General features: G+C 37.8%; 4 protein-coding genes and 3 long non-coding RNA genes across 13 annotated transcripts; 6 read left to right on the top strand and 1 right to left on the bottom strand.

Annotated features, from left to right (window-relative positions):
* The first annotated feature begins 39,111 nt into the window (after window positions 1-39,111).
* On the top strand, window positions 39,112-43,026 carry LOC124165732. Of its 2 annotated transcripts, XR_006866302.1 has the most exons (4): window positions 39,112-39,476; window positions 40,382-40,489; window positions 41,257-41,401; window positions 42,675-43,026. It is a non-coding gene; the product is annotated as an uncharacterized LOC124165732 (long non-coding RNA). The 2 variants fall into 2 exon arrangements; XR_006866301.1 differs by lacking the exon at window positions 39,112-39,476 and having other exon boundaries at window positions 39,483-40,489.
* Window positions 43,027-45,060: 2,034 nt separating this feature from the next.
* LOC124165741 lies at window positions 45,061-48,966 on the top strand. Of its 2 annotated transcripts, XR_006866306.1 has the most exons (3): window positions 45,061-46,429; window positions 47,197-47,341; window positions 48,615-48,966. It is a non-coding gene; the product is annotated as an uncharacterized LOC124165741 (long non-coding RNA). The 2 variants fall into 2 exon arrangements; XR_006866305.1 differs by lacking the exon at window positions 45,061-46,429 and having other exon boundaries at window positions 46,982-47,341.
* A 5,809-nt stretch (window positions 48,967-54,775) lies between these two features.
* LOC124165879 (uncharacterized protein PB18E9.04c-like) lies at window positions 54,776-57,661 on the top strand. 4 transcript variants are annotated; one of them, XM_046543417.1, is made up of 6 exons: window positions 54,776-54,871; window positions 55,653-55,721; window positions 55,792-55,925; window positions 56,129-56,323; window positions 56,410-56,878; window positions 57,122-57,661. In XM_046543417.1, the coding sequence occupies exons 2-6, from the start codon at window positions 55,673-55,675 to the stop codon at window positions 57,364-57,366; spliced, it is 1,092 nt and encodes a 363-aa protein (XP_046399373.1). In that variant the 5' UTR covers window positions 54,776-54,871; window positions 55,653-55,672; the 3' UTR covers window positions 57,367-57,661. The 4 variants fall into 4 exon arrangements, with proteins under 4 accessions (XP_046399373.1, XP_046399372.1, XP_046399375.1 ...); XM_046543416.1 differs by having other exon boundaries at window positions 54,776-54,899; XM_046543419.1 differs by lacking the exon at window positions 55,653-55,721 and having other exon boundaries at window positions 54,776-54,899.
* Window positions 57,662-58,276: 615 nt separating this feature from the next.
* Window positions 58,277-74,448, top strand: LOC124165626 (uncharacterized protein C7orf26 homolog). Its single transcript, XM_046543101.1, has 11 exons — window positions 58,277-58,469; window positions 58,556-58,677; window positions 58,957-59,274; window positions 60,607-60,751; window positions 61,194-61,425; window positions 66,522-66,635; window positions 67,263-67,372; window positions 70,953-71,038; window positions 72,372-72,615; window positions 72,875-73,009; window positions 73,741-74,448. The coding sequence occupies exons 1-10, from the start codon at window positions 58,376-58,378 to the stop codon at window positions 72,958-72,960; spliced, it is 1,551 nt and encodes a 516-aa protein (XP_046399057.1). The 5' UTR covers window positions 58,277-58,375; the 3' UTR covers window positions 72,961-73,009; window positions 73,741-74,448.
* A 5,883-nt stretch (window positions 74,449-80,331) lies between these two features.
* LOC124165489 (G2/mitotic-specific cyclin-B2) lies at window positions 80,332-98,035 on the top strand. The gene is made up of 8 exons (XM_046542928.1): window positions 80,332-80,517; window positions 80,623-80,936; window positions 81,015-81,180; window positions 81,454-81,612; window positions 92,090-92,329; window positions 92,432-92,550; window positions 92,652-92,796; window positions 96,931-98,035. Exons 1-8 carry the CDS (start codon window positions 80,488-80,490, stop codon window positions 97,024-97,026), a joined length of 1,269 nt encoding a protein of 422 aa, XP_046398884.1. The 5' UTR covers window positions 80,332-80,487; the 3' UTR covers window positions 97,027-98,035.
* Window positions 98,036-101,960: 3,925 nt separating this feature from the next.
* Window positions 101,961-104,682, top strand: LOC124165359. The gene is made up of 4 exons (XR_006866212.1): window positions 101,961-102,210; window positions 102,330-102,528; window positions 102,643-102,724; window positions 102,993-104,682. It is a non-coding gene; the product is annotated as an uncharacterized LOC124165359 (long non-coding RNA).
* Window positions 104,683-114,864: 10,182 nt separating this feature from the next.
* On the bottom strand, window positions 114,865-234,644 carry LOC124165261 (netrin-1-like). Of its 2 annotated transcripts, none has more exons than XM_046542585.1 (6): window positions 234,459-234,644; window positions 201,473-201,622; window positions 199,663-199,707; window positions 124,853-124,921; window positions 123,567-123,786; window positions 114,865-118,603 (listed from the first exon to the last, which is right to left on the bottom strand). In XM_046542585.1, the coding sequence occupies exons 1-6, from the start codon at window positions 234,604-234,606 to the stop codon at window positions 118,429-118,431; spliced, it is 807 nt and encodes a 268-aa protein (XP_046398541.1). In that variant the 5' UTR covers window positions 234,607-234,644; the 3' UTR covers window positions 114,865-118,428. The 2 variants fall into 2 exon arrangements, with proteins under 2 accessions (XP_046398541.1, XP_046398542.1); XM_046542586.1 differs by having other exon boundaries at window positions 123,567-123,783.
* Window positions 234,645-288,358: the final 53,714 nt, after the last annotated feature.

Genomic DNA, 288,358 nt, shown 5'->3' with positions numbered 1-288,358 from the left:
AGAGTGGTGCGGGAGCAGATGACGTTTGCAAACCTAGACTGGTGTGGTTTCGACTCCATGTTTATGGGCAAAAAAAGCTTAAAATTGTCTCCCCTTAAAATTCTTGAAATATTCCAGATTCCTCATGAAACACCATTTATGCAAGGGATTCTCTTGGATTTAAATTCGTCTTGATTTGGCGTATAATACCTTTGACTTTGGGACGCTCTGATATACATGACGTGTAAGATCGAATGGCTTAAACGTACCAAATCATATGAGTTAAAGTATGCATAACCCCCGACAAACCAAAGCGAAGCTTTCTTTACTTTTCTCTCTCCCTGTGTGTGTGAAAAAATTTGGCTTTTCGTTAGCCTAATGTGCTATTGATACAGTTAAGTTTTTAATTATTTAAAGTCCTAATACAGTTTAAATGGAGAGTGGAATATCTTGAGTGACTAGAGGATAGGATGTGCGACTTTGCAAAGTTAAGAAAATCTTTCGTCTACTTTATTTTACGAGGTAAGTTCAAGAAATAAAACACATTTTTTTCAAGGCCAATTTTGGTTGAAAAAAAACTTGGTATTTCCTGTGGAACATTTTCAAGTATTCCCGATTGGTCTCGTATAGTTGAATTGACTTCCGATATGTGACCGCGCTATACGGAGCTGTTAAAATCAAGGCGGTTGTAAAATATCTGGAGGCTCTGTTTCCGAGTTTTTGGCGTGGTCGAAGTTCCACCATCTTTGTCTTAAAGTTTTTGGACTTAGTCTCCGACTGATATTTTGGGGTGGCTCAGTTTTGTTCTAAGACAGCATTAAGTGAAAAATGCTACCATAATTAATCATTAGTATTTCGCCGGTGATTGTCATTGGATTTTGCCCATCATTCGCGATAGTTCTATTAATGTATAAACTCGGTGTCTGTTAGCCACTTAACTTGTGGGGACATCCTTGAAAATATACTGTAATTGTTAGATTTCCTTTGGGTGTAATAAAAGTAAATACCAGTATAAGTGCAGGTAAAAGACTAGTTTACTGTCGAAAAATTTTATTTTCAGCTGAGCTGGTTGTAGAACGTAACCGTGGTCTCTGATACCTATTTTTCCCTGGGAAAAGATGTTTGAGTCATAGCTTCGCGAAGCCTACCAATGAAGTAAGAAATAAAGGTTTAAATTGTGCGTTCCATAGTAGAACGTAACCGTGGTGATTGATACCAATTTTTCCCTGTGAAAAGATGTTTGAGTCATAGCTTCGCGAAGCCTACCAATGAAGTAAGAATAAAAAGGTTTGAATTGTGCGTTCCATAGTTTATTTTAATTTATTACCGAGTTATGACAAAAAATCACCAAATAGTAAGCATTTACACTTAGGGTTTTGTCAATGTTTTGGTTAAAGTGGGCATGGCTTGTCCTACCCAAGCACCCCCTTTTCGACCACACTTCGCTCCGCTTTACAACCTTGTTGAAAATAGGGTCCGTAACCATGGTGATTTCCAAGCAACGGGCTGTGATTGAGTTTCTTTCGGCGCGAAACCAGGGTATGTGACATATTCATAGGCGTTTGCAGTAGGTCTGCAGTGATGTGGCAGTGGACAAAAACACCCGTTGAAAGAGTCGTTTGGCAATGCGTGTTTCGTCGCTACGGGGATGATAAATAATTTATTGATGCAGTATGACATTGGCTCCGACATTGGCCAGTGGAATGGTACCGTGTAGGCATGCAGACCCTCCATTCAAGGTGGCGCGCACATTAAAATAAATTATGGTAAGAGCAAATTAAACCTTTTTTCTTACTTCATTGGTAGGCCTCGTGAAGTTATGACTCAAACATCTTTTTCCAGGGAAAATTAGTATCAATAACCTAGGTTAGGTTATACAACCAGCTCAGCTGAAAATAAAATTTTACGAGAGTAACCTAGTCTTTTACCTGCACTTACAGTGGTATTTACTTTTGTTACACCCAAAGGAAATCTAACAATTACAGTAATAACGTATATTTTCAAGGATATTTCCACCAGTAAAGTGGCTTCCACCCGCAACCCCACCAGTATCCCCACCAGTAACATGGCGTCCAGCCGTAGCATTGTATAGAGATTACCTACATTTTATTGTGTAGCTAAAAGATTGGGAAATACCATGGTGTATTTGAATGCTGAATAAATCAACCCCGTTTCAGAAAAAAAATATGTTGCATTACTTATTGAACTCCCTTCGTGTACTGGCCTTGAAAATGCTAGAAAGAAATGGTTGACGCCATGTGAAAATTTAGATACCAGATATATGTGCTCAGTGTAAAAAAATGATGTATATTCAAGCAGCGATGAAAGCTTCAGTAAATTTTATTCAGAGTAAACCTTGAGGTGAATTAGTCAAAATCACTACGTGTTCATTTTCTTGTTTTTTTATTTGATAAAATAAACATATTATACACGTATGCATGAATTTCCATGATTTATGAGTCCATTATAATATAGTGATGAGATGAAATTACATAAAGAAAACAGTTGTGCTAGTAATATTGTGATAGTAAAAATCTCAATAGCCATTTTCCTTCAGTTGAAAAAACACCCATGCTGGTCCCATATTGATATACCGTCATCTGTTGACACTTCAATAGAAAATATCCATGGGCGTTGCCTCATCATGCTGTACTCTCATTTTTTTAATCTATAAAATTGTAGTTTCCTCCGACAGGAATGGGCTATGCCCGGCCCTGAGTATGGTTTCCATAGACATTGTTTCAAATGTAAGTAATGAAGTAGAGAGACATCTGTTGTTAACCGTTCAGGTCAGTGATTATGATTAATGTTTAGCTGCTGAAAAAATATTTTCACGCTGTCATTTAATCTTAGTACATCTCATATACACACTCTATGAATGCTATTTTTCATTGATTATATCATACAGGTAAATGTAGTTTCTTTTTCACACTCATGGCTTGACGAATTTATTTCGTGGCATGAGTGTTAAAAAAATTAAGTGCCTACGTTATTTAACTCAAGTAAGTTACAGTAATCCCGATTAAGACGAGTGTTCATCGCTCAAATTAGCATTAGTGTAAAATCTTTCACGAGAAAGATATCTGTGGGTGGAATCCCTTCTCATCAGCCACGTATTTAACGGTGATGGGGATGCCTTCTGGACTGATGTAAGAATAGGACCCCGTCTTGGTAATGACGTACTCCCAGCCGTCATCAGTGGAAATCAGAGAACCAGTCTCGTCAGCCATAGTTCCATCACCATTGGAAAATCTGTAATGAAAAAAAGAATCTTTTGTTAATAAAGTAGCGTGGAATAGTTGTTTTTTAATGGAAGTGTGGGAATGCCAATATTTCAAGGGAAATAATTATGGTGGACAATCACGCTCAAGCACTGCCATCATTCTTTGAAAGCTGGAGAGACAATGCTCTTTCAAATTCTGAGTTTTTTTATTGATTCTGGCTTATTTTGGAGCTGTAAGAGATATAATTTACCGTAACTATCAGAGAAGAGGTCGTATCGAATAAGGCAGCCAAATATTTCTGAAAAATATCCATGCGACAGCTCACATGTTTTAAGCTAATTTTTCCCCTATTCAAGTATCAACTTCTGTGATAAAAGTTATTGTTATTATATTATAAATTAAAGTTATTGTTGTAAGGAAAAGTTGTTGTATTTATATTATAAGTTTAAGTTATTTTTGTCTTGTACCAGATGATGGGTCTGTGAGCCGAAACGCGTCTAACGCATTAAAATAATGTGGGGAAAGTGCTACCGTCTTTTATTTAAATAGTTATTGTTATCGTAATGTATTGAAAAAACGATTTCAAGAGCTCTTTTATCGCAAGGCTGGTTGAGAGTTAGCTATGAAAAAAAATCAACACTTTCCACTCCAATGTCCTTGGATTTGGAATGCCACTCAAAACAAGCAAGGTGTTTGTTTTACGTGGCTTTTTCCAAGTCTCCTCTCCCTACTACCTCTGTGGATCACATCCTGGAGATTAGGCGTCACGCGAGACATGTGTGTAGTTCCGTGAGTGCAAGTTTGTCGCCGTAGGGGCTCAAGCGACACCACATAGCGTCTAAGAATAGTCAGCCTCGGGCTTTCAGTGGTAGTTCCGCTTTCTCGGCCTGCTGCTGATAAATTTGTTTCGCAAAATATTATTCAAACCGGCCCTCTGTTTTCAAGTCAGTTTGAAATACTTCGCGGGCGCCACCCTTTTCGCCAATTTCATAACAGAATGAATTGGAGTATACATCCAAAAGAAAATCCACCTGAACTAAAATTGGCCAATCAGATCGCAGCAAAAGGTGCTATGTAATTTACTACTTATTAAATCTTGAATTGAGGAACTTCGTTTGTGTAGTTGTCGATATCAGGCCCGGAAAATCGTCGATTAGTGTTCCCAAGTTACAATTTCGAACATTGAAATTACATTTAACATATTCAGGATAATTAGAAAGATAACGTTTGTATAATAATTTAATGTGGAATTTAGAAAATATTCTTACTTCTGCAGATATAAATGTTATCTTGTATCCCACCGGTTAGGGGTGCTGTCAGTGATGCGTTGCTTTGGCATTTGTCGAATGCATCATTAAATGCTAAATTTGTGATTATTGTATTATTGATCGAAAGGGATAAATTTAGACCCATTATTTTTGTATCTCTTATCTTTATTTTTCACGATTTCCTTGACTACCTTTGACACTCCTTAGTTATTGTCCGATAATCCGAATTTATTCTGTAATGAAAGGCATTTTGAAAATTTTCGAAATTACTTCCTGCTACTGGACAAGAAGTTCAAGCGTAGGATATTTCCAGTTAATGAAACACGCCCTCTCCATATCCCAAGGGTTTAGTCCCTAAATCCTCAGGCCATCGCAATATTCCTTATCGTAGCTTAAATTTAGCTTTGGGGGACTTAATTTTTTCAGCATATCCTTAAAAAAAAACATTTTCAGCGAGAATTGGGTTATTAACGCTGATCCTTAAGAGAAATAGGCTTTCTAATAACTTTTCGTTTCATTTTCCATTATGCAGTTTCTGACCCCAAAATATGAATTATCGCGAAATGGGGTTCACTTCATGATTTGTCCATACTTTATGGATGTCGCAGATGGTGGAAAAAACATTTTCAAATGAAATATGTTTACGATCTTTGTTTTTAATCTTACACTCGCATATATTATCCGTGACCCTCACGTGTCTGCTTGGTTGCTATGATAACCGGAAGGCGAAAAGACGTGACTTCTTTTAGCTAATGGAGGAATGCTCCAAGACGTCCCTCACCTCGTTTTTATCTTCGTCTTTTCTTTGCTTCTCATTTTTTTAAACCGTTAGGAATGTCGCCAATGGTGAAAAATCATTTTTAAATTAAATACCTCTCCAATTTTTGGTTTTAATTTCAATGGGGGCGTCCATGAATTACTTGAGGTGATTTTGGCGATTTTTGGACCCCCCACTATCTCTCTCTCCCTCCCGTATTTTGAACATCTCACGTGAGATTGTTCAAAATGCGTATTTTCAGTGTTAATACGTTAATCTATGCTTCATTAGGTTGGATTTACAAAAAAAATTAGTTAAATTTTTTTAATTTTAATTTTAGTTCATCCTAGTATTTTTATATTAATAATATCGCATTTTTACGCTGTTTCTTGTGGAAACAAATTATGTAAGAATCGGCTATTTATGCAGGAGATAGTCTAGAGAGTTAACAGGCTCGTACCCCGAAATTTGCTTTGTACGGGAGCCTTGGTTTTGCGCGAGTTGCCTACACGGATATTTTTTGTCAATTCTACGCGCATCTGTACGTTTGTATGAATTTAATCAATGTGTATGGATAGTATATAGGGTAAGATTTCCCTTTAAAACAGTTCATTTGCAAATTGTGTATGACGCGTTAGACAAAAAGAGGGAATCTTGTAGCTTAAAGATAAAGTGATATTAGGTGAGAATGACGAGTTGCCTTCTCGGATATTTTTTTATCAATTCCACGCGCATCTGTACGTTTGTATGAATTTAATCAATGTGTATGGATAGTATATAGGGTAAGATTTCCCTTTAAAATACTTCATTTGTAAATTTTGTACGACGCGTTAGACGAAAAGTGGGAATCTTGCAGCTTAAAGATAAAGTGAGATTAGGTGAGAAAGAGATTAACCCCAACCCCCCTGAAACGGCTCACGTAGTTAATCGATACCCCCAAAGACGAGATTTCTCTTACCTAATGGAAAACTGTCCCAAGTCGTCCCTCACTTCATCCCGGAAGACTGGTGGCGTGGAGACGGGCGAGTTGAAGGTTTCACGCGGGCCAGCGGGCCCCGATGGCACGGGCGAGACGTCGCTCTGCAGGGGGCTGGATGAGAGAGGTGAGTTGAACTCTCCGCTGCGCACGGGTCCTGCGGCTGCGTACGGGAGGGGTGGGAGCGTGGGTGCTGGTGGGGGCGGCAGCCTCTTGGGGGGCCTCAGCGCCTCCTCGGGCTTGAGTGGGACAAGGCCTTGCGCCGCTGAGATGAGCAGGCAGATGCAAATTGCGAACTGAATGAAACGGAGAAATTTTCGATTGTTATTTCATTAAAAATATTGGTGTATTTCATGAAAATAGTTACTTTTATATTATAGCATTTATAAAAAGTTTCATTTGTATTATAGAATTGCCCGTTATTATATACTAAAGTAGGTTATTAAAATGGCTGACTAACTGTCTGCCATTTAAGTGTATTGTCTATTGCCGAATTATGAGAGTGACCAAATGGACATGTCCACTCTTGTCTCTGAAAGCATTCAAATTATTAATTTAATTAAATCAGATGGCAGTTAATTTTAAATCACCATCAATGTGTGGTATGGGCTATGGTCTGTGAAACGGTAGTTTGCTTCTTAGGTAGTTTATCATAAAAATATACTAATTGAATACGAAAGTAGATGTTTAAGTTAACTGACAGTCATTTCTTATCTTTCTCCGATTCATGAGAGTGATTAAATACACATATTCACTGTTGTGTCTGAGAAGGACGAATTATGATCATGAGTCAGTCCTGAGTTTATTTAATAAAGATTTCCAGCTTCGTAAAATTATTGCAGCAGTACTTCGAAGACACCCGAGAATTATGAATACCTAAAGAGGCGATTCACTTATAGATGCTAGGTTACGTAGCTTATAAAGTATACTTCAAATCTAGGTAGGTAATGTAAAATATGAAATGATTGCAAAAAATAATGAAAATTGATATATCATTCAGGTAATTCCATCACATACTTTGTCGTAGAAAATTGTTTTTCGTTTTCAATGATAAATTGGAAATAAAAACCAAATTACTCGTTATACCTAAGAACCATTATCTAGAATAAAATATTCTTTTGTCTTCACCTGTTAAAATTGGCGAGTGGCTTGTGCGCTACCAAGACGTTTTGGCGAAACAGCAGATGCTTTGAAAGTGTCGAAATACGCTATTCTTATCGAGCGTCTCAACGTCACTATATCATAATTGATGGTTTGAGTCCGTTTTGTTGCATGGTTATTTCGATAGGCATCTCATACAAACATACCAAGAGATAAATGAATCGCCTACGCTTACTTAACGCTACCACATCTAAACTTTCGCGATTGTTCGTAGTTACACGCAATATTATGTTTCTCTCACGCTGTGGGCTCTAAGAATGTGATTTAAGACGCTGATTATTAATTACGTCAATGGATATCGAAGAAAAGTTAAGTAGAGATAAAAACACGCTTCCTTCGAGGAAATCAAGGATATCTTTAGATTTCCGCTGGTATTTTTGTGCAAAGAAATTCGTGGAGCAACTTCTCGTCATGTAGTAATGTAGAAAAAATTCGAACGCTCCGTAGACAATACCATTGTATAGTGTGCTACAAAATGCACTGGTAAAGAATGAACAGAATTTCGGTTTGAAACGAAGAGAAAACACGAGCTGCTATTTTCATCATTATTCCAAGATTTCCAAGAAATATTATATCACTTCCTTGCGAAATGTCGCGATTGTCCTAAGTTGGCATTCACTCGCTTCGAAGTTATTCGCAAGAAAAATGTCCACAACGGTGTTATGCATGCCTTGAGGAGGTAGAAAGTGAGTTAATTGTTTTTAGTTTTCGTATTTTTCGAAATATTCAAGTGTATAAATTCCATTGTGCGGCATTGATGATTAAATGAGAAATTTCTATTGCGACAGATATTTCAATCAACATTTTTTCGATTTTTATGACCATCAAATTTTCTGTGTACCCATATTCCACCAAATAGCTTGATTCATTTTTCTGAAGCTGTCGACCCTATACTTGATAAATTGAGTATTTTAGCCTTAGCTGATTTTCTATAAATTTGCAAACGGCTGGTATGGTTTTCATGACATTGACCCTGACAAATCTGTAAAAACTTTAACCCATCATTAGAAAAATATTATATCATTGACGAAATTGATTCAAAGAAACTAAATTGTTTATTTCCGATTGAGTTTTTTTATATGTAGCGATTTATATCTATAGATTTATGTTGTTTTAGGGTGATAACGTTTGAATAATGACGTAATGTGGAATTTAGAAAATATTCTTACCTGTGCAGTTTAAATGGAGTGAAGTTGCTGCCAAAACGGTTTTGATAAAATCTGTCAGTTATACTCATTTTTCAAAATTTTAGAGGTTATAATCGATGACAAATTCGAGTTAATAGTATCCTTCTCCGTGACTAATGATAACAATGATGTGGGAAATGGCAGTAGCTGAATATCCAATGGCGGATAAAGTAATGGAATTTGTATATCTACTTTAATTTTCGAAAAGGAGGAATGAAGAGTTTTTGGAAATCCGCGAGAGCCATGTTATCGTATTGACTTTTTATTAAATTACTTATATTTCGGTTTCTATGCATAATTATCCAAGTTGGACGCGAAATAAATTTAATCTCCCCGAAAATATCATGAACGTGTAGATATTGTAATGAGGATGGCTCATAACGTCGCAAGGAAGTACTCTTAAGTAATAGAATTTTTCACTGTACGTTTCCAGGCACTGCAAGGTGGATGCTGTGGGCTTGTACGTACCTTCAGAGCTGTCATCTTTGGTCTTCTGGTATACCACTTTCACTCTTAGAACTGAAAACCTCAAGTGACTTCACGAAAGACCTGATTGGGCTTTTATACCCGCCGCTCCTTTGTCAGCAGCCCGGGGACTTCGTCACAAGCCGAGGAAAACACCATTAAGGCTGGAAAACCTCCTATAGGTGTCACGTAGGGGAGGTAGTGGGGGGCGCACGGTCCTTGGAGAACATTCGTGGAGAAGGCGGAAGAATTGGTTTACGAGTGAGGGGAGACGGATGTGTTCGAGAAATGTGTGGAAGGGAATGGGAAAAACAGGAGAATTCCCCTCGTTTGCTTCTACGCAAAAGCAAGGCGTGAAAAAAATTCCTCGGGAGGAATTCCACCGGGCCCGGTTAGGTAACGGGCGTGGGTGAGATCTCCAGATTATTCTGAAGGTGACGAGTACGCTGGGGGTCGGTTTTGCCTTCACGTTACGATTTTTGAAAGCGACCGAACGTAATTTAACCGTTTGGATTTTGTCTTCGACTGGATTATTCTTTGTGGTTGATAAATGAGACAAAGTTGAGCTTTTTTCTCCTATCTTTTGGTGATAATTAAGGATATAGGTGATATTAAAGTTATTATTAACTTGATAAATGAGACAAAGTTGAGATTTTTTCTCCTATCTTTTGGTGATAATTAAGGATATAGGTGATATTAAAGTATTATCAAATTACTAACTGTATTCCTTCAAATTTGACATTCTCGTAGACATTATGATCGGTGTTGTTAGTTTTAGCCTAACGAACTGACATAAAATGACATAGGGCTGGCGTAAATACTCCAACATAATGTTTTCATTCTATCAAAACTAATAATATACTCTCAATTATAACCATAATATTAATCAATAGGTTCCTCTATTATTTCCCCCTCTATTAGTAATCCAAAATTCATCAATAGTTTTGTTTTGGTAAAGACCGGAAAACTTGTTATTCGTTGTAGAAAACATTTCATAGAAGTAAAATAAAGTTTGGAAAATATTTCATTATTCAATGAATTAATATACAATTTGTCCATTTTTTTATTTTCTCTAATGTTTTCCTAGAGAAATTGCTAACTGCGTCGGAGATCCCACCGATTGAAATGGAAAAGGTGCGCTTTTTTATTCAACAAAGTCTTTGTGGCTGATAAGTGATACAAAGCTGACCGTTTTTCTCCTCTATATTGGAAATAGAAATGGGTGTAGTTTTGATCGAAAAACTATCCCACGTGTAACTTTTTGTTTTTCCCTTAAAATTTCTTTATATTCTTCCAATTTTAACTTTTTATCTCACTCCTTCAAGCAATATTCCCTCTTCCTTTTCTTCCCAGCTATCCCCCCTCTTCCCACCTTCCCCCTATCCTTCCATCAACAATTCCCTAACAACTTTATATAACACTATTCATTAAGCATCCTGTACTTGAATATCAAAAATTACACGTATCCGTTGTGGAAAGCATTTGTTTGAAGTTACTCGGGAAAATATTTCATTATTTAATGAATTAATGTAAAATTTACATAGTAAATGTAATTAAAATTCCACCGATGGAGATATCAAGGGAGTTTTTCTTCTTTTCAATGGAAAAAAGTGACGGCTCGCCCGAAAGATATAAGATATAGAAAAATGACGCAGATAATTTGCATATACTTAGTATCCTATAAAACCAGAATTTTTCATTGGATCTTGATCTTTTAGTATTCAATGACAGAACTTTGTCTTCTTCTCCTCGAAGCGGCCTTCATAGAAGCAATACAATGCAGTTATTTACTTGTTTGAGCATTTATTTAGAGGGCGTTAGTTCTGAAACATTAGCTCTATTCATCCTTCTGTAAAATCTCATTAAATGCACCAGTAGCGGTTGAAAATTCTCGCAAAGTGTAATTTTATTCCGCTTCCTCAAAATAACATGCCTTACTTATTGTCATGAATTCCATTCAGTACATCTCAGCATCATTTCCTAAGGGCTCTTTTCTACTCTTCTACTGTCTGTAAGTTGATGTCAAGGCAAATAAAATATTCAAGAATTTTCCAGTGATACGATCAGGTATCCGTGATTATTGTTATCGCTTTAAAATTTATGCCAACATTTAGACCTGTCTTTCCGAAAATAATCAACAACTATCAGTATCATATCAGAGTACGAGGTGTCAAAATTGGCATTTGTTTACACCCGCGGGATTAAATATATGAGGAAAATGATAGCATATTTTCACATCGATAGCATTGTTAGCCATTCACGAGTATGCCGCCGGGGTTATTACCCAATCAAATCAATAAATGGTACTGAAACCAGGGAGGGTGGATATGCTGATGCAATCCGGACTTCACGGTTCATATAAAAGTTCCTCTCGAGCAGAAACGTTTTTGTGTGTGTGAAAAGAATCAATGGGATTCCCGTCAATAGTCTTATTGAATGGCTCTTTCCGGGCAAAAATCGTCGGATTCCTCGCCTAAAACGTAAACACTGCGTTTCAGCGGAAGTTTCCCTTCCGTGCATCTCCCGAAGGTGGCGGCCGGATTTCGGTTTTCCCGATGACGAACGATCCTGCGGCAGAAGACTGCCGTGGCTGTGTCGACCTCCTTTGAAATTTCGAGTTGACACCTTGGTTTTCCTAATCTGTCATTTCTTATGGCAGTTAGAGCACCTAGGTAAAAGTAAATAGAATTTGATGAAACTTTGTTCACACATTCTTTGAAAGTCGCACTATCATTGATCGAAAGATAAAGGGATTCCCATTTTCCGTTTTTGAGATATTTGACGGTAAAATTAGGATAATTTAACATTGGCTCTGATGGATAAATAAGTTTTTTTCGAGCTAGCGAAGCTGTTTGTAACAAGACGTTGTCGAGACGGCACTCATTAGAAGCAAAATTTTGTGACGAATCTAAATATGCATTGGAAAGCATAATTTTATGATGAAATAAGAAGGATATTTGCGAAAAACTGCCTGAAACTGGCAAGATTACCGACGGAATCTCTGGTACCAACATCGCAACACGAAAACCACTACACCGACTTTGCCTAAATTACGCAAATTTATTTGGTTTCCTTTTTTTATTTTCGGCTTCTTTTATATATTTTATTTTCTTACATGTCTTTTGTTTATAAATAAGTACATTTATTTAGGATTGACCACTTAGATTGTGAATATTTATTCGAGGTTTGTCGCCAAAGTTTCGAAGCAGTGAAAACTAGTCAAGTTGACTACTGTAAATACCTATTAAAAAGTCATTTTTGGCATTTTCATCGTGCTAAGGTAAAATTGCACTCGGATTTCATTTCTAATTATGTCTTTTTTCTAAATATTGGTCTTAATTAACTCAGGTACTCCATAGACACTCATCCTCCACCTTAATCTTAACTTCTTACAGTCTGAACTAATTTTGAGGCCATTTCGTGGACCAAACCCCGCCTAGGTTATCACCCGAGCCTATGGTAGTGGTTTAAAAAAATTATCGGTATCCTAATGATGAATGGTGGGCATGAGCTATTGTTTTGAGTAGGTATAGTATAAGTTATTTCTCGCGTATGATTTCGTAATAGTTATTTTTTTAATTATTACGTATGAGTAGTTTAAAGTTGAAAATATGGATATATTATTAAAGTTATTTGATGAAATTCTGAGATTAAACTTCCAGTTGATATTAAATCGACATTTGTTGAAGATGTCGTGAACTCACAAGCAATGGAGATACGTCATTTTGGCGATGGTCAACGTGCCCAATTCGAAGAAAACTTACGAATTCTTCCAGGGTTCGTAAACTTTTCAAGTTTAGAAATTTTCTCACCCTTCCTGATTTTTCAATGTCAATTTCATAAATTTTACTTACTTTTCACGGGTTTATTTTTGCTACCTATCACCAAGTGCCCCATGGTAGGTAATAAGTATTGATACTATGTAACGGGTCCAACGCCTGGTGCATCCAAAGGCGTTTGTGCATCTTCCCGGAGATATGGCTCAAGATACGATTTGAATCCCCTGTTGATTTATTTCCATGTTTGATTCCCGGTCCCATGTTGCCAAGGATAAATTAGGTACGGCAAAGAGTGCTGGTGGGTTGGTTTACATTGTCTGTGATTCGCGAAATGTATTTTATGTCTAATCGTCTTTGAAAAGCTTTTCCTTAAAAAGCAATTAAATGAGCTTTAAGTTAAGAAATTTTCTCACTCTTCCTGATTTTTCAATGACAATTTCATAAATTTCACGGATATACTGCACTCAATAGAGTGCATAAACGTTTATCTTTTGGGTCGTTAGATTATGAAAAATTTTAGTATACATAACGGAAAGGGGAAGTGATTTCGGATTATTTTCAGTAGATAATTTGAGGAGTTGAGAGTGCAGTATAGGAAGCTGTCCTCTAAAAATATTAATTTTAAGTGAAGCAATTAAAGGTTTTAACGTACTTCCTTGAAATTGCAAACTTTGCACGTCCGAAAGAGATTCTGATTCCGAAAGGATTGTGCACGATTGTGGGAAGGAACAAATTTACCGTTTCAAGAATGCCACTATGATGTCTCATCCGATAAGGTTGCTTAGGTCATCGACCCGATATTAAAGGCGAAAGGTTTACACTTTTGAGGAGGAATGGCCTATGATGACTGGTATTGAAAGAATCCAGTGTCATCTAAATATTTTCCCATCTTTCGACGTTAGCGTGGGAATATCTGTTTGACTGAAACCGCTTAATCATTGACCTTTTGCAAGCAATATAATTCCTTCTACTTCTTTTCATTGAAATGCCACCTAATTACTGTATTTTTTATGGTTCGTAGTAATTTTTTTCGTCTGGTACCATAACAACGGTACATAAAATGACGTCACGGTCAGAGGGGACATTTATCGGAGATGAATTTAAAAAGACAAATTTGTTATTTTTAAAGGTTTTGTTATGTATTCCCATGCTCTGTGATTCACCTCGATGTCATCAATTTTGCATACGCATTTTCCTAAATCAATAAATAAAATGTAATGTACATATGTTGTCATGAGTAACTCCCATATTTCTTTATTTTTTGAAAGGTGTATAGATGAATGGAGGGATTTCTTGAAACACCTTCATCAGGGACAACACGCATTAAGTTTCGTCTTGTCATCTGGCATCCGATTTCGCATTTCGGAAGACCTGAGCCTGGCCGTAGTGGCCCAGAAACTCTGGAAATAAAGGTTTAGACCCAAAACGTAAATTTCTTTCCGAACAAGTTGATGTGTTGAGGGTATTAGGAAAATCTCTCCTACTTCTATTGTTGATATGAACAGGTGACAAGGAATATACTAGTCTGCATAGGCTAGTCTGAAGGTGAGCCCATGTGAGACTGCCGGTGTATTCCTAGTGCTAAATATACCTACACTTCACGCTATTTCTACTACTTGAGTACGTGAACTGGACACAAAAATAATTAAGTATTTTTAAACTGTCAATTTGAAAAAAAAGTTATTTTAGTATGTTCATTAACGTTTCATTAAAATGACAACTTACAGTATCGAACGTAAAATTTGATGAATTAGGAATGGTGCCGTAAGGATTTACCTACATCTTGCGTAGAAAAAATATCTCTTTTTGGTATTCTACAAATTTTAAGCTTTAAAATACATGTTCGATACGTGCAGAAATTTTCAGATGCTAAAGTTATGCTCGAAAAATGAAGGCAATCCTGCTCCTACTTTTCTGTACCTTTTGTATAGCCAGTACAAGTAACTTAGAACTAAGAGTTTTGCGTGTGCAGCTGATATCACCTTTTCAGGAAATCATTAACATCGTGGTTGATATTCAAGCTTCGTTTGTTGTCACAGCAAGAAAATATCGAAAGAATCTTCTAAACTGGATGTATTATTCCTGGTGACAAGATTTCAGGATTCCCCATAGATAATTCCAGGTTTATACCGCTCGTGAAAGATTTTATTGTTAAAGATAAATACGTGGTCAAATTCATCATCAGCGAACCCAAAAACCTATGTACGATGTTTCAAGAGGAATCTGCAATACTTGAGGCAGTGGTAGGGGAGAAATTTTTAAGTATTTTTGTCCATAAACATGGGGTCGCAACTCCTTATTTTCTGAGCTATGGCAAGGCAAACATTTTTTCCACTTTGCAGTTACCATGAAAAGTGTTTTTCTTGGTTCTCCAGCCTTTTCGAATTTTTATTTAATACACTGGATTTTTAAGGAAATTAAATAATTAAGATTGGACAAAAATTTATGATTATAATTGAGGGGAGGAGAAGCCAAGGAGTACAAGTGATTTTTTTCTCAGCGGAGTCATGCAAAGTTAATTGTTAGAATAAATACTCGAAAACTTGGTTGCCAAGGGATACGAGTGAGTCTCTGTTCTGTGCTGACATCGAGTGGAAATTCAAATGCACTACCAAATATCTAATTGATCTAATTATTTTCTATAGCTAATTCCTGTACCTAATTCTGTATTAAAAATAAATAACTTGTACCTCTAGGCTTCTCACCCACTCAATTGTCTTAAGCTATTAAGGTCGAAATGAGTGAGGTTGCGCAACCGTATTGCTGATAATCGCTCAAAGTTCGTTGAATTGTATTTGGCTCAACTATGCGGAAGTTAATACTCGAAAATAAAAAGGAGACTTCGTTGATTTCCACTAATTTATTTTGTCCGTACGACATGTTTCGAACCATAGAGGTCATTATCAAGTGATACTTGGACTTAAACAAGGACTTGATAATGACCTCTGTGGTTCGAAACATGTCGTACGGACAAAATAAATTAGTGGAAATCAACGAAGTCTCCTTTTCATTTTCGCTCAAATTTCTCGTTAAATTAAGCTCCAAGATTATGTTATACTCCGCCTTTGTACCGATAGGTTGTCGCAGAAATTTTCAGCATTCTGGACCACTGTGCGCCGCGGCGATGCCACTCAGAAGCTATTGCACAAATTCAGTCTACATTATCGAAGTCTGCTTGCTCTGCTGTTGCTGTGTCCGGCTGCTCATGAAAGCGCACTCTAGGGCAGACATTTGCTCGTCTTCGTCCGAAATTCAAGGACAACAGTCTGGTTTGGTCTGCTATTCCCCTCCGGTCATGTTGCATGTTTGAAAACGCGTGCTATGCGCATCAATCGAGTTTACGGAAAACAAGAGTGACGTTGAGATATATTTTTTGCCATTTTTATAGACTCTCGTCAATAATTTCGTACGTTTAATGCTTTCCGTTGCCGTTTTCCTGAGCGCCAGCAGTCTGGGTTTTCCACGAATAGCACAATATCGGGGCAGCTTGAGTATAGCAAAGTAAAAATCGATTTTGATGAAAATTGAAAATTGAGTTTTAAATGCCAAAGATCGAGGAAATTGAGATCTAGCCCTGATATTCGAGTTTCGATCAAAACTCGATTTTTCGACTTCGATCGCGACCTTTTCATTTGATCTCAACAACGTCACTACCGGACTATGACAAAGTCATGCCTAAGCACGTGAAAGACTTTTCTGTAAGGCCGATAAAATTGGAAATCATGCCCTATCAGGAAAGTGTCGCAATCAGTTGATCTATCTAAAACCTTTAGTAAAGCCGAATGGTAACGACGATTCCAAAACTTTAATGTACGTGCATTTGTAAATTTTAACTATTTATAATCCACGAATGTTTTCTAATAAGAATATTTGATATTTTTTTCTACGACTCAAATGTGTGTTTTTAGAATGAATAATCAATTATGTGAAAAATAGAATCTTAGATTTTTTCGATTAATCGATCTTTCATTTCAAAATTTCGATTTTTGTCGAAATTGGAGTTTTTCGTTTCGATTAAAAATCTATTGCCTGAAAAGTCTTTTTGACCGAAAACTTCCCATTTCAGTATGTTTCAAGACGAGGACTCAATTGTTTGATGCCGAAGAAAAAAATTAACCGTTATAATTTCTTTTTGGGAAGAATCAATTTAAGTGTATAATGTTCAATAAAGATAGTTAATAATAATAATAATAATGGTGGCATGGAATAGAGCGGTATCACTGAGAGGGAAGCAGTGCGAAATGATCTATTTATGACCTGTTTAATAAATGACTTATTCGAAGTAGTCTGTAAATCAACAGTATATTATTACTAACTTCCATATCTGCCGACCTTATCACCTACTATCGCAACACAAGCCTTTCGCCTTCAGAAAAGGGAAAGTGTTCGCGTAGGACGTTTCTGGTTACTACTAATCTTGAGATGACGATCTCATTCACTGGCGTGTCGGTTGTCACGGCAAACGCATATTCCTTTCCACAATATTTAAGCGAGATCCGCCTTCAGTAGTTCTATTTAGTCTCGGCAGAAACCTATCTCCGTATTTATCTCTAAGGTATTTTTGGAAACAAATGCGCTCTTCTGGAAACGGTAGTATCATCTATGTCGCCCATTATAGCTGTCTCTGGCGATCAGTCGTTTGATAATTTTCCCGTGTGTATTTCAGCAGTTATTTTGCTCTGACTGGGAAACCTTCTTCATTCACAGCTCAAGTTTCACGTTGCTACCTACGTATTTACCAGCATCAAGGACCAGACTCGTCGCAAGTTAAGCTTTTAGATTGCTACGACCGGGAGTTAAGTTGCTCGAGTCGTATGGGATTAACTGGAAAAGCTAGGTTTATCCTGCGCACAGGTTTCCATAGGGCGAAAAAGAAACGTATGGTGTGTGAATTAGTTTCTCCTCTTAATAGAGAAAATTCCTAGGTTAGACTTAAGATTGTGGTATGACTGAGATATTTTATTCATCTCAAGCAAAAATTTTCTTATTTAGATTTATTTATTTAATGACACATTGCAAACAGTCCAATGGCCAAGTAACATGTAATAAGCAGCTACAATTTATAGCCTGTGCTATGATTACGTTATGAGTCAAAAAAAGAAACAATGTGAAAAATACACCCAGCGAGTAGCGCATAACCAAAAGGAAATCACAATAGAAAAAAAACCAAGTCTCTCAGCAGAAGAAGTCAATCAGTATAATGAGTGGCTTATCCTTACTTTATTATCACTATCAATATACATTTATGCTCATACCTGCGGTCGAAAAACGATATACCTGCAGGGATTTTGCGCAAAAAAAAGTCGGTACACCCTCTATGCTAGCCCAGGCCCTTGAAGAGAAATTACATGTCCATTTCATTTCGCATTGCATGGTGTAGCACTCTTACGAAGCGCTGCGAATGTAAAAGCGGTCGTACTTTATTTTTGTTGCAGATTCATTTACGCGTAAAAATAGTGCAGTCGATTCCTCATCATATCTAAGTACGTATTATAAAGCTTACACTATAATCAAGCTTATATAAGCACATTATTTAGCTTAACTTTCTGTGCTAGATGAATCAGTGTTCTGAATCATTGAATACTGAAGTTTATTTGATTGAATCGAAAGATTGAAGAGTACGCTCGCGTTTTTAATGAATCTACAGTGATGAACTTTGACTATGGTGAACAAAAATACTTTTTTCAGCTATATAGCCTTCCATCTGTTATATATGTCAGTGATTAACATTCCTTAATTGTTACTAAGGTGTTCTTGGATGAAGCATGCATTTTGGAATGCAAATGATGGCGGTATGATGTTCATATGCCTTCCCTCCCATTAGCACTTAGTAATAATGTGATCATATCATAAATACGTTCCATCAATGAATTAAGTAAATCATGGTAGTTGCAGACCAAGAAGGGGTACTCCTAGCCAAGGTTTACTTTTTTATTTTGAGTTGTAATAGTTTTTAAAAATACTAAAACACATTCTCACAGTAGCTTAAGGTGCCTTTTGTATTTTACTCCGAAAATATTCTGATTTGAGAAAAATTGTCATCGATACAGACAGGATAGAAAAATATTTTTTAGAGTACTAGACATCGATATTCTACTTCCCAATGCTAGAATACATTTCATACGATGGTCATCGCCAGTTGAATTCATGGAGTAAAAAAGGCTCGAGTTGCTTTTACTTTGCTTGAATGCTTTAAGTTGCATTTTAAAGTTAGCGGCCAAGCTAAGTTTTTGTTATATATCACACACGTATTTTGTGAGTAGATCCACTTGAGAGGGAACACTGCCTTTATTTTCAATTGACGGATAGGCAATTATGAATAATCACCGCCGAAGTCCGCAGGACGTGGATTTGAGAATGTGAAATTGATCGGGATTGAACTCAAACAATTAATGATCAGATGTAATATTTTATTCTAACTCTCTGAATCAAAACTTCTCTGAACATCTCCAGAAATCGAATACAAACTTACTTATTTGGGGATAAAACCCAGCCTTTTCATAGTTTCATTTTTAGTTTTTTTGTTAATTCAAAACACTATTAATAAATTGATATATGTGTAAAACATTTGTCGTTACAATGTCCCTCTTTATGGTTTCTTCCATTATGTACGGAGGAAATACGCGATTAATTGATTTTATCCTGAATGTATTTTATGCTTCAATTGGCGGTGAACTTGTGAAGGAGGTATTCAAAGGAGCGTCATAGAACTAAAAATGTGAGATCGCTCCAACCTATGGGTTAAACGTGTTCAACGTGAGCTACGTCAGTATTAAGGAAGTTCAGCAATAAAATTTTTCCAGATTGACATTTGGCTTTTACCGCATAGCTCTCATTTCTCAACGCCTATTGAATGCGCTAAATATAGTCGCTTTTCCGATGTCTATTCCATGAAATGAAAATACCATACACTCCCTCCATCCATGCATGTGTTTACCATCTTACATTCTCGCGTTAGTGGCTCATTATGAGGGCAGGGGAGGATGGAATACGAAGCAGTAGGAACTATCCAAAAGCGACGTCAACAGGCCCTTCAATATGCTTCGGTATTGTGTGAAACTGGAGTCACTTGCATACATACTGGGCCTAAAGCTATTTGTCAGAGGTTGATGGACATGGATCCCAAGCTCTTGCCATTATGTTACTCTAACTACTCTTACGGTACATTAGGAGGTATTTTTTCTCTGCGGCAAACTGCTTCGTATTTCTCGTCGTTTTCTTTCAACTAAGTATTTCTCGTACTTTTCTCTTTTTCTGCTTACGGTGTCATTTCCGTCTTTTTTTGGTCTCAAGTTGGGAAGGGATATAATCTCTTCCGGAGTTTTATTTTACATTTTTTTTTCTTTCACTTAATCTCAATCTAAAATTTTTTCCCTATTCCTAAGTAATCGTAACTTTCCTTAATTCTTCCATATTCCTAGCTTTTGTACTCCCTGGGCAATTTAATACCTGAGTCGTTTTCCAGCGCCTCCGTCTGTTTTGAAGGAATGCCAGACGACCGTATATCGATGGCTAAGTCCTAACAACACGTATCTCAAAATTTGGCCGGTATGAGTAAATACTGTTACTAAAAAATAAGATTCAAGCATAAAACAACTCTTTGTTTGCATATGTATGCTTCTTTCTTCTGTTTTATGCATTTTTGGTTTTTAATTTCAATTAAAATTATGTACAGTTAAAAAAATAAATAATTTTTTTTGCCATCCCGAAAAGTTGCTATTTTGGAGATACGTGTTGTTACAACTTAGCCATCGATATGCGTCTTTTATCTATCCATTATTTCGTATTGTTTTCTCATTTTCCAATTCCACTCATCTCTTGTAGTTACTAGTTCCGCTTCTTGTCATTAGGTTATGCACAGTGCAATTGTAGTAAAATTGATTATGCTTTGGCCTTGCACTTATATACTGTATGGTCTTTTAGGGTACAATTTTTTATTATTTTTTACTGTAAATAGTATAACTGCCTCCTGCTGAATTAAACTTCAATTTTTTCCGTATTTATTGTTTTTTGCTCCGAATTAAGGTATTCAGGAACTTCATATGTAACCAAGGATTTTTCTAACTCCTATTTTCTTCCAAAAATACACATGTTACTGACCGACAATCCAAAAGAAAAGTAAAATAACATTTGACCGTTGGCTTTCTGAGCGGATGCTTCTTAGTAATGGAGTCATATAAGGTTCAATTTTCTCTCTTAAAAATGGAAGGTGTTCACCTGGCTGAAAAGCCGTCGTGGCTTCATAACTGTAAAAATTATTATTCTTCGTTTTTGCTTGTGCCCCTGAAGAAGGACGATTATTATATCTTCTGGCCCTGCATAACTTGTGGGCAGAAAAACCTCTAGAGATTTATAAAAAGGGACTCAATTCTTTTCCATAGTCGTCAATGGCTTCTTGCGATAAGGCAATGATGCGCTGCGATTCAGATAATGGTAAATATTATCGAACTGAGTCATCCAAAATTGAGCCCGGCTGTTGTCAGTTGAATGCCCCACGTGCTTAACACGGAGAATCTTCGGGGGCATTCCACAAAGCTCTCTCTACCAGTCCAGAGTTAGGTGAAGTCTAGAAATAAGCAGGTAACACTCCCATTCTTCTTAGGCTTTCAATGTTGTGTGAGATAATTTGCTGGTCGTAATCGCTCCTACGTTACAGTGTTGGTCGTTCATTTCACCACAGATAGCGAAACTTACTATCCTAAATATGGATTCAGTACCGACAACACTAGCTTAACATTTTGTGGACTTATTTGGAACGCTTTGCTGTATTGACAGCTCTAGAAGTAAATGTTATTTATAAAGTTGTCGAAATTGGCTAAATATTCTTTCTCCTCTCAAAATATGGTTGCTTTAAATGTATACAGCTAACACGAGATTTGTATTTCCCTCCCGCGGACTCTACTTTAGTGTTTATTTGGGATCTTAAGCACAATCAAAATACTTCGGATTGTAAACACAAATTTGATGACGGGAGGGTGTTGGTTAGAGAATTACAGTTGGAATTTTGTCATATATTTGTGTGGGAGAGGATATGTACCAAATCTTATGCGAAATTGTTGGAAAAAAATCATTTGGCTTTAAAGGTGTTTTTGTGTTCGAGACCGCGTCAGAAGTCGGATTTTTCGCTACTTAACATAGGCGCCTGTTTTAGTCATAATTATAGCAGTGCTTTCTCTCTCACTAAGTCTCACATACTATGCCTATGTTTACATGATCAATTATGTATTTGTCCGGGGATTTCAAAATTGAATTCTTACCGAACATTGTTTGCTTTGGCACAAAGGAGCTTACAGGTTTCGCTGATTAATTACCTATCCCTTCAAGGAAAGCGATCGTTTTGCATATTCCCACTTTCCTGCTAGTAGCTTCCGTAATATCTCACGCTTTTTTCATAAAATGACGCGGTAATTGCCTGTGCCATGGCAAAATTGATGACATAATATGGATCTAACGATTTTTTTGCCGAGTCATTTAGTTTCGCCTCAAGACCTGTTGTCACATCTTTAATTATCTGGGAGGGGTGAATCAATTTGCACAGTTGTTCTCTGGGTATTGGAACTTTATTCCAAAAGACAAAAAAAAAAGAATGATACACCATACACGTATCTAGCGAACTTCGCACCACACGTACCGTCCAACTTGGACATACTCGACGGACTGCCCTTGCCCGAGCAGGCCACACACCTTCTCCCACACCGCAATATCGACAGTCAATTGTCAAAGATATATGAGAAATTATCTCAACTACAACACCCCTCCTCAATTTCTCATACATCTTAAATTTACCCTATGCTTGCAAAACACTTTTGCTGATAACCCTTTTGTCAGTACATCCGCCTCCTGTTCAGAGGAAGGCACGTATTCAATGTAGATAACCTTAGAGTTATACAAGTCTTTTACAAACTGATATTTTATATCAATGTGTTTCATGCGTTTTCTCTTCCAATTTTCTACAGTCTGAATACATGATTGATTATCTTGGAAAATTGTTATTGGATCCTTCATATTAACATTCATTTCAGACATCAACACTTTAAACCATAACACTTCAGTCGCAGCTGCCGCTAAAGCAACATACTCAGCCTCAGTAGAAGACAATGCTACTGTACTTTGTTTCTTTGTGTTCCATACAACTAGATCACCATACATTTTCAATAAATAACCAGATGTTGATTTTCTATCACTACAATTTGCAAAAGCTGCATCGGCATAACACAACAAAGGTGTACTTGAATTACCTTCATACTTTAAACCAAAATCAAGTGTCCCTTGAATGTACCTCAAGATTCTTTTTAAGCCTTTCCATTGTATTTCAGTGGCATTACTCTGAAATTGACTATAAAAATTCACTGTAGCACAAATATCAGGTCTTGTTCCTAGACATGCATACATCAAACTTCCCACTAGTTCTCTATATGGTTTAACACCAATGATACATTCTTGAGATGTCACATCGTTATCTGGTTGGAGTTCAATTGGAGTACTCACTGGTTTACATGATTCCATATTAAATTTAGTCAAAACTTTCTTTAAGTAATTTGTTTGATTAATAAACAGACCATCACTAGTAAAAGTTACCTTAATTCCCAAGAAATTACTGGTAACACCTAAGTCTCTCATTTTAAATTCACCCATTAACTTTTGTTTCACCTCATTTAACAAATCACTATTATTTCCTGCAATTAAGAAATCATCAACATAAAGCAGTAGGTACATTACATCCATTTCATTTCTCATTATGTATAAACATTCATCAGCTTTACTGCTTTCAAAACCCAGTGCTCTTATAAACTCATCAAACCTTTTATTCCACTCAAGGGGTGCTTGTTTTAAACCATATAATGTTTTTTTGAGTTTACACACTAAACCACTTTTGACATTCAAGCCTTCCGGTGGGTACATGTAAATTTCCTCTTTAAGATCACCGTGTAGAAAAGCATTCTTTACATCTAATTGGTTGACAAATAATTTCTCTTTGTTTATGAGACATAGCAATGCACGAAAGGTTGACAAACGTGCTACAGGAGCATAAGTTTCCTCATAGTCTATCCCTCTTTTCTGTGCACAACCTTTAATTACCAGTCTTGCCTTAAGTCTTTCTACATTTCCATCACCATCTTCCTTAATGGTAAACACCCATCTACTTTTAATTGGTAATTTACCTTGCGGAAGAGAAACTAATTCCCAGGTATTGTTAAGTTCTAATGCATCAAGTTCATCATTAACTGCTGCAAACCATAAATCTTTATCATCCCTATGTTGTAGTTCAGTATAACAATTTGGAACATCATTGCAGTAATTTGTTGCAAAGAGTGACACATCACAATTATTTTTTAAGTTAAAGTTATCAAGAGTATCATCACTCTTTTCTTTCACAGTTACTTCATTTGCAAATTCAGTCTCGTTAGGATTAGTGGCTAAGGTTACGTAATCTTCTAGATATTTAGGTTTTAATTTCACTCTACTACTTCTCCTGAGTGGTTCCTCACTTTCACCACTTCCCTGTTCAATTGGTTCAATCAGCTCAGTACTCTCATCTAAAGATTTATCTTTCCATGCAATATCCCAATTTTCAGTTACTGAGTCATTGTTAGTTTCAACAAAGATTACATTCCTTCCCACAATAACTTTGTTATCTTCTAATGACCACAACCTATACCCATTATCACAGTATCCCAACATAATACATCTTTTGCTTCTTGAGTCAAATTTACTATGTGTTTGCTCCTTCGGTTTGTGAAGATAAGCCAAACACCCAAACACTCTCAATTTGCTTAAGTCAGGACGTTCACCATACCACATCTCCGCAGGGACTTTACTTTCATTAAGGGCTGTGGTAGGACTTCTATTGATTAAGTACACTGCTGTCATCACAGCTTCAAACCAAAAGGACTTTCTCAACCGACTACCAACAAGCATACATCGAGCCTTATCTAGAATTGTTCGATTCATTCTTTCAGCAACGCCATTATTCTCCGGAGTTCCTGGAATGGTTAGCTCAAATTTAATTCCTTTTTCTCTAAAGAATTTCTTTACTTGGCTGTTCACATATTCTGTACCATTGTCACATCTAAAGGCACATATTTTAGTTGAAAAACGACTCGTAACTCTAGCTTCGTACTGTTTTAAATATTCATACACATCAGATTTGGACTTTAGACCAAAAACAACAGTGAAATGTGTATAATCATCAATCAAAGTCAAAATATATTTAATACCATTATACGCAAGAGGAGTTATTGGCCCACAAACATCACTATGTATTCGTTCCAATGGTCTTGTGGTTTGAGATCTCGTTCTATTAAATGGTTGTTTCGTCTGTTTGCCCTGAATACAAATTTTACACACATCTAAATTATCACATTTCAAATCACCAATACCATCAACAATTTTACAAAGATGTTTTAAATTTGTATTGCCAATATGACCTAACCTGGTATGCCAAACTTGATCACTTACACTTGAAAAAGCCTTTCTCTCAATGGCACACTCGTCAATGACAATAGGAAGTTTATAGATATTATCCATTCTATCACCAACAACAATATTTGCATTACCTTTCTTGACATAACATTTCTTATTTCGAAAATTAATTTCAAACCCTTTCTTTTCTAGTCTTGAAACAGAAATTAAATTGAACTTGAGATTTTCCACTATTAGCACATTATTCATTTCTATCTTGTTTACTTTTCCATTCACAACTGCAAATGCTTTTATATCTCCTACTTCTTTAGCAACAAGAAAAGTATCTGACTTTGCTACCGTTATTTTTATTGGATTGTCAAATTGTCTAATATTATAGATCGGAGTTCCCACCTTAACAAGATGATCTGATGCACCGGAGTCCAACACCCAGTCACTCTCAGGTGTTGCGGTTTCGCTTACCACCGCTGATGATACTGCCGTTGTTTGGAAGCTGTAGGCAGGTTCCACCTCCTCTTCTGCCACCAAACATGCATCATTTCTGCCTCCGTTGTTCCATGGTCTTCCTCTGCGACCAACTGCTCGTCCACCTCTTCCATTCGAGCGCCCATGAAACGCTCCTCCTCCAGGCTTCCAGCACTGCACCTTCCTATGTCCTCTCAAGCCGCAATTGTGACAATTGAATTTGAAGCTTTCTTTCTTCTCTCTTCCTTCACTTTGGGTCCTCTGGTTGCCCCTCCTGCAGCCAGCAAAGGCCATATTCGGGACATCTCGTTCCGAAGCGACTGAATCTCTTGTCTCTTTCTTGTGTGCCTCGTACTCCTCAATCCTCACTCTAACAAACTCCATTTTCAATTCTGTTGCAGCCAGCGATTGCAGACTAGTTACAACTGTCTCATACGATGATGGCATCGTCATCAGGAATCTTATTACGGCACCGTCATCGTCAATTTTCTCGCCGGTTTGTTTTAGGGAACGGATCAGTCTGTCGAATCTCAGGCAGTATTCGCTAAACGATTCCTCTGTTGGGTCATACACAAGCGTATGTAATTGTTTCGAAAGCATCATTCGACTCATCACAGACTTCTTCTCGAATCTATTCTCTAATGCTTTCCACACGTCAAAAGCGGTAACTTTGCTTTTGACTAGCTCCAGCTGACTATCTTGTATTCTCTGAATTATTAGACTTTTGCATTTCTTATCGATCCTACGTAATTGCATAATGTCTTTCTGCTTCTTTTCTCGTGCGGACTCGTTGTCACTTGCTAATATTGCGTACGGTTCTGACAGGACATCGAACGACCTTTCAACATGTGACAGGACTTCCTTCTCATCTAAAAACACTTCCATTCTATATTTCCAGTCACTATAGTTCTTCCCGTCTAATAGCGGTATTCTATATCGCTCTTCTTCCATATTAGAAGTTCTAATCCACCACGTGGTCGCAAGTCACTTTCTCACTGTTTCCGGGATTTCTGGAGTTCCTGCGCTCGTAACCCCTGGGCTCCATAACCTCTGGGAGGGGTGAATCAATTTGCACAGTTGTTATCTGGGTATTGGAACTTTATTCCAAAAGACAAAAAAAAAAGAATGATACACCATACACGTATCTAGCGAACTTCGCACCACACGTACCGTCCAACTTGGACATACTCGACGGACTGCCCTTGCCCGAGCAGGCCACACACCTTCTCCCACACCGCAATATCGACAGTCAATTGTCAAAGATATATGAGAAATTATCTCAACTACAACAAATTATGTCAATAATTTCGCGAATAATATAATGATGCGATTCGATACGGCGATTATTATTATGAAGCGATGAAAATATTTCGCGATTAATGTTAAGTTAATGTAAAAAAAACGTTATATTTATCTTTGCAGGCATCGTTTTCTATGTTGGTTTTATTCCTCTCCGACAAGCTGCTTAATTATATTTTCCTTTCTCCAGGTCGTAAGAGAGGTTTTTCATTTTCGCCTATACCAAGTGAGACTCACATTATTTGACGCGGCGCAGGCGCGTTTCGGCTGTGCCGGTTCACTACTACCAGCCAGTTCACATAACAATAATTTTAGAGCGCATTTTTTGTGTTGTGTGGGTAGTATGGTGTTTATGATAACAGAAACTCATATCGAATTGAGAACATTGATGACATAATGTTTGCTTTCTTTGCAAGATTATTTTATCCTTTTTTCCTATTTAAATAATTTTATTATTTTTTCTAATTGCTAAAAGCTATTTTATTCTAATTTTTATTTTTGCTATCTTTTCTCTCTTTTTTCAATAAATAATTACTTTTTGGAAATTTTCAATAAAACAATAACAATATTCAACAATTGAGAACTTTTCAAAAACTAGTAGGTGAAATGCCATAGGAAAGACTCATAGAAGAGAAATTTGACTTGATCATAATTCCAAGTGTGTGAGAGTGTTACTGGTTGCCCCGAGCCTGGATTTAATTAAAATTATGAACTCTGATCGGGGTGACTGATGAACGTTTTTCGGATTGAAGGAGCATGGGTTTAGCGATTAGGAATGTCTTCCTATCAACTATAGCGTCCGTGTCCGTGAACCATGTTAGCTGCTCACGGACATCACTGGGCGAGTTGGCGGCAGAAGAATAGGAAGTTACTGATCTGAGGAAATTGGGGGAAAATCAGGTTTTGTTGCGGCGACGAGCGAGCGAAGGAGTGCCTGAGGAGCTGGTTGCGAGGGCACTTTACCATAATTTTACATATCCTTATGTCCTAAGAAGCAGAATTTGTTAAAAAAGCAATATTTTAAATTTACAAAAAGGTAAAAAAAATTGTTCTATGTGCTGAATATATAGTTAAAATTACAAAAACAAAAAAATCTTGTTTATCTCTAAAACTTATTTATTTGTATGAAATTAGATAGTGAAATTGTGTAAATACTCAATCATAGTAAACGCACTCCAAAAATATTGCAATAGACAAATATAAATAGTTATTTTGCAAAACTTATTCCTCGGGTTGTAAAATTAAAGACGCGTTGACGATTAATTGCTTGTTTCTAGGTAATTTGCGTGCCTCATTATTTCCGTTATCTACAGCGTACAAGGACAGGGATAGGTAGGTGATACGTAGCCGCTTACTCGGCTAGAAGCGTTTGAAGCCGTCGTCAAATCATATTTAAACTCACCTCTTCGATCACCTGAAAATCCTGCTACATTTATGCGCCAGAGAAAATCATAACTGCTGTGTGACCTTGACGAAAGCTTTCATGCGTGTAGTGCGACATCTACGCGCAAGCTCCCGGGGCACGTGTCACCTCTAACTAAGGCGATAAACATCTCGCCGGTCCGAAATAGCATGCCGACGAGGTACTTAGAGCCTTAGTTGTTTTCATCTTAGCGGTCGGAAAACTATATGTTTGATTTACTGCATAAGAAATTACGTATTGAATCAGTGTGCATCCCTGCATAATGCGGTAAGTCAAGAGTTATATTCGTTTGATTTATCACTAAATTCATGTATCTGACGTTTAAAATACTCTTTTGTAACATAAAAACTTGGCGTTGAGTTATTTTTTCTTAAAGGCGTGCACTTCCCTTCGCTGTTGAGTTGGGAATAATGATTTACTATACCCATTCCAAAATTCAACCTCACATTATTCAGATGCGTACATTTTATTACGGCAGACCTTGCCATTCGTTCGGGACGAGATTCAAAAGCGCGTTCTTTCGACTGGCTCCAATAGTTAGTACGTATTGCCATGATATTTTCATCCTACCTGACGCTAATTCGAAAAAAAGAGGGAAAAACCTGGCAATTGATATCGATAATTCAAATTAAAAGGTAAATCCGGAATGTCACCAGTATTTTTTGTGAATAGACATGATGAGGTGAAAGACCAATGCTTAACCTACAAATGCAGAGACTTTACCTTTGCATTATGATAGGATTATTTCATCATCAATCAGGCAAGGTGAGTCATCGGAAAATAAAAAGAAAAGCGGAGTTAGCCCGTGGAGTCACCCACAAGCTCTCATGAGTGCCAAGATTTCACAGAGGAAACGTCATTTGCCTTGACCGGGATTCAAGTTCAAATCTCATGAATTCGAGTAGTGTTCTACCAATTAAATGTTAAATTACTTCATATTCAGTGTTCTACCACTTCGAACTTCCTAGTTAATTACTTCCTCGTCAGACGTTTCCTTTGAAAAATGAAATAAAAAAATAATTAAATAAAAATGTATTTTATTAATCGTATAGTGTAGGGACTAAATTGCATAAAACAAATCTTCGACATACTTAACCAGCTCCTAATTTTTAGATCGCCCTTTTTCTCAAGCGGAACTTTCCCTTGCTTCATTTAAGGCTTCCGTTGCGTCAATTGAAAAGAGCTAGCGGCTTATCTTTTCTTGGTTGCTTGAACCAGTTTTGAAATGGATATACCTAATAGCTCCACTTCTCCTAGAAGAATGTTTTTCAACAAAGGACATTGTTTTATCACTAAAAATGTGTTTCGTGCAGCTGTATTTCCCCTCCCACAAGAAAGTATCGCGTGAAATATACTGTTTTTTCATCAGCACCAGTTACCCATGTCTATTAGTTTTGCAGTCACTTACCACTTCGGCATTTTAAGTTCGCCTAATGTGGTACCTTTTCAAAACTCGTTCGTGTGTATGGCTTGAAATACGTTGTCCCACCTAAGGAGACCAAGGTGAAGATTTTGGCGGTGACACTTAATCAGTTTAAAAAATCATAACAATTAAAACAACAAAATTATGTATTTTTTGTAATGTACAGAAATTCTCCAAAGTCTAAGAACGAAGAATTTTTTGGAGCATTGGCTTTTCACTAAGTGGCTTGTGGAAGCCATTTTATGCGTGTAAACGGTTTATAATGTAAGGGCAGCATGTCACCGCTTAATTTCCTCGACCGCGCGCGTAAATGGCAACGGTTAGCCAATTGCTATGGAGAATTCAGAATTTGAATTTTCAAAAACTACATTGCAAATTTCCTACCTCGTCTTTCTCATCTTTTTCATTTTATCTCCTTCTTCTTTTCCCTTTCCTATTTCACTTCTGCTCCTTTTGTTTGCAAAATCAAATTTGTTGTTAAAATGATTTGTTGTTATCTTCCTTCTAATGATCGCAGCGCTGCCATAGGATTTTGGTGGTCATTTTTTATATATATATATATTTTTTTTTTTTTTTTAATTTTATTCTCAAACCACCGGATACAGCTCTTATTGGCCATTTTATACCGGGGTATTCAACGAATGTAACAAGTAAACGTACACGGACAACCATGCCCTGGACTGGGGAAATATACTCAGGCGGGACTCGAACCCGCGACCTCTTCTTTGATAGCCGAAGACGTTACCCTGCCGCCATCGATAAATACAATAGGTAATTTTGTCAAAATAAGTAAGAATCATTCAATAGTATGGCAAATTGTATGGTTCTTTTAATCACATTGAGCTCCGGACATACAGAGTTCTTGGGGTCTCCTCCGGTTCTTCAATTAGTTTAGTACCCTTAGGGCTTCTACTTACGACAGGGTGTTGGCAATCCAGACTGAAAATCGGTATTAAAACAGAGAAATCGTGTCGGTAATTACTAAATTCTATATAAAGAAAATTCTTCTGTCGCACCCCTCTGTTACATAAATATAGTTAGCACAACTAAGCATTTTCCCTTTTCACGCCCAGAAATGTTAAATAAAAGTTCACTAATTGTAGTTTCAAAGGCCGTTTGTTTAATAAAGGGAGCGCGCCACGAGGTGAAATTCTGCCTTTGGGCTCACTTAGTCATAGTCCGCCGCCATCCCAAGTAAAAGGTTTAAAATCAAACTCCCGGAGGACTGGAGCTCGTTGACCTCAGGATGAGCCAATCTGATTGCACGATCAGGAAATGGAGTGAAAAGAGGAAATGCAAGTCACTCAACTCTATTAGCCTCAAGGTATAGCGACTTAAGAGTCTAAAGTGATGCTTGTGAGGGTGGAAGGCTTAATCGCCGTAATGTATAGATTCCCTTGAAAGCGTGCCTAGCGGCTTTGAAAGGCGACGAGGAAAATTGCGTGCCAGTTTAATACGTAATAACTTCAAAATACTATTCTATTTTAGCGATTGTATGAGAAATTAAATGGCAATGTCTTTCATGCTGACACAGGATTCATCAATTAATCTGGATAAATTTCAAGATAAAATGTTTTAAGGTTTCTTGAATGAATGTAAATTAATTCTATTATACCACTTCTTTTTATAAAGAAAGCGATCCTGTTTTCGATTAATAATCATCATTACCAGGTGTAACTCTCTAGCTATTTATCTAATCATTGTAACCTTAGTGACGTAATGGGAGAAGAGATGAATTTTGAAACGGGCGCCAGAATGAGGGAAAATTTTGGGTAAATGTTTTCGTTTATGAGAGTGTTGTTCCGGTTATTAATTTTTTCAATTTCCAACTGCCCTCTAGAATACAACTCGCGGCGGTTGTTGCGTAATTTTAATATATTCTTTAAAACATCTTTTCCATGGCAGTTACATATTAAGAGCATATCAAAATTACTTTTATTATCTATACGGTGTCTGTAATCACTTATAAGTTTTCTCTTCCTCAAACCGATGGTTCTTCTTGTCTTCCTTTCGTAGACACCAATTAAATCATTTCATTTTAACGAATATACCCTACATCTGTCTACAGTGGCGCCGACGCCATGGGGCTTGAGGGGGCCCAAGCTCCCTCAAAAATTCGTTATGGGTGTGAGGAAAAATGTGTAAGGCTCGTTGATTTTTATTTGCGTTTTTGACTTTTGAAGAGGTGCTAAAAATACTTTTGCGAGAGCCCAATAACAATAATTTTTGCGCTTATCTATGAGCTAATCAGATTTTTCTGAATGCGTATAATGCCGATTAATGGCTTCGAAGACTTGTGGCCCTCTGTCGCTCTATCCATTATTAGCAGGCCACCCGGCGTTGATCGGGAAGGATAGTATCCAGAGAAACTCGGGAGAAGAGTGGGAAACTCGGAACTTGGATTTCATGGTCCTGTAGCAGTATTTTTACGGATTTTTCTTTGAGCATGTCAAGAGGTGTGCCTACTCGGCAGGATGTCCAACCTTAGATGTTCATGACATGACGTAACAAACAGTAATGAGAAAAAGCGACGCAAAGGACGCACTGGGCGCAGCTAAACCTCGGGGTTTGGAAGCATGAGATGCACCTACGTACTAACTTATGTCACAATCCGTGCAGCATAGTGGACAGACAAACAGACATCCTTTATTCATACATATATTAATATTAGACGCAATATTATGTTATTAGTTAACCCGTCCAAAATGTGTACTTCATCGAGACCCCTCCGCGTGAACGCTGCTGAATAAAATTCTGGCCACGGCCTTGAAATGAAACGATAGCGTGATTAAAATGGAATTCCTAAGAAAATGAGAAGTGAGAAATGTATGTAGGGAATAAGACAGGATAACTAAATCGTCCACATGATTGGGTGATGAATAGTCTTCAAAAGTAGAATGTTGATACCTATTTTATTGTACTATTCTACCGATTGAGGTTAACGTATCAAAGCGATGATAAAAGCTTCAATATCACATGACACTGTGGTTTTTTCTTTATTTCTTACATCTCAATATGGCTTCTGGCACCACAGTCCTTTGTTTTTGTCCCTGTCACCAAGGCGCCAACTCATCCAAAACACAAAAGAATCAAAAATCAACAAAAAACAAATTAACTTCAGAAAATGAAACAGAATGAACGTATATGAGTGGGTGAGAAGCCAAGGGGTGCAAGTGATTTCTTTTTTCATGCAGATTTATGTGCAGAAATTACGTAAAGAATACAAACGAGTTGAATTAGATATTTAGTAGTGCATTTGATTTTCTACTCGATGTCATCACAGAACAGATACCTAGTGATGGGTCGATCATGAACGATTCGATCAAAAAGATTGAATCACTAGGTGAATCAAATGACTCATGATTCATTTCGTTAAACAAGTCGATCATCAATCACTCCGACTTCCGGTTTCATATCAATCATCTCGGTTTCCGGTTTGATTCAAAATTTGGAACGACCGATGCTTAATCTCTTTTCGTCAGGGCAGAAATAGTTGTGATAAAATTAAATACCATGTTATGAAGAACTGAATACTTGTGTAATCTTTTTCTTAAATGTTTTCCAGCAGTTATCAGTATTAATATCACCAATACACGTAAAAGGAAAATATTAAGATGACTCCTGTAGGAGAACGTTAAGAAGTAGAAGTTAAAGCTGGTTATATTTTATTGTGCCGTTCATAAAATTATCCTGCAGATCAGATTCATGCATAGTGTGTGGTGTATTTTGTGTTATATTTTGATCAACTATAGTTAGAAATTATTTTATTAGTGTTAAGAAACTGTGGCAGTTTCGCCTTCCCAAATATTTTCATGACACTGCTTCCTTCATTTTTGCAATCTAATTTACTCATCTAGGAATTCACAATTAAAATAGTATATGAAATGATAATATGGATAGCAATCAGCGTTACCAATGCTCTTCGCAGATGAGGCAGTATTTATTCGATTATTCAAAGTGATTTATTACATCCATCGATTGAGTCTTTTCGATCTTGATTCCTTTTGAGTCTTTTCGATCATGATTCCTTTTGAGTCTTTTCAATCATGACTCCTTTGAGTCTTTTCGATCATAGTGATTGAATCAATTGATTGAATCACTTATGTGACTCGAGTCAAAATGATTGAATCACTAAAATGATCGACTTTGCCCATCACTACAGATACCCACTCGTATCCCTTGGCAACCAAGTTTTTGTGTATTTTTTTCTAATAATTGACTTTACCAAACTCTTTTAAGAAAAAAATCAATTGTACCCTTTGGCTTCTCACCCCCTCATATGAAAATATGTATAAAAGTGATGCGATTCATTCAAATAATAAGCAACAAGGTAGGTTTGCATGGAGTGTAAAGGAAATATTCTGTCAGTCTCCCCTCTCTCCTATTCATAGTTAGGCTTCCTCCCTTTCATTCTATCTAAAAATCCTATTCCCTTCCTTCTTAGTCTCTCTCGTTTTCCCAACATTCTACCATCTTAACACCGCTGTCAGCATGCGAAGCAGCAAAAATAAAAGGCATTGAATTAAATATATGGAAAACATTTTTGAGTGACCCAAGAGAGAAGAATAGGGTAGTTTTCTTCATCAAATAAAACGAAAGGCATTGATTGCGATTCGTTACCCACCATTAGTGTATTCATAATATATAAATTATTTGGATTTAGAAATACCGGTTTAGACGAATGGCAATGGTCAATTTTAACCTCATTTGAAAAATTGGCACCCATGCGATGCCACTCCACGTGACGTCACAGGGGCCTAGATGCTATACGAGTAGTCGGGAGTTTTACATGGTCTGAGATTACCAATGCATGCATGAGGCACAGAGCTCAGAGAAGCATTTCTTAATAATCACCTATTAAAATTGCCTATGGTCTGAAAGTTTCCTTCGTTTGATAGGGTGTTAATAATACTTATTTAAGCCAAGCGCCAACTGCTCGCAGGGTACTCTGCTACATGCTAGCAGCCTACATCGTATCGGCACTCATAGCCTCGCACCAAGGTGGCCTCACACGGCGGCTGCCGGAACCGGAATGATATCACACGGGCTTCTCCCAGCATTCATACTTACCCGTCGCGTTTTCGCGGGCTTGAAATTTTTCACTTTTCATTTAATCGCGAAAAATAGATATCGTCATTTAAAAATCTAAAAGCGTGAAATGCGTACTCCAGGAGTAATAATCTTTCGATTTAGGCAATAAAAATAATAGGAAACCACCCTATTGTTTACATCTATATACTTTCTCACAACCCGTGTATATATAGTCGTTTGGTAGGGACGGGACACCAGCCGTTTACGTAAAACGAAAAGAATGTGTGCGTTGGAGTAATTTGACTTGAGGTAATATTTTGAGTCTCACATAGCATTTATCAAATTCCTTCATTGCTCGAGGAAAAAATAATTCCTGTATGTACAATTCGCTCGGAATGGTATCTGTTCTTAATTTCTCTGGCAATCGAAGCCCAACATATGTTGCCTCTGAGTCTCTCGCGGCTCCCAGCTTAATAGGTGCAAAATCTGTGTGATGCTCCCTCCATTTTTTTCCCTCGTGGTATTTTTTCCTTTTTATTTAATCTTCTCACGGATTAAATTTTTCTGCGCCGGTCCCAAGTGCTCGCCTAGTATTCGAGCTGCGGCCAGATGAGTGCAATGTGGGACATCTTTTTCACCATTTCACCCGAAAACATTCCCACAACACGCTTGACGAATCCAAATCTCTGCATTAAGTATTCCTTGTAAATGTTCTCCACAATAGACTTGAATTTATCGTAAATCCCAGATGTATGACTGCTTTTGTCGCCTTCTCTAAGCTCCGTCCATGAAATATACACGGGGATTGGACGTCCCTAAGTGGGCTGAAATCGAAAAAAGCTGGTCAAAAATCATTTTTTCACTTCTCAACTTGGAATAAACAATTAAATTTTCAAATTATAGAATAATCAGTGACCACAATACTGAAATATTTTTATTTCTAAGTAATTTTTTTTTAAAGCAGGAGACGTCTGTCAATTTAATATAAAATGATCTCTAAAGATTTTTGCATTTTTTTATTTGACTGAAGTCTTTTGCTAGACACTATTGCGTTATATTTTAAAATGCCTAAAAACAAATCATTCTATAATAAAAATGAACGTTTTAGAATCCGTTATAGTGAAGGGTTTAACTATAATGATATTTTTATTACTTTTAATAACACAAAGTGTCCTATTTTTCACGTGTTTTTAACATAGAGTAGAGGAAACTTTTATATGTTTTATACTTTGCTTCACGAAGTGTCAACTGTAAATCTCAAATGAAAAATCCTGCCCCAATTTGCCACGTCGCCTCTCGTATCAAGTTATGTGCGTGAATGTCCAACCGCGCGATGCAGTGGTTAGATGCGAACATTTGTTCATAATTAGTTATCGTCGAGGATAATTCGCTAAAAGTGAGACGAATTTACCGCTAATTCACCGCTGTGCATTTTCTCAAATTTTTATTGTACAAGAGTTGAAAGGTTACCTGATGAGAGAATTGAATGGATTGTTGCATCAAACCAATTTTCGAATTGTTGTCTAACAATAAGTATGATTAGAATACTACTGGAATTAAAATATGGCTGGCCAACAATGGGTCTCAACCGTCCATTGGCTAGCTCAATCCAAAAACCCGGCGTGGACCAAATTCGGCAGTCGGCCTTAGCCATATAGGTGGCTATGCCTTAGCCCTGATGATGATGAGGAAGTTTTTCATCGAAACGTTGGCCTTAGACTGCCCGACTCGGTGCCAAACCCGATAAGATTTCATCAATGGGAATACTGCTTGTTTCATATCTAAGGGACGGGTAATAGGAGCTAACTGCCTCTGCTCACGAAAGTATTCGCAGTGCCCATCTGCGCAGAACAGTGGCGACATTCAAGGGCGTGCTGAAAACAAAGTGACTTCCAAGAGATTCGCATAGTTTTGCCAAAGGATTGAAAGGGAAATATTATGATTCGAAAATGGTCCCGGAACGTTTCGCAAAAGCTCTTGGCTCGTTGTGAAACAATATATTTTGACTGCACTTTCGCTCATGTTTTGGGATTGCGGGTCGATAAGCGACAGTGGGCTGATGGTTAACTCATTCTTCTCGGAATTCTTTTTACGTTGGGTAAAGCGAAGGTTCAAAGAATCCTATGTCCATAAGATTACGCCGAGTTAAAATATTTTTTTTCGACTCCGTCACTGTGCTCATGGATTCATTTCGCCGCTGCCCTCCAGCTCCGGTCAGTTCCAGTTTGTTGGTGAAAACGCGGAAAATTTGTCTCGACGGCTCCGTCGTCTTCTAACGGACGTCCTTAGCTATAAATATCTTAACTTCCTTCGGATGCGTTGTTGTTCCAATTTTCGCTTTCACCTCAAAGAGGAATTTATTTTCCTATAGAGTTGCTTATGTTTTCCTAGGTCAGCAATCCTCGATGTGCTGCGGAAAAATTCAGTGTGAAATTTTTTTCTTTTGATCGATTCCCTATTGAGCGATATACAAGATCACATATTTTACCACCGCCAGCTTTTGTAGTTTTTCTCTTCGTTTAGATTTTTGATAAATGTTATTTTAATTTGCCCTAGGAATTGATATCTCCAGTAATATACCTCCACAGTTTCATTCTTTGTCTGCATTTAAGAAAAATTCAGGCTCGGGACGCGTTTATCTATCACTAAGAACTTATTTATCGGAGAAATTTCAAGCATCTATTCTTATTCAGATCTTTCCTGGATAACTCGATATTTTTTTTTAAATACAGAGAATTCTACAGCGCTTCGATCTTATTTTCGTGCTCCTTAAATGGAAAAGCGCACGTATCATTATCGTGTATTTTTACACAAAACGTGCGAAAATAAGTGCTCTTGCGATATTTATTCTAAGTCAACAGAAAACTCCCGCTTTCTCTGGTACCCCTAATAATTCCTTTCATCCGTTCCTGATTTTAAACTTTTTAATTAATTATTTTCTATGGACGTACAGGGAATGAATTTTATATCCTCCAATATAACCAATATGTGGATTTTTTCCATCTCGTGTGTCAACTAAGTTGCTTTTATTTCATGTACTCCTCCAAAATATATAATTGTAAAGTCATCATCAATCAATTTTTGGATTACGCAATTTAGATTTACTTCGAATCTGTCGAACAATAAAAATATTTAATTTATGCATAAACATCTAGGAATTTTTTACTAGATAAATGTTATAGATGCATGATAATATTATTAACTATATTTTAACTAACTATATTTTGTAATAATTATTTTGAAAAGACCTTATTCGTAGAAGATTGAGAACTTTCGAAAGTATTAGGCATTACACACAGTATGGTGGCAAAACATTTCAGGGGGTAATGTAAAAGAACACACCATGGCACCGTTAGTACTTAATTAACAACGGTATTAATAATGTTAAAACCGTAGGTATTAATAATTTAACCGCAAGAAGTGAAGTCAAGATAAAAATTAAAAGATGTTGATAGAAGAATAAAAATGATGAAATGTATTATAAATCTGGCATGTATATCTGTGAAAATTTTTTCTAAAAAAAAAAGAGTGGAAATGCTACTAGTAAAATAATTGTGCAACGATTAATTGAACCGGCTGGTAAGTCGACAGGACTTAGCGGGTATTTAATGGTTTGTTTGAATACACTTGTGTTTGATGAATAACCCAGATAATTTATCCGAATACGGGGACACATGTTCGTCGTAGCGGAGGTTGGAAATGAATCTAATACACACGTTTTGGATACTCTCTAGTTCATAATTTAGTTTTTCTTATCTGGACACTCCACGTAATTTTTTATATCCTCTCGCTGGAACGATGTTCAGAATTTCGCCCCAGAATGAGGATTGAACTTCCTCGTCGATTGATGATTTTTGTTTGGGGGTTTCCTTAGGCTCCAAACTGATTGTTGACGAGTTGACTTATGATTGGTGGTAATTGAAACGGCAGTAGTATTTTTCCACGCTTTTTTTTTATTCTTTCTCGACCGGTTTCAATGCTTACTCATCATTATGCTCCTTTGGTTAGACCGCTCTTGATAATGATGCGTAAGCATTGAAACCGGTCGAGAAAGAATAAAAAAGTGTGGAAAATACTACTGCTGTTTCAATTATCACTATCCTTAGACTCCACCTGAAATTTTTACTCAGGGCCCCTCAATCAGTTGTCAAGGACTCTACCCTTAGGCCGAAAACGCTTCCCTGGGGGGTTGTGTTTGAATCGCTCGTAATTATTCCGAGCACGTAACCAAGGAGTCACGTGGTACAATTACGAGCGATTCGGAATTTTGGTGTGTTTGAATCACTCGTAAAAATTTCACTCGTAAAAACCCTTCGTAATTATCTCACTCGGTAGCTATCGGTCGGGATGATTACGAAGGATTGACTACGATGGATACCAAGTAAACAACATGGCGGATTTCATGATGTTAATGTACGCGCATGAGAATTTTGGCGACGAGGATTTAACTGCGGAGAGAACACAGCGTAATTTCAGGAGAAGAGGAGACGCCTTTGAACTGAGTGAGAAGGAATTTAGAAACCTTTTTCGCCTCAATGAACGCTGAACCCAAAATCTGATTGACGCCATACATCTCCGAACCTTCACGGACATCAGCTGTAAGTAATGTAAACAAAGTAAGTACACAAGTTTCATGCATGAATATATATTTTTTTATTCATAGAAATTTTACAGCGATTTATGGTGGTGATCCAACGTTAAATAAGATGTGAAACGCGAATAAGCCTAACTTTATTACCGCTGTTCTAACTTGCAATATGTTAATAAATTCAGAACATTATTCTGCTAAGTTGGAGTGCGAAAGTTTAAGAAATCATTAAAAAAGATCATGTTTCATGTAAAGAAAGGTAATGAGGAACTCCGGAAAGCGATGTGCTGGCATATTAACATTAATTTTAAATTGGTGTATTTGAATTTCCCCCCAAAACAAATACTGCCGTACGCAAAGCGCGTACAATATAAATACGTTCACTTGTTGTTTTCTCAACATTTCTGCAGGGAGTGATATGTGGTGGAGAGCCGACTTCTGGTTGTTGATAAGCAAATTGTGCCTTGCTGGAATGATTATTTACTCAGACTCGATAAGTGCAATTGAATTGTTTTACCGTTCATCCTAAATAATTCGTTTAAAAGTGTTTTAACAGTGCTAATGTCCTTCCGTTACCGTATTTCGCTATTTTAGGATAAGTTTATTTATTGTTCTTCAAGTTTGGCTTTGATCTTTCGTATTAGAACGGTAGTTTTGCGAAAAATATCCTCGGTCATTAGTTTATGTAGACTAGACAGTTTAGTTCATTACTATAGTTTTATTGCACAAACACATGTTACTAATTCCGAGTATTGGTATCTTGTATTTAATTGTGTAACATGGGCCTCATTACATATTAGCTTATCTCTAACTTAAAATAGCCGAGTAGATAACCATGAAAATACATTAAGGTTGTTTCTCACTCGTGCATGTAACCGTGTGTGTCGACAAATGTTCAACTTTGCCTCAAGATAAACACTCATTTCATTACAGGTATTGGCTACTCTTACCGTCAATGCTGTGGGACAATAAGTGTCATACATAGCTTATGATGCATATATGAACATGGAGAGAAGCTTTTTGTGCCGGAGTGTGGAAGAGGTGACAAAAAATATAAATGATTATCTATTTAACGATGGGTGACCGTGGACCATAGGCCAAATTCAATATCATAGCGCTGGCGTAGGTATATACTAACTTGGTTTAAAAATTAATGAACATCCGTGAATAGTGAACGCAGTAGACTGAATGCTATATTTCTTAGGCAAGTATGTATGCGTCATGTATTAAGTGGTTGGTTTTTACTGGTTATATGTGATGTATGTATTCCCTATGAAAATCAAAGTAATAGATGGAACTCACATTGCCATGGTGGCATCTCCAAAAAAATCATGTAGTGCTAAAGGAAAGGGATTATTTAAATTATAACATATATCATTTGATTAATATGCAAGTGGTGAGTTCATGTGATTTAATCATATTTTATTTTGAAGCAACTAGGGTCAATTACTTTTTAGAAATTTACATTGTAACCCATTACCTGCTGAATGATATTTTAAGTGTCAATGAGTAGCCTAATGAGCTTCTTACATTGACTTACCTAACTGGTTTTCCGAAATAGAATATAATTTTTATATATCCATGATTATACAAATGAAAACCATGCATATCTGCTATGTTCTATAGCAATATATCCCCAAAGCAATAGATCCTCAAATAGCTATGAATAGCCTTAGGAGGCATGTTAGAATAAGATTATTTTGACTCATCTTACCTTGCTTTGATTTTAATGGTTTCTGTTCAATTTTTTAATCTGAAGGTTTTGATATTTTGCTTTTCTGTTACTGTTGTATTTTTAATTTTTTAAGATTGACTCAACCAGATTCTCCCAGGTTCAAATTTGGGTGAGGCTTCTGGACAACCCCTACTAAATCATAACATTTAAAATACTAATCCAAAGGATGCTGTTCAGTGGTTGTTTGGTTGACGAATTATTTCAATGGAAATACTCTGGTGTGCATTTTTCTCAGAATACCAATCTTTGTATAAATAATAATTCTTAGATCTACTAGGAAGTCTACCATCTGTAAAGACCTGGTTACATGATACATTAACATGCACAAGTTAATGCTTAAATGATTGAATGCGTGAATGAACATGAAAATGCACTGTATAACCACCAGACTTGTGTGAACGCAGGAACAGAAAATAGAACCTGTTCTAATGTGGTTCATGCATTTGTACATGTTCTGTTCCACCAAAATCGTTCATGATTTCACTCATTAACTATGTGTTTATGTACCGTGTAACCAGGCCTTCAGATTGCAGGATAAACTGATTGACTCCTTGGTGACTTTTTATCACGACAAGCTTGGTATGTACCTTGTTTCACTGAACCCATCTTCCAAAATCTAAAACTAATCCAAACAGTTAAATCAATTTTTAGGGTTCTCCAACAAACATTGGTTTTCAATACCAACAGGGGCGCCGACTTATAAAAAGTATTGGGGGGGGGGCCATATCGGAGGTCTTTCCCCGGGAAGAGGTTAAATTCAAAGTGTGTCGCAGCACCGAAAAGCTATCATGATTCACACCACCTGATTCAGTTAACCTGCTTAACCTTATAATTATTTGTTTTAACACATTGTTGAATTTATTTTAAAAGGTAACTATCGTCAAACATGGGAAAAAAAATTACCAATATATTTTTGTGATTTCACAAAGCATAATATAACTTAATTATTTTCTTGAATTATTGAGGGGGCTCCGCCCCCCCAAAAGAATCTTTGAGGGGGCTTGGGCCCCCTCAGGCCCCATGGAGTCGGCGCCACTGAATACCAACAGTTTTGATGTCCAAGCCAATTTTTCTCTTCAAATGTGCTGAAACATTTTTTTTTTTGCCCTCTTCATACTGAGCCTCCCAAGGCACACCCACTGTACAATAAGCAGGAGTCTGAATGACAGTCTTTCATGTGTGGTCTAGGTTTATTTACTATAGTTAATAGTAGTGGGTGTAACTCGGTGGAAATGCTTTATCATAGGAGATGAATGAATAAAAACTATTAATTCCATATGGTGATTTATTGTGTCTGACCATGGTTTCGTTACAGTGTAACATGTTCAAGGTGAGACCTTTATAATGGTTAGCTGTAATGAGACCATGGTAGACAAAATTAATCACCATGTGGTAAAAGCAATGTTTTTACTCCTTCAACTGCTACTTTTTCTTACTTTTCCTCAGCTTATACCATTTCTGCTTCATTTTCTATTTGGTTTCCCTACTTAGGTGTAGGTATGTCCACAATGGTATGCAGCGGAGATTACTTTCTGCCAATGGGAATGGAATTACTCATAAATTTGATGATTGCTTGCATTATTTGTCTTTTATGAAAGTGATTAATGAGGATCATAGGTTTTCCATCCATAATGGTTGTTAATACTCAATATTCAATAATAAATCCATTATGGCATACAACATTTTATGTTTCTATGATATGCTGTACTTTCTCAACTTTACATTAATGTGATCCATGAATGTGATGTATACCAACTCCTTAAAAAACGTTATTTCTATTGCAGTGCATCAATGATACTGTGTGTTGTACTTTTCTTTGAAAATAAAGACAATTCAATGCCAAGATGCATGTTACTGATACTATTTTTTATATAACCTTGACCTTGTATAAGATAAATTTAAATGTTCACCTATAATAGTGACAAAGCTAATGGATTAGAATAGCATTAATTTTATAACAGCGTCCTTTAGAAACCAAGATGAGTCGTAGATTGAACCAATAGGATTAAGCAAGAGGCTATAGAATTTTTTTTAATAGGAGAGTACATTTTTTGTAACAATTATATTGTGTTTCTTCCCCTATTTAATTACAAGAAATTAGAATTGGGCATGAAATATATATGAATTGCTTTGAGGATATTCTTGCAGGTCTTATTGGATACTGAATCCCCTATGTAGATCAAATTCTATTTATCTCTTTCACATCTTAAACCTCCCTCCATTCCTATTCATCTTCTAATTTTCTTTTCATTACTGGAATTTATTTCATCTTGAACTTTGAAAAAATGGGCATTTCTCTCATTGCTCCTATCTTCCAGCATTAATTTTTGTGCTAGGCATAATTAAAGTTGATTAAAATGCGCAGGGGATAGAAACATGTATGAGTGTTAGGTTATGGAAAGTGGATTCAGCACATAAGTAGTAGGTAATACTTATGGTACAGAATAACTCAATGAAAAACAATAGGCTGGAAAGTTCACACAAACACTAAATTAGAGCTCAGAGCTAATTTCAGGCTAAAATCCCAAGAGGAAATGGCTACACAAGTTGGGCCATTTTACTGCACATACTATGTAGTCGCACATACAGGCTGTATAAGCTTTTCCTCATGGGATATTATGCAAGACTTGCTTTAGAGTCGTCCGCCTCGTCTTGAGAATTGAAACAATGGTGCTTGGTGTGGTAGTTTGATTTGAGGAGGAAGTGAGTGATCTTGAGTGGGGATTAGTAATTGAGAGGGTCTGAATAATTATGGAAAGTGGATTAGAAGTGGAAATAAGTGTTGAAACACTCTTAGTAGATGTGGAAGGAGATTTTGAGGTTGATGGGGTCGGGTCAAAGGAAGAAAGATCACTTGAGTCCACAGATTCACTATTTTTTCTTTATCTACCTGGCTATCTGATGAATTCTGTTGCTGAAATAACCAATGATTCTATTTTGTGACATACTCAACTTAGCTACACTTGGGGTCTGCTACGCTAATGTTAGTATTACCTCAATATCGAAAATGATTAGTATTTCCTGCAAGTCTTCATGCCCGTGTGTCGCATTCTTCCCTATCAGTGCTATCATACGTTTTTTAATATGATTAAGCTCACTAAATTTAAGGGCTCCACTCCCAGTGTGGGTGCCCTCACGATTGTAACACGCTACTTTAGCGGCAGATTTCAAATCTTGCCAACGCTGAGGGAAAATTTATTAATCACAACAAATGTTATGAGAATCTTAAATGGCAATTTATGGAAACATAGTTTCTCAGCAACATATACGATGCTACGTATTTTTTTATTATTGAGTAAGTATTTATTTTTACGCTTCATTTAACCTATTCACTCTGTAAAAAATAATTACTATATAAGAAAACGATCATTTACCGAAAAATATGGATCTGATATGGAAGAATAAGAGGCTAATGTAACGTAAATATAAATAACTAATACGCTTAATGGTTCATTAATAATGAATTAATCATTAATGTCGCAATACGTTTCATTTTATATAGTGTACCTTCAGAATGAATTGCCGAAGCATATATTTCTGCTCAGCGATAACTTCATATTTACGCCTTTGTTTACTTTAATTTACACCGCGCTACTGACGAATTCGTAAACAAATGAAGGAAATTACAACGTTGCCACAACCACCACTCGTGATCCATCTCATTACGAAGGCTCCAATACGACTTCGAGACGATAAGTTTCAAACACACCAATTACCCTTCGTGTTGGTGAGCACTCGTAATGGACCGCTCGGGATGGTGAGTGAGTGGAATTATTACGAGCGATTCAAACACAACCCCCCGGGGGTTGTGTTTGAATCGCTCGTAATTATTCCGAGCACGTAACCAAGGAGTCACGTGGTACAATTACGAGCGATTCGGAATTTTGGTGTGTTTGAATCACTCGTAAAAATTTCACTCGTAAAAACCCTTCGTAATTATCTCACTCGGTAGCTATCGGTCGGGATGATTACGAAGGATTGACTACGATGGATACCAAGTAAACAACATGGCGGATTTCATGATGTTAATGTACGCGCATGAGAATTTTGGCGACGAGGATTTAACTGCGGAGAGAACACAGCGTAATTTCAGGAGAAGAGGAGACGCCTTTGAACTGAGTGAGAAGGAATTTAGAAACCTTTTTCGCCTCAATGAACGCTGAACCCAAAATCTGATTGACGCCATACATCTCCGAACCTTCACGGACATCAGCTGTAAGTAATGTAAACAAAGTAAGTACACAAGTTTCATGCATGAATATATATTTTTTTATTCATAGAAATTTTACAGCGATTTATGGTGGTGATCCAACGTTAAATAAGATGTGAAACGCGAATAAGCCTAACTTTATTACCGCTGTTCTAACTTGCAATATGTTAATAAATTCAGAACATTATTCTGCTAAGTTGGAGTGCGAAAGTTTAAGAAATCATTAAAAAAGATCATGTTTCATGTAAAGAAAGGTAATGAGGAACTCCGGAAAGCGATGTGCTGGCATATTAACATTAATTTTAAATTGGTGTATTTGAATTTCCCCCCAAAACAAATACTGCCGTACGCAAAGCGCGTACAATATAAATACGTTCACTTGTTGTTTTCTCAACATTTCTGCAGGGAGTGATATGTGGTGGAGAGCCGACTTCTGGTTGTTGATAAGCAAATTGTGCCTTGCCGGAATGATTATTTACTCAGACTCGATAAGTGCAATTGAATTGTTTTACCGTTCATCCTAAATAATTCGTTTAAAAGTGTTTTAACAGTGCTAATGTCCTTCCGTTACCGTATTTCGCTATTTTAGGATAAGTTTATTTATTGTTCTTCAAGTTTGGCTTTGATCTTTCGTATTAGAACGGTAGTTTTGCGAAAAATATCCTCGGTCATTAGTTTATGTAGACTAGACAGTTTAGTTCATTACTATAGTTTTATTGCACAAACACATGTTACTAATTCCGAGTATTGGTATCTTGTATTTAATTGTGTAACATGGGCCTCATTACATATTAGCTTATCTCTAACTTAAAATAGCCGAGTAGATAACCATGAAAATACATTAAGGTTGTTTCTCACTCGCGCATGTAACCGTGTGTGTCGACAAATGTTCAACTTTGCCTCAAGATAAACACTCATTTCATTACAGGTATTGGCTACTCTTACCGTCAATGCTGTGGGACAATAAGTGTCATACATAGCTTATGATGCATATATGAACATGGAGAGAAGCTTTTTGTGCCGGAGTGTGGAAGAGGTGACAAAAAATATAAATGATTATCTATTTAACGATGGGTGACCGTGGACCATAGGCCAAATTCAATATCATAGCGCTGGCGTAGGTATATACTAACTTGGTTTAAAAATTAATGAACATCCGTGAATAGTGAACGCAGTAGACTGAATGCTATATTTCTTAGGCAAGTATGTATGCGTCATGTATTAAGTGGTTGGTTTTTACTGGTTATATGTGATGTATGTATTCCCTATGAAAATCAAAGTAATAGATGGAACTCACATTGCCATGGTGGCATCTCCAAAAAAATCATGTAGTGCTAAAGGAAAGGGATTATTTAAATTATAACATATATCATTTGATTAATATGCAAGTGGTGAGTTCATGTGATTTAATCATATTTTATTTTGAAGCAACTAGGGTCAATTACTTTTTAGAAATTTACATTGTAACCCATTACCTGCTGAATGATATTTTAAGTGTCAATGAGTAGCCTAATGAGCTTCTTACATTGACTTACCTAACTGGTTTTCCGAAATAGAATATAATTTTTATATATCCATGATTATACAAATGAAAACCATGCATATCTGCTATGTTCTATAGCAATATATCCCCAAAGCAATAGATCCTCAAATAGCTATGAATAGCCTTAGGAGGCATGTTAGAATAAGATTATTTTGACTCATCTTACCTTGCTTTGATTTTAATGGTTTCTGTTCAATTTTTTAATCTGAAGGTTTTGATATTTTGCTTTTCTGTTACTGTTGTATTTTTAATTTTTTAAGATTGACTCAACCAGATTCTCCCAGGTTCAAATTTGGGTGAGGCTTCTGGACAACCCCTACTAAATCATAACATTTAAAATACTAATCCAAAGGATGCTGTTCAGTGGTTGTTTGGTTGACGAATTATTTCAATGGAAATACTCTGGTGTGCATTTTTCTCAGAATACCAATCTTTGTATAAATAATAATTCTTAGATCTACTAGGAAGTCTACCATCTGTAAAGACCTGGTTACATGATACATTAACATGCACAAGTTAATGCTTAAATGATTGAATGCGTGAATGAACATGAAAATGCACTGTATAACCACCAGACTTGTGTGAACGCAGGAACAGAAAATAGAACCTGTTCTAATGTGGTTCATGCATTTGTACATGTTCTGTTCCACCAAAATCGTTCATGATTTCACTCATTAACTATGTGTTTATGTACCGTGTAACCAGGCCTTCAGATTGCAGGATAAACTGATTGACTCCTTGGTGACTTTTTATCACGACAAGCTTGGTATGTACCTTGTTTCACTGAACCCATCTTCCAAAATCTAAAACTAATCCAAACAGTTAAATCAATTTTTAGGGTTCTCCAACAAACATTGGTTTTCAATACCAACAGGGGCGCCGACTTATAAAAAGTATTGGGGGGGGGGCCATATCGGAGGTCTTTCCCCGGGAAGAGGTTAAATTCAAAGTGTGTCGCAGCACCGAAAAGCTATCATGATTCACACCACCTGATTCAGTTAACCTGCTTAACCTTATAATTATTTGTTTTAACACATTGTTGAATTTATTTTAAAAGGTAACTATCGTCAAACATGGGAAAAAAAATTACCAATATATTTTTGTGATTTCACAAAGCATAATATAACTTAATTATTTTCTTGAATTATTGAGGGGGCTCCGCCCCCCCAAAAGAATCTTTGAGGGGGCTTGGGCCCCCTCAGGCCCCATGGAGTCGGCGCCACTGAATACCAACAGTTTTGATGTCCAAGCCAATTTTTCTCTTCAAATGTGCTGAAACATTTTTTTTTTTGCCCTCTTCATACTGAGCCTCCCAAGGCACACCCACTGTACAATAAGCAGGAGTCTGAATGACAGTCTTTCATGTGTGGTCTAGGTTTATTTACTATAGTTAATAGTAGTGGGTGTAACTCGGTGGAAATGCTTTATCATAGGAGATGAATGAATAAAAACTATTAATTCCATATGGTGATTTATTGTGTCTGACCATGGTTTCGTTACAGTGTAACATGTTCAAGGTGAGACCTTTATAATGGTTAGCTGTAATGAGACCATGGTAGACAAAATTAATCACCATGTGGTAAAAGCAATGTTTTTACTCCTTCAACTGCTACTTTTTCTTACTTTTCCTCAGCTTATACCATTTCTGCTTCATTTTCTATTTGGTTTCCCTACTTAGGTGTAGGTATGTCCACAATGGTATGCAGCGGAGATTACTTTCTGCCAATGGGAATGGAATTACTCATAAATTTGATGATTGCTTGCATTATTTGTCTTTTATGAAAGTGATTAATGAGGATCATAGGTTTTCCATCCATAATGGTTGTTAATACTCAATATTCAATAATAAATCCATTATGGCATACAACATTTTATGTTTCTATGATATGCTGTACTTTCTCAACTTTACATTAATGTGATCCATGAATGTGATGTATACCAACTCCTTAAAAAACGTTATTTCTATTGCAGTGCATCAATGATACTGTGTGTTGTACTTTTCTTTGAAAATAAAGACAATTCAATGCCAAGATGCATGTTACTGATACTATTTTTTATATAACCTTGACCTTGTATAAGATAAATTTAAATGTTCACCTATAATAGTGACAAAGCTAATGGATTAGAATAGCATTAATTTTATAACAGCGTCCTTTAGAAACCAAGATGAGTCGTAGATTGAACCAATAGGATTAAGCAAGAGGCTATAGAATTTTTTTTAATAGGAGAGTACATTTTTTGTAACAATTATATTGTGTTTCTTCCCCTATTTAATTACAAGAAATTAGAATTGGGCATGAAATATATATGAATTGCTTTGAGGATATTCTTGCAGGTCTTATTGGATACTGAATCCCCTATGTAGATCAAATTCTATTTATCTCTTTCACATCTTAAACCTCCCTCCATTCCTATTCATCTTCTAATTTTCTTTTCATTACTGGAATTTATTTCATCTTGAACTTTGAAAAAATGGGCATTTCTCTCATTGCTCCTATCTTCCAGCATTAATTTTTGTGCTAGGCATAATTAAAGTTGATTAAAATGCGCAGGGGATAGAAACATGTATGAGTGTTAGGTTATGGAAAGTGGATTCAGCACATAAGTAGTAGGTAATACTTATGGTACAGAATAACTCAATGAAAAACAATAGGCTGGAAAGTTCACACAAACACTAAATTAGAGCTCAGAGCTAATTTCAGGCTAAAATCCCAAGAGGAAATGGCTACACAAGTTGGGCCATTTTACTGCACATACTATGTAGTCGCACATACAGGCTGTATAAGCTTTTCCTCATGGGATATTATGCAAGACTTGCTTTAGAGTCGTCCGCCTCGTCTTGAGAATTGAAACAATGGTGCTTGGTGTGGTAGTTTGATTTGAGGAGGAAGTGAGTGATCTTGAGTGGGGATTAGTAATTGAGAGGGTCTGAATAATTATGGAAAGTGGATTAGAAGTGGAAATAAGTGTTGAAACACTCTTAGTAGATGTGGAAGGAGATTTTGAGGTTGATGGGGTCGGGTCAAAGGAAGAAAGATCACTTGAGTCCACAGATTCACTATTTTTTCTTTATCTACCTGGCTATCTGATGAATTCTGTTGCTGAAATAACCAATGATTCTATTTTGTGACATACTCAACTTAGCTACACTTGGGGTCTGCTACGCTAATGTTAGTATTACCTCAATATCGAAAATGATTAGTATTTCCTGCAAGTCTTCATGCCCGTGTGTCGCATTCTTCCCTATCAGTGCTATCATACGTTTTTTAATATGATTAAGCTCACTAAATTTAAGGGCTCCACTCCCAGTGTGGGTGCCCTCACGATTGTAACACGCTACTTTAGCGGCAGATTTCAAATCTTGCCAACGCTGAGGGAAAATTTATTAATCACAACAAATGTTATGAGAATCTTAAATGGCAATTTATGGAAACATAGTTTCTCAGCAACATATACGATGCTACGTATTTTTTTATTATTGAGTAAGTATTTATTTTTACGCTTCATTTAACCTATTCACTCTGTAAAAAATAATTACTATATAAGAAAACGATCATTTACCGAAAAATATGGATCTGATATGGAAGAATAAGAGGCTAATGTAACGTAAATATAAATAACTAATACGCTTAATGGTTCATTAATAATGAATTAATCATTAATGTCGCAATACGTTTCATTTTATATAGTGTACCTTCAGAATGAATTGCCGAAGCATATATTTCTGCTCAGCGATAACTTCATATTTACGCCTTTGTTTACTTTAATTTACACCGCGCTACTGACGAATTCGTAAACAAATGAAGGAAATTACAACGTTGCCACAACCACCACTCGTGATCCATCTCATTACGAAGGCTCCAATACGACTTCGAGACGAAAAGTTTCAAACACACCAATTACCCTTCGTGTTGGTGAGCACTCGTAATGGACCGCTCGGGATGGTGAGTGAGTGGAATTATTACGAGCGATTCAAACACAACCCCCCTGGGGGGTTGTGTTTGAATCGCTCGTAATTATTCCGAGCACGTAACCAAGGAGTCACGTGGTACAATTACGAGCGATTCGGAATTTTGGTGTGTTTGAATCACTCGTAAAAATTTCACTCGTAAAAACCCTTCGTAATTATCTCACTCGGTAGCTATCGGTCGGGATGATTACGAAGGATTGACTACGATGGATACCAAGTAAACAACATGGCGGATTTCATGATGTTAATGTACGCGCATGAGAATTTTGGCGACGAGGATTTAACTGCGGAGAGAACACAGCGTAATTTCAGGAGAAGAGGAGACGCCTTTGAACTGAGTGAGAAGGAATTTAGAAACCTTTTTCGCCTCAATGAACGCTGAACCCAAAATCTGATTGACGCCATACATCTCCGAACCTTCACGGACATCAGCTGTAAGTAATGTAAACAAAGTAAGTACACAAGTTTCATGCATGAATATATATTTTTTTATTCATAGAAATTTTACAGCGATTTATGGTGGTGATCCAACGTTAAATAAGATGTGAAACGCGAATAAGCCTAACTTTATTACCGCTGTTCTAACTTGCAATATGTTAATAAATTCAGAACATTATTCTGCTAAGTTGGAGTGCGAAAGTTTAATAAATCATTAAAAAAGATCATGTTTCATGTAAAGAAAGGTAATGAGGAACTCCGGAAAGCGATGTGCTGGCATATTAACATTAATTTTAAATTGGTGTATTTGAATTTCCCCCAAAACAAATACTGCCGTACGCAAAGCGCGTACAATATAAATACGTTCACTTGTTGTTTTCTCAACATTTCTGCAGGGAGTGATATGTGGTGGAGAGCCGACTTCTGGTTGTTGATAAGCAAATTGTGCCTTGCTGGAATGATTATTTACTCAGACTCGATAAGTGCAATTGAATTGTTTTACCGTTCATCCTAAATAATTCGTTTAAAAGTGTTTTAACAGTGCTAATGTCCTTCCGTTACCGTATTACCGTATAGTAATTATTTTTTACAGAGTGAATAGGTTAAATGAAGCGTAAAAATAAATACTTACTCAATAATAAAAAAATACGTAGCATCGTATATGTTGCTGAGAAACTATGTTTCCATAAATTGCCATTTAAGATTCTCATAACATTTGTTGTGATTAATAAATTTTCCCTCAGCGTTGGCAAGATTTGAAATCTGCCGCTAAAGTAGCGTGTTACAATCGTGAGGGCACCCACACTGGGAGTGGAGCCCTTAAATTTAGTGAGCTTAATCATATTAAAAAACGTATGATAGCACTGATAGGGAAGAATGCGACACACGGGCATGAAGACTTGCAGGAAATACTAATCATTTTCGATATTGAGGTAATACTAACATTAGCGTAGCAGACCCCAAGTGTAGCTAAGTTGAGTATGTCACAAAATAGAATCATTGGTTATTTCAGCAACAGAATTCATCAGATAGCCAGGTAGATAAAGAAAAAATAGTGAATCTGTGGACTCAAGTGATCTTTCTTCCTTTGACCCGACCCCATCAACCTCAAAATCTCCTTCCACATCTACTAAGAGTGTTTCAACACTTATTTCCACTTCTAATCCACTTTCCATAATTATTCAGACCCTCTCAATTACTAATCCCCACTCAAGATCACTCACTTCCTCCTCAAATCAAACTACCACACCAAGCACCATTGTTTCAATTCTCAAGACGAGGCGGACGACTCTAAAGCAAGTCTTGCATAATATCCCGTGAGGAAAAGCTTATACAGCCTGTATGTGCGACTACATAGTATGTGCAGTAAAATGGCCCAACTTATGTAGCCATTTCCTCTTGGGATTTTAGCCTGAAATTAGCTCTGAGCTCTAATTTAGTGTTTGTGTGAACTTTCCAGCCTATTGTTTTTCATTGAGAGTTATTCTGTACCATAAGTATTACTACTTATGTGCTGAATCCACTTTCCATAACCTAACACTCATACATGCTTCTATCCCCCTGCGCATTTTAATCAACTTTAATTATGCCTAGCACAAAAATTAATGCTGGAAGATAGGAGCAATGAGAGAAATGCCCATTTTTTCAAAGTTCAAGATGAAAAAAATTCCAGTAATGAAAAGAAAATTAGAAGATGAATAGGAATGGAGGGAGGTTTAAGATGTGAAAAAGATAAAATAGAATTTGATCTACATAGGGGATTCAGTATCCAATAAGACCTGCAAGAATATCCTCAAAGCAATGCATATATACTTCATGCCCAATTCTAATTTCTTGTCATTAAATAGGGGAAGAAACACAATATAATTGTTACAAAAAATGTACTCTCCTATTAAAAAAAATTCTATAGCCTCTTGCTTAATCCTATTGGTTCAATCTATGACTCATCTTGGTTTCTAAAGGATGCTGTTATAAAATTAATGCTATTCTAATCCATTAGCTTTGTCACTATTATAGGTGAACATTTAAATTTATCTCATACAAGGTCAAGGTTATATAAAAAATAGTATCAGTAACATGCATCTTGGCATTGAATTGTCTTTATTTTCAAAGAAAAGTACAACACACAGTATCGTTGATGCACTGCAATAGAAATAACGTTTTTTAAGGAGTTGGTATACATCACATTCATGGATCACATTAATGTAAAGTTGAGAAAGAACAGCATATCATAGAAACATAAAATGTTGTATGCCATAATTGATTTATTATTGAATATTGAGTATTAACAACCATTATGGATGGAAAACCTATGATCCTCATTAATCACTTTCATAAAAGACAAATAATGCAAGCAATCATCAAATTTATGAGTAATTCCATTCCCATTGGCAGAAAGTAATCTCCACTGCATACCATTGTGGACATACCTACACCTAAGTAGGGAAACCAAATAGAAAATGATGCAGAAATGTATAAGCTAAGGAAAAGTAAGAGAAAGTAGCAGTTGAAGGAGTAAAAACATTGCTTTTACCACATGGTGATTAATTTTGTCTACCATGATCTCATTACAGCTAACCATTTTAAAGGTCTCACCTTGAACATGTTACACTGTAACGAAACCATGGTCAGACACAATAAATCACCATATGGAATTAATAAAGTTTTTATTCATTCATCTCCTATGATAAAGCATTTCCACCGAGTTACACCCACTACTATTAACTATAGTAAATAAACCTAGACCACACATGAAAGACTGTCATTCAGACTCCTGCTTATTGTACAGTGGGTGTGCCTTGGGAGGCTCAGAATGAAGAGGGCCAAAAAAGAATGTTTCAGCACATTTGAAGAGAAAAATTGGCTTGGACATCAAAACTGTTGGTATTGAAAACCAATGTTTGTTGGAGAACCCTAAAAATTGATTTAACTGTTTGGATTAGTTTTAGATTTTGGAAGATGGGTTCAGTGAAACAAGGTACATACCAAGCTTGTTGTGATAAAAAGTCACCAAGGAGTCAAGCAGTTTATCCTGCAATCTGAAGGCCTGGTTACATGGTACATAAACACATAGTTAATCAGTGAAATCATGAACGATTTTGGTGGAACAGAACATATACAAATGCATGAACCACATTAGAACAGGTTCTATTTTCTGTTCCTGCGTTCACACAAGTCTGGTGGTTATACAGTGCATTTTCATGTTCATTCACGCATTCTGGGGGGGTGTGCTCGAAATCTTGCGGAATAATTCCGCTCGGTCTTCATTCCGCACTGTTGATTCCGACAGGTTAGCAACGCGACCGGAATTTGGTGTGCTTGAAAATTTTTATTCCGGCGACGAAATGAGCCTTCGCGATGAAATGAGATTCCGTTGAATGGATATGGCAACACTGCACATAATGCGCATTCATCACGTCTTATATTTCTAACTGCCTTAAATAACTAGTGTAAACAAATTCAGTTGCATTTGTCACGGATATTATTATTGGCATTTGTACTTGGTGAGAGTCGCAGGTGTTGAAGAAGTAAGTTTTTACGAAGGGGAAGTGCGAGGTTGGTGTGAATTTAAGCTTCATTCGTATAAATAAACTAGTTTGCCATAGAGAAAACCTTTCTTCAAAATACTGTGGCATGTTTTTAGCCATCATTTAAGTACAATTCTGGCAAGTCGATTGCCTGTAATTGCATTGTCCAGTATGTTTTGAATATTAATCAAATAACTATGAAGTGACTACAGTTCTTTGCTCAATGATTACACTACGTTACGAGAAATTTATGACATGCGACTAGCTTTCCATAAAAGTTTGGAGAAATGTGATACTGTAACTTTCTAATTCCTCGTTTTAAGTATCAGTTGGTGAGTTTATATAGTAGTAGATATAAGGAAGATTTCAGGAATATTGTCTGGTTATAAGAGTCTCCTGGTGAAGATTAACCTTAAGATAGATTAATAGTTGCGAGTTATTTTGTTCATTAATCGCTTCCGATTGACAGTATCTTAAGATCATGATAGCGTGGACATCAATTGATTTAGCGTACCTGGTTAAAGGAATGCTCGCCACTAAATACGTCAAAGATTTATTGCGTGTGGAGGCATAAAATACTTCTAAATATTATGTATCATTAAATAAATTGTGCATAATAATGAAATAAATTTGATTAAATAAGTGCATGGTAACATTTGATTCAAACTGTTCTTCAGATTTACTGGTAAGCTTCTCTCTCCTTCGCCTCGGATGTAGATCTTTCAATAGCTTACACATTTCATTGATAAAATTTCAACTAATATCATCTTCCTATGTGTAGGTGAAATACTTACAAAAATCATGAAATTGACTACGGAGCAGAAGAGAATACTCCTAGAATTTGTGGAAGGTACACCTATCAGCGATTGTAAATAAGAAAAAAATGTTAAATTTTCCCCTAATATTTAATATGATTGTAGGAAATGATGCTATAGCAAAGAATAGACTGAACATTAAATTCACCGCGGAAGACTCCAAAGCTATGTGGATGGACATAACCGAAAAGCTAAATGCATGTAATGGACCAAAAAAAAATTGGAAAGGTTGGAGGAAAGTAAGGAAATACTATATACATAACATTTCTAATTTCGGGAATGAGAATAGATTGTTGGTACTTAAAATTCATTGGTAAATTATTGAGAAGTATTGTGTTAAGCTGTAGATTAGATATATGTAATATGACAAGGATATAAATGGAAAGAAAAACAGTGTTTTCAGCATGGAAAAATCTTTATAACCATTTCATAATGTTCACAGAGCTGGTCGGATATAAAAACATTTACTAAAGCAAAGGCAGCTGCCTATATGAAAGAGGGTAGGAAGTCTGGGATAGGGAGCCCCAAGGAACCAGAGCCGAATTCTTTCCATAAAAGAGTAATAGCCCTAATTGGACATAATGCCATTAGCGGCCACAGTGATATTCAGGAATCACCCATAATAGGAGCTTATGAGGTAAAAATGATGGTGAATCAATAATTATTGCTCATTAAAATTTTAAAAAAAATGTAACATCAATAATTTACCTTAATTTCATTAAGTCACAGGAAACTCCAATGCAGGTGTCAATAACCACAGACTCCCAAACGAATGTGCAAATGCCCAACAATCCAGGATCATCCAATACTATTGCAGAACCTTACTTACAACCATTGCCATCCACTTCCTTTACCCAACATAGAAAACACCCATTGCCACCCACATCTGCCAGCCATTCGCACTCACAGCCAACACCCCCTTCCTCTCTCATGCAATCCTCTTTTGAGTCTGAATTTCGCATTTCTGCCTCTATCCCAAACTTGCAGCCAATACCATGCACCTCTACCACCAACTTTCATGCACACACTATGCCATCCTCCTCTGTCATAGAAAACAAGGCTTGTTCCATACCCTCTCTGCAACCAATTTTACAGCCAGCTCCCACAACTGTAAACCCAACCGGCCAACAGATGACCTCTGATACCCAAAATGTCAATAGAGGTACCATATCCCACACATCCACTAGAAAAAGTAAGTACTGAGCTAATTACCTAATGCAAATACACCGCCATTAACATGATAAGTAGGTAAAAACTTTCTTACTGAATCAACTTACTTACTTTAGTCAACTGAATCGCATAGCGTTACTTATTAAAGTATGTGCATAAAAAAATTTAAGTCATGAATGGGTTCATATCATAAAGTAATTTGATTTTAAACACCAGTTGATAGAAATACCTTGCAAGATTTTGAAAAAGTTTTTCTTTTGTGCAGAAACTGGACAAACTTCACAAGAAAAGACAGTAAAAGAAAGGGATGAGTCATTTTTGGAAATGCAGCAACAGGTGCTAAAATTAAAGGAAAAAAAAATAATGATATTGGAAAGAAACCTGGAGGCAAAGGAGGCTATGAGGAAGGAGATGATGAAGATAGAGAAGGAAAAATTGAAAATTAAGAAAAGAAAACTCAATGAATTAATTTTAATCCGGAAATGCCTCCAGAAAAATAATAGAACATAAGAGAAACATATTTTATCAATTCTTTTAAATAGTCAATTAAACAGTCTTTATTTAAAATGAAATAAAGTATTTATTTTTAAGGTGGTTATTCAGTCCACTCAACAGGAAATATAAAAGTTTAGCAATGGCTGCAGACTTAAAAGTTATTTGGTGCTAATATTCTTTCAGATTAATTCATTAAGAGATATAGGGACCGCCAATAACTAATGCATTTAAATACCCTTTTATGCTGCTGAATTAATGCCATAAATTCTATAACACATCAAATACATACCAATAACTAGTAATTTTTTGTGAAATAATAAACAAACATTTTTTAAAACTGTTTATTCAAAATTCTGAAACTTCAAAAAACTTCATCCTGAAAAACTGAAAAACTTCATCCATGTTTTATACACATTTGCAATGGCATAAGATTTCCATTTTTAATTTTAGTTGATAAGGCAACTTAAGAGGTAAGTTTAGCAATACATGCCATTACTATTTCCACCAACTTAATTATTGCTCTGCACAAGCCAACTCATGAGGAATCATCAATAAATCAAGGAAACGACTTGCCCCAAAAACTTCAATATTCTATAAAACCAACATGCTTCATTTTTCTAATGGTCTTGCCTTCTGATCACCATGTCACATTTTTGATAGAATGAGCCAACTAAGACGTCATGGCCTACTGTGATTACAACTCACGAAAGGAAGACTCATAGCCACATAAGAAGCTGAACAATTCGCTTCTCAGGAAAATTTTTGGCCTTAATAACCGTAAAATTTTTCCCTATTGTTTCGATCTATTACTATAGTATTTGTAATCGTTCATTTTCCTCTTGATTAAACTTCAACTTTTTGAATCGATAATAGGTGTTTCACATTTACCGCCTTTTGTACGTAGCGATTGAGGCGATCACGCGGCCAGTTACACAAGTTGAACGATTGTCTATTGTTCCAATGTGTGTTTTGAAGAGCGCGAGTAAACACCCAACTCCACGCAATTTTTTGCAGTTTTTCAAAAATGTCGAAGCAACAAATGTCAGCTTCTGAGATAAAGTTGATGCTTAGGAAATTAGATTTTCCGTTTTGTGCACGAGAAGCCTTAACGCGAGTTGGTAAGTTTTTTGTGCCTTTTACCAGGTCTTCGTGTGTGATTATGTGGGCATAGCATTTACATCAACAACTTTATTATTATTTACAGAACAGTTCTTCATATTCATGTCTGGCGGAAGACAGCCTAGTCCTAAAATAATGGATAGCGCAATGGAAATCACTGCCGAATTCGTTTTCTGTGAAGTGGACCGCAGAGGAGCAAAGAAGAGGGTTAGTCGAACATTCTTCATAAAATATATACTTTATTAATAATTAGTTAGCGTGAATGTCAGTTAAGCTCGATCCATAGCCTATTGGATATACTTGTATCCATCGAACTGCAGTTTGCTATGAAAATGTCCTAAGTGCATGTTTTTAGAATAGGTGAATTCTTTCAGTGAAACTTTTCTTCAATCCAGTAATTCCTTTGTGGTTTGTTTTTTCCTTTAGTTGATGTAAATTAAAATATTCAAGATGTTCTTTTATAGTTCTCGGTTATCCTTATTCCAGCCATTTAGCAAGATCCAGGAACTGCAATTGATGGAAGTCCTTTGTGACCACTTTTTACTTTCTGGGCAAAGTGCTGCTGGTGGAGTCACAGAAAGTGTGCGAAATTACCTGTTTTCGGCACTTTTCCCACCTTCTCCCTCATCTCCTGCTTCACCTACGTCTTCAAGTTCAGGTGGGAGATCAAATCAGACTTGGGAGGCACGTTTGAGTCTTCTCTGTAAACTTGTGTCTTTAGCCGTAGCGACCAGAAATATTCCTCTATTGGCAACCGCAGGAGCCTGGATGGCGCAAGCTGGAGGAGGAGTCACAGCTGCTCAAGTAATGTATCGATGTCCTCCTAAAAAATACTACATTTTCATTTAAACTAACTTCTATTTTAGGAATATTGTATAATTGAGCGTACATTTGTTGTATAGATATTTTTGGCCCTTGTTGCAAGCAGAGTTGTCAAAGAAAACGATGAGTGTTAACTGGGTCTTAAAGTGGAATGCATTTTCTCGTTAGCAGTGGCGATATTTCATTTTACAATTAATTTATGAAACACTTGGGTAGCGGTTTTAGAATGGTGGAATTTTGCCTGTAGAAGCCAAACTTGATCTGAATTATTGAAAAGTATTTATCATAGAAGGAAATGACTAGAGTGTGGTCACAAAATCTTAACATTTTTTTTTCACGGCAATAATAAGTCTATTTATCATTCATTATCCCATAATTCAATTTTCTCAACATTGTTAAGCTTGCAAACTTGTGGATTTTTTTTAGCCATTCTAGAAGTATCTTCATTTGGTGAAATTGGTATAGAAATGTAATTATGTACAATATATCCCAGGCTAAAAGATGCACTGGCCTGTGAGAAATATGAGTGTCCTGGATTAATATTGTGATTTTTCATGAGCAGATGAGTTCTGTGAACTGCCATCATAGATTTACGTTGGCCTTTATATGATTTTTTTAAGGAACTGCTGTAACAGAAACAGTAAAACCCATTTTCTTACTGTACTGGCTCAAAACAGAGTTACTATCAATTAGCACATTCAATGCAGGCCTGATTTTCATTGAAGTCATCAAAATCGGCTGTAAAAATAAGAAAGAAAAATAGAGGGAAGTTTCCATGCCATAACTTGCGTTCAAATACTAAGGTAACAAAATATTGAAAAATCATGAATTCACAAAATATTTTTTTAACAAATGAAGTTTTTCGATTATGAAAAGCGTTTAAATTATTATAAGACCCTTTACTTAGAATTAATACACTGTTTTTCTAAAATTTTCCCCCCTGATTTTGGACACCCCCAAACGAAATTCCTGGCTATGCCACTGCTCCTGGCGCGACCAGCAGAGACGTCAATTGACGTGCTCTGCAATAAAGTGTTAATGTAATATAAATGACAATAATCTCAGATAAGCAGCTTGCGTTGGTAGAGAATGAAATTATACCCTGAGCCCATTCGACAGTGGCTGATTCAAGCCGACAGTTGTGAGTGAAAAAGTCCTTCTAATGGCCTGGGAAATACAGTTATTGTTTCAAGTGTCTGAGGTGGTCGAAACTTACCTGATGTTCCCATTATATGATATATTTTGCTATTTTGGATGTTTCGATGCATGGCCTTAGCATTATTTCAAGTTCATTTTCATATTTCTGGGTTTCAGAGTGTCCGTCTGGCCCAGTGCTTGGTCAGGGATTATGTAATTCTTGTTCCTCGCTCAATACCTCGCCTGAAGGACCTCCCATTTCTTGCTCCATTGTTTGCTGCCCATTTTTTAGCTGCTATTTCGGAGATGTATGCCTCACTAGGTGAGTATATGTTGGTCAAAATTGATCATAGCATTTAATTGATGACATTTAATGCTCACTTATTCACCCATTTAACTGAATTTGAGCATAAATTGTAAGAACTTAATTTTGAATGCAATTCTAATATCATAAAATCATGGTATTACAAGGTTAATTTTTTATGTATTTCCAATAATGTGGAATTTTAGTGAATAGTGATACTTTTGACTTTCACTTATACTGCAAGTATAAATGATACAGGTGTCATTATCACATGCGATGCAAGACCAACACAGTTGACTTGTTCTGCTTTATTTTTAATTGACTTTATTTCTCAATCCAATTGTTTTTCTCTTAGCAATTGCTTAACTAGTCATGGTTGTATTATGTGGAAGTGAAATACCTTTGACTGCAAACATTGGCAGATGTAAACTGAATATGGAATTTTAAAATTTATTTCTAGAGCGTGGCAATGCCTTTAGCCCGCCTCCAGATGCCCTCCTGGATATGGTGACTCAGTGGGTGGGAGATTCAGCCCATCTGTGCCTTGGCCCCTTGGTGACACCAGCTGGCTATTCACAAAGGTCGAGCACCCCTCCCTCTGGCGGCTCAAGGATGCAACCAGGGCAAGGATCTCCCAAAACACTCCCGGCTGTTTCTCCTGCATGTTCACCTCCTTTTGCTGCCCTCTTCAAGTAAGTTCATAATTCCTGTAATGATATGTACTATGGGGGAAAAAAGTATTGGTTGTGCCACCACTATCACTCTGCGGGATAGTGGGTTTCCTTTCCAGTGGGTTGTTATTCTTTGGTCATAGAGGGAAATTCAAACAAGGCAAACTATTTCCTTTCTTCGTCGTCCAAATATGCGACTGACCACTGAGTCTCCCGCAACCAAGAGCATGACTCGCAATGAACTCTGTAGAATGGAGGCACATTCGACGGCAATATGTACATGCATTGAGATCACTCCTCTGAATTTTCCTTTGCATATCTCAACAAAACAACAAAAATCACTACGGGCCATAGAAATCTTCCTCTTGAGGTAAACAAGACGTCAACGAGCAGATTCGATGGGCCACATATTTGAATGCAGTTGACTTTGAAGAAGTTTTAGCTTTTTGGGAAGGACTGACAAGCACAAGGCCTGAACTCATTTTTATTTGTATTGAAAGGATATGCTCCTATCTTGATTTGAGATGCCTATGTCATCAGGCGAGAGGGGAAAAAGTTCGTAGTCGGTTTGTTGGGGGCAGGCTTAACAGTAGTGGAAACATAGTGAGGGATGAAAATAGAAGTACTGTGTACTACTGCAAGAAACGCAACAGGGAGGGTAATGAGGCATTAAAATCGGAGAAGAGGGAGGCCAATTTGTACAACCCGAGATGTTGATGCTGATATATAATACATCAAAGTGCTGCTGAGATTTTGAATTTAACAAGAGAAGAGGTACTGTCCAAAGTGAAGTGTGAACTCATTGGAGTATGTTTTTTGTGCCTTGATTTTTTGTCCACATTAATTCAGATATTTTATTTGACCCTTAAAAATTGTGAAAAATAATTGGAAAGCAATAAATATCATGAATTGTTTTAATTTCAAAAAATTGGTTTCCAAAGCAATTGAAAAAGAGTCTATCAAACTGCAGAAAATAATTTTTTTGGATTTTGGCCACTGGCTAGGAAAAAATAAAATGTTAATTTTTTTTACAATTTATGGACTTAACAGATTATATGGATATGTTTTTGAGTCATCTTCTTGACAGAAAGTTAGACATCAAACTGAATGGTATAAACTCAGTGCATTTCAATACCACGTCTTCAAGGATCTCATTTGGGACCCTTATTGTTAAGGCCATTTTACTTGGTACATTTATAAGTAAAAACCCTTCAGTGAACAATAGCATAGGGAAAACCACAACATGTAAAGCATCATATTGTATGAATATTAGCAACATGGCGTGCATGACTGAATAGAAAATAGAACCAGTTCTAATTTAGCTCATTCATTCGCTTACTCACACATGGAATATGTATTTTATTTTTGCGATTAGTACTGAAAATTCTTTTCAGAAATATTACAGTGTATGTTATGGAGTACATCTTCCATCAAGGATTTTTTTAAATCATTCACAAAATTGTGCAACCCAAGTACAGTACACTCCCGATTATCCGGGCTAATGATGGGGAGGGACGGCACGAATAATCGGAAAACACGGATAATCCAAACTTTCAGTTAAATGTCTTTTAATGTTCATAATTTACTTAAAACAAACAATATATTATTATTTATGCAGTTATTGTGTTGCTTTAGAGTGCTTCCAGGACTCCTTGAGAGCTTTCTTCGCCAGTTCGCGATCTTTTTTTAGCGACGATAGCGTGGATGTACTCGTATTATTAATGCTTTGTGTATGGCCTGGTTTCGAAAACCACGCATCCGTGGCTGTGTGATAACGGATACAGGAAAAAGGTTTGCACGAATGCTTCAAAACCACTGCTTCACGTCGCAAACTACACTGTCAGGCACTACGCCACGTACTCGCGTCTCGCACAAGTTGTCCGGGTTGAAACTGCTGCGGGACTTGTATCCGTGATCAAGGAGCGCGGTCGTGCACTGCGAGGCTTGGAAAACAGGAACACGGTGCTCCCGTGAATGCAACTAGAGCGCGATCGCTTCCGTTTTACGAAGGGGATTCTAACGGAAATGATAAGCCCCGTATGTCCTAGCATTGATGCAGTAATTCTGGTGATTTTGCGTAGGATTTTTAAAAACAAAGATCGCGGAAAAAATTGAGCGAGAATGAAAATCATGCACGGATAATCCGCAACCCGGATAAACCGCAGCCGGATAATCGGGAGTCTACTGTATATGAATAATTCAAGGGTAAATATTTATCTAGATCCCTTTATTTTCATATGATATGACATTTAGAACATTGCCCATTTCTCTTTCAATGATGATAGATTTTGAATTTACCCTTTTACCTATATTCCATCAGCAGGTTACTTCATCAACATATGAGATGATATGATACAGATTGAAAAGACTGGATCAGTGTAGATTTTATGTGCCACAGTCAGTATTGAGACTGTTCTGTGTTCTAGTTAAATGTATTTTTTTCATGATGAATAATTCATTAATTTTCACCATAAATTTTTTATTTAACAACGAAAATTAAACAAATTTTTGACATTTTTTTAAATGTTCAACCACTAACCAGCATCGCTTTTCTGCAATTCCGAGATTTATATGCAAGCCACAAATTAAAAGACTGAATTCTTGACACTGGTGCATTACGTCATCATAAAACCTCTCAATGCAACTATAATGCACTATGCAGCCAATAATGAGTTCTTTTTTCACTCCACCAATTAAAAAGAGCTTAAAATAAAGCTCCTAGAAATAACTAAGTGCTCACTCTGAGTACTTTGGAGCGGATCACCTAGGGCATAATAACACCGTAGCTACTGCCAAGGTGTCCAGCAAATCAGAGCGGAAAAATTCATACAAAATTCCAGGTTTTCAGAGAAATTTTACAAAATTCCAGATTATTCTTGATTACAAGGATAGATATGAATTTTAAAACACCCAAAATTACTTCAATATTTTCAAATAATAATCTACTTCATTCATTCATATGACACCTTAAGCGCAAACATACAAATAAATTCAAAGGCAAGGAAAGAAAGGGATAGGAACATATGATAGAAAAAGGACGAGGACAAACAGTGCTGTGGTAGATGGAAAATGCCAGAAAATCAGACGGTAAAAATATGGCCTGACTGGGACTCGAGCCCAGAACCTCCTGGTTGCCGGCCAGGTGCTCTACCAGTTGTGCTACCAGGACGCTTAGATTTACCGTGATTTCGGCAGTGGTTTATACACAAAAATCTCCCTTTGCTTTGGCTCACAGGAATAACCAATAGATGGCACTGGGGCAGCTCACCACTCACGAACAGAAGAAATGGACAAGGACACAAGAATGAGAGGAAAGATACATACTCACACGATAGCTGAAAGAGACAGGAACATGCATTTTGCGGCATGCTGAGCCCAAGTGAAATAAGCCAATATGGCCGATACACTACTTCATTCACTCACACGATGCCTTAAGCCTTGTTAAATAATATTATATTTATGAATCATTTTACGTTTGTAATTTAAAGACTTAACCTTAGTAAAAGAAATTTTACACTTAATTTATGAATGTCTCACTTGGTACCTCAAGATTGAGAGACATTTCAATTCTGTTGTCTTGCCTGAAATGCCAAGTTTTTCAATGTGGCTGTATAAACTCTACTATACTACTGCACTTACATTTCCGATAAACATATTTTAGGCCAGAATGCACTGGATTAATGTATGCACCATTTCAGAAATAATGATAAAGCTTCTGAAGAGGATAAAAACTGAAAACATCCATAGACCTATGTAAATAAAAGAGACCACCCAGTGTGGGCAGAAGACCCAGTTGGCATTTTGACTTCAGGGGTGTATAAAAAATAAAGGTAAACGCTGAAGTCTGCATGGACGAGACCGGACAATATTTAATCCACTGAAGAATACCATTCTTACAATTCTGGCTCAGTAAATGGAATTATCAGCAGTAGGAATGCACAGCACATGCTAGGACCATGAGGGTACTTGGGATAACACGAGAGTTCTACGGTGTTCTGGCCTATTATGGTATCAGAAAACCAATTGAAATGATGTTAGAGAGGATCATTTTCATCTGGGATTAATATATATTTTATCGATGGATCATTTTTAAATGTTTAAAATTTGAAAAATGATTTTTTTCTCCTCTTTTCATGAATAAGCCTCAATAGCAATGGAGAAATAGCAGCCAAGTTATGAGCCAATATTGAGGATACACTTCTATTGTTGAAACAATATCTCCATTTCAATTCGAATGATTAACTTTTGATCAATATGTTGATGCAAGGTATTTAACCAAATAGGCAGCTCAATTGTATGCATTTTAAAATCTCCCTAACCCAAAAAGCCAAATAAGCTAATAGGCCAAAATTGTTTTTTTTTTCAAATTATAATCTAATTAATGGCATATTTTTTGCACCATACATGTACTATGGGGGAAAAAAGTATCCCAACAGAGTTTGTGCCGCCACCATTGCTTTGCAGGAGAATTTCTTTCTAACGGTATATTAATCCTTGGAACGAGACGAGGGAAATTCAAATACGGTCTTTTTTCAGCCACCAAGGTTGTGACGGTGAACTTGCCTGCCTTGCACCAAGGCTTGAACGTATTTTGTACTGCTCAATAGAGCGTTGGCGCATTTGATATCCTTAGCAGTTGTGCCTTCCTTTTTCCTGCTATCTCCCTCTAACCCTCCTTTCCTTTTTCGCACCAACTCTGGCACTCGTTCTAAAATTCATTTTAAGCACGCCTTCACTTCCACATTTTCTCCTCTCTGAAAGTTTATGGCATAAGTTAGGCATTCGCGAGACGTAATCTGCAAGAAAGTAATTGCAAGGAACGCTTGTGAGCATCAGGAATTATGTACTCTAAATACCTAAAAAAAATCATCACCTTAGAAGGTTTTATTACGACAATTGCAACTGAAAATATTTCCCCAATGCATGTGCACATGATTGCTACAAACTCAAATGACATGACACAATTTTGAGAGGTTAACCTTTAGTTTCAGCTGTAGTATTTAATGATATACTTGGCAAAAAGCTTTCTGAAAGTTGAAAAATGTGTAGTAAATTTGTGAGTGCAGTATGTAGTCCAAATTTGGCTGTTGTTGTTGTAATTTTTTATTTATTTACAGGTGGTGCATAATAGCTCCCTTGCATTTTTACAAAGCAAAACCCAAAAAGAGCCATCCGTGTTCAAATTCAGGATTTTCTAATGGCCACACTGTGCAAGGGAGGGATTCTATTGGGTAAGAAACATTGGTGGTGGTTTTGGCATTTTATATTTGTTTTAGGCCCGATATATCTCTTCACTTTGTTGCTGTAGTAGGTATTTTTATCTGCAGTTACTGGTGGTGCATCTTTCAAAATTCATAAATTTGTACCCTTTTTTATGCAATGCTTACAAAATCTCCTTGAGCCCTTTATTTTTTGCAGCTTTTGGCATGTATTTTTTAAATTAAGTAATCATGAGGATTGGTCAATAAAAATACTCCTTCAATAAAATTATCTCTCAAGAAACACATTTATTAAATAAACATATGAGATGAAATCTTAAGATGTTTGTTGAAAAGGAATATTTATCATATAAAATTAATATTTATCTTCTTTGATGTGCAGTTGCCACTTCATAAAATCAATTTTTTAATTTCTTAAATTGTGGTTGTATGTTTTTTTTACTCTGGCAACCGCATTTTGAGTGGTTTTGTTTGGGCTCATATCAAGGTGAGATTTTAATGAACAATTAATCAAGTAATGCTTTAAGGATTCTGCACGATAAGTTTAAAATGTTTGTATCAACCAAAAAATTATGAGAGAGGATGCTAGAGCTGATTAACTGTACATTTGTATTTCGCTGAAGGCTTTTCCTTTTATAGGTGTGGCGATGCTGCAGATTCAGCGAGTTCTAAAGAAGGAGAGCCAGCATTGTACTCGCAACTTCATCTGGCACTCTTGCAAGCAATGCTTAATTTATTTCTGGAACAGGGTGAGTTTTCATCTTATGGTAAGATTTTCCTGCCTTTCAAATTGAAGTAATATAGTAAAATTAAATTTCACTACCTTATTCTTAATTGTTAGTTGATTCTTACTTCTCAATTAAGTTCTTGTGGCAGAAATGATGAAAATAGGCAGCTGTTCTTTTCTAATGAAAGAAGGCAATTATCCAAAGAGCTAACTTATATGATATCTATATCAATGCAGTGACAGTAAAAATCACTCACTCCAACAGTAATGTTTATGGTCCCCATTTAACAATGTTTTTTAACAATGTAACAATAAATGTTTAACTGCATTTTTTGTTCAAAATATTGGTTGTATAACCCCATATGGAAGGTGATTCATAGACAGTTCCTGATGGACTACAACACTACAAAGTGTGATTTCATTCTGAGACCTGGTTTTCGGACACTCTCCTTGTTAGATTTGCTTGGACCAGACTTGGCTTCCTTCAAACTTAAAGGTTCTTCCTTGTTGCATTTAAAGCCTTATGCTGTTGTGAGTGCTGAACAAGTGAAGCATAACGTAAGCAAGTGATACCTATCCTTAGTGTTTTCTTCATAACCTACTATGACACACATTATAACGTTGTTGTCAAGTTTCCATTAGGGTAGTTTCCTTCACCAAAGAAAACGAAAGGCATTGATTGCGATTTTTTACCCACCATTATTGTATTCATAATATACAAATTATTTGGTTTTAGAAATACCAGTTTAGACAAATGGCAAGGGTCAATTTTATCCTCATTTCAAAAAGGCCAGATTGGCGCCCATGCGATGCCACTCCACGTGACGTCACAGGGGCCTAGATGCTATACGAGTAGCCAGGAGCTTCACATCGTCTGAGATTACCAATGCATGTATGAGGCACAGAGATCAGGGAAATATGTCTTAATAATCACTTATTAAAACTGGCTAATGTCGGAAATTTTTCTTCATTTGATAAGGTATTAATAATCCTTATTTAAGCCAAGCGCTACCAGCTAGCATGGTACTAAGCTACCTGCTAGCATCCTGCATCGTATGAGCGCTCAGAGCCTCGCCCAAAGGTCACTTCACTTGCGGCAGCGGGAAGCAGAACGACGTCACGCGGAGTTTTTCCTGGCATTCATACTTACGCGTCGCGTTTTCGCGCGCTTGAAAATTTTCATTTTTCATTTAATCGGGAAAAATAGATATCGTCATATAAAAATCTGAAAGCGTGAAATACGTACTCCAGGAGTAATAATCTTTCGATTTAGGCAATAAAAAAATAATAGGAAACCACCCTATTTTCCCAAGTTTCCCTCAAGACTTGAACTCCAAACAGTCTCATGCGCTTGCAATCTTCTAGTGTCAGAGTTAACTTGGTTATCAGCTCTAAGGGGATCTGGAATGATATAGCTCTACTTGGAGTTCTATTCCTGTTGTAAGCAGCCGTAAACATTGGCTCTGACCACTTTCTCTTCTCAGCTCTGGATTCAGCTTACATGCACCTTGTCATCTCACACAGCGTTTGGTTTCACCTTTCCTCTTTTCCATTTTGCTGTTTGTGGAACGGCACTCTCTTCTCATGGTCAATGCTATGCTGGTCCAGATATTGGTCGAACTCCTCATTAACATACTCCGCTCCAAAATCTGACCTAATTCTGGAAAGCCTTTCGCCAGATAGAGCCTCTGTCTTTGTTTTGTACTTGCACAGCTTCGCTAATACCTCACCCTTGGTTTTCATGGTCATCTCCGACACATGTCATAAGTAGTCATCTGTGAACATAATGACGTTCTGTGCCCCTTCACATGATGGTGGATCAAACTTTCCCATTAAGCTGGTGTGGACCAACTTGAGAGACCTGCTGTCTCTTGATTTTGAGCTTGCAGGGAACGGTTTCCTTGTCGACTTCCACTGGACACATATTTTGCATCTGTTGCTATCGTCTTTCCTTATTACACTCAGCACATGAATCTTGCTTATCGTGTCCTTACTTGCATGACCAAGCCTCTCGTTACAAGTTTCCATGGGCTTTGCTTGCAGTACGACAGAAGTGAGTGCATTTTCTGTTTGGTATGTTAACTTCCATTATATACATCCTTCAATGCCCGAAATATGCAATGGCAGTTCTTACTTCAAAAATGATTTTTCCACTTATCTCTGTCAATTAGTGGACAGATAGTAGATTGCAGTAAAGCTTAGGTTCATACCGTAATTATCTGAATATAGACCCCTTTTTTTCCAAAAATGCCCATGGTAAATTTAATGGGGGGACTATATTCAAACGCATTTTTAAAAATTTTTTCCGAAACTGAAGTCTCAAAATTAGGGGGGGGGGAGGGCTATATTCCGAAAAATACGGTATGTAACTTCATTCAAGATGAATGTCCTCTCTGATTTCACCTCAATAGTGCCGACGCCTTCGACGTGCAACTTGAATCCATCACCAAATTTCTCTGATCCCTTTCTTGATATGTGATTGAATGAAATTTGATTGATTGTGATTGAGTGAAACCCTATTTTGTTACTGTTCGGTGATGACGAATTTCAAAGCATTGCATGATGCAAGTGACTGTGTGGACTTGTGACGTTAATACTTTGTTCGGTAAAACCCATCCCGAAGTTCGCTCTGAGAAAATGGTTTGGTGGTGTAACCGGCAAACATACCTGACCAGCAATAGGGTAGTTTCCTTCATCAAAGAAAACGAAAGGCATTGATTGCGATTCGTTAACCACCATTAGTGTATTCATAATACACAAATTATTTGGTTTTTGAAATACCGGTTTAGACGAATGGCAAGGGTCAAATTTTATCCTCATTTGAAAAAGGCCAGATTGGCGCCCATGCGATTCCACTCCGCGTGACGTCACAGGGACCTAGTTTCTACACGAGAGGATAGGAGTTATACATCGTCTGAGGTTACCAATGCATGCATGAGGCACAGAGCTCAGGGAAACATGTCTTAATAATCACCTATTAAAACTGGCTAAGGTCGGAAAGTTTTCTTCGTTTGATAAGGTATTAATAAACCTTTTTTAAGCCAAGCGCTACCATTCAGCAAGGTACTCAGCTATCCGCTAGCATCCTGCGTCCTATCAGCGCTCAGAGCCTCGATCAAGGTCACTTCACAAGGAGAGAGGGGGAACCAGAAATGCGTCGCACGGACTTTCCTACTTACGCGAAGCGTTTTTGCGCGCTTGAAATTTTTCACTTTTCATTTAATCGCGAAAAATAGATATCGTCATTTAAAAATCTAAAAGCGCGAAATACGTACTCCAGGAGTAATAATCTTTCGATTTAGGCAATAAAAAAATAAAAGGAAACCACCCTATTGGGAGATCTGGACTCAAATACTGGCTAAGTCAAATATTTTTTCTTATTTTTTCTACTTCATCCTGTGGTGCACTTAACTTTGCAGCTGCATGCATGACTGCATACAAAGTCTCTTGTTTCATGCAGTGCTTTAAGCATTTAGGCATTTGTTGAAATATAACTTCTACGTTGCAGAGCAATATGGGCACTTTCTGAACTGTAGGCATACTTTTTGTTTGTTTATTCCTTCTTTTTCCTTATTCAATGTAACTTTCCTAATTCTTTCCAGGTGGGAGCTCAGGGAATCCACCACAGTGTCCAAGTCCAAAGCTCTCCCAACAGCCTAGAAAGCAGCAACCATCCCAACAAGGACTGGTGAGTGGCACTTTTGACCTTTCAAGTGTGCATCTGAAGGTTTTAGTGGGTAATGCAGCCCATTTTCTGTATATCCCAATATTAATGCATGCTCGAGGTCCATTCTTGTTCTGCATTTCCTATGAGTTCTGCATGCTAGCCTTCTGCCCTCATTCATTTTTAGCTTCTTGAGCATTCATTTTTAGCATTTGTGATTAATGCAAAAAACTGCCTTCCATTTCTCCCGTTCCCTGGTCCTATTGTATTATTCCACAAGGTTCCTCTTCCTTGTTGTTCTCATGTTCCTAAAGTACTTAAATATGTTGGACTTTTTCGGGACATTATTCCTTCGGTTTTTTCCTCCATTATATTTCTCATATAATTACTGAATAACCATCTGCCCTGAGCACTGTTTTAAAATTGGACTAGTATCTTTGTTTCAATGAAAAATGGCAGTTACATTAACTTTTTCAAGGAGGAGGACACATGAAATCCTCCGAACCACACTCTACCCAAATTGAATGCACATGTGCAGTTTTTTGGGTGAATAAGCAGGAAAAAAATTGCATTCAGAGGGTTAAAATTATTCATTTATGTAGGTTTTTTTATTTTGGAACTGCTTAAAGTGAGTAAATACTTGTCATGTAGGTCAGAAAATATACATGAAAATAAGTACATTTGTCTTGAGCTACACATTATTGTTACCTCACCAACCCAAACCCCCTGAAGACTTTGATCTCTTTACTCATACCAAGTCTTCTGTAGTTGAATATATGAGTGTCCTTGAAATAAATCCAACACTGTAAGCCAGGTCTGTATGGTAACCTTGGTACCTTGTCATCTTTCCTTGACATTGAAATTTCTGGACTTTTGTGCAATGGAGTTAAAACCGTTCTACTTTATGAAAAATTGAAAGATCCTAAGATTTTATTTACACAACCTCACTGTATTTCATTTATGAAATTCTCTTCTCACAGAATTTGAAGGTTCAGAAAAGAGCTGTCTGGCTTTATGACCATTTTGAAATCTGTCTTCATCTCTTCAATGAAAACTTCCATCTCTCTCTGATAATTGCTAGCATAACCGGCAATAAGCCACAGGGCTGTTATACTGGAGAAATTTCAAAATGGTGATACTATATGTTCACAAAGAAGCCAATTTTCGAACGAGGATGGCTCATTAACAGCAGCTTTCAGGAAATTCATTGTTGGTTCATTCATTCAAGTAAACACTGTGTGTTTGCTTTAAATTAAATCAGGCTTCTATTCATGAGTCAGGGAGATTTGGAAAAGGTATGTCATATAATTCAGAAAACATTGCATTTTCCTCACAACTATGTCTTATTTTTATACAGCCTCCACAATTGATGTCTCAGCAAACTGCCTCAATTCCAAATGCAGAAGTGATTTCAGCTTCTCAGATGAGGTCAATTGCTGATGAAGTGGAGATTCACAGGCGGAGGATTTGTGTCAGTATTACTGGGGGCGTTCTTGATGAAGTAGATACTGAAAGAGAAGCTGTTTTACAGTTAGCTTTGGATCGACTAGGACAGGCACTACAAGTGTCACTAGCAACTGGATGCCTCTATGGTGACAGACGTGAGTGATTATTGAATACTTTTAGAATGGTTTGTCATGCTAACCCAAAGCTGTTAATTTTCCAAGCAGCGTATTAAAAGGAACTTGGGCCAATTATTTTATTTTTTTAAAGTGTTCTTCACTTATCTTAATGCGTTGATTAGTATTAAAATTGTATGCCACATACTTATTTGCATAAAGAATTGAATTTAATTTTTTGAATTAAGCTGTGGTTTTTTTTATATTTAATGCTTCACTGAAGATGATTTGTAATTTTCAGGTGAACTTCTGGAAAGGCTGTCACTTCTTCCTTCAAATAGGCTAATAAGCTTAGTAATTGCCAAACATTCCTCTGGCCAAGGGTAGTTTGTCAACCTTTCATAATGAAGATATGGAAATTTTCATTACCGATAAGGTGAGTAACTTCTTTGTTAGGCATAGATCAGGACTCGGTACACTACTATTGGGAGACCACCGTCAACAAATTTTGTAAATTATGTACTTTTTATTCAAATTTTCCATCATTTCATTTTCTTAATTTATTATTGGTTATTGAAGAAATCTTCTAAAATTAATCAAGTTTTTTTCTGTCGCTCATTGCCTTCTTTAATACTAGAACGAATGACCAACTAAACTTGAAGCATTCCTTGCCAGCAAAGAAAATAATTCAGTTTTCAGAGGGAAACATTATGGAAATAATAAGCCTTATGTATCCCTGCATTAAAATATGATATTCCGGGTGTTTTTGCATGCAATTATATTTTTTGGTAGATGCTGGAAACTTCAAAAGAGGATGAAACTCATGCAAAGATAAGCAGGAGCTTATCGTAGTTAATTGTTGTAAATTTTCATTGGATTTGGCCGAATTATGATTTCTACATAACAATTACAGGGATGAAAATTTATAGGCTGGATTAAATTAAGTTTTTGTTACAGTGTATTAATTTACAGCTGATTTTATTTATTTTATATGTGAATATTATCCCTGGCTCATCAGTTTTTGTGATCTTGATATGTGATATAGGCTTGATAGTATTTCAGTGCATATGCATTGTAAGCTTAAAAACCTTTATAGAGTTTTTTTTACATTGTTTTTAAAATTAACCAATTGAGTTAGATAATTATTTTCTATGCTATGTATTTCAGGTTTTTTTGTTGTGCAGTCATCATGAGCTGCAATGGAGTGATCTCGATGAACAAGAAAGTATGGACGTCGGTTGTAACTATTTCACAATACATTGTATATATCTTCTTTCATTCAAAGAGTCAACCAGTCTTCTGGTTATCAGCCCACAATAGATGCCTTCATTTTATTTTGATTCAATCATATTGTTCATAGTTGAAGAATCAAACCTTTGGAAGATTTTTCTTTTGAAACTATGTGTGTATTTATTCATTTTTCAAAACTTACGTCTCAATTTAAATGTCCATCATATTGGGCAATTTGGATCCCAGAAACGTAATGACTTTCATAGCTATCACTTGATGATGGCTGGTGAAACAACATGTAATTATGTACCTGATATTTTTTATGGTATAAAAAATTTTGTAAAGATAGAAATTAATTCTGTGGCCATGTTCTCACATAAATTATGTCGAAATTATTTTACTATTTTAAATTTTACTCTGAAATATCATTTTTATTGCAAAGGTATCCTTGATAATTAATGCTGTATGTAATGTTGACAAATGCTCTGAGATAAGTGTGACTTTCCGACCCACACTTATCCACATGGGAGATAGTCGAGATGATTTATACAAATACTGTCCCTGGTTATTTTCAGTGCCTCAAAAGATATCCGGTGAGCATTTTGTAATATATTTTGTAAATAATTAAAGCCTTATAGGTAATTATATTCTTATTTATTTTCCATTATCCTTATGTATGTAGAAGATTTTTCATTCATTTAGTCATCCATATTTGGCCAGAGGTCTTTAGTTATTTACGTGGTAACTTAATGGATTCACCCTTTCTCTCAACCTGATTAAGATGTCACATCAATTATGTTTTCTTTTTCTATGGGACCCTTATGTAATATAATATGTGAACCTCGGTTGGATATTACCTGGTATATTTGGGCAAATATTCAATCTGCCACACATATTTTGTTACCTACAAATGACTTTACATTGATGATAAAATGATTGATGGTCCTACAAAACATTCAGAGAAGAAAAAAATTACCTTCTAAAGTAATGAAATTATTGATTCTTCTTTGCTAAAACTTTTGCTGGCACTCGTCATAGTAGTTAAAATATTTTTAGGCTATTTGCCTCATTAATTTTTGGGTGGCCCCAACATTTCCCGTCTGATGCTGGTCACTTTATCAAGGGAATGTGGTGAGGCAGGAGATTTTATTCACCACCGAATGTTGGGGCCACCCAAAAATTGATATGGAGAATAGATTAGTTTTTATCTACCATGATTGATTATTATTGACACATGCGAGAATTAGGGATGAGAGCTAGGTGACATGTGTGGGAGTGAAACTGAATCTCTATTTATAAAGAATGAAGATTTGCCCATTACTTAAGAATTTCTTAGTTGGAAAGATACGGTAATGGAAGAAAATGTTTACATTACAACACATTCTTTTGCCCAATCACAGGGTTTTCACAGGTCAGAGTAATCAGGGAAAATTGAGGGAATCAAAAATGGAATAGGGAAGTCTGGAATAAGTCTGAAAATCACTTCCATGGCATCAGGGAAAAATTCATCAAAAGAACTGCTGCACTGTCTGCTTGTTGTGGGCTTGCATCATTGACCCAGTTCGCATTAAAATTACCTTTAGAAATGCATTAGTTCTGTATGAAGCATGTTCACTTTTGTTTCAGGAAAATTTAGGTTCTAATATCATTGCATTGCATAGCATTGTTTATCAAATATTGCCTAGTAATTATTGTGCTCTCTAACTTCCAAAGAAGCAAATTCCTCAAATGCATGCTCAGCTTATTCATGTTTCCCTCAGAGAAAATTCACTGCTTTTGGTGCTATTCTGAGTAATGAAGTTTTTAAGTTAGCTATTCTGAGTAATTAAGTTTTTAAGTTATTATATTTCTACGTATTCATTGTAAAGTAATCACTCACGATCGATCAATTATTAATTCAACCCAAAGGTTGGTTTGGATAGGTGAGGGTAGAGCTCACCCCAACTTTAGCCACAGGCATTAGAATATCAAATTTTGGGTATGGAGGGCTGGTTCCTTACCATGGGACACCTCACACTTCAAGGATTTTATTTGGTGGTGTCCTAAGGCTTCACCTGGGATTTGAACCTGGTACTCTTCATGCAGTGGCCTAGCACTCTACCCACTAGTGTACCTTGCATCTTTTCAAAATGATTGAAATAGATTTTTGGAAAAATATTGCATTTCATTGACTGTCATTCTTTAAAATTTTATGTAGTAATGGAAAGGAATGAGGAGAAATGAAGATTTTTGTCCCTGAGGAATTTGGGAATGTGAATGTGGGAATTTTGCAACAACACTATCAAATATCAAGAAATATTAGCAAGGATCTATTGGTGAACATTTTGGTGTAGAGATAGCAGATGAAACACTTTATTGCACCATAGATGCACAAAAGTTTGGCTTTCTTTACCAACGAGCGTGCCTAGATGTACAAAAACTGAGAAAATGGCTGATAGTGATTAAGGATGTGATGGATGATTACATACAAACCTGCACGTGTGATGCAAGATGCGAGGAGGCTGATGATGAATACACTTATGAGGATAATAAGTGCAGCTCGGGATGGCAATATCAGCACTGAGCTTGGCTCATAATGGTTTATAAATAAACAAAATAATTGTGCATCTTGAACTTACTTATTGACCACTATATAGAATACCAGCCTTGGTTGTGATGATACACTTGGCAAAATTCAGTGGTTGGTAATGATGGAAACCAGACTCCTGGCCTCAACTTGCAATGATAGAGATGAATAGAACTTAAATGCCTCTGGTCCCTTTTGTCTATCTGCTCAATCTAGTTTTGCCCATGAAAATAAATCTGAATGATATGTATCATCAGTTCAGCTAAGTGCTGACCGTATAAAACTTGGGAGGCGAACTTGCAGACAGAGATGAGGGGTGGGTTTATGGAGGGGAAAAACATTAACCCTTTCCTGCTGGCGCCTACAATTGGAAAACGTTTTCTGTGCTACAAGTAGCATTAGAATATTTTTAACCCTTAACCGGTGACTTGCGGTCTGAGAGACCGCTGCGTTTATAAAATTATGAATATTTTCAAAATTAAGATTTCAAAATATCTATAATTCTCGTTAGCTTCATATTTTTGCATAACAAGGACATCCCACTCTTAAAATTAAACGTTCCTTTTATTAATTTCTGTAAATTTGCAATTGAACTCGATTAGCGGTCTGTGAGACCGCACGTCACTTACTAAGAATGCATCAAGAAAAGGAATAAGCGGGATAAATTTCATGGCTACTTACTACTTAGCCTTCCAACTTAAACATTTAAGGCCTTTTTTGAATCTGGCAAAATATTGATACATAAATATAATAATTATAACTCAAGTGTTTTTGGCATCAGTTTTTTGATCCTGCTTCAAATCACAATTTTTTATAACAAATTGGTTCGTATTGGGAGTGTAAAAATTTTAATATAAGTTTTAAAATAGTTAAGCATTCAAAGAAAAATTAAACAAAACAATAAAAATGGCGTAGCAATATTTTATGAATTTTTGATTTATTGCGGTCTCCCAGACTGCACGTCACTGGTAGTGTAACAAGAATTGCACGTCACTAGTTAAGGGTTAAACTCTCTGTAAGGAGCTCTTTTTTGGGGTGGAGTTAACCTGGTATTTTCATCCCTCAGATTTGGAATCCAAATTGCCCATCCCTTACCTTGGTCACTGGTCTAGATCCGCTAAACCTTATCTTAACCGGTATCTTAGCACGAATACACGGTCAACTTATTTAGTTACCAGTATTTTTTTCAACCAAAAACTGCATTTGATTTTCAATAATTTATTCTTCCAAAGGAATTGCGAACTTTTTTTAAGCATTGTGGATTTATAAACATTTCTAGCGTTAATAACAACAAATTTAGTGAACATGAGGTACTAAGACTGTAAGTCCAGAAGTCCCTTATATTTGATCCTATAATTTCGTTTCGAAATTGCTTTTTCGTAGAACAAAATGCAGTATTCATTTCTAAGTATAATAGAATTGTAGTATGCAACGAAATATATGATTGAAAAAAACTATTGACAATATAACCACTTCGCAACAGATTCCTGTGGTGAGGGTGATCATAAATGAGTAGGATGGTTGGGAGTAATTGCTGAGGAGTGGCTCTAGGGACTCACTAAGCTGGGTCTCAGGCTGGGCCTGAATGCATCAGACAATAGGGTAGTTTCCTTCATCGAAGAAAACGAAAGGCATTAATTGCGATTCGTTACCCACCATTAGTGTATTCATAATGTACAAATTATTTGGTTTTAGAAATACCGGTTTAGACGAATGGCAAGGGTCAATTTTATCCTCATTTGAAAAAGGCCAGATTGTCGCCCATGTGAATGCCACTCCACGTAACGTAACAGGGACCTAGTTTCTACACGAGAGGATAGGAGTTTTACATCGTCTGAGGTTACCAATGCATGCATGAGGTACAGACCTCAAGGAGACATGTCTGAATAATCACCTATTAAAACTGGCTAAGGTCGGAAAGTTTTCTTCGTTTGATAAGGTATTAATAATCCTTATTTAAGCAAAGCGCTACCAGCCAGCATGGTACTCAGCTACCTGCTAGCATCCTGCGTGGTATCAGTGCTAAGAGCCTCGACTCTAGGTCACCTCACTAATTGCGGCAGCGGGAAGCAGAACGACGTCACACGGAGTTTTTCCCGGCATTCATACTTACCCGTCGCATTTTCGCTTGCTTGAAAATTTTCACTTTTCATTTAATCGGGAAAAATAGATATCGTCATTAAAAAATCTGAAAGCGTGAAATACGTACTCCAGGAGTAATAATCTTTCGATTTAGGCAATAAAAAAATAATAGGAAACCGCCCTATTTCTACCTCAGAGTTCACTTCCCTTCCCTCGCACTTCCCTGGAGCCGACATTCGGTCATTTGCGTTGAAAAATCTGCGACAGCTGTACCCGACACCAGGTGTTCTACGCATGAAAATGCCCGTCTGCTCCACCTGACGTCCGGTGCGCAAGGGATAATGGTCCAACCTGCACTTATGTTAGACTCAGGTGCTTAATGTTAAGTTTTGGTGCACTTAAGAAACTTAAGCAAATATTTGACATATATGCATGTTTTATGATTTGTTGAATATTTTCTTTATTTTCCTAGTGTGAAAAAAAAAATTTGGTCCTTATGAACTTAAATAAAAAGTCAGGTTGGCTCTCAATATGTTTTGCATATTTGAGACTCATTTTATTTGGCTGTATTTAGCCCATATATGTTTGTTTATATTACAGGACGGTGGATTGACTTCAGTAAGACAAGGGAAAGCTAATACATACAAGAAAAAACAATTGGGTTGGTGAAAAATATCACAAAACCAAAATATAGAATCAGAAGTTGAAAGAATGCACACTCATGTTGTAATTATTAATATTGACAACTTTTAGTTTAGATATCAGTGAAATGATAAGATGTTGTGATTTCAAATTTATCTTTATTCATGTATCTCTACTGCGTTTTTGTGGCCGCCCAATAGTGCAGGAACTGGTTCATGATAACAGTTTCAGAACTCAAATTCATGGCAAGATTTTGCATAATGCCTGTAAATTCAAAGCTCCAAATTGTAGCAGAAACAGGTCCACAATGATTATAATAAACTATACATATGTAATCACGGCATTTAGTCTTGAAATCATGTATGTAGGCAAGGCGGACTAAAGTGCAAAAAAAATGGAGAGGCTGGGCGCAGGTAGATTATTTATTCTCCAGATCATGCTTTCATTTGTGGGAAAGTGTTTGGAAAGGTTTTGTCTCCCTTTTGGCCTTCAAAAAAGTGAGAGAGCGCTCTCATCAGATGCTTCGGGGGTGTTTAATTCCCCAACCACAAAGACGGCTGTAGCTGGCGCTCGATTTTTGCGTAAGACTATTCGAAACTTTAGTATGAGAAGCCTGGCTCATAAGGTTAAAAGAATGTTATTGAGAGCTATTTTGTTCTTGACTTTAGTCATTCAAAATTCGCCATTAAAGATCATGTTGAAAAGGAAATTATATAAATGAGTTTGGATAGCCTTAATCTCTTAAAGCCATAGACTGAAAATTATTTTCCTTAAAATATAATCTTTCTCGAAAGCCTCTATTTTCAAATGTAAAAACCAAATGGCTAAATGAATAGTTATTATGGTAGAGCGGTCGCAACCACATCTTTTGAATAGCATTGACACTCGAAATAAAGCCTATCGCAGATTTTCGGTAAGGTCAATACGATCTCTTGTTTAATAATTTCAAATTGTTTTGCTGACCGCGTATCAGAACTTGGGAACGATACGAATATGGCGGTTCATTGTACTCGTCATTCATTTGTTTATTGGCGATGAAATAATGTATTCAACTTTACTTATAATGAGTATAATTTTAAATAAACAAAATAAATGCTTACAAAAAATAGTAATATAGTGACCAGTAGAAAATATTTTGCTAAGTTTGAGGAAAATAATAATAACCGTTAAAGTTATTGTCTCGTTCTACCTGCCGCGCATCTGATTGGCTGTTGAAGTATACGAAAATTTGGTTCAAGTAAAGGCCGCATTGGAATGAATGAGATCTCTTTTTCTTTCTCACTCGTTAAGACTCACTGAAACTATTGTAGATCAATTGAAAGTGGTAGCAGCGAGTGGTAGGACAGCAAGAGAAGGAGGAATAAAATTCTGTAAGAATAGTAAGTGGGTGGAAGATGTCTTTGCAACTAAGGAGAACTGCCGTCGTGAGTACCGAAGTCCATAATTTGTCTTTGTCATATTTGTTTTTGAAGGGTTTGTTAATTTTAATTCGCCACGTGGAACTTATCACCTTGGGCATTAAATTGCAGTCGAGGGAAAACGTTCGAGTGAAACCGGAGACAGGAAAAGTTGGTGGCTTGGCTCGCCCTGCCTTGAGGCCACTAATTAATTGCAATGTTGCTGCTAAACCTGTCACTCGGTTGGCTGTCAAAGCGAAAACAACCATTACAACCACCGAAACAGTGAAAACCATCAAAAAGACTGCTGTGACTGAGAAGACCACTAATACTGTGCAGGCATGCTCAGTCGTGAAAAATACCAAAGTTATATCCAAGCCGTCATTTGCAGTGAAAGCTGTGGATGCGAAACGCACTCTTGTAGAGCCAAGCAGACTTTTAAAGAAGTACGTGGGTTTAAAGTATATCTTTTACCTTTGTAACGCTTGCTCTCATGTGGATTAATATTTTTTTTGTTTTATTAGGGTCGAACCTAAGGCAGTCAAAGTTGTAGTACCGAAAGCTCTTCCCTTGGAAAGCCAATCTTCGCAGTTACATGATATAGAGGACATTGATAAGGACGATGCTCTGAGCCCTTTATTGGCGCCGCCGTATGCCAACGATATTTATGCTTATCTTCGAGAATTGGAGGTATTTCGCAATTTATTGATACTGCATTTGGGTTATAATCAAATGGAGGTGCACTTAGACGATGTATGAACTTGGCACGTGTGAACGTACGTTAACGGTTTGAAAAAACGGAGCATCTGTTGATTCATGATCTACGTAGAACGCAGTCTATTTTCTATGTATGCATTTATAGAAGTTGGATAGTTACTCGTTGCTTTCGGGCATTTACATTTAGCCAACTAGGCCGTTCAGGGATTTGTAGTGCTGGGAGTTATGATTAACTTTTATTTTCAGAGAAAATATCCTGTTCGGCCTGCATATCTGAGCGGACAAAGCATTAATGGATCAATGAGAGCTTTGCTTCTTAACTGGCTCGTTGAAGTTCACGATGAGTTTAAAATGATTCAAGAAAGCCTACACCTTACAGTTGGAATCTTGGATAGGTTTCTACAGGTATGTTCCAACACTCTGGTATGGGGGCAACTTTAAATACCTAATGCCCTACCGTTCTGAAAATCCTTATTATAACTAATGCATTTAATTCAGAGACTTTTTTGTTTATATGTTTAACGGTTCTGTACTACGTGCAGATAAACGTAGTTTGTGGGAGAGTATCTTCATTCATCATAGGCTTCAGTTGTTTCTATGCTTAAGAAAGTTGAGTCCTTAGTTTTAGCTATTGATTTTGTGGGATCTTGACGTATTTATGGATAATTTTCCTGAAGATAGAAGGCATCTGGCTGATCTCTCACGATCAGGGAACCATAGCAGCTATATCAGGGTAATATCGGCATATTTATCACTACACATGTCATCGTTCTATTACTACCTTCATCATAGTGTGTGGCATTAACTTTCATTCACCATGCAGTTAACTTTTACCATCCTTGATGTGCATTGTCTCACTGCTGTGGTTTAGGGTGGATGGTTTATGCAGTTATTTGCTATTTGGGTGGTGGATAACCTGGTTGCTGAAAATGTAAGCCCCCTTGTGATTGCAATTGAGATTTATTGGTGGAAACTTCATAAACTTCTAAATTTTAAATTCTTGTCAACACAGGTTGTTTCAAGCATTAATTTAGGTTCAATCACTTAACATTTTCATGTAATTATTAATTTTCATCAAATATAATTTTAATTGAAAAAGGATTAAAGAAGAAAGGAATTTTAAATTTAACTCTTGTATTTTCCATATCTTTTAACATTAGTAATTTCAGTGGCTTAACTAGGAATATACTTTTGGGGGATGGAAGAGGTTAGGTGAGGACCCCCTGGGCAAAGGGGATTCCGGGGAAATTTTTGAAAAATGATATGCCTGGAACTACATTTTACATAATTTTGGCCCTTAGACTTTAACTTTATTAGCTGCGGTTATTATTACTCAATACTAGACAATAGTTTTAAATATTTTATTTTTCTGAGGCATTGGGGGGGATCCATCCCCTCATCTCCCTCCATAGTTACGCCTCTGAGTCTTGCGTATCGACTCAACCAATTTTTTTTGGGTCCCCACTCTCATTTCAGATTTTTATAATATTTCTATGTGACTAGACTAAGATAAGTGTGTTTGTATGGAACAAGTCTTATCATTAACAACATTAAATCACTTAATCTTTGATTCTTCTATGCACTTTATGTAATTGTCTTTGCTTAGTTTAAAATGAAATATGCAATCAGCAAAGGCTAAAGTTCTTATCAATAATATTGGCCCAGGACCTTGGATGTGAAAGTGGCCATAGAATTGGCCCCTGGAGGCAAGTCTTTTTAGAGATATCCCACGAAAGCAGTGTCTTCCATGGCAAACATAAGAATTTCATCATTGCTAGTCTGAAGGAAATTACTATATCAAATTAATGCAATTGTTGTAATTCAGAAGAAACATCTGTGGCAGAAGGTTTAAATAATGGCTGAGTTTGTCTGCTGTTTTTAATGCAACATTTTATCATTGATTTTGATTCATCCATCAAGGATGGAGACACGACAAAGTCTTTCATAAATCAACCATGCGGATGACAATTGTAATTTTCCCATTTCATTTAATCAGGAATTACTTGTATTGTTGAATTCTTTAATATACAGTTGGTTACTTCATATGAAACGAGTAGCTGCCTACCCATTGTTATCCTATTGTTGGAGAATAATCAAGGAAGATATGATAATGGATTGAATTTCAAAGAAGCTGTTAAAGCGTTTATACTATAGCCAGATAACTTTATTCAATGTAAATAATACTGTTTTTAGTATCTTTGCTGCGATTAAATTGGGATAGTGGCAATGGTGACATATATTTTCTGCAAATACCATCAAATTTTGTGATGATGATGATGATGACTAAAGGAGGATGAGTAAAAGAATAAATACATAGGTATGAAAAGATTAGCTGATAGAAGAATTGAGTGGAGAGCTATGTCAAACCAATCTTAGTATTTTTGACCAGTGATGATGATGAACATCAAATGCTGTTTTTGTGATTTTATAATGGTCCTCTGAATTAGACTAAATAGTGGGAAAATGTGAGTTATGTTTTATTTAGACATTTGCATTGCAAAATCAATCACAAAATTATTAGCTTTCTCATGAACAGATGACATTAACATCAATCTCCTAGGCAGAATTGCTTTATGTACTTACTTTGTTCTTATTAGGGAAGGGAAAAGAATTGTAACTGATGGAGCTTGAAAGAATAATGTATGATAGCGATCAAAGGAAGCTGTCAATTACATATGTATCATCCGGGCTATTTACGATAGTGCATGTTGTTTTCCTTTATCGTTAACATACTTTATCCATTGATGTTTCATTAATTATTTTGATAGCTTCATAATCAGGTAAGTCTTCACTTTAACAAACATCACTTTAAATTTCTTTTATGGACATCATTTTCCATGTATTTGTTGGCTGTTATTTTATCTCCACTGACTTCTTCAGGCAATTCCTGTTAAGTATATATTAGTCTGGCTGTGCAGCAGAAGAATCTTGTATAGACTCTCATAGAAATAAGATTATTAAAGGGCTGGTTTTTTTCAATTTGATTTTCTTTGGGACTAACATATTGGTAGGAAATACTTGTGTCCTTCCACATTTACTTCTACTGCTTCAATTAGGACCTCAGAATTTTTTCACGCCACTTGTGTTTTTTGAGTCCTCATCTTGCTCTATGGTTTCTATGAAAACTAAATTCCTTGATTTGACGAATACTGTGGCTTATTGGGTTAATCAATCTATGTCCCTCTGTTAATTTGCGATTTATGACTGATAAGATATTTTCTGTACTTTTTGGGACTCACTTCTCATATACAGTAGAACCCCGTATTTGCATTATCGGAATTTACGTTTTCCCGCAAATTGCAAGTTTTTTTCTGGGTCCCGTCATATTTCCTATCTCTCCAATGTAAATAGAACCCTGTATTTACGCAATGTTTTTTTCGTTTTCCCGCCATGTGCATCACGACGTGCCGACTAAAAAAAATTATTTGCGTACTAAAACAATTAATCGTGCATATCAGCCCATAAAAACTGTCTTTTGGCTTCCTTTCGCGCATTTTATTTAAAAATCCAAGAGAGAGAGACGTAATAAGAACTATTTCCGAGAAGAATTTGAATGTGGCGGGACAGAACGCCACTAACGTCGGAAAGTTGAACTACGTCATCTCGTTTTCTGTCAGCGGCGAAAAGATTCACGATATGAAAGTAGGTGTTTTGAGCAATCGAGCTATGTATTAATTATAATGCAAGAACTCCTGAAGGAATATTGACAATAATCATGTAGTCGATAATTTGATACGAGAGTTTGAAAGGAAACCAGACGTGATCAAACGTGATAAATGCCGGAACTATAAAACTAGACCGACAACTGGGATCATTTGAGCAGACTTCATTCAACAGTTGCGTAGCAATTATGGGTTAAATAAATACTTAAAAAACTTATTTAAACTTGAATTATCCCATTGAAATAGCAGTATATCGCAAACTATTGTAACTTTAAAAAATTATGAAGTCGCACGACAGTTTGTACTACCGCACTTGATCGCCGAGAAGTACTTCAGATACTCGTGTGTTGCCAAGTTTATACCCTCAATTAGTACGGGAAATAGAATTTATCCGGCTTGAAAATGGAAATTCGAGGTGAAAAACGGGACATTTTTAACTGATGAGAGAATGAAAATTTTAGAGCTAGTTGATTCCCACACTGGAACCCGCATCCATTCAAACGCTGGCGAAGCAACTCGAATGTTGGGACTGGCAATCCGATCGGATTCCCAGTCTTAACATTCAATACTGCGGTGAAAAATCGCGATGCCATTGTAAAATATGCAAACCAGTGCGGACGCTTATCAAAAAAGAGAATACAAGTGAAGAATTACAGGTAAGAAGAAATAGAACGCATTGTAAGACTAGTTTTTAGGTGCAAGATCATCAAATGTCCCTGCAAATGGTGTCATCTAAAGGCCTGTTTACATAGTACATTAACCCGTACAAGTTAATGTCTAAATTATGTACACGAAAATGCACCGTGTATTCACCCAACTTGTGCGTATGCATGAACAGAAAATAGAACCTGTTCAAATTTGGTTCATGCATTCATAGTCGGACTTAGGGGCAGGGGACGTGCCCCCCCCCCCCCTCCCCCAGATGCTTAAAAAATAGACAAAATTTGAATACGGTTATCGTAGGAGGATCTATGCCCCCCTAACACTTAAAAAATATGCAAGATTTTTAATACAGTCCGGTTATCATTGCCTTTGTTTTGTTTAACGTGGTATCTTTGTGCCCCCCCCTCCTGAACAAAATCCTGGATACGGCCTTGCTTGTGCCCCCCAGAAAGAAATCCTGGATCCGCCCCTGATGGTCATCATTACGTTCACTTTGTTTTGTTTATTACTCAAGGAGGCTCAATCATTTAATTGAATAAGAATAACTTTGATATAAAAATAAAGAGAATTTTGTAAAGTCATTGTTGTATCTTGTTTTTAATCTCAATTAAGACAAGATCTTTTGCCTGTCAGGCCCTCTGTGCCCCTCCCAGAAAAAAATCCTTGATCTGCCCCTGCCTACATTCGTACATGTCCCGTTCCGGTCCACAAAAATCATTCATGCAAGCAGACATTAACTCGTACGTGTTAATGTATTAAGTAAATAGGCCCAAAGGCCCTAGAGAAGAAGTATTTCCGCACAAGATTGGAAATCGAAGATTCCATGGCATCTATAATGGTTGGTTGGATAGATTCAAAAATAGATGCAGTCTTGTGTATAAGACGGTGAGTGGTGAAAGCAAAGATGTTAACATAGAGACAGCAACTCTGGAAAGAATCTGAATATATTAGAGTTCTGGAAGGTTACAGCCCAAAAGATGTTTTCAATGCAGACAAAAAAAGGATTATTTTTTAAATTTTTGCTGCCATCAAAAACACTGTGCTTCAGAGGGAAACAATGTTATGGAATAACGCTTAGTGAACAATTAAAAAATTAACATTTCCAAAGCCAGCATATGAATAAAAGTGAAAATTCTCCATTTCCCACTATTTGCATTTTCCTGCAATTTACACTTTTTTTCTTGGGTCCCTAGAAAAGTGTAAATAAGGGGTTTTACTGTAGTTCATTTGGTTCATAAGCAAAACCTCTCGATCCAAAAACTTTCCATGCCATAGATCTGCATTTCTGTTGGACCAGCCCTCTTCTGTGACACCACCTTTCGGTGCTTTTATTGGAGATCTAGTTTCAATATAAGTAACTGTCATAGCTGCCTCTCCCCAGTATTTTTCTTCCAATTTGTCCTTTTACGTTGACCTCCCTTTTTCTTTTAATGTTGAGTCTTTCCAAGACTCCTTTTTGCGGGCCTGATTTTCATGAATGTCGCCAGAATCAGTCGATAAAATGAGATAGAAAAATGGTGTGGTTTTCCCGCTATATTTTCCGTCTAATATTGCTATTTTCAAATGGCGCACACGGGTCGAAAGAGGGAAGCTTGCTGAAGGCCATGCACACGATCGGGAGACTCGGAAGTGGATATTACTCACGTATGGAGGCGGATAAAGGCTGATGTCTGACCTGCAGAGCACGGCAATTGACGGACAGGATCACATTAATTGACGTGCTCCGCGTTGAATGTTAACCCTTAAGTGCAGGACGTCGGGTTGAGCCAATGGGCATTTTCAAACTCAGAACACCTGACGTTGGGTATAGCTGTCGCAGATTTGTCAACGCAAAAGACTGGACGTCGGCTCTCGCTTACACAAGGGAAGGGAAGTGACCGCTGAGGTTGCAATAGGGTGGTTTCCGATTATTTTTTTATTGCCTAAATCTAAAGATTATTACTCCTGGAGTACGTATTTCACGCTTTTAGATTTTTAAACGACTATATCTATTTTTCGCGATTAAATGAAAAGTGAAAAATTTCAAGCGCGCGAAAATGCGACGCGTAAGCGACTCAAATTTTATCCTCATTTGAAAAAGGCCAGATTGGCGTCCATGTGATTCCACTCCACGTGACGTCACGGGGACCTAGGTTCTACACGAGAGGATAGGAGTTATACATCGTCTGAGATTACCAATGCATGCATGAGGCGCAGAGCTCAGGGAAACATGTCTTAATAATCACCTATTAAAACTGGCTAAGGTCGGAAAGTTTTCTTCGTTTGATAAGGTATTAATAAACCTTTCTTAAGCCAAGCGCTACCAGCCAGCAAGGTACTCAGCTACCCGCTAGCATCCTACGTCCTATCAGCGCTCAGAGCCTCGATCGAGGTCACCTCACAAGGCGGGAGGGGGAACCAGAAATGCGTCGCACGGACTTTTTCCCATCATTCCTACTTACGCGTCGCATTTTCGCGCGCTTGAAATTTTTCACTTTTCATTTAATCGCGAAAAATAGATATAGTCGTTTAAAAATCTAAAAGCGTGAAATTCGTACTCCAGGAGTAATAATCTTTCGATTTAGGCAATAAAAAAATAATAGGAAACCACCCTATTGTAGGTGCTGGAAGGAAAGGGTTACGGAAGTTGTTAGGTGCTCTATCTCATTCTACCTCATAAATTTTGTGAAAAAAATTATTCACCTACTGATCAATGAATATTGTGTAATATTTTCTCTCTTCCCATAAATGATTTGATAAGATCTTCTGAAAGAACTTAGATTTCAAATGCTACATGATTTCCAACAAATACCATGGATTTTTATTCAACAAGCGCCCTAATATTATTCTTAAGGCATCTGTGAATATGATATCCCAAAATGGTTCAGATGTGAGATCCAAAAATGTGTAAAATCTCTAAAAATTAAAAAGCTCTTTTATCTTCTGTTTTAAAATAATACTTACGTATGATTTTCATTAATGCATGGCTCACATGGTCATTTATTTCTTGTTCACAATGGTAAATACATATGCTTCCATTCCTCCTCCTAATATATCTATTGTATTATGGTTTAAGTACATGTCTTTTGACATTGGAGTATCCCTGGGCATCACTGATCTAGGCTACTATTACCACATTCTTGATTAAGGTGTAATATTCCTCCATTGATGCTGGCTGTGGTTTTTACTCCTTATCAAAATGTGCTATTATTGTTTGAAATATTAGACTGCCTTTTCTCTACCATGTACAAGATCATTTTGAACCATTTTGTAATCAGGGAGCAAATTGGCTTGATTGGGTACCTGCAGTAATCAATTACCCTCATTGTCTCCATTTTTAAGGTGCAATGCAACGTCACATTTTGCTTTTGAAAATTTTATCATAGTTGACATTTCCCCTAGCATAATTCTTCGCAGTTCATCCAACACTTGCATATACTTGCATTTGTCTATATTTTACTTATTTTCGACTAGGCTGGAAATAAGGAACTGGATTGTATGCAGATTTGTGGGGATTCTCATGTGCTGCTAGCTTTCCCTTTCAATTATTCATTTTCATTGTTTTTCACTTTTTGTGAATAGCATGTCCAACATATGTAAGTAAATAACAGAAAGCACAGAGCGGTGACATATTCTCTAATCCCATGAGTATGTCACTTTAGAATATTAACTGTTACATGGGGTCACCTAAGTGCCCAAGACAGTTTTATGGGATTCCAAGAGAAGTTATCAAGTTAGTACAAAGATAATGATGTACTGTATAAGTTTTCTCCTGAGTAGGTAGTATTATACAAATTTGACTATACAGTGGAACTTTGTTAGTACGTTTCTGAAGGGACCACGAAAAATGAACGTACTAACCAGGAAAACGTACTAACGAGGAAAGTAAATAATAGCAGTCGGGGTTATTGCAATCAGTGAAAAAGTCGTCATAATTACAATTACTATCGGTAGTTCTCATAGGATCGCCTCCCTGAACTCTTTTCACATTTAAAATCAAGAAAATGAGCGCTACATTGAAAAACAATACCATGTGAATAAAAATCGCAATTTTTCATGGACATCCCTAGACGATTTCATGATTACGGCGTCTATCTCCTGTGATTTATCCTATATATATTTACAGAACGAGGACGAGTGAAGCTCAGACAAGTCATTTTTCTTTCTCACAGCGTACTCGGAGAATATAACAACAACCCGGAGTAAGTCAACTGGTTTTTTTAAACATCATAAAAATTGGGCAAAATTATATTGACTTTCAAATTACGACAACAGCCGTAGACATTCGCTTCTGATACCATTTCGATTGTAAAATCGATCGATATATCGACTGATGACACGCAAGATTATTAGATTACGACGTAATAACAAGAAAATTTTATATTAAACAGTTGAAATTTACTTTCTAAATTTGTCTAATGTCGTCTGCTTTCGTTCCGAGATCAAGTATTTTTAAGCTAAGCTTCGCGTGGAGATCCAGAGGATCGTCTGCTCCCGCAACAGTAGTCAAGTAAATACGCACGACGTCGAGTTTATGGAGCAGTACTGCTTTAGATAATGTGGGAATTAGTGATGGGTCGATCATGAACGATTCGATCAAAATGATTGAATCACTAGGTGAATCAAATGACTCATGATTCATTTCGTTAAACAAGTCGATCATCAATCATCAATCACTCCGACTTCCGGTTTCATATCAATCATCTCGGTTTCCGGTTTGATTCAAAATTTGGAACGACCGATGCTTAATCCCTTTTCTTCAGGGCAGAAATAGTTGTGAGAAAATTAAATACTATGTTATGAAGAACTGAATACTTGTGTAATCTTTTTCTTAAATGTTTTCCAGCAGTTATCAGTATTAATAACACCAATACACGTAAAAGGAAAATATTAAGATGACTCCTATAGGAGAACGTTAAGAAGTAGAAGTTAAAGCTGGTTATATTTTATTGTGCCGTTCATAAAATTATCCTGCAGATCAGATTCATGCATAGTGTGTGGTGTATTTTGTGTTATATTTTGATCAACTATAGTTAGAAATTATTTAATTAGTGTTAAGAAACTGTGGCAGTTTCGCCTTCCCAAATATTTTCATGACACTGCTTCCTTCATTTTTGCAATCTAATTTACTCATCTAAGAATTCACAATTAAAATAGTATATGAAATGATAATATGAAAAGCAATCAGCGTTACCAATGCTCTTCGCAGATGAGGCAGTATTTATTCGATTATTCAAAGTGATTTATTACATCCATTGATTGAGTCTTTTCGATCTTGATTCCTTTTGAGTCTTTTCGATCATGATTCCTTTTGAGTCTTTTCAATCATGACTCCTTTGAGTCTTTTCGATCATAGTGATTGAATCTTGATTTGAGTCTTTTCGATCATAGTGATTGAATCTTGATTTGAGTCTTTTCGATCATAGTGATTGAATCTTGATTTGAGTCTTTTCGATCATAGTGATTGAATCAATTGATTGAATCACTTATGTGACTCGAGTCAAAATGATTGAATCACTAAAATGATCGACTTTGCCCATCACTAGTGGGAATTGTCTAATACCGTTAAGACTCATTTCTTCATCATGATAACCAATGATAACTCGTGCAATAGCAACAATTGCCCACTCACGAACTTTGTGCGCAGCAGTGGGCACTCCCAAGCGCTTCAAAGGCAACAGAAGGTGAGGAGCTCGGGGTGGGGAAAATTGGGGCTTTTTATTGGCTGTAGTTTTTCATAGTCAGACATTCCCGAAAAATGGCCGTATTTTATTATTCAGCGCGTCACAAGAATTCAGAAATGCATTTGGATCAATTACGGTAGAAGAAAGAGATGTGGAATGAATGGAAGAATGTTAATGGCTAATAATAATAAATTAAATCATGAATTCAGACGTTTGCGAACCTTAAGAAGACACTAGAGAACGCATTGCGGGTTGCGTCACGGCAAGCAATTGAGCGTACTAACCAGGAAAGCGCAATTTTTTCAAACGTACTTACCAAATTCTTTTACCTGTATTTTGTTCGGATGGTACCGGGACCGAGGGAAATCGCCGTACTAAGGAGGAAAACGTACTAAGGAGGAACGTATTAACCAAGTTTCACTGTACTTATAATTTACTTATGTTAATACAGATAAGGTGCATGCATCAAGCAAGAATTTCACTTCTACAACTTGGCAAACATTTGTTAACATACCTTATCACTTAAGTTTTTTTTTTTTCAATGTCAGTGGTGCCGACTCCATGCGACCTGAGGAGGCCCGAGCCCCCCCAAAAATTCGTTAGATGCGAGGAAAAAATGTGCAAGGCTTGTCGATTTTCCCTGGAGTGTCCAGATATCGAGATTCGAGTGATCAGGGTTCTAATGTTGATCATATGGCTCTTCTAAAATGCTTAAAAACTTCAAATTCACTACTTATAAAATTTACCAGGGCAAGATCCCTGGTTTGGGCCCCCCAATATTTTTTGTAAGTCGGCAACCCTGTTCAATGTATAACCTGCTTGGGATTATTATTACATATCGCCAAGCTGGATCCAGTATGAATGATGTTTGCAAATGTTTTAAAAATTTTGTAGGATTACCGAAAAATTGATCGGACGAAGCTGCAGCTAGTCGGGGCCACGTGCTTATTCATCGCAGGTAAATACGAGGAGTTATTTGGACCAGATGTCTGCGACTTGGTGTACACGACTCAGGGTGCTTGCACAAAGGAAGAAATTTTTGAAATGGAATGCAAAATCTTGTCAACTTTGGATTTCAATCTTGGGAAGCCCCTCCCATTGCATTTTTTGAGGAGATATACAAAGGCAGCCAAGGTAATATGTCCTTTCTTTTGACCCATGGTGATTTCAGAAGGTATAATAGAGGTTTATTCTCCCTTTCTCTGCTCTCATATATTGTAACGTTCATTTATTTAGGCTGAAGCTGTTCATCACAATATGGCTAAATACCTCGTTGAATTGGGGTTATTGGACTACAGTTTGTGTCATCATCCTCCCTCACTCTTAGCTGCAGCTGCATTGTACCTCTCTCTATGGTAGATTTTATTTGCTAAATATCAATTGCATGCTAGTTTTCTTAATCCTTGATTTTGTGGTATGTTAGGAATATTGAGAAATTGAATGATACCCTTTTCAGGATATTCAGTGGAGAAAAAACTCTCACGGAGAAACTATGGACTGACACCCTGTCATTTTATTCTACGTACAGTTTTTCCAGTATTTCACATCTTGTGAAAAACCTCGCCGCTCTTGTTGTGAAAGCTGAGACCTCCAAGTACAAGGTACAGTAATGTTTTATTAGTAAATTGGGAATTTACATGTTGTTAAGTCAATGTATTATGTAACTGTTTTTGGATTCCAAATATTTAATTTTTATAACTACCAGAGTTTCATGCAACTGTACTGTTGGTTTTGGAAATGGATGGTGATGTAAATGTGACTCAAGGTATTAACCAGTTTCTTTGTACAAACACTGTACTAGGGAACTATCTTCAGTGACAGTATAGTTTCATTAAAACTCCAAATTTCGTCGGATCTTCACCTAACTCAAAATACATTACTGGTTTCTCACTCAAAACAATCCTAGGGGTGGATGACTGTGCTTTGAGATCCTTTCTTTGAGTGTTAATCTATGATGAATAGATCTATAGATGAAAGAGAATGTCATTACGTACTCTCACAACATCATCCACAACAAAATGCATCTCCTTTCAAGATCCTATTCAGAGCTTACCTAAAATAAATTGTTGAATTAGGTAGTCTGAGGAAGCTAGCAGTAAAATTGTCCGAAATTGGCACACTTTTATAAAAAAAGTTATTGTGGAATATAAAAACAGGTAATAGAAAATTATATCAACATTTAGGGTACCCCAAAGTACGTAAATTTTCTTAAAAAATCAATGCCGAATTCAGAAAACTGACTTTCGTAGAAGCCATGTTGGTGAAAGGAGACCTGTATAAACTTTTTAATAGGCGATTGTCATGATTAGAGCTCCGTGAATTTCGCGAGACGCGATATCGCAAAATAACGCGAAATCGGTAAATAGAAACTAAATTTTGTGTTTTTTGCGATTTTAGGTGGATTAGCAAAAAAATCACATTTAATGAGTCATAATCTATTAAAGCCTTCATTGTTTAACGCTGCTGACGTTCTATTGCTCTATCTCATTACGATTCCAAGGTCAATTGGCTCGTTTAGTCTCGCGAATAACATATCCACGTAATATCGCGCACTAGTGATTTCTCTTCCAGAATTTGCTGTTAAGTTTATTACAGCCTCTCTTAAATTCCCATGTATCAATCCTGAAGTATTTGGAATGAGGCGCTTTCTCACCTGAAAAATTAGATATTATGAATTAAAAATGTGCGGAAAGAAATTTAATGTGGCTGCAGAAGAGTGGAAATACAAGCTCACGTGCCCAGTAGGCATCAATGCCAATCAGTAATTCCGGTGGCTCACCGCGACGCATTAGACAGCGTCATTGGATAACTTGTTGCAGGAGAACCTTGAGTGTGGGTCTAATATAACAATTTCGTTGACTTATACACGGCCGCTGGCTGGGACTGGGCCGCCGTTCACGGTACGGCCCACAGCATGGCAGAGAGTTGTCTCGTCTGAAAGCAGCCTGAATTTCACGGCGTCGTAACGTGAACGGCGGCCGGCGAAAAGTCGTCTCGTCAGAAAGCGGCCTCAATGTAGCTTTGCCTGTATTTCACGCCGTAGACGGATTGAAATGGGCGCTGTGCCCTCATCTGCACGATTCGATGTGTTTAAAGACATCTATAGACACCTATGATTATTTGAAAGCATGAAGCGCTAGCAGTGGGAGAAGGGAAGGAAGGAACAGAAAGGATAGGATGAGGGGGTTCTCCTTATTTGCAGACGGATCGTTGGTTATTTGGCTCTCCACTGAGCTAAAATGCAAAAAAAATCATTTCAAGGTTGGCCAAATCTCATATCTAATTCTTCAAGTGAGAAAGCATCTTATTCTAGATGTTTCAGGATTGATAAATGGGAAATAATTTTTTAAGTTTCTTTGTATCCGATTGTTTTGTTAAGTGTGCTTCTTTCACTGCCTTTCCTGACCGATTGGCAACAGCCGTAATCAAAACTAAGCGATTTTGTTATCTAGCTGCTGTCCTACCTTCCCTCAACACCTGGGTGAGGGGTATAGAAAGGGACCCATGACATGAAACATTACAGCCAATTTGTAAACTATACTGTATTATGGTGATACCGTAGCTACCCAGCACTGTTTGAAAACACCATTGCGACAGGTTGTTTTTTGTGGTTGGCCTGTTTTTTTTATCGTAGTTCCAGCTTTAGATACTGAGCGGATAGCAATTTTGAAATGCCAAAAGCTAGTGATAATGTTCATACCAGGGCAAGTGAATTCAGCTGAGAAGGATTTTATGTGAAAGACAAGAGTATTACTGTGCAAAGTTTGTGATAAAAGATTTTAATTTGTTAAAGCACATCAGTAGCGATACACATAAACATGCAAAAGAAAGGGGACCCAAAAAATGACTGCTATCATTTGAATACTCAAAGGAAGCAAAGGAGGAGCTTGTTGTTGCTACTACAGAAGCATTTTTAATTGCTTTATTTAGTGTAGAGAAACTTGACAATCCAAAAATTCTGGAATGGCTCTCGAAGTATATACATATGGGGTAGTGGGAATTTGCAGTTTGCCGATCGTATTCACCAAGACTACATACTTGAACCATTCATATACCTTGAACCAAGTTGAAACATTTCTTTTACAATCAAAATTGTATTAAATGTTGTATAAAATGCTTAGTAAAAGTATAAGTATTCATGAAATGTGTACCATAAAATAATAACGCCTATAAAAGTGGGAAAATTATTGCATAATTATAATACCACCAAGATTTTCTATAACACCGAAATCATATGGTTTTAAAACAAATTTTAGCGAAAAATAAAACCACTTTCACGGACCTCTGGTCATGATATTTCATGTATCGTTTTAGCTGAAACAGACTAGGATTAGACGATCTAGAGTTTCAGGAGTGATGCATAAGATCAGTTGCATAGGCATAAGTTTCTTAATAGGTCTGGTTCATTAGGTAAAGAACCTGACGTAATATGAAACTGCGGAGATCTTCACCTGAGTGATGGGGTTTTTTTCATCAGCAGGAAAATTTGCATTTTTAACGGCTAAATAATTGGCTCTTTTAGAAAACTCTGTAATATCTGTTTTGTACTGACTGCTGTTATTCACTACATATATATACAGTAGATTCCGTTTAATGGGTCCACTGGTTACTTAGGGCAGATCTTGAAGAACAGAACCCAATAGAGGAATAATCCTGAGTATTCTCTGCTTAATTGGGACAGCATGCCGCTTTGTTGGGCCATGAGTCGGCGACATAGACTCTATACTCGCAACGAAATTAAAATTTTTTGTTTTCTGAATACTTTTTTTTTTAATATTTTCCTCCTTTGATTTACTCTTATTTTTCACAATGTTACTATTCTTGCCCTATTTTGAAAGATCTTGTTATTATACTATCCGCAAGAGGATAGGACTTTTCTTTAATAGTAAGTACATAGTAAAAGACATTCATTCAGCATCGCCCGAGGCTGTGAAAAATAATTTTAACTAAATGTTATAATTCTTAAAAATGATAATAAATTAACTAAACTCGCTGATTTATTAATCAAATTAATAGATTAATAAACTTATGTCGCATTATAAGCATTCTTTAGTCTTCTTTCTATCATTTCAACGTTTGTTTATGCCCGTATACAGGATAGTTTGCCTAATTGGGGCAAAGTGCACAAGTCTCAATATGTCCCAATTAACAGGAGTCTACTGTACTATACATATTCCTGCGCCCATTGGAAACCTAGATGGTCTTTTTCCTCACCAACCATGTACCTCCAGATTCTGCTATATCCAGCTGGGCTCCCATCTTCCTTATATCCTTCTTTACTTTATCTTTCCAGTGCATTCTCGGTCTTCGTTCCAGTCTTGTTCCTTCTGCTTTCCCTTTAAGAATTTGCTTTATCATACTCTCTCCACTTCTTTCAAGGATGTGACCCAGCCGTCTAATCTCTGCTTCTGATGATTCCCATGCTATTTGTTTCTTTATACAACTCTCACCACTGTTTCTTCTTTCTCCATGTTTCTATTTTTTTTATATATTGGGACCAAATATTTTTTGCTAAATGTTGTTTTCAAATGCTATGAGCTTCTTTAAGACTGTTTTTCAAAGCCCACAATTTCCAGCCATTGATAGTATCGGCAGCACTCCTAGATATTTGAAGTGGTTGGTTTTTAAGAACATTGATCATTATTTTGAAAATAAAATTTGTAATTGTTTTTCCAGTGAATTCCTCATTGTCATATTAGTTGGCACTTGGTAGTTCTAATATTTCCATCTTCCAGGCTGTGAGGTCCAAGTTCTCGGCTAGTAAATACTTGAAAGTGAGTCTGAATGAAGCACTATCGTCATCTCATCTGAAGAAGCTGGCTATGTGGTGATGTGTGTATGATATGTATTTGTATTATTTATGGCTGTCACAAAATGATGGCTGTCTTACTACAATGGTTCTTATTAGAATCTTGCATTGGAACTAAAATTGGCAATTGTTTATATTGACATTTGTGATAGTTGATTTTCATGCATTTTTGATACTATTTGTCTATGAAGTGTGAATATTTGCATTGTAATTGATAATGTTGCTTAGATTTTATTTAAAAGATGCAAGTCTTATTACCAGTTTTAAATGAAAGACGGCAGTAGAAGGTAGCATGTCTTGAGGTATCTCAATTCATGCTCTACTAGCATCTTGAAGTGGGCAAAGTGTAGAAAGGACTCAGATTTATCGAAGTTTGCCTACTTCTGTGATGCACTGTAAATATTTTTCTCTAATCAAGAGATTTTGCCTTATTTTTAATTATTTCTATTGAATCTGTTTGACTTCTAGCAAAATTCGTATGAAAGCTGTTTAAGTTGAGATTTCTAACATTTGCATGAAGGCTATCTTGACCAGTGGATTTTACTATAAGGAGAAGCATTTGACAAGGCTTCTTTATAGCTTAGAATATTTTTATATTTAAACTTGCCTTTTATGCAGCATGCTATGAGAAGAGAGACATATGGGGTGGTTATTTGAAGTTCTTGCAAGTACCCAAAACCATGCTAATGGTTCAAGTCTGATATGATTACAAATCCATGATTTGTCACTTTTTTAGTTTAAATCGGTGTGAATGACTGCTCCAGCTTTTGGATTGATTTAATGCATGTTATATAAATGGTACATTTTTCTAAAGCATTTGAACTATGTAAGCAAAATTAAATAAATGTTAAAATTTCATAAGTTTTTTGAGATTCTTAGGTCTGTTTCCTCATTCCAGTGTCATCGAAATTTTGTTATTGTTAAATTGGTGTAAATTTTTAATGTGCTTTTTAAGTTATTTCTGCGTATCTAACTTGTAGAACAGAGTGAAACTCTGTATTTTTGCGTTATTAAAATATCAGTCAACTCTGTTTAGTGTTTATTAATTCTTGCAAAATATTCCTGGTCACAGCTTGTGTGCAACTGCATTACTAAACTCAAATATCAAGTTATTCACTGTCTATTATTTGCTTATGAGGGGACTAGAAAATTGGCGGATAGTGGCTCAACCCCTATTTCAATTCTTGGTGCCTAGATTGTCTTGGAACTTATTTTTGTTCAAACCAGATTTACATATTTCATAAGGCAGGAGGTATTGTGTATCAGCTATGAATCAAAGATTACTTTGGCTTCTTTTGAGTGGGATTTTGCAGATGGAAAATTTTTCTTCAACCTTTCCTTTAGGCTTGCTTTTGTGGTGTAGGTGTGTTAGCCCAGAGCAGAAGAGTACCACCTTGAAGGTGACTTTTAAAATCCTGTTGTTACATTGGCAGTATTGCTGAACCATGTCCCTGCAATAGAGAACAAATGCTCTGTAATGTGTCAGCCTTTTTGATACTACTTTTCAAGGGTAGGGGCATGAAAATTACAAGAGGATCCTCTTTTATAAATCCTCAAAAGAATCCTCCAGTAGGCCTCTTAAGTATGTTGTCACCTTCTGCACACTTGAATGGGTTTATTGAAGTCGCCACTTGCGATGGACAAATTGATCAGTTTCACGGAAAATAAGGTATAATTAGGGATGTTAATTAAAATTTATATCCATGATCTATCAAATTCATAATTTTTCAATTCTAGTCCTTGCAATTGCAAACATTTTACTGTCAAATATTGGAAAAAGTGGATTGCATTGCACTTCTCACTGTGCTGCAGACATTTTTGAAAACTAATTAAAATGTGACTGAAGTAGCAACAGAAATCAGCCTTGTATGGGATGGAATTGGGCGTCTTCTATGCAGTCACCTTGGGAAGGGGTACCCCTGTGTTTAATTGAATATTTTTCTGGCACATGATATGGATAGTTAGTTGTGTAGCTCAAATACACATTTCATGATTTAGTTTCCTCACCCAGACACCTAGACACTTGGTTGATGGTGAATGCTGGAAAGCATGGAAAGCAAAGTATATTTAGGCATGTTGTGTAGAGACACTTCATTATTTTGCTCGTGGTGATTTGAGATTCATTCCCCTAGCTCCTAAGTTATTGTACTCCAAGGAGTTGTCCATTGCCACTGCTTCCTTTTAAATGCCTCTTCAATCTTGTCCTGTTTTGGCAGTGAGAACCTCTGGTCTAAGGTTGTGTCCTTGTCCATTAAACTATTTAATCTCAAGATAAGCTGGCCTATTCGTCCTTGACTTTCCATTCATTCTGAATCTTCCAATACTGTGACCTCCCTGTCATTCTTCGTCTTAAATTTGGTGTAGCTTGCCCTGTTTTTCCTCGTGGTAATGTTTTCATCTAGGTATAGAGGCATTAGACCTGTTCTTCATTTTGTCTAAGTGTATGCCCATGGTGTGTCACTCAAGGTTTTATTTTTGTGTTTAGAGAATTAAGTTGCAGGCTTCCATACTAAGATATCTTCCAGGGGGATTTACGCTTACAAATATTTTTTCTGAAAAGAAAAATGACACATGAGTGACCACATCATATTTTAGTCTACAGGGTCTTGTCTGTCTTGTCTTGAATTTTGTCTGTTTTCTGTTATATATTGTAGCATTTAACTGCCAAAGGGCCCATTCTTGTTGGGCGATGTAGTCTCCAGAGCAACATGCTTTGTGTGCTCTGAGGTTGCGGCCAAGTGCTACTGCACTTCATATAATTTACTTTAAACGTCATGACTAGAGCGCGGAAAAAAAGTCTCCAATTTTTCAAAAAAAGTCACCTAAAAAGTCATCAATATTTTTGAAAAAGTCTCTTTAAAAGTCTGAGTTATTTCCATGAGAAAGTGGCTAAATTTAACTGAATTGATGAAGAAAAGAGGGTAGAGATGCATATTCGTGGGTTTACATATTATTCTATGGACTTTAAAGACAGGAGATCAACATAATTTACAAAATATTTTTTTTTTTAATTCTGAATAACACTTTCTTTGACGATCAGCAATTGTTTAAGAATATAGTTGACCCCTTTAATTTTTTTAGCTGATCAATATCAATCTTCATTTTGAAACAAGGAAACTATAGTCAAATCACAGGTTATGGATAACAGATTTTATTTATTAATTGAATCATTTTAAATAAAGGAAAAAAAAACTTATTTTCATTCACTTTGAGTTTTATTGCCAAAACATTATTTAATGAAGTAGTGACAGATAAGGTATGTTTTCCATGGCAAATGTTGTGCGTCGTTCGGTCAAAATAAGTTTATACGTCGAAAACGATCGCTCAACTTCACATGTTATAATAGGAGCATATCGCAGCGTAGCCACTTCACTTAAGGTGAGTTTTTGTAAAACAGATGTCTGCCCCTTGACCTCTCCGTTGAGAATCTGAGCGATATCAGTCATTAACTTGAAGCCTTCGTTTTTATCTAAAACATTTCACAATTTGCCATAAACACTTACGGCTTGTTCACCCTTTACACATTCAAGTTTCTTCTTCACATCCATTATTGTCGACTCCGAATCACTGAGGCTAAGATGGAAGATTTAATATATTTGATTTTTTTCTACCAAAAATCCAAAGGATGCTGAAATACATATCATTTCCAGTGGGAGTGTGCTATCTTCTAAGAGTTCTCGAGCATTTTCAATACATTCTGCATCGTCTTCAGGGCCAGTATTCTGTATAACTAGAAGTAAAAAATTAAAATACAGTTTAATTTAGAACGTGCAGTTGTAGTTATTTTTAACTGAGAAAAATTGCAGGATTTCTATTTCATATAATGAAATGGATTCATCAGTCACAATCATAACTACAAATAATTACGTAAATTCTTAATTTTCTCGAAGTGTTGTGAATTGAACACGCAAGCTTCCAGCCATCTTCCAAATCTCGTGAGGACTGGATCCGGAGGCAATGGCAGATCACAGCAAAATGTTTTGTATATTTCCACGCACGATGGTGCTTTCAAAAATACCTACGAAAATATTAAATATTAGTTCTGCAGTAATATATTTAGAATACAGTAGAACCTCACTTATGAAACTTTCAGCGGAAAACCAAAAAAAGTCTCATAAGTGAGGAAGTTTCATATGTGAGGTTTTTTGGTATTTAGCATGAAATCCTTTCCTATAGGGGCTGGTTTGTCTCCAGGATGCAATTACTCATTTGGAGGCAAGAAATTGAAGCCTAATGATCTTATTTTCTCAAAAGTAACACCCGAGATGATGTGTTACTTTAAGAGAAATATAATTTTACATTCCTGAACAACTTTACCGACGGTTGAACAACTAGCATTTCTGGTACTAAGCTGCAAGGCTATCACACTGGAGAGATTTCGGAATGATGACACTAAATGTTCACAGAGAAGCCAATTTTTTTTAAAAGTTGACTCATAAAAAGCGGTTTTCAGGAAATTCATTTTACCACCTATAGGCAAACCCCAGATTGGAGATTGAAGAAATGAAATACCTGAGGAAAGTCATCCAAATTAACCCCGTTCCATTACCATAAATTAATACCATTTTTCTGAACTGACGGCGGCTGACCTTGAGCGTGCTCGCAACCCACCCACTCTTCTAGCCAATCACAGAAGAGCGACAGGAGAAAGTGTGGAAGAGCCCGCAGTCTCTCTCCGAACTCCGAGCAGTGCACATCGCTCTCCAGCTAGCAGTGTTGCCAAGCCGAATCTTTGGAGATCGCACAGCACTTGTTCTGCCGCACCCAAAAGTACCGTTATTCCCAAGGATGGCAACGCCGGTCGGCCGGATGGAGGGGAAAAGGGAAGGGGATGGAGGGGTGGAAGGGGCAGCGCTTCTCATTGGCTAGTTTCTATTTTCCACCCAGCCGCCGTCAGTTCGGAAAAATGGTATAGGGAGCAAAATTTCACTAATGCATCACGAAGGCCACATACAGGGCGCACTCCCCTTCCCGAAGTTGCCCCCGCGACGCTAGCGCCAGGGCAGTAGGCACGTATGGAAGGGTACTACATGAGCTCTCTTGGAATTTGGAAGGAAATTTCGCGCATGCGCAGTAATACAAACAGGCAGTTCAAATTTGGGAGGCCGAGAAGGAGGGTGGTGGAACCGGCGTTAACGGTTGTTAACGGTCGCCGGCGGATTCAAGCAGGGAGAGCATCTCAGGAGGCCAGATATTTGTGAACAAGGTAAGTGATCCAGTGTATTGTTTCAATGTTAGGTTCGTTGAAATTCGGCCGTACTTTTCACTAAGCGTGAACCTAAAATATTGTCATTGAAATCTTTATTATTCATTATACCGTTTCAGACTATCACATTCGCCATCCGATTTGGAGCAGTTACATGGCTGCCGGGAGTATATGGAATTGACGAAAAGGCAGACAGTTTTCAAAAATGTCGTCAAGATCAAGTGAAGAATGCAATTTTTAATATCGGGCTTGATTTAGTGAAACTACTCCCCAGCTCTCACAAGAAGAAACCTTTATTAATATTACTCGGGCATTGGCGTGAGTATTATTCAGTGATTTGAATACATCAGTTAATTATTTAGTCTGTTTGGTTTTTAGTCTGTTTTAAAAAGTGGGGAGGCCTGCTAAATTTCCATTTGCCTTTTCTCTTAGATTCCCCATTGGATGCCGCTAGAGAGGTTATAATGAAAGAAGTCCCTTCCACCTCCAGTGGGATATATACCTTCTCTCTTGCGTGAGTATTATTCAGATATTTGAATACATATGTTTATTATTGAGTCTGTTTTGTTTTTAGTTTGTGTTAAAAAGTGGGGAAGCCTGCTAAATTACAAAATGTTCTTAAAATCCATAAAATTAAATTTTTATCACACACATGCATTCAGGATTGTAATGATGAAGTAGCAATTGAACTCTGCCTCTAAATAAGACCTTTTCTCCTCATATCTATTTGATAGACAACAATGTCCCTTATTTTTATGGCAATTTCCATGCTATTTTTCCAGCTGCAAATGGAGATCTGGGAGTCGAAGCCGGGGAGACAGCTGAGCTCCTATACTTCTTCGACAGGCTTTTTGATAGCATAAATGGTGATTCCCTGAAGCCACCTGCTGGGAAGCCATTACGGTGTGCAGTGTCTCCTTCATCTCAGCATGTGCAATTTTGGGGTGAGGCTCAGAAACTCCTGCAGTCAATAGTGTTCATTCATGGGCAGAAGGAGAGTAGGACTCCCTCTTTAATTAATTGGGGTAGGACTAGGAAGTAATATTAAGGCCCTTTGGCAAACTTTACACAGCATTGGATTTAAGAACCTTACCCCAAGGAATTTAAATCCAGATCCACTTGAAAATAAGTGTGGGAGCATTCGAAGCTATGGGTTTCGATATGATGCTCGAACGTGCTTCCAAGTCGTGCTTCTGCTTCCACTTTGATTTCAATTTCATTGAAAGGTTATTTGTTTTCAATATATTTCATTTTTCATAAAATAGTGGTTTTCTATTATCATTTGTATCATGAGTATATCTGTGTTTCATTTAATTTAAATTTCTAATGTAAAACAAGTGGGTCATAGATGTAGTTCACAAGTCCTACCCCAAGTAAATGTTTCATAGGATTACGATTAGGGATGTGTCGATTCTCAATACCATTGATTCCTATACTTGGTATCGGTATCGAGAATCAATAACTTTAGGCATCGACACATTCCTTAGGATTATAAATTTTGAACATGGGTGGCCAATCTAATATCATTAATAAATCTATTTTTAGTGGTGGTACTAAATTGAACCTAAAAACTGATCAATACAGAAGAATTAACTAATTTTAAAAAAACTTGTACAGATAATCAGTTATCTTTTAACATACACCTATTACTGGTGAAAATGATCGATAACCAATATAATTCACCATTTACTCGTGGTAATTGACGAGTACTGACGGATTTTGCCAGTATTTATAATTAAATTTTTGTAATTAAATGGCTTACAACAGTTACATTTGTCATATAGGTTGGCCATCCCTGGTTCACTTGGTGATTTATAATGTTAGGAGTTAGTATTGGTGCTGATAACACTGAAGCCTGCATGTTGTGTTTTCACAACCACTTTGTGATGCTATTGTTATAAGCCTTCCTTCGAATGCTACTTACCTTGTAAGTTTAAAGTGTTATCAAAATACCACTTTGCAAAACTGAAATCTTCTTGTATTTAAATATCCACGCTTTGATGGCTTTCATGATAAGCCTAATTCAAAAGTATTTTTTATGAATGGTAATGAGTGTTATGATGTGACTTTCCAACACTGAAACCTCCTTGTATTTAAACATCCATATGCTTTTATGGCCTTCCATAATTATAACTGACTTTAATACGTGATATTTTATGGGTGGTATTGTAATATGTAACTTTCCTAAAGAATGTTACTAACTGTTACTTGTATTTGGTGTAGAAGTCTTATTCATATTAGCGCTTAAATTCATGATGCGCTAAGATAAAACTTAGTATTGTGCTTTATGGGATGTATAATGAACTACTGTTATTCTTAAAATTTAACTCGATTTCATTGTACCGCATTTTAACTTTGCATGTGTTACGACATGATTTGGATGTTTGCTTTCATGTTTTGTGGTTTATTTCTGATATCCTGCTTGTAACTACATGATATGTGATTTTTGAGCAATAAAACAAGTACATGTTATTTTGTGTTCTCATTTTCCCTTTCGAAATACGCGGCAATTGAGGTATCCTATAAAGTAGGCATCTTGCACTACGAAAGGGGGCGGGGCTAAATCGCTCTACTGCTGATAGTTCCCTTCCGCCCACAGTGGCGCTACAAACGCTGGTCCCGTTTTTTAGTATTGAGTGTCCCATGTATGACGAAGGCTTCACACCCTATGGACCCGGGTTAATGGCAGAGGCAGAAAGTTTTCAGAGATGGCTCTATCCCTGCTTGAGAGTAGTGTGGACGGAACTTCCAGTGCAACACACTGTCCGGCAGATGGGACATTAAGCCCTGGTTAAGCCAATCGTTACAACCTGGCTAATTCAAACACAGGGTTTCTATACTCCCTCTCTTACCTCATGGCGCAAATGACCCCAGCTGTCAGTTTTCTCCCTCTAAATACCATTCCATAGATAATATGGAGCACCTGGCAGTGGCGTCATTATGGTTGGGGGATGAGGGGATGGATCCCACTCCAAAGCCTCAGAGAAATTTAAAAAAAATTTAAACACAAGTCTAGCTTTGATAAACAGCAACTGCATCTACTTAAAGTTATTTTATGTGCCAAAATGATGTAGAACATATTTACAGGCATGCCATTTTTTTAAATTTTACGGGAATCCCCGTTGCCTCCGAGGGGTGGGGGGTGAAGCCGCCCCCCAGGTACTACCGTCACCCCCAAAGCATATTCCTAGTTACGCCACTGGTACCCCGGATATTCCGTGACTAAGTTCACTTTTCCGGTGCTTAGAAAACTTTTAAGTGAGCATTTGAAATAATCGCGCAACTGCTGTCAGTGATGAATGGACAAAAATAGATTAAGAGCCCGGAAAAATATCCCCTCTCAATAATGTTTACGCAATAAAAAAGAATTTTCCCATGACATTTTAGTAATAATAGATTGAATCTACCGGGTATAGCTTCTCTGCCTGCATTCTTCCGCGAATTCAGCGCCGGGAACTTCGACTCACAAGCCGTGTGACTCATCTTCACGTAATATTTTGCTTCCCCATATCTGAAAACAACACCAGACTGTTTTTGTACTTCGATATAATGCTTATAAGTCATTCCTGAGTCGAAAGGAACTGCCTTATCTCTCGCGTTTTGAATTTGACTTTAATGATTACGTTACTACTGACGACGCGAGTTATTCTCCGAGGGCTTTCGTACTAACTCTCGTTCAGTTACAAAATAAACGCTTGCCACCAGGCAGTCAAGGTCAAACTATATTTCATTTAAACCCGCAGATACAAGTTGGGTCAGTTTTGATCTGCGCGCCGCGTAAGCAACTTTCCTCCGGCTCAATTCGTCCCGCGGATGAGGGATTAGCCCGCGGAATGAGTCCACGCATGCTGTTTTCGCCATCGTGTTGAATCACCAACGGCTTACGTCCATACTACAAATACGATAATCTTTTTTGGATGACCTTGGAAGCCAAAATTTTGATACGCGAGGATTTTAAACGGCTCATTTAGGTGTTATTTCGCTGGGCGACGGGAAGCATAACCTTGGAAAATTCTACACAATCTTCCGTTAGAGATAGATATTCCGGATTAACGATCGTCTACTGCAGTTAAAATTAATATCTAATAAACAGCATCGCTCATAATTAAAACTTATTATTCTTCATTGACATATCTATGTAATAAGCGCATACTACCCCCATTCCTGTGACTAAAATCGGCGCGCCTACCGCAATCTTCTCGTAGATCAGTTCTCTGACAAGTCGTACAAGTGAGGTATTTTATCACATTGGACTGGAAAAATACGTTTCATAACCGAGGTCGTCGTATAGGTGAAGAGTTTCATAACTGAGGTTGGAAATACATGGGTTCATATGGGGTTATTCACCGGACCAAAAAAAATCGGCGTATAAGTGAGGTCATCGTATAACTGAGGGTCGTATAACCGAGGTTCTACTGTATATAGAATTGTGTTCATACAATGTGTATACATTCACCAGTCCTTGTTGAGCCTTCATTTTTCCTCTTCGACCGAGTGCCAAGAGCGCATTGTTTGCCTCTCTACAATGTAGGCTCATTTCGTTACCATCTACACTCAACGTGAGACATTGACTTCGTCGGAAATTCTAGATAACTTTTCATATATTTGTATCATTTTTCCACTAATCTCCTGCAAAAAAGCAGAGTGCTAGCATACACTGTAGCGCTGTCCCCTTGTCAACAGACCATCCGGGTTCAAATAAGTTGGTTCATAATGTCCCTTCGTGAAGTCTTTGGACACCTCTACCAAAAAAAAGGGTGAGGTGGCCCAAGGAAAGTAGCAATATGCGAATTTAACATGCAATTGGATAAGTACATGGTGAGCGTACCCTCACATATCCAAACCACCTTCGAGTTGAAGCAATGCATGGGTTTACTTCATGAACGGTGGAGTAATCGAAAGAATACATTGGAGTTTCCGGAGCTATTAATAAAATTCCGCAGTAGCAATTGTTAGTAGCTTACATTTTACGGTAAAGATCTGCTCCGTGTAGTATGTACCGCATAAAAAACCAGATTTGTCCGACACAAATTTGAACAAGTGTGGTCACAAGAGCCAAATTTTAACTTGGGCAGGTATTATCAATAAAAAGTCCCAGAAAAGTCTCTTTTAATCGAAGAAGTCCCGCCACAGCAAAAAAGTCCCAAAAAGTCTCTAAGAAAGTCATTAAAAACTGTATTATTTGATGAGATTGGTGAAGATTTGTATTTAAAACCACAAAAGTCCCACTTTTACAAAAAGTCGAAAGACTTTTTTCCGCGCTCTAGTCATGACCATATGGATCATCTCTGAAAAAGTTATGGTATTATCTATCCACTGTCCTCACTCGTTATCATGGAAAAATGCCCGTGATGAGATGATATCCTTGAATAAAATATAGAAGTAATCCTTGAATTTCCTTTTTAGAAAAAAATATCTTCCACACCTCTCCATAGGGGATATTGTCTTTTCAACTTCTCCAGTTGTTGCCTTTGCTTCCATTGTAGCAATTCTTACTGACATTGTGTGTATATATAATGTTTTGTTTTGTAGATTGTTTCATAAAGCAATTTTGATGTTTTAATTAATGCTAACAGTAGCAGTTATTGCTGTGTAAAAATAATTTCCTTTACAGTTGCTATTTGTTCTTGCTGGGAAATTGATTGGCTCTTTACTATTTTACTGATTAGTTCATGGCCTGCTTGCAATGGATATTTGAAATACATAATTCAAATTGAAAATAAATTTTTGTAGAAAACGTTTTTATCATGAACTATAAAGAATACTAAAATTTTTCTGTGTGGAATTGTTCATACGTATACAAACCAATAAGAATTTGACTTTTCAAAAATTACAATGTAAACAAATTTGTTATGACTCTAATCATTCTTGATCCTATAAATGATCGAAGTGCGGCAATCGGATTTTGGTGGCCATGTTTTGAAATGATCTCCATATTTAATTTTAAATTCTGAAAAACAATGTAGAACATTGTCAACTGGTTCCGAATAATCCTGAAAATGTTACTTTGATAACTGGTCCGAAAGTGGGTTAAAATTGAGTAGCAAGATTAGAACCGGATAAGATGACAAGCAAAAAGAGAGTATAAAAGCATTTTTTTTAAATGGTGGCTTATGAATCTGTTCCTTTTCATGTAAATAGTGTTTGATTTAAGACTTAAATTGCCTTTAATTGTAGCAACACTGACTTATTGTGCTTATTTGAGTGGGTAAGGTAGAAATGAAGCATTTTTGAATTAATATGACTTGATGGTAAATGATATTAATTGGGATAAAAATTACTAATGAAATAAATTGGCTATAAGGTTATTGTCCCGGCATGGAAAAATCGCCCATTTTATTTTTGTAGCCATAAGTGGTGTTATTTTACCCTGAAATCAGAGTTTTTTTTAACAATAAAGTAAATGATGTTAATGAGTGTTATGCTTTTAGCAGGCCCATCCATTGCCCTGTATTTTGGATGCAATTCACTTGGGATAATTTAAGTGATAATAAACATAGTATTAACTCAATTCGCATATGTTTTATTCTTCACTACTTCATTCATTCAGTCCCAGTCATTTTTACACTCTGATTTCTGACTTTTTCCATCTACCACAGGACCGTTGTCCTCCTTTTTCTACTATATGTTCCTATCCCTTTATTTCCTTACCTGTGTATTTGTTTGTATATTTTATTCTTCACATATTCAACTTTCTTGAAGAGATGAATTCCTATTCAACATCTGTATTTTCAAATGAAAAATATTGTGACCCAGTTGTCTTCTTTTAGATTTGTTCTCCCATCTTTTTACTACATAATTGTATAGTAGGAAAGAAATCTTCACATTAGTGCAGATCGGCTCATCAGAAAGTGGCTTATATTTCAGCTGTGGATATACATACATAGTTCTATTTTCTACCACAACATTCAATGTGCAGTGAGCACTCCAATCATTCCTGTCTCTGTAATTCTACCCAAGGCAGAGCTAATTGGGGGAGAAACAATGTGTTGGAGGCAACTCACCTCTATGCGGTGAGTTGGCTTTGGTGAATGGACCAAAGTGTCATCCTTGACACTAGAAAGACTGGCTATGGCTACCTAGAAGGACCATTATCTGCTATTTTGACCGGTAGTAATTATTTTAAATATTTCTTCGTTTATGTTAAAAATGAGTAATACCTTCATTAACCTTAATCGTCCTTGTGATCCCAAAAGGGGCCATCTAATGTTTTCGTTTATGGCCTTGCAGTCCATATAGAGACCATTGAGGCACACTTAGTTTAAAATTGGCTTATGTTGAGTTTTGTTGCTCGAGAGTTAACTGGAGAGCTGCTTATATTTTTATCCTGGGCCATTTAAATGCCTGGCCATGCAGTGATACATCTGGGATTTAAAGCCATTCTTTAAAGTTTAAAGATAACCTTTTTCTTTATTATCGATACAACTGAGGAAATTTTTTTTTCAAATCATTTTACAATAAAAAATTTAAAATGAGCAGCGGTCAAGTTGCTTCTGCTTCTCCTGCCCTGGCCTACCACACAGCAGTGGCGGCTGGTTGTAATTTATCTAGGGTGTGCATTAGAGCAGATATAGGATGATTTAATTATATTATGTTAATCCTAATCCATGAGCGTCATATTTCGTCGTAATAGAATACATAGCAAGCAAAACATATCACTGGTACACTCTACCCTTAAAATTGCATGAACAGAAATAATATTAGCATGCATGAAAATAATTATTCTCAACACACCTTTACAAGTGATGGTAGTTGAAATTCATTCTCTTTTCCTTACACCCTATGAGGAAGTAGTGTAGAAAACGGCTATACAGATGGCTCTGTAGACGGACTAGGGTCCTGGGCGCAGGTAGTGTAGGTGGCGGCTACACCACTACACTACCTGCTAGTCAGTCACCAAAAACATGCGCGTGCGCATTCGCATGGTTTTGAGTCTGCTCCCATCGCCCCTTTGAACAGCACATACCCCCCCGCTTACCTCGTCCCGCCAGAGCTCCCTCAAGCGATCGCACAGACCGAAAATGCGCCCGGCATGATGCCACGGGATCGCACACTTATAGAGCGGTGAATTCGAAAAGGAGATAGCTGTAGCGTTCGGAGGCTCATGTTTCTTGCATATTCAGACAGACTTGCATTGCAGACAGTACTTTTATCCTTCGCATTGCAAAGGAATAGTTTTCTTTTATAATTTATTCATCTTTGGGTGTGCACTTGCTAACATGCGTATACGCACGCGCCGCCACTGCCACACAGCACTCAGTATGGTAGATATGCTGCTTATTTTCATTAAAATTGTAATAAGAAATGCTAAATAAATAAATGTGCTAATTAAAAACATCACAATAGTATGACATAATATGTATAGTATTGTGATTACCATTACATGCATTACTGTTACGAATAAAATAACCCATCATGTCGACAGGTGTTGGTCTTTTAACGTAGACAGGTGGTATAACTCCATTCGTATGCGAAAAAATCAAATTATGTTTTAACACGATGTGCACCATGAAAATAAATGAAAGTTTGGAAAAATTTAGGCGACAAGAAAAAATTCTTGGCAATATGTGTAAGCATAGAGTAAGTATTACGATGGCTAAGTTCTAACAACACGTATTTCAAATTAGGCCGTTTGTAGTCAGGTATCTTAAAAAAGTGTAATAACATTTAAAAAAATAAAATATGTACAAACAAAAAAAAACAACTCTTTTGTTTGCAAATGAATGCTTCTTTTTCAGTTTTATGAACTTTTGGTTTTTAATTTCAGTGTACAAAAAAATAATCTTTTTTTCCTCTCCTGGAAAGTTGCTATTTTTCAGATATGTGTTGTTAGAACTTAGCCATTGATATACTTTAAGTTTTTAAGTAAGTAGATATGTGAGTATAACTATAACCAAACTGGTATACACTCATAGGTGAATCTAAGGGGACCCTCTGCATGGGGTACATGCCCCCCCAGACCCTTAACCCTTTAACTGCGCAAATAAGCTGAAATACAACTCCACAGAGGTGCAAAATAATAATATTTTTTTATTTTTGCATAATTTTATTAATTATAACTTTTTACTTAAGGAAAAAATGTTTCAAAAATATTTAGGGTAATAAAAATAAAAAGAGGTCTAAAAGATGTCCGCATGACACCTACTTGTCAAAGGAAGAACTTCTAAGTACACATTGACTGGGAGAGTGGAAGAATAGTCCAAATCGTCACTAGACGATGGGAGCAGGTTAAGGGTTAAAAAATATGCAAGATTTTTAATACGGTCCCATTATCATTGCGTTCATTTTGTATTACGAGGTATCCTTGTGCCCCCCCAGAACAAAATCCTGGATACGGCTATGCTTGTGCCCCCCCAAAAGAAATCCTGGATCTGCCCCTGTATACACTAACTCTATGGTTAAAGTAAGTAGAGGTTTCCGGTCAAACTGGCGGGTGTGGTTCTAATGTGAAGCCAGCTCTAGACAATATGGAGAACGAGAGAACTTTTGAGATCCATCTCTCAAGCTGTGGCTCAATTCTGCTCCTAGACATCCCACCTAATGCGTTTTGGTGGCAATCAAAAAAAACTGAGTGGCAAGTTAATCTTCATTTCTGAATAAAATGAACACATTGGGAGAGCTATTGGATCTTCAAATGAATCTATCAATGACTCATTCATAGCTTGAGACAACAACAATGACATGATGGAAATTAACTATTCCCATGCTAGTAAGCTATTAAAAATGCCCTTTACAGTCCTCCGATTGAGGGAATCTCCCCATTGTTTGCTATTTGTTTTTCAGGTTAATGCTGCTTAGACTCATTTTTGATGAATGACAGTTTCGGGCACATTTGATCTCCCGTTTTCCTCTTGGTCTGTAAAACCACGGAGAATGAAAATGGGATAGTGGGTGGAGGAAGAGAGATAAGATGTATCAGTATGTAAGATTTAACACTTTCCCGGCGAACAACATGTAAAAACTCTTCTCGGGATACCGCGTGGGTAAGATTATATGAGAGCACCGACGTTTCGGGTACAGACTCGCTACCCATTCTCACGGCTACTGAGAAATCAAAATGTATCAGATTTGCCTTAGATTGCACTTGATCTCTTGTTCACTCGTCCAGTTTTCAGACGGCATGCTTCCTATTACATATATCTATACCTTCTAACTTCCTCTGCCCTTTCCCTATTGGTCATGATGTTCACATCTTCACCATCATTCACTCTCACAACTTTTTTTTCTCAACATTTATTTTCATTCCATAGTCTTTCATTTCTTCTTCTAAACTTTTTATCATTCCTTGAATTGCCTGGTTGTCATCAGCTGGGATCACCATGTCATAGGCAAATCTGATAAATTCTATTTCTCTTTATCCAACCCCTATCCCATTTTCATTCTCCATGGCTTTCCTGACTATCTCCTTTATGAATGTATTAAATAGGGTGGGTGCAAGGCAGCAGCTCTACCTTACCCCCCTGATGATTTCCCATCATTTCTATCATTTTTCATTAATAATAATAATTTTCATTACTCCATATTAAACATACAAACAATTTTATTAGCCACCACCTGGGAGTTGCACAATTCCCTTATCAGCCTCCTATCCTTCCAGTCTACTTTCTTTATTTAGCTTATCACACTTTACCCTGTCAATTGCTTTTTCCAAATCATGAAGAAGAGGCTTACCTTTTTCTCTTTCCCAATATCTTTCACCAATTGTTTATCTGGCTCCACTTCTTCCTCTGCAGTGAAAATGATCCTCATTTATGTAAATTCTCTTCCATTACTTTTTGGAGTCTCAGATCTAGAACTCTCAACAATATCTTAGCTACATGTGAAATCAGACTGATAGGTCTGTATTCTTTCTGGTGCCTGTCCATTTTGGAATTGGTATCATAATTGTCTTTACGAAGTCATGTGGCTATATTCATTAATTTATATTTTATTGCACTACTCTACTGTATTGCTTATTGGAGATTGATTAATTGCGTGGTACTTAATATTATGGCCAAAATATTTGTGACTGGCTATTGACGTACTACATATATCCATCCATTCTTTATTTAGAGTAAAATAGTTTAAATTTTGTAGTTATAACTATTTAAAATAATGGATTGCTTACCTCTTGTTGAGTTATTTTTGTACATGAAATTGCAAGTGGGATATTGTGTTGTCAGAAAAAATGACTGTTTCACGCGATTATTTTCTGCTATGGCTCTAGGGATTGAAATCTCATCCATGTTTCCATCAGTTGGCACAGATCTCTTTTTCGGTCGTTGAAACCACTGCAGGCACTTAATCGAAAAAGAACGCACAGACATTAACAGCAATTCGTAACACCTATCTAAGCATTTAATTAAATGACAGCTGTAAATACATACAGTTACAGAAAAAGTGCGGTAGGAATGACTGTGTGATTCTGAAAATCAAGGGTCAAGTGATTTTGGTCTCTGAAAACCTACTGCTTGAGCTATCATTCTGAGGGATGGCAAAAATGATAGTGTGATTCAGGCTTCAGTACCATTTGAACTGATTATTATCATTATCGTTTGTACCCACTTTAACATTAATGAATAATTTTTAAGTTGAATAGGAAGTATCATACAGATTTCACAATTGCATGAAAGTCACATAATTTTAACTATGATTACAGTCTGTATACTGTAGGGTGGCGTACAAGGCTGCCGGCTACCTGATTCGGTCCTTTCCTCCCCCCTGCGCTTGTGCCCTAAGGCAGCTGTCAGGCCCATGCCCCATCCTATGTAACCACACAGGCCTGCCAGCTACCTGAGCCGCGAGTGTAGGGAGGAGGAAAGGACCGACTCAGACAGCTGGCAGGCCCATGTGCCATCCTATGGTATACAGACTATAGCATATATCAATTCAAAAGCAACACTCAAAATTTTAGCCTTGTTTTTGTCCAAATTATGGAAATGGTAAAATGGATCGATTGAAAGAGTGGGGTCTCATTGAGCTGGGAATCAGCTCTTTGTGCTCAGGTTAAAGGCTTGCCTCCATATTACTGAGGTTTTAATGTGAATTGAAGGTTTGCCGTTAACTGAAATTTACTGTTTATCTGTTTTGTACTTCTGAATGAATTCTTTGTTGTCAAAATAACTATTTAAATGGACTTCTCATATGGTGTTATGATATTGCAGTGCGCTGTTATGATGCTGGCCTCTTGACTAGGCACATGCCCAGTGCTTCAATCCCTCGGAAAAATGCTTCCCTTGTAGCGACTGTCTACCACACTTCTCCTTATGAGACAACTAGTCCAGGGGAACTTATCCTCATACTTCCTCTTTGCTTCTAAAAGTTGTGGACTGATATTAGGGTCTGAAATTTGAATTTGAAAGTTTTAAAGCCACCGTTATAGAGGAGGTTCCTAATGGAAGACATTATTTACTGGCAATTTTGAGTATTTCTCAGGTCTTTAGACTTGAAGGATCACTTAATGTTATGATAGGATTCAATCGTTTCTCATGATGAGTGCTGATAGCAAAAACTATATTAATTGGCTGAAGGTATTTGAATTGTTTCGCAAGCATTACAATCTTCATTCAAACTGTATCGTGTCTCCATGTATCCTGAAACCTCTGGTGAACTATTTACCTTTGAGAATCTCCATGCATTGATGCAGCAGTTGGACATAAATAATGGATACAACAATTTTTATTACCAGTTATATTCTCAAATAATTTTGTACATACAGAGAAATGTCCATTGTAAAAAAAAGACAAGAGATTGATATAATAGCACTTCATCACTAAATTGGACAAATTGCTATTTTCTCCATTAATAATTTTCCAATCTGCAATATTTTTTAAGATTCAACATGATCATCTTTAATTTTATAGTTTTTCTACATCTTATCTTAAATTATAACTGAGTACATTACACTTTACAAATAAGTTAATCCTGTTTCTCTTTAATATATAATATAAATTAATTACATTCCTTATTCTTAAATTACGATGGTAAATGGAAAAATTGGAATAATTTCTTTCTACACAACACTCAATGCTTTTACTTGAAGGAAACACTACGTCAGCCTTCAATTAGTACATTAATTTTTTTGGCTTATCTTAGCCACATTTAAAAAATTCTCATTGAACTTGAATGAGCTACTGGGTCTCAGTCGCAGAAAATTCCTGTAAAATCTTGGATGATAATTTTACCAAAATTGAAAAGTATACATTCAAGCAAAGTATTTTTTTGAAAATTCACAATCCAAATACATACTTTCTTCAGTGGTATTTACTCTTCACAGAGAGATAAAGTTTTAACTTAGCATTTTGAATGGTGACTATGACAATATTTTTGAATTAGTAGTGCTCAATGTCTTCAAAAAGTCATTATTAATTTGAAAAGGAAATTTTTTGAACAAATATTTTCTTTGTGAAAAAAGAACCTTTCATTTAAACAATCCTGCTGAATATTACTGGAATGCTTAAACAACATAGGCATTCTCTCACGACTGATATAGCATTATTTTGTCCCTGGTTTCAGATGTATAAGCCCATAATTCTACACGATATGTCTCCGTTGAATGAAGCATGGATTTAAATGTTTCATGTCACCTACTTCTACAGTTTAGGAAAGCTTCTTTTGAATGGCTTAATGCTATGGTTTAGCCATCACAGCAGCCTTGCATGCCATTGTTGTACCACTTGTGGCGTTCAAGCTTTTTTTTTTAAATACCTACAATATTATCAATTAGTGTAATAAATATATACATTGAGGAAGAACAACTTACAACACCTTTGATAGCATACATGGTCAATATTGATTGTGAGCGCCATGCATAGTTGTGCTTGCGCCAAAATCATCTCTTCAAAATTTTGTTGCGTGTTTGAGTAACATTTTATTTCTTCTGCCTTTAAATGCACATGAAACTGCTAAAGAAGGGCAGATATCCCAGTTCAGTGTTTTTAGTGCGGTAATACTTGCAAAAAGGAATTTATATGAATTCCAGTTAAAGTTTCCTTAATTTTATTTTGCATAATTATTTTTGCTGGTGATGCAAATGTTTAGTAATGAATGATTTAGTGGACTACATATTAATTTTTGACTATTTGTCTCAAGAGGAAGCTTCAGCACACTAATAGAAGCTTAATGTCACAGCAACATTATAAATATTTTTCCTTCCTTCCTGCTGACAATGAAAAGTATTTCAATTCTGTCAAGTGGTATTAATTTAGTTATACCAAGCTCTAATGTTAGGAATCAAAAAGGAAATAAACATTTTACATTTTGACATTGAATGTAGGTGGATTGGCAGACTAGATAATAAGACATCTTGATTTTGTATGAATTACTTATATAACCATACTTACATAACCAAGCACCATACCAAGGTTAAGTATGCAAATACCCAATTGTTTGCACGACCTTTCAAGGCATTTGTGCAATGTATAGTTTGGTTGGGGGAGACGTTTACCTGCATGCAGTTAGCCATGGAATACTTAGAAGTAGCCAGTGCATCTCTGTGTTTAGTTTTTTGGACGTATTTTGCTTTTTTTAGATGGGAGGAGCTCATTAAATGCCTTTCAGATCTAACCGATGATTTCATTTGATTTTGTTTGATGAAGTACCTCAACTAGTGCAGAAATTAGAAGGAAAGGCTATTCTGCATTAAAATCATATTTGCAAAGTCCATCTTAAACTGTGAAAAATTTAGTTTGAAATCATGATTGGATTGTAAGGAAAATTTTGCCCCGCTCATACATCCTCAGGATAATCAAGACAATGTCTAAAATGTGTATGAGCATTGTCTCAGAATATTCTAAAAATAAATAATAATGTTGAAGATCTAGTTCATTTTGTAAAAATGCCCTTGTACTTAGAAATTTAATTGCTAATTGTTGCAGAAAAATAAGGGCTGAGTTTTTGAACGTTACATAGAAATATCTGTTTGTATTATAAAGGAATATTTTTGCAGAGAAAATTAGGTTTTGTAAATGAAATGGGAATAGAACCTAAATAAATTCAAATAGTGTGACATAGTTAAGGCCGATAACTATTCATTATAGAACTTAAGAACTGTAATGAATCTAGGGTATGATGCAAAATGTTCTGTTTGCCTCTTGTGCTTCTGTTAATCGTGTCTACCATACATAATCATCTCTATCATGTGGTTTCTAATCAGTAGCATGTAAATGTAAAATTTAGCATGCAAAAATTTGGCACTGGTCACATCCCTTATTGCTATGTACACACCAAGAGCATTTCAGAGGACAATGACAAACAGACAATATAATTGAAGTCATTGCTAACTAAATCCTTCAATTCATTCTTCTCGAACTCTGAAATATCCCTGACGTAGGTCAAATACCATGGTACACTGAAGAGCGTACTACATTTGACCTGTCCTATGCTAATATATTTACCATGAAAACTATCAGTTTTTGGGTGGTGAAATCTAAAGCTCATTTCACGTCTTGCGTGCCATAATAACCTTCACCCTCTGTCAATACATTTCAGATACCATACGCATTTCTGGTGATACCTTATTGCTTCTGTCTCTGATCCGATATTTATTGCTCTAGATGATGGTTCAGTTTTCTTTCCTCCACTTTATGATTTAAGTAAATCATAAAAAAGTTTTTTATTGGTACCCACTCAGAGTGAGTATGAAACTAAACATAAAATCTAAATCAGGAAATATGTGTCTGAGACACTGCTGTATGCTCTCTTGAAACCAAAAGACACAAATCCTTCTGCCTCATTGAACACAAGTAACCAATAAAGCCCATCAATTACTGCATTTGAGAATATTGTCTTCTTTTTTCTCACCATCAGTCCCATATGGATCCACCCTCTTTTTTCCTAGACATTTCCTTTTATTGCTTCACTCTAACCAGAAAGCACATAGTTGCACACGAATTTCATTCTATCTTCCATGCATCTCCTTGGATACCAGCACACGCTCAAGGACAGCATATATTGTGTCAGCTGGAACAGCTACTGAATTAGAAAAAAAAAAATGACATCTAGCCAAGCAATTGAACCACATGATGCCTGGGAAGAGGGGAAAAGAGTATTCATTTTTGTGTCAACTTCTTTTCTGTAATGTAACACTTGTAGTAATCGCTGGCGGCCCGTCAGTCCTCTTCCACACTTTGCACTGGCCCTCCTCCTTTCTTTTGTATTCCTTCCTTCTCATTTATTCCTCTCTCTTTCCCGCCATCTCCCCCACCATTTCCGTCTCCTCCCTCCGTCATCTCGGGCTCTCTATTTGCATTTACGGCCCCGCCTCTGGAAGCGACGCATCCGCCTGTGCCACTCATCCCTCCACTCGATGACGATGGAGCGGCGATCAACCTCCAGCCCCGGGCCACGGCCTGCTCCGACATTGATGCCACCGGTCACCCCGCCGACCTCCTCTTTGCCAAGGATGAGGTAGGACCTGTTTATAAAAAATCAGAAATTTGGATTAAAATTCAGAGGTGGTGCAAGATCTTAGATTTTCCCAGCGTATCAAGTGCAGAAAGGATACAAAAATTCTGCAGAGGAAAAATCATTTGCGTTGACTGGGATTCGAACCTGAATCTCCCGATTTCCGGTCAGGTGCTTTAGCCAGTTAACCCTGCTGCTGCAGCTCAATCTCCAGAAACCTACTAGTCACCTGCAGCAAAAGTGCTGAGTGCATGGCAGGGAGGAAAAAAAGATACGTTCACAGTAGCCTGCCGTGCGAATGTACCAGGTACATTCACAGGAGTGATAGGGTTAAATTACTTAGGAATCATTCTCCTCTGTGGAAATTTGACTTTACCAGCCAATGCGAATGATTTTTTTCTCCATGGAATTTTTGCACAATTTATGCATTACGGGTGATTCCGAGAAGTTATCTCCATGGCTAGTCCCAGTATACTTTAATTTTGCAAAAAGGATTATTGAGTTTTCCACGAGGTAATTGGCTCCATGTCTCCTGACATTTCGAAGAAAGACTAGCTCTTCATCCTCAGGGAATCTTCTGAATGCCGTCTCTGAAATTACCGTATAAGCTTGTGTAAGAGGCGCACACGTGTAAGAGGCGCACCCCTATTTTGAGGATCGAAGCTATAAAGAAAACAAATTTTGCGACTTTTTTTATCCTATCGTGCGGTGTTGCAGACGTATGCCTGGAATTTCGACAGTTATCGAAATGTCCTCTTTCAGTACTATTTGAAAAAGGAAATTTTGATAACTGCGGCGGCATAAGAGGGAGTAGAAAGAGTTCCGATCCTCTCTTTGCATACGCCATCGCTCTACGTTGCTTGTCCTACTCACGAACAATTTTGTTTAAAAGCTCTCGCAGAAGTAATGCAATAGAATTGCAGCCGTGGAAAATTTTAAGGCAAAACACGACAGGCAAATGGCATGAGCTTTCCCAAGAGATTGAACAACAATCGGGGCAATCTCAGCGCCGTAGGTTAATAACCACGTCGTAGATTTAAGGCCCCTTGCACACACACCGATTTTGGACGGCCGGTAAAATATCACCGGCACCGGCAAAATGCCGGTTATCTGCCGGCTATTGTCACTGTGGATCGCCGGCGCCGGCTCAAAAACGTAGCAACGTATCGTTTGACCGGTAAAAATCCGGCGTGTGTGCAAGCATCGCTTCGCCGGTAAAATATCGGCCAATATTTTACCGGCCGTCCAAAATCGGTGTGTGTGCAAGGGGCCTAACGGAACTACACTCGGCTCTCCATCAGCTAATGCCTCTGCCGTTTTTTTCCTTTCCGAGACTCCACAGGAAAATATCAAGTTACAGGGGAACAATGGAAACGTGTTTCATCCCTACCCCATTCCACCAACTGACCTTTTTCGGTCTACCAGGTTCAATTCCCCGAGTTTCTGGAGGTCAAATGCTACGTGAGTCACCTTCTGAGCTCGAAGATATCTCGATATCTTTCAGCAATTGTATGACACGAACGAGGTTCTAAAAAGAATTAGACCTAACGCGACGTATATCTTACAGCATTTAAGTTTTTTGAGCTCTAATTGATTGACACAAAGATTTATAGCTAAAATAAGGCTATTAATATTCAACATAGTCCAAACAGCACAATTTCGGAAGAAACAAGCGTAGCATAAGCGCATTCAAACAAGACGAGACGGACTGGAAACTAAGGCAACGCAAACTGCGTATATCACATTGCTGCGCCTTCGCCCCTTCGCTTTAAAGGCAACGACGTCACATGCAAGATCGGACGTGTTCTTCCCATTCTCCTTCGCTCGTAGCTTTGAATACGGAGGGGAGGGAGCCCTCTTCCCCTCGATCTCTCCTTCAGCGCTCTTCACTTATAAGCATTTCCGATTTCTTCTATCCACCATTAAGTCAAACACTGAGCACACTCGTTCGAATTTTTTCAACCGCAGGTTTTGACACGAATATTACTATATGCAGTATAAATGCCGCGGGATGCCCACTCGCGGCAATAAATTTAGCGCGCGCTCCGGAGCGAATCACCCCGCGCGATCTTTTCAATGTTCACCTCTGGGGTACCGACGTGACGGCGCGATGCTTGCAAAAAATTCAAACAGGAGCATTTTAAAAATACGTCACTAAGGGAGAAACTCCCCTGCCTGCCGTTTGATTTTGACCCAGGGTTTCAGATGACTGACTCACGCTGAAAACCAAGGCCACTCAGTTCCCCTTGAACTTGCAACCGGTGAAGGGGAGGGGGGGAAGATAAGAAGTTTGTGTAAGAGGCGCACCCCCATTTTCGGCTGCAGCGTCTGGGAAAAAAGGTGCGCCTCTTACACGAGCTTATACGGTAGTCTGGTATATCGATACCTACACTGCAAAAATATTCAACAATCCCCCTCCAAATCAAATCCACTCATCTAGAAGCCCAACAATATGAATCCGCTCAACTGGCAGCAGCTGGAGCATAAATGCTCACCTCCAATTCTCCAAGCTTCGGAGATGAGCTAGTATGAGATACTCCGGCTACTGCCAGCAGAGCACATTTGTATTGTAGGCTACTAGATGAGCGGATTTTATTCGGTGGGCAATTGTTGAGCGTTTTTGCACTCGAGGTTTTGATTTATGGACTCTGTCCTGAGTCAGATGTAACCTGATTGGTTCTGGCGTGTTCTGATTTTCCCGCCTATTTTGTTGTATATAAAGGAGGTTGGAGCCAATAACCCGGAGGAAAACCCGAGAATCCTTTCTGCTTATTCAGTGGTGGGTTAAGCAAATATCCAAATATGTACTCATATATCATTAGTTGTCTTGGGCATGACTTCATGGAATCAACTTAACATATTCATACGAAAAATTCTTTTTAATTGCACATAAATTTATTTCTGTACGACATAGATTTTTACGTAGCACACCATCATCTGCTACATTTGCATTCTGTCTTCGATGCAAATGTATTAGATTAAGAAAAGCCACGTCGAAACTTAGGTCAGACAGTATTGAAATCATGTGGAACTACAAAGTTTTTTACATTTCATCATTCTGAAGTATCACTTGTTGTGTAATTTCTTCAGGGTTCCTGATGAAATAGAAATTTCTAATACCCTGAGTTTTCTTAACTTCCCTTACATTTTTTGAAAATTTCCAGGCTGCCTGATACTTTAGCTTCTTTTTCTGAATTCTCATCTTTATATTATATAAAAATGCGATGATGTCCAATGAATCAACTATAATCAAGTAATAAATAGGGGTAGCTATGATAGAATATTTCTATTTCAGTTTTGGTTACAATTAACCTCAATATGTACTATGTAAACTGATGATCATTATTTTATATAAAATATTACAAACAATACTTCCAGTCCCACACAGGATATTTACTGCTCTATGACTAGGATATAACATGTTAATTATTTCACCATGTTTTGTGATGTCAGACTGAAAGCATATGTCAATGATTGAGTCAATGTACTGTATTTCTCAGAGTATAGAGCCCCAAATCCTTGAGGATTCAATTTGGGGTAAAAAAGTTTCCGCACTCTAATGCATTTCTCCCTTATATTGATCTTTCCAAGATTTGGTCTTAAAGGGGGAGACTACACAAGGTGTTTCAAGAGGAAACTACAATACTTCAGGAGGTGATAGAAGAGACAATTTTAAGCATTTCTTGTCCATAAACATGGGGTCGCAACTCCTTAAATATTGAGCTATGGCAATGCAAACAGTTTTTTGGATGCACTTTGAAATTATGTACCATGAAAACGGTTTTTCTTGAGTATCCACCCTTTTTGTCATTTTATTTAATTATCTGGATTTTTAAGGACCTTAAGTAATGAAGGTGAGACGAAACTGTGCGATTATAATTGTCTGAAACAATTATTCATTGAGCTTAATTAAACAGGAGCTTTGAACAAGTATCAACAATACAATTGAGCAGTCTCACCTATTTCTAGATTAATTGTTACAGAAAATTAAAATCACACATCTTCATTCAACCTCAATTTTTTTAAATGTCCAGTGTATTTAATAAAATTCAGAAAAGGCTGGATACCCAAAAAAAAACATGGTAACTGCTAAGCGCATCCAGAACAATGTTTGTGTTGCCATAGCTCAGTAACTAAGGAGTTGCGATCTCATGTTTATGGACAAAATTTCTTGCAATTGTCTCCCATACTACCTGAAGTATGTATGTATTGGAGATTCCTCCTGAAAAAAACCTGTATAATCTCCCCCTATTAGGCCAAATCGTGGAGAGGAAAATATAAGGCAGAAATTGCATTAGAGTGCAAGACACATTTTTTTCCCCAAACTGATTCAAAACTCAATGATTGGTGGGGGGGGGCAGAATAATAGTTCTTTGACTCAAACATTGGCATATGCTTAAGTCTGTCATCACATGACATACTCATTATATTATAAATATTGTGCGCATCCCATGGAGACTGGAAATATTGTTTGAAATATTCTATGTAAAATAATGATTATCAGCATACACAGTGATGAGGTTAATTGAAACCACCAGGGGCGCAGCTAGGAATTAAGGCTGGGGGTTTTCAGGCACAACTAATACTGGGGTGCTTGGGGGTGTAGTACACCCACCAGGGTAAGCCGTAGGTGTGGGGGTCCTCCGCCAGAAAAAAATTCAAGATAAATGGTTCAAAATGTTGAGTTTTACGACCTTCTGAGAGATATTTAGTTAATACTCACACTATTCTATAAGCAATATTAATCCAATTAAGTAAAATAGATTTTACTTAAAATTTCTCTGAGCTCTGGGGGGGGGGTTTATCCCCCAAAACCCCCCCTTCGCTGCACCACTGGAAACCACAATAGCTAGCACCATTTCTTACTCGAATATCAAATATGAGAACAGGGTGTCTTTTGTCTGGTTTAAAGTTTCAAAGTTAGAATAGTTTATGGGCTCAAGATGAGGGAATGCCTCTAGAGTAGTACTCACTTGTTTGTCTTAACCTTGGGGCACTTGCAGGCGAGGTCCCTCACTCGTACCCACAAACTGGCCGAGCCCCTCTTGATTAGCCTCGAGGACTCGCCCCCTCCTGGAGTGGCACTGTTGCTGTTGCTACGCGCCCTCTTGTACACTGCTTGCACGGACATGGTGAAGCGCACCCACTCATCGCCGATGCCCTCCCTGTGGGTCACTTTGGCCAACACAGCTGCTTTGAGGGCGGCAGGCGTCATTGGCAATGGTTTCAGGGAATGGGAAAGAGAGACGAAATGCAATTCAAACAATGCAGTCATGACTCAGTGATGGGCATTGGAAAAATTGAATTAAAGCAGCTATTAAGGCTTGGAATTGTGAATGGGACAAAAGAGACAGGATATGTAGTGACGTCAGGGCAAAATAAGCAGTACCGGAACGCACTTTCCGTAACTTTTTTACAACTGAAATATTACTCTTTCTGTATTGTTTATTGCAAGTTATTATGTACATTTTAGTACAATTTTTTTGTTTTGGTTAGGAATGTATATATTAGAAATTTTGAGTCAAATGACACTTTTATCAACAAAATTGATAAAAGTGTCATTTGACTATTATGTCTTTTGTTAACCAGTACCGGAACGGTATTCTGGTGTTCCAGCACCATGACACAAGTTAGGATATGATGAAATGTGAGGGCAAGGATATTTGATAAGTATTTGTAACTGATTGATGATTTTGTGGGAGACTTATGAAACCGAGCATTGATGTTTTTTTGCTGCATAATTCAAATTGTTCGAAAAGGTTAAAAAATTCCAGAATTATCATTCCGCTTATAGGGAGAGAGACAACATCTAAAAGTTACTCTGGTATTAGTATGAATTGATAGAAAGATAGGCATTATTTAAAATGAATCACTAAAATGGACTTCATCTGTGAGAATATTGCACTCAGCAGTGCAATGTTAAGGCTGTAGCTTTAGTTTTATTCTACCTTTGAGTTAAAATCTTTTATTAGAGTTCATATTATCTGGCGATACTCCCATAAAAGGTTTATCTCTGTATGCAGAGTGTTTCATGCATTTAATTATAAGGGTAATTTTATTAGTGATGGCATGCAAACACTGATCTTAGTGGTATGTAATAGAAGTTAACAGAATGGAGCCATCAGCTTTGAAATTGACTAATGTAACAAAGAAACTGCTTGATGAGTTCTTGTTTCATCTGTATTACTCTTTATTCCATAATATGAGAGAAAAGTCGTCAATATGTATGCATCTGATTTCAGCCCAGGGATTCTCTTACCGTAATCTCTTCGGCAATACTTCTTGAGGTTGAGACGTCTGGTGGCTGATCGACACTTTCCACAGCTATCTGAAAATGCAATGAAAAATCATCATTAACATCGTACAATGCTTATGAAGTTACACTACATGCGTTTTAGCTAAATTACTGAGTCCTATCCTGGTGAATCCAATTTGATCTAATTCAAAACATTGGTCACAATTTACAAGCTAGACTTAGCTAGCTGAGTGCAATAAGCCTTTTGTTGGTTCGGTATCATTTTTATTTGAGATTGAAGTTTGTGATGTTGCTACATTACATAGTTTTCCTCTGCAGATTCATGAGAGGCGATTATAATCTAGTTATAATATGCACTGAATTGTTGAGGCCTTTACTTTGTAGAATTCCATTTTATGGTTGGAAGGAAATTACTTAGCTTTTCTACAAAAACACACACTTTATTGCCGACTAGTTTCGGTTACACTGTACCATTTGCAAATTCATATGTGTATCACTAGTCTTGAAAATGGTACAGTGTAACCGAAACTAGTCGGCAATAAAGTGTGTGTTTTTGTAGAAAAGCTAAGTAATTTCCTTCCAACCATAGTTATAATATATTTAACGAAAAGAGCGTTTATCCTTAAAATAAAACTGCTGCAATGTTCGTCCGGAATTACCCATATCTCTACTTAAAAACCATTTAATTGTTCGGATTATGGGTATCTGCGTTCCCCATCAACTGATATTGATCTACCTGAGCCAAATTAATGTTTCCACGGCAGTTACATTAAAAAAACGTGGAGCTTGGTGCGTACATTTATTGCCGTAGGCTTGTACGCGCGGAAAAAATATGAAATTTTTTGGGCTAAAATTTTTTATTAAATGGTCATATTAGCTGGAAATGTACCCAGTTTATTCCCACCTCACGTTCGGCCGGGGAATGATGCGAGTGTGAATGGATATCCATTTTGGGATGAATAATGACAAGATGGCTCAGGTGATACGCAGCGGAGGCTTGGCCGTTATTGGCCAGTGTAGGAGAAATTATTAACTTCAAAAATAAAAACAAGCCCCCTCTCGTTAATCACCGACACGCAGCGCCGAAACTGATCGTCCGAGTCCGTTACATGGACACAAACGTGCTCCACCTGTGTTCTCTCTTCTGCCCTCCTGCGAACATTGTTTTTAAAACTTTTTTGAAGTCATTGAGACAAAAAAGTCTCCAACATTCAGGGGCAGTTGGGGTGATTGGGTGTCCTCGGCTGGGGCTCATGATGGGGCCCTCCTTACCGGGATTTTCGGGGGTCCTTCCTCGTGAAAATTGAAGAAATTGCGCGCCTGGAAATGGATTTTGACGCTATTCTCGCTCTTTAATAACTAGAGAAAATTAAATAAAAATATCAATTTCGTCAGAAAAATACTATGTAAAGTGAGAATATCATACCTTATATTAAAATTTTAATAAATTATTATGATACTATTATCTATTTAGTGAATTTGTTCCTTGAAACTGCGCTGAAATCTCGAAAACCTCTAAAAATAACCATCTCGAATACCCCTTGCAAAAAAGCATCACGTTCTCTTCATTCTTCTGGCAACCACATTTTATTTTTTTGCACTATTTGACTATGTTGTAAATAAAGAAAATTAATTAAAACGTAGAATTTTATAATTGCAAAAAAAAACTTTGGTTCAAGTAATCTGAAATGAGTCTTTTTTAATAGGGTGGTTTCCTATTATTTTTTTATTGCCTAAATCGAAAGATTATTACTCCTGGAGTAAGTATTTCGCGCTTTTAGATTTTTAAATGACGTTATCTATTTTTCGCGATTAAATGAAAAGTGAAAAATTTCAAGCGCGCAAAAACGCGACGCGTAAGTAGGAAAGTCCGTGCGACGCATTTCTGGTTCCCCCTCTCTCCTTGTGAAGTGACCTTGATCGAGGCTCTGAGCGCTGATAGGACGCAGGATGCTAGCGGATAGCTGAGTACCTTCCTGTCTGGTAGCGCATGGCTTAAAAAAGGTTTATTAATACCTTATCAAGCGAAGAAAACTTTCCGACCTTAGCCAGTTTTAATAGGTGATTATTAAGACATGTTTCCCTGAGCTCTGTGCCTCATGCATGCATTGGTAACCTCAGACGATGCATAACTCCTATCCTCTTGTGTAGAAACTAGGTCCCTGTGACGTCATGCGGAGAGGAATCGCATGGGCGCCAATCTGGCCTTTTTCAAATGAGGATAAAATTTGACCCTTGCCATTCGTCTAAACCGGTGTTTCAAAAACCAAATAATTTGTGTGTTATGAATACACTAATGGTGGGTAACGAATCGCAATCAATGCCTATCGTTTTCTTTGATGAAGGAAACTACCCTATTGCATCTTTCATATAAGCTTCATGATAGACGCGAGCGCTGTGGGGCCCCCTGAGCTCGGGGTTCTCCGCGATTGCCGACCAGCCGAACTGGCCTGACCGCCCTTACCAACACTACACTTTTTGGTTACCGGAACCACGCAGAAATTTCTTTTCATGTTTTTTTAGCTGTATTCCCAGCCTTGAGTCTGTTTTTGACTGGGTTTCTTGCGTTGATATTTCAGGAAAAACTCTATTCATTGATAAGTCGTAGTGTGGCAGATAGGTAAATTAGGGGGAGGAGATATAATGGGGAAGGAAAGCATATTCAGGGGTTTTATGCTTGTCACTATTGTTGGGTTCATAGAGCCGTAATAGTTCTGTTATTGGCTGGGCCAGAGATTTTTCAAATTTTAACAAGTTTGTTTTAAACTCAGTAAAGACTGGAGTGATTTTCATGTCCTTTCTTAAGCCTCGATTTCTGATACACCAGGAAGCCGCAGCAATTTTTCTAATCAGTTTTTTTTTCTGTTTGAATTCTCTTTGGATGCGTTTTCGCCGCCGGTTACCGGGACCGATTGATTTTCGCGAAATATACCTACACGCGAAGGGCAAAGAGTCGCTTTAGAATGTGCAAGCATTGAGGAAACGAAGGTTTCTTTCTAGGTGGATATAGTTTTCCTCGCGGTTTTTCGCTGTGTGAGTTGATTGAAGGCTAATTTTTCAGCCGCAACTTTCAAGGCATCCTAAATATTTGCTTCAAGATTTTTTACTGAAATATGCTGAAGTGTCGGCCTTAATCGAGATTAAATTTCAGTTCAGGAATTTAAATTTGAATATATATTCAAACGTCGGCTGTCTTAATTTTATTAAACCTAACCCGAGAAAAGTTCATTAATCCGCTCCATGGTTTACGGTTCAAGGTGATGGGAGCCTTTTTTTCACCATCGGGAAAGGAAAACTATCTCCCTACTGGAAATCCCTACGGCTGAAATTTCGAAGGCGAAAACTCCACCCGCGAAATGCTTGAAACGCTAAAAAAACTGGTACCATGGAAATCCAATTTCATGCTTTGACTCTACCGGTAAATTCATCTGTAATGGTTGCTCATCAGAGTATAATGAATGGGAGGCCAAAGTTTGGAGTGCAATTAACACAGTGCTACTTGAGATAAAATGGTTTACAAAATCACTGAAGCCTCTCTCGTTTTAGTACACTCACGTTCGCGATGGTTGGTGTGTGATGAACATGTGGATATAAGAGCGTTTTTTTATAGTTACTCTCGTCTAAATTGAATATGGTCAAAGTTTGTCGGTACAATACTTAAATTTTGATAAAATGAATGCATGAAAAGTGTTTTTTTTGCATCAATCGGTAGAATGCTATAATAATAATAACGGGGAGAGGTTACTTTTTTGATATAAAGTAAGCCTATTATTGATAAAGTTAGATCAGCATGTATTTTTAGATTATTACCACATTGCGATGTATTCTTATTAGATATGATGTTCAATGCAATGGACTACGATTATAAAGAATTTATTTAAGTTTTATATTGAAATAAATACTTGCATATCCAATTTTTTTACTTGGAAGATTAAAGGAAAACGCAGAAAAAAGTTTGGCGGTAGTCTCATTAGCATTAATCATGGCTTTACCCTCCACTGGGGTAATTTAGCTTTACTATCCCCTGGCGACCCTTTAGAGTGTATTGATTTCGCTCTTACGTCACTCATTCTCTTTCCATAGCGTCAAGTCAAGGGTGCTGATCTAACGGAATGGGAAGAATAACCTTTAGGTCCGTGGAACTGATGAGGCCTTCCGAAGAGGGAGGGAAGAAATATTGAAAATTTTAAATCTATTTATTGAAAGGGTTCTTTGCATTGACATCGCCGCCAAAAAAATTAATAATCAAACCTAATGAGAGAAATATACTATCTTAGGCGTTTGGAAAACTATTTTCTGAATTTCTATTAAATATACTATAGCGATAAAAGATATTGCATCCCACTTAAGTTCACCTCTTTCTATCTCTTACAAACTACATAGAGCCGATTTGAGCAAATGGAAAAGATTAGCGAGGTACCTAGTAGTGGACGGGTGACGGAGTGAAAGTGAGAGTGATGAACGAGGAAAATGAGAGCAGGGAAGAAAGCAATAAAGGCACGAATAAGGCGACATCCTACGGAAAGGAGGAGAAGCAGGGTTCATGCATGGAACGTAGAGATGTATGAAAAATACAATAATTAGGTACTAGCAGGCCAACCGGTGTTGCTCGGGAAGATTATTACCCAGGAAACTGGGAAACTTGGAATTCAGGGTCACATGGCAGGATTTTTCGCGACAAGACATTGCGTCCCTACTGAGTTTACCTCTTTCCATCTCTTGCAAACTACATAAAGCCGACTTGAGCTAATGGAAAAGCTTAGAGAGGCACCAGAGAGCGATGAAAGAGTATTTAGCATAAAGATATTTTCTGAATTTCTATTAAACATACTATAGCGATCAAAAGATATTGCGTCTCACCTGAGTTAACTTTTTGCTGTCTCTTTGCAAGCTTCATAAAGCCGACTCGAGCGAATACAAAAGCTTAGCGAGGCACCGGAGAGCGATGAAAGGGTATTTAGCGGCCGATTCTCGACTCAAAACGTTCCTTACTCCGTTCGGAAACCAGAATGATGTCTTCCGTCTTAGCTACACCCAGAGCTGAGTCTCCTTAATCCTTATTAATTGTACTAATCCTCTGCAGGACGTGTCAAGCATTCTCAGCTCCCGGCACTCCCTTCTTCGATTTCCTTTCCTTGTGAGGAAAAGACGTTCGTGACTTAAAATGGAGAAAAAAGATGCTTCATGGACCGGAGGAGAAAATTCTGTGCCCATTGGGTAGTCTTCGCGCCTTGAATGAACGCTTGTGGGATTATCCTCTTTCAGGTGAGGTGTTTACGGATTTCAAACCTTCCGCAGTCGCAGCTTTCCTTTATGTTCCTCGGAGAAAAATGCGTGTGGAAATAAAGGAAAAAAAATACAGACCTAACAGTCCGGAACGATGTGATATTGAGCACGGTATACCTCTCTCGGAGTCGCGAATTTCTTCCTCCTCTCTCATCGGAAAGAATTTTTCTCATTGTCACCGCACGCTAAAAAATGGCCAAATATTTTTTTTTGCAATATCTCAAGAGCTTGAGTCAGGTCGCGAGGAATATTAAATTATCTTCTTCACTTCCAGGCCGCGGTAGTCGTGGTGGCGTTTTACGCTTATTAATTCGAGTAATTTATCTTTACTATCCCCATGGTGACCCTTTAAGAGTATATTCATTTCGCTTTTACGTCACTGATTCTCTTTCCAAAGCGCGGTCAAGGGTGGGCGGAAAAATAAACATGAAACACGGAGAGAGATTTAGCGTGCGCTGTTCATGATTCCTTGAATGAAAATAAACACTTGATTAATGCTATGAGACTACCGTTAAACGTTTTGCTGCGTTTCCTTTAATCTTCCGAGTAAAAGATGAGATAAAAGTTAAATCGACCTTTTTTAACCGCAGTCCATTGCACCAGTGGCGTAACTAGGAACATACTTTCGGGGGATTGGATGGCCTGGGGTGGCAACCCCTCCCCCCCAGGTAAAATCTGGTAAAATTTTTGAAAAATGACATGGCAGGAAATAAATTTTATACCATTTCTTTGGCAATAAAAATTGCACGTTAAGCAGATGCTGTTATAATATGTCAGAACTAGTCGATAGTTATAAATATTTTTTTTATTTCTCTGAGGATTTGGGGGATCTTTCCTCTCATCCCCCAATTGGAGACTCGGAGGCTGAGCGCTAGGCTTAGATTGCTTGAAAAATTGAGAATGGATATCTTTAAGAGCGACACAGAGAACATAATATTAGAGCCACACTATATTTCCAGGTCCGATAGAAGCGATAAATTAAGAGAGATTTTTTGCCGAACGGATAGATATGGAAATTCGTTTTTCCCCCGAACCATAAAGGACTTTAATAAACGCTAGTCCCAACCTCGTTAGAGCACTTCATTTTTTTTAGTTGTAAATGCTGGTGTCCTAACACCCCCTGCCACACGCCTTTAGGCTGCTTGCGGGGTATTATGTAGATGTAGAATAGTTATTGCACTGAACTGCACTGCACTGAAAATCATATCCAATAATAATATATTGCGTTGTGGTAATGATCTACAAATATATGCTGATCCAATGGATTCAATATGAGGCTTACTCTACACCAGAGAAATAAATTTCATGAAAGTAGTGGATGAGAAGAAAACAATTGTTTATTTGGCAAAAGACCGGTAACCTCTGCAGTAATCACTAAAAATAGGGCTATCGTTGAGGCTAAAGGCATCTTTTTCTCACGATACCATTATAATAATCAATTCTGAATAAAAGTTTGTTTACATTTTGTTGGAAAAATTCATCTGAGATAAAATTTTGTGACCGATGACCTCTCCCGGGTTACATCGGAACAGATTTTCTATTAATTTCTGCGGTTCGATTTCAACATGCCCATCAATCGCAAATTTTAAAATCTAATGATTGATCGAGTCTAATGGCTCTTTTAATTCTCTACCTTAGGACTGTCCATTTACATTATTTAAAAATATCAAGAATCTAATATTAGCATGCATGCCTAATTCGAAATACGTTAGTTTCAGCCATAAATCGGCAATAGTTGATTTGAATTCAAGAAAGGAAAATCGATTTAAAATTCATATTTTAGTCGAGGGTTGGATCTCTTAACTAAGGATTAAAATTTTGAAAGAGACGGAAATGTTTCAGTATTCATTATTATAGATATTCGTGACATTTACCTAAGGACCGTTGATTTATGCCTAGCGTTACCAGAAAGCGAGTCTGCGAGAAGAATTCTGTCTAAACTGTTGCATTAATAAGATCGATTTTTGCAAAAAAAAAAAAATATATATTTGTTCTCTCTCACATCTGTGTTAACCTGTTCCATACATTTTATTCGAAATCTTCCTTTTCCGTTCTTGCCATCTACTTGTCCCTCAAAGATTGTCTTAAGCAGGCCATCATCTTTCGGGTTTACCTCTCTGAATATCCTACGCGTACTCGAGCTTGTAAACAAAGAAGTTAAAAAGTAAATTCAAGATGGATTTAGCAAAACACATCAAGCCGCTGGCGGGTGAGAGAGACTGGCCGCTGTGGAAGAGGGAAGTTCGTGATTTGCTGGATTATCATGCTAGGCAATAACTAAAAATGATGAACAGAAAAAATGAGATTGCCCAGATCATTGCATGGTTGAGTAAACTGATGTTAATTGTTGACACTCCACGATGTTTTATATTTGAAAACGTGTGAATAAAAATAATAAGATATATGAAAGTATTACAAGACCTTGCGCGTGATGCATAAAGCTAATTCAGGCTAAGATATTTACTTTTTTCTTTATTTTGTTATTTCTAAGGAAGAGGGAGGGCCAAAGTTTCCTACCTTCCCCCCTAGTGTACGCCCCTGCGTAAAGATATAATTTGAGAGCTCTTTTCGATTGAGTAAAACGTTTCTTTACGCTTAAGCCTAAATCACACAAGCATTTTTTCCATCCCTAAGAATGATAGCTCAAGCGATAGGTTTTCAGGGATCAAAAGAGTGATGGCTCGACCCATCATTTTCCGAATCACGCCATGATTCTCACCATCTCTTATTCCATCGCTTTTTCCGTTACTTTCCGTATTTACAGCTGTCAAAGCCAAGCGTAGCGTCACAATCGCTGATAGTGGCCGTGCATTCTGGTTGGCTAAAGGACGGTGCCAGCGATGGTTTCAGCGACGGGTTAAGGGACGCGGGATAAATGGAAAAAGGGATTGGATTTTCATCCCTGGAGCCATCGCGGAGAATGATCGAGTGAAACAGTCATTTTCCGCTATAATTGGAGCGATCGCTGTAGCTGTCCCTCGGAGGGGATGGAAAAAATGATCGTGTGATTTAGGCTTTAATCACAATGCTGGCGTATGGATCTGCTTGCTTTAATTATTCCCAGTATCCTTCCCCCTCTGTTCCGAAAACGATTCCTGTCGACTGTACACAGTGTACACCATACCCACGTACACGTGCATGACTCACTGCGTTTTTGTTTGCCACCGGATTTATCCCAGTTCATCCCGAGCATATGGTGCTTTCCGGAGAAATATTTTTGTTTGTTTGAAATCAAAGCGTACCTAATCCGAGAAAAGTGTAAATAGACGACATGGTGTAGTACGTGGAACCTGAAATCGATTAATTAGTACAAAATCCAGTTCATAATTCGAAGATTCAGAATTTATAAGACATGGAAAATTAATGAGAAGGCTAACTAACGTATAAGGAAATGACAGATATTGTGTGGTTGTCACCCATAAATTTTCAGTTGCGAATACAGAAAAAACTCCAGGGGAGGCGCAAAAGATATCTTGAGTAACCTTTACTTTTATCGTAATAAAAAATAATCAAGTCACATGCAGAGTTTTAGAAAATTTTAGTTATATTTATTTCTCTAGACAATTCCATCTTATGATATAAAAAGGTTATAATTGTGGTTCTTCAATGTTTGGCAGTACGGGCGGGCCCGCATAGGGCGGGGGGGGGGGGGGGGGGGGGGGGGGGAAGGGCGTTGAAATATAAGTTTGTGGAACAGTACTTGGTTTTTGTTTCACCATGAATAGATGTCGGTACTTTAATTCGGTTTAACTCATTTGAATTTGTCTTTGACCTAGCGCAAAATCTGCCCTTTCCATCAACTCAAGTAGCTATCAGTGTAACGCCGGAGAGTCTAAAATTTTCAATATTATTTAATATATTTTTGACACGGTGCAGCCATGAAGCGAGAAGTTAGACAAAAGTGAATAGCAACTTAGGTAATACAAAACAATATTTTAATGTCTCCCCTTACCAACTTGGTTTTTTGCTTGTTCAAAATAATCTAGGATAACTTCATTTTTCCCTTTCCCATATTACTCAGCCCCACGCTTTCGACGGCAAGAACTGTCATTTCTCATTTCTTTTTCCAGCTTGGATGTTGACTCCGATTCGATAATTTGGCCGAGTTTCGAAGAATGCCATTCGTGCTTGAGGATATGCGAGTACACGAGTTGTTTTTTTGTTAACGAACGTACGTTGTGTTTACTCGTCGGTGCGTGCTATGTATGAACGAGCAGCACCCATTAGAAAGCGTACAAGCAAGATCGCCTTTATCTGATTCACGTCGTATGACTCGGTCATAACAAACCATAGGATACCCTCGCAGTATACCGGCCTCAGTTCCCTGCTGGAACTGCTAAGGTGCATGTCGAGTGCTTTTGTGTCCCAGGAGTAGTTCTCAAATTTGGACCTGGTGAATAATAATTGAGCGCTCAAATTGGCGGTGTTAAGACGAATACCAGTTTTCAGTGAAGTTATGAAGGAATGCGTGGCTAGAACGGTTAAGATAGCCGTGAAAGGCTTAAGTATTACCGATTTGGTGCTCTTTATCCCTGTGTGAGGATGACTAACATTCCAGAGTGAAGGTATCGGCTTTTTCCTTGCCTAAGGATGACGAAACGAAGACGAAAAGGCTTGCGATCATTCAGGAGAAGGACTTTTCAAGATATACGTAATTTCGAGTGAGTACGTGGTAGACTTATATTTTTACTTATTGCTTTTCCGGGTGATATTGAAAGTTATTCAAGCGAACGAATCATCATCATAGGTCAACGATTAAAAGATTGGTTTGACGTTCTCCACTCCACTTTTTGTGTCAGCTAACCTTTTCATATGCAATTTAAGTGGCATTATATTTTTTGTCAAGCACTCACGACGCAATGCTTATATCTTCATTGAAGAGTTAAAATTTTCAGGTGACACAAACAGCGTGTCAAATATTGGTGTATTGGTTTTTACGTCTTAATTTAGGTTGGAATAAATATTATCCTTACGTAGATTTCTCCACAGTACATTTGATAAATGATGTTACCATAACATCCTTGAAAATGAACCACCTCATTAATTAAATCGTATAACTGATAACTACAGGCTTGACTCTGTGAAATCTCTTCATATTGGAAATAAAAGAATAAAACTTTGTAAGGTTTACTTGTATATTTAAATGGGGACGACTCGAGTTTCGTAACGTAGTTACAGTCACCTGAAGGTGTAACTACGTTACGAAACCCGGGTCGTGCCCTTTTAAATATAAAAGTGAACCTTACAAAGTTTTATTCTTCTATTTCCAATTAAATCGTAGTTGTATATTGGCTGCGAGATTTTTCTGAGACATTCGCAAAGGCTTGTCGGAAGATGTTGGCTTGTGCATTGTTTATGCAATATTTGTTTTTACGGTAAACATTTGATTTTCTGTTGAGATAATTTAGGAAAACAATATTGGCGCGCTATTACCCTCGAGTTTCTATTTTACACTCTGTTACGACGGATGATAGAGCGACTCTTGGGCGACGTACGTTCACCATATCTCAGCAGCAGGAACATAATTCGTGGCTGGAGTCGAAGTGGTCCGGTAGCATTGAATGCGAGCAAAAAATTCTCGCCCGAAAGTGCACGTCGTGAGACGAGTGAATTTGGGATCGCATGACACGAGCAAGCAAGCAAGCTTTCGAAAATACATCGCGTAGTTTGCATTCGACCTCTGCACGCACATTTTATACTTGGTCCCAGCGCTGTAGCTCGACATGGCGCTATTGCTTCAGTTGCGGGCAAGACACGCGCAAAAAAGGACCAAAAACAGCCTGCCAACAAAACGGGAGACAAACAGTGGCAAGCCACAATCAATACCTGTCTCCCCGCGGCAGTGGTACCTACTCCTTGGCAAAACTCTAGCAACCAGTGATAGGTACAACACTAGGGGGGGGGGATAAAGCGCCCCCCTCAGCGCTCAGAAATATTTAAAAATTTAATCCATATTACTTAATTGGATAAATATTCTTAAGAATAGTGTAAGTATCAATAAAATATCCCTCAGAAAGCCGTAAAACTCACCATTTTGAACAATTTATTTGAAAAGTTTCTGGGGGAGGGCCCCCGCACCTATCGCTTACCCTGCCGGGTATTCCATACCCCCCCTGTATTAGTTGCGCCTAAAACCCCCTCCCTGGCCTTAATTCCTAGCTGCGCGCCTGCAACGCTATGACAGGCAACAGCACCACAACGATTGGAGAGTAGGAGGCTAATTGGAAACAAAGATATACGAACCGTCATAAAATAAAAATCCTTTGTTCCATTCCACACTTTACTTTAAATAGTACGACCCGGGTTTCTGAATATCATGCTATCATCGGATAAAATTCGGCGGGTGGCTTGCACTTAAGTGCAGACATGATTTGCAGAAACCTGGGTCGTACTATTTAAAATAAAGTGTGAAATAGAACAAAGTATTTTTATTTTATTATGAAGCAGTTCCACAAAGTAACGTCGGAGACCATGTCTTATATAGACGAACCGCTCTGGGTAATAATACAGATCATATCAATAATGTAATCCTATAAATCATATAGATGGGCATTATAAAACTTCTGTAACGGCATACCAAGGGAGGCCCCTTTTATATTGAATATGCTTAAGTATTAGAAGTAAATAATCTTCTTTTATGATAGGAATAACGAGCGGTGCAAATGACCATGTTGTCGACGCACCCCTAAAACGTATTTCTACCACTACGTTAGGCGAAAGGCAACGACCAGAGCACGGCAGCTTGCTTTTAAGAGGTGATGTTGGATTGAGACGTTATACAACCACTCCTCTCCCCTCCACTTTCTTCTCTCTAACCACCCCAAAACACCCTCGCGCACCAACCCCCCCGTTCTCTTCCTCAACCATCCCCCTGCTTTTCCATTCCTCTTTGTTTTCACGCGCATCATCCCAACGCGACCAAGCTCGTTATAAATTTATGGAATGAAATTAAATCTTCGCGCCTATTACCTCCATAGATGAAGGCTTCGGGGGACGTGGGGCACCAAGGAATTGGTGAGAAATCTTTAATTTCGTTGGAACCCTTTGCAAGCTAATTTTCTTCGCTTTCTGGAGAATGAAGGTAAATTATGTCAGGCTATACTAATATTGTTTCAATCACTTAAGAGAATTCGCTTTCCTGACGTCTTAGGATTAACGAATATTTATCATTTACGTTGATTTTACCTTAGGGTAGAGGGATACTTGTTACTTTAGTTCTTCTTAGAGGTTTCAATGCGCATACTTGGGTAGCAAAACTTTTTTAATGCGCTTTGGAAAGCATTTTTTCCTGCAATGAACTTCTTATGAGAATAGGCTCTCAAGTGTAAGATTTGTAGCCCCGAACATAACACGTCACCGAACTTGTATAGAAAAAATGTGAATAAGAGAAAAAATAATTGCGAAATTAAGACTTTAGCATAAACATAGCCGGTTATCTCTCCTGTTCATATTTACACTGAGAAACTATCCCAAAAGAAGCAAAAGTAGTAAGTAGAAAGGTGGAAATTGACTGTAGAACAGAGAAATATTTGCTCCCAAAAATTCGAGATGCTAACATTAACCGCTATTGCCTTAAGTGATTGGTCATGCAGAGAAGGTGATCGACAGCTGAGGTATTTCTGTCACTGAAGACATGTTGGTAGGTCAGCGTTGAAAGTATTGCCGTTGATATTGACGTGAAACCATAATGTGTCGACATTTGGCTGCTATTTACAAAACGTGCTTTGGTTATCTACGTTCAACGTCCCATTCACCACTACCCAAATACAATTAAATGGCCATCCCGCTCAGAGAACATGAATAGGGAATTTCCCACGTAAAGTTCTCTCGCCGTTGGGGTTTGAACACAGGCTGTCTTAATCATCGTCTTCATCGTTAGTCAATAATAATCCTAAGATTGGTTTGATGCAGTTTTCCATTCCTCTCTCCCATCCGCTAGCCTTTTCACAGCGACATATTTCTCGTATATAATATCCTATATAGCCTGTCCTATGTGACTCAATCGGAGCCGTCCCTTGCCCTTCTTCCCTTCCACCTGTCCTTCTACGATTGTTTTCATCAGGCCGTCATGTCTCATAATGTGGCCAACTATATTGGCCCATCTTCACCTTATGGTTTTTAGAGTACTTATCTTTTCTCCCACTCCTCTTAGAACTTCAGCATTACTAACTCGGTCGATCCATTTTATCTTCATCATTATTCGGAGGCACCACATTACGAAATGCTTCAATTGAGAAACATGCTCCATATGTAGCATATGATGAATTGTTTCCTTACTTGTATTAATGAGAAGTCAAATACCCAGTGTACCAACTGGATCACCGAAATAACTCGGTCACAGCTCAATTGATATGGGGCAATGGAGTTGGAAAAAAAATTCGTTACGGTGTTCCTCCGAAAACATTAAAACAACAACGGAAAGAGAGCCAATCAGTCGACGTTACCCCTCAATTACATTTCAAGGATTTTGACGGTGGCGGAGTCAATGAATGAACGTGACTCTTTAATTGATCAAAGAAACTTTGGCATCAATTGTGTGCGGGACCACTCCAGCCGGCCGCCGCCGCTCTAACCTCGGATCAAAATCAGTGCGCCCGCGCGCCACCTTTGTGAGCCCAAAGGGATGCAATATAATGAGGGGTGGCTCCATGCCGCCAAGTTCTCAAGTGCGGCGGCCCTTGTGCCTCCACGCTGTGATTTTTAGGGCCTGCGTGTGGCCTGGAAAGGAATAGATTTTTTTCATGGGGTAGAAGTTTCGGGTTTTCGTGGGGTTTGGAAGAGATGAATGGCTTGAACGAGGATATTCGAGGCGTTATTCTGTGTCTAGCTGTGAAGGTTATCCAGACGTGGCGATGTCTCACCTTTCTACTTTCTTCCCTCATATATTTTGAGGTAGTTTCTTAGTGTAAATATGAACAGGGAAGATAGCCTGTTATGTCCATGCTACCTATATAAGAATCACTAAATTCCACATCTCATGATGGGTCTGATAAATAAAATCCGTCTTAAGGAATTTCATTTGCTAACTTTTTCCATTGCCCATAGTTTTCTCTCTTAAATTCACTCATGTCATTTGTGATTACAGTAATTCATGTTAAATCGGATTCACTATTCCGTTATTTATTCATAATATTTCTACTTATATATTGCATGGGCTATATAAATTTAATCATCACAGGTTTAGAACACTCCAGAGACATTTTCAGGATCATGGCAGCCAGATTTTTCGGATTATATCCAAGACCTAGCTGATCTGTCAGGTTTTTCAAACGAAGGAGGGTGGAACGAGGTCATCAGAAATTATTAATCAATCGTAGGATCAAAAAAGCCAACGAAATATACTTAAAAAAATATGGATGCAGGTGTAACTTTGTGGAATATTGTAATAGACATGAAAGAGATCACATAGTATGTTCAACACTCCAAAACTTTTCTTAAGTCCAAGGTTTCAATTACTAATACGGCCACAAATATAATGGTGGGTTCTTAAGTCGGCCTCCAAATGTTTTGTCACCAACTGCACATTTAAGTAGGTTTTCAGCAGTTACCTCTAGCGTCGCTGACGGTAACAGCGATGCGAATGTCACGGAGAATAAGCCACAGTAAGGGCTGTTACCGAAATTTATGTTCATGATGGTGAGATATATTAAATTTGTAACTTTTCAACGAAATTCATTGCGATTTTTATTGTTACATACTAACTATGGAGTATAAACAGATAACTCTCCACTCATCTCCGTGCTGCGGACATTATTGAATACATTAATATGCGCCCGAAAGTGGTGACCAAAATCTAGCTTCTCCGGGTCGGACTAGTGCATGTGGGTATGCTCTGTATGCTGTTGTTTTTTATAATAGTTTTTATTATATTATTTTTTGGTAAATCAAAAGTAACGAATTAAAACAGATGTACATAATGTGATACGTTGTTTGCCCCGAGCGATTGGGGAGGGATAGTTCGCTCGTATACTGGTATATCTCGGTGTCGTCTCTTTGTGTACAGCAATCGATTTCAAGGTAGGGTCCCCTACCCTGAATTCAGAATAGCTTCACAAGCCTGCGACTTAGTCCGAGGTGAGCTCTATCCTTACGTATTTAAACCAGCCCTGGGGTTGAATCAATAATCTATCAGCACCACGTTTCGAGTTGCGATGTAGGAGAAACAGGAGTTGAAATGAAAAGTTACCAAGGTTGTTTGTATTTCATTTCAACATGGATTTTCACAAAGTTAAAGCCGAATTGATTGATTTCACTTGAAGCAGGAGTTGTTCAAGAATCGCGTGCGACTTATTGTAGCAGCCAAAATATCGGCGGGACTTGAAACGAGGGACGAGGTCCACGTTCTATTCTCCCACCCTCCTATAAACCTTCCCCCACCTCCTGCCTCCCTCCCCTTCCATACTGCTGCGCTCTTCACCGCGAAATGAGCTTTTGATTGGGCCCCAGCCAGTCGTCGCTCGAGTGCCTTCACTCGACTGTCTTTTGTTTTCGTAATTTCCATCAAACCTCTATCACCTCTCCCCCCCACAAGTCCTCCCACCCTCCTCTCTTCATCTTCATTCAACCCCCGTTTCCCACCCCCCCCCCCCAGTTTTTTCATTTCTCCTTCATTTTCCCGCTTCCATGACTCATTCAGCCTTGAATTCAGTGTTGTTTTTTTTGGGTTTTCTAAGATTTTTCTCTGAGGGGAGCGTCGTGGCCTAGTCGGCAGAGCGTTAGGCTTCCGATTGAAGTGTCCCGGGTTCAGATCCTTCTAGACACCCCACTGAAACTCCTCCTAGTGCCAGTTGCCCCACGGTTAGGAATTGGCCATCCTTCCCTGAATGTGTGGAATTCACCCACTTGTGGCAGAGAAGATTTCTCAGGTCCTCCATATCTCCTTCCGATGTTTCGATGTGCAACTCGCCTATCTTCCGCAGAGATTCAGGAATCAAGGGACTTGAATTCCTTAATCCCCGAGGAAGAATGGCGAGTAGCACATCGAAACGTCGGAAGGAGATATGGAGGACCTCACCCGGTGTGAGGCCCGAGAAGTCATCTCTGCTATTGTTCCCCGGTAAAAACCAGATATTACATCACCCGTTTGTGGCTTATTCCGTGGCGAGAGCTATCTGAATCAACCTTAGAGTTGAAACAATGAGTGGCTAGAGACAAGTTGCAGGTCTCGGTGGCGGCGGGGTAAAGTCCTCGCCTGCCAAATGGGAGGTCACGGGTTCGAGTCCCGCCTGGGTAAGTTACCCCCATCCAGGGCGTCGTTGTTTGTGTACGTCAAACTATGAACATGTTGATAACCCCGATGTAAAAGGCCGTAAAGAGCCGTTTTCGGTGGTATGTAAATAAATAAATAAAGTGGATCGAGATATCAGGGTGGGCTCGCAGGGTTACACTCCCGGCCCGGGTCCAGTGGCGGCTTGCCCATAAGGACTCTCCGTCGCCGCCCCTCCAAATATTTGTAAAAGAAAAAAATTAATACCCATTCAATTATAATTACGCATCTAATTAACCAAAGTGTTTCTTCAATCGCATACATCGAAAATGTAGGAAAAACATGCAAAAATAGCGCGAGAAGTTTGCATTTGTAGCCGCGGGGCGCTGGCCAGAACGTCCCAATCCATCGCCATGCAGTTATATGAAGAGTGGTATTGGTGGGGGCAGATGGTGCTATGACGCGTCTCAGCTTGTGCCTTATGGAAGTCTTGGGACGCCGTCCGAGCATGCGCAGAGCGAAGTATCTAGTGAGATGACATCGCCGCTACGGCTGGTGGCATTATTGTCTGGCGTCTTCTTGGTGCTGCAGAGTCACAGAATGCCTTGTTTTGGTTTAAAATTTATTATTATAAATATTTACATTATCATCATCATCATCATCACTGGTCAACAATCCTAGGATTGGTTTGACGCAGCTCTCCACTCTATTCTCCTATCAGCTAATCTTTTCACACCTACGTATTTCTTCTCTTTCACAATTTACATTATATTATTTTAAATTAAACAAATTTAATACCTAGATAGCCATAAAAAATGTTGACCCCTTGGTGAAGTGTGCCCACCCGAGCATTTCACTCACGAGCCGCCACTGGCCGGGTCTTTAAGTTTCCGCTTTTTACTCACTCCTGCACCACCGAAGGGGGGAGGACATGGAAGGAAAAAGGATGAAGGCGCCGCCGTGATATGAGCCCTACGACGAATCCCGCACCGTCTCAAAGGTGGGCGGGTCCTACTCCTTGCGAAACCATTGCTCGCTGTTTCTACAGAAAAAAAATCCTTATGAGGAAGGAAATTTCTACGATTTTCGGTGGATGAGTGGCTAGAGACAGTGACGTAGCCACGGGGGTGTTTTTCCGGGTTACAACCAACCCCCTTGATCATTTGAATGAGGCGCCAAAAACGAATAAGCCGGCCTCAAATTAATTTTTATATGTTCTTAATGGTTGTTTGATTGGGCTCACATTTGCTGTCAATATTCTACTGTGGAAAATAATTTATAAATGAACGCATGTAACATGCACTGGGAGGTAAAAGGTGTATTTCCACGAAAAATAAAAACTTCAATCATTTGGGGAGATTGTGGAAAGTCTATCTGGTTTTCAGAAATGCTGCTTATTCACAGTAATAGGGGATGGAGAAAGAAGGAGGAGAAAACATATCGGTGCCGCAAAAATAAATGCCAAATAGATATGTGTAAATGTTTCACTTTTTCTCAATATCTTACGCTACGAAGAAACTTATAAATCACCGAATTTCACTTCCCACATCGAATGTCTGTTAGCAACTCAACATATTTTTTTTCAAGGCTTCTCGCCTTCAGCATTATTTCAATGATAATTCGTTGAGTATTAACTGCTGTAAGTTTTTTAGACCGCCACACCATCTACTTATGTGGTTATTCTACTGCACTTACAAAAACGTTTTGGTTCGGATATTTGCTAGACCCTTTTTGTCTATTTTGTGACGCAGTTGACGCATTTGTACTTGCTTATTGGCATATCGATGGCTAAGTTCTAACAACACGTATCTCAAAATTTGGCCCGTCTGGGTTAATAATGCTAATACTGTTAAAAAACAATAAAATTCAAGCAAAAAACAACTCTTTGTTTACAAATGTATGCTTCTTTTTCAGTGTTAGTTTTAATTTCAATTAAAATTATGTACAATTAAAAAATGTATAGTTTTTTTCTCTCCTGAAAAGTTGATATTTTAGAGATACGTGTTGTTAGAACTTAGCCATCGATATTTGAAATAGCTTTGATATTCTACGATATTTTAACACTTTGGAACACTAACAAAAATGTACCTACAGCTGTTATTTTCTTTTGAGACTCAAGGAACGACCTCTATCCATCATCCAACGGTCTTCTTTGTGTTTCATTCCTCTTGCCTTCCTCATTCCTGCACCATTCTTCAACCTTCTCCCCTTCAACCTTGCACATCATTCAACCCATTCAATTTTCTCTCTCTTTGATTTTTTTCTCCCCAGTCTTCGCGTCTTTGTGGTACCTAAACCAAATCTCTTCTTTCTTTGGAGGGTGCTTCACATTTTTTAATTATTTTTTTTTATTCGCGAAAGGCGGTAGAGAAAAGGGCAAAGAAAGCAAACCTTTTGTTTATCCATCTCGTTAATTTTGATAATGGTAAAAGGGAGAGGAAAAGGTGGGTGAAGCTGAAGGAATAGAGGATGGTAAGAATAAAGGACCAAGATGTAGAAGAGGTTGCGAGGAAGAAGAGTGGATAAACTCAAAAGAGATGGCGAGAAAGGCGTGTAGGTAGGCACTTGAAGATCTGGGGGGTGGTCGGATATCGGCGCGATATCTCGAACAAAGCCGGCCACATTTCAATGCGCTAAGGTCGTTGAGATCAAGGCTTTTCATGGCCATTATAACCCTAGCTTTTGCGAAATCAGTTGCGTAGTCAATTGTCTGGGCAAAAGTCGACCTTAATGAAGGTGGAACTCGATGAAAATGCCTTAGTCAGCATATCCCACACTGTTAGAGAGAGTGCGTAAGTTTATATAAGCCAAAATGATGGCGTTCAATTGTCTACGACACACTAAATTTTAGTATATGACTTTCTTCAATTATCAAATGAATTAATTCTCTAATAAATATGCCATTTATAAATTTAGGAATGGTTTTTATACCTTACAAATGATACTTTGTAACCATGGATACTCTTCAACTTAATTCTCTTCACATTCATCTCAGTTTTCCTGATAATCTCAAACGTCTTGGATATAGGATTACTATGTATATCTTGGGGAAATAAGGAAGGGAGTCTAAAGGGCCCGGCCCCCCGAAATGAGGATCTATAAACGTCACTAAATGAAGGGGTATGATCTCCAACTGCAATGTCGTCTCATGTCGCCATTAATTAATGAGTGTATTCGTGGTGACCAGCTTTACCGATTCATCTCCCATATTTTCTTTCGGCAATTGCACATCTGCGCAGCGCTCCCCGTGACAGGAGAAGCGTGTTAGAAGCACGCAAAACATTTTTATTCGGAACGTTTCAGAGTCCGATGAAAGTTTCCGACATTGATATGGAGTGGATTGGACAGAGATCCCTCGGAAACAACACTACAAGGGAAAAAAGGAAAAAAATGGACTCGAAGGGGTCGTTTTGTTCGGCCCCTCCAAGTCGAGAGACCCTGGAGTCTCTCTTTACCCTCCTCCCCCCTCTCTCCTCCGAGGAATCCCCGAAATCGTTCCGTACCCATCGAAACAATTGAAATTTAATTTTACGCATGCGCACTCTGGCCTCTCAATCCGCGTCGTTCTCCTTTCGTGAATGACAGGTGCGGTTCATGAACGAGCGGTTGATGCTTGAGAGGAGATTTAATTCATTTTTCGAATTTTACATTTTTTTCACTCTCTCACCAACGTTAAAGAATGTACTTTCAGCCCTTAGCAACAGGAATCTGAGATGACAAGTGTGGACAGAAGGATTTGTCATAAAAACTAACAAATTTTTGAGTGAAATCGAGAAGAAAATTCGTGATCGGCGTCGCAAGCGGCTAGGGAAAGACCGTTGACATGGCCGTGAGGGATGCCCTGTAGGTTGGAAATGAAACGATTGAATAAAAGATGAGGTAATTAGGGTAAGTTTTTAACTTTGTGAACATTATTCACTTACTCATGATTAAACATGTGGTATTCCACTTTAAGGTGTCTTTAAGGCCAGTACAACTTATAACAAGATAATTAATGGATTTTTTTACGAAATGTAAACATTTCAACATTGCTCATCACCGATTAAAATTTTAAAATCGATTTTGGACCCCTTAGATTTTTCTCATTTTTTTATACGTTGTAGACAAAACAGTCGTTTACGAGTTAATTAAGTCTGGAATGGGTAATATTTTATTTGATAAAGAAAATATATTCAAAGCGAAGCCGTGACTCAGGCCTCCCGCTGCAGCGGAGTCCGGCTCTTCACAACGGACGTCATATCTCCAGTTATTAGGAAGGTAGAAATAAAAATGGCTCATTTTTTAAGGCCTTGCAGTTAGAAAGATACATTTCTTACGAATTATTTAGAAAGATGCGTTATTTTACAAAATTTAAATAGATTACATTGCAGAGCATGTTTGGAGACAGGCGGGCCATGAAATACATTTCGAAAAAGCGAAGATAGTGGCAAAAGAGAGTCGCTACTACCCAAGGAAAATCAGGGAAGCAATTGAAATTCACAAAAGACAAAATATTAACAGGGACAACGGCTTCCCAATCAGCAACGTGTGGAAGAGAGTGCTGACCAATCAGCGCTCAGGGGCAGATCGGCCAGTGCTATACAAGACGGCAAAAAATGAAAACTTCTCACCTTCGACCTGAAGACGGAAGCAGGATGGCTTTCGAAACTGTTGTCAACCATAAAAGACAGACGCGGCTGGAGAACCCGAAAATTACCAGTCATCGTGAACACCGCCACGGAAACCTACGCACGAATTTTAGATTACTAAAGTTCATACATATCCAAATTTTCAAATCGATTTTTGACGATGTAGCTACCTTAGATCTTCATCATTAAATGAAATGAAAGGAAAATACTTCCATAATTAATTAAAGTAAGGCGGCGATCGTTTTTAATATTTACGGCTCGAATTCTGAGGTCAAGTAATAGCGAAGGTAAGTTTTCCATGTCGAAATTGTAATTATCAAGTGGTAATGTTTTCTACTGTTGTTTTTATTAGGAACTTGCGTGGAAAGAAAAAAAAATGTCGGCCCATCCATTGACAAGGAGTTCATGAGCCGTAGACGGTGACATAAAATGCAACAGTTTGCAATAGGCTCTCTTTCCAGGAAACAAAGCTTAAAGGATCGATGGTGTCCTTAAAAGAGAACAGCTTTTACTGACTGAAGGTTCAAAGGGATTAGAACATCAGCCAATTAACGCGTTAGGCCCTCATAGTCTCATCTTATGCGCTAATTACGTAGAATAGGGAGTAATGACGATTTCGGCCTACGTTGAACCTTGCAGGGTCTAGTCTCTGTAAGCTGATTTTCACGTTAAGCGGCTCATACCCTTCCTCAGAATATTACGTTAACAAGCTTAATCAAATGCGTTGAGCTTAGTAACCTGTGTAACTCGCTAATTAATCAGGTCTTGAGTGACGGAAGTGGACGAGTCACTTCGAGCATAGCTAAAGCACATAATGATAGGGAAAGAAAGTCTTCGTAAAGGGTGTATTTATAGCATGTTGTAGTCTCGATGGGCACGTTTTAAAGTTTTTTCTTCTGCTTGATTGAAATTAAAGGGTGAAGGTACTAATTTAATTCTATGATCACGATATCGAGAGCAATGAAAAGAGAAAACATATACGATTAAAATGCAATAGTGCGACCTACATAGCAATGGAGCATAGCTTAGGTAATTTTTGGCTATTTGACTCATAAAAACGAGTAGTGCGCAAAATTCAGAGGTGCGCCAATAGAAAAACGGTGAAAAAATAATTTTTGTAAAAACTTATTTCAGAGATGTTATTTTAATGCTAATTTATTTCATTCTCTTGGAGGAAAATCGTGAGCCACGTAAATTTTCCTTTTTTTGAGTTTCAGAACTTTCAAATATAGAAACTGCGTTTAGTACGCAACGAATGCGCATCTACCCTTTCATTAGAGTATTATTCTTAGGATATTTGCAATGCATCCTCCAAATACAGTAAATCTGTATTAAAGGTGATTTGGAGCCACGTCTTTACAATCAAGAAGCAACCGTGATGTTTTTTTCTCCTTGAGAAACTTTGATCATTTTCACAATGCATTTCATCCGAACCTGGATACTCATTTTATTTGAAGATCGATTCTTCAGTTACTGGCTCAAAATTATCCTTGGTGCGCGAAAATTCACCCCCAGTAACTTATTCCGGAGCGAGATATAGCCTCACACATCCCTACGAATCTTCGGATTGAATAAGTGAGAATATGAGCAGGCGTTAAAAACGGTCGGTATTAATTAATGAAGAGAGATTAGGTGCTTTCCCCGCGAATAGACTGCGCGAAGAGTTCTTGGGGTCGCCGCCTCGTCAGGAACTGCATTTCTGCCGACGCGACGCGTCAGTCGGACATCCAAACGTCGCGACGTTTGGATGTCCGACTCGCCCGTCGTCCCCACGGCCATAAGGTAAGCCCCACGTGCACACATATTTCAAAAGAGGATCCTCAAGTCGGCCTCTAAATGTGTTGTCACCTATCGTGCATTAAATGGGTTCACAAAAGTCGCCACTTTCTTCAATGACAAACAAAGTGATCCGGGTTCCACGGGGAATAGGGTATAGTTAGGGATGTTAACTCAGATTTATATACATGATAAATGAGATCTATCAAATTCATAAATTTTCAATGTCATTCATTGAAATTACAAAGATTATATCGCTGAATATTGAAAAAAAGTTGAGCGCATTGCACTCATCACCACGCCGCGGACATTTTTGAAAACAGATTCAAAGAGCCTAAAAGTAGAAATCAGCCTTTCATGGGTTGGAATTGTGCTTCCTCTATGCAGTCCCCTTGGCTATGAGGCTTCGACTCATATCCCTGAGGACGATGGCCTAGTCGGGCATCGAAACGTCGGTAGAAAAATGTAGTTCCTGACCCGGTGGCGATCCCGAGAACCCTCCAAGCGGTATTAATTAATCATTGCGTAAAAAGACGCCATTCGAATTTTTTAAAGCTGTTTCCGTAAATTATTGCCAGTTTAACCCCAGGGACTTACATCGATTATTCCTAGAAGCAGTCTCTCACCGCTAATGAGTCCATAACAAGAGTGGATGACTTGTTTCACTCGTAAAACTGTCACGGTTTAGGTTCGGGACTAGCGTGACCACTCGGGAGGCATTGTGGAAGTTTCAGGAGTATGTTTTGCGACTTCCTCCGCCAGTGATGGAAACGATTCGACGTTCACTTTCAACCGAATGAATCATTACTCCAAAGCCTCGTCCGATTCGGACCTTCAACGTATTCAATGCGAGCAGGAAGGGCGTGGTAGGGAAGCGACCTCGGCAAAAATGTTCAACCACTCCCTCAGAAGTGCTTGCTTTGAAACTTCGCCCAGCGATGAATACCTGCACGTAAGGTGGCTGGAAAGATGTTTTGCCTACTCACGGGTTTGCGTGAAATTTAGTATAGTTTACATGCCGTCATTGTAAAGACTTATGCAATATTTTCTCTGACCGATTGTTAAACATTACTTAAGTTCGATCTATACTTTCAATACTGTTCAATAGTAATAATTCCATAATACTTGGAATATGGATCAGTGGGGTAGCCAGGAATTTCGTTCGGGGGGGAGGGGGTTTCCAAAACAAGGGGGTTTGAATTGAAAATCCCCTTTTGAAAATCTTGAAATGAAAACAAATATTTGAAAAACAGGGTATTAAGTAGAGGATTTTAAACTAATTTTAACACTTTTCATAATCGAAAAAACTACATTTGTCTAAGAAATATTTTCTAAATTTATGATTTTTCAATATTTTGTTTTCTTTTATGAAGAAGAGTAATTGTGCTTTTATATTTCGGGTGGGGTCCGGACCCCCGAATCTCTGCTTTCGCTACGCCACTGTTATCAATAGAAACTCGATAAGAAGTGTCTGAAAGGGATTATGGAAACAGTCTTGTTATCGAGGTGCTCTTTTTGTTGAATGCCGTATTCTCAAGGTTATTTTGGTTATCAGTCGTGTTAATGAGGTTAAAGGAGTAACAAAATCCCTTCACATCGTATTATTTTTTATAGAGATATTCTTTATCATCGATGGAATCTTGTAATTGATTTATAACCTACATACTATTGTCGGATCTGCTTTAAACTTTGCACACTTTTTTCTTCAAATGACAGCACAATCATCAAATATCTGACATTTGAATTTATGTTCTATTGCGCTCTAATTAAATTAATTTCCATATGGGAAAATAGTTTTAAATTTTCTCAATAGATGGCGTGATTTATGCATTTTTTTGGCTGAAATTTCTATAATAGCCCTATTTTAATCGATTACATGATTCAACACTGAAAAGTAGAAAATAGAAATTAATCAAAAAGATTTAAAACCCAAGCTTTTACAAAGAAGTATAAAATGAACTAAAAGGTAAAACTTTACTCTTCATCAAATGGAGAATTAAGAGTGGGTGCTGATTAGGTTTACATATTAATATTGTGTGGGCCAATCCTAAATCATCTATTGGGCTCTTCTACACTAGTTTATAATAAACCTAACCAGAACCCACCCTTAATTCTCTGACTGATGAAGAGGTAGTTTTTTCATTTAAAGTTTAGCGCATTTTTTTAAAAGTATTTTGGAAAAAATCATACTTCTAAAATCTTTTTAACTTTCCGTCGGGCGCAATATTGGAATTGCTTCGTTCAGGCGCAATGTGCCTGACTGGCACATATCAGAAAAAAAAACATTATTAACTCTTAGAATGGCTCAATGATACACACCTTTAAAGTTTAAAGCACCATTATTAGTGTAAAGGAACACTTAAATTATTTCATATACTCATTTGCTATGCATATACATCTTTACGCAACGCCATACTGTCCCAGACCGATCCAGCAAGGTGCGATTTAACGTGCTCTTTAGGCTATTTTAGGATGTTAATTAGATAAAAATAATCTTTTTTATTTTCTTATCTTATTTATCTAATAATGCTTTTATATCGCTTTATTACGCCACAACTTTGCTTAATTATGCCGAATAATCTGCCACTGATCTGTCGGCATAAATGTGAAAAGTATGCATAGAGAGAGTCAAAAGAAAGAGCTCCTATAAGCGTCAAGGGTCTATACCGTCTAGTGGCACGATGCAATGAAAAAAAAACATTTGCGCTGTGCCTGTCATATTCATTGCGCTCGACGGAAGGTTAAAATATTACTTTCATTCTATCACGTGATTAAAAACAATAAAAAAATTCAGTGCATTTTATACTGTTATAGGACAAAGCGAAGTTAAAAAAAAATTATTTGGCCTCGCTACGTTTTTCTTGGACACGAGCAAAGGTCTCCCGTCGATATATGTGAAAATCTCAATAATATCGCGCCCGGTTCACTCACCCTGTCAAAACTCTCTCAAGGCGGCCGAAGGGAAATGTTTTGGCACGGTTGGCAAAATGTTATCGGACGCCTTCCACCCTCCGCAACCCCTCCTCCTGCCGATTGATGAGCGAGGGCTGTACACTTGAGGCACTTGACTCGGGGAAGCAGAGGGAGAGAGTAGAGGGAAAGCACGAAAGAGAGATGGAAGCAGCGAGCAAAATGATGGAGAAGATGCTCCGTTGCCGAGCCCCCCCCCCCCCCCCCCCGCGAGCCAAATATTTGCGCGAAATTGAAAGGCATGTGCACGCCGACGGAATTGAAAACATTGCCACCCACCCTCTCTTCAAAACCCACGAGCTAAGATTGCGGTGGTGGTAAACTTACTGACGGACGTTGCAGTCCACATATGCCCAAGCGCAACGCCTCTGGGGTGCACCAAAAAATAAAGTTTTTGGAATGGGTTGGGGTTGGCTGAGTGACGTGCCTTTCAAACGATCAGTGCCGGCGGTATTGAGTGCGGCCGGCGAGAAAAATATTACAGCAAGGAAGAGAGAAATAGCCTAGCATTTTCTAGCAAAACTATCACTTGGGATTCATTTGATAGTCTCATATATTTCGTCCGCAAGGGGAATAAAAAATATTAAAGAAGCACGTTTTTTCCAAAAGTTGTATAAAACTCAAAGAATAAAAAAATAAGCTTCACCTCACGTTTATTCTCCGAGTGATGAATGGTTAATTTTTACTTTTTAAAGCATTTTATACCATTTTTGGTAAAAAAAATTTAAAAAATCTTTTCTATTTTATTTTTACTTTTCAGTGGTGATTCATGGAATCGATTAATACAGAGCTGTTTAAAAAAATTTCTGCAGAAAAGTTTGTTTCGAAAGTTCTAGAGGCCCAAGGAAAGGAGCCCCTTTATCCTGCATGTTTGAAATACACCCACTTGTGGGTTAGTTCGGGGTGAGCTCTACTCTTTCATGTCTGAACCTACTTTCATGTTAAATCACCAGATGAATGATTGTATTATTTATTTTCTCCACCCAATGTCGTTGAAAATTAGGCTATCCGCAGTTTTGTTCTGAATATTTCCGTTATTAACATTTTTCTGCCGATTCTTGCAGCGTTCCTTGCCTAAGCGTAGAAAACTCAGGATATAGGTATTAAGTAAATATGGTGCCTACAAAAATAAATACAATTCTTGCACAATGTGAGGTAATTTTTGTTGTTACCTGCCTCAAATATTTTTGTTTAAGAGATATACTTATTCGGAATTCCAACTCAAAATTTACTTGATAAAATTGATTGTTTGAGGCGTAACTTTGTGAAAGCGATTCATTTTTAAAAATTAAAAAGGAGAAACTTTGTGCTTTCACATGAATATTTATTCACACGTGTTCACCCCCCCCCCCCTCAACGAAAGCACATGTGAAAGCACAAAATTTCTGCTTAATTTTTAATCAAAATTTACCAATTATTTGGCATATTTAAAAGGAATCATATTGTTATGGGCCACATTTACACGAATTTTCTTTAAGAAATTCATTGTTTGCATTGGTGAACTATTATGCGACGTAGGTAAAACCCCTTCTCTTTTGGAAAATCTACGCAAAGAAATGAGCGATTTCCGTTTAAGAAATTCATTGTTTCCATTGGTGAACTCTTATGCGACGTAGGTAAAACCCCTTCTATTTTGGAAAATCTACGCAAAGAAATGCGTGATTTCCTCTTGAGGAACGGTATCCCGCATATTTTAGCTTAGTCGCTGTTGCCAAATACCTTCCGTTAAGTCTTCCGAGCATGTAAATTGCCTACTTACGCCCAAAGTGCCCAGCGAAAACATATACCGACCTTTTCATGACGAGTTACAATTCAGCAGGATCAGTCAATGAATGGGTCATCGAGTTCTTGAAATATCAGAATTTGTAATCGTAGGAGAACGTGTTAGTTTTCTTTGAAATGAGAATATCCACCAAAAGATCCGCTTTCGTGGGAATCCTGACTTCACTTTGCAGTTTGCAAGTGAGCAGCAGCATAAGTTGTTTTCGTTGGAATGAATCTGCTTTCTTAGGAACCCTGTCTTCATTAAGGAGCGTTTTTCACGAGATTTTTAGAGGGTAGGCATTAGGTGGATGTCTAAATGATAAAGTTCTTAAGATTTTTCTCCCTTTTGATTTATCCGAGTATTTATGTAGTTTGAGAACTAAGGTCGAAGGCGAAGTATCCAATACTGAGCTAGATTTGCATAATTATGAATCGTAGATAGAATTACAATATTTATGAAAAGTACATAAACATATGTGATTTCTTCCTAAAAAGAATTTGGTATATTACGCCCTTCGATTTCTACCACGTTTTGACAGTGAAAGTCACATAAATGAGTATTTTTTGCAAGAATTTCTGTTGGCTAATTGCCTTATATAGTGAAGAAATAGAAAGTAATTCTGATATTTATGGCCATGTAGTGATTGAACATCGTTGCTATCCCCTCGGCAAGCACATCAATAGAAAAAGTTGTTTGAGTTTTTAAATATCAACTATGGTAAACTTATAGGTTGCTGACATTACACCAAGCTAAGAGGCTACGTAATATTTGTTTTTTCGCAGACTCCAAGACTTAGCTTTTAACTCCGCCCAAACAAAAATAGCACATTTCAAATCTTCCTTTAGGTTTCGGGAGTAAGGTAACAATATTCTGTATTCGCACCAAACCTACACAACGATGGCTAAGTTCTAAAAACACGTATCTAAAAAATAGCAACTTTTCAGGAGAGCAAAAAAAAGCGATTATTTTTTCCTAAATATACGCTAAAATAAAAAAACCAAAAATTCATAAAACTGAAAAAAAGCATACATTTGCCAACAAAGAGTTGTTTTTTGCTTGAATTTTATTTTTTTAACGTTATTACACTTTGTTCAAGATACCTTTGTCAGACCGGCCAAATTTTGAGATACGTGTTGTTAGAACTTAGCGATCGACAAGCCACATTGTTGTCACTCAGAATAAAAATTAGCAACTTATAGAAACATTGGCACAAAAAGATGCGATCTTAGGGACGAGGGTATTTTATTTATTTATTTAGTCCAAAAACAGCACGTGGCCAATTACAGAGGACTACAATAACAGGAGAAATAATTACATAACATTAAGCAACGTAACCAACAAAAACAAAAAAAATATTCAACAGTATTTACAAGTAATAACAAAGAATAGTCATCGGGTGCGAGGAATAGGGGGAAAATTACGATAGAGATGGTGCAAGTTGGGTGAGGGATGAAAAAAAGGATCAAAATTTGGAACACATTTGTTTATTTGCCATTCTCGCGAAATAATGTTCAAATTTCATAATGCGGGGTGGTAATTCTGATAACCATACTCGGAGGTAAGATGCTAAAAAAGCGGGTTAGCTAGAGGAAGAAGACTTGGTTCACGGATTTACTGAAAGGAAACTCTTATTGCAAGTCAAAGAGGGAAGGGGAACAGGCCGGGGTGATTAGTAAATAATTCCATTAAAGCCGATATAAACCGCCACGGGTGAAATTTGCCATGAAAAGTACTTGGATCAGCCAGGATTTGAACACAAATCTCCCGATCACCAGTTTAAGAACCGGGAATAGAGAGATCCGGGTCCGAACCTCCGCTAAGTCAATATTTTTTCATGGCGACTTTCACCCTTGTTGTATATTTGCATCTGTGTGCACGACTGCCTACAAAACAACATTTTTCATGCAGTGTTACTATATGAACCAATAGAATACCTCATTCTACCTTTATCTAAATTACTAAATATCTGCACTATACAGTATGTACATTGAAAAGGAAACAGTCTACCGTTCGTGGCGTAATTTTATTGCTAAATCTTCAGGTTAAGATTCTTGATGAATAAACTTGCACCTGTGCGCGTGATTGCGTACAAAATCAAATGCATCATGCAATGTTCTAATGTAAAACTTAATTACTAATTATATCTGTACCTACCATATCACGTGTGAACTAAAACGGAAAAGGACCACGGTGTTCCGCGTAATTTTATCGCGAAATTTTATCTTCAGGTGAAGATACATGCTGAATATTAGAACCCGTCTGCGAACATAACCACTTGTTTCATACAGTGTTTCTATATAGACCGGTATGTAACTTACTATATCTAAATTACTAAATATCTTTACTGTATCATGTGTGTACTGAAAAAGACTGTCAACGTTTTGCAGCGTAATTTTATCGCGAAATATTCTGGCTAAGATACTGCAGCGCGGCGGTACGGAACCTAGGTAGTGGGGAATAAAACCAACGTAGAAAACTAAGTTGTCTTTTTCAATCCTCGTGCGGGGAATGCGACGGCTTCTGCTTGTACTGATTTGTCTTCCGAGACCTCGTAAAGCCCAGAGAGAGAGGGAGGGGGGGAAGCTGAGGAGTCCTCTCGGAATTCTCAACAGCTCTTCCTCAGACCATCTCTCCACTAGTGCAGCGTACGATAAATTCAAGGAGTGCTCCATTGATTTCAATGCAATCGAGGTTCACTGTTTTTGGCCGAGAGAGAGAGAGAGAGAGAGACGTCGGAGCTCCACAAAATCGAATTTCGCTCAGCCGGAGGAATTTTGTGGGTTCGATCCAAAAAGTATCTCTTTTTTCTCCTTCCCTTTCACACTTTTTGTTCCGATGTACGTGCCATTGTCTTGCTCATCACTTTTTCCGCAGAGTTTATCGAGACGGACGTACTCGTGTCTTGTTTTGGAGGAAGAATCGACGAGTTCATTTGTTTTGCAGCATGTCACGCAGTGCTAAAAAAATCCGATTCGTTTGAAGGAATAGTTCTCGGCTTTCCCACCGGGTGTAGTTTTTGGTAATTGCTCACAACGTTTCGACGGCTGAGTCTGTCATCGACTTCAGGTGTAAAATTTTTACGGTATTTAAAAAAATTTAAATCTTTGGTTAAAGTAACCTTGAGGAGAAGAGCATAAAAAGAGAAAAGGCTTACAACTAAATAGTACGTAGGGTATCATAATTAATAATTCTATACGTAAGCAAAAATTAGGGCAACAAAGGATAAAAATAAATAAACAAAATACCGATTTTACCCCTGAAGAGGATCGTGGGGACCCAAAAACACACTTAATGGAAAACCAAGAAATTTTCCTTCAAGCTATACGCTGGGTAAAACTAAAATTCTATATGAATCCGATTCATTCGTTATGATTTCTTAAAACTTACATTTTTGTATTATTGATATTGAACATTTTGCTTTGTTTTTGGCCAATTTTTTTGTGAAGCATCGCTATGATTTCTTTAAAACATGAAAGAAATATTTTTCGTATTGCTGAGATGGAATAATTATGCTTAAATGATATTTGTTTCCACAGCAGAACATGATATATATTTTCTTTGCTCTTATACTTTATCCTAGAGCATAAAAAACATTCATTCATTCACCTTCTGGTGAGAAAAAGAAGTGTAACTCACTCTATGCATCCTAGATCGCGCAAAAGTTCTTATTCTTTTATATCACAGCATGCATGTATTATGCTTATCAAATTTACTGGATCAGTTTTTCGAGAAAAAATATATTTGCCTCTTAAAAACGCCTTTGAAATTCATCCGTCAGTATTAGGTTGCATTATACATAGTACTTGTCATCCGCAGTTGAATATTGTGAAATAAATTGAAAATCCGTAAAGGAGGGCTGAATTTCAAGTTTTAAAAAATGACTTTGAAATGTGATGAAATTTTTAAATTGGTTAAGTAGACAAACTTCTCTTGTGGTAAACTTCTCTTGTGAAAAGTGGTAAACTTCTCTTGGATAAAATTTTCAAAGTGAAAAGAATAAGCTAATTGCTCGGAATCCGCTTGGGAATTTTGTAGCCAAAAACTTTATGTTCACGATAGCCAAATCGGAAGCTCTTTTAATTAATTATTTGTTATATCAAATTTCAACATGCTCTATTTATTTTTTGTATGAGTGTTTGGTAAATAAAATGAAAATGTTTCCTGTCTTAGAAGGCAAGTGTCTAGACGCTGTCCTACGAGTCACAGTGGCTAGAAAGTAAATAAACATGGCTCACGTATTAGACAGTGATGCATTTGCTATATTAAGAGAGGAGAAAAAAATAAAAAAGGGCTATATTGGATTTATTGCACTTGTTTTATTTCAAAATTTCGCTAGTATAGTCTCTAAATATCGGTTTGGAAGTAATTTTATTTAAGGATGAAAGTAGTTATTTAATAACTCCGGTTTTCATATGCCCAAAAATGTTAACTTGGTATTATAGAAGCGGCCATTAGGGACATACTAGCGCTCAATGAAAGATCACAAGTTACAATTCGTGACGTGAGCTCATCCGTAATTCGAAGGAATCCAATCCAATCGCCCGAGTGTCGAAGTCTTTCCCCACCGTTTCCACGCCAACGAAGCGTCGTCCACATCGTCACGAAGCAGCGTTCACATTTCCCTTTGTCCAGCTTCAACTCTCTTTCCCACTCTGAAATCTTCCCATTAGCCGATCGCTCATCCAGCGGATAACTGGATTATGCATCTACCGGCTTCCGAACGAACTCGGTTGAATTCGTCCGATGTGCCAAAGGCACTGTTTGCTCGTAGGCATGGCATTGGATTCATTGAGATGCGAAAGAGTTGATTAAGAATTCTTCAGCGAAACTTCGTGGATGACCACTTCATTTAAAAGAAATATCGAAGCGGATTGGAAGGTACCAGTTCCCTAAGCTAATTGTGGGTGACATCGGTGCCCATATTGACTCTAGTTCACTTTGTGGAAATTCATTTATAGTAATGATACAAACTTCTGTTGTAATTTTCCATAATATTATATTCGCTAAATCTGTTTCAAAGTTTACGTCATTATCAAGAGACAGCTCTTGATGACGCAGTGGCGGAGACAGAAAACAACTCAAGGGGGAACGCAAAAGATATCTTGAGCTACCTTTACTTTTATCGTAATAAAAAAATCAACTCAAATGCAAAGTTTAAGAAATTTTTACTTTGATTGGCTCTGCACATATGCAACAATCGTTGAAGGACAGGTGGAAGGGAAGAAGGGCAAGGGCCTTGGTGCGGAGCAGGTTTGCCTTAACGAGTCTTAGTCTGTTATAAATAAACCATATAGGTGATGAGCCAATTTAATCTTCATTGTTCGTTTGAAATTCACGGATGCCTTGTGTCCTGGCAACCCTTGCTTCACTCCCCATAGTGCGATACAGTGTTTGGGCATAATGTGTATATAAACATGCCGGGAGGGTGGGTCACTTTGATTGGCTCAGAGGAAAGTCTGTGAGAGTGAAAGGAAGATAATGCGACTCATGCGAATCAAGGAGCTGAAACGGAACGGGACCCCTCGTGATTATTATACGGTGACAATCTCGTTCTCCCGCCTAACCCCTTCTCCGTTCCGAACAGTTCGCTTCGGGGGCGCCTGGGGTTAATTGAGTCAATTGCGTATCGATTGCTTTCCCTCTTCTCTTTTCTCCCGATCCCAACCCACTCGTCTCACAATCCTCTCTTCATACAACCCTCCAGTACGACTCTTTCTCCCCTGTCGTCACGTTTATTTTTTTCCAAGCAGATGCATTTCGCAGACGGGGAGCATATTCGTGTCCTGGCGCCGCGCCGGCGGACAACCGTGCCTTTTACTACACAAATTTGGGCAACTGAGTTTGTCAGTGGTAATAAATTAGGTCCAAGAGATTTTTTTGATAATTATAAATACCCTAAATACCTACCCTATGCAAGGAGAAAAGATTCCGAAGCTTAAAAAAATAATAGCTTCCCGTGTAAAAAATTTGCGAGTGAAATAGATTAAGATTTATATTATTTGTCTAACTTGTAAAGGTTTACAGCTTGACCATAGAAAAGTAACCGTATCCGTAATCAAGTGGTGATAGACAAATGAGGCCCCAAAAGGGTTACCCCTTAGGATAAGCAAAGAAAATATGCATTAGCTCCCCTGGAAATAAGAGTTATTTGTAGGACTAAATCAACTAAGCAAAATAGGTAGCTAATGAAAAGGGAATTCCATGTTGCATGAGATGTATTTTTGCTGTGGACAAAACGTGTATGAAAACGCGTTATTTTTCATGTTTGTTAGTAGCCTGTCTGCTTCGGCTGTCTAAGATTTACAAACCCGCGCGCAAACCAGAGAGAAGTTTATTCTTTGAAATTTTAGGTTGGCAATTTCGTAATGTTGCATTGTTGCATAGTTCGAAGTTTTATTAATTTCCATGAAGCATAATATGGTTTCCATATGTTATCAAAGCAACATTACTTTGAAAGTAATTCTTTTAGACACGAAGAGTATTATTTTACATTTCCGAAGACTTGAAGCCGATGATTTTCTTGCGATCAACCAGATAGGCCCCCTGAAGGAGGAGGAATAAGATTCCAGTGCATGGACAATGCGCGAAGATTACGGCACTTCCGAGATTCAGAATAATTGTAGGAACGTGATATTTCCACGAAGCATATGGTTTCTAGACATCATCAAAGCTGAATTACTTTGAACGTCATTCTTTTAGGCACGAAGGACGTTATTTTACATTTCCGAAGCCTCGAAGCCGATGATTTTCTTGGGAACAACCATGCGCAGATACAAATTGCGCAGGTAGGCTCACTGAAGACAAAAGAATCAGATTCCAGCGCAGGGACCATGCGTGAAGATTACGGCACTTCCGAGAGTCTGAGTAATTGTAGGAAGGTGAAAAATATCGGGGAAGAGAAGGCGACGCTATCGCGATGGAGCCGGCAGTGAAAAAAGAGAGGGAAATCGCATTTTTGGCAAATTTTCAAGCGCGGTCGGATATCTCCGTTCAGCCGGAGGTGGATGCAAATGTAAACGTTAACATTGCCCCCTTGGAACAGGGAAAGAGAGGGAAAGACGATTTGGGGAACGAATTGGGGAAATATTGATGAAGAGGTGACACAGTTAAGACTAAGGAGGCAGGAAGGTAGGAAGGACGATCATTTGCAGAAGTAGGCATAGGGAGAAGCCGGATCTTTTTAGAGAGAGGAGGAGACTTAAGGTGACTTTCCGGTTTGGGGATTTATTTCCGGAAGACTTTAAACGACACCTCTTCCCCACTTAATTTATGTTGTTCCGTACCAACTGCGCTGGGGTTGACGGGGGTTTAAAGTCCCAGAGGAAGGTGGGGACGGAGGTGGTGGAATTGAAGGTTTTTAATGGGGGGGTTGTGATTTAAGAAGTGGTGGGGATATACGCTGGAGAGAGAATTTCTCGCATGGCGGGGTTGCGGGAAAGTGGGAAAGCCGTAAATTTGTGATAATGTGATCCTGGGGAGAGTAGCAGGAAAGACTGGGGTGATAATGTTATGTTAACGACGTAAAATTTTTCCCGATTGTAATGCGAGCAGGAAAAATTTGGGGATGAACCAGTGGAAATGTTTTATTTCCCAGGGAATATTATGCTTTTGTCATGCTTACAATAATTATGTGTATGGATAGTATGCGACTCCAGTGTTTTTATTTTCCAATTAAAAGTAGTGTTCCTTGGTCTAGGACTGAGAAAAAAACATTTAGAGATCTACCTATGGGAACAAACCTTCGATTTGAAGTGCTAATTGTAAGTGAAGTAAATGCATCGCCATCGAAATATGTACGTCTTTTTTTGGATCCTAATTCATTCTTTAAAAAATGTAACATGCTATAATCGAAAGCATTAGATTCCAATTTAAGACTGCAAAATGGTGCAATTCATTATTTTAATTGGGAAAATAAATCGTTGCGAAGCCTTGCTAAACCTACCCATAACGTTCATTACTTACAGAGGTAGTTGAAAAATCATGGCGTACGACATTTAGTTAATCCGCGAAGCAACAGTTGTTTCTTTGATGCACTCCCATCATAGGCGAATACGCTTTTTTGTAATCCATAATGTACTAAATTCTTCTTTTGTCAATATGCCAATGCCGAAGTCGTTTAACTCCCAGAACACTCTTCCGTGATCCTTGATGACGTACTTTCTCAAAATGTTAATTTTGTGATTCACTGCCTTCATTCTCGTGTAGGAAAAATAATTACTCAATATTAACTTTTTTAAACTAATAATTTGAGTTCCAATCCTGTTATGATTGAGAGTAAAACGCAATTCAACTCTCATTGTCAGTTTTCCATTTTGATGTATCTTTCTCCTTGAATATCAAGATTCTTAACTCTTAAACAGGAAAGGTCACGAGGAGTTGCTAACATCATTAACAACTCACTTCTACGAACTTAGAATGTGAAATCATCTTGAAGCAGCACTGCCAAAAATATAAATATTTATTTTAAAAAGTACTGACTAGGATGTTGGATATCGCCTGAAAAGGTCACGGAGGTTTCCGCTTTCCACATATTACCCTGTGTTGTGGCATGAGTTTCGTAACCAATGCCTGCTCCCAGACCTGTTTTAATGACGGATGCAATGGAGAAAAATGTAAAAAATTGAGTTCAGGGAGGTAAATAAGCTTGCTGATGCTGTGAATGAAATTAGGCATGCTATTACTTCAAGCGCATTGCGTGATACGTTCGAGTGCGATTAAAAAATAACCACGAGAATCGCGTTGGACTGGTGTGATGAGAGGCATTTTGAATATAATTTATAGAAGTACGTTGAAACAGGCGACGTTTGCTTATTTATGCCCCACACCGGCGTAAGGATAGACGGAAGCGATGCGTCCCGCGCACTTGGCGGGAAACATTTTGGCGCGAAAAATTTTCCCGCCCTCTTCCAAGAACGGAGAGAGATCTACCGTGTGAGTGTAAAGAAGAAAGTTTTTTTATCCTATTTTCCCCTAATGTCAGTGCAGCAGAGGAGGAAGAGAGAGAGAGAGGGAGAGAGGGGGGGAAGGAATTCGCTCAAGAGGCGATGTTAGGGGGTTATCTTAAGAGAGACGGAAGATGGAGGTGAGGCTAGGGGGATTACCTGTTCCCTTTGGGGCACGCTGCAGGCAGGTGGGGATTAAGGTAGTGGATATAGGGTGCCGAAGCGAGGGTGCTAAGGCGCGCGGGGATGCTTTTTTGAAGTAGGGGAGTGGGGGAGAAGGGAGAGATGGGATAACTGGGAAGCTAATGAGTAAATTAGTTGATTAAAACGGGAGGTTCGGCTCATGCGTTGCTAGGAAGGCTTGAGCGGGAAGATTTAGGGGGAGGATAAGGGGAAAGATGTGGAATAGGAAGGGTGGAGAGGTAGAAGGAGGGATAACCCGTGAGTAAAGAGGTTTAGAGAGAGGGAGGATAAGAAGGGCGGGTGGTAAAGAGGGGAGAGATAGATTGTTGCGAGGCAAAGGACTTCTTCCCGTGGTTGAGGGAAGCGCTGATTTCGTCGAGGAGCGGGCGGTAAGATGTTAGAAGAGAGAGTTTTCGGAAGGAGATTACCTCGTCGTCTCCGAGGATCTAATTGTTTCGCGCGGCAACCAAGGAATGCAACACTCCCCGACACCATCCCCTTCCTGCGTTTCGACCGGGCCGCGGATGAGGTTAATCCAGGTCGAATTGGCGGTGCAGTTGTAATGAGCGTCGTGCGAGGTGAGAATTTTTGGGACGATAGGAGAGTTTGATCCCTTGGAGATGGGAGAGGAAGAAAATTTTGTTGATAGGTAAGGTCGGAGCGAATCCACTGAAGAGAGAATGGTTTCACTTCTTTTGAATTTTCATCTCTTGAATAATTTGTGGTGCTTTCTGGGCGGGGTTTAAGAGAGGCGAGGTCGATTATCCACCCGTTTTATTTCGATTAGAAAATTATATCAATTAAATTCAATTCTAATAATGAGGTAAAAGTGTCAGTGTTTTAGTAAAACCAATTTATAAGTAAATAATTTACTAACTGAAAAAATTATCGAGGAAAAAAAATTGGGGTTATAAATATAGGCCTCTACTTTTGGTAACTGCGCCGCGAAGTCACCTTTCGCGCTATGATTCATATTCCCTCTGAGATTAGATCTCATTAATAAATTCTGTCCCTAATATCCTCGAGAAATTTTTTATTACTAGTTAATATTTGGATTTTTTTCGAATTTATTCGCACGATTGCATGGAGTAAACGTTTTCTTACTCGACAAGAACACGACAAAAATCATAGTCATTTAATATGATAAATTTGGTATTTGAGGTTTACATAGAGGTCGCCACTTTACGTTTAAATGGTAACTTTTGCCAACGAAATAGAGATGATATCGCCTTACTTTCAATAGCGGTAGTATTACCATCGAAGTATTTAACAACTGGATTGATCGATCTTTGTCCGGAAAACGACCCGTTTCAAACAATGGGCATTTTTATTTGAGACGGTGGTTAAATATCATAAAACTGCCTGTTCATTCTACAATCATCGTGTTCTTTAAAGGAGGGATACAAATTGTGAATGTTTCTTAGTCAATAACAATGAGACTTCAAAATAAGGTAACACCAAAGTTGAACGTATAATATTGCGTATTTTGATATGATACAGAGTTTAAATATCATAAAAATGTCTGTTTATTTTGCAATCATTATTTTCCTGATAGGTGGGATATTAAATTTGAACCTTACTAAGTTGCCTTAAGAATATAGAAGCTTCAAATTAAAGTAATTCCAACGAGTCGAATTCCAACGTTGCAAGCTTCCTTCCTCACGCTTGCTCGATTCCTCCACGGGACTTTAGCACGTGAAGCTATCCGAATTCCAAGCGCATTACTCCATAGAAGACTCCATTTGAAGCTTGAGGAAATAAAAAACAACTCGGACGGCACCGTAGCGCGGTATGACCGCGCTTCAATTGCTAGAGCAGGGTCAAGCGGCTAGGTCGGCGGTCACGCGGTTGGCCAGTGATTTTCTCCTGTGCCCGAACACAGCGCGATCTTCCATGATTACCTCGATGGAATGTCGCGAATGCGGAGCAAAATGAACTCAGCGGTGGCGGAGATTAAAGCGCACCGCATAACGGACGTGCGACGATTAAAAAACAAAAGCAACACGTTTTGCGCTGCTTCCACTTGTTCTACTTCTCGTGGAATTCCAAAGATTCGGATATTTTGTGTTGCGTTTCTTGTCGTAATTTATGGAAACCACTGTATTTGGCAATATATTGTTTCACCTGAGCATAAATATCGTAGTATGTCGTTGTTTCACTACCATTCCAATTAAGCGTTGGTAACTTTATTTGGTAAAATATCCACCGTCTGTGAGGTATTAAACGACTTCACGAGTATGAACAGAATTTTAAATTGACAAATTTTCGAGTACACAGTGGAACATTAACTATTCAAATTCTATTAAAAATGTAGATAAGGCAGGCTTAGGATAAATGAATGTAAGTATTTACAATACCCAACACGTGCATTTCACTATTCCTTCATCATTTATTATGTACTGCAACATTTATGTCAGGCGATACAATGGTTCATGATTGAGATAGACAGATTTTATTTGTTAGGTAGAAGTATAATTTCTTGTTCGACCGACATAAAACCAGCCAATAACTTAGTATCGAAGATACGCAGTCATCTTCATCGTAGGATGACGGCCGACCTACGGTGAAATACCATTCGTGTGATGATACGTAAAATGATTATTTTTTGAACTCACTATTAGCCCACTATATCTTGAACGTAGCCATTATTATTCTAGACAAAATTTGCAATTTAAAAATACTCTTTAATTTTTAACATAAGCGTTTGGCGACTTGCAGCTATTAGTATTGTGCGGAATTCTCAAACCTAACTAACACTTGAGTAAATAAACCATCTTAAACTTATAGTTTTGAAGCCCCAAAACAGGCAATGTAATATAGAAATTTGAAAAAAGCACTAGCGTAGGAATTTAGAATAATTTTAGCATTTTTTTTTTCACATTACTCACTTCAACATTTAGAGTGAGCCTGTATTTCATCACAGCTTCATTAGCATGGATCGTTGAAATCTTAGACAACTGGTATCATGCGCTATTGTTAGTAATTTTGAGAGATGAAAGGGAGCTAAATCCTTTAGCGTCAGTGAATCTCTTCTCACATGACAGACTTCTTGATACCCTACCCTTAACGCTTAGAGTTTTCGGCTTTCCTCTTCCCGACGAGCGGGGTCTCCCCGGAGTCATTCAATCGGTTATCCGCGAAGTTTAGCCACTTTTGTCTTTATGCACGCTTTTCAACAGTAACGAGTGCGATAATTGGCGGCTATTATTGCGGAAAAACTGCTCATTACACGAAACCGACATAAACAGTGAAATGCCTCTTTAAGATGATGGTCGCGGACTCACGGACACTTTTTATTTGAAATATCGGAAAAACGTTAGGGAATTGCTTTTCCGAAGTCACATGCCAGAAATGTTTTTTTCTTAAAGAGGTAGTTTCGCGACCGCGAGTTTCAAAGCATATACTTATCGCAATTGTAATTAAAAACGTTTTGCCATCACAGACGACATTAAGCGATTTAAAAATCAAATTTAGGTTCTGCAGAATTATATCATCGTGTATATTTATTTTGTTTTTAGTCGATGAAATTTCCAGCAATTAGAGCCGATCAAAGGCCGATTTTCATGTAATTGTCTTCCGTGTGATTTGTCTTTAGCATCAGCATTCATTTGCACGCTTACAATTAGTAAGTATTCTGGTGGCATAATAAATCTACCAAATGAGCCCTTCGGCGTATAATATGTAAAAATACAGAAATTCTCCTCAGGCCGTAACATTTTTTTGCTTTGTGCTTCTAAATCGGTCAGAGGAAGACATTTGGTTTTATAAATTGAAGTTTAATCCGCATATTGTGCGAAAAATCAACAGAGAAAAAAATCATTCACCTTGACCGGGATTCGAACCCGGATCCCCCGATTTCCGGTCGAGTGCTTTAGATACCGAGGCGTCATTCCTCCCTGTGGATATTTGTTAGCACTTCCAGACAAGGAGGTATCTACCGCTGAGCATATGATGCCACAAGAATTCCATATCTCCTTGTCCGTAAGTGTCTACATTTGTATCCGGAAGTATACACTGGGAGGAATGACGCCTCGGTAGCTTGACTGGCTATAGCACTCAACCGGAGATTGGCTTCAAATGGGCGTGAAGGGCTCCAATATCCTGTTACAGCCATTAGGGTACCTATTCTTGTAATTCAAACAGCATGGAAAGCCCTTTTCTGTACCCGTTCCTTTATTTAGTACAGATTTAAGACAACGCTTTGAATTTTTTATGAAAATGACAAACATTGCTGACTTCGGTGGCGGCGGGGTAAATTCCTCGCCGGCCAAACCGAAAGTCGTGGGTTCGAGTCCCGCCTGGGTAAAGGGCACTTATCCAGGGCAAAGGCGTTTGTCAATGTCCTTTGTTAGTTGTTGATTCCCCGTTGTAAAGGCCGTAAATGTGCTGTTTACGGGGAGATTAAAATAAATAAATACATGGACGTGTAATGTTGGAAAAGTTCCGTGAGTGAAGGCTAAATGCAGATATCCTAGCTTTTGAAGGGGTCATGAAGTAGTGGTGGGAATGACCGAATGAGTTTCGTTAACCTTCCCGCGCCACACGATATGACCACGAGGCTATTTTATTTCTTTCGGTCCGCAAAAATTTTCCGGGTGGCAGCGAGAAAATTGAGGGCCACTTTCGGCCATCATTCTTGCGTTAAGGTCGAGGGAAAGTCGCGGAAGGTAAGGATATAGTTTCAGCCTTTTCTTGGAAATGTCATTAATTTTAAAGGAGTAAAGCAAGAAGTCTATGAGGCAAGCAACATGGTATGAACGCACAGAGGGATTAATTTCCAATCAGATTCACTCGAAATTCAAAGTTTTTACCAAAGTGATATGAAGGAGATAGTAAAAATTCTCCTTGACGAAGGGGGAAAACAATGTGAGTCATGGTAACCAACAATTCAAAACAAATGAAAATAATGGCTTTCGGTCGCACGAGTCGTCACTCCCGATTCTTGTCCCAGAAAACTTACCAATGATGTTTGCAATTTGTTTATTTGATTTGTGTATAAATGTACGCGTACAGTTTGTAGAGTACAATGTAGAGTTTTTAGCTAGATATGCTCTAGCGAGAGCACTCTACCAGAACAGTCTACAATGTAAACATAGGAGAGCACCCTAGCTAATGCGATTGTCAGCTCTAGTGCTACCGCTCTAGTGCTCTCATGCTAGTGCGGCAGTGTGAACAGAAAGGTAAAGTGTCTCGCTGGACTGCTTTCGCTCTATTAAGGTTGCCAGGTAAAGACACAATGCCTCACCAAATCACTCTTCTATGAGTCGTTTCTATATCTTTACCTTCTTCAAATCACAGGTTCATTTGCAATTTATTGTCAAATCATTTGTTTATCTATATCGTCAACTTGCCATATAAAAAAGAAGTGGCATGAGTGCTAGCAAAAAAATTAATTGTCTCTTACAGAATAATTGTTCAAAATGTAAAAAAATGAAAAAAAAAAAAAAAATAATAATAAAAATAATTATAAGAAATAAAAAAATAATATGAATAGTGTGCTATTATATCTTTGCTATGGCACTACTATTTAGTTTCTCTTTCACACAAACAATACCTCAAACGACAACAGTACATATACTTACTGGTTAAGGTGAGACTGACTCACCGGTACAGTATTTACCGAGGCTCCTTCGGAGCGGCCTGTGAGTAACCGGCATTTTCTCTCGCGAGAGGAAATCAATCTCTCTGATTCATTTCAGCCGTTCGATAGTTATGCAGAAGAATGATCTGGCGGTTTCTCGGAGTCTCAGTTGGATGAAAAGCTCTCGAATCATTCTCACCACGTGGTTACTGTAGACGTTTCGACCAGTGACTCGTTGGTCCTTCTTTTCTAAGTTTTCGAATTTCTTGTGGGACGCTCCCCAGTTTTGTTACATTAGGTGAGAAAATAAACCATAAAAATTATTTTTGCAATCGGATACCGGGAAAACGTGCCGCATCGCACTTAAATTTTTGAAATATTGGTATTTTTGGGTGTTTTTCGGGCATAACTGAAGATGAAGTCACTCTCCGATTATTCTATCGCTTTTTTGTCTTCTACAACGACATTTTAGACATTTTCAGAGTATCAACTCAAATTTCTTTCATTTCTGCTCTTTGGTTCTCGAGATATCGCACCGAGAGTGAGCGCGCGCCACTCCAGTCGGACAGTTTGGGTGGCACGCGGGTTGCATACTCTCAATATTTGTTGATCATTCTCACTCATCGTAAAAGCATAAATTTTTTTAGATAAACTTTAAACTTCGTCAATATAACCTCGAATGCTACGTTTATCTCTGTTTACGGTACAGTCTCTAGACTAACTGTAAGTCTTGCTAGAGCTGCCCTACAACCCCTCGAGAGAGTCTCGCTAGATTTAACTCACTCACTAGTGTTTAAACTATGTACACGTATCTTAATAGATACAACATTTCCAGGCAGTTTCGATTAATTTTTCATCGCCAAATGTGATTCATTTCGTTAATTGTCTTTCATTTTACAATTTGTAATATTTTAACTTTGCATACTTAAGCGCAATAAAAAACAAAATACCTGGGTCTTATTATAAAGTGTTATATTAGTTTTTTATTTTTAATTTATTACGAAAATTCAGAGTTGGCTTATTTCACAACAGTTCATCTCAACAATTTCATCTTATTTTTACTAAAATGGTGAATTCATTCTGTATTCATTCATTACGTACTTCATTGCGTAAATACTTGTTTCCCCAACGCTAAAGACATCTACCGATGAGATATGGAACTGCACCCAAACTCCCATCCAAGCTTCTTCCGAAGAGGAATGAGGTTTCCTGTAAAGATCTCCGTCAGGATTTGAACTGAGGCTATACGGATGGGAAGGCATCAAGCCACAGCATCGACCTCAAGGCTATATACTGCCCTTCATATCGGCTTTCGAACGAACAACGGCTATCAATTCCTTTCAATTAACTAATGACGCTTCTTGACAGTTGGCAGGCAAATATCAGTTGATACCTAACACCGATTTCAAAGTTCACCATCTCATTATACTGGGTATATCTAAATTGATATCGGGGTTTTCACGCATTATAATATTTATTACACTAGACTTAAAGCTATAATAATACATAAAATAAATGAGCAAATCAAGCAGTTTTGTTTGTCCGCAAAAATGTGCATGTTCACTCACTTTTTCTGCCGCCATCCGTTAGAAAGCGCTAGTAGCGAAAGTGCGACTAATGAACAGTAAGGTTTTTGTGTTTTACAGTTTGCAAAGATGGTATATGCAGTTATTGTACTATGTGTGTTCCATACTAAGTTCGGTTGTGATTCTCCAGGTGATAATAAAATCTGTGCCTCCACTGCAAGCTGACCTTTCTGAATTGATGAAGCATGATTGAAGCAGCTATTGCAGCATTATTCACTGCAAGTATGTATAAAGACTCGAGAGACGCTTGGGAGGAACTCGCATTTCGTCTTGATGTGTGCCATATGACGAACAGAGCACACATTGAACATTTGTCGGCAATCTTAGGAAAATGTTTGAGTAGCTCTTTCATTTGATGTATGATTTATAGGTGTAAGTGAAGCGTAATAAATGTTAGACAACGTTGAAACCCTGATATTCATTTAGAAACACCCGGTATATGAAAAAATAATCAGCAACGTGTTCCATAAAACCACCGAATAAACCTACGAGGACTCAGATGCGCGCCATTCTTAAGTGGGAGTTTATAACATTCACTCACTCACTCAAGTTCTTCAACTTAAAGGGTAGTCGGGATAGGTGAGGTTAGAGTTCACTGCAAACTAATCCAAATTCGTATGAATTTTATAAATTCAGTGCAGGGGACCATTTTTACTCTCAGGGTACTTCGCACTAGTAATATTCTTGCTCGAAATGGTCTAACCGTGGGGTTTGAACGCAGAACTCCAAGAATAGACAATGGCCAGCACATTCTGTAAGCCTACTTTATATAAACTGTTGTCACGAAAAGTCAACTGACGCGACGTATGTTTGGAAGATGGACGCTCATACTTTTTAGTTGATACAAAAGTAAGGGGTAGGTTTTCCCACGCATGCATTTCGCTAATATGATAAATTTAAAAAAAAAACTAAGGGGCATTCCAATTTTTATGCACCTTTGAAGAGAAACGAAAACCTCGAAAAATTTACTGAGGTCGAATGGACAACCTGTTACTGAAACTCTTTTTAAGTAGTGATAAGAAAACACATGAACACTTCGAGAATCTTGTTTTCGTGGTCACTCTAATGTTGAATTGTTTTTGATATAACTACGCTAAAATATGCTGTACGTGTGGCTGGACTAGCCATATCCATGCATGTACTGTAAATTCTGCTGCAAAGGTAGCCACTAAATTATATACGATGCGACAACCTTTAGGGTCACTGAAACTCCCTTTAAGTATTGATAAAAGTACCCATGACCATTTCTATAATCTTGTTTTCATGGCCACTCAAATAATGGATCGTTTTTGAGGTAGTTATACCAAAATATACTCTAGGTGTTGATGGACTAGCTTTCATCTAGCGTGTACTATACATACATCCTGTAACAAATGTAGGTATTAAATTCTACGTTAGAACACCCATGAATTACGCGGTACACTCGACAAGAGTGGGTTGACCTCGAGGAAGCTTTAAGAGGATAGATGGGCAGGCAAGGGTATCAGCATCTTTCAACAGGGTCCGAGTAAGGGATGCTAACTCCGTATCTTGACCGCACGGATCTTGGGAACGATGCCACCCCTTGGATGGGGGTGCTAAGCTCCGAGCTTGATGGCCATTCATTTCACTTTCCCCTAACCCTGAAATTCTTTCTCTTAGCCCTACTCAGGAACCCTTTGCTTAGCAGGATACATCTCTCCCACTCGACCGGCCTGACGCAAAACTCTTGAAATTTTCAGGGTATTTAGAGTGGACCCGTATCATAAAATTTTCCTATATCACGGTTAAAAATTTAATTTAATTTTCTCTGAGATAATACTTTCGTACTTGGGATAATGCATTTATTGATACGGGCCTGCACTTTGTTGTGCAATAACTTATAAATTATGGACGACACAAGAGAGAAATAGTCAATAGAATAGCGCAGGCGAAGATGGCTTTCGACAAAAAGATGAATCTTCGAACAGCTGAGAGTACAAGCTTAGAAGTAAGGAAAGAATTCTTCAGATGCTACATATGGAGTATGCTTCTCTATGGAAGCGAGGATTGGACGTTGACCGCAGCAGGGAAGTCATGAGTGGAAACATTCGAAATTTGGTGCTACCGAAGAATGATGAAGATCTAATGGATCGACCGAGTATATAAAAAGGAAGTCCTAAGAAGAGTAGTAGAAAAGAAGTCTTCTAAAAACCTTGACGGGAAAACTTAGTTGGCCAAATTATGAGGCATAATGGTCTGATGAAAAAGATAAGGCGGATTTTGCGTTTTAGAGATGGATAAGAGTCCCAAGGGAGTGGAATGGAGGGTAAGAAGTGAATATATGTGGTATTATCGGAGGGAAGCTGGTAAATATTTTTTTAACGTAAGGTCTTTTGGGAGACTTAAGTTTTTTTTCTTGAATCGAAGAAAAGGAAGTGAGTGCCGTGTAATAAATTTATTTATTTCATCTCTCTATCGTGACATGCGGAACAAGGTGAGAGAGATTGGTAGATCGATTTTCCTTTCAGAATCGATATTAATTTTATAAGGTATCGATCTTACGAAAAGGTTTCTGTTGAAGATAAGGTCTGAGAGAAGAAAATTTGTGTCGTAAAACAAACATATCGACTAAATTTAGAAATTTCAGTTTGGAAATAATTTTATTTGGACTAAATATTTTTAGAAAATTATAATATTAGAAAAACTGAAAAAGAAATTTTGATATGGAACCTTCTATGTATTAAGGATGGGTAGGAGACCCAAGAGTACAGATTTATCAGTAAGGAGGTTGGGTGAAAGTATGTGGTATCAAAGGGGGGAAGCTGGTAATTTTTTTTACATAAGTTCTTTTGTGACAGTCTTGTAAGATCGAAGAAAAAGCGGTGAGTGCGGTCGAATACGTTTATTTTTTCTTCCCCCTATCGTTGCATGCGAAAGAAGGTGAGAAGGATTGCTAGATCGGTACTCCATTCGGAATCGAGATTTTTTGTCGAGAAAACACTGAAAAAAAACTTTTGGACTTGTGAATCCTCCTACCACCTTCCCGTCGTCTTGTTTTTATTCCATCTTCCCAAACTTCATTTGCTTCATCCCATTATTTGCGTCGGAAGAATTGAGAGTCCGAACGACCCTCCGCGCAAGTTTCCGGAATGCAAAACGGGTTACTTAATTGGAGCGAAACTGATTTTGAGGGAATCCTTTATATTCCTCTGTATATATCTTGGGAATGCATTTATGGGTAGCCGGGTGGTGTCGAAATGGAATCAATTAGAGAACATTAAGTTCGCTGGAATTGCTTTATGATCAGATGTCATCTATTACCTTCGCATGGGAGTTAGAGATTCCACTCATCACTTTTTTTAACTGACACTCAAAGAAACTCTAGTTTTTTTAAAGACAAAATCTTAAGAATCAGTGACAATCAAGCCTATTCGTATGCTTAATGTTTCAAGCATTTCTCAACACCTAAGTGATGTCACCACCTCTTTCATCAATAATATTCCCCTTTAAATCTGTAAAAGGGCACCAATGGATTGTTAAAGTTTCTAGTTCTTACATAAGAATAAGTAAAAGCTTGGCTAGCTGGTATTTGTTTGGGATGTTTAATTTCGTAAATGACTCTCATATCAGAGCAAAATTAATTTTTTTACGGTCCATAATAGTTTAGGGAAAGACAAGGAAATGTGATTGGAATTCCCACACCAGTTGTTTACAAGAATCAAGATGAGATACGCGATAGGTGAAAATTTGTTGATTGTATTAACGAAACCACCTTTGTTTAGAAGAAAAGAAAAACATTTTTCATACTCCTCAGCTGACCTTATACGATAAATATGATTGTGAACATCCATAAATGGAACAGAGATAAGAAGAGATTGAAGCCTCAAAAACTTGATGAAAATTTCCTTTTTCGTGCAAATTTGATTATGAGCGGGAGATACCAATGATAAAAGTTATACGAAGAACAGAAGGTACCTATGAGCTGTAAGTTAAAACGGCTAGGAGACTTAAGAATTCCAATGCAGGGAAAATCTTAGTTATGAACACAAAATTGAGCGACTTCCTGAATGTTAATGACTATTAATGCTACGTAAAAGAAAGCGGAAGCGCTTTTTTATGGCACAGCAAATTTGTCGAAAAAATCATGTCTTATCGTAGCTTAAAAAAACGAATTTATAAACCGTTTACTGGAAGTTTTTGGCTCAATTACATCTATATACTATCCCGCAAGCCACCTCAAAAGGCGTGTGGCGTTAGGTGCTAGAACACCAGCCGTTTGCACATAAAAAGGAAATGCTCTAACGAAATTACGCCTTGCATTTGTAAAAGCCATTATCTTGTGGAGTGAAAACGAATTCCTATACCTACTTGGTTATTAATGCGCATAAAATACTGCATTCGATAAGGCAAAATATACTTTTATGGCGGTGTCGTGGACACCTTGGTACGATTAGCAGCGAGGCTTTTAATGAGTATTGTGGTATTAAAATTCACTAACTCATTCTTAACTGCGTGATATTTCATTGTAAGATTTCTTGGTTAGATAACTTTTAATATTTCCACTACTTTTTTACATAAAGCGACCCTGGATTTGATGAGTGATCATCGTCTTATGGCGTAAATTATTATGTATTTATCTCATAAATATAACCTAGTTACCTAACGAAGGAAGGGATGTAGTATCCTTTTTCCCCATTCTGGCTTCCGTTGCTAAATTTATCACTTCCTCTGTTAGGTAACCAGGTTACAATAATAAGATAAATATTTAATAATTTACGCCTGATGACGATGATTATACATCGAAACCCGGGTCACTTTATGTAAAAAAGTAGCAGTATTAGTAAAAGTTAACTAACCAAGACACTTTACGGTCTTATTTCCAGTATTTTTTGAATTTTCTTTCGAACTGGTAACTTAAAAGCAGAAAATTCGATCGTACGTTGTTGAGAATGGGAAGGGGTGGAAGGAGAGAAATCTATGGATAGCGGCAAAGAAGAGGATTGGGATTTCGAGGGGAGTTGGTTGGGGAGAGAAAGAGATTAGCGGGATTAATCGAGAATGGATTGCAGATTGGAACTTAGAAATCTGTTGAGGGGGACTTCATCTCTCCACCAATGGACTGTTGAGTACAAATACGAGGCGGATCCTCTGCATAAATTTCATGGGGAAAGCTTTTAAGTCATGGATCACCTAGGAGTAGGTTAAAAATAATTTGAGAGAGAGCTTTTCTGGGTGACAATTGTCTTATGTGTAATAAAAAAATGCACTAATATACCTATAGTATATAAACCCAAGTAGTAAGTATAGTATATATAGTGTAGTAAGTATAGTATACATACCCAAGTACACATAGTAACACAATACCCGTGAGGTATTCTGTCGCTATGTACTCATCAGATGTAGTAGGGTACTACATTATTGATATGTTATTAGCAATTTATTTCTGTTTCTTTCAAGTCGACTTGTGTCGACGTGTGTCGATGAATGGAAGGCACCCAATGTAAAATGTTACGGAATTATAGATTATCATCATTATCACCAGTCAACAATCTTAGGATTGGTTTGACGCAGCTCTCCATCCCTCTCTCCTCTCCGCTAGCCTTTTCAATGCGACGAATTTCTTCTCTTAAACATTCTTTATAACTTGTCCTATGTAACTCATTCGGGGCTGTACCTTTCTCTTCTTCCCGTCCACCTGTCCTTCGGCCATCATACCTCATAACGCGGCCAACTAAGTTATCCCGTTTTCTCCTTTAAATTTTTAGAAGAGTTCTCTTTTCTCCTCGATTTCTTTTCTCTACGATCATAAATACAATAATTATTTCAGTTTCAGTTCTGAATCTAGGTAGGAAAGTTAGGTAATAAAAGGAACAAAATATAGGAATATTTTTCTAGAGTGGAGAATAATTTAACGAACTAAATGAAAATTATAGAAGTCAGTGACGGAAGCGCATACTGTTGTTTCATGAATATAAAATCGTCCAGAACCAGTGGAACTCAATTTTTGAACTTTTTCACCTATAACCATGGGTAGGCAATACTTATCTTCAATTTCGGATTAGAAAAGTGACATGTAAGTAGCAAAAGAACGATTTCAGCCTCCTTTCAGAATAACCCTTTCATTTTTAGAGACAGAAGAAAATTAATATTTAGGATGAATTTGTATCTACTTTTTATTTAATGGGGATGATTCGATGGGTCCTCTTCTTTTGCATGATGATGAAAAAATGAAATCCATGACGCACCGATAACCTGATGTTAATGCAATGCATGTGACATGGTGTTCCAGCTCGTGTTAGTCAGTATTATGGAGCCTTAAAATCACTTTTTTCAAAATACCAATGATTGTTCGAAGAAATATCTATCTCTAATAGCTGTTACAAAAGGACAACAGAAAATTATACTAATAATAAATTTTTAAATTATCAAACGCTTTTCCAATCGAAATTGTTGTTCTGTCATAGACCTCTTGACAGATGCACAAAATATTTTTAAACACTTAACATATGTTAGCCGTATTTTTTTTTGCCTCACCGAATGGTCACTTTCAAGAACTCCATTGAATGCGAATCGAAAAATCTTGCAAGTAGCGGTTTGGGTCACCTAGTTCCCTCAGCCGACTGATCGAAGCAGAGAAGACCCAGTTTTCCATGGAAATATCGGGAAAGAAGTGATTATATGCAGAATAAATGAATACTTCGCACTCATAATTTTTTAAAATTTTAAACTCATTCAGGTGTTTCAAATCTGCATAAACTGAAACACAGTACATGAACGTGTTCCGTTAACCGATGAAGGTGATGGCAAACCATTACGGTACATAAGACCACAAAGTGCCGTGCGTGTTTACTTCAAGCGTCGCACGAGGCTACGAGGAAGAGGACACGGAATCGCTCCGCGATTTATTTTTGTTTATATATAGTACCTAAACCTGTTCCAGAGTAAATTGGTCCGAGGGGAAAACTTTTAAAACGTCCGAGAGTGCGAAATTTATTCGAAATGCTTCGGATTGTCGCCCGAGCCGTTGGAAGAGGAACGCTGCGCGTCGGTATTTCAATTAAATCGTCGTCACCCGATACCCAGTGCGTGCAAGTTCGCTGTAAATACCGTCGCATTTTGCCAGCACGAGGCACGGCGTCACCATTAAGCTTCCAAGTTGACTATGTAAATCAATTGAAATGATATATTTAAGCATTTTATTCCATTGTTAAAAATAGTATACCTTTCGCGGACATCATGCTTTTTATTATGATAAAACGACAGCATATGTGAAATATGAACATTTATTGACTCCAATATCTCTTAATTACGTAATATTTCGAAGTCTGCCACGTGTATGGCTAAGAAATTCCCGGGAATCGAACCACGGAAATTTAGCTTACCGGAAAGCAGAAGGTCCGTGGTTCGATTCCCGGTCCAGCGGAATATTTTCTCGAGGCAATTCGTGAATATCTCTTAATTAGAATATTTTCCTACCAGATGAACTGACTACTGCTCCAGTTCCACGGAAAAATGTATTCCTACTCACATTTATACAGTAGATCGATATGTAAACCTTATTAAATGTAAAAATTGGTTTAGTCAGATATCTTACAGATTAGTGTATCGCGATAAGTGCGATCTTTTAATTAACTCCCCACCTATGAATGTTGGTGAGTTCTGCTGCCACCAATCGTAAATGTGGTTGCCGTTTTAGGCAGTGGGATTCGTGATCTTATTTTCCATCATTATTTTTATCAACACCCTTTCAGTGGCTTAGCGATACCTTACAGATGGCGTAGTATTAGCGTGAGACTCAAACGATTACCTATGTGAAAGTATCGATGCAGACTTTCGATAAATGTAACAAGTGGAATAATCTTAAAAAGTAGCGCCAAAATGTAAAGGTATAATTGTCATTACTTCTGCTTCTAGTGAGTAATGTTGTCGTTTGTAGTCTTTGTACAAAGGCACGCTGCTATATCATCTCAATTTCATTCAGTTGGTGTATTTTGTTTTTAATTAAGCGGAGAGCAGTGGCGTAGCGATATCTAAGTACTTTAAGCGGGTTATTAATAATAACTCTCCATCTATGAATGTTGGAGTGTTCTTGTACCACCTATCGTAAATGTAGTAGCCATTTTAAGTGCATACCGATGGGATTCGTGATATATTTTTCATCATTATATTTATCCCTTCCCTTCCAGTTGCGTAGCCAGGATTTTGAAATGCCGCCTATTTTAAAAGCTCAAGGGTGGGTTTTAACCCGGAAAACACCCCCCCTTCAGGCGCGTAGCTAGGAACTAAGACTGGGGGGGAGTTTAGGCGCAACTAATACGGGGGTATGGAATACGGGAGATGCGGGTGCCTTCCCCAAGAAAATCTGTAAGATAAATGGTTCAAAATGGTGAGTTTGACGGCTTTCTGAGGGATATTTTATTAATCCTTACACTTATCTATTGGTAATATTTATCCAATTAAGTGAAATCGATTAAATTTTAAAATTTATCTAAGTTCTGGGGGGGGGTTTAGCCCCCCTATCCCCCCCTCTCTCTGCGCCACTGCCCCCCGTGGCTACGTCACAGCTCCCTTTATGCTGTTTTAGGTCCATGCCGATTGAATACATGATCTATGTTCATCATTATATGTATTACCTCCTTGTTAGCCATTTTAGGTGGATTCCAATTTGATTCTTGATTATATTTTTCATCATTGTATTTATTACCGCCCTCCTTGGTTAGAAGCAGCCGCTATCAACCACCTACTCTCCCTTCTCCAACCTCTTCTCCCGCACTTCTGACGCCAATATCTCTCCCGCCTTCCATCAGTCAGCCTCATTTCTGCTCCCTCATGCTCCTCCTCTCCCACATCCAGGCTTGCACCCACCCACACACCCCCTCCATCCGCTCTCCTTTTAAGTGAAACAACTTTTTAATTGATTCCCTCGACGAAAGTTTCCGAAGCTTATACATATACAGAGGGAGTCAGACGCTCCGAAAAGGGATGGGGCAAGTAAATGGGGGTTGAAACTTATTTTGATTGGAAGCGGTTTGGTTGAGACAGCGGGGGAAGTCGTAGGGAAGAGTGGGGACGTAATCGCAAAAGGTTCGAGGGTAGTATGGTGAGGGTTATGAAGTGGTTTGGGGTTGCGAGGAGTCTGTCCCGCAACGTGGAACTGGGTGGAACGATTCAGAATTGGTACTTTATGGAACGAGAGGCTGGCGTAAAACTGGGGTTCATAATTGAGAAATGAAGGCAAAATCAGAATACCTTCCAACATTGAATATTAATTGAAAAGATACGTTCCTTAAGCATCAAGAGGGTACATCATTCCAACTCGACCAGTCGTGTTCTTTCCTGTTTTATATGTCTTTTTTTTATACTTGCGTTGTCAGCTTGAAATTTTCAGAAATCTTCGCAATAGCAATTATGACCAAATGGAAAAATCCGTGATGGATCTTATTGACTGCAAATGACGTTATCGTACTCTTCTAATGTTTATTTCGATTTTAAATTCTATTTCCATAAAATTTTACGCTCAAGAAGGAGATGAAGAACCAGGATTTTATTTTACTCTATTTTAAAGTATACATTTGCTAACTTTATCCCTTCCCCACAAAAATGTTTTTACTGGTGTTTTAACTTTGGCCTCAGATTTTGGTTACTGCACAACTACCTTGATCGCTCTAGTATATATTTATTTTGTACAATGAACTACGTTATATTTAAGATCACTTTAAATCCTTATACTTTTTGTAAATAAGCTTTCCTTCCTTAAGTTGGCATATCCAATCCATCAAATATGTCTCGGAGACATGGAGGTGTAGGGTTTTTGATTCCATCGGTGCGATGGAATCACCCCCCTCTGAAACACACCTTGGCTTAGAGCTATGGGATTTAATTCAAAAGCGTCGAACAAAAAAGTCTCGAAATGAAATTCCCTTTCCTTTTGGCACGCGCGGAACTTATTAGATAACTGGTTCACGCCATGAGTCACGTAACATTCGGTAACACACCCTTTTAAGAGATCTTTATCAACATCGATTTTTCAAGACCATTGGCGTAAATTCAATGGTCTGAGACGTAAAATATGATACAGATACCTTAGAAAGAGATAAAAAGGGCCCTAAATTGATTTTAAATGCTTTTTCGTCGAGTGATATATAACTGATTGAACCTTACATTAGGAAGTGAGACGTTTTAAAAACGTATACGTCCAAACGATTATTATTTCGGTTTGCGTTAATACTGAAGATATATTTGGTTTAGTTTGATTAATTGAAATCAATGACATTAAGCACTGGTAATTTTCGTGGTTATTAAACGTGATTTCATCTGTCGTTATAAAAGTTGACATAAAAGTTAAGTGGAGAGATAATAGTCTTAATGCTTTCTCGTGGAGTGATATATAATTGATTGAATCTCGCACTAAGAAGTGAGCTGTTTTAAAAACTAATGTATCCAAATGATCTTCATATATTTCGGTCAGCGTTAATAATGAAGATATATATGGTTTCCTATGATACAATTATAATTTAATCAATGGCAGAAAGCGCGGGTAATGCATATAGTTATTAAGCGTAATTTCATCTGTTAAGACATGATTATTATTTCGGTTAGCGTTAAAGCCCTGGATATATTTGGTTTCGTTTGATACGATTATAATAATTTATCATCGGGATAAAGCACTGGTCGTCATCATCACTGGTCAACAATCCTAGGATTGGTTTGACGCAGCTCGCCACTCAGTTCTTCTATCAGCTAATCTTTTCACACCTACGAATTTCTTCTCTTTCACATCTTGCTTTTTCTGTTCCATATATTTCGTTCGAGGTCTTCCCTTTCCGTTCTTGCCATCCACTTGTCCCTTGACGATTGTCTTCATCAGGCCATCCTGTCTCAAGATATGGCCTATAAGGTGACTACGTAGGTTTCCGCGGTGTTCAGGTTCCAATTTCTCCACGTTTCCGGTGCAAACGCGTAGGTTTGTTGGTGATGACAACAGTTTCATCTTCGACCTGAAGACGCTGGCAGCAGTGCCAGCGAAACTGTTGTCATCACCAACAAACCTACGCGGTTGCACCGGAAACATGGAGAGTTATGGCATATAAGGTTGTTCCGTGCTCTTATCAAGGTTTTCATGAGGCTTCTCTTCTCTCCAACTCTTCTTAGGACTTCCTCATTACTAACTCGGTCCATCCATTTGATCCTCAACAATCTTCTGTAGCACCACATTTTGAAGGCCTCTATCCTTGCTTTCTCCGCTGCTGTCATTGTCCATGCCTCATTCCATGTAGGAGCATACTCCATATGTAGGTTCTTAAGTACTGGTAATGCTTATATTCTTGCTTGATTTCATCTGTTAAACCTAAAAGATAGTAGAAGTATAGCGGCCTTTAATGTATTCATAGCCCTAAGTATGATATAGGGAGTATTGATGCACCGCAGTTCGTAATATCGGCATGAAATTATATTGAAAAAACTTGTATCGAACCGGACATGATGAATATCTTTTCCACTTCGCGGTCGAGAGGTCTTTATGAACAGGAGGCGTTATCGCAAAATCCCGCTGAAGGAAGGGAGATTATTCCGGATGAATTCATGATCTTGGAGGCGTTATATTTTCATTCGTTTCCATCCCCTGCCTCGACCGATCAAGTTCATGACTCAGGACGAAGGCGTCGGATTAAAGGGAAGGTGCGTGCAAGTGAAGCGGTGAAATCGGGAGCTAATGAGGGAGTGATTAACGATCAAAGATTGGAGATATGTTCGCAGGAGGGCGTTTTATGGAAAATAAATCCAAATTCTTTGAGAGAGGTGGAGAACCACCACTACGCTTAACTGCTACGATTACTTACATTTAGCCAACAGGAATCGCTTATCTAAAATAATTACTGTGGTCAGTATAATAAGTATCAAACAGTACAAATAAAGAGCACATTTTTTAAGGGCATTAAATATTTAAGGTAGTAGGTAAAGCAATTTTAAGCAATTTTGTCCGTAAACATGCGGTCGCAAATCCTTAGTTACTGAGCTACGGCACGCAAATATTATTTTGAATTTACTTCGCAGTTGCAATGAAAACGGTTTTTCTTGGAAATCCAGCCTCTCCGACATTTTATTTAATAATCTGGATTTTTAAGAACATTAAATTATTCAGGTTCGACGAAATTGAGCGATTAAAATTGTCTGTAACAATTTATGGTTGAGATTGGGAAATTGTATTTTTTTAATCGCTAAAAGATCTCGATTAATTGAGCTCAAAGAATAATTGTTTCAAGCAATTATAATAGCACATTTTATCCAAACCTTAATAATTTAATGTCCTTAAAAATCCTGATTATTAAATAAAATGCCGGAAAGGCTGGATACACAAGAAAAACCGTTTTCATTGCAAGTGCATCCAAAATAATATTTGCGTTCAAAAATCACCAACTCTTGATCAACTTTGTGGTATCCCAATATCAGTTTTCCTGTATATCACACAATTACTTATACCACTTATTAAAAAAAAATAAGTGGTATAAGTAATTTGGGTGATATCAAGGAAAACTAATAATATTTGCGTTGCCATAGCTCAGTAACTAAGGATTTGCGACTGCAAGTTTATGGACAAAAATATTTTTGCCTACTACCTCTTGTAGTATTGCATATTCCTCCTGAAATATCCTGTGTACCAGTATCGCTGATAAAATGTGGATTACAATGCTACCAAGAACGAAACTGCGACTCGACTCCCAAGTCCTCTTCTGCCCATATTTTATGCAGCTGATGGTAGCTCGTCCTTGTACGATATAAGTAATTATAACTTACAAAATCTATAGTGAAAATACGCAGCTAAAAATTACCAAAACTTGCATTTGATATGCATTATTCACTATATTCCGAGTGATAGCTATAGTTTGTACTTCTCAGGATTGCTCTAAAAAACGCGTACTTTTGTAAAAACGCTGTAATTACGTCTATAAGCGCGATTATTTAACTTTTAGAGATGGCTTAATAATGTCTAGTTAGATCTTACTGGAACATAATACAGTCGTAACGTTAACTTGAAAATATTTTGAAGTTAAAGTTTAGAAAAGTATTTCAGAATAAAGTTTAGATAAACTTTTGACATTAAGTGGATAGAATCGTTAACTCTGATTTACATCCTTCTAAAAACCTTCACGAGACTTTATACAAACAACCTTTTGAGTAAAATATAATTGAAATACTTAATTTTGACGGATATTGTCCAAAACAGATACATTAATCTGACTCGATTTTGACAAAGGTTTAGCCATCCGATCATTCCCCACTGTTCTGTACAAGCTTAATTAATTGGATGATATTTCTGAACTCTCGCAGTATTAATACACTGCACATCCATCATTCAGACTGCTTTTAAGTCAGCCAATACATTTGTCTTGCAACCCATGGATCCGCTAAGAACTTGTCTGAAACAGTAAGTGTTGAGTGGGATATTCAGGGAAGAATCGATATCTAAGACGCTTGGAAGTGGTATCCAATACTGATGAGTGAGGATCCTAGTATGGACATCCGAGACATCTGAGGAAAGAAGTGTACTTAATAATTAGGTTGGTAGTGCTTCTATTTTTCCATTGACAAGTTCCTTGTTTTTACTGCTGAACCTGGCTCACCATATTTCTGCTAATTGGATGACTAATCAAGTGCAAAGGTTTACATTTCTTGGAATGTAGAGTGATTTATTCTCCTAGCAATTCTGACATTTCGTGTATCCACCACCCAAAATGCATGTGTAAAATTTTACGCAAGTAACACAAGACGATGCTATGTAACGATGATATTAAGGAAACCACGCGAACGTAATTTCTTGGACATCCATCAATCAGATGGAAATGCCTAACTTAGTTGATACATTTGTGTTGAAACAAAGTTTCTTCACTCAGAACTTGTCTTCATCAGAAAATATTTTCTATGAAAACGGTACTGGTATTGGTTGGCGGAGGTCTTTTACGTCATGACGAGAAAATACCCACCGCTGACATTTAGACGCTCTTTTAAATAATTCCCCTGAGAACCACAGCCTAACGTCCAATCTGACAGACGAAGTGCTGTATTTAAAGTGCTCTCCATTTAATTGAAAACAAAATACATTAACTGAAACAAATACATATGAGATGATAGGGTAGCATACCTTTGTGCAAAGAGAAAAAACGACACCATTGCTTACTAGAATCAGAGGTACTGACAATTATACATTTACATTTTGGCGCTACTTTTCTAAGGTTTATAAAAATAAGTGTGCATGGTTTTTTCACAAAATGGTTTGTCGCACGCTAATATTACGCCATCGCTATGCCACTGAAAAGGTGGTGATAAAAATAATGATGAAAAATATATCACGAATCCCATTGCCTAAAACGGCAACCACATTTACGATTGGTGGCAGCAGAACTCACCAACATTCATAGGTGGAGAATTTATTTTTAAATAACGCGCTCATCGCGGTACGCAAATCTGTAAGATATCTGAATAAATCAATTTTTACCTGTAATTAAGTTTTCATATCGACCTACTGTATAAATGTGAGTAGGAATATATATTTTCCTTGGAACTGGAGCAGTAGTCAGTTTATCTGGTAGGAAAATATTCTAATTAAGAGATATTCACGAATTGCCTCGAGAAAATATTCCGCTGGACCGGGAATCGAATCACGGACCTTCTGATTTCCGGTAAGCTAAAGTTCCTTGGTTCGATTCCCTGGAATTTCTTAGCCATACACGTGGCAGACTTCGAAATATTACGTAATTAAGAGACGTTTGCGTAAATAAATCTTCATATTTCACATATCCCGGTCGTTTTATCATAATAAAAAGCATGATGTCGGCGGAAGATATATTTTTTTAAACAACAGGATAAAATGCTTAAATTTATCATTTCAATTGATTTAATGAATAAAGATTAAATAATCTACATAATTTAAATAACCACGAGAATTTCCGACTAAATGCCTTTCTACAGCCTATCGCTGTTGTTGAACACCTTATTTATGGTGACACAAGGTTGATAGTTATGGAATTGGATCGAACGTAAACATCATGGCACCCATTATATGCTAATGTTGAAGCATTGCAGAAATCATAATATTGGACGATATTGAACCCATAGGAAACCATCTCGCCCACTTTCTTCTTGGAAGGCACAATTCCTTTCTACTTCGCTAACACGAAATTTTTACATCCTTTTTCTAAATAATGTGGATTTTGGAAGTGGATAATGATGAAGTTATTATATACTCTTGGAATTATCTGTATATCTCAGTACTTTTCAATTTATTTATGCCCAGGAATGATTAAAGGGTCCCAAAATTTCTCTGAGCTCTCACTAATTTAGACGCCTCAATACGTTGATGAAAGCATATCTAGCACAACTTCATCATCAGGTTATAATCCCATCGTTTTTGGTATGGAGCCCCTGGGAACATATTGTTTTTACACTACTGCGCAATTTCCTCATCAAAATTTCTTCAAATGGGATTAAATGATGGCTCAAAACTTCACTCAAATCACGTAGAGTTTTGAAATGTATTTTTTAAAACTTGTTGCAAAAGGGATTGAGAAAATAAAAAAAGACTTGAAAGAGAGAGGTTACAAACAAATGAGAACGAGTTTTCTCAAACTCAAAAGTCACTTCTGGCTGGATGGAAAATTTTACGGGGCAAAGTGAGTTTCTCTCGAATCCCAGGAAGGGTGGTGTTTTCCATTTGAAGTCGTACTCGGCTGCCGAGAAAAGAGATTATTTCAAGTGAACAAGGTCATATTTCACTTTTATTTTTTATGAGATATTAGTCAACGTACATTTTGCTTTCCCTTAATAATTTAAATAACCACGAGAATTTCCGAATAAACGTCTTTCAAAAGCCTATCGCTGTTATTAAAGACTTTATATATGGTGACACAAGGTTGATGATTATGGAACTGGGTGGATTATAAAGAATAAACGCCAAGCTGAATGCTGTGCGTGTCAGAAGGACGTTAGGTTCGAAAACTCCCCTGAGAGGGTACTCTTTTTCGAGAACGGGCTCTTGCCTGGGTGTCATTAAAATACCTCAATCTACTGCAACTCGCAAGGGAATGTCATTGCAAAAATTAAGAAAGCTGTACCTTATGAAGAGTCATGATAAACATTTACCGTAGCTATTTCGCACTTTCTCGCGGCTGTCTAGATAAATTAAAAAAAACAAAGAAACACCACTATACACCATTAAAACCCCATTTCAATATTAGATTTTTCAGAGACTTTCCGATTCCTTCTTGAGAGCTTAACGGAGAGAATTTCAAGTACCGCATTGCGTCCGTCGAATGGGACGTTAAACCGTGTCCCCTTGGCGCCTTTCGTTCAGAGCAGGCTAATGCCGACGCCTGGTTTCTCTCCGCTCTTCCTGCAATACCCTTCCTAATTGCGCAAATGAACTTAGCTCACGGTCACCTCCTGCAAATACATCCTTTTTATTGGACCACCTTGAACTAACGAGAATTTTTCTCAGGGTGCCCGAAGGCTCTATCTAACGATTTGATCGTTGGATCATTCTTCCTCATAGAATGATTCTCCAAAGTCGTTAGAACATTAATAGCTTTGCTTGGTTTCACTATTTAGTGGGCCCTCTTCGCTTCTATAGCGTTGAGGTGTTTTTCCCCGTCCCGTTCCCTCCGCTCCTATCCTTTCCCAGAGGCGTCGTCGGGCTCCTATCGCGGCGGCGCCTCTTTCCTTTTCCCTTCCTCTCCTCCCCCTCCCCGGGTGATAGGGCGTATAAACCATTGGCTTGGTTCCCGGCCCCGGTGCGTTGTATCCCCGAAGGGTTCGCCCTGAACCCTCATACGCTTTGTCCGAAGGCTCTACCCGGTATTTGCAATCGTACCCATCGATCAGCAACCAAACGCAATCCTCTCCGCTACCATGCTTCCAAACAATAAATATAATTATTTGCACATTAATAAAAAAATGAGGTACGTTTTCGTGATAAAAATTCGGTTTCGAGTCTCAAAACTGCGTCAATTATTATGCTTCTTGCTAGTTCTTTCAAATTTTGTGGAGATTCTCCCATAATTTCCGATTCTAATTGCGTGGTATTCCTTCTTCTTCGGACACCCGATTTTATTTCTTACTCCATACTATTCAATCATCGGCGAGTGAAGATGTGACGCGCATGACTTCTAGAAAATGGCACGAAGGTATTTAAACCGGGTGCGTTAAAGAAGCGTACACTAGAAGCCTTTGTTTTAATTCCTTCTTGACTAACAATGGAAAGGTCACACTGGTCCGCACGCACATTTTCATGCTTTTGACCACATATCATATTTTTTATATCATAATAATAATTATTAATTGATAATTATCGTTTTAATAATCGCTGAAGAGGTGGATTACTTCGCACCAAAACAGCTTAAAACAATTATGGACCGCAAGGTCCAGTCAAAGAGAATGCCATTGCAAATTAACAAAGCTTTACACTTATGCTTTATGAAGAGTCATGAAAAACATTTTCAGTAGCTATTTCACACTTTCTCGCCGCTGTCTAGGTAAATTTAAATAACAAAAAATAGATTTATACCCCATCTAAACCCCATTTCAATATTAAATTTTTCAGAGACCTCCCGATCCCTTTTTGAATGCTTTTTGGAGACTTCAAATTTGTCGTGTCGTGTCGAAGAGTGGAAAACTCACTTTCTATCTCATCCATTCCAATCCACCACTCGTACCGTCAGAGCGACCAGAGATCCGAAACTGTCTACTCGACGCCTTGCGCGAATCGGAGGTGATTCACGGCAACTTGGAAAACGAACGGGGGACGTATCGGAACCTATAGATACCCTCCCCTGGTCCGGTGTGTGGAACTTCCGGGCGAGATCTCAATTCGTTGAGGGAAGCCACATCCTCTACCGTTGCTGGGATAGTCGGCATCTACACCGCCCCCTTTCGACCCACGACGCGATTATTGTCCCCGGGGGACCCATGTCCTCCTGGCGGACACCCTCCACCTTCCGTTCCCATCTCCAGAAAACCTTCTCGCTGCAGCTTTAACGACTTCCACAGAAGACTAGACTTCCGCCCAAGACGGTGACGAACTCACCCTCAGCGATTGGGGAAGTGGACGTGGGTACTTGGTGGAATCCCTTCCAATCCTTTCCATCTTTACGACTTATCCATTTTTCCCGTATTCCCTTCCTGCGTTCCATTCCATCCTTGCACCTCACTTTTCTGCAGGTGCAGCCTTGGGGTAACATTTTTTATCGAAGCCGCAAGCATAATTCTTCAGAAAATGCATGAATTTAACCATGATAGATGCATTGATAATTGTCGTGAAAAGCTATTGACATGAAATGGCATGAGAAAAAAATTTCCCTCGACCGAGAATCGAACCAAGGACATTTTTGCGAAAATGACCCAGACTTCTCTTCCTCAGACCAACGAGTGGAGTCTAAAGGTAAATGGAAACAAAGTATTATAAGAGAGTTCACTTATCCGAAATGGACATTAATGTGACACTTTGATGATAATGACACAGAGCTTAATGATAATACATCTGGTACAATGAATCACACTTGTGTATACTTTTTCCCTCGCCTTTTTTTACCGAGCAGCTTTACAATTGCACGGATATAATATAATCTTAGATTTTAGGGATATCATGTAATCTTGCAATATTTTAAGATCTGCACTTATCTACGACCTTAAGGGGCATGTATATATGTATTTGAATATAACATATTAAATTTATTTATAGATGAAATACAACGGTTATGAGAGTATTAAGGCTTAAGAATGACCTGGATGATTGTTGTTATAGTTGATTGAAACCCATGCCAAGTGGTGCTGAAGCACTTGAATACAAGAGCTCACGCTAAAAAATGATGGAAATAAGATAAAAGTTTGCATCTTGAGACAGGAGAGAGAAGAGAATGTTAAGTGCTTAAATTTGTTGCTTCTTCCTTAAATGTGAAATATTCTACCTCTCGAAAATCGCTACTTCATGGCTCATTAAAAATTAAATTTTGACTACGAGTGAATGCAGGACCAAATGGAATATAAAAATCCAGAGCAAATCTGGGCCAAAAGTTGAACAGCAAGAAAAGTAAGATGCTCCACTGCAGTTATATTACAGTGAAATTATTTGTGAAAGCAAATAGTTTTTCTACTTATTTTCGCCCGCATTCGAGTTAAAAGATCAAAATCGTGTCACGACAAAAGAATTTCTGTATCAATAAGAGCCCAAAGGCATGAGGATTATTTATTCAAGTAGCAACGAAATAATCGAGTTGTATCGTGAAAACACGCCATACGTTAATGCACCAGAGAGATTAAGTTCGTCTTTGAAGTCGAAGATTCTCCATTCCAGTTTGTGCCTAAAGATAAACGCCATTATCTGAGCTTTCAGATCGAATGCAGTTCATAACATAAACGGAGGTGTTAGCCACCGATCTCTAGGGTTTTGGCATGCATAAAAACATCGTCTTAAACGCAAAACGTTATGTCAGCGGATCTGATATCCATAGGGGCTAGAGTTAGTAATATTTTTAGAAAGAAAATTTTCAGTTTCCATCTGGTTAATCTGTTTTGAAGTGAATTATCCCTCCAACCTTAAAATTCTTGAACGCCCAGTTAATTTCTTTATTTCTGTAGTGCGACATCATGTTCCTCACCTCCGTAATTCTTCTCGCTCTGAAGTAATGTCTGCCCTATCATTGGTCCCACTATCCACTCGTAGGAATATTCATAATCTATCCTTCATTTGCAATGCCTTAAATGGCAAGTTCCGGTCCTCAGAAATACTCACTTTCTTTTCATTCCACATTCCCACCCGCTCCTTTCGTAATAATCACCTACTACACCAACCGGAATTCCTTCTACCTCTCTCTCAGAGATCACTTTTTTTACAGACTCCCTACCTCTTTCAATACCATTTCGACTACTCACCCTTCCCTGGATCTTTCAATGCCCATCAGATCATTCGAGAGGCAGCTTCAAAAAGCCACCTTCTGAATTTTTTAAATAACGTTTTTATAGTTTTCTTATAGTTAATATTTGTTAAAGCTGCAGATTTTAAGTTGCTATTCAAAGTAAAGGCAGTTTTGGCTGTTTTTGAATGATTCAATAAATTGATGAATCATAATACCTCACAAATTACAAAAGCTCACAAGCCCACGAAAGTCGAATTTGTAATTTTTTCAACAGCAGATTTTATTCCAAATTTCCGCAGCACAATTTGTGGCGGACCTACAATACTCTTTAAGGCCGGCCAAAAGTTAAATTTTGTAATACTAAAGGCTGACCAGAATAGTTATTTTTCTTGATGTAAGACAATTTAATATGAGGAACATAAGTTGCGGAGGCGTAAAAACACCACGAGTGGTCCTCAGGACAGGTAAAAGCTTTTACAAAGAGAACTTAAGAGCTGAGAGCATGCATTCAGATGGGACAAATGCGGATCTTATCAAGATATGATTATCGTATTTTTGTGTTTTTTCCATTTTTGAATTTGGCTCGCAAAGAAAATTTAAGGTGACTACTGGTATGGTGAGGGGGATTGGTCCTTATTTAATTTCTTGGTAAGTGGTCTGCAGAGATTATTTTGGGTTAGAATCACTGGTTGAAGACAATATGGTGAAGAAGGTATTGTTCCAAATTGACAGCAACCAATCTTAAGTGTTGTATTTATTTGATTTAATACTTTAAAACTGGTGCGTTTTCGACCTGAAAATCATCCGTAATTTTGGTCCTTACTAGTATCAGCTATACAGGTTTAAAATTTCGTTTCACAATTTTTCACCACCTTATATAATCTATAACCTTTTCAACATTAGCCTGTATTTCATATTTGAAAAATTTACCTCATAAATTTCTGACAATGAAACGTTTTTTTTATTTTCGTTGCAGGAATATATGACTAAGGTGTATCCATAAAAGTTTTAAACTGGAAATTCGCCATTAACGATGTATTTACTCTATTCATTGTGCCCGGTTGACCGGTATTTTATTCGTCACACATAAGTTTTTTAACTTAAGAAATTACCTTTAAATATTCAGGTAATATAAAGTTTATGGGAAATGAAAGATTAATCTTTGTAAGGCTCACTGATGTTCAAAAACGTTATTATACATTTTCCATAATGGAAATGTTTCACAAAGTTAAACCTGAGATCATCAATTTTTGTATGAGTGTATATTTAAGTAAAACTCTTTTTATTTAAGTAAAACTACGATGATAACTTTTACGGAGTCGACCGCAATGCACAAATTGTGCAAAATCGGGGGATGCGGGTTCGAATCCCGGTCAAGGCGAATGATTTTTACCTCTGTGGATTTTTCGCACAATTTGTGCAATGCGGGTGACTCGGTAAAAGTTATCACCTTGGCTAGTCCCGGTATACTTAAAAATGGTAACTACGTTTTAAACGTATAATTAAAAAAAACATAAAAAATACGTGCGATCAGAACGTGGTAATTCGTCCTTTTGAACAGAGTGAGAGTTGGCGTAAGTGGTTAAGAGGCCATCACGTCTGCCTTCTGAATTCCGAGGAGGGAACCGCAGTGGACTCCTTCGGCGGTCATCTTTCTTATTCGTCTTTTTCTTCTACGAGTACATCGCAGCGATCGTGGTTTCCCGCAGGAATTCGGACTTCCGGGTGGGAACGTCTCATCCCCATGTCAGCTAGAAAGGTGCCAGGTCGACACCTGCCCGTCCCGCTGAATGGAGAGACACCCAGCCTTTTGCAAGAATACTTTTTCAGAGGGCTATATTGAGCATCGAGTTTCAACGGATGTAAATGTAAAAGCAATCATAAAGAAGTGATACTCGATATGTATCTTTAGCCCTATTTATGACGAGGTTTTCACAATGCGCTAATTATTTATCATAAATTAATACTCAATTTATTGTGAGAAGATTTTCGGATAAGAAAGTAAAAGAAAGGTGCTATTTCGCTCTTGTCCCACCGCACCTTGAAAATGCATTGAGCGTATGGGATCCGGTGCAGAAAGGCTTAATCCGCGAACTGAATATAATACAAAGGATGACTGCGCGTTTGGTCAAAAACTGCTACGGGCGTACAGACAGTGTTACCCAGATGTTAAGCGAATTAGGCTGGGAGCCGCTGGAGACTCGGAGACTGCGCGCTAAGCTTAGATTGCTTGAACAATTGAGAATGGATATCTTTAAGAGCGATACAGAGAACATAATATTAGAGCCACACTATATTTCCAGGTCCAATAGAAGTGATAAATTACGAGAGATGTTTTGCCGAACGGATAGATATGCGAATTCTTATTTTCCCCCAAACCATGAAGGACTCTCTCTAATAAGCGCTAGTCCCAACTTCTTTGGAGCACTTTTTTTTTGTGTGTAATTTTTTGTGTAAACGGCTGGTATCCTAACACCCCCAACCACACGTCTTTTAGGCGGCTAGCGGAGTATTATGTAGATATAGATGAATTTTAAAAAGGGTCTCTTTAAATTATAGTCCATTGACAGGGTGACTTATTGATGCGATCGACACCAATGGATATTACTATGTATTTGACTCATCTCGACAATGAAGTCGTTAAACATATTATTTTAACTATCGATTGTGATATTTTGAAATATAAAGTGACGCGTATTTTTCGTTTTTCGATTCATCGCCTACTTAACGAGGTTTTTGGCAGCGAAAAATATTGGACCTCAACCCTTTTGGAAATAAGTTGATGGCGTCACCCGCACCTGCCGACCCGCTCACCGCTTCACAGCTACTCATCTCCTCCTAACATTGGCCTGATGAGTTTTTCTGCCGTTTACAATCTTGAGAGAGATTCCTTCCCTTAATGAGCGGTTCCCTAAGCGAGTTGTTGAATCGTGACTCTAATGACGTCACCAACTCATAAATTGTGGTCGACAAATTTCGTGTTATTTTAATTTTAACTTAACGACTGAATGAGGAACATTTTTTTTGTCGTAGTGTATCTTTCCTTTCCAGTTAACGAATAAGTTTAATAGATTGCGATTTTGGGTCGGAGTGAACGACGCCATAAATCTCATGAATTGTGCATCTGATGAAAATAATGCAACTATTACGTCATAGAATGAAGTCCTAGTTGCTGGCAAAGGTGGAGGTAAGTGGGCGAAGATTAATTTGGACGGAAAGTTGCTTAGACAAGTAAGAGAGTTTGATTGCTAACGCAGAAAATTAGCGATTATGGGGAGGATTTCCTACTCAGCTACGAAATTTATCAAACTGGGGGTGCCAATATGAGCCATACAGACGAAAATAAATAATTTCTCTCCTCCCTCGATAGCTTAGGCTTACTTTCACCACTGGAAGTAATCTTGACCTTGCAATAAGTTGTGTCTAAGATCATCCCATATAAATAGTAATGTTAGAAAGTTAATATTGGCTCCGTGATCACACAAGATGCAAAATTTCAGGAGTTATGTTGAACATAGTAGAATCGTTACATTCCCAAATAATTCGATAACTCTCACCCTATTCACCCATGTTTCCGAACGCAGTACGGCACCACCCAGCATCTTTTTTTTTTTCATTTACCGTCACCTGCTGCCAACGGAATATTTCCCGTGGGAAAGGCCTGTTTCTGAAATGGCGCCGGAGGGCGCTAGCCCTATAGTTGGAGCGGGAAAGAGAGGTGTCTAAGTTTTTTCGAGAAAGATTCCGAAAACTACCTTTTTGATGGATCGATTGAGCAACGCCGATGCCCTGTTGGAAAAAAAATGTGACGGAAAGCTGTGGCTGAAAACATATACAGCTAAATGAAAATGAAACAGAAGGAATGGATATTTTTAATGCGATATTTTCTTACGTATTGGCGATAAAATGTAAGAAACTTCCTATTTCATTTTTGCTCTTGATTTATCCTGTCATCTACCAGCGAAGGTGTGTTTTCTTGAAGTATTGTCACTTCTAAAACTATAAAGAGTTTGAATCATTGCCGCTTATCTTGTACACCGTGGTGGGCATGTAGTCGCTACATTTTGTTAGCTTTTAACATTTTCCAACAACGATTTCGGCTTGAATGAGGATAGAAAATGATAAAATGTCGTCCTTACATTAGTTAAACTTTGTGCTCGCCAAGAATTCTATTTAAAATCCATTCGCTAATAATAATTATCGGGAGAGTTACGAAGATATGTAAACATCTGCTGCGTTCGCGTAAAAATTATACTTTTTACGTAGGTATGAACACATCACCACTATTTCTGCCGCTTCTTATTGCATAAATGTATTAATGATAACAATGAAAGTCATATCATATGTGCTAGACCTATAGTCAAACAAAAAATATGAAATGAAAAAATGATTATGAGTAGTCATACGTTTGTTAAAACTTCGTGGACAGCGGTTGCGCCATTGGAAATCCTTTGCTAGAAACATGTATTTCAGAAACGAAGGTTGAGAAGATCATAATGGCGTTCAAAGTGTTCACACTCGGCCTACCGCGAATAAACCTTTACTCCTTTATCCTTTCATATCGGTTCAATTAAGAAATTCATTGAAGTTCACCACAGCACGTGAAATATATCCATATAAAATAATAAGGAAATGAGCCATAAACGTCCAAAATTCTCCCCATAGCTCCGTGAGGAAGAAAAATCTCGCGCTTGCGAATGTGAGTTTTCAATACCCACAATAAGTGAATTTCTCTAATTTTAATAAAATAATTGTTTATGCTAAAAATAATATTTTTAACTCTACATATAATAACTCACGTAACTTATGCATAGGCTAGTTAAAAATTGTCCATTGCCATTTCAGTAGAGGAATCATTAAACTGTGAGAAAATATCAGAGCCTTTTTATAATTAGAGGTATAAAATTTCCACTATGTCACGGCAGAGACGATGCCATCTATACGAGTCGTACGAAAACTTCGCTTTCGCAAATGTGAGTTCTCAATACTCGCTGTAAGTCATTTCTCTCATTTCATTAAAATCACATACATTGTAATAATATCATGATATATATAATAAAAATAATATTTTTTCATTTTAGATATAATTAATAACATATTAGACACGGTCTCAGGGGTTACTTTGTGGAATTGCTACATTATAGAATAAATAAAATAACTTTGTTTTATTCCACACTTTATTTTAAATAGCACGACCCGAGTTTCAGCATCGAATGCTATCATCATGTGATGCCCGATTATAGCATTAGATGCTGAAACCCGGGTCGTGCTATTTAAAATAAAGTGTGGAATAAAACAAGGTTATTTTATTTACTCTATGATTAATAACGTTATCCAACTTATGAATATCCTGGTATATTATTGTCCATTGCCATTGCCCTCAAGGAATCATCTTAATGTATTTGAAAAACATCCAGGCCTTTTTTAAAAAAATCCAAATCATTGGTATTCGAACATATGTTGGTCTCAAGTCGAAGTACATGTTTTAAAATAATCTGATCAACAGGGTATTGTAACTTGGACCAAAGTAGCTGCTAATTTTTCATTTCGTGCTCTTTAATAAAGGAAATTAGTAAAATTTCCACCAGGTCGGACCAGAGACGATGTCGTCTATACGATTTCTCAAAACTTTTTTGCTCTTAACAACAGTACGGGGCGACGATCGTTGGGGTGGCAACGTGAACCCTGATCCCTTATTTCTTTTGCTTCCCCACTCCCAGTTCGTAAGCTTGGTCCTCCTCTTCCTATAATTTCCCCCTCCCCTCTCCCATCCACAATCATCCCCACACGATCACCAACCTCTGACCCTACTTCCTAACCCCCATCCCACCTCGGATGCCCTCGGGGGAAAGATCCTGCTGACCTCCGTCGGTCGGGAACAGAACTAACTCGATGATGGGGCAAAGGGTACCCTGGGGGCAGCAGATTTCATTAGAAGTCCCGCGCGGTCACACGCTGCCACCGAAATGCGAGCTTCTCCCCTTCACTTGTTCATCCCTAACTCTCCCCACCTCCCTGCGTCCTGCGAGCTAGGCTATACGTGCGACGGGTTGATATTTTTTTTTTCGAGTTTCTCCGTATCTCCACGTCACTGACAATGTTTCGCTGACTCTGATGGTCGAAGAAAATGTTTATAATTCAATACCAAGCATGCTCAACTGCTTAAATAATTAATTTTCTAGCTTATGAAAATGTGCAAATCAATGTCATTAATAATGTATAAAAAGATTTTCGTTTGCTATTTACTGGAATTTACATTCTGATAAAATTTGATCTTGAGTCTCAAGATACATCAGGAGTTCAAAGATAAGCAGCATTTTAAAGGATAGTTTGTAAATTGAAATTTCATGAAAAATTTCCACAATTACTTTAACTTTACTTCAAGACTGGTTACAATATATTTATATTATCGTCAAAAGAAGCTTATAGGTCACCTGAGGATGATTAAAAATGTAATGCAACTGGTAGTGTAAGGACATTTAAGCATACATGGGAAATTGCCAGTACATTATTCTTTGATAATATCTAGAATTCTACCAGGTTTATCATAAAATAACTCTCTATAATATGCAAATCATACTATTTATTAATGGTATCAGCATATCGATGATGACACTCCGAAATATGGCATCTATTAAGATGTGAAACGGGAAATATTCTGGCATCATTTTGGTCTTTAAAACGAGGCCATTGATTCTTATGACACTCTAAAATTAAAAATTGTAACTTCAATCAAAGTGTACATTTCTATTGTATTATCTAGGTAAGAATAATCTAACAACATGTTAGCCTTCAAGTCAAGGTCTATCTTTATAAAATACGCTTATCAAATAGATATTGCACCTTGAACCAAAATAGCCTTGGTGCTCCTTAATAAAGGAAATTGGCAGTCATTTTTGATGATTACTTATAATTTAATTCATTTTAAATGCTTTATGTTAATAACACGAGGAGAATTTAGGGTGGAGAATTAGCGAGCGAAATGAGCTACTGTTGAAAATTTTGGGATCACTAGAAGTAAATATTTTGAAAATGTTCACGTATATATTGTTTAGTATTGTTTACATAATTTTATAAAAGGGGTCGGTTACTTCTTTTTTTTAGCAAGGAAGGTAATTCTTTGACCTGCAACGAAATTGTATCTTGAACTTGCCCTGAGTTTTCCTTTTCCCTTTAAATACGCATTGATAATTTTTGTAGAATTTTTCTCTCTGAGTAACTTTAAATTTAGATTATTTTGGATTAAAAAATTTAGAATCAACTTCCAAATTTACTCTACTAATGAATAGGGCACTCAATTTTCGTCAATAATTTAGTTACCACGTTCCGTTTCCGTTCAGACTAACTAATCAAAGAGATTAGCGCAGGCCATTTCACTCATGCGGCTCATTTGCGGTGCGGAGTGACAAACGACGGCACAATAGCGTGCGACGCGACTCCTGCCCCCAGGATGCATAAATAAGCGCGAGGGAATGGTCGGCCCGTACACGTGGCGTTCCTTTTGGCGGCACAATGCGAGCGGTTCGTGAGATATGCGAGGAGGAAGGAAGGCTCCGGAGAAGAGAAAGAGGCGGAAGCTTTTATGGAGCTGGAAGTGAGAGCAGGATGCATTGGTGACAGTGGAAGATGTCGTCTTCCTCTCTGGAACTTTTTCTCACGGGGAGGAGTGAGAGGACCACCTCGCTGGAACGTTCGCAAGGACAAGAAAAAGAAGAGCGCTGACCTTTTCACACCTTCAAAGATCATTCGTGCCGGTACCATGGCTTCCTCTGAAGACAATTTGATTTCTCCATATGAATTCCTCACCGATAAATGAATGAAATTCGCTATAAATGAAATACACTTATAAATGAAAGTCACCTTTATGAATCTGGCTGTTTCAGGTGAGAAGTGTTGCGACCATTCCATCATCAATGAAGACATGTTGCATGTTCCACTTACACACTGGATTCATTACATTCCGCGGTGCGTTTTGACGCTTTCACATATTTTTCAACAAGATGCAACATCATCGACACTCATCGTGCAGTGACATGAATTATTTTTTAGAGTGGATCCTGCAAAATATCTTATATTTATAATATTCCCGTACGACTCGTCTACAGTGATGTACACTTCGGATTTCTTTTACTACAGTCTTTTGTTGTGTTACATGTGACATGGTTATTCGGTGAATTTTAGTTCTTTTAGATTTAATTAACGATTATTTTATAATTATTGGCGTGGAATGCTATTGAGTAGCGTGGTGACCCAGTAGGTTGAAGGGCCCTGGCTTCATATTCCGGGAACAAGAAAAAAGCTGACCTTTTGACTCCTTCAAAGATCATTCGGACCGCTCCTAAATGTTCCTCTAGCAATTTTCATTCCTCCCTTTGCCTCCCTCTTCAAAAATTATTTTTATCGTAAGGAGAAGATTACAGGTCTCCTGAAGATAATGCAAAATTTAATGAAACCGGTCATGAAACGACATTTAAGCATAGATAGAAACTTACCACTAACTTTTAATTGGATAATATTCCAGGATTCCACCGGGTTAAGCCAGGAAAAACTCTATTTTAAGGAATTCATTCAAGGTCTTCGGAGGATACTGCAAAATCTAATGAAGCGACATTTGAGCATAGATGGAAAATTACCACTTACTTAAAATGTAATAATATTCCATAATTTCATCAGGTTTAACCTGAAACAACTCTCCATTTTAAGGACTTCTTACAATTTATTTACGGTATCAGCATATACGATGATATGGCTCCGAAAAAATGGCATCTCTTATGACGCGGAACGGGAATTATTTCTACATCATTTAGTCGTGTAAGACGAGGCCTTTTGTTGAAACTGGCTGTTTCAGCTGAGATGTGTTGCAACTTTCCATCATGAACGACATAAATTTTGCATGTTCCACTTACACACTTAATTACAATTCACTACACTATGTGTTTAGCTGCTTTCACACAATTTTCATCAAGAATTAACACAATCTACACGCATCGTGTAGAGTAATGAATAAAGTTTAGAGTGGAACCTGCAGAATCTCTTACATTAATGGCATTCATGTATTATATCGTCAACATAGGCGTTTCTGGAAGAGTCGGAAGGAGTTATCACCGACATTCCTATAATGCGTTTCATCCCGTTTTGAATTCGTGAACCCCCATGTATAACGCCCCGGAATTTTGAGCAAGAACCATCGTAATGTAGAAGGTTTGAAGGGTTTTAAGAATTGAACTAACTATTGTTATTATATGGTTTGAATAAAGTTTTTTTTAATATACACGAAGAAAGGTTTTACAGATATGGCAGTTGGAGGAGGTGACCGATATCTGAAGTCATTTGCATCATGAGAGTGGAGAGGAACCCGGTGCTGCGACGCGTCGGCATTAGCGTGCTCTAAACGAAGGGCCCAAAGGGTAACATGATTTATCGTTGGACGGGGTGCTTTGTGGACGCTACTTCCACAAAGCACCTCGATTCACCAATGTGGAAGTGCCTTCCACAAAACGATCAAGGAGGGATAAGACTTTATTTTATAATTCGTCGAATGAAATCGACTAAACATAATGAAATGTAATAAAACTTTATGATTACGTCGAGTCAATTTATGTGGAATTATAAAGGTTTTAAATTTCATTCGGCATTATTTTATTACTCTACGCTACGGATTTGAATCCGGATCCACAGGGTAGGAAGTCAACACACTACCCTTCTAGCAAACCCTATCCCTAGGAGTGGGGGGAGATGTACAACCCCTAAACCTCCCCCCGGATACGTCCATGATCATCAAAGTTACTGGATAGCCACCTTCGTAATTCCTCGGTCACCATCCCAGTCTCATTTCGTACTCCCCGCTGTTTTCTGCTGGGCCCTACGCTCGCCACTTCCACTTCCGACGCCTTAGAATTGAAGAGCAAATTGTCTCACGTACTCTCCCGCCAATTTCTCACTGCTACCGCATTCTCGACCTTATTTCCGAATCCCCGAACTCCATCGCATGCTCTTCTCTCCCTTGAGCGGACTGCTCCCTCGGTTGATTTAACTCTGGCTTGGTTGGTTTACGGAAGAATGAAGAAGCTTTTGATTTTTCTGTCAAGGTGGAATAATAACGTGCGTAGGAGGTATAATATGGTGTATATATGCTACACTGTCTGAATTCTATACGATTTCTACTATACTCGTTTATTAGGATGGATATTGTTTATGATTTGCTTACATAGCGGTACGGTAGATGGTGTCTTTCTTTTTAGGCATCTCAGATATATGTCCACTAGATTAAGAAGATGTACGGCGATACGTAGAATCACGTGTATGCACGGCTATATAAGTGAAATTGGATATATTTCAGATATATTAAAAGAAAGCATCACTCCGTATCCGCGTCGTATTTTGCCTTTTTTCTTAACGTAGTATTTGTTTATAACTAACTTTTTTGTCTTAAAAATTTTAGGGTGTGTATAATATAACCTTTTCAACGTATTGAAACTAATTTAAAATATTTTTCAAAATATTTTCATTTGAGATACGGCCAAATTTGGACATGCGTAATTTCATAAATACTGGAAACTTAAGGGTGATTTTTAAACTTAAAATAGACTAAAAGTCGGGATAAATGACTGGTAATAGGAGGGGACGTTCTCTTAATTACACACTAAAATTGTACTAATCCGTTGAATGGAAATTGTAATTTCCATTTTAAGCCTTTGTTTACAAGGAGTATCTCTTGGGGATTAATTAATAGTCGTCCTCTTACGAAAATTAAAATAAACGAGTTAAAATTATACTTTTCAAAAGGTATTCATAGCATTCTTCCAACACAAATTAATTTGCGTACATTTTTGTGTAAACTTGAATATTCGACGCCAATCACTTTATCTCTCATAGAATCTTCATATTTAGTGCTTGATCACTTAGTTATCAGGTGGTAATATACAGAGGACTTGAATAATCTTGCGAACCGCGGATTACGACTATGACGATAATTAATGTCAAAGAAACGCTAAAGAGTAAAAATATAAGAAAGATGTGTCAACTCACCAGCACCGGCCATCCCAGCAATAGGCGAAACTACCCTCGGTATCTCTGTAAAGGAGAGAGTTGCGTCAATAAATTACGTCTCAAAATTTATCAAACCATTTTGACAAAGGTAATATAAGTAGTGATCATAGAATATGTAGCGATTTTACATCTTAGATGTCCAGCTTTTTTTGTTGCTTTTGCTTTTCCTAGGAGTTAGTGAAGTTAGCTTTTTCATGTATAATTTTGACAAATTGCTCAAACATATGCGAATTTTGCATTTTTTCAAAACTGAATGTGCTGTAACAGGGAGCATAAAACTTAGTTATTCTCATTATTTAATGTTTTTTTCTCCAATAAGGGGTATTTATTGTCATTACGGAGTTCTGTGTGTCGTTTACCATACATTAACTAATGAAATAAAGGATTGGAGTTAATATAGACAATATCTAGATGTGCTCCTCTTTGATTCAAGTTCCTGAGGTTTCTGGGTTTAACATTTGTAACTTAATCCTCAATTCTGTAATTGCAGTAATATTCAGTGAGATAAATCGACACAAGTTCAACCAATACGCTATTTACTTTTTAAAGTTGGTATTGATGTTGAAAATTAAACATTTGCTAGCATATTGAAAATAGCAAATGGGACAGGTTGAAAAACTATCTAAGGTAGAGGTACTTATTTTAAATAGAAATCATATCCTACAAATTAGACAAATTTGATATAGATAGGCCAGGCAGAGCGCGTGACCATGGAAAGAATTGCTATGGAGGCCCTGACCACAGGCTTCGATCATAAACATAAAGAGATATGCCACTTTACCATTGAGGCAGTTGGTCGCAACATCAGCCCGGCTCACTTGGGTGAAATTGCTTATATTTTTACCTGAGGTGCCCATTCGCGAAACGGTTATAAGATACTTGCTTCAGGGTATGCATGCACTGCGTAAGGCGCGTAAGACTAGTGGTCCAGTGCAAGCTTCTCATTTCTCATCATGAAAAACTTATTAGGTTGCGACCAATATTTTTCCCCAGCAACGCAGTTACCGTTTACATGATCGAAGTCCATAGGCATAGAAACAAGGAGGTTGTGAGTACACTGGAGGCTCTGTATTCGAGTTTTAAGCGTGATCAAAATTCCGCCATCTTGGTTTGACCATTTTCGGACTTATTGTTAGTCTCAAACAGTGTACGTATATAATCAAGTATTCTATTCCTTATATCGCCTCTGATTCATAAAATGAAAGTGCAACAATTACTTCTTGATTGTGGTCGGAGTTTTCCGATCGTTCGTCATGTATTAAACTGTCCATATATCGTCGTGAACATACTTTCATACTGGAATATAATCGGGTGTTTTCCCGGCGTAGGTGTTGGATGAAAAGTTCTCGGGCTTTCCACCGAGTAATAAAATCCTTCTCCACCCGGGCGGAGAAGGATTTTATTACCCGGTGGAAAGCCCGAGAACTTTTCATCCATACTTTCATACTATTGTTGCCGCTATCGTAAGATTTCCAATGGCTGTAATCTTATTTATTACCAGTAGAAGTGCAGGGGAATAAATATTTTACATTTGTAAAATGTTATTTTCGGCTAAGCTAGTTGCACAGCTGAACCGTGGTGATTGACAATAATTTTTACTTGGGAAAGGATATTCGAGGCATATTTTCACGAAGCCTTCCCATAAATACACCAGGACAACAAAAAACAAGCGGGCTACCACGCGCTATGGTTCTCCAGGCGTGGCGTTCCCTTCGGTCAAGATGAAATGAAATTTCTGGCGGGCGAATCCGCGAGACGGTGGAGGGCGGATATAGATTAAAATACTCACTGATGCATGGTGCGATGTGGGACCTGCTCTGCTGGTAACCCTTGGCGCATCGGTTGCACGTCGTTCCTGTGACCCCGTCCTTGCAAGGGCACTGACCCGTCGTCTGGTTGCAGGTGCGGCCCGAAGCTCCAATCGGGTGGCACTCGCAGGCTGCAGAGGGAAGGAAAAAACGGATTAGCCTTTGCTGAATACAAGCCAAAAAAATCAGGTGTGTAGAGGATGTTTTCAATTAAGAGGCATCTTTAATCTTAAATAGAGTGGATCACGTCTACCGATTGCCCTCTACCATTTTATCCATGATGCACACGTAAAACTCCAAATCATTGATGTCTTTCAAAAATATACTTTTCAATAAAATGCTATTACACGATAAAAATTAATTTTACCAATATGCTAGTATTATCTGTTAACATTATTATATCATTTATGGAATGTATCCAATTTTTCTGTGTACTCGAGCTCTCATACTAATGTATACCTTTGTATGTTCTTAGTGGACCAAGAGTCCAAGTAAAATAAACATTTCTTTATCTTTATCTTTAAATTTGATAAAAGAACGACGGTGACCGCTTCTAATTCCTTAGTTTTGTATTGTATTTTTCATGAATTTTCTCGTGAAAATCAAATTTATGTGGGTACGTCGGTAAGTGCAGTAATACTGTTGTTACTATTATAAAACTATTACAAATAACTCCACGATAAGGAGGTCAATTTCCTTGAAACGCCATTCAGCAGCCCTGAGGATGAGCCCTGAGTCGGAGCTCGAAACCTCGGCAGAAATGACTTTATAAACCCGGTGGGTATCCCAAGAGAAGTTTACCCACATAATGCGCCGTGAGAGCACCAAAATGTTTTCACCATATAAGTATTTATACTAGTCACAATACGGTTAGGTTAGTGAAATAATTCCCCAAAGCCTAACTCTTTAGTGGAAATATGGAAAAGGAATGGTATATAGAGAAGAATTGGGTAGGAAAAGGTAAATGAGTGATAGAAATACTAAGACAAAAAGTTATGGAAAAGGGCAGAAAAAGCAAAGTGTCACTAGAAGAGACAAACACGAACTCGGTAAATCAATCGCCTCCTTGATTTGATCTGGTGAACACATTTACGCGAAGTACTCAGGTACACACGTACCTACCCAGGTTTGAGAAGGTTTCTCTCATGCAATCAGGTTTGCGAAAATTTCTTTGAAATGCAATTCCGTGCAATGAAACATTATTTCACTCAGCTGCTATACCTCCCTAGAGCGTTCATTAGCTCACAAGGTAGGGGTTGGTTTTCACGGGGGAATTTGGCGAACCACTCCGCCTGTTCCAAATGCACTTCACTCTTCATCCTTTCATTCCCTCTATGAAGTCTATTCTACACTTATTCTTACCCCGCTTTCTTAAGATTCTTCCTTCGAAGCAGGCAATTAACATCCCCTCTCCGCTCAGTCAGTTAACTGATTGACGGTTTTTTGCAAATCATTTACCTCCATTTTCCCTATCAATACCGTTTATTTCCTATGCATCTCATCTAAAAGTTTTCTCTTCTCTCTCGCAATGTCGATGACTTCATTGTTCCTCATCTTAATCTTCCAATTCACTTTCTAGATTCTTCTTCGCACCCACATCTTGTACACTTTCAGTGATTTGAAGTGATGGCATTTACTATTTTAAAGGCTTCACCAGGTATTGAAACAAAATCAATTCCCAGGATTACAATAAGATTCAGTATAAGCAGATGGTAGCGAGTAGCGTGTGTAAGCATGGCCGTACCCAGCGAGGGGCAGCTGCCCCCCCTAGAAGCAAAAACTGCATATGTCTCTAAGGAAAATAATATTTTTTTCCAGCAAATAATTTTAAAAACTAATAAAGAGCTGTTACAGTTTCCTTAAAATGTTGATTTCATTCACTTTTTCCATGCTTAAATCTTACCTACAACTTTAGCAACCATGGCTTGCCCCCCCCCCTCCTAGTTTTGTTCCTGGGTACGCCCTCGTGTGTAAGGACAATATCTGAACATTTATTTGGAACTCATTCTTATACTTATACCAATACTTTCCGAAAAAAGTAATTTCTCTCACAATTTTACTGTTTTTTAACTAGCGGTGAGGGGAGCAAAGAACGTGTTCAAGTGAAACGGAACAAACTTCATCTCCAGAAATCAAGTTTTTAATCTATTAACGTTTTTTCGCTGCTAATTTGCTTCCATTTTCTCCACTACGTCAGTTGTTACGACCAATAAGAGAAATGCTTCTAAAATATCTACTGTATAAAATTGAGGATCTCAATGAAGATATACCTGGAATATGGCCGCCTTATCGAGCAGTAACGCGCGCTTAGAATTGATTAATTTCCATAATATTCCTAGCCTCATAATTACATAGATAGTTCTTCTGCTAAAAGTTGTCTGCATGTTCTAGCTGTGCTTTTGAAAGTGGAAAAGGTCATTTATTTCATGTTAATTTTTGACTATCGCCAGAATGGGATTGAGCAATAGATCGTGTTTTCCCATTTTCTCATGTGATTTTCTTATTCCATAGAAGAGAGTTTGTATGTCCCATCTTTTTTTTCGTTTTCCCTTCTTGGTACTCGCATGAAATTATTGATTGAACAGCCAAAGCATCCTGTGACTGAACCCTGCGTGATAATTTTCATATCTGTCTCACCTTGGAGGACTATGACCCCAAGAGGGGATTGCACAGTAGCGGTACTATTGCCGGAGGTCGGAAACACTCAAGTCGCGTAGAAGTCGAGATGAAAAATGCGACCGAGTTTTTGGGGCATGAATTTCACCCATGGCTGAGCCCTCTCTGCTGCACGTTAGACTTCCCTCTTGCTTGCCGCATGAAAGTGTCAGGGAAGCTGGAGTGCGACAAATTTCGTTTTTGTCCATCGAGCAAAGGTTAATTCGTAATGAAGCCCTTTTCCTCACGACATTTTTTTTCTCGATTTTCAACTCTTGACTTAAAAAATAAAAAAAAAATAAATGTTCCCGCCTACACTCGACGTGGCACTCAACCTTCAACATGATATTCTGACATTTATCAACGAGCCCTGGAATAAAAATATACGCCTTCTTCTCTCGAGAGAGGAAATACAGAGGGAAAAAATTAAGGGCGAAAGCATCATTCTGTTCAAAGCTAGTCACCGCTTCTTTCATATTTTATAAAAAAAAAGTGCAGTGCAATTCACTCCCACGCACATACTTTCTTCTTCCACGTGAATATAATTTTTTTACAAGCTTTCGCAACCACAGCGGTGGAACATTAAAATTTTAGTTAGTGAACGCACACGAAATGACGACTCCTATCTCTTCGCCTGCCTCCTATTTGTACAGCCGCTCTGGAAACACGGAGCGCTCTTTTTCGCTTCAGATAGGAAGAGTGTTTGTCCAACTCGGACCGAAAAATACCTCCGTGCTACCGCCGTACAAACATCCGAAATTTCCGCCATCCCGGTTTAACGGCAGCTGTTGCGCTTTGCTGCACATCAACTGTTTCGTACGACCAAATAAGGGATGCGACATATTTTCGCCGCCATAGAAGAGGACGCCTTCTTTTATCTCCTCACAAGGGGACGAAGAATCTTTCCGACCGCGGCGAATACTTTTTCTCCCCCCACACGAAGTATTATATTTTTTTTACAACCGTTTCAACAATGGTTTCTCATGTCACCGCTTTGTTCGGGCGACAATGACAGCATCTTCTCACACGGCGGTTCTTTATTTTGCTTTCGGTCAAGGCTTGCGAAGGGGGTTGTGGAAGGAGAAGAAGGGTAGGGCACCGGCGTAGAGAGAAAAAGTGATAAAAATGACTCGTAAAAACACAAAGTTTATGTTTCGCAGGTTTATGTAGCCCACGAAAGTCGAAGGACAAAGTCTCGGAGAGGATTTCGTGGGTGAAGAGTTACGGAGAGGAGAAGGAAAGATTGAACTCTGGCACCGTAAAAAAAAGATTAATCATCCGTAGAGACACTCGAATTTCCGTGGTGAAGGAGAAAATTCTCTCGAGACGGGACACTTTTACTGCCGAAATCTGTGCTGCGAATACATATTATAACTGCCGTCCCATCCGTGAGACAATGGCGTACCCACCTCGACGCAGGCCAGCCTCAATTAGCGGTAACATCGAGAAGAAGATCTCTTTCGGAGGAGAATGGACCACCAGAGACTTGTGTGGGCTGGTTTTTGATGCGATGCTGGGCGTCAGCTTGTCAACAGGTGATACTAACGTACGAACAAAATGTGTGACCACAGGAAAAGACTTGAATCTGTGAAATTGAAAGGTTATTTTCTCGAAGGGTGTATGTCAATCCTTCAGTGCTTGAACCCGGAAGTTGATATGATTTGGTGGGGGTAGAGCTCATACCAGACTAAGCAGAAGGTGTGTCGTTACTACACATTCAGGGTGAAAGAGTTAGTTATTTTGACATGACAAATTTTCAAATCTATTTGGTATTTCTCATAGAGAAAATGGGCATCAACTCACCCTTAAGGGAGTAATCAGATCGATCGCGGTTTTAACTCAGGTTCTAACGAAAATTTGCACGGAGAAAACGCTCAGTAAATATTTAAATGTAAAATGTAAACGCTCTCATACATCCTCCTATTAAGCACTCATCACTCATGCTATTACATTGAAATTTCCAGAGTACATGGAGTGCCTTGCCAATTTTTGAATGTATCTATTATGCATAAATTTTATTTTGAGAAATATTGGGAATTAATTTTTTATTAAAATATTATCTGTATGTATTATATTAAAATATTTTGACACAGTAGAATTTGAAATAAATTTTTTTCTCCGTACGCCCAGTAAGTATGAAGACGCAATTAATTATTGTTATTAATCCATTGATTATCCAAGAAAAAAGAATTTTCCGATCTTTTTTAAGCAACTTATGACTCATTTAAAGGTTGTGCTATCGTCTTTTGAATGCCATGATATTTTGCGCAGATCTTTGTAAAATATTCACAGTATATCAAACTTGATCATTTTTCATCAGTAATTTCTCAAATGTTAAGTTTTATATCCGATGTTTAGGCAAACTTCTGGAAAGTTCTATTGTACAAGCCGTGACAATTCAAAGATGTTATGTTAATCAGTACACAGTACGCCACGCAATGATGTGTTCTGATGATGATTGTGTTGCAATCGACGCACGTGTTGTATCCTGTTAAAATAAAATTAGTGATCAGTACCATATCTATGTTTATCATTCGATATGTTGCTCCACGACATCTCTCCGCAAAAAATTGTCATTATTACTTGTTTCAAACTAACTTTTCATGGATAAACTTTTCTCAGGATTCCCAGCGGGTGAAAAACACCTTTTTGCCGACGTTTCGAGCTCCGACTCGGAATCATTCGCAGGGGTACTGAATGTCGTTTTATTTGATTTTTTTGGATGGTAATTCGCATTGTTACAATTGATATGGTGGTTAACACTTTAATAAATGTATTAAAATGCATAATATCAGTTTCTTTAAAACAACTCTTTGTGTTTTTTTATTAAGTAAATTATATTTCCTTATATAGTTTTTTTGTTAGTTATTAAATTATGTTCTGTATCTAGAATTCGTTACGAGGAGATTTGTCAGGCTCCTCAGGATTACCTTATCATTTTGAAATGAGGAAATGAGGAAATGAGGAAAAAAATATATAATTATTTGTTTCAGGCGCGACTTTATGGTATCCACTTAACATAATGAAAAGTAAAGAAAACTTTGTAATTCCAAATTAATGTTTAATGTACGACCTAGATTTAGATGTGGTTCGCCATTATCTGCTACATATGCATTGTTCTCTGCCTTCCATGCATTTATACCAGATGATGGCGAGGCACGTCGAAACCCAGGTCGTACGTTAAGTATGTATGCGGAATTACAAAGTTTTCTTTACTTTTCATTATAGCAAGAGGACATTTTGACAATAGGGTAGTTTTCTTCATCAAATAAAACGAAAGGCATGGATTGCGAATCGTTACCCACCATTCGTGTAACCATAATATACCAATTATTTGGTTTTAGAAATCCCAGTTTAGATAAATATTAATGGTCAACTTTAACCTCATTTAAAAAGTCCAGATTGGCGCCCATGCGATGCCTTTCCACGTGACGTCACAGGGACCTAGTTTCTATACGAGTAGATAGGAGTTATACATCGTCTGAGATTACCAATGCATGAATGAGGCGCAAAGCTCAGGGAAACATGTCTTAATAATCACTTATTAAAACTGGCTGAGGTCGGAAAGTTTTCTTCGTTTGATGGGGTATTAATAATCCTTATTTAAGCCAAGCGTACCTGCTAGCATGGTACTCTGCTACCTGCTAGCAGCCTGCATCTAAGCGGCGCTCATAGCCTCGCACCAAGGTGGGCTCACACAGCGGCCGCCGGAACCAGAATGACGACACACGGGCTTTTCCAAGCACACTTAGTCGTCGTGTTTTCGCGCGCTTGAAAATTTTCACGTTTCATATAATCGCGAAAAATAGGTATCGTCATTTAAAGATCTAAAAGCTTGAAATACGTACTCCAGGAGTTATAAACTTTCGATTTAGGCAATAAAAAAAATAGGAAACCACCCTATTGCTTGAATGCCTAATATAATAGTTTGAATTTGAGAAATTACCGAGATATCTTTGTTTATAATTATTTAAACAGGTAATTTCTAATGAAATTAAGTCGAAATGCCACCGGTCGAGGTGGAATGATTCGTTCTCTTAAGTTCACTCCCATGCCTATCACGGGATGTAGGTGGTAATAGTGAGAAAGATGTGGGGAGGAGGAGGAGAATGAGGGATAGGCGATAGGGAAGGGGTGGTTTTGTGAGGGTAAAAAGGGGGTCCGTGGAAGGGGTCGTGTTGAAATGGTTGGCTGCGGGTTCCCTGATAAGCCGCGAGCTGCATTGCAGACCACGAGCGCGCGCCAGCCCGGGACGAAATCCCGTCTTAACCACGTGCACACGGCCCTCTCTCGCCACGAGGAGACATCTATCCGGGGATTTATTCGAAAATATTTTCTTGATAGCGACCCCCCCCCCTAATTAAACGCTTGCCCGGTCGGCTCGCTTGGCAGGGCATAATTTCACGGATGACGCGTCCAATGTATATCTCGCCAAGTCCAAAGGACGCTGCACTACATTCCAGAAATGGGAATAGAGGTAAAAAAAAGCGGCAATAAGGTAACCATGCCCAGTTATAGTTTCCCTAATAAATATGAACTTAATTTAAAAGTGTCTAACAAGAAATATAGTAAATCTTGTCAATAAATTTAAGGTAAGTTATTTGAACGAAAACTTTCTTTTAAAGACTTTTTTAAATTCATAAACTTCGTAGTATGCACAGAAACATGCACGTAAAAGTATCTATCATGAAACATATAGCATTTCTTAGTAGCTAGAGATCAAATTTAACGATGACTTTATTTTCAAATGGTACGTAACCAGGCCCAGTTACAGTTTCCCTAGTAAATATGAACTTAATTTAAAAGTATCTATCAAGAAATCTAGTATATCTTGTAATAAGGAAGCAAATTAATCGATGATAATCTTTTGAAATGGATTGTAACCAACAAACTTATTTAAATTTTTATTTATTTTAAAACATCGCTCCAACGTACATAGAAATATACTTGTAAAAGCATCTATCAAGAAATCAAGTAATTCTTAGTAACTCGGAAGCAAGTTAAACGACAAATTTCTTTTGAAATGGATCATAACAAGCAATCTTGTTTATTTTAAAACATCATAGCAACACATATAAAAACATACACGTTAAAGTATCTATTAAGAACTCTATTACTTTTTAATTCAATATGAAGCAAATTAAACGACGACTTTCTTTAAAATGTAGTGTAACCAACAACCTTGTTTATTTTAAAAAATTATGGCAACATACATAGAAACATACACGTAAAAGTATCTACCTATGATCTAGTAATCTAGTAACTAGAAAGCGAAAGAAGCTTTTTTGTACTTTTATTAAGGTATTTTGGGTCAAAATACTTGAGAAAATTCGCCTGTGTAATTATAGGATATTAAATTTTTTAAATACCATACTGGAATTGATATTTTAAAGAGCTACTCTAATAATATCAAAAAGTGGGGAATCATGAATTTGTTTTATTTATTGATACGTTATTAGAGATGTTCGTTAAAACTGACCTGCATTCGATTTTGATGAATGATCAGCCAGGCTGCAGCATTATATGAGTAGGCATATTGACGTATATTTAGCGAAGCTCATAATAATTACTTAATTCATAACTTTTGTATATTTTTCTAAATATCCAGAATCCTCGAAACAGTTAGGTAATTAGTTAGTTTTATTTTTATACGAATGATTGTTGCAGCAGACCGATTTTCAGAATAATGATCTTTAGGTTGCGGTTGACATGACTAAGGGGCCAAAATGACCGCATTGGAGACGCAGGAGTAGGCAGAATTCTGGTGATTGTAGTGATTCACATCTTCTCCCTATATACGTACCATTAATATTTCCTGTTTACTCGCTGCCAGGCCTCCCTAGACTCGTTTACGACAATACTACTCCCTCGGCAGTGGAACATGCTAGTAATGCCCTTATCTCTCTCGGTACGCTTCTGTACTCGAAGAGGTGACCGCCCTAATACCTTACATCATCGACCCGAATGGAGTAGATGAAGAAAAAAATCTTTACTTAACCTCAATCCTCCGAGATGTCCCTAGCCGATATTTCGCTCAAAACAGTAGCTGCGCTATCACCTTGCGCACTTAATGGGAATTTGAGAATCAACTTAGTTGATAGGATGGGCTGAGTCACGCAGATTTACTATACAATACTTTAAAATTTAGGTAGCCAGCAACGCGTGCGTCACGTGCGTCAGATGCTAAAAAATAAAAATAATTGCTTCCGTTGTCAGCTATGATTTTTCCCTGGTGTAATTTTTAACGTGTCGAAATAAACTTTCATTCGGAATTTGCCCTTTATTTATTTACAACTGCATCGGTTAAAATTGGGATGGTGACTTCATTAAGACCATTATTAAAACAACCATTAAAATAAGCGTAGGTGAATATGTTTAATTAATAAATATTTGATGAATAAAAAATTAATTGCCTGAAAAATATTTAAAACGACTATGTGTAGTGTAATATCCTAGTCATATTGAGGCGTGATTTGCTTAAAAAATTATGAATTGTGATATTGAATGGAAGAGGAAATATTCTAGGAAAAAGAATCTTAAATATTTAATGTGGTACATAGGGAATGGTACAAAGCGGTCGAACAAATCAAATTTAATCCAAATTATTTTGGTTTATAAGTAAGGTATTAATAATACTTGGGTGCTATAGTCACGGAAGAGAAATGACTTGTGTGTATATACAATAAAAACGAAACGAAGTAAAAGAATTTCGATTAGTTTTAATTAAATCCGTGATTATATTCCTTAGCCAATTTCCCTTCAAAATTTTCTTCTGGGAGTGCCACGGAACATTGAATGAAGCTATAATATTTCCCAAATAAAGAACTCGCAAAGCTTTCCTTCCAACAAAAATTACTTTTTATACGTAACTTAAGAAAAGGATTCTGATAAATCATTGAGGAATATTCATCCAGTTTTTGTATTTTGGGTAATGCAGAACATGTGGCATATTACAATCTAAGAGAAAGACTCGACCTTTTAGAATTGCTAAACTATAAACAAAATATTTATTAAATGCCTCTATAGTTTAATCAAAATAAATTGACGGAGAGGGTAAACCTTTTCGATAGACCCATGTATAAAGCCCAAATGAATTACGAATATTCACATTAGGACATCCAAAGAAAATTGACGCTGTCGGGTATACCGGACGGTTGACTCGTATCTCCTTTGGATCGACTCATATGGTACAACCACGAATATTACAAAAAAGGATCCTCACTCCGGCCTCCAAATGTGTTGTCAACCACCGCACATTTAAATGGGGTTACAAAATTCGCCACTCGCGTCGCTGACGGACGAACTGATTCGAGTTTCATGAGAAAAAAGGTATAATCAGCGATTTTAACCGCAATTATATACGGGATGATGTGATCTATAAAATTCATAAATTTTCAATGCTGTGCCTCGAAATCAGAAACATCAGTGGCGTAACTAGGAATATGTTTGGGGGGATGTGGAAGGGCGACCTCTCAACCCCCTCCCTGTTTTGGAAAATTATAGAAAAATGACATTCCTGCAAATGTATTTTACATAATTTTGGCATTTAAAATTTGGGTTTCATTAAAAAGTTACGTTAATATTTACTATGCGTCAAAACTAGATAATAGCTTTTCATTTATTATTTTTATTTCTCTGAGGCTTTACGGGGAACTATCCCCTACTCCCCCCCCCCCATAGTTACGCCACAGATAGACATTGTATTGCTAAATAATGGAAAAAGTGGATCGCATTGCACTCATCACCGCGCCGCGGACATTTCTGAAAACCGATTAAAATGCGACCGAAGTGGCAACAGAAATTACTCTTCTCCGGCATGGAATTGGGCCATTATTTTCTGAGATTTTCAACGATAAAATTCAACATGTCGCAGCATTTTGCTACTGTTTTACGTTTAGAGCTAAAATTCGTGGTACCGTGATAACGGAAAATAAAATTCACTCCGTTTGTTCCTCACTGACTACCTATTGCCGTCCACGGTTTCAACACTAGCGTCATTATCGAGTTACAAATTCTCAAAAATCAATTCCTTCAATGCAGGAAGATCTGAGCGTAGTTTCCTATATGCTGCCCCCTTGGGTGTAGAACCTATAGGAAGTAACATGGGAAGTACAAAGTGCATATACATCGAAACGGAGACGGGTGGTGCCCACGTATTGTTGGATAGACGGAAGCAGGCTCGTCTGAGTAAAAGGGAAGATCGAGGCGTGAACACCATTACGTCTTACGAGGCGGGGACTCTATAGCATGTGAACCAGAAAAGGGAAGCGCTTGTGACATTGTATGTGCGGACGAGAATGTGAATCGTTGACCGCACGAAGTGCATGTCCTGCGTTCGGTATCGAAATCTTCCACCGGCTCAAAAGAGGAAGTGAGAATGAGAGAGGTATCCATGTGAGCTTGCGTGTGACTGAGAGCAAGGGGTAAATGGTGAAGGATTCAAAGTGTGCAAAGGGGAGGGCTATTCATGGGATCTCCGAGTCAAAATCGGTTTAGCCTACCGAATAGAAAAGGTTGGTCGTTGGAAGGTTTTTTTCTCTTTTTCAACGGGGGTGAAAAAAAGTGTTAGGGGTCGAAGTGTGGTGCGGTAATCCTTGCTTCCTCTTTATGAGACCACGAGCCTTATGGTCTTTTTCCTTCGTGTGTTCCTCCCTATTCTTCTCATCCCTTCCCAACCTCTATCTACCACACTTACACAGACTCACGTCTTCGCAGCAATGGCGGTCTTCCTGTACGCGTGGGAGGGTTGGATTGGTTGGGTGGGTGAGGATCGTGTCGTCGCAATCACCCTAGGGGTTTGAAGGTGGAAGTGGACGAAAAGGAATGAAATCTGGGAGGATAGAAGAAAAAAAAGCGTGGGAGGAAAAGAAAAACTTCAGATCTATTGTTAATTTCGCATTCCGCGCACTTATAATCAGTCGTCTCACGGTCCATCGTACAAAAAATCCGTCTAAAACATGAACATTGAACAAGTGTTAATAGTTAACTATCTCGCTTCTCGATGTTCTTTTGTTATTTTCGCATTCCGCGACCTTGTAATGAGTCCTTTAACAGTCTGAAGCACACAAAATAAGTCTAAAACATTTAATGAATAGTGAATAGTTACTCTTTTTCTTTCCTAATGATGGAAAAATTTCGGTAAAAATCGGTATTTCGAGCAATCGATTTTCAAACCAAGTGAAAAACGTTAATGAACAAAGTCGAAATTTGAACCTAAACGATTATTTGAAAACATTTACAGCTTTTTTGTTAGTTTGCACGATGAAATATTTATCATTTATTCGAAAAACCTTCGAAATTCTCATTCGAGTAGCAGAATAATTGAAATTTGTGCAAAAAGATCGATTAATCGAAAAAATCTAGTTATTTTTCAATTTTTACCATAACATATTCCCTATTCATTCCAAAAACACTCAAAATACTCATTTAAGTAGTAGCGGTAGTAGAAAAAATGTACTCATTGTCAGAACAAATTCTTGAATTATTAGAAGTAAAAATTCACATATGCACGCAGTTTTGGGATCACCACTTGGAACCTATCTTCTTCATATAAGTTTTTAGAAAGATCAACTGATTGCGATGCTTTCTTAATGATCGATAATAGAAAAAACTCTTTCAATTGGGACGCTACTGAGAGGAAACGAAATGGTCATGATTGAAGTCGAAAAATCGAGTTTTGGTCGAAACTCGAAGATCAAGCCAGTATATCCATTAGCAAGACATTTGGAATTAAAACTTGATTTTAGGTTTTAATCTGAATCGATTTTTCTATTACAAGTTTCCTTTTACCATTCTCATAAGCGCGCCTTCCCTTACTGGGGAGGGGGGACACTGACAAGAATTTGTCCCTGGGGAGAGCAAACTTGACTCAGGCTCATAGATGTACCCACCGAAGTTTCAAGTTGATAATGTGCTCTGTTCCTTCGAATCAGAAGCTCACAATAAAAGCATTCTGGAAAATAAAAGAATAAACCTTTGAGAGGTTTAGTTGCATAATTAAAAAGGTGCGAACTGGGTTTCACAACATAGTTACATATTCATGCAAATTTTCCACAGTGGAAAGTTTTCACATCTTTAAGCCTGAAGTTATCAATTACAAAAATCATTTCCTTGAAATTTGATTGATATTCAGTGGACCTCTACGCCGACTGAGTAGTTAGATGGCGAAGGTGTCCGTATGTAATTTTTGCATCGTTCGGAAGCGTACTTCTACGCCGATTATCTCCATGGCACGAATGTGGTGGAAATGTATATCTATAACTATCGTGTAGGCACTATGGTCATATGTCATACATGCCGTGGAGATAGATGGTTTGAAATGGCAGATAATGCATTAAGTTTGGAAAATCGGCGTATAATCTGATAAATAGACCTGATGAAAGAACGTTGAAAAAAACTTTTTAGCTGAAAATTTGTCTTATTGAATTCATTCAGGCATCCCAAGCTTTAAAATGACAATGGATCTACTCGTTACGTTATCTATCTACCCCGTACATCGGGCATTGATTAGACAAGCTCTTGTGTTGTACTCCTTCCTTATGAGTAAGATTCAGTATAAATATCAAACGAAGAGCTTTTATCGTAAACCACGTATTTATACTTATTACGCTCGTAAGAACTCAATGAAGTCAATTCGAACGAGGGGTGTAGCTGTAGTTTTTTGATAACTCCTCGTATACTTTTAAAGGATTAACTTTCAAATATACACTCGACGCTATTTGTTTTGCAAACAAGCCAAACTTGTTAAAGGTTCAATGAATGACGCTTTTGCTATTATGGTGAACACATTTAAGAATAATACTTGTGAAAATCCTGAAAGTTGGAAAAGCATGTAAAAAATTGCTATATTTCCCTAACATATGGTAATGTACAATGTATCAAATTATGCGTGTGCACAGAATTGATGCTATTAGTATGCTGGCATTATTTTTTGATATTATTTTCAAATTTTGCAATTTTAATTCACCAATCAATTTTAAGATTTACATAATTGAAACGGGAAAACGAATTTTGAATCCTTTATTCCAATTATTCCTACAAAATGACGGCAGTAACCAGATTTACACGAACTGCGCGCAGTCTGTTAATACACAATTGATGGAATGATGATAATCACCAACTCGATGCGGGAATTGGAGAGGTCTTATGTGCCTAATGGTTTTAGAGGAGCTTCCTGCAGGAAGAGAGTGATGAAGCACAGGCGGCTTTTATCTCTCTGGTCCTTATCATAGGCAAAATGGGCGTCCCTCTATGAAAATTAAAGCTTAAATGCACGGGACTAGACGAGAGGAGGCGGTTAAGTACCCACGGCTGGGATTATAAGCCCAGACTGTAGGGCTTGGTCCGCTTTCCGGGGAGACACATAATATTATCCTGCACACAAGTCGTCCTCTAGAGAGAGGCTTGAATTAGCACCTCTACAGAGACGGGAGAGTCCTAATCTGCCGCAATAATCGGGCGTTTCATAAACAGAGCTAGAGGTGGCGACGTTACCTCATCTTCGTTTTTGCGCGAGGCGAAAATTGAGGTAGAATGGAAGTGGTGGGAGCCACGATAAATAACGCGGCGGACTGTATCTTCAGATCTCGAGACGGGTCTTCGTATAAAAAAATGAAAACGGTCGAGGACAGACTAGTAGGGTAGCAGAACATTTTGAAATGTGTCCTCCATTTTTTTCATGAATGCTGAGTTTAGCAACTGCAGTTTCACGGACAGTTGATTCAGTATTTTGGAGTAAAGGTCTATAAGAAATAAGAGATCGACAATTTAAACAAAGTGCATCATTATTTAACTAATCAAAGTTGATTTAGCAAAAAACTTTGAAATGTTGGTGATAGTTTTCCGGGTTTACACCGCGTTGATTCATGTTTTTGTGGACGACAGTTTCGGGCGCGTTCCAGCTCCCGTCTTCGGGTCTAAAAACATGAATCAACGCGGTGTAAACCCGGAAAACTATCACTAATCAACTCACCGCGGAAGCCTCCGTAATCAATTTGAAATGTGTTGAAATGTTCCTCTAACAGATACTGAGTTTAGCTACAGAATTTTGATTCGGTGTCTTGGCATATAGGTCTTTAAGAAATCAGGCATTGACAATTTAAGCAAAATTACTTTTATCATCCATTTAATCAAAATTGATAGGCAACTATGTACTGTATTAGCTTAGGTACTATCAATCAACAAATAAAATTCATTGCAAAAAAGGTATGTCGAAATTCTTGGCTCTCCTTTACAATTACATCTTTGCTTATATCTTTTTACACTTGGTAAATGGTAACTTTGTTGACTCATAATTTTGTTTGTTGATTGAAAATGGAACTTCTATGTACTTCCTCTGCATGTAATTTCATGAGCAACTTGATTATATATTTACCTGCATAAATTTTATGCTTGACGAGGGGTTAGATGGGAGATGGGACTTTGTAGTCGCAATCTCGCCTAATAAAGACGTATTAATATTAATTTACAATTGAATCTCTGGTCTTTTCCTATAATGTCACTACCTTATATGTCTTTTATGTATGAAAAGTATGTACTCATATTCATTCATTGCCCTGATGAAGGTTTATATACCGACACGTCGGAAAAAATTGAATTTAACATTACTCAAGGCCTACACTCCAAGGCACTGAATAAACATTAAAAATAGAGGTCAAAAGAAGGAAAAAAACTAAATTGATGCTGGGTGGGATGCAGCAGTTTCACAGAATGTGAGAGGCGGGTCTAGAGGATGCGGCACGAGGTATCGCACTAAAAAAATCTCACCCTAAATTCAAGAGAAATTTTGCAATTGAAAACCGAGTGTCATCTTTAAAGGACGCACCAAATTTATTGACGCGTTAACATTTGCATCGACCACAGCAATATCGATAATAACCAGACTAATTAAAGCCGAAGTAAATGATCATGTTCTTTATTATAGCGTGCACGAAAAATATTCAGACTCGTTGCATAAGACATACAAACGACAGGCATTAGACAAAGAGTCGAGAAAATCAGAAAATTTCACTAAAGCATTGCAAAAGATATATATTAAAAACAAGCAGGCAATTAATTGGAAAAATTTGTTCCTCAGGAAATCTATAAATCTTCATTTAACATTTAATTAAAGATCGCACAGTCTATGGTTCCACGGAACACTTCCCATTCCTCCTCTCCATCATTAAATCTGGATCCGCCTCTTCATAATGTTAACATAACATAGAAGATGTGATATAATATGATGAACCTTTTAGTTGAGTTGCGGTGTCCTTGTCCCTGTGTCCTTGGCGGTCGCAGTAATTGCTGGCCCGTTTTCTTGCCAACAACAACGTTCTTCTGCTGTTAAGCAAAAAGATAGCATAACGCGTTTGACCAGAATGGATTTTTTTCCAATTTCTCATAATGAATGAGTGCATTCATTATGAGAAATTGTTAATTTGTGAGGCAAAATTGACTTCATTTATGGTTAAAAAGCTTTATTATTTTGCAATGCATGCGGATAACTTTCACCGATTTTTGCTCGGTGTTATCGACGATGCTCAAAATATGCGTTGATTAATGCTATATTACACACTTTAGCTGAGTATGATCTGTTGCAAAGAGGTTCATACAGAAAAAGAGACGCAATTTAAAAGGAATTTTTATACTCACAATAGAGGCTTAATTACTTTAATTTTAGAGGTTGATATTACTTTTCAAAGTTGCTTTCCGCCAAGGTAGTGTACCCACTAAAATTCTAATACTCCATGTGGGTGTTGTAATTTACACTAGGATTACTAGCATCCAATATGCTATTACCTCAGCGGATCACTCGCAGATTAAGTTGAAATTATGTGCCTTACTCATTCCAACAACTGACATCCAAAGTAGGTAGTCAACATTCCAGGATATCATCTGCTCATGCCTTCACTCTCCCTTGGATCTCCATATAAAGTGGCCTTCTGGGTACTCTATTCTCAATAATCATCGACTTCATCAGAAAATGAAAACACTTGCTAGTGATTAAGTTCGATTAATTAAAAAAATAGCTTCAGCGATTAACCAATTTAGATATTTCCTAGAAAATTGTGCCACAACCTCTGGAGAAAAAATTTACAGTGACGTCTGCAGTGGTTCCCCACAATTTGGGAAATGTATTGAAGTGAAACTTTCGCAAGCCTCGCAATTCACCACGGTACTACGTAGTTATGTTTTCTGATAAACTATTGCGATTTTCCTTTATTTCCTCTTTGTAATTATACCCATTTTAGTATTGTGACACTGCATGCATGTCGCAATTTAAACTACTAATACCAAAATATACCATAACCTCTGCATATTACTAGCAGTTAAATGGCAGGTAAATGACTTATTCACTGTAGTAAATTATTATCACGTTAGCGATGTAGTCATTTTACAGAAAAATTATTGCAAATGCTGCCAATATTTATGTACTTGAAATACAAAATACCGCTCCAAATGTATTTGAATTGCAAAATAAACATTACTTTGTCTTGGTTATTGGCAAATAAACTACAAAATAGTATTTAAACACTTTTAAAATACATTTGTATGGAAATTAAGAGATCTTAAAAAATATAATCTATCTTGGCAAGTTAATGATAGTTTGAAGCATTAAAAGAGAACGATTCTAACGAAAACGAAGTAAACTCCGAAGCATAATGTTACAGAAGTGTAATCAGAGCTACTTCAAAAGTAGTTTACAAATACATTTTTAAATTATTTTAGAATTGGAAAATACCAAAAATCGGTATTTGAAATAAAAAATACAAGATACATTCAAGTCGTATATTCGAAATACGTAATACCAGTTACAAATGTATTTTAAAATACTTATAATATATTTGAGGAACTGCACAGTCCTGATGACAATGAATTTCTTTCGCCTCTGAAAATTATAACAATTCAATTCAGTCAATTTAATTTTTTCATCGTTTTCTTCATTTAAGAAGGCCATGCCCTCATCGTTGATTGGCTTGATTTAGCTTCCTCATCTCGCTTCCAAGCCAAATGAAATTCCGATGAACTTCCGAGCCAGGGGCAAAACGGAACCGGAGAAATCGGGAGGATATGGAAAGAGTCGAAAGGAAAGCGTCAGAATCCGCGTGTATACATATAAATGGCATTTAAATGTGAGGCACCGCTCTCTCTCTCTGTAATGATGCGATTTGGCCAAGATGAACGAGGAGAGCGTTAAGAGGAGAGGTTAAAGGTATCGGGAGGGCAGAGGTCGTGGCATTAAAGGCTTGGGTGCCACGGGGCGAGAGAGATTGGGGAGTGGATTTTGCGATGGGGCCGAGAGACCTTCGTCGCGTGATCAATAAACACTCTCTTTTGCTCCCTAAAAGTGCTGCTTTCATAATGAGGGGCGAGACTTGTTTATGGGGTGAAGGGGAAATACTACGTAGTCGGCCGCTTTGGAAGGAGACTCGGCGGAAAACGGAAGGCAATCGCGATAGATTTTCTTAAACACCTTCCGCCCGCCTTTTGTTTTAGTGATTTGCGAGGCTGAGAGAGTCACGAGAAATTATCCCCAATTAGGCGAGTGGGCGAATTATTGAACCCGTTTACAAGCTAGAAAAAATAAATATCTATATATTATTTTATGCCGTATCACCGAAAATTACGCTATTAAATTTGCATCAGGGTTTACATAGCATTTAACAACTTAGCGTACAATGATGAAATTATGATTTTCATAAACGCTTACCGACCATCTTTAGTGTTAGTGAATGCGAGGCTGAGTGAGTCACGCGAAATTATCTCCAATTAGGTGAGTGGGCTAATTATTGAACCAATTAAAAAACTAGTAAAAATACATATTCATATTTTATTTACTGCCAAACTACCGAAAACTACGCCACTAGGTTTTCCATCGGGGTTCTCATAACATTTAACAATTTAACGTACACTAATGAACTAATGATTTCCTTTACGCCTCCAATTTCCACTGGTTATCATAGGCCGATAGTGATGCTGCTGAGATCAAATGAAATGGTCAAGATCGAAAAATCGATTTTGGATCGAATCTCGAAGATGGAGAATCGATTTCGATTTCCTCGATCTTTGGAATTTAAATCTCGATTTTTGATTTTAATCGAAATCGATTTTTCCATTACTAGTTTCTTTTTTACATTCCCATACGCGCGCCGACTTTGTTACCCAGAGTAGGAACGGAAAGCGTTGCCCAGAATTTGTCCCAGAGGAGAGCAAACTTAACTCAGGTTCATAGAAGTACCCACCGAAGTTACAACCGGATAATAAACTCTGTTCCTTTAAACAAGAAAGTCGCAACAAAAATCATTCCGTAAAAATAAAAGAATAAAACTTTGTCTTAAGTCTTTCACTCGGGACGAATGGCGTTATTATGGGCTGAGTTAGGACGCTGCTGAGATCAAATGAAACGGTCAAGAACGAAGTCGAAAAACCGATTATTGATCGAATATCAAAGATCAAGGCTCGATTTTCTTCCACGTTATCATAGGCTGAGTTGGGACCTGCAGAGATCAAATGATCAAGATTGATGTAGAAAAACCGATTATTGATCGAATCTCGAAGATCAAGGCTCGATTTCCTCGTCTTGGGCAGTTTAAACTCGATTTTCGATTATAATCGAAATCGATTTTTCCATCACTAGTTAGGAGAGGACGCTACTCAGTGCTTATGCAGATGCGTCCGTGTCACAACGGATTCGTACGCGAGTATCTCGGTTGAATGGCGTTGGCATGCGCTCAACCACGGTGGCTCGCAGCAGAGGGAAAGAAACGCGGCAGAGAAATTGCCCGCCGTATGAATAAGTGCTCGTTTTTATGGCAACCGGCTTCCCAATGAATCCCACCGACGTTTAATGAATGCGCACGGAACTTCATTCATTATGGCCAGCGCGGGCCATATGAGCTCATCTTTATGGCTACGAGGGATTAAGGTCCCCGGCCAGCCCGAGAACGTTCTGAATGGGTGAAAATAATGGCGCTGGAGTTTGTCACACATACTGTCTCGTCTTTAGTACATCATTCATGCAGGTAGATATTTCGAAATTTCGGTCGCTATTTTTTGATCGCCAGCTCCATTAAAAATATAACAAGTGAATCATCGATATTCAATTTACGGATATATTAATGCCTCAGATTTACTCCATCACTATCCACTTTTATAAATGTTATTTGAAATAGCTCTAACGGACTCACGGTAGGGAGGTATATATTTCGAAATTCCGGTCGCTTTTTTTATCGCGATCTCCATGGAAAAATATAACGAGTACATCAATTATGAATACCTAAATTTATGCCACAGATTTAATCCATTTTTAGTCAACCTTATTAACGCTTTAGCTGTAATTGACTCATGGGCAACTCTTCAAATTCATGAATGGCGACGAAGTTCAAATTTATCCTGAAAGATTTAAATAGAGATTAAGAGTAGCACTTAAGAAAAAAATATATCCTTAATTCAAATATCAGGCGTCCAAAGAGTGTTTATAAATTATTGTATTTGTAGTCGATTTGAGCTAACTTGCTCGTTTCAATCGTAAAGAGGAATGGGTTTGAAGGTACATCGCTTTGATGAATTTTCGGCTTCTCTGCTATTGCTGCTTTATGCGAGGATCTGAAGAAGTCGCCATATCGTAGTAAATGCATTTCAAGGTTTTTATGAAACTTGGTACGACAATGTTCTCGTAAATTTTAAGAGTTTTTCATTACCAATTTTTTCCGTGTATTACTTCATTTTTACCCCTACACTAAGAGTCATTTACCCATTTAAAAAAATTATTTGACCAGGTCATACGTCCCGCGTTATTAAATCCTTCTTATTCTTTTGGTGGAATCTCCACAATTTTAATGTTTATGTAATGCCTCATCATCGATTGTAATGGTAGTTTTCACGTACTTCTACTCCTTTGACTTAGATCTGCAGTCCGTGAAGGACTCATTACCCACTTTAACCTTACCTTCTCACGGAGATCAATCGAGCAATAAGTCTTCGCCTTTTCCCTTCTGCTAATGCTTCATTATCTCCAGACTTCCATCTCTAGAGACGTGACCCCTTCGGCATACTTTCTCCACCAATCGTGTGCCAAGTCTGTGCATTAACTTGATTGCCCCTACCCATCTGGTTGCCGACTTAAGATGGCGGAGGAGTTTATCTCGAATGCTCGCAAGTTACCGATGAAAAGTTTGAGATAACCATGCGATTATTAAGAAATAATTAATATATTTCATTATGGTGTGAAGCCTTTTGGGTGAAGTAACGATTGTCGTGCAATTGGTTAGTATTGGAAAGTATATTGGAAAGGATTACTTTTTCTTTCTGACTGTGGAACCATGTACACCTATATGATTTATGGAATTTGCTGCAACCTTCATATTTGTAAAATTTGTGGCTGTAACGAAGTCATGTTATCGTAACAATCCAAATTGTCGTTTCCTGAGCGTGTTTTGATTAATCTGGATCGCCGGGAGATATAAACACCGATTTTCCAAAAAAACTTCGACTCCTTTCAAAATTTGTATTTAACTGTACCTTCAAACCAACACGATGCATTAAGGCCTGGTTACACGGTACATTAACCCGTACGGGTTAATGTCTAAATGTATGAACGCGAGAATGAACGGAAAAATTCACCGTGTAACCACCCCAAAATGTACAAATGCATGAACGCGTGAACGGAAAATAGAACCTGTTCTAATTTCGTTCATGCATTCGCACATGTTGATAACAGAGCCACCTGGTGGGAAACAACAAATTTAGTTGTCATCTGCAGGGCTATTCCACGGCCGTCTTGGCTATTCAGTAACTCTTTACGCGTATTTGTTCATTTGTACTGTATCGTAAGTGCTTGAATCCTACCACAAACTCACCATTTGCATCTACACTAATATTCGTATAGATTATCCCTGTATGTACGCCGGACATACCAAGTTTAGTATTATGTCGGAACAATAAAACAATCGATGAGGATGTCACAGAGTTTTCAACACGACATTTGTGAAATACAACGGCTATCATACGACTTATAGAACACATTTAAACATAATGAATATCATACGAATTAACGAAGATTCTACCTTTTATACGTCCGAGGTGGGAATGCGCTGGCCCACCACAAAAATACGACTCACATTACGCAAGTTCATAAATCGACAAGACCTCTAAACCAACATCTTTTCCATCAGCAGCAAATATCTTCTTAACTTTATAACCGTCCCGGACAAAAGTAGAACAAAGTATTAAAAATATCTACTCTCATACATAATCTACACTCAGTGAAACAGATGACAGAAAAATGTCTAGTAAACACGGCTTAAAAACAAGATGCATCTACAAATTTTCAGCCTAAGTATTAACTTTGATAACGGTTTGAAACAAATAGAGTACTATTGAGATATAGCATTAAGCGAGCGATAACGATAAATAATAAATATAAATAAATATTACTGGCACGAAATAAAACAACTTCGGCAACTACAATGAACACCACTGTTTACACGGCAGCGCAAATATATTACCAGTATGTGACATTTCCTGGTCCTACAGGAAACAACGAAAAGGGAATTATTTTCTGGTAGGTATCGTCTGCTTCCTACCTAATGATACTGTTTTCACATTTAAATTTTGCGCACTGTAAAGGGAATAAACAAAAACTAAACGCCTCGCGTTACGAGAAAATGTGTGAAAACTTGTGCGAACGCATGTACCGTGTAACCGCTCATTCATGCTCCTCGTTCACGCAAACGTCCATGAATTCAGACATGCAAACAGACACGCATTCATACATTAACCCGTACGGGTTAATGCACCGTGTAACCAGGCCTTTAGGGATTATAAGTTTTTGTTCTAACAAAATGCTAACTTAACAGCTGTACTTTTCTAGCACCATTTTCAGGTGGTACGAGTTAATAATTTTTCCGGTCACTTTACGAATTTTTAAAGTGTGATTGAGTGATAATTTGTAATATTATTTTGGGGCAAAGATTTTTAATATGTATTTATCGGACCCTGATTTTGTATCAAGCCCGGTACATGTATCGGGTTCAATACATTTATCGGATCTGATGTTTATCGGGCTTGATTTTAGTTATCAATATCGCCAATTATCGATATTAAAAACTTCATATGCTATTGAATTTTCAATAACGCCCAGGCCTGCATTGATATGTTTCCACCATGGGTCCCGATAATGTGATGCTACCGGTCGCTTACGTTAAAGAAGAAACCAATTATCTCAGAATTTTACCTTTAGCCTAGATACCGCTGTTTGGACTGATCCATTTTTTTACTACTTCATTAACTCTCTCACTAAGGAAAGGCTTTGGCTGCTCAATTTTTTGATGGATATCAAGTAATTTAAATTTAATTTGAAATTGGATATCTATCCGGAGGAAACTTGGGAGCTGAATTATAAGGAGGAACGGTACTCGTTTGTGGAGAAGAAAGATGATGCTATCACCGTAAAAGCTCTGGAGACGACAGAAAAAAGAAACAAAAAATTTGTCATTGTACTGTATCCAAGTGTATTTAGGATGAATAACGTTTGAGTTTAAGTTCAGGAGCTTATGCAAATTATGTATCTGAGCCAAGTATCCTCAAAGGAATTTAGGTCAAATGAAAACAAAAAAAAATACTCTTCTTATTCTGTCTGAGACATACCCCGCAGGGAATAAGAGGATAATTGAATTTGTGTAAAGGATACATCTTATTTGGATTAATATGATACGAGGATGAATATCATGATTTTAATTTTAAACTGCAGAAGCAATTATGCTAACGTGCTCCATTTCACTTCTTTTGTGGACAGAAATGCATTAAGCGGCTACTGCAAAGATTTTGGAACGGCTGTAAGTGAGCCTTAGCCTCAATACGTAGAATTTATATACTATCCAAGTTGTCATAGTAAGAATCACATATTTTTTATAGATTAACTTGTAAAATCAAGATGCGCGCTTCATTCGAGCCTTTTGTAAACTCGTATATTTTTATAGGCATTACTTATTTATTACGGACTCACGATATAACTCCAAATGCTATTTTCGTGCCAATGTTTACCGGGTCCTAATTGCAGTTTAATCAAACGGATCGTTTAAACTCTGATGCTGGGAATTTCTTCAGTGGTTTTGTGACACACTATAAATGACCCGACGTCCCGCAAACAAACGTTTGCCACAGATTTCCCTAGAATTTGTATATTTTTATGGTTAGTGTTTGGTGTAGGAAGATAGAAATAGTTGTACTTAAAGATTTTTTCAAGATAGTTACAGAAATTAGCAATAAATATCGGATTGAAGAAGTCGAGATGAGTTGAGAATCGGTGTGAAATGGAGGGATATGTATTTTTACAATCATGCCAAACTGTTAATTTCACAATATGAACTTGCAGACTTTACTTATAGCATACATTCCGGGGGCATTGGTCAGTAAATTGAACTTACATTTGTTACTTTCCCCCATAAAAATGCAAGTTCCTCACATTTGTACTTTTTTCCAATTGCAATATATCGGTCAAGGTTATTCCCAACACGCCTGGATGGACTTATGTTAGTTCAGTGTGCGGTAATTGGTGTTCGCTTCCAGTCAGACCATTGCATAGGGGCGGATCCAGGATTTCTTTCTGGGAGGGGCACAAGCAAGGCCGTATCCAGGATTTTGTTCAGGGGGGGGGGGGCACAAGGATACCTTGTTATTCAAAACGAACGAAATTATAATGGGACCGTATTAAAAATCTATCATATATTTTAAGGGTCTGGGGGGGGCACGTGCCCCCGTGCCCCCCCCTGGATCCGCCTATGTGCTGCGTGGCACCATACTGTGGAGTACCCGAGCATCCTTCACTACCAGAGAAGTGGAAGGCTTAAGTTAACTAACCTTATGAATGAAACACTATATTTCAGGTCTTAGCGTAGCTTTACCGTCCTATTTACTGTTATCGTACCGTCTAAGTTACTGTTAATTCTCCAGCTCTTGAATTTATCCATCGCATGGAGGACAGTGGAAACGAGACTCCAGGGTGGGCTCGCAAGGTTCGCGGGCTCCTGGGGCAGGGACTGTAAGCGCGAGCTTTTCTCCTCTGTACCCACCAGAAGGGGAAGGACGGGAAGGAACAAGGAAGGAGGCGCCGCCGCGATAGGAGCCCGACGACGCACAGTGGTCCGAAATCGGAAAAAGCCGGACAAAATTCCAAAATAGCGTTTTTTGAGGTAGAGACTTGAAATTTGACATATATGCTCAAACATGATTGGTGATCATGAAACAATAAGTCGTTTTTCTTAGATCTCATCCGTTGCTAATATACAGACGACCAAACACGACCAAATTTCCAAAAACACGCCCGATCTCATTTTTCTTCGAAAAACTTAGAAGTTAAGCTGCTCGTAGAGTTTTGGAAGGATTTTAATGCAGTAAAAAACATTATATTCTAGTAAAATGATACTTTATCTACATTTTCCATTATTTTTAAATATTTTGGTTGATATCCATGTGGTATAATGTCGCAAAATGGCGGCTCAATTTTTATGGCAAAACCTGACATACAGTAGGCATTATCTTTAGTTTGAGAAATAATAGTTCTCCAATTTTTACTGAGAGTATTTGGTAGAGACAGCTTAAGAGTATAAACATCTTGCAAAAAAGTTTGCAGCTGCGGAAATGAGTGCAACTTTTTTATCGCACTTCACGTCCCGGCTCCGCGACGCGGGGGCTTAGAGAATCTGAGAGACTGTTGGATATTTCACTTTCTTTGGAACTTAATTATTTAAAGTCGTCGTTTTATGCACAGTAAATAGTCTATATTGACCCTAAATACTTAATTGAAGATACTGCTAAGATATTTGATCGATATACTATGTTACTGAACGCGTAAATCTGGTAAACATGCTTTGTTTTTATGCCAAAATATAGTCTTCGCTACACAGGCCTTCCAGTTTTTCGTCATTCCACTGCCCCCGCACTTTGAGCCATACACTTCTTTCAATTAACGCTAAATATCAATTGGAGCAACATTCTTCACATTATTGACAGACCAGACGCAAAACTTAACCCCTCAAGAAAAGGCACAAAAACAAAGCAAAGCGATTTTAGTGCATTTTCCTATGAGGAAGAAAAATCCATCGTTCAAATCGCTAGATCGTATGGAGGACAGTATCTATACCTGCCACAAAGCTCTGCCACCCCGCTGCAACGACGCCGACCAGAATCCCCTATCTACCAAACTACCCCTTCTGCCGCGGAACCCTTCTGTTTGCTTGTCCGCGAATTCGCCCCGGCTGCATCATTGCCCATCAATCCAACCCCCTCACCCTAAAATCCATGCATCATTCTCTCCCTTTCGCACTTCAAACCAAAACATAACCCCAACGCACCCCGTCCCCCTCCAATGGACGGACACCCCTCGCTCAATCTGTGCAATTACTCCCCTCATTGCTTCCACAAACCGAACCCCTCACCCCACTCATTTGCAACCCTTTGTATTTACACCCTCGCGAAATTCCTCGCGTGACCAGAAAGGGTTGAATTCAAACGCGCCCCGCGATTCCCTAAAATCTAATTTCGTGCCTGAATTTTCTGGTGGCTGCGAAGCGTGTAATGCGGCTAAACAATAATTACGACTTCGCACCACGATGAAGTGCAATTAAACTCTAAATTTGTCCGTGAGAGTACATACATTTTATAGAGGTTTTAATTGGAGTCAAGATTCGATATTAGCTACACGAGATTTGCATGTAAAAGAAGTATTAAGGTACGGTGAATTAAGAATTATCATTTTTAGTTCATCAAAGCCTTAAATGTGTACTAAATGCCATGTGGCTTAATCTCGACACCAACTTGTGTTACGTTTTCAGCCCTTAACCATAAAACAGGAATTAAAAACTCTAAAACGGCCCTCGTTCGGCACAAAGTTTTTCTTATCCTTTTCCATTTTCGCATTCACTGTTCTTTGCCTCAAAAGAGCCCATTAAGTAGAACATATTTAATTCTGTGCATGATAATCGATGAAATACTTTCACTTACTACTTAAATAACTGTCTTCACCTGGACGCCGACTTATCACATCAATATATTTCACATAATTGATTGGAACATGTATGGAAGGCTGCTGAAAAGCTGAAATTCCTGCCTTTGTCCACAAATTACCAGAAAAAAGCTGTCTCAATATAATAATGAGTAGATATTTGAGCTAAATTTGATCTTAGATAGTTCAAATGACTGAAACTTTTCACTATTCTGATGATATGACTGATTAAAAAGAGAGAGGTTCCATGAAGTGAGTACAACAAAGAAGCTGGAACCAAATTTAATTGCCGTGCTTAAGTATGACGGTAAGTTGTTTTTGTGATCTTTATTAGTCCTTAAGACTGTATGCCTTCGTGATTGTTGTTTGAAGGAATTTTCCCATTTGGAATCTCACGCAACTGTTTCAAACAATATTTTCTCCAGAGAATATTTAAAGTGCATTTATGCAAGCACTCTGGAATTAAAATGCATGTTTTTTTTACTAATTTTTAGAAAAATGGCAGACAGTAGATCCCCTTGAAAAGTGAAATTTTGGTTCTTTTCATTAGCTATGTGGGCACTTTCTTTTGGAAAAACGAGAAGGAAATAAGATGATGCTGAACTTCGGTCTTCAAATGGTGAAGCTAATTTTTTAATTAAAAACCTACAGTAGTGCCTCTCACAATTCCAATCTTTTCCTGGGTATTTCCCGGTCCATTTACAATCTCCCTTTTTCCTTTCTCCCCCTCTGTCGTCATCCATTTATGCCTCTACCACTTCGGAGAACTTTCACTCCAGCGAATCTGGCGGTAAAGCCATCGGCCGCCACGTTTTCCCTGGAGAGCAATCCCTGGACCTCCTGGACCATTCCCTCACCCCGTCGTTCACTCCTTTCTTCTGATGTGAGGATGTTCACCCCCTTATTCCCCAGAGTCCGGCTCCGGAGCTCTCCTTTTCCGACTTCGGGGGCATTTTCCTTTGTTGCCCGCGTCCAATCAAAGCTCAGCGTTCCCACGTGGCTCTTAACCCTATTCGACCGTGGACGTGTTCGGGCGGGAAAAGATGGCCGCCATCTTGGCGCAGGAAGGCGTCTCACGCTCTTTTTCCTCCCGCGCCGCTGGTCAAAACTGCTTTAAGGGCTTCCTTCTCTCTTGACGATCTCCTGCTCTCATGCACACCGCAACCCATCTCTTTTTATATGCCTTCGCACTTTCCCAGTCGATCCCATTTCCCCAAAGCTCCTTTTCCCCTCATCGTCACGACAGTCGCCTTCCTTATTTTTCTCCATCTTTCCTTCATCCGCCCCTTATTCCATCCATGCATCTCCTGAGTCCGGCATGACCCACTCTTTTTCTTCGATCCAGATTTTGTTTCTTCCTCCACACCAGCCGCAGGAGAGGATAAAAAGAGAAAAAAAGAGTTATTCTCTCCAGCAGCGCTGTAGAAGCGAGGGAGAGAAGACAGATATTCTCAGATGGGAAGCCATGTATTGAAATTTGACTTTTTTCTCTCATTCTTCACTTCTGGCTGTATCGGTTTTGGTGAAAGGCTCTGGCAAAAATATTAAGTCTCCAGGCTCTTGCCTTGCATGTCCTCCTGTCCGAGTGGTGCACAATCTTACTCGGTTCTACAAATCGAAAATACCAGCTTTAGAATGATTTTCCATGCTTATAGGGAAAACGTTGTATAGAATATTTATGGACAAAATAATTTCCCTCACGGCTTTCGTCTGTAACCTTCGATTAATCTATATATATATCTTACCAGGAATACTAGTTTTCAGTAAAAGAGTAAACAGAAATTCTATAGGCCATCGCATTGATCAGAAATGTATACCGCTATGTCCATGAGGAAAGTACCTTGTGTCCGTTTCAATAACGCTCATCCAACTTATATTATACTTATTTTCTTATCAATATTTGCTTTCACAGGCATTGTATAACAATTCAAAGTAATAATTATATTTTAAACGAGGTATGCTAACCTTGTTGCGGGGCATTCGAAATACACCAGCTTTTACGCTTTCCAAAAAACTATGTGGGACAAAATATTCCTTAGAAAAAAACTAAGCGTTAACATTACGAAACATTACCTACTGGTTCTTAAAATTTTACCAAACCTTAGACGGAAGATAAACACTTGAAGGGATTCCAATCAGATTCACTGATACGTTAATCCGCGATTTTCTCTCGAGGCGCGAAAACGTCTCTCACGAAAGAATGTAGCTAATGAGGGAAGGTGGATTGATCCTGGTTTTTTACTTCTTTAAGCCTCCATCAAAAGAAGAGTGCCGCATCCGCGCTTCTACGAGATTTCTTTTAACGGCAGACTCGAGGTGAGAGGATTTAACATCGAGAACCTTGAAGGGTGGAAAAACTTGAAAGGAGGAGATATTTCCACCCCCAACTCACTTACTACTACCCCCTATCGATGACGATTTTGGCCTTCAAGGTTCTGTGGCCAATACATGCGAAGAATATGTTGAGCAACGTGGAATCCAATAGATATAATGAATCAGTAATTGTTGCTTATAGCCATTGACGATTTCCAGCGGAGGCCGTCGATTAACTTAAAGTATCGGGAATTGGTTTCGTCTTGCTAATAAATCAAAAGCGTTTTATGTGGTGATTGAAAGGAATGTCAACATTATTAATGCATACCAATAAGATTTACGCATTGGAATCATTCGTTTTTTCTAAATTAGGGTATGAAATTGCCCTTATATCACCACTTCATCGTCGACGGTGTCCATCATTCCAACCTAAGAACAAGTCTATTTCAAGTCACACATATTTCCTACTTTACCACTTCTTTAGTCTCTTACCGAGACCAATACCCCTTCATTCTCCACTCTTCCCGTCTCAACCACCTTCTCCGAGCGTTCACATTAACAGTGTACACAGAAAAATATTTTAAAGCAAATCCGTGGGGTTCTTGTGATCTGAGGATCTGCTTTTACGAGCCGAGAGGGGAAAAACGTGGTGAGGAGTGGTTGAGGAGATTAAAAGTTCTGAGCGAATTGGAAGGGAAAGTAAGAGACAACTTTTTTCGTCAGCTTGCTACGCAAACGCAAGTAACGAGTGTTGATGAATTAGCTCAAATGATGAATAACTATAGCGATTTTTTTCGCATTTTTTCAGAGGATAATTGTTTTCAATGATGGGATATTTCAGATAAGAGGACGAATCACTCTCGCTTGGCCTGTTTTATTTTGTCTTTTTTAACGATATATTACTAGTTTCACACAGGCGTTGAGAGAAAACCTTTGCCAATAGCTTTTCTACATCTTAAATAAAAAAAATTACACCTGAGATATGACCTTTCACTACGTGCCATCCGCCATGTGAAGTAATTTTCAATTGGACGATTTATGAAGGACGTTGTTATTTTCGCTCCAGGAATGGTTCTCTTAAAAGGATTAACAGAGTGCGAGTAGATACTTTAAGACTATGTTGCAACAAGCAATGAGTTAGTTGCACAAACATTCAACATCTCAAGTAAGTGGTACTAGAGATCGCGGCTATGTTGTCATAACACTTCAACTCAGGCATTCTCGGCCACTCGAAGTAAAAGAGGTGAGTAGTTGTTAGCTTTTGCATTTGCGGCCAAGATTGAGAAACTCCGAAGGCACTTGACCTCCTCATTATAACCGCTCAGTGACGGATGGTCAAGCTGCTATTGACTATTCAAAGGATATCACAGAATTATCCGCTCAGACTCGAAATCACAATTACTTTACAGTATTCGGTATTTTTATTTATTAAATTAGTGAACTTAGTTCAATTATTAATTAATTTAATGGATTTATTTCCATATTACCGAAAAAACACGATTTGGCATTTTATAACTTTTTTCTAAAACTTAACACTTACACGTCCACAAACAACCACGCCTTGGTCAGATGCAACCTAACCAGGCGGGACTCGAACACGCGACCTCTTGTTTGGCTAGCGAGAACTTAATACTGCCGCCACCGAGGCCGGCAAAAGATAGATGAAGTAAATGTGACGAAAAGCTCTTCTTCATCCAAACATCCACTCTGTTTCAAATTGAAAAGAAAAAAAAACGCGAATTTGTCGCCCGGTTTCCACGAGTTTGTGACGCCACTAGAGTTCCGGTGAATTGACTCCTTCAGGGGGAACCGCTCATTGTTGGAAGGAATCGGTCACACGGTTTATGTTGTATCTTTTTTGGTCCCAGCTCGATAAACTTGTTGCCGCGGGGGGCACTATTCTAACGGTAATGATATCGGTACCTTGGCCCTCAAACTCCTGAGCGCTGTTTCGGTATGCAATTTATCATTTTCAGGAATTTGAAACTCACGAATATCCAGGTATTTATAACCACTGCGATAATCATTACCCCTAGCGGACACACTTTATAAATATAGCGGCGATAGGTTTGTATTAGCGGAGATTCTCATAGGGTCGGATTCAGTACATTATGACGTTTCCATTTTGCGTTGGTGGAAAATATCCTTTGGATGAAAATATTTGCCATCTAAGTCGCGTTGTAATTAATGTGTCACCTTTATCTCAATATGCTGCTCAGTGCTACAGGTCATAAAATAGTCATACCTTCAATTAGGGTGTTTTCCAAGATCAAAGGGTAGACACCCGGCCCACATATTATTTTCCCGGCATACGTCGGTAGATATGATGAAGCAAAAGTTCACGTCATCAGCTTGTGCAATACTCACTAAAGGGGAGTAGATTTTCAAAGCGTTAGAGACGAACGTTAATGTGAGCATTATTATTTATAACGACAGATACGAAAAGAAAGGCAGTGAATCACGGAGGCGGTGCAATGCCTTCAAGAGGGATCGACTTGCTTTAAGCGACGAAGGAATGAGAATTCGTTGCTTTACTATATACGGACAATTTTAAATTTTTAAGGTGTCCCTCGGCTGTAACGGCAGCGAATCGGCTTAAAGGCCTCCACAATGGAGCCTACGGAGGATGATGGACGCTTGCGATTTTAAAATAAGGGACGCCTACTTACAAGGCGGGAGAAAAGGATGGAAGCCCACCCACCGTCACTCAATCGATTACTTCGAGCCATCGATTTTCAGATTCGATATGGCGCCCTGAGATGGTGTCCTTATTTGGTGACGAGGTGCTCGTATCCTAAGAATCTGGCGCTATGGACATCGTTAAAGTTAATGCTTATGTTTAAGGTGTCTGTCTGTGGAGAGAATGTACCTATAGTTGGTTGAGTTTGAAGAATGCCGTCTTTAAATAATATGGGCCTCTACCTCATATTGCATTTTATTCCCATCATCTAGTGACTGGAAATTTCTACGCTTTGAACTTCGAAACAGCTAAAAAGTTGAATGAATCTCGCTTATGTGGCCTGATGTTCTGATGCTTTTCTTGTTTAAAGCTTAATATATAATCTTACAATTTTAGGGTTGTAAAGAGCTGACCCTTTTCAACATTCGCGTGTGTCTCAACATGATTCTTCTTTTCGATTATTTCGAGGCATCGATTTTCAAATTCGATATGGCGCCGGACAATTGAGTCGTTATTCAATGGCCCAATGAGCCCATGGATACCACTATAAGGTATCATTATATTTAAAGTGTCTGCCAAAGAATGAATTATTGGTTCGCTTTTAAGAAAGCTTCCATCAAAACAAGGCTACAATTAATACGCATTTTCCAATCATTTTTGCATTGAACGAAAATTTCTATATTGCTAACTTCGCAACCGTGAACATATTAATATTTAAAATATGCATCACACCTCGGCCGGTCTTACTTTTTTCCTGTTCAATACGGGATGAGTTATCACTTACGAAAACCTTTCTCCTGGTAGAACACCGCGAAACAAAACAGTATGTAGATACTCACTCCAGGTCTTCTAGCGTGGAATTTCTTTGATGATATACTTTCCTCTATGACAAAGAACTTTTCTAACTAATTATTCGCTTACACAAAGAGGGTTTCACGGAACTGTTTTAACTAACAATTCTTATAAAATACCAAAGAGAACTAGGAATCGGTTTTTACGAAACAATAAAAATAAACAGGCAACAATGGAAAGGGGTAAACTCCATGTTATGTACGCAACTGACGTCGCACATCGAAAAAAATGGAGTTCGTACGTTTCAGAGCAATTGCAATTTCGTAGATTTCAATAAATAAGTAAGTAACTATGGATTCGAAATTTAGAGTATAGCAATATTAGAGTTGAACAAATTTTTTGACTAACTTTTCCGAAAAGGGAGCAAATACTATATTGCAAAGGAATTGTTTCTTTGACAGGCTCCCTCCATGTTGAGAAACAGAAGATGATGTGTGATTTGGATTGTTTTTCTGACGGTGGTCACAACATTTCGATTACTTACCTTTGCAAGCCTTCCTGTGTGAGATTGGTTTGGTGGGGTCGCGGAAGTATCCCTCCCTGCAGTAGTGACAGTGCCTGCCGGCGGTGAAGTGCCTGCATTTGAGACAAACGCCACCGCTCTCCCGGCCGCTGAGCTTGAACAGTTCCATGTTAAATCGACAGCGACGGGCGTGAAGGTTGCAGTTGCATGCTGTCGAAACGTACCCCAGGCAGCAAGCACACCGAAAAGGGAGAGAAAAAAAGGGAATCACGTTAGTAAATTGATTTTTCCTCATCATGCAGTTCTTGTTTTGTTTCTGTCGGAGAAAATATACTAATCAATGGGTTTTTTTCTCGTTATTTTTTTTGATTTTTCGCTAAAAATCGGTGACGGTGGGATACAGTCCTCGCCTGTCAAACTGAAGGCCCCGGGTTCGAGTCCCGCCTGTGTTGATAACACCCAGCCAGGACGTGGATAGTGAAGATTTATCGGGTCTCACTCCAGGTAATATTATTAGAGTCCTGAATCCCAGAGGACGATAGCGCGAGTTGCACATCGAAACGCGACTCGAAATGAGATCCGAGAAATCTTCACTGACATTGTTCGCCGGGAAAAAACCTGTCATTGTGGGATGGATGGTTGTTTGGGGTCTTTATTATTTTTCGTAGTACCTCGATGTGAAGGCCAATTATATCTTTGTTTATGGTGATGAATATAAACATAAATAAACAAATGAATATTCGGGCTTCCAGCCGGGTGGTCTCCCTCCATTCTGCCGACGTTTCGGAACACGAGTCGGGTTCCGTCATCAGGGCTACATTAGCCACCCGGCTGGAAGCCCGAATAGCCTTTTTCGGAAATAAATAAATTGGTCGTAAAAAACGATTCAACCTTTCAAACGTTAATTTTTGTAAATTTCATCAATAAATGAATCCTTGAAAATAGTCCTTTTCGATGGGTGGATCACTTGAAACCCACATCGATGGCGTTTACGGAGTGGTTTTTGATGATGAGCTATGATACATCCTGGTACATGATATAATGACCGTTTCTTTAACTGTACATGGTTATTTGAGTATGCATTAAATCACAACCAAGATTGATTGGATTGAATGTTTTTGACACCATTGAAGTTTTTCCTTTTTCCATTTTAACCAAAAATTTCATTTTCCAGAAGAACCATATTTACATAAATTCGGTGCTGTAAACTGTTTATTGCTCAAGAACAATTAAGAACGATGTATGTGATACATTAGGTACATATAGTCATTTGAAAAAGGGGTTCAAGAAATTATGAAGTCGAAATTATGCCTACATACATTTCTTTCTTTCCAATGGCCTATCAGTGGGCTGGAGGAAGAATTTTCATTGCATTTTACTACACCAAAGTAAATATAATGGTTCCATATTTAGAAAATTGAAATTTTGAAGAATATACCCAATATACCCGGCAGATGCCATAAATTCATTTTAGCGTTCCTTAAGAGATAAACGTCCAATGAAGTAGTTACGAAGATTGATTATATTCGGTACTACCTGCTATTTTAAGTATTGATCTTACAGCTAAGGAAGACGATTTGAAAATTTCTCATGTGTAAAGCTTCGCTCAATCTCTTGTGAAAATGCCTAGTGTAAAATTGAACTTTATATTAGCCTAGAAAAGTATTTCTCCTTCCCCCTAGCTACGCCATTCTAAGGAAAAGTAGCACCATTCCTAGTCGTTCAAAAATGTGGGATATTTTTAAGCTGTAAAATTTTTGTGTTGAAGCCGCGGGTGGCAATGTATAGTTCTTATCACACAATAACTATGCAAATAGTGATGAGACGCATTAATTTCTTCAAAAGACGTAGGAAATTAAAATCTTCATTGAATAGCATCAGTGTCATCTTGGTGTTTCTTTCTCAATGAGTCGCAAGTAATTTGATGATTTAGTTGTGGCATACTTTTCATCATCACAAGGATAATATTACATTACACTGATTTAAGAGAAAGCAATTCAAATAAGAAACATATTTTAAAATATAAATTCAGCACGTCTCCATGAATAAATTGTTCGGTTATAAAGTTCATCCACCTGATACCGAAATAATACCTTAACCGGTTTTCTATTACATTAATTAAAACTCGTAAATAACGTCCAAAATGCCGTTTTTGAATGTGGAGGATACGTAGAGTCCATAATAATATTAGCATATTAAGAAGTCGGGATACCACAAGTTAAGCGATACCGGTTTGCTGATAATTTTCCCTCAAAATTTCCATTTATGTATTCACAACGAAATACACGGTAGGAGAGCGCTGTTTCTCTAAAATATGGCCGATAAACACGGCCGTAAGCTGTACTGGACTTCTCGTCACGAAATTGCGTCCGCGCCCTCGACATGTTGATAATGCCGCCATCTTTATGCCTACCATCCATAAACGCCCTGAGAAGATACCACAAGAAAACCATTCACCTTTCATTTAGTCGTATTCCGCACACGAAATGGCGGGGAAAAGAATCCCTTCGAGACACAAGCTTTTACGCATAAAATATTCTTATGCCTTTCACTTCTCGCCTCGAAGAATCTTGAGCACAGTGTACGACAAGCTTATGAATCTCTCTCCAATTTTTTTCACCGGATTCCTCGTAATACATATGCACTTGTCCGGAGGTAAACCACCTGTGTTTTCCACCTTATCTTAACGGTGAGAAATCGCTGCATATTTATTCCAACAGGCAGCAATATAGTAGTCGTTGAAATCGTATTATCTTTTAGGTGGAAATGGAAAATCGCGGGATTAAAATTTGGAAGTTCCAAAGAACGTTTAATAAATTTTACGGTAACAGAAGTGATGCTGTAGAAAGCAAACGCTTAATAATAGGACATATATCGCTTTTACACAAAGTTATATTTATTCAAGTAAGCAAAATGAAGATAATATATTCACCCGACTATGCATTTCCCGGCCAAGAAACATACAGATAATATAACACTTCGGGAAATTCTTTCTTTCTGATGATCGCTATACAGTCAGTAAAGTAGGCTTATTATTAGTTTTTTTCCCTCATATTCATAATCCAGAATATCTTCGACTCACTACAGAAAACAACTATATAGTTGTGAACAATCTAAACCTCTGTCTACGTCGTCTTTCAAGGTTAAGAATAATTCTGTAGTTGATGTTTTAGACCAAAACTTGTAAGACTGCCGGATAGTTTCGCGTCAGTGCAAGTGCTATGAAGTTCTTGTAAGTTCAGTTATTAGTTATATGTTAGCAACGAAGCAATTCATGAGCCTAGATGCGTAGAGATTCCATTCTGTTGCTGTCAAAGCAACAAATTAAAACATTTAAAAAATTTGACTAATTTTTTTTTACCTCAGAGGGGGGATAAACTTACCAAGTCCATGTACTGCTCACCTCCTTAGTTTTTACCAATGCTAATACAAACGTCGATTCGAGTATTGATACCAATTTAGATGCCAAAGATTGTTTAATAACGTCACTAGACTCAAGCGGGAGTTGATGTCTCCGGTGTAGGGTAATATTTCCAGTTGTTTGGGTCAATAGCCTGGTGGTATAATCATAGAAAAACAGCGGAGACGTTTACGGCATATCGATGGTTAAGTTTCTACAACACGTATCTGAAAATGTGGTGGGTCTGAGTTAATATTGCTAATACTGTTGATATAAATAAAATTCAAGTAAAAGGCAACTCTTGGTTTGAAAATTTACGCTTCTTTTTCAGTTTTATGTATTTTTGGTTTTTAATTACGATTAAAATTATATACAATCCAAAAAAATAATTCGTTTTTCACACAATCACACGCATCCATCTTTGTGGAGAACAGTTTCGCTTGAGTTGTAGCATAGCCAATGAAAAGACGTCTCACTCCGACGTACATGTAAAAAAGACGGCCGATACCACCTATCTGAACTTCATCGACCTTAAGACCTGGCTGCAATACCGGCGAAACTCTCGTCTGCAAAAATGGACACACGTGGTTCTTGTCAAGTGAATTTCTCCGCTGAATGTTCACTACACCGCGAAAGCCTACAAAAGTATGACAGAAAAAAACCATTATATGGTCCACATTAATTTATTTATCAACCCAGGTTTCCACAAACCTCGTAATTTTCAAAGTAATAGTTTTTTGAAACCTGGTTCAATATAATAAACTACGGACCTTAAAAACGTTTTTTTAATGATACCTGTTAAACGGTTCCACAACATATCGTCATCTACTCTAAAGTTCGGGAGGCTATAGTAATTCCACGATGAATGCGAGCAAGAGACACCTTTGATCACATCCATAGAGATTACTAAAGGAAGCCCCACTATTTTCCACTTCCGCGACGCCATTGGTCCCCATCGTTAGCTGTAAATAGTGGCGCTCCAGTCGCTAGGATAGTTGTTAATATACGTATAAGCCCGCAAGAGATATACTATTTTTAATATTTTCTGCCAAAAATAAAGCTCATAGAAAGTGAAAATTAGCTTAATTTTTAGCAATAAATTATTACATTCGCCGCGTAGCGTTTCTCTAGCGGTACGTATATTAATAAGTATCCTAGCAACTGGAGCGCCACTATTTACAGCGTCCGGCGGGAATCAATAGAATCGCGGGAGAAGAGAGTCCTTATATTTATGATCACATCACAAGAACGCTTTATTTTCGATTTACGGTTCCTTTCTCCCAACCTTTTCCGCTCTCGGGCAAGAGTCACACGAGATGGCGGTGGCCTTGAAGAGCGCTTCTTGCGCAAAGAAACATGAACCAAAAGAGGTGTTGCATCACCCAGGAGTCGTATTCCTTTCGCATAACTTCACTGCGGGCAGAGCCTTAACTGTCGGCAGGAGCTGAACTTATGACCATACCGACCGGTACACTTTAAAAGGCGGAAGGAATGTCTTCGATTCCATCACTAGATTCCACGGGTGAATCTTTTCTCTTGTGAACTTTCACCGTGGTGCACCTTTTCTTATCAGGAGCTTGAAGCCATTGGCATCTAAAATGCAACTTCAGTATGAATGCGGAGCTTCTAAATAGAAAGTCTATTGTTAATATTGTGTGACATTCAATGATGTTCACATTATTATCGCTCATTGAAATAAAAGGTAGTTGTAGTTTCCCACAATTATTCAATGCATGCCACGGGTTCCATATCTTCTTTGCTGTCTGTTTTCTCACTGTGTCCCCACTGTTCGCCTTCTTCCCACCCCTTGCCTCAAAATTATCAAATTCTCCCCCAGCTCTTCCTAAAATGAAATCGGTTGAACTTATTATCGTATGATAATTGGAATCAGTTTCACTTGTCGGCAACCATATTTTCTCCCCAGGATTATCAAGGCTCGACTGAAGCCTACCACAATAGTATCGGTATCACTCAAAATTAACGGGACGTGGCGGAGCCATCTATAATTGTATGCAATTAGAATGTGGAGCTTTAAACTGACACCAACTGCAAAATTGTTGGAGAAATTAGTCATTAAATGCCGTAATGGTATCCAATTAGACTGGAAAAACAAATAAATGAAATTGGTGAGATGGTTCATAGCTATAGAAATTGGCAGATTATCAATATACTGTACTCTCTCAGTATTTCAAACTGAAGGCTGATGTGGTTAGCTGAGGGCAGAAGATATTCTAGACAGAAGCCACAATATTTGGACATCCCATATTCAGGCTATGATTGCCAGTTCGTTTCCCACGGCCACATTGAATCGCGAGAATATTTTTGGGGCAAAGGGTTCTCTCGAATTTGAAGTTAAGGGCAGAATCTTCGGTCAATAGCCGAACACTTGACCAACACGATCCCATTAAACGCCGAGTAGTCAACAAATAGAGCACAGGCATATAATGCATTACGTTGAGTGAAAGTACTTCTGGGAATGCTGAATTACGACTATATACTGGGTGCAAGTGTAATAACAATATACTCGTTGAATGGTAATAAAATTCGTCGATATTTTACATTAATTTAGTATTTGGGTTGGTATATGGTTAAGCTATAGAATGAGACTACGTTTAATTTTGGAAATTTATTGAGTGGTAAACTGGAGTCACCGTTTTCATTATCTGAAACTATTACTGTGTGCAAAATGCAAGAGGGCTCTCCATTACGGGTTCACCTGATTCCCTGATATACTTCTCAGTTAGATTTAAAAAAAATTTAGGATTAGTTTTATGTGGTACTTCGACTACTATGGTGCTTGGACGACCATTCGCTCACCTTAAAATAAAAAAAATTGGCATGCAAAATGATAAGGATTGATATTAATTTTTCAAAAAAATCATGGGTTAACAAAGAAGAACAATGGCTTGCCACCCTTATGTTACTATAATTTTTCAGTATGGGTCATTCCATGTGAATTCAACACACCACTCAACCCGACCACCTCAGATTTCTTTCAAATTTGGTGTATTCAATGGTACTGGTAAGTGATGGAAAAATGCCAATTTGTAGAGGTCAATGATGATTTTGACAAAAGTTACAGGTCCGCAAATGTTGTGAATTTGTCGAAATTTCAAAAAAACCGTTTTTGCATGCAGTGTTTAAAATTTTATTATTTTATATTGATAGCATGAATAAATGCACTAATTACGATGTGGATTATTATTATTATTAATATTCTAGTAATAAATCATATTTTACGCATCTGTTATTTCCTTTAGTGGAGTATGCGGTCACAGGTAGCTGCGAAATCTTCAATTTTCTATCTCAATTTCAACTGAAAAGGCCATATATTTCGTCCTCTCCTGAATTCAAAGCCTTTAAATTTGAGAAACGAAGGAAATTCCAACCGGGATCAAATTAGGTCTATGAACTTTCAAACCAGAGCATAAATTACCGCCATCCTTTTCTAGTGTCAACGCACACAGCTTTTTAAATCGGATCTCAGTCACCGTTCGTTACGCTATTCATTTCCTTCCACTCTCTTTAAATTACTGGTTTATTAATATTCCATGAAAGAAGACTTCAGGAGCAACCGCTCTTGGCGTAGACAACTTGATGACGAGAGAGGTAATTGAGAGGTAATTTCAATCCAATTGGACGTTGGTCGGCAAACGAAGACGGAATGGAGATGGTTTCTTTTCCTGACCAAACCACCCTCATAACCCGTTCCATTCCCTTCTTTAATTTTTAGTGCTGCTGCGGTGGCGATATCCGAATGAAGATATACCCCGGATAGGAGATTGTGTTAAAGGTTCGGTGAATCTAAGGGCCTCATCAGCGGTGAAAGTTGTTCGGTCGCGTTTGGAATAAATTATATAAGGCGAGCGTCGGGAACTCAGCCGGCTTAAGCTCCATAATCGCCTCTTTCATCCAAATGACTACCCCAGCTTCCTTCTCATCGCTTTTCCCACCCCTGTGTCATAAAGAAGACAATGACCACACTCCTCATGGATTCCTCATCCTACTCCCTTCTTTCGTCGTCGCATTTTTGGTTTTGAAGAAGATATTGAGTATATTCTAAGCCAGGAAAGGTGTCAAGATTTTAGAATTTGAATGTTACATTATGGGAGTTGTAACTTTTTATATTTATCTAAAAATACCTGAGTACAGTAACGTCTAGGTTTGACGATATTCCAAAACGACTCAATTCCACTTTAAAGATATTAGGGATCAACATTTTTGGTTGAGCTTTGGATAAATTACAGCTGTTGCTTTGAATGTTTTATGTGTACGGTTGTAACACATAGTTGCGTGGGAAATAATGAGGAAAATACGCAGCGATGGACATGGTAGCATTGAAAATGTGCAGAAATCGTCAATTTTCGCTCTATGTTGCTGAACGAAATAGTCTACTTAAGAATTGGTGGCTTCCATTATTTGCCTCAAATTGCTGACAAGGTAAAGGTCACGTCAAAAAAAAGGATTTTATTTAAGTTTATCTAATGTCAATTTTTTGACAAATCTTGATAATATTCGTCGATATGAATTCGGTAATGATATTTGTCGATATTTACCTTTAATTTAGATGTAGGATTGGTATATGGTTAAGTTTTAGAATGAGATTACGTTTAATTTTGGAAATTTATTGAGTGATTTACTGAAGCCACCATTTTCTTTGTCTGAAACTATTATTCTCTTCACGACTATAATGGAAGAGGGCTCTCCATTATGGATCCACCTGATGCACTGTCCACCGGAATATGAATTAATATTTCCGATAGAGAAAGGATATCATCTGCTTCTCTGCCCTCTTGCCTAAAAAAGATATTCCAACGATATGCATCTTAAGACTTGCACCATTATTACGACGCATTGGCCACGCCCTCACCACTTTAGCGGCCTTCCGCGAAGCTCGTCAACATCGCTTCTATTTTGATCCTCACCAAATCCTTCCTCCACGCCCTGGACTTCCGTGAAGTATCGTATTGTTGGAAGGAATATGGTTGCCATTAGAATAATCCCCCTGCAGTCGGAGATGTTGATGCTGCTCGATCTTACAGAGGCGCTATAAAGTCTCTCGCTTTTTTTTTTTTTTACTAGTGACTGTATTTGAAGGGAATTTAAATCATCCAAGCTGTCGAGCGGTAGCGGCGCTCAAAAACGTATTCAGAGGGCGTTTCCTACTAGAAGACAGTTTCGCACCAACCTCACAACCGCCATAAACATCGAAAACGAAAGTGCGCGGCTATTAAATCTAATTGTTCGCTCCTTGCGTTGGGGTTCGGTGTTATCTCGAAGTAAAAGGAGACTGCGATCTGTATTGCGGTGCGAATGAAATCGTCAAAAGTTTAATGACTCGTATTGACTAGGGTGCCGAGTCGTGGATTCGTGAAAACATCATTATAGCCGGCCACGTCTTCGTTAGTTAAGATCAGGGGTGTCAGGAGATGGGAGGAGTGGAGAGGTTGCGCCATCTTAATTTGTGACTTAGGGATGGCGAGGGTGAACAGCACTTTCGATCATAAAAGGGGGGGAATAACAAATATTTGCCTAGCCTTGGAAACTGACTCGGCGGCGAGAAGGGTAAAAAAAAAGTTATCCACTGAAAATACTGACAAGCTCTTGCGCCAACTTCTCCTTTTGAATGACATGTTGCTCTTCAATTCTTTTAGTCGTAGCTTAGGGAAAGGAATTCTTCCTGCTAACTAATAAAATTGAAATGTTATGTCATTATTTGTCATTTTTACATTTTAATTTTCTTCATTATAACTACATATCTTTATGTTCACCTGTTCCTCAATCATGCTTGAACTGCGGAAATTCATTTAGTTTTGCGATACAATATTTGAGAAAACTTAAACGACTCGTTAACTTAAGAAAGATCAAAGGGACGTGAAGGTCTTAATTTGTTTTTTTATTTAACTTTCTGATTAAAGAATGGGTTAAGTTAAACCCTTAAACAATATAGATACCCATAAAGTAGATATTATAGCATCTCTGGGTGTTAGTACTAGACATAATGGTACTTGGGAGGCCGAAAGGAGAAAAAGATGGAGATCAGAGAGAGCCCAAAAAAAAAAAAAACTAAACGCAGCTTTTTTGATTATCAATAAAAAGTTTTGTCTCGCAACTCACAATCATTCCGCCTTTGTTTATCATATCCCCTTGCTCACCTTTTATGCATAAAACGTGGGAGGAAGAGCATGGGAGAACTCTAATCAGGTGAATTTATGAAGGGCATATGTCCATTCACTTTGGAGGGGATTCTAATACGAAGCTAAGAATACCCTTGAAGGTCGGTCACAATCGGAAAATACGTAGGCTTGGAAAGCGGGAAGCCTGGTGATGCTCCATTGGCAGAAGAATCAAACAATAAATATATCATCACCTTTGTACTTGACGCCATGTTCTTAGCTCTTAAGAATTCTCGCAAGCTTCTGAGTGGCTGCGCTCCAAGAGTTTGAATCGCTAGCATAAGGGTTTAGAGGGTTTTGAGAAGTACGGCTGAACCTGTGTTCTCGAATTAAAAGATTAGTTTTCAAATCCCGGAAGGATGGAAGATTTTCCGGGTAATCTAATTCTATTTTGGATATTGTTCCCCGTAGGAGGTCAGCGCATGGGAGAAAGTATTCACACAATAGGGCTTTGAGCAGTGGATATCTTGGTGCGTTTAATACTTATCGTAGTAGGTTAGGGATGGTACAGGTTGACGACGTCAATAATAACTATGATATCCCTCCTAAGTGATAAAGTCGTGGCATTGTTATTAATGAAAAAATATGGAATAAATCGATAGAAATATCGATATCGCAGATGACCAACTCAGAGGATTGCAAGCAAAGAGCATTGGTCGATTTGTGGAAATTAAGTTTCTGCTGACTGGATACAGAGAAATTCAGAATATCAGAATTGTCCCCTGGGTCTGTCACCAATAGGAAAAATCATTATTCTTTCTAATGCAGAGAAGGCGTAATGTTCTAACCTTCTATTGAGTATCTGGAATATAATTACCATATTCGCAGAACCGAAAATTTTGCCGGCCTAAGTTAATTCCAAACCGGTAAAAGTATCGTCGCTAACGGTTTGGTGCCAATCAAAAAATGCATCCCTTCTGTGACAATAATTTCCTCAAGTACATACGGGTCTATATAAATAATAATAATAACATAATAATAATTTCGTTTATTTTCCGATAAAAAATAATGTCCGTAGCTCTTTAGAAAACGCGAGTTTTATGTTCTATTTACGCTTACGTTACTGTTCTCGTTGGTATGTTACTTTTCTCTAGTAATTACCCAGATGTGAAAACCATCTTTTTCGTAAAATAGTGGTGTTATTATACCCTCTCTTAGGAAATGCTTACAGAAGATCTTCACCGAAGGTGATAACATTTATCACCATTAATGGATGCTACCGATTTCCCTGTGCTGCCGTCAGCGGCTGACGGAGAAAATTTCAATCACATCTAGGCGACCCATTGGTTCGTTGGTTATAGCCCTCGTTCTGCAAACGGGGTGTGTCCGCCATCAAGATTTTCTGTTATGCGGAAGACAAAATGGACATCACTGGCCTGAGGCACTAAAGAGAAGCTTTTATAGAGTAGGGTGACTTCTTACCACGCAATCAATGAGTCATGTCGGGAAAAGATGCGACTGCATCCCGTGAGGCTCCTTATGACCATTTTGCGGTACTCTTGACATGTCTGCATTGCATTTCTCAGCTAGGGCCTCAGTCTCATACAGCGTATATCCACTATAATTCAGTGGCGGATACATTTGGGGGCGCGCGCCTCCCCTTGTGGGTCCGACCGCATTGTCTAACATTGTAGAAACACAATTGTAACTTTTTTATCATAAGATGGTATTGTCTAGTATATGTGAACAATCAGTTTTAAAATACACTTTCTTTATATTTGCGCGAGACTCGATTATTTTGAATAACGTTAAAAGGATAGGTAACTCAAGATATCTTTTGCGCCACCCACTTGAGTTTTTTCAGTATCCGCAACAGTTATAGTTTAAGTATACCAGGACTAGCCTCGGTGATAACTTTACGGAGTCACCAGCAACGCACAAATTTTGCGAAAAATCTACAGAGAAAAAATATTTTTGGACCTGCGATTTGGACCCGTAACGCACAAATTACCTTAGAGGAGAACGTCGCCTCGGTAGCTTGAATGGTTAAAGCACTCGACCGGAAAGCACTCGAACCTCTGTCAAGGCGAATGATTTTTTTCTGTGGCTTTTTTGCACTCACCACTAAAGCTTACTTAGAGAATTATTTTTTTTGATTGGCCATGTTTATGTGGTGCCAATTTTTATTACTATGGGATGTGGTCACAATTCTCGTCATCAATAGTAAATTCATACTGAGTCAGAATATCAAATTAATCGGATTTACTATCTATAAATTTTCCACGGGGTTAGTGGCTCCACTTTTGTTAACTCAACTCAAATCTGGCAAAGACTCTAACGCAAAATTCTCCGGGAAAGTACTAAATCATGTCAAAATTTGATTGCCCTTCCATACTTAAATAAAATTAATAAATTAAGAGAAAACTGATTGAGTTGGAATTAAAGACATGCTTTTAAGAAAAAATGAGAAAAATTTATTAGATTTTATTACATGATATGTTTAAAGATCGCTGGAGGTATGAGTGAGGAGGATCGTTAAAGGAGACCTTTAAAGGAAGAATTATTTGTGGGTAAACTTTCTGCGAATCAACATTGTTTTGGAGGATAGCGTAATTAAAAAAATGATGAAAAACGAATTTTCGAATGGGTTTCACTGCCACCAAGAAAAATCCTTACTTCTCATTAGGGTCTGTATGGAAAAGCGTTGGTATGAATTTAATTAATTCATCCAATTATTTAATATAAGAAATTGGAATTAGTAAAATATAGGTTTCTTGTTCCAGAAATCACACATAACCATTGGTTTCTATGATTTAATAACATACTTTTGCAAGTAATAATTAAGTATCATGTTACATTAGATATTTGGGAAATTGAATACCCTCGCCTAAGAAATTTCCAAAGAAGTTGGTTTAAATGTCTTATTTGCTGTAATACATGCATAAATACGCATTATATTTTGCTTCAAATACCATAAAATGAATTAATTCATAGCGTAGGCATGAAGGTTAATGATTCCTCCGGAAATATAATCCATATATTAAATCGTTAAAGGAACATATAATGTATCAGTAATTTAGGAAATTCAATTGAAAATTTTCAATGTTTGAAAATTCTGCATAAAATAAATTTAATTAGTTATTAATTCCAGTTCATCAGAAGCCTTTCAAATTTATGGCTTGATCAATTATTTCTTGATTGGGAATAAATATCCAGTTGAATTTATTTCTAATGCACAGCGAAACAACCTGCTGCAAAATTAGACAACATCGACCTATTCCTCGTCAACCAATTTTGGTCACATGTAATACTGAAAGAGCTGCAAAAATAGTATGATAATAGGAACTTGGGTGCATACTTTTATAAGAGAATCACAAATGCTTTATAACCATCAGTTCCGTCCTTTATAGACAAAGGACCTTAAATATGCACATTCCCTTTCTCACTCTCAGTAAATATGACTTAAATTTAAGAAAATACTGGGAAAAATATTTCGTAGGGCATAACTTATCACTATCCATGAAGATAGAAAACTAGAGACATGCTGTTTAATACTATGATGAATCGTAAAGGATAGACAAAAATAAAGAAGAAATAATAAAACAGTTGATGTGATATTAAGCGTGTACGATAGATATCGATTAAGAAGATTATCTAAGGCTATTCATAGGTATGAAACTAGTAAAATTGAAGTCACTGTTCCATATTTTATTTTTATCTTTTACTCGGTGAAAGAAATGACTATGGCCTTTTGATTTAAAGAATAGAAATTCATATCTTCTTCATAATTATTGTGATCTTAAAATTACTACTCATCCTTTCAACTGCAATCTGATACCAGTTTCATAGTCCACAGCGCAGGTACAGATGTAAAAGACAGTTTTTTTTACCTTCAAAGCCCGTCACTCATATTCAATCCCCTAAATATTTTATAAATATAATAATTTACCTACTGAATCAAGAAACGAAACGCAATATACTTCGTGCGCATTAAAAATATCAGCATCTTAGTCTACTCGAGATTTCGGTCAACCTCGCACCCGTTTTCTTGAGTAGTTCACTACTCTTTTACGCCGGTGCATTAAAATGCATGGATGCGGTGATAAAATGTCAACGCCTTTTAACTGCAGTCTCGGCACACGACCGCTAGCTCCATCAAACCGCATCATTACGGCGTCATTACCCTCTCGTGCTCAGAATGAACGCAAAATAGGCGTTAGCTCCCCATCCGGGTATGTCGAGACCTTTGGCAAACTGAGAGACCAATTCAGGCATTGAGAGGTCTCTCTGGAAATAACCTGTGGAATGACTAGAACTACGTGGGCGAATTTTACAGCTGTGATTATATAAGTCTCCTCTAAGAGTTTCTGTCGGAAAAGAGAGAGAGAGATTTATTTAGTGAAGGTATGAATGTCTCGTCCTTGCGTGTAGTTAGAAAAGATGGTTAAGAAGAAGTGCAAAAGGCTTTGGAGAGAGGGCACGGGCCCGTTTTTTGTAGAGGATAAAACCTGAATCATATATTTTTTCCGCTATTTACAATGGTAGCTCAAGCGATGGATTTCCAAGGACAAAATGAGTGATCGTTTGGATCATCATTTACTGAACCACATGCCATTCCCAACGTCTCCTTTCCTAGTGGTTATTCTGCCACTTAGTGCTGGACATGGTGGGTGAGGAGAGGCAGCTTTAATATGAGATACGGAGGAGACAGAGGGTATGGATGGTGGGAGTATTTAGCGGGGAGGCGATGTTGAAAACGGCGTTAGAGGGTGGAATGCTAGGTAAACGAGGGAGGGAAAGAAATAGAATAGGACAATTAGATAGATTGAATGGGAGTAGGCCTTACAGTGAATTGACGAAGGCAGTGCTGTTGGGAAAGGAAGGCTCCCAGATTACTTCTTTAGTACTCCATGGAAACCTACCTTAATCGGTATAACAATAATGATAATATTAACAATAATTATGATGATGATAATAATAATAATAATAGTAGTAATTCCGTCACTTTCCGTATTAACAACTGCCATTCAATTAAAATTCCAGCGTGTTGTTACAATCCGGCCATGCGTTCTGATTGGCGGAAGGACGGTGCCAGCGATGGTTTCAACGGCGGAAAAAAGGACGTGCCAAGTGATGGGAAAAAGGATGGAATTTCTATCCCTAAAGCCATCGCAGAAAATGATCGCGTGAAAAGATCATCTTCCACCGTCATTTGTAGTGATAGCTCCGGAGCTGTCCTCGGATGGGATGGAAAAAATGATCGTGTGATTCAGGCTTGAACAAATTTATATTTTACTAAGCGTCTTTTTAATATCATCAAGATTGGAATTTTTGCATGCAGACGCTTTTCTTAAAAAAAAATCATATCTTTCATCTAAGAAATGGTATTTTTTCTCACTAATTTCTCACGCATGTACTTGTATTAAGATAGGAAGGAATGAAAAAATATTTATGTTTCCGCTGCATATTATGATTGAGCTTATGGTATCAACAAACGGGAACACATTTATTGATAAATAAATTCCACTAATCTCGGTTGAATATGAAAATGGAATTATATTTTTTGTACGGGAGTGGATTGGTTAATCGTGAGGAAAACTTGGTGAATTACATCCCCAAGGCAGAAATTTAGTTCTTGGTATAGTCAAGCTTACATATTTGTGCCAGGATAAGGCCATTTTGTACTTTGTACTACATAGAACATAAATAGTTAACATATTTAAAACACGCGACGACATAATATTTCGTTACATCACTAATATAGTTGAGCATTCGCGCCGTAAAAAATGAATGAGTGGCAGATAATCTCATGTGGCATAACATTTACTGGGAGAAGATAACGGGATGGAGAGAAATTTTTCCAAACGCTTGCCAGGGGAATTAACTGCTAAATGATGCAGGAGTTAAATGCTCAAGGACTAGCTTTTGAATGAACGTGGTTGGCATTGGAGACAAGATTTTCCCATGGGTCCCTTAATTTGAAATAGGAAAAACCTTGATATAATCCGTTGTCTCGGGCGTGTCTTTATTGGGTCGACTTAACATGGTGAAATGTAAAAGACTTTGTAATTCCACATAAAGTTAATATTCTGAATACTTTAAAATATGGATGACGACGCACCACACCGAAACCTTTGTTGTACTATATTACATTTATATGGAATTACAATTTTTTTACATTTCACTGCCTCGGTGGCGGCGGGGTAACGTTCTCGCCTGCCAAACTAGAGGTCGCGGGTTCGAGTCCCGCCTGGGTAGGTTTCCCCGACCCAGGGCATGGTCGTTTGTGTACGTTTACTTGTTACACTTGTTGAACACCCCGGTGTAAAATGGCCAATAAGAGCTGTATCCGGTGGTTTGAGGATAAAATAAATAAAATAAAATAAAAATAAAAACATATTTACGTATTTTTTCGGATTAAGCCGTCATTGAAAGTGACCAGTCGCGAAACTGTCGGAAAAGTTGTGAAGAAGCGAAGCACACTCCAGAAGTGAAGATTTCAATCTCGAAAAAAATGACTAGGGGTCATTTTGTGACACCAAGTTATGGTAAACCATTAAACATTTCCTTTCGGTTATCTCAATCCGACCGAGAATAGCGAAGGTATTCTCGTTGATGGCAAAGTATTTCCCCCACAAGCTACACGGAACCACCAGTTTTCTTATTTTCTTTTCTCCCATTCCGGCGACCAGGAAAAATCAGGTTTCATCCATCCTTATTTTTTTATTTTTGAGTGCCCTCAATAAAAATAGGAAGGATATACTTTAATGGGACGACTGTGAGAGGAGACGTAAAAAAATCTGAAGTGTGAATGAAACGCTGGGAAGGCGGAAAAAAATGGAAGAGGAGATTATTGCCAAGTAGTAGGAGAGAAAAAGGAATGAGAGATGGAAGCGATAAATATCGGGAGAAAGAGGGGAAGGAAAAAAAATGGCCGTAATTGGTGGAATGGTCCCATTGATTTTCGGGAATGGTGAGGAATGAATTTTTACTATCGGCTCGTCCCAAATTCAATTCAGTTTTTCGCCTCTTGGGCGGTGATGGTGTTACCTAAGCTGTAAAAAAGAAGGCGTGTTAATTATATTAGGCTTGCCATAACTTGCTCCATTTCAATAAGCGTAAATGCTCAAGCAGATGATATGAAATTCTGTAACCAGGACGACATGAGGGACCAAAGTTATTTATCAGTTCAACTGGTAGATAGGACTAATGAGGTAGAGTGATAATGCTCACTCCGCTCAATCTTATCTGATAAAAATTATACGTGAAAGATGCCATGGCTCAATATTATTTTCAAGAAACGAAAATTGACTAATCTACCCAACTTGGTAGATTTAGTCAATTTTCGTTTTTTGAGGGACTCGTCGAGTTATTTCATTTGCCAATACAATCTCATGAATATTTCCCATAACAAAATCCATCCTTAGTGCATGAGAAAATAAAACTAATCATTTATATCTGATTAGGCACCCATTGCCGTTTCATAATCATTTACTCTCTCATTTCATCCCTCAAATGAACTTCCCCACACAAGCCTGTTCAAACATTTTCAGGACAGTGGCGTATAATGGTTAGCTCTATGTAATATCAGTGTCTTGCCCTCATACTCTTCTCATCTTCGCAGCATGGAAAAATATTCTCCAAAATTATGCGTGTTTGCTTGGGAAATAAAAATAGAATTTTTTAATCGTTGTGAATCGAGAAATTATAGGTTTTGAATTTTGATGAGGTGATGGCTTTAAAGGTATTTAATGCCATCACCTCAAAAAAATTCTTCCTATATTTAAGTTAATGTTTTCATCTTCTTTCTATTAAATAGTCTTTACATATTCTTTTCCCATGAAGTTAGCTTTCTGTAGCTTCGTAGTGCTACTTTCAATTAGTTCGACTATATTTAAACAAAGGCATCGTCTTCACGTTAATATTGGATGCAATGCGAATTACCCGGTATATTATCCGGTAGAGAATGACGCAATAGTGTGATGAATCCGCAGACGATAATCCGGACATATTACATAGTTTTGTCTTGTATACATTTTGATTGCTCAAGATATCATAGGAGTAAAGGTAGATATTCATGAGATTGTATTGATAATAACGACCGAGACCACTGTTGGCAAAAGAAAAAAATCTTCACATGTTGGCATAAAAAAGATCCAACCTCCCCTGAGCGATTAACAGACATGCTGACATCGAATCGGAGCAAGGAATGACTGGCAATAACCCGCCCGATTAATGTTACAGGAAGAGAAGTGGCGCTTTGTTATGGAAATCATATCAACTGAAAACGCAGACGCTTTTTGATGTGTGAATGTAAAACGGAGGTATCCCTGATATTTAAAATCTCGTTCCCCATCTTTATTCGGACTTAGCTTCCAACCGTCGCCTTTTGATAATCAGTCCGCTCCCTCTTGACCTTGGGAAGCCAAGGGCAACCCTATTTTTAGCGCATTAGCATTGGCGAAAAAAGGTGGCAGTAACCACCGACTCGTTCCGAAGAATGTGACACGGGAAATTCATATAAATAATTTGCGTCCGCGCAATGAGCCAGCGTATCTTGAGGACAGAGAGCTAAATTCCTACTTGGAGTTTCAGGTACGCAACAGGTCTTCGAAAATGAAATATTCTTATGCTTAATTCCAAAAATAGTTAATAAGACCCCAGAGAATGTAATAACTTGAGCTGTTTTCGATCTCATCGCAAGTGACCAAGGTTAAAATGGTAAAATACTCACCGAAATATTGCGTGTTTGCTTAGGAAATGGAAATAGACAATTTTAATCGCAGTTAATTGAAACAAAATTCATAGATGAATTTACACGAGGTGATAGATTTAAAGGAATTTGGAAAAGAAAACGGTAAAATCCAAGATAACACGATGCGTCTGATTGGCTAACTACGACGGACGCGTTTGTTTTCGTGTAGCTTATTTCAATTGGAAATTAAATTTCAATTAAATGTAATACTCACGAGGAAAAAGAAGTGGGAGGACTTAAATAATATCTATTTTTGATCATTGCATTTGATAATATTTTCCATTTACCGCAATAATGTTGATCTAAGGCTTAGAGATTCAATGTCTTGGTGGAAGAGAGAATCAGCTAGAGGCTGAAAATTAAATTGAATTATTCAGTACGTAATTTGTCTTGCAATCGTGTGATTTATGTTAACTGCATAAAAGAAATCCAATTATCGGTTGAGGCTGTTTTAAGCGCAGAGAAGTCAGAAAAAAATATTTTTCCACGAAATCACCAATTTAAGTTGCTTTCGGTCAATCATAGACATTCACCTGAAACTTAAAGATCTTCTTATTTACTATGCCTTTTTATTTACCATGTATCTTCCTGCTGGCCTAAAAATACTAATAATATCACTATTGGCATTTACATACAGGATATTTCAGGAGGAATCCGCAATACATTAGGCGGTGGTAGAGTAGACCATTTTAAGCATATTATGTCCATTAACATGGGGTCGCAACTCCTTAGTTACGGAAACATGGCAAAGGAAAAGATGTTTTTGGATACACTTCGCAGTTACCCTCACAATGGTTTATCTTGGATACCCATAATTTTCGACATTTTATTTAATACTCTGGATTTTTAAGGACACTGAATATATAAGGTTGGACGGAATTGGGCGATTATAATTTCCTGAAACAATTAATGGGTGAGATTGGAAAATCGTATTGTTGGAAATAGCTATAAGCTCTCGTTTAATTAAGCTCAAAGAATAATTGGGTACTTTCCTTCATCAAAGAAAACGAAAGGCATTGATTGCGATTTGTTACCCACCATTAGGGTATTCATAATATACAAATTATTTGGTTTTAGAAATCCCAGTTTAGATGACTGTTAATAGTCAGTTTTATTTTCATTTGAAAAAGGCCAAATTGGCGCTCATGCGATGCCAATCCACGTGACGTCACAGAGACCTAGATGCTATACGAGTAGTCGGGAGTTATGCATCGTCTGAGATAACCAATTCATGCATATGGTAAGAAAGTTTCCTTCGTTTGATAGGGTATTAATAATCCTTATTTAAGCCAAGCGCTACCAGCTAGCAGTCTGTATCGTAGCGGCACTCATAGCCTCGCACCAAGGTGGTCTCACACGGCGGCAGCTGGAACCAGAATGATGTAACACCGGCTTTTCATAGCATTCATTCTTAGCCGTCGCGTTTTCGCGTGCTTGAAAATTTTCAATTTTCATTTAACAGCGAAAAATAGATCTCGTCATTTAAAAATCTAAGAGTGAAATACGTACTCAGGGAGTAATAATCTTTCGATTTAGGCAGTTAAAAAAATAGGAAACCGTCCTATTGTTTCAGAAAATTACAGTCTCCCATTCTCGTCTGACCTTAATAATTTAGTGTCCTTAAAAATCCAGATTATTTAATAAAATTTCGGCAAGTCTGGATACTCAAGAAAAACCGTTTTCGTGGTAACTGCAAAGTGCACCCAAAATAATGTTTGCATTGCCATGGTTCAGTAACTAAGGAGTTGTGGCCTCATGTTTATAGGACAAAAAATGCTTAAAATTGTCTCCCTTACCACCTCCTGAAGTATTGCAGATTCCACCTGAAACACCTTGTATGGGCCATTTGTACTTATTATACATTTATAGGCTAAAGATGTCATATATACGAAGTTTACTCGCATGCGTGTATGTTCATACTCGCATCTCCCATTAGTGCACTTTTGTTTGACCGGGACGAGCTATGCTATACATTCTGCGCCTCCCTTTCTGTGGTAATGATCGCTTTTGAGGGAAGAGATAACTTTTTTTTTTACAAGCAACAGTAAAATTCTTTTGTCGTGCAAATGAAGAAAGTAGGTGAATAATGAGCTGGGATGCAAGAGCCGTTAAATTAGGAGAGGGGCATAATTTGGATGCAGCCGCGGTTTCTCCATAACTTCATTCGGTGTTGTATCTTCATCACTCGCTTTCACACCTTGCCATCTCTCTCAAACTTGACCCTCTGCCCCACCAGAACAATGAATAATACCTTTACTGCTTTCTCCTGCCACTGTACCTCAATCACCTTACAACCGTACATACCTCCTCATTTAAATTTTCGTATTAGGCAGTTGATTGCTTTTTTATTAAGTGGGGACTGTAAGTTTGGGAGACACAGGCTCGAAATGGTTCCGTTTACTCTCGTTGTGGGATCTTAACACGTCGCTTACCGGCTTATTCAAATGTAAAGGAACTACGTACCTTGGGTAGAGGTATGGAGATTGATAATATGTGCCAATTTATGCGAACTGCCTTTGGTTTAAACATGGTTAAAAAGATTATATTTAAAATAAAAAAATTGCCTAATCAAATATTACGATACGTCCATTCGTAATAGGTAACGAAAAATAAATGAAAGCGCACTTCCAAATGCCTATAGTACGCTTTAAAATTGTTTAAGTTGACGCGCCTGAATGACGAGAATATACGTCTTTTGTCCGGAAAGCTACGGAAAAAATGACGAGAACTTTCACCACGTACACGCAACCTGTTAACTAAGTTTTTAGTCAAATTCGTGATATATACGTAGTATCACACTTTCTTGAGCGCTCTTGAATGTCATTTTTCTCCCGCTCAAACGGCCTAATTTCCTAGCCCATTATTTGTTTATAACTCAAGATATTTATTGCGAATTGATCCTAGATATCAAGGTACGTATATAGAACGCTGTTTCCAATAAGCCACAAAGAAGATAATTCTGAGAATAACTTTCTTTATTAGGATGCAGGTAAATATAAAAAATTCGACTCTATAAATCCTAGCAAGTTCAAGGGGATAGCGTAAATATAAGCGAGTAATATCTTCGCCAGAAAAGACAAATTTGATCGGTCTAGTGGGAGGTATATCTCCTCAGAAGTAAACACGCTTATCCACTTAGTATCCAGGAAGGTGGGAGAATACCTCGGAGCTCTTTGAAATAATTTATTAGAACAAGATGAAATTTATGGAACAAGGTAATGTTTCTGGATTGAAATTTTATAATTGGATTTATTCCTTCAATTTTATCGTGCAAAACATATCGTTCTATATCGCTAATAGCTATGGTATTACCAATAATTCGTTTTATTCAGAGAGCGGTGTTAATTTACATAATATCTGTACTCAAAATTTTCTTCGAAGGTAATTATCATTTTATATTTTGTTGTATTGGCGTTTTTGATGCATCTCATGGCAATTATTCTTTGGAAAGAACTCTTCGAATAATACATTCCTTTGTCTTTCACGCAAAACGGATGGAAATGCGTGCCCACCATCCATTTAATTTTAAAATGGCAAATCCGGTGCCTGCTCAGCTCTTTATGAAGCCAATAATCTGAACTCTCACCTTGGCTCCAAAATGATCTCGGGAGAAAATCGATCATAAATGGCTCCAAAATCCAAGAAGTCATCCTTGCTGAAGCGTTTTGTAGACGCTTTAAAGTAAGCTTACTTATCCCTGCGTTATTAAAAATACAAATAAGAGTTAAGTGAATATGATGAAATCTGGTCGAAAGTACACAGTTAAACTTTATCATTTTGTTTTTTCGCCACAAGCATCCTAATCACTCTGTTTCTTCACCTTTATTTTTCTAATCATTCTTGCATAACATCAGAGCTCAGTGGCTAGTGAAAAACTCCCAAAAACACTAAGTTAAAAGTTTCTAATAATGAAATTATCTTATTACAATTTCATATCAGGAATGCAAGACGTACGAAAGCTGAAAATTTTGTAATTGTAATTTCATATGTACTTTGGTAAGTGTAGAATTGCCAGAACATATAGATAAGAATTACGATAAATAAGCAGTTACCACTTTGTTTTACATACTAAAGATTCCGGCATTTTCAGTGTACAAACGCATAGAAGGTAGGACAGCAATTTTCAAGTATCCTCACATGAACGGGCTTAGGTTTCAAGAAGCCGTCTTTGTGCTGAATGTGCTGAATTTCGAATGAGCTGAAAGGGTCATGAATATTTTCGTGGTACGCTATTATGATAGCGTTGGTGCACATTCATCGATATTGAATAGAAATACACTTTTGTATCATTGGTGCACAGCAAGGGTGCGGAATAGTAAACTTAATAACTGATCTTTTTATTTTATAATATTAAAGCACGCTGAAAATTCTGAGCTTATCATTTTTATACAACCTAAATTTTTACTGAATCGTAAAAGTTAAAATAAATCTTTATAAATAATAATCACATTCCCTGTCTCCCTTGTGCGATACAAGGAATATTATTTTCGAATAAGCTGAAAGACATTCCAAATAGTAAAGGAACATCCTCCGCTCTTGTTTCATTTTGTATCCAAGAAATTTCTTTTCCCCATCCCCTTCACTTACATATTCAAATATATTTTTCCTTTTATTTTTTTAGCTCTCTGTGCTCCCCTGAGGTTGCTCGTGTTGGCGAGAATGTCAGAGCTCAGGCTCTTGCATTCATAAGTCGTTAAAGGGCGGAGGAGTAGGAGGTTCTTATGGACGGGTGAATCTTTACTTCCCTGGATGATAATGTGGAAAGTATAGATTTAAGAGGTAAGGGATGAAACCATTAAGTTACTGATAAGGGAGTTAATTAAGGAAGTTTCTACTGCGGCTAAGCGAGTCAAAATAAGTACTAAATTCTTTTTAAATTATTGCTTGTTCGTAAATGTCATCTAATGAATACAGCTTTCACATTCGGATATAAAGTGTTGAAGGCATGAGGAGTTCAGCTACATTGGATTGATGAATATTTGGCTCAATATAAAAACTGCCTTTTGAATCGAATTCATTCAAATAAAATATTTAGGCTAAAGTCCCGCAATAGTATATGTTGGAGGAACCGAGTAAGGTGCCTCAGTTAAAGTTTATCTTAATCAGTATGTTACTTTATTTCGCAAAAATAAAATTAATATCTTAAATATAAACTACACGTCGCTCTTGCACGCATATACTCGCATCTCCATGTGCGTCAATGTCTACAATTCTTTAAATAGGTCTAAAAATAGCTGTCGTGGTTTTTTATACTTTTATAAAGGACTATAATTATGATGAATTTAGTGCCTTCTGAGCAGTGTAATTTAAAATGCGAAACACAAGGAAAACAGCCAGTAAATATCGTGGTTGCATCATCAGTAGATTGGGATACTCATCGAAGAATAAATAAAGCATTCAGTTGGGTCACCACAATTTACATAAGAGAAGATGCATGAATGAAATAATTTGAATATTCACTGTCTTTCACATTATTCTTAGATACTTGTTGCCACCATCTTGAGTCAGCCCCATGGATACTCATCGAATCAGCGAGGTAACTGTGCGCATTGATCCCGGTAGACGATTGGTGGAGAAAGTGTGCCAAAGCGGTCACGTCTCGTGAGAGGGAGGTTTATACGAAATGATACGTCAGGAGATGGGGAACGACGAAGACTTATTGCTTGAATAATCCCTGTGGGAAATGAGTTTCAAAGAGGTTTATCGGCATCGATGTGCAACCACTTATTGCCTTGGGTTTCAACGATTGGATGTTAGGGAGAAGAGGCGTAAATTTAGGGTTAGAGCAGGGGGTCGGCCCCTTTTGAAATCAGGAGAATAAAGAAAAAAATAAATACCATAATTTTCATTACTTTAATAACATGCGCGAGGGTACGCCCGCGGTACCTACTATACTCCTTCGTGTATTATAACATTCGTCATCATCACTGGTAAACAGTCCTAAGATCAGTTTGAAGGAACTATCCACTCAATTGTCTTAACGGCTAATCTTTCCACACCTACGCATTTCTTCTCTTTCTCACTCTGCTTCTTCCATATATTTTGTTCGATGCCCTCCTTTTCCGTTCTTGCCATCTACTTGTCCCTCGGAGATTGTCTTTACCTGGTCATCATATTCAAGATATGACCTATGAGATTATTCCGTCTTCATATCAAGGTTTTCATGAGGCTTCTCCTCTCCTCTCTACTCTTCTTAGGACTTCCTCTATATTAACTCGGTCGATTCATTCGATCCATTAGAGCCATTGTGAGAGACAGAGAGTTATGATAGTAATCTCATAACTAAAAATATGTCGTAATACGATTGTGTGTATATTAGAGTGTACGTCGATTTTTATAATAGACACTTGAACAGCAGAAAAATTGTATTGTGCCTTTCCACCCCTTACTTTTACATTAGACAAATATTTGAAGACTCAGTGTCAAAATAATATATTTTCTCACTCCGAATCGCGTCGATTGCGTCCTCGAATTTAGCCCGAAATGTTTGAACATTCAAAAGCAACATATATTATTGATACGTCAAAATATCAACCCCATGTAGTCCATTAGATTCCGTTTACACCTAGTCTCAGCGTAACTTAGAGTTAGTTAAACTGTGACACTACGTCGTGCAATTAACTCAATACTTTGGTGTGAAATACTTCACACCTGCTGCGTGAACGGTGGTGTAATTAAAGTTAATTGACATAGAAAAAAATTCTTTGTGTTGGGTTTTGTACCTTGGCCATTTGGTTTTTTCCGGCCTAAGAAGACTACTACAATTTTTAGTAGGCATTTTAAATTCCCGAGTGATTTTACCGAGAATGAAGGTGCTCGGTGTAAAGCCCTTTTGGTCCATTCAAGATGACAACGCAAGGTAAGAATGAGAAATTTCTCCAGTCTTGGCAATCAGTGTCGACACATCGGTGTTTTTGGGAGTATTTTTGAAAAGAATTACACGAAGTTGTCTATAAATTCTTCTTTTTTAATCTTTTTACCTCTATTTCTTAAAGTTAACTAAAAATAAGGATTTATATCGGTGAATGTAATCATGGCAATTCCAGATATTAGCTACCAATATAATGCATCACCGAACTCACCTCAACATTTACAAATGCATTACCCCTCTACCTGCCTCTAGGCTTATGGGGTTAGACGCTGGGACACCAGTCGTTAAGGTGCACAAACATAATAAGAAGATCAGGTGCCCGTTGTGAGAGAGATTTGACAACCTAAGTACGATAAATCATTTAGGTAGGTATTTAAGTCTATGTTCGGGGGCAATGCGATTTACTTCAATATTACGTTCGGAAAAGTATCCCCCTTATTTTAAGTGATATTCTTTTCAAAGGGAATGAGATACAGGGATTCGAATACATAATCCCAGACAAAAGTTAGTTGAATATGTGGCGCATTCTTTGCCACAGCAAAAAGTTGCACCGGTGGTAACGTCTTCAAGTTTCAACTAGATGGCCCGCGTTTAAGTTCGGTGCCGGACGGCTGTTTTCGATATTATGTAAAAAAGACATTTAGCATGTTTATTCAGCGTAGCCAACGCTGCAGAAGTGACCCCGACGTGTGGTGCCAGAAGTGGGTTCATATTACGTCATGGTCACCAACAAGTAATCTTATACTTAATCTTTTTAAATAATTAAAAGGCGAAAACTTCAATATCCCACGTAAAATTTGTTTGTAACTAGTTTACCGTAATCGAAAGTCGAAATCGGCCGCAAATGAACTTTGTGTGGAGTAACAAAGTTTTCGCTTTCATTAATTTAAAGTAAAAAGGAATTAGAGTTTAAGTTCTTAATCAGCATCCTTTGCGGATACATCTCTGCTCATTAAATCCAACCACCATCTCTGTTCATTACCGTACCCTCCTTTAACTCCTCCTTAATATTGAAGCGTGCAAAGAACGTATTTTTCCAATAGGCATCGAGGCTATGGTAGGAGGAACATCCCCCCAGGTAGTCCTCAAGACGCTAATAGTCTAAATGATGGGGTATTAAACGAGCGACGCGAACTGCCCTGAGCGTAGGAGGCTTTTTAATGGGAAAGGTTCTACGCCCCCTCAAAAGCCAAGATTTTAACAGGAGGCATCACCTTTGACGGGAAGGAGTTTACTAATAACGCATGCGGGCAAGGTCAAATCTGTCCGCGTCAAAAGAGAATCGCGCTCGCCCGCGGGCATTTGCTAGACAGCACAAACAGAATACTAATCAGAAAGCGGAAACTGCCATTCAAGAAGGAAGAAGTGGATATCATCGTGTTGTTTCTGCGATATACTGGTTGTCAGTTGTTAGGCTGAAATTTAATGTTCAGAATTTTAGTTTTTCCGAGCGCTCGAGACTAGAATAAGGAAGGGAGTTCATTCTATAACACCAACAAACAGAAAAATTTAATACGATTTTAAATAGTTTAGTCAGTGAGAATATCAACAGTAGAATGAGGATACTTTGCTGAATATAAGGATTAGAGCTTTACATCCTTGACGAAGAATTGTAATATGAAGTACTCCAACAACCGTAAATTATTCTACTAGTCCGTTTTACACTGCTTAATTGAACCAGTTGTCGTTTTAAATATACCAGTCCGCGTTGAAAAGAATAGCGCTATTTGCACTAATCTTGTCTCATTATACCTCTTGACCCATTCTTCTTGAGCTAATTGTCCTGGCATTTTTGGTACGTCTTTATGTGTATGTGTGAGTGAGTGAGTGATTGTCACGGACTGTTGGAGTGGGTATTTTGGTTTAAGTTGAGCTGGTTCGCAATCCAAATTAAGTTATTTTTACTTTAGGCACTGACTTCTTGTTCCCACACGAGGATAATCGTTTTTTTCGATCAATTTTTTTCAAGCATTAAAAAAGCTGGCAAATGTAAGACGAAAAAACACTTCAAGTTTCCTTTTAGTTTAAAAGTGCGCTTAGGACGAAAAATAACAATGATTATTTTTTTAACTAATAGTACTCTAAGCGGCGAGTTAATCACTCCAGGTTCCGTCTTACGAAAAGTTATTGGAAGAATGACTGAGTGACGAATAAAGGTGTACTGATTGTATTGACGGGTAATTTAGACGGAAGCTCTTGGCATCTTAATTGTTCGGTCGAGCACCCGTGAAAATTTCGTGAACATCATACTTCTGGAAAGCACCAATATTTTGAGTGTTCGCGTTTCCTCATGAATTACACATCATGGATTTGAAATGGAATGAACTATAATATACTTAAAACAGATAAATGTGTCTTTTCTTATTAACCCTGCAGGACTCGCGCCCCTTTTTGGAACGCGATTACTCGCGCTGAGCCTGTCAGGCTCAATTTTCTTTTTCAAGTCCTCACCTATTTAAGTCGATTATTTTCCCTCTTCTTTTGTTTAAATCTAACTAATAATGCTGAAATGGTCCATTTCATGAAAATCAAGTCCATTTACGTCAGATAAAATATGTAATTATTTCTTCATATCGAGTGTGATATAAAATAGATTACCTTAACTAGTTATTGATTTATTGACTCGTAAAACCACTATACAGTGTTAATATTAGGACAGAAAGAATATTATAAGGCAAAATTAGCTATGATCATTATTATGCAAGCATGCACCATACAATAAATGTGTATGCTCGAGACAAATACACTTTCCACTATTTTCGCAGACATACCCGGTAAATATATTTTTCGTGTATCCACAGTCTGCACACATTTTTCAAATTTCAGTGAACTTTGGGTTCTCTGTTTTTTTAGTTGCCTTTGGTTAATCTATTCTGTTAGTCTTGATAGGCTCGTCTTGTAATTAGCCCTAACTCTTTGAGGAGCATTGCGCGATTCTTTACGCGTGTCCATCTACGAGCCGAGCTGACAATTGCCTAAATAACGCTCTCCGAGATTTCACTTCTAAGTTTTTGTTTCCGAGGTAAAAAATGAAGGAATTTACCACAGCAATATTTAGCATAACGTAAATACTTGGCATAGGACAACGCCGTGCATTTCTTGATACATCGTATGCCATGCATAACTGATCTAGTGTATCTACTCCCGATTTTGTCATGTCATAAAAAGGTATCATTTCTGGCTTTCTTTCATCTCCACTACATTCATCATTTTTTTTGTTATAGTTCATGGTTGATATCATAAGCACAAATTTATTCTTTCTTGGAGTGACGCAAAAAAACAGTTCTTGCAGAAATCAAATGAACTGGATATCTTATTTTTTGTTTCAACGAAAAAAGTAGGCAATTCCCGCTTATTTTCCGAATTGTTCCAATCACGGCACGTAGGAATTTCAAGAGTTCATTTCCTGAAAAAAACTGGCAAATAAATTATCAATCAAAATATTTCCACCAGTACTGCTTATGGGGAGCATAACCTCTTCATGATATCATAAGGGCTGTTGTTGACCGAAAACGATCCATCAGGTGGTTTACCTGCATGCACTTCAAAGTTCTAAGTACAAAATATTCTAGCAACTACCTAGCAAAGCAAAATTTTTTATCCCGTATTTGTTGGGCATACTTGGGTATTATTGCTGAAATTCGAAAAGACCTCGAAAATTCACAATTTTCTCATAAATGGTTGTGTATTCACCAATAATGTAAGAACTTTTACGATTGTCAAATTTTTCAAATATCTCATGAAAACAGCTATCCTATCATTTTTTGTCTTCTTTGCTGTTATCATTTGTATTTTCTATAATTTTCGCAAGCAAAAAATCACTGCCAGCATGCTGAAACAGAATACTCACGGTTTTGTGGAGGAACCTGCGCAGTTGAAACTTCAGCGAGAAGAGCACCTCCAATATCTGTGCACTCTCTAGTCAGAATGACCGTGTCCTCCGAATTTTATGGCCGCCGAGTGGCGAAGTGAATACATTTTTCGAAAAGAGGTGTAATTATAACGAGCGGTAACTTATAAAATTGTGTGAAATCAATACAAGTAGCTTACTTTATGTCAACTATAGCGCGCTTGTAATTACAGTATGAAGAGCAACATTGGCTTCTCAGACATACTCCCATGTAAATAGTTTTGACTTTCAAAATATCAAGCCGATTTGGCAGAAAAAGAACCTTTACTAGGAGTATAGTGTTAGAGGTTATCCATAACAACCTACATTGTGTCTATACAGGCAATCAGAGAAAAAGAATAGGCCAAGGGTGAGAATCAAAAAGGTAACGCGAGCACTCGCGTAGAGCCTGAGGGGCTCACACCGCGTGCATACGAAGCAAAAGTATCATATTCCAACCTTATGATAGGTTGAACGGGATATTCTGCGCATGTAAAACGTAGCCAAAAGAGTAAGGAAAAGGTAGAGAAAATCTAACCGAATTATTGAGAATTTGTCAAGAACTATTAAGAAAATATCAACAATGTGAGCCTGTCAGGCTCAGCGCGAGTTCCGGAGGGTTAATGAGGTTATAAGCAGTAATCGTCCTACGAAAATGATGTACAATCTCTTTCAATTCCAACCGCGTACTATTATACCTGGCTGATTCTTCGCTAACCTAAAACGTTCACCTCCACATCTGTCTCCATTTCTTTTATTTTCAACGCCAACTTCAATAATGTCTTATTCCTATATTTTGACCTTCATTCACAATGGAATAGGGAAAGCTATGAATTAATGTTGAAGAGATAAGAAATCTAATCAACTCCTTAGACTTCGTATTTGCAAAGTAGATAATTATTAACGCTTTAGAAGCATGATATAGGGTAGAGTTTAACCGTAAATACTCTACTATTAAGGGATTATTGATCCCTCCAATGTCCTGCTAGTTGCAGCGAGAATTAGCTTAAACTAAATATTAATTTTCTAGTAAAATTTTCGTTATTTACTGCTCCTCATTTTAATCCTTTGGGGAAGCCAAAAATATTTCAGGTTACAGCTTCTACACGTGAATGATATAAGTGATTAATGACTTTGACCAGTATTTAGTTGTTGAATAAGTGCTCATTGGTAAGTTGATATTTTAACATCAAAATCAATGTTAATTTTCTTTAAAATCAAGCAGTAAAGCATATCACAAAGTTAGAAAATAATGCTAATGAGTGGTAAAAATGACTTCGATTCAAGGTTCATTTTTTGTGTCGGGCTTGGCAACAGCTCTTTAGCTACTGCAATTGGGAAAATAACAAGGTTGAATAATGATTAATAGACGTTATAGTAAGGAAATTAAATCTATTTCAATTGCGTTATATTTATGATTTTTGCTTAAAATATATATACTCGTAGTTACACTTGAAAAAATACTCTAGAAACAAAAATTTAAGAGAGGCTATCGAAGATATATACGACATAAAATGTGTGCACATCGGAAAGCATTTATCGATTAGGGATGTAATTACGGTGTGGATATACCATCAAAGTTAATATCAAACTCTTTTCCTATTCTCTGCCGTCTGGGTCAAACTCTCCGGTAAATATTTTGCAGACGACAGGAGATTAATAAATCATGTGCAGTACCCTATACAAAGTCCTCCATGCGATATGGACCAAGTCCCTAACAGACCTCCCTTTACACACATTCGCCAATTTGCCGCGATGTTAATTAAGTAGCAAAACGGACAACTTAATTATGTCCTCGCTGAGCCAATCCATTATACCATGTGATGAAGCCGAGATTAACACGTACCCTACAGAGAGAAGTCTCATTATTCACTTAAACGACAGCTTACAAACCACGAGGAAGAAAGGAAAAAATGACGCCAATCCTTTGGAAATCACATTTCGAGAGTTGACTCGGGAAAAAAATCCATTAAAAAAAGGTGCATGCGCTGAAAGGACAGTCATGAAATCAAAATCAGTTCTCGAGCAAAAAAAAAACATTTTTTGCGAACAAAAAAAATTTCCTTGGAGACCAGGTGACGCGTTGCTGCCGTCTCGATTATGAGTTGCGCTCCCAGCTTGTCAATTATTTTTTTTTTGAACTTTCAGAGACGAGCTAATTTACGTAAATGTATTCATTTCCCCGGTCGCGAAAGAAAGAAAGCTCTACACGAGATGGAAAGAAAGGAAATAAAAAAAGAACGTCAACACTGAAAAAATGCTTTATTTGAGGCCGAACACGCACACAGTTTGGGTATGTCAGTGTGTATCTTCGTTTTTTTATTTTTACTCTTCCATTCTTTTTTTGCGAAGAATTATTTTTTTAACTACCACCGCTGCAACTACCTCCCTCTAAAATTCTCCCTTCGTTTTCCCAGCAAGAAGAACGGTCGGGAAAAGAATTCTTTACTTCTCCCTCTACGGCTCTTCCATCCCAAGGGGGGGGGGGGTCTCCTCTTCCTCCCAAAACCAACCCATCTCACTACTCCCACTCCTGGCGATGCCTGTTGCAGACACGGAGCCGAGCTCTTATACTCATTTGTCACTAATTACCACTATTGTTCCCCCTTCGGGAAAGCAAGGAGGAGGGGGGAGGAGGTTGGAGTGAGGGGTGAGGTAGAGCGTGTGGGAGTTGAAGTCAGCACGTGACTGGAGGCATGGGGGAAGGGGAAAAGTAGGATGGGGAAAAGAGGAGGAACGTTTGCCATGTGTTCTCCAAGTGTAATTTTTTTGTTCTTGTGTTGGGGAAGAATCCTAACAGGATCCAAGCCCAACCTCCAGTTCATCTGTTGTTTTTTTTCCTCGTACTCAATTTCCAGGCTCTCTTACCGATTCATTTCTAATTTATTTATTATATTAATTCTTACTGATGTCTCCATGTTTCTGGGTTTCACCGCGTAGATTTTCTTTGTGACGACAGTTTCTCCGGTATCCCAAACTGTCGTCATTAAGAAAATCTACGCGGTGAAACCCAGAAACATGGAGACATCATCTAGACAACGCCGCGGAAAACTACGCATCAAATTAATTCTTACTATTGCATATTGTTAAAAGTAGGCCGTTGCCCGATGGTAGAATGAGATTTAAATAAATGAATTAAAATTCTACCTAACTAAGGACAAAGTAAAGGCACAGAAATTACATTTATAGCATTAAAAAATCATTGATTCTAATACCATACAAATGACAAATCAAGTTTGAACCAAATAACCTAATTTCCAAATTTTCCAAATAAATCGCGATGACATCAACCAAGAATCGATGAACATTTACTCTTAAAAAATTTAACATTTGCGGGGAAGATCTTAAAAATAATTTCATCTAGGTCGTTTCTTTCCTTTATTCCTCAACGTAGGAAGGAATTTTTCAAAATGTCCGTTTTTTGCGTCTTGAACTTAATTTTCAGTTACTTAATCTTATGACTCATTGGAAGGGTATAACGTACACTTAAAAAATTGTTGGTACGTATTATTATTATATTGTACAAGTTACAAGTTGGCTGTTTGCCAGGTGGTAACAGTTTATACAAAATAAAAAAAAACAAAAATATTGTAAATGAAAATACATCACGAAAATGAAACTAGATAGTAAATATTTAAAATGCAATGACATTAATTTTCCAATATAAATCCTTTACACCTCTTCTTGAAAATCCTTACGTTGTTAGGGTAGGGCTTAAACAGTTCTGCAGGGAGTCTATTCCATTCCGTAATCGTCCTGTTGAGGTACGAGAATTTCTTTACGTTAGTCCTTTGTGGCCGGCATTTCATCTTGTATTGGTGATCATTCCTACCAATATAGCTGGGGTATTCAATCTTCCTCCGTAGTACCCCCCATGCCTGTTCCCCCTTAAGTGTGCGGAAGAGTGCGCAAAGCCTATTTATTTTTCTTCTCTGTCCTAGTGTGTCCCATCCCAGTACTTTCAGCATTTTAATGACACTTTCGGTCTTTTCATGTTTCCCCATTACGTACCTTGCTGCCTTTCTTTGCACCATCTCGATGGATTCTGTTTGTCCCTTTTCATACGGGTGCCACACTAGTGACGCGTACTCTAAAATCGGTCGGATTAGTGTCTTATACGCCTTTTCCTTCGTAGCTCGATCGCTTTCCTTTAGATTCCTCATCACCCAACGTAACATTTTAAACGCCTTTTTTGTTAATCGTTCAACATTTGCCACCCACCCTAAATCTTTCATTAAATACACCCCTAAGTATTTACATCGGTCGCTTTTTGGAATAACCGTCCCTGAATATAAATATTTTCTCCTAGTTCCATTTAGTTTCCTGCTAAAAGTTATAAATTTGCACTTTTTTTACATTTATATCAATACCATTTTTGACACCCAAACTAGACATATAAAATACGCAAGTTCTAGTTCACTCATCATTCACTTCTCAGGTAATTTTGTTGCCTTAGTCTGTCATGATTTTATCTCCACATTTCGTTGTTCTTAGATTACCTATCATAGCTAATGATTGAATTTTTAGATGTAGATTTTGATTTTGACCTCGTGTTCCGTAGATAATATAAACAGCAGCTCTAAGGTGCATATGTTTCACTTGCTGCCGACAACCGTAGGAGATATAAGTAAATAGGTGTGTAAATCACATAAAATTAAAAGATACGATGCCCAGTTTTACAGAATTTCATAGATATTATTAAAGAAATTATTTTTATCTCGTAATACTTTCCATTGCATCGTTTTACTTTAATTTGCTTTCATTAAAAGTTTCAATTCTCATGTCCATTGGTTATTTTTCTTCCTTAATGTTATCACGTTACAATTATTCCTAGTACCTAAGAATAAATATTGAACTGCTCGTCTTATATAGATGATGGAGGCAATACGTTATTTTGCTGAGGCGTTTTTTCCAGTTAATTTGACACAAAATGCGAAGAGAAACGTCGCAACAGTTTATGGTACGTAGCCCTACTCTTGGTTGCTACGGGGATATTATAAAATTTTTGGCAGCTTGATGTGTATTGTTGCTGAGGTAAATCGGTTAATCTACTTCCCGGGCCTGAGCAATGGAATTTTGGGCATAAAAGCCGATTCCAAACTTTGTCAAAGGAAGTGATTAAGCTTTCACCCAAAATGACCACATCATTAGCGAGATATTGGTTTTAAGCTGACATAACCTTAAATGGGCTACATTAAAAGGAATTTTGCTGGTAAATGGATGGAACACTGGTCTACAAATCAGGGTTGACCATTTACCAAACAGCCTTTAATAAGCCTATCAGGCCTTCAGCCTAATTCGGTTTTAGGATGTTAAATGTATGTCATAATGTACAGCTAATACACACTGTAATAGCTTCTGAAAATTATCTCTCCTTATTTCGAATGGAAATTCATCCAATAAACTTTTGGAAAAATAAAGCCTTAATTACCCATCGCGTTGCCTAATCTGATTTTGTAAAATTAACTACCATCACGGTAACTTACTACTCAGACAGAAATAATACTAGTAGGTATCAGTGTCTCTAGGACATCGGCTTCAGGGTAAGATAATTACAAAAAATATTTGATATATCACACATTTACTCCAAACAAACTGCTAAAGGTGTGTGACAGCATTTGTAAAACTTCCTCATGAGATCTGTTATTGGCTTAAAGGGAGCTATAAATGCTAAGGTAAAGTTATTTTTTTAGTTCCTCGGGACGAAGGGTTAGAAAAAATACTGGTGGCATAAATCTCACGGGAATCGTCGAAAAAATCTCTGTATACCCAAAACTGAAGTTAATGATCTAGACATCATGATTCAGTCTCTTCAAAAATGGAAACCATTAACGCCTTCCAGCAATATTTTCGCTGTTGAATTAACCTTTCTTTAATACTGGAACTGAGGTGATTTTGAAACTAACTAATCGTCTATTTACTTATTTAATAACCAGTTGCCCTGAAAACAGCTTCTGTAGATTTACTGGCACAGGTTACTAGATTGGGCTTGGGGGACAAATACGTAGAAGTAGATGAAGTAAAGACGGGGAAGGGAATATTTAACAATTCTCAAACCAATTTCCATCTCAAACATCCATCTCTTGGGGAAGGACAACTTACCCAGCGGGACTCGAACCCGCGACCATTGGTTTGGCAGTCGAGAACCCTACCCCGACGTCACCGAAGCCGATAAAATGGAAAGGAATTGTTGGAACCATATAGATAAGAAAGAAATCTTAAAAAAGGGCAAGACGTCGGGTATTTTTTTTTCGTACATGTGAGCCTGCGGGTAAGGAACATACCGGTCGCTTGAAACCTCGCGAGGAACGCATTTCGAAGAAAATGTTTCTCTCAATCCCGAAAAAATGAAGGCAGTGGTCAGAGGAATAACATGCTCCTTTTTGTGTCCGAAGAGATACTGCTTTCCCCAGAATGTCTTCAGGGGATTAACATTACAACCGTCCCTACTACAGCTTTCTCTCTCTCTCTCCCGACAAATGGCTTGCCTTGTTACCTCCTTGCGAATCGCTTCCCGGAAGATACAACTTCGGCGCATCGATACGGTCGAATCCACACAGCGAACGTCGCATCCATGAGCGATACCTAACTGACCCGTCATCATTCTTAACTGTCCGCGAATGACGGCCAGTCTGCGCGTTCGGCAAAGATCTAAGGGAGTGTTACTGCGCACTCTGTGAACTTTTAGAGAAGGTGCCTCAGATGGACATCTGGGCTCGGAGTGACTCCGAGACTAACGCTTTCTGTTCCCGATAATAGTTTTAAATCACGGTAAAAATTTCCGCTCTCTCTCTTCAGTGAATGGGAAGACGGCCTTTCAAGATATTTTCACAATTCCTACCTAATTTCGATGATTATTTTAACTTATCCTGTCAAATGTTTTGGTAGTTTCCGGTTTCTGGTATGGATGAAGTTGGCAGTAGTATCCAGTGCGTTTTTAACAATTTCATAATTTATGAATTATGTAGTCTTAATTGGCGTTAATTTACAAAAAGAACCTGATTCTACAATAAAAAATCCCTGAAGGTGTAGTTAAATGTTGAAAACCTAGTTGTTTCAATGAGTTTATTGTATAAAAATTAATTCAAATAAAAATGTAAGTTTTTAATTCATGCCATTTACAATATTCTACTTCCCGGAAGGTTTTTTTTTTAAGGTAGCAGTATTTTTTTTACCGTGTCTAGGTTAGTGTCATTTATACGATTATATTTCAGCCCACAAAGAATTAAGGTAATTTTAATTTTACTCAAATTTTGCTTATCCATCGTCCTTTCTGTCAACCCCTTGCCATTCTCTTGCTCATTGCTCTTCTAACTTTTCTAGTTTCTTAATCCGTTTTCTAATTGGTATTGCTTTAATTAATGGTATGTTTACACCTCATCTACCATACCGAGGAGAGGAGGACCAAGCCCATGTTATCAGAGCGTATGCGTTTTGACGTAGTTCTGGAGCTGTGGCTCAGATGGCTCTGAGGCTCACAGCTCCAATCGCGCGGGCTATTTGACTCTCGCCGTACAGAGCGCTCCACGTTCACTTGACTGTATGGGATCTTATGGGGATTCGTTTTCCATGCTATTCTCCATAAGGCCGGGAGCGCGGTTGCAAGCCGTCAATTACAACATGAAAATTAATATTTCGCTCTGCATATGTTAAAAATGCATTTAAATGTAGAATGAGACGCTGCATTCATTGGTACCAGCAGTTTTTCGATAAACGTTATAACAAAATCTATAAAAAACATTCTCCTCTCTGACCATACTGGGCGACTTTTACTCGTTTTCGCCTTATTCTGTATCGAAATTCGCGTCCATCTATTAAAAAATCTTAATACCCTTGCACTTTGTGATTGCGGGTGCCGTTATTCACAACGTAAAGGTGCATGACACTGTGTGATAATTAATTGTAAAAGGAGGAAAAAAATCCTAATTTCCTTGAATTATACCTAAATTGATAGGGGAAAACGCCTTTAAAAAGTTTAGGACTTATGCATAAGCAAAGGCGTTGTACCAGAAAATGATAAAAAAATTATATTTTAGAAAGTTATATACTCTAATCTATCATTGATTTTATCTTGAATTTCTGAAATTGGAATCATTGAAATTCAAAAGTCAATTTTCAGCCGAAGAAAAATCATTCTCTGTGCACTGTCTTCCTAGCAGTTAAACGGAGCCATAGAATACGTAATGGAGTAGCAAAATCTTCTGTGAAGACGTGATTTACCATTGAGATGTTTTACGTCGTATTATATGATTTTATGTTACATATACTTCGAGTATTCGTAAAAATACTCAATAGTCTTGTCTTTTAAAGTTTTTAAAGGCGATAACCGATTCTGTTGAATTTATTTTTCCGCCTTGTGAACGAAACACGAAAAACTAAGAGCTAATCCAATAAAACAGAATGTACACGGTTTCATTTCATTCAATTGCATGCGCCACTTTATCTGTAGTGTTAACTTGAATTTCTTTGGTAATCACTGTAAGTTATCATTTCAGTTTTGACTTTGTGGGAATCAAACAATATCATAATATCAATAACTTTTTTTTTTAATCTGACGATGGAGCAACTATGTTGGAACCCGGGTGTTCGTAAAATTAAGTTTGGATTGAAAACTGCTCTCATTAGAATCAAAATCAATTGAAAAACGTTCAAGTCTAAATCAGCTACCAATTGAATTATTCCCGTATCGCATTATCGAATGTCGAATCCTTCATTGAGAAAAATCGCCTTACGAACCAAGCCCGAGGAGTTCTTTGTCCGAAACATAAGGCACCGTACTTCTTTCCCTTTTTCACTATCATATAACGTTCATACCCCTGCTACGTACGATCCTACCGATAATGGAATAATAACTCTGTTTAATATCACAATAAGTGGATACATCTGGAAGCTTAGGTCTGTCTTACTTCCTATATCCCTGCACCCTCAACGGATTACGCCATTACAAAGCCATTAGGAGGTAGTATATCACTTTCAAATATCTTTTTTTATTTAAATATTAAAAAATGGCTATCTTTACGGTTATCTCACTTAATCTCTCATTAGTCGGGCGCACCTTTCACAGATGACTCTGCCTCCGAAGTTTTCTCCCGTCGGCCACGAGAGTTATGGCCAGGAAATTCTCCACAGGGAAAGAGGGAATTGGTCAAGAAAGGTCAATCTACCCCCCTGATAAAGAGTTAGCCCGCACTTTTTCATCCGCATATTTTTTTTCAGAGGCTATCAATCAGTACGAGCTGCTGCCCACACTCTCAAGCTGTGTTTCCCATTTGAAAGCCCGTCCGTTACGCAATCGGAGTGCGTGCCACCACAACGACGATATCAGCGAGACCCATTGCAAATACTTAGTTTAAGTCGGTTCTGCCACGGCTGTGTGATTAAAAGAGATAAGTATTGAAATCCATAATTTTATGACTCATCATCGCCATAGGTCAAAAATACTAAGATTGGTTTGACGCAGCTCTCCACTCAAATCCCCTATTAGCTAATCTTTTCACACCTACGTATTTTATCTCTGATACATCCTTCTTTACTAGTTCCGTATATTTTGTTCGAGGCCTTCCTTTTCCGTTCTTGCCATTTACCTGTTCCCACATGATTGTCTTTACCAGATCTTCCCTCAAGATGTGCCCTATTAAGTTTGTTCCGTCTTCTTTTCAGGGTTTTTACGTGGCCTCTCTTCTATCCTACACTTCTCATGACTTGCTCATTACTTACTCGGTCGATCCATTTGATCCAATCATTCTTCTGTTGCACCAAATTGTGAAGGTCTGTACCCTTGATGTATACGCGGCTGTCATTGTGTATACCTCACTTCCTTAAAGAAGCATGGTCCAAATTTAAGTCCTGATTAACTGTTTCTTTACTCTTATGCTTATATTTCAAAATTCTAGGTCATGATTTCACTCTGTGATTCAAGCCGAAGCGTTGGTTGGTTTCGATTGGTGAGGGTAGAGCTCACCCCGGATTTATCCAAACGCGCTTTGATTCTGAGTAGGCAGTTCCTTTCCCTGGACGACCTATGACATCGAGTAGATCTCCAGGGTTGGAACCCACGACCTTGGTGAGAAAGGCGATCTACCAACTAGGCTACCACGCTCCCCGCCTCAAACGTTTACTAAACAATTAAATATAATACTAAAATAATTGAATCATTAATGTGTATTAATACGTTACTTAACCCGGAATTAATTGACTCATTCTGTTTAATTGTAGGTAATCAATGCTGGCCTAAGTTTATATTTGAACACACGAAAAAAGCCTCATAAAAAGTTAAAATTATACAAAATCTCATAGCTTTACGACATATAACTTCAATTTGTACAGTCAGTGACTGGAAAGCTTAAACTGTCAAATAAAGCATATGATTATTTTATCCGAACAAAATTTAGACTGAGTTTACACTGGAATGCTACCTCCATAATGAAATCCATAAGCGACTATAGAATAATCTAGGTGCAAAAAATATTAGTACAAGCGTAAGAAGATAAATGGGAATTCGAAGGAAGAGATGCTACGACTGCATTATAATGTCATAGGAACAGCCATAAATGCTAAATTATGAAGAGGTAAGTATGTACGTTTGTTTTGCATAGGTATCCTTTGAAAAACGGTTTTCCATTTAGATATAAATCAAAATAAACGTTTTGGGACACAACCTCTTCTCCCAGCAACATATCACTAACAACCTCGTAAAACTAATGGAGTAAAAGTGCCTGAACTGTAAGGTCAACAACTTACTGTAACGATACTATGCAAATAATAGTTAGAATTCAATACGCCAGTGAGAAATAGAAGGGGAAAATAAATACACCGTCAATATGCCGTTCACTGAAACTATAAAGGTTTCTACTTACTTGAAATTATAGTAACAAAAACGAAGAAATTTTAAAATGCATGTAAATACGAGTAATTGAGTGAGAAGATTGACACAAATTTCCTCATTACAGATAGAAATTGGTAGTCATTGTACCTTCTCTGGTTCTCGGTCTCATCTCAATACTGATTGCGTCGTAAATAAGCTTTGGAAAATATCCCAATTGCAGAGAGCATTTTCAGTGCTAGTCGACCGTATTACGCTTGAGTGAAATATTATCTCTAAAGAAATATTATCCTCCTGAAGTCGACTGTTATGATTTTTTCCCTACTTAGCTTTAGTGGCTTGACGCGATTACTTTCCTAGGAAATTTCTTGAAATTTTCCGCATCTGCAGGTGATTTCATGAGGGTTCACCGCTGGCTTGTAGACAGTTGCCTCAAGAATATTTTATGAAGTGTTTTTTTTCGAGAGCGTTCATGATCTGGCACACATCTCTCTTCCTAATCGCTCTTTCTTGCTCTTAGAAGATACTCAATTAGTGATGGACAAAATTTAGGTTTTAATATGACGTCTGTAACATAAATTTCAGGATGAGCAATTTAATGTAACGATAATATGCAAATAATAGTTGGAATAGTTTTGGCGAGCGAGCGAATAATAGAAGTGAATAATAGAATAATAGCGAGTGAATAATAGAAGAGGAAAATATTTATACTGTCGATATGGCATCCTCTGTCTATAAGTTATATAGATACGTCATTACAGATAGAGATGAATTTAGACATAGAATACCAAATGTGTTAATGTTAATTTAAGTAAGTGCAATGGACGATTTTCAGAAAATAAGAGCCTAATTCTCCCTCGATCACCCCATTACATCAACTTACTTATTCACGTCTTTCTTCTTCATTTACTTCTCACCTATAGACCTTTTGAGTAGAACAATTCGGTGGTACATTCACTTAGTTAATGGAAAAACTCTTCGCATGAAGATGGAGATATATTTCGATAACCAATATTTTGTGATTTTATTAATATTTTTATTAATTAAAAAGTAATTATTAACTATATTAATCGCTTAAGGCAGGTTTTGAGTTTAATAGAAAATTTCATGCTATCCTTAGTGAGGAATTTGGTGGCCCTAAGGACCAGAAAATTTTGTGCCGCATTAATTAGATGAATTAATTGGACAAGATTGGCTATAGGATAAAATTTCGGGGAGATAAAATTAAGCACCAGCTTTAGCGAGCCCGAACTAAATATCCGTCCAGTTCGCCGGAGAATCGCCACGCAAATTGGCTGAGAAATGCGAAGCAGATGATGATAAAGGATTGATTGGCTTCCGAGATAATATTTTCAACAAGGCATATCTTCGTTAGAGTCGGTGACACTATTTTCGCTTGCGGTTGATTCCCTCACTCCCCAAGTCTTCTTCTGGTTGCCTCAACACGCCTGCCACGATTGCGAATCGCGTTTGGCCTCCCAGGCAGAGGAACCGGGGGCGACAAGCTAACCAAACATTGGACGGATGCGAAAATCAATCAAGTCAATCAGGTTTACTCACGAGATGATAATTTATTATCCCTTTCATATTTTTTTTGCACACCATCAAGGGCCTCACGCAAATTCTTTTCCCCATTAAATTTCCCGCATTAAATCGCTCCCAGCCAAGTCAAGTAATACGTTCCGCATTGGTTCGTTCATTCGAAAAACAGACATAAAATCGCTAATCATTAAAAGAATTCTGTACATCGAAGGGAAAGTTAACTTTTTTTACTATATATAAAAGTTAGCGAACTTATATAAAGTTCGCTATCATTTTTTCTCTATCAAAATTTAAAATAACAAAACTCTTACGTTGCCCCTCAACGTTCATGAGTTGGTGACGACCTTAGAGTATTGATTCATTTACTCCATCAGGAAGTACCTCTCATTTATGGAAGAAATCGCTCAAATGAGTGTAAAGAACAATAAACCTTGCGAGGAGGGGCTAGCCCAGTATTTTTTATTATCTGTAGCCGATAGAGATACAGTTTGGAAAATAAAGAAAGAAAGGTTATACTAAGACGAAATAATTTCACTATCAGTTTATTTCATATAAGTTTAAAATAACTAAAAGCTCAAGTTGCCGCCCGACGTTCATGAGTTGGTAGCGTTGTTTCGAGTTTTGGTTCATTACTCGTTCATGTAGAACCTCTCAATTATGGAAGGAATCGCTTGCAAGAGTGTAAAGAAGAATAAGTCTTGCGAGTTTATTCCACTGAAGTTTTAGTTAGTATTTTCCTTACCGAATCCCTTGTGTGAAACAAATATTACTTGACTGTAACATTCTAGAAATACTTTTCTCGTTTACTTCGTTCATGAAAATTTAATTTCCTCTCGAAATCATATCAGTAGCTGCGTACAATTTAGTTATTCTCTTTTCACTATCGGAAATAAAAATTGTTTTCATTTACCCATGTAATTTGATGAGCAAAGGCAGGCCAATGGTCTGGGAAAAGGGAAATGTTTGATTAGCAGAAGGCATGGCATTGAGGAGCGAATGAAAATTGATTCTTGTTGATAAACGGGCAAAGAAAAGATAACTTAGAAACTACATCGCAAAACTTACTGTATTTAACATATATATGACTTTGCAGTTAACGTGCGCATAAATGACGCAATTCTTACTGCATTCTCTGTATTACCACGCGTATATTTAGTTATTAAGTTAACACCTCCGATATGTAAGGCCGATGATGCTGTTTTGGGTTATACAGGAATGAATAAGTACATCCAAAGATAAATAAATAGATAATTACTAGCTAAACTTTAGACCACTCGAAGTCTCGGTGGCGGCGTACCTCCCCTGTCAAACAAGAGGTCGCGGGTTATAGTGCCAACTGGGTAGATTTCCCCTCTCCAGGGCATGGTTGTTCGTGTACGTTTAATTGTTAAATTTGTTGAGAAATTTAAATGCTGAGGAAAAAGTATTTCGGGCGAAGAATACCCCGTTGTAAAATGGTCAATATGAGCTGTATTCGGTGGTTTGAGAATTTATTTAAAAAAGTATTCAGAAAGTTTCGTGTGAAATACACTTCGGGAACCGGTCACAAGATCGTTAACACCTACTGCCACCCATCGTCTCCCCACATTGACAGCGGATGTCGACGCCAAAGCACCCGCTTTACCCCCTCCCTCCCCAACCATCCCCCCTCCACACCACCTCAAACTCTCCTTCCACCAACGATTCATCCACGACGACCACCGCCGTCCGAGAAGACCTAGTCCGAATCACCCAAAAGCCCATCCTTCCTTCCTGTCACACCAACTTATCCGCAGACAGGACACCTCCACTTAACTCCCGTCTCTTCGCGACACCTCCTTTTTGCCCTTCATCCTCACGGGCACACGTGACCTGAATGCCGATCCGGGGATATTATAGGGGGACACTGAAAAGCGGTCGCCCCCGGATTATGTTCCCATAACACCATCATAATACCCCACACCTCGCAGACAGTTGTCCTTCCCGGCGGGAGATGAGGAAGAAGGACGGGGTGGCGGGTGTTATATATAAATAAAAAGAGAGAATCTAATTCTCCTCCATGGTCGTCCGATTCAAGCTACTTTCTAGCGTCCCTTTTTCTTCCTTCATCCATTCCTCTTTCAGCTTTTTCCTTGTTCACACTTCGGCTATGGGCCTTTTAGATGGACTGATTGAGATGTATGTGTGATTGATTACATACCTATGTACTAGATATAAATGTAAGTATGTAACTATGTACTTGATATCTATGTAAGTACATACCATGAAATACCTATTCTGTGAACTTGATAATGGCGTGGCAGCCGAAACCGGTAGTAATTTTTAAATAAATTGTGGAAGTAACGAAGTGTTTTTTATTGCTAGTATGGAGCCCTTCCACCTCGTGCAAGTTTCAAGTTTCGATTTGATGGTTCACTAATCGAATTCGATCTCGGTATACCGTAATTTAAGTTAAAGTTAATTAAAGAAGGCGCAACGGATAATTTTTATTCCCATACCACCGAAAATAGCACTTTATTGGCCTTTTATATCAGGGTTTTCCAACATAATAATAATTAAAAGTATTACAACATACATGGATTACTATCGTCCCTTTCTTCCTTCCTATCCATTCCTCTTTCTGCCTTTGCCTAGTTAACAATTCGGCAATGGGCCTATTAGATGGATTGATTACTCGAAAATAACATCGATTGCACCGTAATCGAGCTCGATGTCGATATAGGGAAATTAAAGACATAGTTAAAGAAAGGCGGTGCAACAGATAGATATTTATACTCCCGTACTTCCGAAAAAAGTACTTTAATGGACTTTTTTATCGTTTTTTTCGATATGTTTAACAATTTAGCGATCAAGAACATACATGACCTAGATAGGGGCAATCTATTCAGGCGAGACTCGAACCCGCGACCTCTAGTTTGGCGGGCAAGGACCGCTGCCACCGAGGTTTATCAGAAAATGAGAGCCTTATTCTCCTTTGATCACGCACTCGCATCAACTTTTCTCACTCATGTCTTCCTTCTTCCTTTACCTTTTCCACTTGATGTTCTTTTATACCCAACCATGTGCTCATTAGATACAGAATGAGCAATGAATTTTATCACTATTTCATATTTTCAATCAATTATTTTGCTCAAAATATTAGAAATTACTATAAATTAATATGAAAACCCAAAAATAAGAATTAATCTAAAAAACATAAAACAATCATTAAGGTTTTCGTCTTAAATATATCGATGTAAGGATTGAACTTAAAAATCGATATAAAATCGAACTAAGCATCGATATACCACGTATAACAAACGATTTCATCGCCCTGAATCCTCCACGGATATACGTGAAGAGAAGAGACATTTTAATCTCGTTGAAGAGATACTTTCACTTGACCCTCTCCTCTCTTAATTTTTTTTGGCAGGAGTGGAAACGGTGGAGAAAAGGGGTGAGCAAAAGGGTTAATCTCAGGGGATATTCTTCCATCTCCAGCACCCTTATTCCGACTTCAGTTCCAGCCATCTCAGACAGAAATTTAATTACCATTTATCGTATTTGCCGGTTCATTCTCCCTAATACCTTATAATGTTAATGAGCGCTCATACAATATGAATTTTACGCCTTAACATACCTCCCTTTCCTTTTTTTTGTTAATTTCGTTTGGGATTTCAACGTCCGACCATTGAATTGTCAACAGTTTAATTATGTATTCAATTTCTCTTACCTTCCAAGCGGGGATTATATTCCCTCGAATTCAGAATTATCAGATTAAAACATAATTACACGGCGTGCAAGCATTTTTCAATAATTCGGAGAACGCATGATGTTTTTCTAGGAAATGCGTAATTGGATCAAATTTTCAATGCTGCTAAGACACGCCAAGCTCTATATAATGCATTTTTTTAGTGCTAAAAAAATAGGCTTTCAGAGATATGTTTTTTCTACAAGTTGCATTTGCAAGTCCACATGTTTACGCCGGTTCTTATAGTGATGCTTGTCTAAGCCTACGAACAATGCATATTCTGCAGTATATACAATGTTCTACGGGCAAAAAACTGAGGTAGTGCACGATATGCCTTAAAAACTACGAAAAATATAAAAGTTGTTGTAAACTGGACTACTTTAGCCAATAAAAACTGCGATTTTAGTTAAATCACGCAATTCACTTGAAAATAGCGCAACCGTCAACCCTAATAGGTGGAAAAAGTGTTTAGGTATTTAAAAATATAAGGATCGAATCATCCAAATTTCCTCTTCCCTAATTTTGATATTGAAGCTTGATAGATATAATCTATGGTAGAAAATATTTTTTGAAAGCTTAAACGAAAATTATTGATTCGGTTAGAAACATGCAGTCCGCTCAACCTAAGATCTGAAACATCTGTATCTCGGTCAGTAAGCATGATACTCGTCTGAGCCTGCGATATTAGCAAATTAATCCTGCAATATACTATACTACCTCCTATTGACACAAAATTGAAGTAATATTCGTTATAGTATGAGAATTACGACAAAAATGAAATTTAGGCCCATAACCAGACTATTTATTAGTACCATTATATTATGTATTTAATTATATTCACAGCATTTTCATAAAAATGTCATTGCCGTTTATTATATATTTGTATATACGATGAATTCCAAGCCTTTTCAGTATTTTTTACCCCTTAGATCGAAATCGATGCTCAACATCGCTTCGTCCAAAATCGCCAAAACTATCGAAGACGATTTCGATGCATTTGGACCTTCGGACAAGCTTAGCCGGAAGAGCCCGCCTTTGGTGATTAAGGGAAGCGGTAAAGACCCGTCGAGTTCCTCCATGGATGGGGGGATTGGTAGGGCGGTGAGGTTAAATGAAAGGCTCGTGTATAGAAGGTGGGAGGGATACCGAAGGGGGCAGGAATGAGGTATCAATCATCGGAGTGAGGAAAAAAAATGAAGACAGCTAGAATTTTCGAGCGTGGAGGTGAATGACGCTGGGGTATTTAGCACCAATATCCAACGCCGAAGGGTCTGTGGGAGTTACCTTGCTCTGTGGACCAAGGGAGAGCCGAAACTGACTCCATCACTCTCTTAGGATTGATGTTTGTCGGAACTCTTCAGACTGACCAGGCGCGTTGCCTAAATGTAATGGGTTACACTGATCAATAGAGACATTCATAGGCTTGGTATTAAACTCATTAGATCAGGTGATTTATTGGTTTCTTTTCGCTGGCATGCTGACTGATTAATTCTTTCAAAAAAACCTGCCTACGCTCGTCTTACTGGGACTAAGAGGTGCCACTAACATTCAGAGCTAAAAACTAAGTGATTGATTGCCCAATTATTGACTTCAGATCGTAATGTGGTGGAAATAAATACAAAATCTGCGTTCTTGATTGCTTGTTGAACATTAAGTTAGGCGTTTTTAAAGTTCTAGTTTCCATTTACATTTTGAAAAATAAACTTTTAACTCCAATAATAAGTAAAAAAATTAATTGAACCGAACTATACAATATTGATACAATTCATAGTCCATTAATGTAATCGGGCATGCCTATTTTCTACCCATATTTGCGTATTGGCTTAACTTTTTTGCGAGCAAAATGTAAGCGTAATACTTCGTTAGTAAGCTGTAGCAGATAAGTGGTAGGAATGTATAACAAGTAAGCAACCATATACCTTCCTATGCGTTGAAATAATAGATGGATTTTTTTGTAGATACGTTGTAATATTAGATGGCTTTTTTGTAGATAGATACGCTGAAATGCATATTCATTCGCTGTAATCTCAGATGCGTCAGATCAAATAGGTACGGCTGGTAGAAAGTGATGCATGACTTCAACTTTACCTAAAATCTGAAACATTTGTATCTTGGCCTGAAAGGATGACACCATCATAATATTCACAGTGTTTTAGTTAGCATTTAAATACTGTTTTGATATATTTATAAATTGAGTTTTTTTCTTTCTTTTGACCTCAATTTTTAACGTTGACACCGACGTGTCTTGGAGTGAAGGTCACAAAAAGTACCGAATTTTACCCAAAAATATACCGGAACGTTGTTAAAAACAATAGCATTTACTTCTTAAGATATATAATTCGAGGAATCAAGCGAGATGGAGTGGAATTGATTCATTATCTTAAAGACGAACACTTATTGGCACTAATCAATTATATATTTATACCTATGATGCATTCCATGATACTGATTCCAAAACTGAGTATCGAACTCTTAAATTAGCTGGTTTATCAATTTTATCGACTCCGAAATTTATCCGTATGAAAAAGTCTCAAATAAAATATTTCGGTAAATTCTTCAAGTTTTAGATGATGGCAAATGTTAAATGCGGTTTATTAAATTCATAGAGGAAAGCTCCGATTGAGTGAGCGATCTCCGCCTTCAGCCCAGCGATAAAGTGGCCTCCGTCTCTGCCTGCATCCACATTCGTCATCTCCGCCCCCCCTGACATTTCTTCGACAATTCCCACGTTCAACCGCCATGGCACGCAACCGGCAATATAATCCCATCATCTTGTTCCTTCCTGCACAAAAGCCATGGTAGGGCGATTTTGGAAATTCGATATAGATATACGATCTTTTCTAAATATCGATAATTGGTGATTACTATTGCTTATATCGAGATGATAAATATCGTTTAAACGGTCTCGTTATACATGTTGCGGTAATTGAGAATAAATTTTAGTCTCCAGTCGTTAACTATTATTGCGTAATCAATTATTTACGTCTACTCGACATTACCTTTATTTATTTTTAATTGCCAAGTCGTAAGGGGTATCAGTCATCAAAGAGGTAAGAGTCATCTTAGTAATATCACAGTAAAATACGGTACTATATCACTCGATAGATAAACTCTTCCCAATTAAATATCACTCTTTATTCGGGTGATTGATATATCGTAATATCGGGATATTATATCCAGTAATTACATCTGGCGGCCGTATTTATCGGATGATATTACACGGAATTTAATTCTAATATTTTCAACGGGAGAACTATCAAGATTTTTATCGGAAAACCGTCGTATGGCTGTAACTGGGTGTGGTAGTACTCCAATCATCCAAAGCCCAACCATCTGAATCACCAGTTACCCGAATCGCTAACAGAAAAAAATGTTAAAACCGATAACTAATAAAATTCTTCTGCCCCTTCCTCCCTACGCGAAGCTATTAGTTATAGGCGCTAGTGATGATGAACTTTATGAAATTGTAAAAGAAGAAAAAATTGAGGAAGAAGATGACGATAATGCGAAAGTTGAAGTAGACATGGGACCATAAGCTTGCGAAGTGTTTGCTTTTATACAACTTATACAAAACACTTGTATATAAAGTAGTATACGCAATATAATCTGTAAAAATGTTCTCTTATCATTTACAATTAATTATAAAAGCGCGAAGTACCGAAAATAAAATATTTTCTTTAAAATATTCAATTTTTTTAGAAAAAATCAAATTATTCGAATTTTTAATTATCCGCATGGGGTACGGTCCCAATTGATTCGAATAGTTGGAGTTCTACTGTATCGTATTCCCGATGTATTAAAATATCGTGATATTTTTGGACATTTGATACATCGTCTGGGCCTATACGTCCATCCACATTCGTCATTGCACCCAAACACTGCCTCCACAATTCCCACGTCCAACCGCCACGGCACGCAACGGGCAATATAATCCCATCATCTCCTTCCCCATAGGCAACCGCCGTCGCAAACTCAATCCGCAGTCGGGGGGGGGGGGGGGGGGGGGGAGAAGGTACTTTGGGATTCGCGGGGATTCTGGGGTGCTCCGGAATGTTCTGTGCCTGGCATCCACAAAGAGGGAAGCCCTCCTCTTTTTTTTTTTCATTCGTCTCTTTTCGCGCACCTCCCACTTGGACCTCAATACACACCCATGCCGCCACGCCAGTTCACCCCAGTTCCGCAGAATCTCCAACAATTGTCGTCCCTTTTTTCCGACCGATTACTTCCGAATTTCCCAAGCTACTCCTTCCCTCTCTACCTCTTCATCTCCAGTGTGCTCCTCCGAATACAACTTTCGTGGAAACCTCATTGGGAACCCACTGCTTCGAATTATTTCGCGTAGTTACTGTGTTTCGAGACATTCAACTAGTGTATTGATTTTGTTTATTTTCGCAGTGTCTAATTTGAGGAAACTTTTAAATGTCAATGCAAAAAAAACAGTTGGGGAAACGAAATGAGATTAACGTCACTGATATGTTTTTAAGTTGTCACCATGTACAGCATTTACAGCCAGATCATTCAATCGTTTTTTTTTACGATCAAATGGAATAATTCGACATTTGGTTTAAAAAAATTACGATGAGCAGTGTTGCCATATGTAGGGATTATAATAAATCGTAGATATGAAGCAAATTGTATTTGTTAGAAATTGTTTTTTTTTACGATCAAATGGAATAATTCGACAATCGGTTTAAAATTTTTTTACGATGAGCAGTTTTGCCATATGTAGAGATTATATTAAATCGTAGATATGAAACACAGTAGAAAGATAAATGAGTAACGTGAGAAAAGGTTACAATCGACTATTTTTAATTGTTAATGCTTATGACTATTATAAACGTAATATTTCTTTTTTATTCCTCTAGAGAATTACCACTAATTTTTTATCATCTCCCAAAGTTTTTAAAAGCCACTTTTTTTCTTGAACCGTTCGTTTTCTCTTTATTCCATTTCCCTTCACTTTCTGAGCAACACTGCTCATGTACCAAGGACCCCATTCATTTTTTACTTGTAAGCGGGCGTCGCTCAAATAAGACGATGTTTCCCTCCTCCCCCCGAGCCTAAATTGGTTCCAATGCCCATAGATGGCATCGCGTTCGCCCCCTCTTACCTCCCCCCCCAACCTCTCTGCAACAACGGTAATGAAGACACTCCCTAAGGAACTGGTTTCCCTTCCATTCCAACTTTCGACCGAGTCCCCCACAATATGTATTATCATTCGAACAGCAGGCACACTCCCGAGGCGGCTTGAATGTAGGTACGTTCCTTTCCCCACTCCCCGACGCTGTCTCTCCCTTTAAACGAGCCTTATCTTATAACTCTGCTTGTGCACCATCCGACTTAAACCAACAGGAATCCATCGCTCCGTTTTATCTCTTGCCTGTATGACTCTGATGTTGTCGTGTCTTTCTTTTTCCGTCGCTCCGGGCAACGCTTCGACCCAAATCGCTCGCGCGTCTCCAGTTTGAATCCTCTCTACGAAGAGATAGCGTAATCATGTAAAGGTAACGGTTTAAAATCTATTGTGCCTTAATTGGTCCGCTGATAGCCTCTCTATTCCAGTGTATCATCCCAGAGTTACAGTAGTATTGATCCACACACTGTAAATTTCCTAAACATAATAAATTTTATCGTAATACTAAAGCTCATTCCGTGCGTCTCAAGTTGGAAACGTCTAATCGACACGCAATCGTGTAAAGGTAGTGGTTTAAAATCTATTGTGTCTTAATTGGTCCACTGGTAGCCTAACTATTCCAGAGTATCATCGCAGAGTTACTCTAGTATTGATGCTATATTCTGTAGATTACATGAACAGACTAAATTTTATCATAATGGCGAAGCTGATTCTGTGCGAGTCTCAGGTTAGAGTCCTCTCTGCAAAGAGTTAGCGTAAACGTGTAAATGGTTTCGTCGGTTAAATCGTCGCTTTAAACGTATTGTGCCGTAATTGATATTGCTAGTGGAGGCTATGAAATGGTATAGAGAAGTTCTTGTTCTAGGTTTTCGGACTGTAATGGTACGATTTATTCCTTGTGATCTCAGTGTGGAAAAGGTGGGGAATATTTTTTTTCTTTTTTGTATTTCCTTGAACAGTGTTGGATTAAAGAGAGACTGATTCTTAGCGGAGAAAAGTCGATTAAAAGCTCTCACTTTAATTTATTTTCACTAAACATTGCTTCTATACCGACGGGTAAAGTCAACTGATGTAACTTAATGGACAATGCTAATAGGTCCACTGATAGCCGTTCTAATCCAACGTATCATCTATAAGTGCCTGTAGTACTAAAGTTTTACTCTGTGGATATAATGAGAAGACTTAATTTTATCGTAAAGGTTAAGCAAAATGCTTAATAATGAAATGAAACTCTCAGGGGCGGATGGTAACAAATATAAATTTTTGTTCACTCAACCCTTTGTAATGGTGAACATTAGATGGTTTCAACACACTTCGCATGAAACGGCGCATCTTTTTTCCAGACTTAATGTATGCTTTAAATTTACACTTCCATCTCAGAAATTACAAGGTAAAAATACTTTGAGTCAAAGAAAAACACTGTAGCTCAGGGCAACGTATTACGAGTTACGTAAATTATAAAAATTTCATCCCAGGTCTTGGCTAAAATTTACTTATATCTCAAATGTGAAAAAAATTGCGCGAAAGTGCGGAATATGTTGACACTGTGTCGTGAAATAAACCTCGCCTGAATTCCATGGGAAATATTTGTCGCTCAGCTTTGGCAATTTCATTCACGTTCCAGTTCCAGCCTCAGGCGTCAATTATTTCGTATGAGAGTCGGCTATCTCGTGATCACGAGGAAGCAGTCCTTGTCCGCTCGAGTTGCTAACTCCTCGTTAGTGATAAGCGTGACAGTCAAAAACGATTCGCAGGGAATATCCCAGCCAGTTGTCTCCCGGAACTACGGTTGGATGGACACACGAAATAAGGAACTTCACAGCTCGAAACGAGATACGAATTAACCTTGGGCTACTCTCTGCAAATTTTGGAGGACGCATCACTTCTACTCAATTGTTTTTTCTGACTCGCTAATGTATTGGTACTTACATGGTCATATTGAAACATTTAGAGAACATAGGGTGAGCCCTGGACAAAATTTACCCGAGTCTCAGGGTAAAAAAAATTCTCTTCCGAAAAAATTCTGGGGCAAAATTTTCATTTTTTTCATTTTTCAATGTGAGGGAAAAATGCTGAGGGAGTGAAAAAGTGATTTGAGATATGGGTAAATTTTTTCTAAGGCCTAGATTGAACTTGGTTTTTTATAATTTGCGTTATTTGAGTAACTAGTAAAACGTGAAGTGTTCTCTTTTTAGCTGGGGTAAATGCAGTAGCGGATACAGAAAAAATCAAGGGGGCGGGGGCGCAAAAGATACCTTAAATTACCTTGACTTTTATCGTAATAAAATATAATCAAGTCAAAAGCAAAGTTTAAGAAGTTTTTAATTAAAGTGATTATGTAAAAATACAATAAAGTGCCATCTTGTGATATAAAAAAGTTATGATATAAAAAATGGTTCTGCAATGTTTGGCAATACAGGCGGCCCCACAAGGGAGAGCTCGCGTCCCCTGCGCCCCCCATCTGTATCCGCCGCTGGGTAAATGTTGACAATTACATAATACATACAGATAATGATACAAGCAGTTGTAGTAATTTTTCACACATTTTAATTTGATCATTCGCTTTCAATCTTTACACATCACTATCATTCACTCTTGATAATAATGTGTAAACATTGAAACCGATTGAGCAAATTAAAAAGTGTGGAAAATTACTACAGATGTTTGTATTACTATTGATGTTTTTCCGTAAATTGGACTCGTCAAAAATCAATCTGAATGTTGACAAGATTCTACTCTGTTTACCTTGAGAGTATCAAGAAGGCTATTAATATTCAGCAAGTGATAAGTATGAAAAAAGACAAAATACCGTTAAACGTAGGAGTGCACAAGGAAGAAGAATCGAAGAGTGAAGAATAAATGTGTCCGTAGAGTGATGGGGTGAAGAGCTGTGAAAAATCAAATCCAGGATTGATGCCCTTCCATATTGATAGATCGTTATATTAAAACCAATTGATCGTAACATTTTGCAATGAATAAGCTTCGTGGATTCATTACTTGCACTGATAGAGGAAGGGTTTTAATCAGAATTGGCTCCTAACAGCGTGAGGCGCCATCTTGCTTCCTCTGAGATTAAAAAAAATCACTCACGGAATGGAATCTACTTAAGACGACCGCTTTGATGACCAAATACTGTGGAGATGAGCTTTCAAAATTATTTCTTGCAAGAGAAAAATATCAACGAAATAAAATGGCAGAAACATCATACATGACGAAGTTTCGGAGCGGAAATTTTTCTTAGCCCAGGAGAAAAGTGAAGTGTGGAAAAAACGGACACGCTAGTAATTAATGAGCCTGTGGTCAGCTGTTCCACGCCTGAGCGGAAAATGATTCGTGTGACGAACGTGAAAGATGGATCGCCGATAAGTAAACTGGGAGGTCGAAGTGCGGAAGAGATTAAGATGCGACCGCGACAATGGAGGTAGAGGAGAGGGGGGGAGGGGGGAGCAGCGAAGCAAAAGGGGCAAGGGAGTGTCGAAGTAGAGAGGAATGAACGGGGCAAGCGTTCTTCATCTGTTATCTTCTGGAAGTGGAAGCGAAGTGGGCGAAAAAACTTCGCCCTTCGTCCCACTCAGAAAGGGACGTAGACTAGAATGCCGAAAGTAAATGGGCCTCATGAAGATTTCAGCCTTATTATGCTGGTCAAAGGGAACGATGTATTTCAGTTCTAAGTTATTTATTTG

This window comes from Ischnura elegans, chromosome 9, assembly GCF_921293095.1.
Source record: "Ischnura elegans chromosome 9, ioIscEleg1.1, whole genome shotgun sequence".
In the NCBI taxonomy this organism is placed as follows: domain Eukaryota; kingdom Metazoa; phylum Arthropoda; class Insecta; order Odonata; family Coenagrionidae; genus Ischnura; species Ischnura elegans.
Note: the sequence above shows the minus strand (reverse complement) of the source record. Positions and strands in the feature narration are given on the sequence as shown.

Coding starts and splice junctions, on each gene's coding strand:
- LOC124165879 (XM_046543417.1), top strand. CDS start 55,673: ATGAAATTGACTACGGAGCAGAAGAGAATACTCCTAGAATTTGTGGAA. Junction 55,722..55,791: donor ACTCCTAGAATTTGTGGAAG/GTACACCTATCA, acceptor ATATGATTGTAG/GAAATGATGCTATAGCAAAG. Junction 55,926..56,128: donor ATTGGAAAGGTTGGAGGAAA/GTAAGGAAATAC, acceptor TAATGTTCACAG/AGCTGGTCGGATATAAAAAC.
- LOC124165626 (XM_046543101.1), top strand. CDS start 58,376: ATGTCGAAGCAACAAATGTCAGCTTCTGAGATAAAGTTGATGCTTAGG. Junction 58,678..58,956: donor GCAGAGGAGCAAAGAAGAGG/GTTAGTCGAACA, acceptor TCCTTATTCCAG/CCATTTAGCAAGATCCAGGA. Junction 71,039..72,371: donor AACCATCCCAACAAGGACTG/GTGAGTGGCACT, acceptor ATTTTTATACAG/CCTCCACAATTGATGTCTCA.
- LOC124165489 (XM_046542928.1), top strand. CDS start 80,488: ATGTCTTTGCAACTAAGGAGAACTGCCGTC. Junction 80,518..80,622: donor AACTAAGGAGAACTGCCGTC/GTGAGTACCGAA, acceptor ATTAAATTGCAG/TCGAGGGAAAACGTTCGAGT. Junction 80,937..81,014: donor CCAAGCAGACTTTTAAAGAA/GTACGTGGGTTT, acceptor TTGTTTTATTAG/GGTCGAACCTAAGGCAGTCA.
- LOC124165261 (XM_046542585.1), bottom strand. CDS start 234,606: ATGGAACTGTTCAAGCTCAGCGGCCGGGAGAGCGGTGGCGTTTGTCTC. Junction 199,708..201,472: donor CCACATCGCACCATGCATCA/GTGAGTATTTTA, acceptor TCTCCTTTACAG/AGATACCGAGGGTAGTTTCG. Junction 118,604..123,566: donor CCCAAGGTTAAGACAAACAA/GTGAGTACTACT, acceptor TTTTATAAACAG/GTCCTACCTCATCCTTGGCA.